The 217,960-nt window shown below is 41.8% G+C and overlaps 20 protein-coding genes and 1 long non-coding RNA gene across 29 annotated transcripts; 8 read left to right on the top strand and 13 right to left on the bottom strand.

Moving 5' to 3' along the window:
- Window positions 1–8,791: 8,791 nt before the first annotated feature.
- On the top strand, window positions 8,792–22,203 carry fscn2b (fascin actin-bundling protein 2b, retinal; the record flags this gene model as incomplete). The annotated part of the gene is made up of 6 exons (XM_083786706.1): window positions 8,792–8,884; window positions 10,054–10,780; window positions 20,371–20,527; window positions 21,185–21,306; window positions 21,521–21,688; window positions 21,998–22,203. 6 exons carry the CDS (start codon window positions 8,792–8,794, stop codon window positions 22,201–22,203), a joined length of 1,473 nt encoding a protein of 490 aa, XP_083642832.1.
- A 1,620-nt stretch (window positions 22,204–23,823) lies between these two features.
- faap100 (FA core complex associated protein 100) lies at window positions 23,824–33,017 on the bottom strand (the record flags this gene model as incomplete). Its single annotated transcript, XM_083787583.1, has 8 exons — window positions 23,824–24,213; window positions 25,870–25,953; window positions 26,699–26,830; window positions 27,032–27,956; window positions 29,747–29,906; window positions 30,428–31,389; window positions 31,546–31,664; window positions 33,009–33,017. The coding sequence occupies 8 exons, from the start codon at window positions 33,015–33,017 to the stop codon at window positions 24,082–24,084; spliced, it is 2,523 nt and encodes an 840-aa protein (XP_083643709.1). The 3' UTR covers window positions 23,824–24,081.
- Window positions 33,018–33,406: 389 nt separating this feature from the next.
- On the top strand, window positions 33,407–35,394 carry birc5a (baculoviral IAP repeat containing 5a). Its single transcript, XM_083786659.1, has 4 exons — window positions 33,407–33,596; window positions 34,128–34,237; window positions 34,695–34,812; window positions 35,272–35,394. Exons 1-4 carry the CDS (start codon window positions 33,486–33,488, stop codon window positions 35,362–35,364), a joined length of 432 nt encoding a protein of 143 aa, XP_083642785.1. The 5' UTR covers window positions 33,407–33,485; the 3' UTR covers window positions 35,365–35,394.
- Window positions 35,395–36,972: 1,578 nt separating this feature from the next.
- tmem235b (transmembrane protein 235b) lies at window positions 36,973–40,219 on the top strand (the record flags this gene model as incomplete). The annotated part of the gene is made up of 4 exons (XM_083787582.1): window positions 36,973–37,152; window positions 37,353–37,410; window positions 37,654–37,791; window positions 40,008–40,219. The coding sequence occupies 4 exons, from the start codon at window positions 36,973–36,975 to the stop codon at window positions 40,217–40,219; spliced, it is 588 nt and encodes a 195-aa protein (XP_083643708.1).
- A 1,271-nt stretch (window positions 40,220–41,490) lies between these two features.
- On the bottom strand, window positions 41,491–52,133 carry LOC310874130 (uncharacterized protein C16orf52 homolog A-like). Of its 2 annotated transcripts, none has more exons than XM_083786811.1 (3): window positions 51,283–52,133; window positions 44,476–44,688; window positions 41,491–43,604 (listed from the first exon to the last, which is right to left on the bottom strand). In XM_083786811.1, the coding sequence occupies exons 1-3, from the start codon at window positions 51,395–51,397 to the stop codon at window positions 43,420–43,422; spliced, it is 513 nt and encodes a 170-aa protein (XP_083642937.1). In that variant the 5' UTR covers window positions 51,398–52,133; the 3' UTR covers window positions 41,491–43,419. The 2 variants fall into 2 exon arrangements, with proteins under 2 accessions (XP_083642937.1, XP_083642938.1); XM_083786812.1 differs by having other exon boundaries at window positions 51,292–52,133.
- Window positions 52,134–52,604: 471 nt separating this feature from the next.
- On the bottom strand, window positions 52,605–62,419 carry uqcrc2b (ubiquinol-cytochrome c reductase core protein 2b). 2 transcript variants are annotated; one of them, XM_083787074.1, is made up of 14 exons: window positions 62,324–62,419; window positions 61,292–61,378; window positions 60,638–60,787; window positions 60,387–60,451; window positions 60,089–60,145; window positions 59,689–59,813; window positions 58,897–58,994; window positions 58,721–58,778; window positions 58,042–58,137; window positions 56,172–56,371; window positions 54,776–54,856; window positions 54,401–54,477; window positions 53,609–53,762; window positions 52,605–52,981 (listed from the first exon to the last, which is right to left on the bottom strand). In XM_083787074.1, exons 1-14 carry the CDS (start codon window positions 62,354–62,356, stop codon window positions 52,898–52,900), a joined length of 1,365 nt encoding a protein of 454 aa, XP_083643200.1. In that variant the 5' UTR covers window positions 62,357–62,419; the 3' UTR covers window positions 52,605–52,897. The 2 variants fall into 2 exon arrangements, with proteins under 2 accessions (XP_083643200.1, XP_083643199.1); XM_083787073.1 differs by lacking the exon at window positions 61,292–61,378 and adding an exon at window positions 61,155–61,256 and having other exon boundaries at window positions 62,324–62,381.
- A 1,538-nt stretch (window positions 62,420–63,957) lies between these two features.
- Window positions 63,958–65,756, top strand: snu13b (SNU13 homolog, small nuclear ribonucleoprotein b (U4/U6.U5)). Its single transcript, XM_083787752.1, has 3 exons — window positions 63,958–64,194; window positions 64,373–64,493; window positions 65,344–65,756. The coding sequence occupies exons 1-3, from the start codon at window positions 64,192–64,194 to the stop codon at window positions 65,604–65,606; spliced, it is 387 nt and encodes a 128-aa protein (XP_083643878.1). The 5' UTR covers window positions 63,958–64,191; the 3' UTR covers window positions 65,607–65,756.
- A 450-nt stretch (window positions 65,757–66,206) lies between these two features.
- On the bottom strand, window positions 66,207–71,024 carry crym (crystallin, mu). Its single transcript, XM_083786959.1, has 8 exons — window positions 70,751–71,024; window positions 70,502–70,652; window positions 69,029–69,091; window positions 68,824–68,925; window positions 68,557–68,740; window positions 68,158–68,279; window positions 67,340–67,424; window positions 66,207–66,895 (listed from the first exon to the last, which is right to left on the bottom strand). Exons 1-8 carry the CDS (start codon window positions 70,915–70,917, stop codon window positions 66,825–66,827), a joined length of 945 nt encoding a protein of 314 aa, XP_083643085.1. The 5' UTR covers window positions 70,918–71,024; the 3' UTR covers window positions 66,207–66,824.
- A 997-nt stretch (window positions 71,025–72,021) lies between these two features.
- Window positions 72,022–77,913, bottom strand: LOC310874529 (ras-related C3 botulinum toxin substrate 1). Its single transcript, XM_083787372.1, has 6 exons — window positions 77,629–77,913; window positions 76,542–76,613; window positions 76,195–76,312; window positions 75,088–75,150; window positions 74,303–74,462; window positions 72,022–74,135 (listed from the first exon to the last, which is right to left on the bottom strand). Exons 1-6 carry the CDS (start codon window positions 77,661–77,663, stop codon window positions 74,005–74,007), a joined length of 579 nt encoding a protein of 192 aa, XP_083643498.1. The 5' UTR covers window positions 77,664–77,913; the 3' UTR covers window positions 72,022–74,004.
- A 9,395-nt stretch (window positions 77,914–87,308) lies between these two features.
- Window positions 87,309–121,132, top strand: cyth3a (cytohesin 3a). The gene is made up of 13 exons (XM_083787581.1): window positions 87,309–87,641; window positions 100,842–100,924; window positions 101,929–101,993; window positions 102,300–102,366; window positions 104,481–104,599; window positions 107,325–107,405; window positions 108,079–108,191; window positions 110,478–110,626; window positions 110,786–110,798; window positions 114,223–114,299; window positions 115,874–115,945; window positions 116,266–116,420; window positions 119,170–121,132. The coding sequence occupies exons 1-13, from the start codon at window positions 87,623–87,625 to the stop codon at window positions 119,240–119,242; spliced, it is 1,086 nt and encodes a 361-aa protein (XP_083643707.1). The 5' UTR covers window positions 87,309–87,622; the 3' UTR covers window positions 119,243–121,132.
- Window positions 121,133–121,240: 108 nt separating this feature from the next.
- usp42 (ubiquitin specific peptidase 42) lies at window positions 121,241–135,550 on the bottom strand. 4 transcript variants are annotated; one of them, XM_083786935.1, is made up of 18 exons: window positions 135,487–135,550; window positions 133,367–133,634; window positions 131,624–131,830; window positions 130,959–131,069; window positions 130,503–130,602; window positions 130,260–130,327; window positions 129,867–129,937; window positions 129,591–129,673; window positions 129,221–129,332; window positions 128,943–129,083; window positions 128,545–128,645; window positions 128,065–128,221; window positions 126,627–127,415; window positions 126,414–126,496; window positions 124,961–126,091; window positions 123,781–124,058; window positions 123,342–123,449; window positions 121,241–123,193 (listed from the first exon to the last, which is right to left on the bottom strand). In XM_083786935.1, the coding sequence occupies exons 2-17, from the start codon at window positions 133,605–133,607 to the stop codon at window positions 123,373–123,375; spliced, it is 3,750 nt and encodes a 1,249-aa protein (XP_083643061.1). In that variant the 5' UTR covers window positions 133,608–133,634; window positions 135,487–135,550; the 3' UTR covers window positions 121,241–123,193; window positions 123,342–123,372. The 4 variants fall into 4 exon arrangements, 2 of the variants coding, with proteins under 2 accessions (XP_083643061.1, XP_083643060.1); XM_083786934.1 differs by having other exon boundaries at window positions 133,367–133,616; window positions 135,487–135,546; XR_014570543.1 differs by lacking the exons at window positions 121,241–123,193; window positions 123,342–123,449 and adding an exon at window positions 124,601–124,872 and having other exon boundaries at window positions 123,922–124,058; window positions 133,367–133,616; window positions 135,487–135,546.
- Window positions 135,551–136,553: 1,003 nt separating this feature from the next.
- eif2ak1 (eukaryotic translation initiation factor 2-alpha kinase 1) lies at window positions 136,554–149,986 on the bottom strand. 3 transcript variants are annotated; one of them, XM_083787871.1, is made up of 15 exons: window positions 149,582–149,986; window positions 147,528–147,701; window positions 147,196–147,332; window positions 146,122–146,165; window positions 145,894–145,993; window positions 144,978–145,058; window positions 144,786–144,879; window positions 144,631–144,679; window positions 143,985–144,366; window positions 143,156–143,264; window positions 141,868–141,974; window positions 138,267–138,381; window positions 138,001–138,080; window positions 137,625–137,858; window positions 136,554–136,876 (listed from the first exon to the last, which is right to left on the bottom strand). In XM_083787871.1, exons 1-15 carry the CDS (start codon window positions 149,748–149,750, stop codon window positions 136,751–136,753), a joined length of 2,001 nt encoding a protein of 666 aa, XP_083643997.1. In that variant the 5' UTR covers window positions 149,751–149,986; the 3' UTR covers window positions 136,554–136,750. The 3 variants fall into 3 exon arrangements, with proteins under 3 accessions (XP_083643997.1, XP_083643998.1, XP_083643999.1); XM_083787872.1 differs by lacking the exon at window positions 149,582–149,986 and adding an exon at window positions 147,926–148,083; XM_083787873.1 differs by lacking the exon at window positions 136,554–136,876 and having other exon boundaries at window positions 137,706–137,854.
- On the top strand, window positions 138,945–141,861 carry LOC310874937 (ankyrin repeat domain-containing protein 61-like). Its single transcript, XM_083787874.1, has 5 exons — window positions 138,945–139,346; window positions 139,745–139,839; window positions 139,997–140,168; window positions 140,427–140,627; window positions 141,097–141,861. Exons 1-5 carry the CDS (start codon window positions 139,152–139,154, stop codon window positions 141,748–141,750), a joined length of 1,317 nt encoding a protein of 438 aa, XP_083644000.1. The 5' UTR covers window positions 138,945–139,151; the 3' UTR covers window positions 141,751–141,861.
- Window positions 149,987–150,715: 729 nt separating the features above from the next.
- Window positions 150,716–157,162, top strand: pms2 (PMS1 homolog 2, mismatch repair system component). The gene is made up of 15 exons (XM_083788319.1): window positions 150,716–150,928; window positions 151,120–151,259; window positions 151,507–151,593; window positions 151,830–151,932; window positions 152,192–152,375; window positions 152,585–152,752; window positions 153,012–153,109; window positions 153,271–153,370; window positions 153,490–153,574; window positions 154,106–154,258; window positions 154,408–155,308; window positions 155,563–155,730; window positions 155,851–155,951; window positions 156,260–156,429; window positions 156,683–157,162. Exons 1-15 carry the CDS (start codon window positions 150,912–150,914, stop codon window positions 156,824–156,826), a joined length of 2,619 nt encoding a protein of 872 aa, XP_083644445.1. The 5' UTR covers window positions 150,716–150,911; the 3' UTR covers window positions 156,827–157,162.
- A 1,334-nt stretch (window positions 157,163–158,496) lies between these two features.
- rsph10b (radial spoke head 10 homolog B) lies at window positions 158,497–165,418 on the top strand (the record flags this gene model as incomplete). The annotated part of the gene is made up of 18 exons (XM_083787580.1): window positions 158,497–158,568; window positions 158,701–158,769; window positions 158,853–159,020; window positions 159,375–159,460; window positions 159,609–159,729; window positions 160,135–160,311; window positions 160,740–160,884; window positions 161,135–161,262; window positions 161,427–161,616; window positions 162,013–162,133; window positions 162,388–162,467; window positions 162,600–162,748; window positions 163,250–163,357; window positions 163,575–163,685; window positions 164,128–164,212; window positions 164,576–164,647; window positions 164,953–165,172; window positions 165,292–165,418. Exons 2-18 carry the CDS (start codon window positions 158,704–158,706, stop codon window positions 165,416–165,418), a joined length of 2,154 nt encoding a protein of 717 aa, XP_083643706.1. The 5' UTR covers window positions 158,497–158,568; window positions 158,701–158,703.
- Window positions 165,419–170,518: 5,100 nt separating this feature from the next.
- Window positions 170,519–171,512, bottom strand: LOC310874437. The gene is made up of 3 exons (XR_014570567.1): window positions 171,426–171,512; window positions 171,158–171,211; window positions 170,519–170,581 (listed from the first exon to the last, which is right to left on the bottom strand). It is a non-coding gene; the product is annotated as an uncharacterized lncRNA (long non-coding RNA).
- A 4,238-nt stretch (window positions 171,513–175,750) lies between these two features.
- Window positions 175,751–194,472, bottom strand: ccz1 (CCZ1 homolog, vacuolar protein trafficking and biogenesis associated). Its single transcript, XM_083786938.1, has 17 exons — window positions 194,350–194,472; window positions 191,302–191,377; window positions 191,097–191,193; window positions 190,893–190,990; window positions 190,183–190,276; window positions 190,008–190,088; window positions 189,830–189,877; window positions 189,417–189,500; window positions 188,489–188,664; window positions 187,020–187,101; window positions 185,663–185,724; window positions 183,029–183,140; window positions 182,035–182,068; window positions 181,239–181,356; window positions 177,623–177,781; window positions 176,887–177,014; window positions 175,751–176,342 (listed from the first exon to the last, which is right to left on the bottom strand). The coding sequence occupies exons 2-17, from the start codon at window positions 191,313–191,315 to the stop codon at window positions 176,287–176,289; spliced, it is 1,443 nt and encodes a 480-aa protein (XP_083643064.1). The 5' UTR covers window positions 191,316–191,377; window positions 194,350–194,472; the 3' UTR covers window positions 175,751–176,286.
- Window positions 194,473–197,274: 2,802 nt separating this feature from the next.
- On the bottom strand, window positions 197,275–199,584 carry pvalb9 (parvalbumin 9). Its single transcript, XM_083787119.1, has 4 exons — window positions 199,486–199,584; window positions 198,447–198,579; window positions 198,051–198,160; window positions 197,275–197,399 (listed from the first exon to the last, which is right to left on the bottom strand). The coding sequence occupies exons 1-4, from the start codon at window positions 199,544–199,546 to the stop codon at window positions 197,374–197,376; spliced, it is 330 nt and encodes a 109-aa protein (XP_083643245.1). The 5' UTR covers window positions 199,547–199,584; the 3' UTR covers window positions 197,275–197,373.
- A 3,031-nt stretch (window positions 199,585–202,615) lies between these two features.
- pvalb3 (parvalbumin 3) lies at window positions 202,616–205,239 on the bottom strand. The gene is made up of 5 exons (XM_083787047.1): window positions 205,146–205,239; window positions 204,572–204,638; window positions 204,058–204,190; window positions 203,369–203,478; window positions 202,616–203,024 (listed from the first exon to the last, which is right to left on the bottom strand). Exons 2-5 carry the CDS (start codon window positions 204,630–204,632, stop codon window positions 202,999–203,001), a joined length of 330 nt encoding a protein of 109 aa, XP_083643173.1. The 5' UTR covers window positions 204,633–204,638; window positions 205,146–205,239; the 3' UTR covers window positions 202,616–202,998.
- Window positions 205,240–207,406: 2,167 nt separating this feature from the next.
- LOC310874297 (parvalbumin-2-like) lies at window positions 207,407–210,550 on the bottom strand. Its single transcript, XM_083787046.1, has 5 exons — window positions 210,467–210,550; window positions 209,482–209,557; window positions 208,803–208,935; window positions 208,159–208,268; window positions 207,407–207,670 (listed from the first exon to the last, which is right to left on the bottom strand). Exons 2-5 carry the CDS (start codon window positions 209,540–209,542, stop codon window positions 207,645–207,647), a joined length of 330 nt encoding a protein of 109 aa, XP_083643172.1. The 5' UTR covers window positions 209,543–209,557; window positions 210,467–210,550; the 3' UTR covers window positions 207,407–207,644.
- Window positions 210,551–211,677: 1,127 nt separating this feature from the next.
- On the bottom strand, window positions 211,678–215,081 carry LOC310874296 (parvalbumin, thymic-like). 2 transcript variants are annotated; one of them, XM_083787045.1, is made up of 5 exons: window positions 215,058–215,081; window positions 213,739–213,847; window positions 212,907–213,039; window positions 212,175–212,284; window positions 211,678–211,798 (listed from the first exon to the last, which is right to left on the bottom strand). In XM_083787045.1, exons 2-5 carry the CDS (start codon window positions 213,797–213,799, stop codon window positions 211,770–211,772), a joined length of 333 nt encoding a protein of 110 aa, XP_083643171.1. In that variant the 5' UTR covers window positions 213,800–213,847; window positions 215,058–215,081; the 3' UTR covers window positions 211,678–211,769. The 2 variants fall into 2 exon arrangements, with proteins under 2 accessions (XP_083643171.1, XP_083643170.1); XM_083787044.1 differs by lacking the exon at window positions 215,058–215,081 and adding an exon at window positions 214,842–215,002.
- Between the last annotated feature and the right edge of the window lie 2,879 nt (window positions 215,082–217,960).

The following is a 217,960-nucleotide window of genomic DNA, read 5'->3' as shown; positions in this document are numbered from 1 at the left end:
AAAAGAAAACTTGAGTAAGACACCGTGATGTTTCATACTTGGGGATTGTGTTAAGTTGCTACCCTGCCTTGACCACATTAACCCTGGTTTGCCTATCTTGGGCATGTCATTATATGCGAAACACTTTCAAACATTTTCAAAATAGTAGATCTACAAGCTTTAAAGTTACGTGTCACAATGTATCTATTTTGGCTATTTTAGGACAGCCGAAGTATAAAACAGGGCTTTAGTGGTAAATGTAGGGGTTAGAAAAAAGTCTGTGAGGGGTTATTTAGGTGTCAGCAAGACAACGTAGCCTGCAGCGATGTGCTTGTGTTTGGGATCACAAGGTATGTGCGTGACAAAAACCTATTTATTCCCAAGGGGACATTCAGTAGAATTGAGTGTAAGCAAAATTGAGGATTTGTTTGTATATCGATCATGTTTCTCTTTCATCTCAGCCTATAGATTTCACCTATTTTCTCAGATTCTCTACTTGTTGCACAGTGAAATGTTAATTTAACGTTGGAAGTGTAATTAACACACTGGACTTACTCCAAGTTTAACGTGACGATTCCTACGTTTCAATAGACAGGACGACAGACACAACCTTGCATTGTTACATAAGTGTCCTATTCATGCAGAAGACCATTTAGTCACTATCATACAATTTAACTTTTGTTGTTGTAGTCCCGAAGGTAACAGAAAGACAGGTGTCACTACTCACTAGAGATAGTGTCGGCTGCAGGCTACGCATACGTCTTCCTTGATAGTCCAAATAATCACTGTGTGCATCCTGTTTGGGTCCTGAAAACCAGCTGACATGACAGAAGGATACACCTTTAGGGACAGAAGATGAGAGGGAGGGGGGGGGGGGGGGGGGGGGTAAAAGGAGAAATAGACAGACATACATTAAAACATACTTTCTTTTCCCTTTATTCAGTGAAGCCCATTGAGAGCAAGATCATTTTTTCAAGGACGCCCTGATCACAGCATATAAAACACACAATATAGTCCGTATTGAGGACAAAAGGGACGGCAGAAAAGTGAAGACGTCAAAAGTGAATGACATTTGTGATGATTTGATTGGCTGAGCACGGAATGTGATGTATGATGATGTGTGATGATAAGAGCGCCCCTCACTTCACACAAGTGTGATTTTTCAACTATTTTCAGCAACAGGATATATATATTCTTTTGGGTCTCGTTGGTCATTTTGAAAGTAGCCTCACGTCAAAAAAGTGTGGACACTCCTGATGTAGACAAATCGAACCAGTTTCAGAGAGTCCCAAAGTTTGTTCCATTTGTGTGGAGCATAAATGAAAGCAGTCTTTCCTTGTTGACTGTTCTCTTACGTGGACTGGTATCTGGTAATCTAAGGTGTGTTTGTGAACGTGTTGAATATCCAGTAAACTTGCGACCTGTGAGAGAGATTGCCAACCCACTTTATCATAATAAAATACAACGATGGCTGTAATAATCATCGGAAAATTATAAACCATAGAGCTCTGTGGCAGATTGCTTCAAGAGGCTACAGCGTGGTGAGCGGAGGGAGCATGCACACATTCATTCAAGCAAGAAAGAAAAGAAAGAACAGCATGAAAGAGAACTAGAGAGAAAGCAGCAGTGCAAAGGTGTGAGGAGGGAGAAGTGTGGTGGAATGATGAGGGGAGGAAGAGGAATGATGAGGGGAGGAAGAGGAGTGTGCAGGAGAGAGGAAGAGGGAGAACACGTAAATCTGAGGAGCAGAGGGGATGGGGTTAGAGGGCCAGGAGAACACTTGGGGTACAGAGGGAGGAGTGTGTGTGTGTGGGGGGGGGGGGGGGGGGGGGGGGGGGGGGGCAGTGGGCACCCTGCAGTTCCAGGTAATGGGAGAATAGGACTTAATAGGGTAGAGAAAGCTGGGGGCTGTTAACTCAGAAATGGTCATTTTAAATTCCCCCCACCCTCTCTCTTGTCCCCTTCTCTCTCTCTCTCTCATCCCTGCACCCGCATGCTCGCTATATGTATCTTTAACTCAGTTTCCTTCCCTCTGTCTATGTAATTTGCCACACCCCCCCACCCACATGCACACACACACGTCTCTCTCCACCCTTAACTATCTCCCACTGCTCACCATTCCATTCCATCCTTCCCTCCTTCTTCCTCTCATTCTTTCAATCTGTCTCCCTCTCTCCATCTCCTCTTTTTCTCTCTCAAATCTCTCTTCTCCGTGCCGCTTTCACCCCCTCTTTCTCTCTCTTCTCCTCCTCCTCCTCCTCTTTCCATTCCTCTGTCCCTCTCTTCCCTCATGCCTATCCACACCTCTCCCTCCCTCCCTCTCTCTCTGTCTCCTTGGAGGAGGTGTAATGATAGCTATTTGAGTGTCATCAGAGGAGCGCCATAATGGCTTCTAAAGCACCATTCCGCAGTTGCCACGGTGAACCTGGCACAGCCTCCCCCCCCCCCCCCACCCCCTCCGCCCCAAAAAAAGAAAAACATCTGGTTGCCTGGCCATCGGCAGGCGTCGCCGTGCCAACGGCTCCAGCAGGAAGCGTCGGTGCGTCAACAGACAATGACAACGGCCCCTGGGGGCCACAGTGAGCGAGCTAATGACGCGTGGGATAGGACGCGTGGATGGGAGGGAACATACAATAATAGTGATATTAGTGAAAGAAATGAAAATAATGGCACTGATAGCAGTAACGGCAAACTGCTATTTCTTGGGGGGGAGGGGGGGGTGAACGTGATTTCCTGTTCTTGCTTCTCCTGCTGACTTCCTTGCACACTTGCTCTGTGTTTTGCAGACCAGAGGTCGTGTGTAACCACTTCCAGCATGTCGTCCCTATTCTGGGCATGTCATAGGTGGAACGCTTTCAAGCATTTCCGCATTGTGAAGTTATAGATTGCTTATTTATTATATTATATATACACACCCTTGTACTGACAGTGGCTAGAGGGTAAATAGGGATTAAGAGAGAGGGAAAAAGAAAGCGAGGGAGAACATACTAGAGAGTAATGAGGCCCGGTGAGTGGGAGAGAGAGCAGAAAGAGAGGAAGCAGGAAGAGTGCGATGGAGATTGGAGATAGAAAGGAGAAAGGGAGAGGCGATCTTCTTGATAGTCTTGTCTTCTATAGTATGCAAATGTAGGGCTCTGATTTCCAATTCATGTCCGTTATTTCAAAGATAAGGAGTATTGAATTCACACACGCACCCGTGCACACACACACACACATGCACACGCACACGCACACGCACACGCACACGCACACGCACACACACACAAGCTCTTCTTACCAAGGGGAGATCAGTTGACTTGGCCATGTAGAAGAGCAAAGTGAATGTACTGTATATTGTATAATGAATGCACTGTGAAGTGATTTGATCTCCAAAAGTGAGTATTACTTTTCAAATCTAGACGGGTCGGATGGCTTTATGAATGAAATTTCCCAAATGTATCTGTATAGCGGTTAGATCTGAAATGGCAGATACATGCCCTAGATTAGAAAGAGCAGGTTTACATGAATGTATTGTGTAATTTAACATAGATATACATATAGAGGCATACTGTGCTGTAGAAATATATCAAACAATCAAGTATCATCCAAACTTGGGCAGAAAATGCTGAGGCTGCATGTTGGTCATTCTGTATATGGAACAGGAGCGCCCCCTGTTGGTATAAAGTACGAAACCTCCCTATGCACATGCAGTGATACTGTATGTGACTAAAACTGATATTTGTTCTAGTCAGACGTTATTTGTTCCCATTGCATTTCCTACTCTTAGGGCCCTTTCTTGCACATCGCCTTACCCCTTATCCCTAAACTTATAATAGCCACATTTTATTATTTCCAAAAATAGGATGGGCTAAAAAAAATAGTTTTTTTTAAGTAAAAAATGGCCAAGAAGTTTAGGGATAAGGGAGGCGGCGCGTAAGATTAGTCTAGTTTTAGTGTGTTCATTTCCCATGTACTGAAATTGACAGTAGCGAAGCTGAATGAAGTAGGCTATGAATTATAATAATATAATATAATAAATTGACAGTAGCGAAGCTGAATGAAGTAGGCTATGAATTATAATAATATAATAAATTGACAGTAGTGAAGCTGAATGAAGTAGGCTATGAATTATAATAATATAATAATATAATAAATTGACAGTAGCGAAGCTGAATGAAGTAGGCTATGAATTATAATAATATAATAAATTGACAGTAGCGAAGCTGAATGAAGAAGGCTATGAATTATAATAATATAATAATATAATAAATTGACAGTAGCGAAGCTGAATGAAGTAGGCTATGAATTATAATAATATAATAAATTGACAGTAGCGAAGCTGAATGAAGTAGGCTATGCGCTGCACTGGAGAAAAGGCCCTGGCACCCACTCCATCTCCTCTCCCTCTTCACTCTCACTTATGATGCTTAATTTGTAAGCTGCACGTCGGGATGATCAGCCACGACTCACTACCACAGCGGCCTTTGGCTTTAAGGTACAAACAGCATGTTCCACCTGGGGTGACATTTTATCCAACAATCGTTGGACATTGTTTAAGCGTGGGGAGGTCACTGATGACAATCAAACCCCTAATGTTTGTGACAACTCCTTGACAGTAAAATTCACATTGTTCATTACTTTTTTTTGCCTCCTTTTCATGTGCCCTTGATCATATTTTGTATCTTATTATTTTTAATCTGGTTTAATATTGTGTTATTGTTCTTTTGTTGATCTCTTTTTATGTAAAGCACTTTGGACATGATGTCATGAAAGGTGTTATACAAATACATTATTAGTATTATTACTGTGCAGGATTCAAAGGCGTCATAAGTCAGCAAGTTGACCCACATGAGACCATTTCACTCCTTTCTGTGGACTGTGAGAAGAGAGATGAAGAGAGATGAAGAGAGAGAGAGAGAGAGAGAGAGAGAGAGAGAGAGAGAGAGAGAGAGAGAGAGAGATGGGTCTGATGGATGTACAAACTGAAAGCGGCATTGGGGGAAAACCCTATAACATCATAAAATCAATGTAAACTAACAACAAATGCGCAGTTAAAATAGGAGAAAAACACACAGACCTTTTCCCCCCCAAAGCCGGGGAGTTAGACAGTCAGACAATCAAATGCTTACTTTTTGCAGATGATCTGTAACCAAGGAAGGACTAAAGAAGTAACTTGATCTCCCAGACGTAGGCCCTGACAGTGAACTTTAAAAAAAGAAGAATCCATCCGCCAAAACCAGCAATTCTTTCCAAATACAATTTACAGGCTGTAAAGGACCTAAGAGACAAGGGCCTTCTATGCCATCAAAAGAAACATAAAAAAAAGACCAATTATAACTTGACTTAAAATACTGTACTCCGTGATAGAACAAATTTCCGTCTATGGTTGTGAGATCTGGGGATAGCAATTAAATCAAGATCTTGAAAAATGGGATAAACACCAAACTGAGACCCTGCACACAGAATTCTGCAAATCCATTATTTGGATCTAACGGAAAACACCAAATAATGCATGCAGGGCAGAATTCATACCCACTCATAATCAAAATAAAGAAGAGAACACTTACATTGTACAACCACCTAAAAAGAAAGATGCACTCATAACAAGGCACTCACACACAAACTCTAGAGAGATGCCCCCTCACCCAGCTGGTCCTGGAACAATCACAGAGCCTGCACTAAATATAAAACTCACTAGACCAAATTATAAAACAGAAAAAGTAAAGCTATCTGACACATTGGAAAGAAGCAACCCAAAAGCAGAGTAAACTAGAATTCTATCTGGCCCTAACCAGAGAATACACCGTGGCAGAATACCTGAGCACTGTGACCGACCCAAAACAAAGTAAAATCTTGACTAGGTACAGACTCAGTGAGCACAGTCTTACGACCGAGAAAGGCCGTCATATTGTCATAGGCAGACCTGTCTCCCTAGAGAAGACAGACTATGCACCCACTGCACACAAAATGAAGTGGCAACTGAGATACATGTCCTAACTGTCTGTCCACTCCACTGTACCAAGACATCAGAGACACATACTTCCCACAGATTACCCAAGGAGAGTTTGAAAGAATGACTAATGACAAAAAAAACTCCCATATCTGCAGGGCAAAGTACAATGTACAAACACTGCAGCAAGATTCGCAAACTGCTGTGATAGAAGAAATATAACATTTAACAAAACCACTTTAAAGACTACTAATCATTGTGTGCATTCCAGCACTATCTGCATCGAGTGCATATTCTGTATTGCATATTCTGACTTTCAATTGTACATACATTTTGTTTTGATTGTATTGTTCCACTTTTGCTTTGGCAATATAAAAGCATGTTTTTTTTTCTCATGCCAATAAAGCCCTGTGCATTAGAGATAGAGAGAGAGAGAGAGAGAGTTGTTGATCACATTTTGGGTAAGTTCAAGTCTGGGTCACAGGAGGAGTAAATCTATGAGTGGGTGGATTCTACTATGACCCTCAGACCTTCCTCTGACCTCTGTGTGTCAATTTGAGAGAGAGAGTGTGTGTGTGTGTGTGTGTGTGTGTGTGTGTGTGTGTGTGTGTGTGTGTGTGTGTGTGTGTGTGTGTGTGTGTGTTGTACTTATGTAGGGGTGAATAGGTCTATGTGTATGTTTATGGTTTCTTGACGGGCAGATGGCCACTGTGTGTACTGTGAATGTGTGTGTGTGTGTGTGTGTGTGTGTGTGTGTGTGTGTGTGTGTGTGTGTGTGTGTAATAGGGAGAGGGGGTAGTAGATTAGCCAGGTTGGGATAAATGGCTGGAGGATTAGATGGATTCGCAATGGGCACACATGTTTACTCTGCAAACACAACTTCTATCCGGCTGATAACGCGCAGGGACACACACACACACGCATGCACGCACGCACGTCACACGCGCACACACACACAACCCTTTACCCCAATACCCATGCACTGACTACATAGTAAAATCTTCTCATGCCAATATAACTGAGAGTAAAATGGACCCAAATGGACCTGTACATTCTGACTTAAATGAACAGAGAATTTGACTATGCTCTGTCCCACATTCAGACAGGTAGACCATCTCACAAAAACCCCTCAATGTCTCCATCCTCCACAACTCACCTCCCGTCACACTCACACTTGTCCTATTAGCGCCGACCCACGCAGAGCTGGAAATCAGAGAAGGTGTGTAACCCAACCCTCAAGCCTCCGCAGGTAAGGGGAGCCGCATTCAAGCTACTGCCCCAAAGACACAGGGAACACTCTGGTTACCATGAGACACTGTGTGTGTAGGAGAGAAACACGCATGTGTGTGGGAGACTGGGTGTGTGTGTATGTGTGTGCCTGGCTTGCGAGTATTTGTGTGTGTGTACGTGCATTGTTTCCAGTTACCTGTCTTTGTGCATGCCTCATGGTGAGAGGAAGGCGAGGAGCAGAGCTTAGGATAAAGCGTAGGGCAAGAGAAAGGCAGGATTACACACATGGTAGGTTACAGAGCGAGAGGGAGAGAGAGAGTGAGAAAGAAAGAGAAGAACCGAGACAGGTAGACGGACAGACAGAGAGCAAGCAAGAGAGGATGAAAAGAATGAGTGACCAAGAGAGAGACTTAAGACTACAAGAGCGAGCGTTCTTTGTTGTTTAAGTTTAGCGGCAATGGAGGGCTTATGCTTGGGTGCAGAGTGAGGGATTCGTTTCTTCTGCTGTCTTTGACCTCGCGGGACCTGGAAGGATGTTCTACTCACGCCAGGCCTACTGATCAAACCCGCGTCCAACGCCCACGGTACCTGGACCACAAGTCAACGGAGGACTTCAAAGAAGTGCGCACGTGTATAAGAGAGACGGTCGGAAAGCTCCGTGGGATAAAAGACGGACAGATCGAGACGCAAAGCAAAAGGAGAAGGAGAGCCAAAAACAAGCTAAAAACAGGGAGTGAGGACAGAGAGACTTTGGACATATTCGGGGAGAGTAACGGGACAGGTGAGGAGAGGGAGTTGGCAAGAGAGAGAGCACTGTCAAGTAGGAGGCGGAGAAAGAGAGAGGCAGTGAGAGAGAGGTCGCAGAAGTGGGAAGAGAAGAAAAGAGAAGAAAAGGGAGAAGAGGTTGTTGAAGTGGGGATAAGGAGACTGAAAGAGACGTAGAGGGACTGACAGAGGGTTGCAAAAGTGGGGATAACAGAAACAGAGAGAGAGAGAGAGAGAGAGAGAGAGGAGAGAGAAGGGGGTGACGTCAGACTCCGGATTGAATCATCAAGTCCTTCTCTAGTTCTAATCCTGATTAGGGGACATAAACAAGGGAACCCTGAACGACAGAACGTGAGAGAAGGACCACGACCAGAGAGGAAGGAGAGTCTTTTCCCAGGGGAGAGCGAGAGAGAGAGAGAGAGAGAGAGAATAAGTGAAAAGACAGAATTACAAAGAAGAACCTTTGTAAAAGAAACCTTTTTAAATCTGGGAGCCGGGACAGAAAGCCACAGAAACTCCACAGAGGAAGCCCACAAACCACAGTAAGTAAATTAGGAGGCTGTGGGTGGAGAGATATAAAACCAGGACAAGGGCAGAGAGCGGTGGGGGGACAAGAAATTGTGGTCTCTGGACCACTTCATATACTGTACCTTAATGAATTGATTTCCTGTCTTTCGGCCATTCTCATTTCATCATTCCCAATTTCCCCATGACCTCACCGCTCAGCCAAGCCCCCCCCCCCCCCCCCCCCCCCCTCTCTCTCTCTTTCTCTACTACTGCTCCTACACTCCTTTCCTGACATCTTTCTCCACTCCAAACCACCCTCCACCCACCTTCTTGTATTCATTCTCTCTGTCTCCGTCTCTTCTGTCTCTATCTTAGGTTACGATGCCTGCCAATGGGAATCGCCCGTTGAAGCTGCAGTTTGGATTGATCAACCACGAGAGTCGCTACCTCACCGCAGAGGCCTTTGGCTTTAAGGTACACACAGACAATCTATGACACATTCCATGTGGGCTAGACCTTTCTTTCAACAACTATGTGTCGTCATATGTTAAGTGTGGGTGGTCGCCGACAACATCGAACCCAAGTGTTGTTGCCCAGCCCAACGTCTTGAGCTATACTACAAAGTACAATCACTGCTCATGTATCCATTTGTACCTCAGAGAGTGTACTATAATTGTAAACAGAGTCAAATGAACACTTTTACTGTGAGGTTAAATTATTAATAATGAACTATGAGTACCGATTCCGATACTAAATGTTTTCAAGGTACAGATGTTGCACAAAATGTGAAAATGCCCCCTGGGACTTTGATAGAGAGTTCAGCAGCACATTATGATTATCAGATTGTCACATGAATTGATTACAGCATATATAGTTTGATAAACCCGTGATTTGCACCTTTCTCCGGGGGTATGTTCTTCTTGAGAGTTTCGTGAACTTAACACAAGGCAAGCCAAGGTGTGCTGGTGAAATCCTCTACCTCTGGCGCCATATAACTGCACATTAACTATTCTGGCTTACCAGTTGTATCTATCTACACGGTACAATCCTCAGTGTTCATTTCACTCTGTGCATGTGTGAGCACTGGAATGTTAGAGTTCTCTAGAACATGCACCTGTGCACAGTATGAAGCTCAACAGCGCCACTTTCTCACCCGTTGGTACTCTAAACATACAGACAGACAGACACACTAAGCTACATGTTGGAGACGGTGTTCCCACCGCTCAAAAAGATTATGCAACAATTCATCTGCTGTACCACCAAAAACTGTGTTGGGATAGAAGCTAGCAGCCTTCCCCTGAGGATTATTCTACAGTAGAGGTGACTACAGTGTGGAAGAGGACATGTATTCTACATGTTTTTTAATGGTAACTGGAGTTACACCCAAACACACAGATTATGGCAAAGTTCTAGGCGAGATATCAAACCAAACACACAGAGGAGGATTGTTGTGTACAGAAGGAGGTAACTTTATCCATCATGTTGGAAGAATGGGAATAGCAGCACTAAACAACAGAGCATTCATAAAGGCCAAGTAACCCGGTGGCCTTCATGGACTGATTTGAGTACAATCACATTCTTCAGAATATTCTTCAACATGAGAGCTGCGTTCATAACATAAGCCATCCTCGTCTCTCTCCCAGATCAATGCGTCAGCTCCCAGCCGGAAGAAGAAGCAGATCTGGACATTGGAGCAGGACACGCAGGACTGGCAGGTGGTGTACCTACGCAGCCATCTGGGACGCTACCTGGCCTCCGACAAGGACGGGAAGGTCACCTGTGAGGCAGAGGGACGCAACTCCGACTGCCGCTTCCTCATCGTGGCGCAGTCGGACGGGCGCTGGGCGCTGCAGTCCGAGCAGCACCTGCGCTTCTTCGGCGGCACTCGTGACTACCTGTCCTGCTTCGCCCAGCTCATCGGCAGCACCGAGCTGTGGGCCATGCACCTGGCGCTCCACCCGCAGGCCAACCTGCTCTCGGTGGCGCGTCGGCGCTACGCGCACCTCTCCGTGGAGGACGGCGAGATCGCGACGGACCGGAACATTCCGTGGGGCGTGGCGGCGCTGCTCACCCTGGAGTACCTGGACGGGAGGTACTGCATCAAGACCTGCGACAGCCGCTACCTCAGCAACGACGGGAAGCTGGTGGCGCAGAGCAGCAGGGCCACGGCGTACACGCTGGAGCTGAAGAGTGGGAAGCTGGCGTTTAAAGACTGCGAGGGGAAGTACCTGTCCCCCATGGGCCCCTCGGGGACCCTGAGGTCCGGACGCTGCTCCAAGCCGGGCAAAGACGAGCTGTTTGATCTGGAGGAGAGCCACCCGCAGGTGGTGATGATGGCCGGGAACGGACGCTATGTCTCTTTAAGACAAGGTAGGATCATGGCACACACAAAACCACACACAAGACTAAGAACACACACACAAAACCACGCACAAGACTAAGAAAACACACACACACACACACACACACACACAGAGCTTCAGGAGACCTAGTTAGATTCTACATAACAAACTGTCAAGGCACACACAAGGTGATTAGAGGAGGCCGTGCACAGAATCACAGGAGCCAATTACGAGTACATGGTCAAAGGTTCCCCTTAGATGCTGGCCGACGGTAATCACAAGAGGACACAGCTGACACGGTGCACACATACATAATAAAGCACAGGGACCACTACATATACTACTATACAATTACTACTACTAGCCTATACGTATTCACCCTGTACACCGATACACCCTAAGAAAGCTGAGCTTTGGCATGCAGAGGAAGCACTTCAGCGAGTGGACACGGCGAATATGTGCGGCCTAGGGAATAGACCCCTCTCTCAAATGATTGACAGCTGATAGGGGTTGCATGGTAATTATGGGTAATGTAGTCCGTGGTGTTCATGTGCCTGTCTCCATTTATCTGTGGAAGGACATCACACTGGCTCTGGCTGGATCTTTCCAGGAAAACATGATTGATGCGGCTGATATGGGAGAACCGAGTGCGTCATCTCGTTTTGAACACGTGCCTGTTCTGTTCATCTATTCTATGTACAGTGGAGGATTAGGTCACTATAAACAAAGGACTACGTCATTTTAAAAACCCGTTTGTCCATTTCGGAGAAAATGTTGTCAAAGGATAATTAGTATTTGACAGTATCGTCATAAGTTTCAGGCTTTTTTCTGGAAACGTCCTAGATGTAATACAAAGAAATGGAGACTTTCACAAAATAAGGGAAGCAAGGTGAATTGGGCAAAAGGGAATATACCTCAGCCAAAGCAGACATTAGGCTTCTGGGCCTCAGGCAGAGCTGCTGTAATACACTGTATGCTGCTGTCTGGTGAGAGTTTATTTAAAGACCCTACAATTTGTGCTTCAGAGGACTTTTGATTGATCAAATACTTCATTAACAGTTTTGCAACAAAAAAAAACAGTTATACAATAACGCTAACAGGATAACACAAAATCGCTGCTCTATCAGTACAGCTGCCAGCCAGCCATCAGCTAAGTGCTGTTAAACCACAAACGCCCGCATAGGTGAGACTCCACTGGTAAAACAGTGAAAGTGGCTGTTGGGTTTTCCACTAGGGCCAGCTAGTGGACAAAAACATTTCCTGTGGTTGTTCATTGCACATTAATGCTTTGTTGCTGGGCCAGGCCTGTTTGAGTGGGGTATTTAATCAGCATGTGGGCACGTCAGCACAATACCATACTGATGAATTACCCCCCCCCCTCCCATGTGTGCTTCAAAGTCCTTCTAATTCGGCTCGATATGATCAAAAGCAGCACAATATGTGGTCAGTGTTTAAACAAACATAAATGTGAGTTCACATGTATTCTAAACCGTAGCTTTATTAAAGGCCCCTGTGGGCCCCAATCAGCCCTCGATTGTCTCGAAGGCCGGAGGACTTATTTGGAACTGGCATATAGGGGACGGATAAGTGCACACCAATCGTGTTTGTCACCATACTTGGCCATGACGCCCATCCTTCTTGTCTGCAGTGTAGTGTTACCTTAGCCCTGGGTGCTGTAACTGTAGAGCTGCCCCGTCCGCCCATTGTTCCTGCTTAGCCGTGGGAGCTGGAGGCAATAACCAAATGGCTGAGTCCAGGCGAACTGATTGGCCTCGGGGCTAGATGACAGAGACGACAGAATAGATAAAGCATGTGGCGTGCGCACGCACACACACACACATACTTAACCAATATGTTTGACAGACAGAAACAAGTAGAGGCAAGCATGTGCAAAGACACACAAACATGCCGCTATGTGCACATCAGTAGTGTAGTCTATTATGCTATATATGCCGTGCCGAAGTTTTACTTTAATCGTATACCGTCTGCTAATGATTTCATCCAATGACCACTCGCGAGCGTATAGCCCATTACGCACGCATGTCGCACAAGGAATAATTATGATATACCGTCTGAAAGAAACCTAGGCTACAGCACTGATGCACATGTGTCTAGGTGCACATTAATACACAAACACACACACAGAAGGCTCATATGCTCACATACAACGGAATTGCACGCACGCACGCACACGCACACACACACACACACACACACACACACACACACACACACACACTTTGTCTTGCCTTGCACAAACAAAAAAGCTTTCTCTTTCTCTGACACACTCACCCACATACAGTAGACAGTCCCGTTGCAGAGTGGTGAGGTGAGTTGAGCATGTTGAATTATTGATAAAGCCAGGCCCTTGTGCATGGAAGCTAAGGGGGTGGGGGGGGGGGTCTGCTTTCAGAAACCCAAGCTGCTTCTAACCTCAGGGCCAGAGCCTTCATGAAGCCAGGGCCCCTGATCTTTTTGGATGTGCCCAATAGCTGGATAATGAACGGATACTTCTAAAAAACAAGGAGACTGGGCAGTCCATTCCCTGCAGTATTTGTATTCAGACAGAGGGAAAGCAGAAAGGGCCCTGGTGGGATTCAATCCCAGGCCAGCACAGGTCTCAACCACTGTGACAGCTGAGCACAGTTAAACATAGATAACAATATTATACATTTTCTGTAATTTCTGTTATTTTCGCTAGATTTGACTAAATCTGGAAATACAAAAGAGTAGCCGCTCACTTGTAGCTGCCGATTCCACTTCCAGTGATTTATTTAGGACTAAAGGAAAAGGATATGTGTAGCATGCAAGTACAGTGAGTACACAGGTGACACCAATTACAGATCAGATGGGTGTGACCAATTAACAGAGTTAAGACCAGTGCTAATGGTGGATCAATTTACCAGTCTACAATGTGTATAATGGCAAACAGGTGAACAGACTCAAATTCACATCAATTCAATACAAGTCACATTGAGAGATTAAAGGCTCATACATACTCTAGTATGTTTGAGGTGATAGCTTATCACCTCACGTGGTGATAACCTATCACTTCACCCTGGAGTATAATAATGCCTGTCTATAAAATCAAATAGAACACAAATAAAATTATAGTATGAAATACAATTTAAAAATCACACCCGTGTGAAATGAGGGCCGCTAATATATTAATTAACTAACTCATGTTGATTAGGTGATGTAATGGTGATGTAAAACAAATGGTGCCACCACAAACATTAAACCCCATTAACAATAAAGAGACAATATGACGTAATGAGGTACATTATGACGTAAATTGTCCCTTCATTGTCAATGGCGTGTCCAAAACAAACATTAAACCTTACCTGTGTATGCCCTCAAAAACACAGCAGTGAAGAGGACAGTGAAAAGCCTAAGCTCATTCAAAACCAGTAAGACGCATCAGACTGCTGGGCGAGTGCTGGCGCTTTAGCATGGGGGGTCAGAACAACATATGCTATGAATTCTGTACCGGTCACATACTGTATGGAGTGTGTCTTGAGTAGGGTTTGATGAGGTCAGATCAACATAATGTCAGAACAGGTCAGCTCCATATATGGAGATCTAAGGGTGGCAGCGGGGGCAGTGTCTTGAGTGTACAGGGTTTGATGAGGGCCCAGGTAGGGCCGGGCCTTAATTTTCGGGCTTGAGAACTCTAGTTTTCGCCAGATTCCGGGCGCAAAAGGGAGACACCGAAGAGGAAGGATGGATGAAGAAGGATCAACATATTATGGAATGTCAGAACAGGTCAGCTCCATATATGGAGATCTAAGGGTTTGAGGTCAGATGTAGAGTTGCTAGCCTAAAATTTTGACATCAGGGATCTCCATATATGGGCATTCCAATATATGGGCTTAATATTGAAGACATCAGGGATCTCCATCCCGGATGTCACATGATGTCATGTGATGTCACAAGGCATGACGGACGGACGGACACGTTTTCATAGTAAATGCGACTTGCAGTCGCAATAAATACAACATGATGCTTTTAACTGCAACCCAAGTTAACACTAACCCATGTGTTAGACAGGGTTGCTGGAGACCACGCTCCTGTGTCATTTCATGCACGGTGTGGGTTTCGTTTGGAGCAACCAGTAATTTGCCTCAACATGTTTCAGTAGCATCATCTACAATATTAACGCAATATGTATGTCCAGCTTTTAGTGTGTGCACAAACTTTGCACAACACAAACATTAAAGATGAAGGTGAGGACGCAAATTCTGATTGGCCGGAATGAGATGATGTATGATGGTAAGATCGCCCCTCACTTCACACGGGGAAATCCCTCTACACAGAAATAGCCCATCTACAAGCTCACAAGCTTTTTTTGCCAAATGTTCACCTATTATGACATGCCCAGAATGGGGCCCATAGGGTTGAACTGATTAAAATATGCATTGTTGAAAAAGTAATTAATTGATTGAAATAGATTTTGTATTCAGTTTGTGGAATGGGTACAGTTCAATACAAAAACTGCTATGAGAATATAACCAGAAAAACCACTGAGACTTTTAAGGATCCTCCATTTTCAATGGTAACACGTACAGTATGAGTGTGGAAATGTCGAAAACGGCTATATCTTTTAAGATTGCACCTCCAATGTTGGCCAAATACACCACTTACACCACCACACAGCACAGTATGAATGATGGGGAAGGGAGACTGTTGTGTAAAGAATAATCGACAAGTGCAGGGTTGAAGGTCTAACCCCGAGAAAATAAGGAAAGAATGGCCATGAGACAATGGAGAAGAAGCAGGGCTGCGACAATGAGAGAGTAACCAGTGAGGAAGTGGCATAGGAGAGAGAGTATGGGAGTCGATAAGCCGTCACAGAAAAATAGTAAAAATACCCTCAATACGAAAAGTGTTCATTTAACTCTGAGTGGGTTTTTAAATTGACGCAGGTTTTGGTATGCTGGGCAAATGTGATTTTCAAAAAGTGAAAGGAGGTAAAAAGAACTAACAAAAAAAGGAATTCCGAAGAAAAAAACAGAAGCACTTTCGATTGGCGAAATACTTTGCTGTTAGCATGGAAGCTCAAATGAGATGAGGTGGAGGGGGGATGGGAGAAGGGAGGATATGTAAGTGAAGCAGGACTCTCAGAGGACTGGAGGACAATAGGAGCAGGTGGGTAGACAGGTGGGCATTCGCTATTGTCACCTGTGTGTTTGCACATAAATCCACGCCTCAGTCTGTGCTCCCATCAGCCCTGAGGTGTCAGGTCGACTATTTGAAAATTAACACTAATACAGGAAATGCCTGGATCGAAACACAGGGTTTAGTGCTAACATTCAGTCACGTGCTGTAATTAGTTGGCTTTACAATATACATATATTGGGGGGGGGGGGGGGGATCATGTGTCACAACAGAAGTAAGACACAGGAACAGGTAGTCAAGAGCAAATAAATAAAATAAAATTAAGGATTCAATGAAAAATATAGCAATATCGGGGGGCAAGCAATGAGCACAATAGCGACAGTTGGTGAGCCCGCCTGGGGAACCAGGGCCCCTAGTTTTTCCCAGGTACAATTTCAGGCCAGGTCAGCAATGTGTTGATGTGTCCCTGAGCAAGATTCTTAACCCCGAATTGCTCCCTGAGCGTCGGAATGGCTGCTCACTGGTCCTACGTCCTAGTTTAGTTGTTATAGGATGGGTAAAAAGGGAGGACAAATTTCACCTATGTGCTTTTATACTATACAAATAATGTGACAAAAACACCCCAAAGGAGTGGGGACTATTCTATTCTACTACTCATAGCATAATAGGTACATTGAGGAGGTGCAGGGGAAGGGTGGGGGTACATTCTAGGTCAGCTCTGCTACATTTGCATCCAGAAACAGTAGCCACTGCTAGTGAAAACCCTACAGCAATACCTATGTAAACAATTGTGAAAGTACATCTGTAGAGAGACAGGTTGAATCCCCTTTCATCACCTATGGCTTGTGTGTGCGCGTGCGTGCGTGCACGCGTGAGTGAGTGATTATGTCTCTCAACACCTTGCTGTGTCCTTTACTCCAGAGTGATCTGGGAAAGGAAAAAATGATATGCCAAAGACAGACACACTCGTCTCAAATTCATACAAACGTTTGTGTGTATGTCCATAGTCCAAGCAAGTAAACACTTGCATTTACACACATGCACACACACATGCACACACGCATGCACGCACGCACGTACAGACACACACCCACACCCCTCAGGCACAAACAGAGCAGAAAGACAAATGAATGGAGGGAAAGCAAAAGAGAAATAAAAATGCAATTGTGAAGGATGAAGGATTGCAAGCAGGAAGAAAACAGAGGGATAGAGGGGCCGTGGCATCACCTTACCATTAATAATGGATGTCAGAGCGGTCTGTCGCTGATGGATTAGTCAGGTCTGCTCCACTTCTTGCTTCCAGGCAGGACAACACCAGAAAGTCGAGCTGGATCTGGGGTCTGGTCCAAAACATGGCACTACTGGGGCAGTGTGTGTGTGTGTGTGTGTGTGTGTGTTGGTGTTTGAGTGGACGCTTCATGCACGGGCAAGTAAGAATTTGCATGCACGTGTGTGCTTGTATCCGTCTGTGTGTGATTGCCCAATGGTTGCCGTCAACCTAATTGATACTTCATAAGACTGTGTAGCCTAATTCAAAATTACAAACGAATAAACAAAAAACGAATTCAGCTATTTTGGGCTGGCAAAACACAACTAATTATAAATTAGCCACCAGCGAGTGTGGTTACAACATACTTGACCAGCTGAGGTGTCAGAGATAAAGCAGTCTTCAACACAGCTACTGATATCCTGCAGATTCCTGGCTCAGATTCCACCCCCATCCAATCTCTCTCTCTCTGTTGTTCTCCATTTCTTCTGCGCCGTCTTCCGTCTCTTTTCTCTGGTCTATCAGATAGTCGTTGCGAGGCCCCAGCTGAGCCCTGTCCACGGATCATATCTGGGCTGAATTAGTGTGAAATAGACACACTGGACTGGTAAACAAAGCATGACATTGAGCTGGAATGAAAGTGGATGATGGGCATCTAAAGGCTAGTGCATGGCTGCATAGTATAGGAGGGGGACTTTGAGGATTCAAATGAAATTTAAATTAATGTTAACTTAATTGGTTACACCAAGTGACTACGTTTACTTTAGATGATTGACTTAAAATAACAGTGCGGGTGGGTGTGCTGCCTCTGTGATAGGCTGTGGTATGAACGCAGAGCAGTGTTTACTGTTTACGTATTTCTTCAGCGTATTCTCCTCACAACTGAATGCTCACGTCTTAGTTGCCACAGGGGTCGAGAGGGGCAGGTAATTATCTGTACATCCTGCCAAGCGTGGACTGCAAAATCCTCTGGTATTTTCCTGATAATAATGTTGTTTTGTTCTTTTATTCTTTCATTGAGGGGATTGAAGGTTTGGGTGGGTTGGTACCCCAAAGCTGATTATGTCAGAGCCCTGCTGTGACGAGGGGGTGAGGGGGGGACAGAAATAAGGAAGAATGTAAAGGGGGATGGGGGCAGAGAGAATAAAGGGTGGTAAGGGGGAAGAGATGAAGGGGTAACGTGCATGGACCAGTGTTATTGGATTAAGAAAATTATTCAGGGATCCATCTAATGTGGGATTTAGTCTTCCTCATTCTGCACCATGGTTGAGTGACAGACAACAACCGCCGTTTATTACAGTACAAACATTTAGCATAATAGTACCATTTGGTAGGTTGAAAATGAAAAATCACACCCGTGTGAAGTGAGGGGCGCTAATATATGTAAAACAAACACGGACAAAACAAACATTACACTTTCTTTATTGTTAATGGCATTTAATGTTTGTGTTAGGGACAAGATGACGTAAATTTCCCTTCATTGTCAATGGCGTTTTTAAATGTTTGTTTAACTAAAAACAAACATTAAACCTGTATATAGGAGAGGCTAGCACCCCTCAAGAATACTGTGGCTGATGTTTTGATCACAATGATTTAGAAATCAAACTGTGTACGTACTACATGCATACATGCATGCATGTGTGTCTGTGCCATACACGTTTCATATGATTCATGATCGAGGTGGTTAATGACTACTTTGCAGTGAGTAGCCCTGGCTGGTTGTATCCATGACTTTAAAGCTTGTCATTTGAGTGACACCCTCCGGGGGTCCTGGGATGCAATACTGTAATCAGTACTGTACTCTAACGTTGTTGAAGTAAGAGTCATAAAATGTCCCTGGGACCCATCTAAAAGACCACCCCTGTGTCCCGGGACCCATTGAAAATCCATTTAAATCACTGATTTTGTGCTGTGATCTTCAATAAATGTGATATGATAAAATGGAAATTAAATGGGGGGGGGGTTCTTACATTCTCAATTTGCAAAAATCTATAAATAAACACTGACCTACAGCAATGACTGGGCTTCTGGTGGGCAGTGTTAACAAGGAGAAACAAATGACGAATATGGGGCAAATTATTATTTTTTGCTCACCTTTTTTCAGTTATAACCACTTAATGACAGCTTCAACAATGACTGGGCTTCTGTTCAGGGAGATTGTATGCATCGGCTTCCCTGATTGGCCAACCCAAACCGTCGCCTTCACAGATTGGTGGAGCACCACGTCATGTTTATGCTTCTAAGCCAGTATTAATATACCTGATTAGCTAACACATCCCGTCGCCCGTCGGCTAAATGTATTGGCCGAGCTTCACGTAACATTTGTGCCTCATAGCAGTATAAATGTAACAACTTGCATGGTTACAGACATGCATGTCCCGAAATAAGGTGTTATACAGTTATGGAATATTTCATTTCATAGTTCAGTTCTCAGCTTCACCCAGCTGATTGCTGCCCAAGTGGTCAGACTTGTATCCTGCTCAGGGACCTCCATACATTGCCAGGGCAGGGAATCGAACCTGTGACGTTCTGTTTACACCCATTCAGCTATGGCCGACCCATGAAAATGGGTGAAGTGCTCCTTTAATCTTCAATTAATCTTCACATTATCATCATATTATTATTATTGTGGTCTCCTTGAACACGCTGTCACTCATGCATGAAGGCAGCATCAAGTTCAAGTCCGTTGCCCAGGATCACATTAGTTAATTGACACAGGGGTGACAAATAGGTTACAAAATCGTAAAAGTATGCTGTAAAACAACAAGCTTGAACTGGTCCCTCACAGGATCACTCACCCAGTTCATGTTTGTAGAGCTATCAAATTGGTTGAGAGACGAGCAGTGAGATATCAGAGGGACAAATACAGAGGGCTGTATTTTCTCTCACATCATTTGAATTACTGATGGCATTTTGTTAGCCTAAGTATGTTGCCTAATGCCACTTTAAAGTCCATTGGTCATCATTTGGACATGATAATGAAGCACAATGATGCAAAATGTAGGTTTGGTTAAAACAATGTTTGGCTTTATTCAGCCAAAAATGTTTCTCAACTAAATTATTACGAGGCAATTCTTTCCTTACACCAGGTTTCCAAGTCTAAATGAGTACCTAATTGGATAGGTAGAATGGAAGTAATACTCTAGGTCCCCAGGATGGGAGAGGAGACCCCCTGGCTGAACGAGATTAGGCTAGTGACACACAACCCTCTCCAATCCATGTGCTCTTTGCAGGAGTGAGCCTCTCGGCCAATCAGGAGGACGAGACAGACATGGAGACATTCCAGATGGAAATTGACAAGGAGACGAAGATGTGTACATTCCGTACCAGCCAGGGCAGCTACTGGGACCTGGTGGGTCACGGAGGCATCCAAACAACCGCCACTGAAGTGTGAGGAGACATCATCTAACATCTACTACCTAGTACCTACCAATAATACTAATGTGATAACCATATCACGACTCTATGGATGTGCAGAATAACTGGATTACAGTACAAATGAACGGTTTTATATAATTATCCAATTTGAATCTGTAGAAGACAATATTGTGTAGCCCTGTTGCAGCACAATGGCCATGAGAGGTATTCACATAAGAATTTGGTTTCAGTTCAAGGCACAACTGGTGAAAAGTACCGCTTTACTGCAACAGAGTAGCTTATTCATGCACTAAAATGAATAATTGTACTTTTCACTTAAGTCAGATTATTCTAGGGTGAACTAGTCTACTTTTGAAAAGGCAATAACTACAGTGTAGCCTAGGGTTTTGCAGTTAACCGCACAATTACAAAAAACGAGGCACCCAATACTGATAATATGGACTCATACTATGCAGTGATAAGTACTGTATTATAAGGGAAACTTTGCTTACGTACAGAACACATTAAATGCTACACATAAACAAGAAGATATAATGGAAATGGCAATTGATAGACAGGGAGAATATCTGTTAAGCACATAGTATGTCAAGTGGAGTTAACCTTTTTTACTCAATGTGAGATTTTGTGTTCATGGCTTTGTCTTCTCCCCTGTGATGTCTGACTGTATAGATCAGCCAACAGTATGTTTGCACTGGAGTGGATAGGCCACCGGGTGGCGCTAAGAGCCAACAATGGCAAATACATCTGCATTAAGAAGAATGGCCAGCTCCTTGCTGTCAGTGACGCCATAGGTAAGAATTGAGCAGCATTGACTTTTATTCGACTCGTCATGACATTAAAACTCCATAAGACATTGTCCTTCATGTTTGCCTGCATGCTCCTATTAATCAAAACCACAGACATTACGGTTTGTCCTGCATCTGTCCCTCAACATGATTGTCCTCTTTACACCTGCACTCCCTCCCTGGCTCACTCTTTGTCCCTCTGCTGCCACCTGTTGGTCAGGCGAGGATGAACTGTTGATTCTAAAAATGATTAACCGGCCCCTGCTGATTCTGAGAGGAGACACCGGTTTCATCTGCCACCACAAGAACTCCAACACGCTCGATGCTGGTCGATCTGTCTATGACATCTTCACTTTGCAACACAGTAACGGGGCATACCACATTAGAGGTTTGTGTACACACACAGAGCTCGATAGACAATTGCACCCACATGTCACATTCTTTCCGTCAACAAAGTGATGAGTCTCGTCTCACACATGCACATAGGCATGCATATATGTGCACTCGTACACACTCGCATAAACGCACAAAAATATTCTACTTTGGAAGTCAATAAGACCCTCTACATTTCAAGACGCACACACAGGCCATATTACTGCACTCTAGTTATCAGTAGCAGTACCACCTCCCTCAATCGTTAGACATTGATCGTCAACGTCATTGATCCCTCTCCCACTCTCTCTGTCTGACCCTAAAGGCGTGAGCGGGCAATACTGGTATGTGAACAGCGCTGGGCTCGTGTGTTCAGATGGCGAGACTCCGGAGGACTTCATCTTTGAGTTCCTGGAGCGCGGACGCTTTGCCATCCGACGCAAGAATGGCAAGTACTTGCGCGGAGACCAGGGAGGCAATCTGAAGGGAGACGGCCTCAGCCCCAGCATCGGAGCCCTGTGGGAGTATTGACCCAAGACTGGACCTTCCCTCTGACCCCCATGTCAAGGTAGAGGGTGGCCGCTAATCAACGATCACCTCGGGTCAGGATCGTGGGCTTGTCTTCAGCTGCGCTTGGTTGCGTTTTGGTGTAAAGGACATTCATCATCAGTGACTAGGTGCAGTCTCTACCATGCCACAGCAGAGAGAAAACTATTTGTTACGAGGGGATGAGAGATTGTGTGTCTGTGTGTGCGCGTGTGTGTGTGTGTGTGTGAGGACAGACCTCACATATTCAGCCAAGAAGAGCCTTGATAAACTGAATCGTTACTTTTTTTTTAATCGATTTGATTTCAGAACTGCAATATCTGTGTGATCAAACCTTACACTTGCCTTCTTCACCCCCCCCCCCCCCCCCCAAGAGAATTTTATGCAACGTTTTAATTGAATCCTCTCAACAACCCCTGTCACCTACTAACGTGTGGTTGGGATTAGTCACTGATGTTGATTTCCTAAATTACACATACTACAGACTTTAGTAGTTGTTTCTTTCAACAATTCTGTTTTAAGCTAACTAGTTCTTCCCATTTTCTGCTTTTCTCATTTTGCCAATCCTGACAGGTATTACTTGAGTGACAGTGTAAATTTGGAGTCAGTCAAAGGCAGCATGTCACAACAGAAGTGTGTAATGACCTTTGGGCAAAAGCAGACCATTCACTCATCCACTTAGCGCTCTGGGGAGTCCCTATAGGAATAGGGTGCCATTTGAGACAGAGGTGGTCACCATATTGCATGAGGTCACCTTCTAGCGAGGGTCGGGTTCATTAGTATGATAGTGCTGTCAGAGGATATGCTCATTAACAGTCAGGAATGATTGGGTTTCTAAGCTTATTAGCATTCAGGAATGATTGGGTTTCTAGCACAGAACAGCGGTCTACAATCACTCATGGTAACAGTAGACACTAGACAGTAACCATAGAGACCACTGCCTGCATGGTAGTAATAGTACTAGTTAGTCACTGTGCTGATTTGCAGCCCACTAGTTGATGCTGATGAATTTTTCATTTGTTCTTATGTTATGTTTTCAGTGCAGATTTATTATTTGACTCTCTCATGAACACAGAAATAAATAAATATATAAAAGCAATAATAATAAAAAAAAAAAGAAGAAGAAGAAGAAGAAGAAGAAAAAACCCTGTATGACATTGACAAGTGATGTTTCATTTCAGTATTGCCATCTCATAGCATCTGAATACTAGGATTGTCAAGTAAGTACCATAGTAAGTAAGTATCCTCGGGAACCAACGGATCCCAAGACATGTGGCCCATAGGTCAGGAGCCCATCTCCCGTTTCTGTAGCATGAGGCTGCTTGATGTACCAGCACACCCCCTGGACATGAATTGATGCCAAGTTTGGGCAAGCATTGGGTACCATTTTTATAGTCTTTGGTATGACTGGGCCTTTGGAAGCCTGACCTCCCAGTCTTAGGGTGGACACTAACCACTCATTAACCATAGTTGAGGTTTTCAACATTTTATAAGTTACTGTTACTCAATTCAAGTTACTTCATAAGCACAATATGCTACTGTGGCCGCTGCATCGGTATGAGCAGTAATGCGCTTACTGAGGAAGACAATGAGACAATATGCACTGTATTATATATTAATAAATGAGACAAATCCTCAAATCATGCTGCAAGTTGTTGAAATATTAGTTATTTTTACAGTGTTGTATGTTTGGATGCAACCATTATAAAATCTCTCAAACTAAATACAGTTTACCATGACCATGCACCATCACGAGAGGAGGTAAACATTCACCTATTTGTCCATTAGCAGCCAAGAAGACAAGGAATGCAGCTGAAAAAGACGTCCTTAAGTTTGTGTATGTGTGATTGAGAATCATACGTATTAAATGATGAGGAGAGGATTCTCTCTTAGCTGTCGGTAGACACTGAGAAGAGACTGGGTCATCTGGCCTCCAGAAGAGACCACTCCAAAGGCTTCTGGGGTACGACACTGCTGGAGCTGCTGCAACATGGCCTGATGGGAAAATTCAGTTGTTAAAACGGGTAATACTGTAACTACTGGTTGATATGGATTTAACAGCACAATGGAGGGTATTCCTGTCACTCTTCACTGTACTATCCCATAAAGGCAGAAAAGCCCCAAAAATATATCTTTAAAAAATAAAGAAAAAAAACATGCATCTAAACAAAATCTGAAACTCTAAATATATATTTTTTTTAATGATTCAAGTGACATAACTTGGGATGAAAAAAAAGCAAGTGCCACCGCGTACTTCAACACAGTACTCAAAAGATGTTGGAATGTATAGTGTATACCTTCATGTCTGTGAAATGGAATACATTTTGAACGTCAGTGCTGCCTCTACTGAGGGAACATTTTGTTTTGACATAATGCTTGAAAGGCCATACCGGCGTCAATACATGCACTGTCCATTCTCAGCTTCGACCATACAGTATATAATATAACCCTAGTACTATGATTATATTTTTACAATTATATACGATTATATTTTTACAATTTTCATAATGTTGCTGATGTCTGAGGTGGATGGGTCTTTCAGTACCTTCATGATGCTCAGTGACATCATAAATGGAAGGTTTGTTTCCCTGCCCACATCCCTGTTTTTTTTTTCTACAGGCAGGTGAATTTCACCCGTGTTTAGTGATAGTGTGTTACACCCACATACACCCACAATGGACTTTTTTTTCTTTTTTCTTCACTGGACTATTCTCACATGTCGTAGGAAAGGGTGGACGAAAGGAGAAGTTCCCAACTTAATTTCTCTTTTTTCTTTTGAATATTTTATGCACGTTTTTCACCGATTTTGCACCCCCATGATAGGGCCCCCCCATGAAATCTATTTTTTGTTTTTTTGTGAAAAGTCATGATGAAATATTGAAGAAGAGTAGCTCAAGTTGCCACGTATTGTACTTCAATATATTTTGATGAGAAATAATTTTATGGAATATTTTACATTAAACATATAACATTTTCCCATGAATTTCTTCGTTGTTAGAGTTGCTATTTATTAACAGATTCCATGCTGTAATAGGCAGGACCGTGAGCCTAGTGGCAGTGAAATGCGTGACATAAGCAAAGAAAAAGAGCCACATCCGCCCGACCCGGAAGTGACAGCCCTCCTGGTCTAGCCTCACTCTAGGCTGTGTACCAACGTGCGGACGACTAATTTCCTTATCGCGAGCTTGGATTAATGTTTTATAAGGTCCCCAAACATGGTACTTTATTTTTCAGCAGAAAAACCACTAATAACCCTGTGCGTGTGCACTGCGGATTAATATAATGTAGGTGTAGGCTGTTTCTACAATGGGAGGCCTGTGGAGGCTAGCAACGGAAGCTAAGAGAAGCGAAAAAAGGTACCAATAATATTTTGTAATATCTTTTAATCAAATCTCGTGTTTCTCAGGGATGGCCCAGATGTGGCCCGGTAATAATAACTTGCCTCGAGATATCTCGTGGATGGCTTGGATTGGGTTAAGTCATTAACGCTTAACGATATTATGACATCAAAATCAACGCTAACTTATTCATCACTTATTTCCCCAAATGACAAAGATGTATCTTTGGTTGTATTTCAAATGATTTCCTGGACACCAGTATGTTCCTTTAAGGCCTTTACATGTATAGAGTACTGAGTACTGTATGTCTTACCTCAGCCCTGCGTAGAGCCTGCCTCAGACCCAACCTCTCTACTCCGGTGGAGACAGCCTCTTCTGGAGCTCTCTGCAGCAGTGTCTATAACAGGTACAAAAAAAAGGCAGAAGATGGAGACAAAAAAGACAAAATGATTACTGAATACTGTTATACTCTTTTTAAAATGTTTTAAATAATAATGTTTGCCTTTATTGATAGTGAAGATAGTCAGGAAAGAGGGAGAGAGAGAAGGGGAGAGACACGCAGCAAAGATCGTTATGAACGGGACTCAAACGCGCGACACGCTGTCAGGCCAGAGCCTATATGTGGCATGCGCCTGGACCACTAGGCCAGCGGGTGCCCCGGCCGATACTGTGCATTTCTGTACATGCGTTTGTATTAACTCATTAAAACCGGGAAAACCATCTGTGCTATTTTAGATTTTTAGCATTGTCTATTCAACAATAGCAGATATACAAGCTCACAGCGAGTCACTTCGTGCCACGCTGTGAGCTTATACAGCTGACATTTTTTATGGATTTAGAAGGCATTTGTAGAATCGGTTTCAGGTCTTAATGGGTTAAAGCTGTATAATTGGCTTGTTTTTGCTAGTTACTAGATAGCACAAACATTTATTATAACTATTAGTCTATTACTCACAATTCAAAGGAAATACGACACTTTGTGTCAACACCTTGACTTTTTTTTTTTAATAATCTTTTTCAAATTGAATAGGTATTTCAAAGATTGTCAAGGCAATGATATTCTAAAATTGCAGTATAGGATAACACATTTTAATTGTACAGCCTGAGAGAGTGGGTGGGTGGGTGGGTGTGAGTGTGTGTACCTGTAGACGGCGTAACACAGCATGGTGTAATCCGCACACAGCAGCCATTGAGGAGCTTTCAATCTGTACCTCCACTGCACGTAGTGGCATCTCTGCCTTCTCCACCTTCTCCATTTCTAAACCTATAGTTACCTGCAGAACAAATATGTTTAGCATTTTATTCCTTTTTTGTTATTGTATTTTCATTTTCATTTCAAGGGGTTTTGGTCTCATTTGTGTTTGTATTAGCAGTAAACCCAGTAACCCACCCAGTTTTCAGTTTTGTTACTGTGCAAATAAATGACATTTATTATAGTGCTTCCACAGACAAGATAAAATACATTGGCTACAAACCTCTTTTGCAGTCAGTTTGACCATGTACCCTCCTGGACCCCGGGCATGGACCACCGAGTTTCCCTGTCCACTCATGTCTGCACAGGACCCCATCTCACCTCTCCCAGGACTTTGAGAGAGCAGCCAGTGCAGCATAGAGACACATAGATGTGTGGGAGCCAGTGTTGGTCTTTTAGGATCCACTTCAATTGTGTCCAGCACCACTGTGGTACTCAGGAGTTCTGATGACACCCTAATGCACGCTGAATAGAGTTCTTGTACGCCCACTAGTCTGCCAGTTGCTCCACCCCTGCGAGTGCTTATAAAACCTTGGATCGTATCCATGGCGACGGTATCTGTGGAGATTATTCCCAGTTGCATAGCATCCAACCAATCCACCGTCAACGTCTCCAGGGCCAAACTGACACAGCTACTGTCCAATCTCGGACGGGGTCCAGCAACGGTGTGTCCATGGGCCAGCAGGCTCGACAGCACATCCTCACCCACAAGGCTTTTCAGCGAGAAGATAAGTGTGCAGCACACCGTCATGGGGAAAGTGACATCATCTGCAGCTGCAAGGGGAAACGACACTTCAAACTTCTCCCCCAGGTGGAGAGAACTAAAGGGGAACATAAAGGTTCTTGAGGTGTTCTTTGTGGCCACAGCGGGAGAATAGGAGAGAGGTAAAACAGTGACACAGAAGGACCAGCCGTGTTCTAAAACATAACAACTAGAATTTTCCAGAACACAAGTCATGTGTAAGGAGTCCTGCTGTAGCAACCTGTTCCACCTGGACACGGCGTGACATCTGATTGGCTTTGCCTGGACAGGATTCTGTGGTCCACTGTTGTGATCGGCTAGCATCAGGCAGCTAATGTTGAGGATCTGATTCAGTTGGCGTAGGATGTCATTTTTGTCCTGGATGGTCCTTTTCAACACTGAAGCCCTGGAGTTCACATGGACAAAATTGATATTTATTTGCTGTACTATAAATCTGTCTCATCAGAAAATGCAATGAATCAATTATAATACAATAATACAATTATAATCCCTGACACACTGCAAGAATCAGACGCACACATGAGCGTATATCTATTCTACGTCCGAGCATAGACATGGTAACGCCCCGTCTGCCTCTGATTGGCCTACCGACACTGCCCGTCTTGCCTGTCCTCCGAGATGCAAGGCTACTCCGTGGTGGGAAATAATTCAAATAGAAGAGAATGGCAACATGCGACAGTAACTTGTAACTTTCATTTTTGTAGAAGAGGCAAACTAATATATTTTGTGCTTTGATTGAATAATTGATTGAACACGTATGTAGGCCTACTATCATTTGATTTGGCTGTGTTCTGAATTAAAATGTTAGTGTTGATTATCGTGAATTAATCTAATTAATAAAAAAAGATAAAGATCAATCAAATTGTAGTAAACTAATACTATTATACTAAAAAATATCAATGGAAAAGAGAGACCTTTTTACAGAACAATAATGTTTCAAGTTTACACATGTATACAAATAATCAGAAGAGGCAAACTAATATATTTTGTGCCGTTTGCTTTGATTGAATAATTGATTGAACATGTATGTAGGCCTACTATCATTTGATTTGGCTGTGTTCTAAATTAAAATGTTAGTGTTGATTATCGTGAATTAATCTAACTAGTCCTTACCCTTACCCGTTGTGAGATATTTGCCCGTGAAGGGTACTGCGCCCGGGTGCGTTTGTAATTGACTAATAAATTAATTAATAATCATTAATGTGTCAAATCGAAAAAAGGGCTTCGTTACGCCCTCCATATGAGTTACGGCACTGTTTCTGACAGACACACACACACACACACACAAACGGACACACACGCACTCACTCAGACATTCGGTTAATTATAGTATGATTAATAAAAAAAGATAAAGATCAATCAAATTGTAGTAAACTAATTATTATATTACTATTACTATTATACTAAAAAAGATCAATGAAAAAGAGAGAGACCTTTTTACAGAACAATAATGTTTCAAGTTTACACATGTATACAAATAATCAGGCCAACGGCATAAACAATATTAGTTTGCCTCTTCTACAAAAATAAAAGTTACTGTCGCGAGTGCCAAGCTGTCATTCTCTTGTAGTATATCGTACTTGTATTATTTATTTATTTCCCACCACGGAGTAACCTTACCTCGCAGCAGACTATCCAGCATGTATCTTCCACCTCGGAGTAAGCTCTGGTAAGGCCGGCAGTGTCGGTAGGCCAATCAGAGGCAGGTGGGGTTACCATGTCTATGCTCGGACAACAGACGTAGAAAAGATATACGCGCACACACGTCATCATCAAACGTACCTATTGTTTGACACTGGAAGAGTCAAATGGAAGCGCCAACACATTTTGATGCAAAGTGATTTCTGTCAGAGCACAGCTCTATTTTGGGGCATCAAAACATTTGGTATCACCATACCGAATGTCGCCATGTGTGTGTGTGTGTGTGTGTGTGTGTGTGTGTGTGTGTGTGTGTGTGTGTGTGTGTGTGTGTGTGTGTGTGTGTGTGTGTGTGTGTGTGTGTGTGTGTGTGTGTGTGTGTGTGCGTGCATGCTGGTACATCAGTTTCATTTGGATTGTTACAATAGTTAAAATCAATTACCAATATTGTGGTGCAGCCACACAGACTATGAAAAGGTTAAACTGTGACGCTTGCATCAATGAAGCTTTCAAGGTGGCAGAGCCTTCCTTATATACCTGTCACACACATCTCCAATGGCTGCCAGCAGGTCTCTGATCCTTTGGCCAACCTGTGATGAGGGTAGGCTAGGTAAGCCACTGTCATCTCTTCTCTGTGGCAAGGTAATCCCCTGGAGCCTACCTCTGGAAGACAGCCCTACCAGCTGCACTGCACCTGCTGGTACACAACAGCAATAATAAAAGTCAGTATGAAGAAGAAGTAACATGAAGATCCTAAGAAATAAAACAAATACAGTACAAAGATAGATAACACTTGACTTTGACACACAGGTAGTACTTAATACACATTTACCAAGAAAAAACTAAGAGTAAAACAAATAAATGAACAACATCTATGCTTTAGGGCAGCAGTACCACTTGTCAACAGTAGTTGACAGAACAGTAATTTAGTAGTTGCCAACTTGCCAAGCACAAGCAGCTATTCAAATGGTCTGCTGTTGGTCAATATATCAGCTTTTGATAGTGATGACCAATCTCCTTAGCCATAAAGTTACAGTACCAAGTCTACCAACGTTTATGTAGTTACTATCACATGTATTTAACTTCAACTTTATTTGTCACATTACAATTTTACAGGTGTAAAAGTGTGGGAGAAATTATTGGTGTGTAAACTTGAACACATATTTTTGCAGTCATGTAATAAATTGAAAAATATGGTTTGAGATTTAATCTGTTTACCTGCGTTTCTTTGAGAAGGTCCAGTTAGGGTAGTAATTCCATAGACATTCAGACTGGCAGGCCTCTGGAATGCTACTGTCTTACTGGGTAGGCTTTGCCTCTCCCTGTGGCCCACTGCATTACTCCCCCCTGGGGCAGCTCTCTCTGATGCTCCCACTGGTAGGTCCAGAGTAAGGAGGTCTGAACCAGTGCTGTAATAGAGGCGGTCTTCATCGACGTAGCCACACTCAACAGGTCCCGAAACAAACCCTTCAGTGAAACCAGCAACCTTACCACCTGCTTCTGCCCCGTCCTCACAGGTGCTGACCAGCAGCACTCTCCCCTCTCCGCCCACCACCACCAAGCACTGAGGGCCTTCTGTGCCTGTTTCCATGTCAGATGGTACCATAGACGTTCCAATGAGCACCACTGGCTGCTCGAGGCTGTGTAGAATTCTGACCCGTGATCCCGGGAGTCGCAGTGGGAAGGAACACAGGCGCCCGTCAGGCAGGCCGCAGAGGATTATGGGTGATTTGGAAAGGGCCACGTCGACTCCAAACAGGAGCTTGAAAAGAATCGGCTGCAGGAGGCAATGGCCGTTGCTTGGCGGCGATGAGGGCAACGATGTGGAGGAAGATGAGTTGTCAGATTGTGGTGAGTTATCACTGGAATAGACACAAGTAAGCACTGGCCGCCTTCCATGCCAAGTCCCCTGGTTGAGCTCCATGTTATCGTGAGAACCATCTGACACCACGGAGAGGCTGAGCTCTGTGACTTTCTCATGCCCACTAGCTGCTGGTTGTATTGAGGAGGGTATTTTGTACAGAGCAAACCTCCATGCTGAGTCTCTCTTTGACAGGGTCAGCAGAATGCTACCGACGACGAGCAAGGAACAAACCGTTTTGTCTTTGACTGCCAGCCAATCAGAAGATATCTCAAACACAGCCAGGCTGGAGGGTTGGTTACCCGAGGAGCTCGGAACCCTGGCGAAGACAAGAGCAGTGTTAATAGTTAAAAAAACACTTACATTACAAATAGTGTGAGAGAAACAGATACAATCTGACAGGCTGGGACTTTTGTTTGTAGCATAATAATCATGATCTGTAGTTACTACATAGAGGTCCTTACTCCTTCCTTACCTAGACAGTATAGATGACAAGTTAACGCAGTAAACGCCACTGTCACAAACTGCATAGAGGCTGTGCTTATCCGGACACAAAATGACATCTGTCAAATGACAAGGGAACAGGAGGCTAGCCTGCAATAAAAATAAAAGCAAAATAACAGGTTAGTAGGAACAAATCTAATGTGAAATGGACCACCCGTCCACCTGTATCAGTTAAGGATATAGCCCTACAAGCAGAACCCAATGGTACTGAAGTTTCTGACATTTTTGAGACCCAGACCATGGGGTCCTATTCCACCTCCACCCTGCCACCGGGTACGCACACATAAATAAATGTAAATACCTTCGGATAAGTCCTTCTGCGCTCTTTGACGGCTTTTGTTCGTTTGAGGGCTGCTGAATTTGTGAACTATAAGTACCTATAAATACCGCTGCGAATATCTCCTGTGGCGCGGAAGCCGTTAAGTATTTTTAATCTTTGTTTGACCGTTTTGGTCGCTTTGATTCTTCTCTTCCTTCCTTGTTTATTGACACCCCATTGTACCGCCTATCTGGCTAGCTAGTGGCTATAGCTATGACAGAGCAGATCAGAGGCAGGAACGTAGCCATGCACAAGCCAACCGCACATCGGGAGGCGATACAATAAACGGTAAATAAACAAGAAGAATCAAAGCGACCAAATCGGTCAAACAAAGATAAAAATACTTAACGGCTTCCACGACACAAGATAATTCACAGCGGTATGTATAGGTACTTATAGTTCAAATTCAGAAGCCCTCAAACAAAAAGAAGCCGTCAAACGGCGCAGACACGACGTTAACGACGATATTTATGTCCGCGTTCTATCATTTCAATACGAAAATATAGATACGCACAGGGACCCTACGCAAAGTAACATCCAAATTTCAGAAAAGCTTTACAGAGGGTTCCAAGAGGGGCTATTAAGGATACAAATACAATGTCACCTATGAAGATAGCTCTGTTCCATAGCCTTCCTGCTTCGATTCTGCGAATTTCTGTACTTTTACTTACTGTACTTTTTGGCCAAAAGGGGATTTTGTTTCCACCGGGAAAAAAAACATTTTTAGTGCTTCCACTGAGGAAAGTAGGCTTTCTATTGACACAACCCGTGTTTGTATTGGTGAGTAGGTCAGACGTTCGTGAGATTTCCACTAAAGAGGAGAGGCTGGTCTGATTTCGATTTGAGATTTAAACTGGTAAGTCGCATAGCCTTACTGCAGGGCAGAAATTCGCAGAATCGAAGCAGGAAGGCTATGGAACAGAGCTACTATGAAGATTGATCATACATCCAGAGATTCCAGACAAGACTATTAGAGCAAACTGGCTAGAAAACTTGCCGTGAGTTTTTTCTCTTGCTTATTGAAGACATGAACCTCGTCGCTACAGGCACACAGCAGCACATCTGTCCCCATAGACAGAACTTTAGCCGTGCGCGTTGACGAACGACAGCCAAACTGTGCCCATGTCTCTACAACACACCTCCCTTCCATGTAGTCCTCCACGCACGCTGCACTCTAAAACATACTCTGTAAACTAGCTGGCCTGGATCTGACCTGATCAATGAAATAATTGTCCAGGGACACAAAACTGCATTCTTCATTGATTAAATTGAGACATGGGCGCTTTCCGTTCCAAATGCATGGTTTGTTTCTGTTTGTTGACAGTAGAGAGACAGGATGCAAAGTTCCGCCGTTCCGCGCGTGTCCTATCCGTCCAATAGACGTTAAGAACTACATTCCCCATGAAACAACACAAAACGAATGTGTGTCCGGGTCATAGGCAAGAGTCATAGGCATAGGTCGACCAATCAAAAGTAGAGGACTCGAATTTTCAAAAACGTTGAAAGTGAAGCACCCTTAGCAGTAGCACCCACTGTTTTGATCTGGAAGGTTTCTGTTCTGTTTTAGTTTAGTTCATTTTTATCGTTTTAACATGGATCTATCGAACGAGGACAAGGACATTGAATTATACTTCTACGAAAACAGACTAAAAACGTACGCCGGGTGGCCGTTTGATGAAGGCTGTGAGTGCACTCCAGAGAACGTGAGTTAACGTTACGTTAAATATAAACTCTGCTAATATTAGCATATGGCGACGTTACCTCGTACAAGCTAGCAAATCCTGCTGCTAACCCGAAGACCATTAGAAGCCAAAATTGGCTGTATAATGAAAATGTGCACAAATGTTAGTGTTTGCGACCTAGGCTAAACATGGCGCTCTGTGTTTACCTAAATATTTTAGTTTGGCCAGAGTCCCTATTTGTGAATCTTACTTACGTACCTTTCTTCTAGCCTCCATTGTACCAAGAAAGACTCATTGATTTCTTAATATCGATTGGTCCAATGTCCTTTGTTCATTTCAAATTGACTGCCCTAGTTTAATTTTTTTTTCTTCTGCTTTTAACTGTGTTCTTGTACTGCTTTTAATCTGTACGGCGACCTTGAGTGCCCTGAAAGGCGCCTTATAAATAAAATGTATTATTATTATTATTATTATTATTATTATTAAGTGCTTAACTCTGGAGACGTGGTGGTAGCTGTTTATTCATGCTATTATGGTTTCTTTCTCCTCCAGATGGCCCGAGCTGGCTTTATCCACACCCCGTCAGACAACAGTCCAGACACTGCAATGTGTTTCTTCTGTCTAAAAGAACTGGAGGGCTGGGAGCCAGAGGATGACCCTGTGTAAGATAATGTTATGTTGAACAGTTTCAAAACAGGCTCATCATATATTGGGTGGTTTATATATATATATATATATATATACAGTGGTGGAAAAAGTACTCACATGTTTTACTTAAGTAATTTAAGTATCAATACTGCAATGCAGAAATACTGCATTCTGTACAGTAAAAGTACAGAATGCAGTATTGTATAACAAAGTAATAATAATCTAAATCTACAAAGTACCTAGTAACTAAAGTTTTGTACAATAATAATTCCCTCCGAGATGTAGTGGAGTAAAGGTATTGAAAATGACTCCAGTAAAGTAAAAAATAAATAAAAATCCATAAATACAGTACTTGATTAAATGTATTTAGTTCCTTTATAGTACACAACTGTTTATATATGAGATCACTCAATTTGAGTTGGTCCACTCGACACCATCACCAACAGACTAACGGTCTTATTTTCTTTCCAGAAAGGAGCATAAAGATCATTCCAAAGGCTGCCACTTCATTTCCCTGAAAAAGAAAGTGGATGAACTGACGGTGGAGGAGTTCTACAAGCTAGAAAAAGAAAGAATGAACTTTATCCTGGTATGTTTGTTCCTCAAACCATGAAACACCATGAAATACATTTACAATTCTGTGTCCATATTATAATATTGCCTTTAGTTCATTTTTTGTTTTGCCTTCTAAGCCATCTGTCATTTTAGATTTGATCTAAAAGTCATTATTTTACACTTTGGATATTCAAAAATAGTGACAATTTGTGCAAATCTTTGAATATATATTATTTTAAAACAAACATTTTTAACTCCAATCTTTGCTTCTGGGGGTCAGTGGGCAAATATCATTTTGGGTGTCCTTGACATGAAAAAGTTTCAGCACCACTGATATAGTAACATGTTTTTTTGTAGAATCGTCCTCAGTTCTTAATGGGTTAAATAAAGCAATTGAATTGTTTAAACCTAGACTACAACAATAAACTTTACTTAATGTATAATTACATTACTATAGTTGAGATTGATTCCTTTTTTTGTTTTCCATTCACAGAACAAAAAAACAGACGCTGAAATAAAAACATTTGAGGAGAAATCCCAAGAGAAGAGAGCAGTTATACTCAACAAAGCCATGGATGAAGAATGACCCCAGATGTAGCCTACTCGAGTGAAATCAGAGGATTTTCTTAATTCGTTTTTATTTTATGTTTATAACTTTATATTCCCCTGGTTTGTCATTTATAATCTTTTTTCTTGTATTGTCTGTTATCCTGTTTTTTTAAATTACTGATAATGCCATTAAACAGATTTAAAAAAAAACATGTTCTTTTATTTAACCATCTTGCATTGCAGTAATTTTGATATAACCTACAGATAATGGTGCTTTTGGGTATGTAAAGCCATAAAGGTGGCTGTGGCCTTATCTACATTACAATCCTTACCATGAAACAAAGACGGCTGAGGATAGTCTCACTCTCAGCTGTTACTTTTTGTTTTTATTATCTAGTATAGTTTAGACAATTATATGATTAAAGTAAGAAACATACAAAAGAGGCACATCTACTATAGACACTCCCATGTCTCCAGAAAAAGGAAGGCAAGAAGAGTACCTTATGCTAAAGTCATGATTTAATTTGTCAGTCAACCTCAAAACCACCAGATTCCTGAAAAGTGGCTGACTTGTTCACCTCCCTCAACAGGATTCTGAACACATGATAATATTCCACCGCAAGTTCGCAACGTATTATATTTGCCTTTACCGTAGCTGCACCACAAGTGGGCAGTAGGCTATACAGTGATGTGCAGGTGTACAAAAGAGCGATCTTGACACTTGAGGTCATCCCTAATGATGTGACCCAGATATCTCACCTTGTCGGACAGATAAAAAGAGGGGAATGCTGCCTTCCATCCTTTAGTTTTCATAATCATGACCACTTTTCTTTATTATTAAACTTGATGTCAAACAATCAGAGCAACTGCTGACACATTGTCACAAGACTTTTAGAGAGTTCATCCAAATAGCACACGGGTGATAAATCCCATAGACATATATAAAGGCCTTTATTAAGTAAGAAGGAACCCCTCCCTCCCACTCTAGCCTATACTGAGAGAATCTGTGAATCTCTTTCCATCTTTACTCAAGTTCCCTCTCTGCTCTCTTAGATTTTACCATGGCTAAATGCAGTCGAAGGCTCTAGATAGATTAAGCATCCGGGAAGCACGTGAACATGGTGGAATTATTTACTGTTTACTGTAAAACAGCCTCTTTTATAGAGCATAATGGCCATAAATAAAGTTGGGACTATAAAAAGTAGATGTATAATCTATGAATTAGAACAGCCATTGTGCGGTTTGAGTGATAATGTGTTTCTTAAATGTGTCTCACTCTCAAAATAAAGTCTACCCCGTGCCCCGTGGACTTGATTACGCACGGTGTAAACTTGATTGGTGCGTAAAATTGTTTGTGCGCCAGTGCCCAAAAAACCTCGTGCTCCCTAGTCCTAGCCAGTATCGACCGGTGTGTTGTTACTCTGTTACTGTTTGAATCTCTGGACCACCTTGGACCACCACACGCATGATCGGTCATTTGGCATATTTATTCAACCTGAAATGGTTGTGCTAAGCAATCTGAGCATCTTTTTACGAAATACGAAAAGGACCGATTATAGGTGATCCTTATTGGCGTCTACAGCAGGAAATCACTGGCGGAGTGGCGGTACGTTACGCACGAGTCTGTTTAAACAAACCGTACAAAATGAGGATAACCTTTGGCACGTTGGTGATTTCTGCGGGCATCTCTGGCATATTGAGCTTTGCGTTACTGGCAGCAGCTATCGGCAGCGAGTATTGGTACATCATAGACATTAACCAAAGCGAGTTGAAGGATGACAGCTCCCTGCACTCGGGACTGTGGAAAATCGTGGAAAACGGTACGGTAAGCTTTTATGTAGTTTAATTATTATTATTATTTTAGATTTTAGATGTAGGCCTATTAATCTATCACCATCCTCACTTCATAGCTGTCGCATTTCAATGAACCCTACTCAATAACAAACGGCATACGTTTGCAAATACGTTTAAAAAAAAAAATCAAAACGTTTTTTTATTCCAATATCCAGGTGGTAATGTGTACTCCTTGTCTCCTTCACAGCGGACTCCTCCTACTACTCTGAGTCTGAGTTGCACATGCTGAGTGAGTCTCATTAGGCCTAGTCATTAGTCATTACAACCCCTGAATTGTACATACTGCTAGACATTAATGAAGTTCCTTCCATTGTCAGGGCACACTGTTACCAATTTGTTAACTGTTTGTTGTGTGTGTGTGTGTGTGTGTGTGTGTGTGTGTGTGTGTGTGTGTGTGTGTGTGTGTGTGTGTGTGTGTGTGTGTGTGTGTGTGTGCGTGCGTGCGCGAGTGTGTGCATGTGTCACCTCACAGACATGCACAGTGTCATTGTGGTGGTCCTTCCCCTCAGCCTGGTCCTGCTGGTGTTTGGTGGAATCTGCGGACTGGTCAGCTCGTTGGCACGCAGCCCCACCCTGCTTACTGGCACCACCTCATACTTCTTGGTGTGCAGTAAGTAACCTATATTTCAACAATTACACCAGTTCTGCTCCATCATGCCACCCGTCTTGCATCAGAGTCTGGGGCTGGGAGGAGGTGATATATTTCCTTGTTTGGAGAAGAGGGCCATTCCGGGATGCATTGACAACAACAAATGTAATCCAGTGCAATCCAGTTACCTTGTTTTTCCACACTAATTCTCTGTTCTGTTTACCCCTGTCTTCAGAGTAAGTATAAAGATATGGACAGGAGTAAAGGTGACAGGTATCACAGAGAAAGAGGGAGGAAAAACTGGAGAGCTGAGCAAACACTGTAACATGCCAAACAAGGTCAGATTGCTGGGATAGTTGTCTTATTGAACACAAAATGGTCTCCAGCTTTTACCCTTTCATCATCATTTTCCCTATGCCTTTCTTTGACAGGTATGGGGAAATGTGCAGCTACAGAAACGTGTGGAAGTTTGGAAAGGCATTTAATCGCCTGTTTGTTGGTTTAAAGCGTTAAATCCTGTTTGACACAATGACAAACTTGACATATGACCTTATGTGACTCTTGCATTTGAAGGGCAAGGAGGACAAAATTAAACGTGAATTTTAGCTTTGCTGGCAGCAGGGCTTCAATGATGAAAATGTCAGTCTACTTGGTCAACACATGAACCGGACTGATTTTGGTGATTTCATGGCCTTTCCTAGAGCCACCAAAATGTCCAGGTGCACACACGATATCTCAAACTCTAACAGGCCGATTTCTGAAGCACATTAGTCTTGTTAGGTTTCTTAATTCAACATTCTTATTTGCCCTGAATTCACTATAAAGTTCCCATACTTGGAATGGGAAGCGGTTTGAAGCTTTACAGGTTTATTATTTCTTTCACACTTCATGCAGAAACAATAAAACTGCCCTCTATAACCAGTTTCGGATCAAATGACCTTTTAAAAAGCCTTGCAAAGGCCTGGGCCGGCCTGGTAGTCTGGCAGCGGGTTCGGGGATCCTGACGACCTTTGCTGCGTGTCTTCCCCCCCACCTCTCCCTGTTTCTTGTCAACCTACTATATATCTATCAATAAAGGCAAAATAAATATAATATATATCTTAAAGAAAAAGCCTTGCAAAAAGCAGCTGGTCCGGGGAATAAAACCACCAAAGCTTTTGGTCCCAAACCTGTTTCTCCTACGTCTGGGCTTCCCCCACCCTACGCTATGAAGGCGAAGGTGGATGGAAGATGAATGCGTAAGGTGAATTTGTTTACCTATTAAACACTGAACTGTTATGCATCTGAGCTCATTTAAACCCGAGTGTCTGAGTACAGGCTCTATGGCTTCCTGCAAATATCCCAGTGTCGTGCTCCAATTAACACCTTATGACACATGACACTAATAACGGAGGCCCTTGTGTGAGAGAATCAACTAACTAACTCCTCTAACCCTTTAATCAGCAGCACATGGAGGTGTATGAAATGGAATCAAGGCGAGAATTAGATTAGTCCTTTCTTGTGAATTTTGCACACTATTTTACTGCATGTCCCATCTTGTCCTTGACACCCTGCCGCTAAATAAAACGTCTGGGTTTCCGAGGCTACCCTGCTGCTACCAATGCTTCGGATTGCTTTCCTTTGGATGCCTGTGTTTCCACTGCTTATCTCATTTTCTAATTGGTCTAATTGGTCAATTCACTTTAGTTGATCCGGTGAACCTTTCTAGATCTTCTAATACACATGAACAAGATCTTCAGTGTTAGGAGCCAGACAGGGATGTACAAAAAGGGAAATATCCATATATATTCATTAGCTTCATTATACACTACTATATATAACTACTTTGTACCAGGTATGCTTGATTAGACATTAAAATTGTTGTATTAATTGCTTCCATTGTTGCCACTTGCCACTAATGTAGGTTGGTTTTATTTGCTCTAACATGGCAATTAACCAATCCCTTCCAAGGCCACTAAACAGTGGGATAAGATATTGTGGTAGGGTAGGGTGTACTGTACGTACATGCTTGTGCATAATCTGCATATGCATTAATGCGTGTCTGCGTGCATTGTTAGTGCCCAGTGTTGCCCACACATCACGGCACACAGTGACGCACTACTTTATGTTTCAATATTGTCTAGGACACATCATTTTCACACTGGGGACAGCTCTTGTCATACCGTATTTGAGTATGACGAAAGTAAGAGCAAATGGTCCCTGTGTGAGTATGCTCAATGTCCTGCCTCTCTCATTAGGCCTGCTGACCCTGTGCGGTGTGAGCCTGTCCATAGTGTACTCTTACCAGGCCCTGGCTGAGACAAAGAGACGATTGGGGCCGGAGTACCTGGCTCTTATCAACACATCCTTCGGCTGGTCGCTGGCCCTGGCCTGGCTCTCCTATGTCCTGGAGGTCCTGACTGGCCTGCTGCTCCTGATGGCTGCCCATACAGCCAGGCTCCAGAAGTAGGCTATGGCCTAATGTAAGCCTAGAAATGGATGCAAGTTGTAGGACATTTCGACAGCACTGAACTAATTGTAGTTATTGTAGACAACAACCGGTACAGAAGTGAGATATACAGTGTAAAAGGATGTGGTTGAGAAAGGAGACTGCCACTTTGCAAATTAAAGGAACCTTTTCTTGTGAAAGTATTTTTTGTCCTCAGTGTCTTAAGCTGTAATGTATTTAAAAGTTATTTAAGTCACACTCACAGATGGGAGATTGTTCATTGGGGCCAAAACGACTTGGATATGAACCATATGAACCCTAGTGTCCCTATTCTGGGGGCAAACAACCAGCTAGAATCTACAAGCTCTGTGAAGATATTTAGTAGAGGGAAAACAGGAGGGCGCCTAGTATACTATAATATAGGTGACTGACTATTAAGTCGCCTCTACTGTATTGTGATTAAGACTGAACTACAGCAGCAAAACAAGTTCTCCCCCTTGTGGTGAAAACTGAAATTACATTTCATTGCACAATGGTGCTTTTGTTAATAGAGGGCAACTTTACTCTTTGCCAAACGTAATTATTATATTTATTGGTTTATAACTCATTTGTGTTTCCGTCTTTACATAGAAATATATCAGTATCAATAAATGTTTATTTCTACTGCATGTAACGAAACAGTGATGAAGTAGAATAACTAATATGAATATTAGTTGACCGGGTGCAGGAGAAATTACTTGTCAAACAAAGTAGCATTTTTCACAAACCAGTGGTTCTCAGTATGCCATGAGACACACATTGCAATATACACTAGTTGTGAATTTCCTTAATGTACTAATATCATTGATAATCAGTAGCCCACTTTTTGCACATTCCCCAATACAGACAATACATATATTTAAATATTAGTAAATAAAACAAGCAATTAGGTATTGTAACTTGATATAGAGGGCTATTTTGCACACACTATATTGAACACACTTGATTCTAATCTCACCTTGAAATTAACCCAAAAACCTAGAGTTCACATACTCTTGCCACTCACAGATATTTTTAGTTTGTTTAATTGGGTTCTCTTTATGTACATTAAGGATTTTACAAGGCTTTGGGAGCATGTAGTGTAAATCAGTGGTTTTAAAACCTTTTCAACACGTATATTTTAAATACAAAATGTATTTTACTTTCGAATTAAAATTTGAATTGACAAATTATGAAGGTGTTTCTCAGTTTTATTTACAGTGAAAGATAAATCAAATTACCCCCCCCCCCCCTTTAAAAGTTCATCATTAGGAGTACTCTGTAAGAAGATACATTTTGATCAATCTTGTCCACGTTAAGAGCTCATCAATGTAGCTACTTACCAGCATCCCCAGTAGCATTACCCCAGTAGCAGCCATTTGTTACCATGGGAACCACAAAGTCTAAAATGAAAAGCGGGACACTGCAAGTGTGAGGAGGAAAACGTATTTGAATAGCAGCACATGACGCAGAAGGGCAGAGGCAGGAAGCATTATTGAATATTAGCTTTTGACAACAATAGCAGGGAGTAGGATGTGAACCTCTGCAAACATGGGTCTTAGGTCTAACATAGGTCCTGCTGTTGCCCGTGTGCTGTCTGTACACAGATAACACACTCAACACTCTCTTTGTTTGTCACCATCAGCTCTCGCAACAATAAATACTTTTCTATCAGGTTTCCATAGCAACTTTAACATGTCCTGTACTTTAGCGCAATAAACCTCATGGATCCCTCACATGAAGGAAGTGGATGGAAACATCGAGCAGCATCTTAGCTCTGTCTCACTCTGGTGGAACAGGAAAGAACTAAAGGATTGACTGCTGCTCCAGAGCGCCCCACATGACCATAAACATCTACAAACTCAGTTGAAAAGGTCTTCAGTTCAATTGGTGGCATGGTGGTGGTACTTCAACGTAAGAGTGAGTTTTTACACCATGTTTACTCCAAGGGGACAAATCAATTAAGTTACACATATACAGGCACTAAACCCAATTGTCTCATATTTTAGGAGCGCTAGCCCCTCCCCCTCCTATGACCAGCTTTGACGGTGTGTCTTAATACAAACATTGTCCTAACACAATCATTAAATGCATTGACAATGAATGGCCATTTTTGAGTTTTTGTATAAACACAAACATTACGTAAACACAAACATTGAAGACGTAGGTGAGGACGCAAATTGTGAATGGCCGGAATGAGATGATGTATGATGATATACGATGATAAGAGCACCCCTCACTTCACAAGGGTGTGATTTCTATATATTTATATTATATAATGATGTGAATTGGTTATCCTCAAAACAGTCCACCGTCAGAACCAGATTAACTAATGAGCGATTGAGTGAGGTGGTTCTCTGAATGATCACAGTGCTTCTAAGAATAACCAAATACCTGTATAAACATGGAAAACAAAGACATTTGATAGATTTATGGACCGCAGTGCATAATTATCGTTTCAAATAATAATAATAATAAACCACAATGTGGCGAATTAACACATTTGCTACAAAAAAAGGTGATTACAACTAAAACATCAGCCCCAGAATAAGTTTTACTTGCTGTTGTTTTTACTGGCTCACAGTCAGATACCATCCTAGAGAACAGCATCATGTCCTACTGTACATGTTATCCAGAGATTAACATTATACGTATTTATTTTCTCCATTTACTGGCCTTTCTGCATGATCCTCAAATTGACATGAACAGATTCCTGAAAGCATAATCTTGTCAGACCACATGAAATCTGACAGATTAATGTCAAATTACATTCTGTGACATGTGATCTTCTCGGTCTTGCAAAGACAGAACAGTCAGGAAGCTAGTGGACAAATGCACATGACGACCTTTCACCTTCATTGAGATGCTGTAATTGTATGTTGACACTTCTATTCCTGTGACTCTTTCCCATAGCTTCCTCTCTCTTCGTCCGTCCGTTGCCCATCAATTGAATCGTTGAGGGCGGCACGGTAGCCATCTTAGCCCCTCTCCCACCTGCCCAGTCTGAGGTCAGTGCTTACAGAGTATTCAACGGATACATACTGGGGTAATCAAGCCGCATCAGTACGTTAAGACCCCACAGAAAGATCTACACAGCGGCACACCTAGGTCTACTCATCGTTTTGATGATAGGCTAGAAGTCAAATGCCTCCCGTGCGCGGCACTTTTCTGAAGAACGCAAACGGAAACGCAGGTCCAATGTATCAGCCAGGCAAGCAGACCTTGCCTGCGAACAGCAGTCCCACTATGGTGAAGAATATTGAGAGAACAAACAGCACATAGGAGGAACCCACCACCGTGTTGTTAGGGAGCTTGTACGGCTGACCTCCCACCTCGTTGATGTAGAAGCCGATCGGGAATATGAGTGCTGCCATACAGAATAGAACCACTGTGGATGAGAGAGAGGTGGGGAAAGAGAGATGTTTGTTATAACACAAAGTTGAGAACATGTGTCATTGTGCACAATGTGAAACATTCTGTTATGTACGCATATATGATCCAATGCAACCTCATCCACAATGAGTGTTATTCAATGCCCGTGTGTATGCCTGTATGTCTTTAGAGTGGTAAAACATTCAGTTGCTGCAACTCACCCCTGCTGCTAATGCAGACAGCTCATAAAAATAGAAACAGCTCCATCTAGGACAGCTTTCAAGCAGCCACTGAGATTTATTTTACGGAAATTATGAGCATGCATGCATGCTTCACCAAATGTTAACATCAAATGTAATGTCCATTACACTAGGGCTGCATAATATGGCTTATGAATAAACATATCGGTACATTGCAAACATACATATATTTCAGTTTCCACAGTTGATGAGAAGACTGGCATATCAGCAATAACTGACTTGGAATGCCCGCTATGGTTCAAAATAATAAATATAAAATGCAGAGAAAGTAATACAATTATTTTATTCCACAAATCATTAAGAATATTAATTGGGATGAATCACAACCAGGGCTAAAGTGCCAAAGATAATAATATCATAATTGTGCAGCCCAATATTGTATGGAATTCTGAGAGAGTGGTCAGCTACTAAAGTAAAGCATTACTGTAAAACCCATCATTAAACAATACAGCATGGGAATGGATTAGCTTTTTCTCAACTAAAGGACCAGTTACCAAAACCAGAAATATTCTTTATTTAATCAGCTAGGTGTCATGCTATTCAGTATGATATTCAGATTCAGATGAGGGCTGTGTAACAAATGTACACATCACCCAGGTTAGGGGAGGGAGGGGAAGGGAAACCTACTCCCAGTAAAGGCGACCCAGCGTGCGTAGCGTGTGGCCTCTCGCCGCCAGTGTGACATCACCAGCAGGCCACATGTGACAGTGAGGGAGATGATGCCCAGGATGATGAAGAAGAGGGTGGTCACCCACTCCGGGGGGAGACTAGGGGGGATGCAGATCCGCTCCCGTCCATGGATGGTCTGACACTGACGCACAAGACCCACCGTCAGAGAGCCTATAACCAGAGAGAGGGAGAGAGAGGGTGGGAGACACAGAGAGAAAGACGGATGAAGAGAGGAAAGGAGAGATTAAGAGAGGGAGGGAGTAAAGGGAGACAAGGAAGGGAGGGGACAAAGAGAAAAAGAGGAAGACAGACACTCATTTTAATTGTTCTTATTTATTTGATGATTTGATGATATTGTCACACATTACCGTTTTAAACAGCCCTGTGCAAATACAGAAACTTCTTGTGAACTCTATGTCGTTTCATAATGAGTGCAGACGATTGTTCGCCCATGACATCATTTATCAAGCATGCAGGCATGTCAGCAGGGCATGTTTCTCTGTATTCCACAGAGGGAGCAGAGACCTAATCACCTCCCAGATGACAATATGTGTGCTCTGGGGCCACGGCCTGAAACAACAACAATCCAGCAACAACCAATGGATGCATGGTTCAGGGAGCTAGAGAGACAGATGACGGACGAACGGGACAGACAGAAGATCTACCTCTCAATCGATGGAAGGCAAACAGGTACACAGAGGTAGAAATGAGGAGCAACAAAAAGAAAGGGAAGGAAAGGAGGTAGAGGAAGACATGGACACGAGAGGAAGAAACGATAGAGAAAGGCAGAGGGAGTGAGAGACACTGGGAGAGAGAGAGAGAGAGAGAGAGAGAGAGAGAGAGGGAGACCAATAATTGAAAGTCACTCTGAAAGTCAATAGCGTGCAGGAGGAGTGGAAAGGACCAATCAGTGGTCCCATGTCAGATGGTGAGTCACTGGCTGAGACAGAAACTCACATCTACTCTCAAAGGCCTGGTGGGTCCAATTAGAAAGACCTCCACACACACACACACACACACACACACGCACGGCGCACACACATCTTGCGACTGTGTGTGGTCATGGTCCATCCATTATGCATCTATCCTGTAGTAGGCTATTCATACTTCTCACAGCTGAACAACAAACAGAACTCTTGACTGGCAAACTACCAGATTATTCCTTTTCCAACAGCTGAGGACAGAGGAAATCGTCATTTGTTCATGGCAGTGGAACAAAAAAAGAACCATTTGTTTTCATCAAGCAAATATAAATGATTAATTGTACAATGGGCTGCATCTGCACACACACAGGAACCTCACTCTGTGAGACACAGTGGCCCTGGCTGCCTGACTACAAAGGACTCTTCACAACATTTTATATGATGTCATGAAAGATGATGCCCAGATTATTTTTGAGGGCAGGTTTAATGTTTGTCTTTAGTTCAATGTTTGTTTTGTAAACGCCATTGACAATGAAGGGAACTAGGGAACATTTACATCATAATGATTATGTACCTCATTACACGCACATACCCTCTTCAATTCAATATTTTATATTTTTATTTATCCTGTTACCCACACATCTTGGCTATTTTGAGACACCTGTATGTAAAATAAACAAATAAATTAAAACTCAATAAATAGAACATAAAAAAACAAAGATGATGCCCAGAATTATCTTCTGATAATTATCTACCTTCTCTGGGTCTTCAATCTTACAATTTGACCAAATAAAGTTCCTCACTACTAGTTCGTCCTGCCTTCTCTAGTGGTTGCTAATGTTGGCGAAGCTGTTGATTGGCTAATGTGGTTCCTTTTACTGTTGTACTCATTGGAAGATGCTGTGGGGAAAATCAAATGCAGGTCTGCATTCATTGCCTTTGGGTGACTCTCGTCTATAGATAGCATGGTATGAGAGAAAGGCTTATACATGAATGAACCCTTGTATTTCTGTCTTGTCATAAGGCAGTTGTTTGTTAAGCAATTTGAGGAACTTGAAATTGTGATGTTAGCGGTTTACAGTTAAATTTAAGTTCCTGAAATATTGTTAGACGCCTGAGGGCGAGAGAGGCTGCACTAATAACATTGGGACAGGTCTGTCTAGAGTTTGAATGAACAGGCATCAGTCAAAAGGTAGACATCAAAGAGGAAGGATGGATGGGGAAGGATTGTGGAAGGATCAACATATGGAATGTTCTGACATATATTCATATATGGAGATCTAAGGGTTTGAGGTCAGATGTAGAATTGCTGGCCAATATTGATGACATCAGGGATCTCCATATATGGGCTTAATTGCGACAGCAAGTCGCATTTACTATGACTGTATGACATCAGGGATCTCCATCACTGATGATGTCCTGTGATGACACGAGACCTGGGCTTATATGGGGGCATTCCCATGTATGGGGATAATGAGTGACTGGCGGGAAATAAACGATTTCATAGTAAATGAAAAAAGGCCCAATACGCTTGATAATCACTGATCAGTTAGGGCTTGAGGTGCGTTGTTCCAATCTCATTTCAGAAGTTGCATGAGTTTAGAATGAGTATTAAGCTATAAAACTGTATTTAAACTTTATTTACAAGAAACCCATAATACATAATAAAACATTTTCTCATCCCAATTCGGAAGTCTAAGTGAAACGAGTGAGTTGGTAACGGTTCCAGCAAGTTCCAGCAGGATACTTCAAAATGTCTGTTTGTGGGAACACTGTTTTTTAGTGTGTGTGTGTGTGTGTGTGTGTGTGTGTGTGTGTGTTCACATCTTTTAAAGGGCTAAAAACAGCACTTCCTGAGTCCCCTTAAGTCCCCTCCCCACAGTTTCAAACTCACAACAAAGCACCTACTTGAGTTGCAGGGTTCCTGGAAAGTGTGCGCAAGCAACGCACACACACACACACACACACACACACACACACACACACACACACACACACACACACACACACACACACACACACACACACACACACACACACACACACACACACACACACACACAGCAACTGCGAGCATAGACACGTACAAAACTCAACCTGCTGCATGACATAAAGCCTCAGGGATTATTACACAGGATAGAATGAACACAGTGGGGAAACAGCAGGTTTGCGTTAAGTGAGACAGCAATGTCACAACAGCGGCTAATGAGCTAAAGTTGTCCCCATCTGTGAGGCTGCCGTCTAGAATGATGACTACATTACAAGAGAGAATGTAGTGAGCAACAACAAGTGCAATGTGGGGAACTGTCCGGACAAGGACAAATTGCAGGTTGAAAAGGCCCTTAGCTCTCATAATGTGGAATGCCCTTAAAAGAACACCTGTCTGCAATTTGCAACTGGACCTAAAGTCTTCTAGCTTCCCAAAATAAATATTACAACCCAATGTTGTTCTGTAAATACACTTGTACTGCTCCTAGTATTGATGAATTGAATACACAGGACCACCCTAAGGGATTTTTGTGTTATCCATTAAGCATTATTGTATAACTGTAAGTCTTAACCTTTTGCAAACTGTATTCACTCAATGAATGTTAACATCATGAGAAGAACATCACAAATGTTCTCAGTCTACATGTTCTAATGTTAACAAACATTAAATTATTTTTGTCAATGGCATTTAATGTTTGTGTTAGGGACAAGAATGACGTACATTTTCCCTTCATTGTCAATGGCGTTATTAAAACAAACATTGAACTAAAAACAAACGCGCCCCTCAAAACAAATTCCACCAGGAGGGAGGAACGTGGCACGCCTTCTCTCTCAATCTCTGCTGAACAGGCTCAACCAACTTGAGCGACTCCTACTATCACTTGCCGGCTTCCCACCTCTGAACGCGGCCAATTGTGTTGAATGCCTGGCCAAGCTGGAGGTACCATGGAGGAATCAAACCCCAGTCTCCTGGATGTGGCACCAAAATTCTAAATCTTCCGTTTTGTTTTTCTAAATTCCTCACAGAAGTGGTGAGGAAGCACAACAGAACCAGTGTAGGCAAACACACAATCTGTAATGTTCTTCACTTCTAAAACAAACACCACACACACACCTGAGGCGGGGTTGGCGAAAGGGCCTTTCTGTGTGGAGTTTGCATGTTCTCCCCATGTTCCCTAGGGTAGGTAACCTCACAAAAACATGCAGTAATCCTGGTCTCTAAACTACCTCCCCCTGGCCTCATGATGGAGGGGAAAGGAACTGGTCGGAATAACGTGTACCTTCCACACGCTACATCGGTCCGGTGAAACTCTACCCTGTCAGGTGAAAAGAAGCAGCTTGGACTCCTCATGCATAGAAGGAAGCATGAGGTCAGTCCGCTGCTCCCCCAGGTTGGCAGAGGAAGTGTAGCGCCCAGGATTACATTAGACAATTGACACTGGGTGAAAAAATGGGTTGCAAAATCGTGGGATAAAAATTAAAACAAACAAACACCACACAAATGCCCCTAGCCAAGTCAATTCCCGCCATAATTAGGCTTAGAGAGCGATAGTTCTCTCAAAGGAAAGGTTTTTCCTTCCCACAAGACCCAATTAAGATTCACTGCATACATCTCCATTTACAAACAACTGGTCAGGTAATTACCATTAGGCTAATTAAACTGGAACAAGAGCCTTTTAGCTTTGCATCTGCCTGATTTTATACCATGACTTGCTGGATGGAATGGGAGGGCAGAGGCCCTCCCGATAACAAATTGTATTTAATTCAGTAATCACACACAAACTTTGGTGGATAGCTGCCTGGTTATGCAACACAAATCTGCTTATTATTTACCGATTTACCTGCATGACAATTCATGTGGTGGTTTCGAGTTATGGAATTGATTTATTGATAGATGACAATAGACGGACAGGAAATGGGGAGAGAGAGACAGAAGGGGAGTGACACGCAACAAAGGTTGTCGGGATCTGTAGTCGAACCCGCTGCATGCTGTCAGGCTGCAGTGCCCGGACCGCTACCCCAGTCATCCGGGCCAATATATGCCATCTGCTCATGCCTATAGTCAATCTGTGTGTGCTGCACTGTGATAATGATGTGGTATCTTCAGGTATCTGACAGATAGGTAGATCGTAATGGATTATATGATTTTATCCCCTTTGCGTCAAACTTTTCTCATCATTGAACAAGAAAACTAAACTACAATTCACTGTTCCACATGGCTATAGGTGTCCATTCTTTGTCTATATTATATATCACAAAACTTTTGTCATCTGTCTGTGATGCCTGGCTGTGACACCTAGAAGCAACACACAAAATGTTGAGATTTCTTTGTTTTTATGGTTTTCATTTCACACTTGCTTTGGCAATGTGAAAGGATGTTTTCTCATGCCAATAAAAAAGCTCATTTGAATTGAATTGAGTCCTTGGGTTCCCAAAAGGTCCCAAGTTAAAAAGAAGATGGTGGGAAACCATTGTATAATGCAAAAAAACTCTTAAAAACATGCAGAGACTACTTGGCAACACTTGGTTTCGAGTCACAAAAACTCTCACCCCTTGCCTGAGGAAGAGTTTTTGTGTTGCCGAGTAGTCTGCATGTTTTTAAACTTTGTTTGTGTGCCTAGAAAAAACACTGTAAACTAAGGATGCAAATTTGAAGGTGTTAAAAGATTTTAGCATTATAGTCGTCTCCAACCTCTACTGTTGTACTTTACAACCTAGAAGCACCAAGACACAGCCCAGAGGGGGTCACAGAATGTGAACATACTGCATAAAATTGTGAACTACATTTAGCTCTGTATGCAAAATCTGAAGCATACCCCGTAACATCAACACAAGGGCTGCCAACTGCCAACAAATTGAAATGCATTGGTAGTTAAACTGGAGGGGGGGGGGGGGGGGGGGAGTTGGACACTGGCAAAGCCCTCCCATCCCATCTATGATGAGCTAGCTGGACAACCACAACTAACTGAGCCCGCCACCCTGATCGGCCCCATATGAAAACTGAAGACTAACTACACTGTCTGTTCTGTTCTCTGGGATTACTGACTCCTGCTTGACTCCAGTGCACTTCACTCATAGTATATGAAGTGAAATGAGGGTGTGATACTGTGATATGCTCCACTAACTAAACACAAACCAGATATAATAATAACAGGTTGTATAACAGTTCACAGGGCAGTGGGCAGACATGCACAATGGACTACTGGGATGTACAGTATCCTACAGAACTGTAACATTTGCCCAGGACGGCAGAATTTATCACATATTTATTGAAACTTAATTCAAAAGCCTAAAGGAGAAAATAACAACTAAAAAGACCACAAAGGCTTGTTTCCGTTGTGGTCATTTTGGGGGAAGGGATATAGGGAGGGGGGGAAACAACACAAAACAATAGAAGAAATAAAAAGACAAAAAATAAATAGTTAGCCTATTTCCACAAAAACTGGAAAAACATGATTGGACAATTTATGTAATTGTAGACCTATTATGCATATTAGACAGATTGTACATGTCATGTACTTATTTATAAATATATTTATTTATATAATAATCCCTTAAATGAACAGTCAGCTCAATGCAGATGTAGGCCCTACTGTATTTCACGCTGATGCTAAGATTCCCACGGGGTCAATAACTGTTTATCTCATCATTATTCAGACTTTTTCATAGTTTATAATAACTCATACTGAAGGATGGTTGGTGAACGAGACACAGTCCAAACAGCATATAAAACATTTACATAAGGTTTGTGTTTATAATGCATTTGCCATGTGTAGGGGTAGGTAGGTGTCACCTCCTGCAATGTTATGCAATGATAGTTATAATAAATAAAGAATATAACTTGTGCCCTCACCTAACTTACCAGACGATTCCCCCGTGTTGATCCAGTCTGGATTGGCAATGCTGGCGATGGCAAACATGTCTGCAGCTAGGAAGAGACATCCTGATATAATGGTGAGTTTATCCATAGCAGTCGGGACCGACAACGGAGCGTATGGCTCCTCTGGAGGTACAAAGGAGGTCAGTTTGTTCGCCTCGATCTCACCTCTCCAGCGGGAGGAGACAGGACACTCACAGGACTCTCTCTTATGTACTCAGTTGAACGGATCCATAACGTTCCAATCCTTCCCTGCCGACGTCGTTTTCGGACAGGGAGACGAGTCTGTGTGCAACCATATTTAAAGAGACTCCAGAGCGCGGTGGACACACGCAGTGTTCGTGTGTGTGAGGGTTAGAAGTTCCCTGCTGTGATGTTCTTCAAATAGTTGACCATGATGGCCAGAGATGTGGGGAGTTTTCCAGGCAAGGTGGCGAGCTGACCATTTAACAGTGAACTGAACTCCTGCCGTTTCAGTCCCAGACGGCCACCGCATTCCGCGGGTGTTCACACAAGGAATTGGACAAACCTACCCAGTGGTTTATTCTAAACGTTGGTTTTAATTTGCCCACGATTTAAACGAATTCATGCACGCAACCTACTCGTTTCCTGAATCCGAAGCCCCCCCGCTCCTCATTTGGACGCTGAAGCCCCCCGTTCCAAGCAAACATAAAGGAAAATCACATTCCACGCTCACGCGGCAAAGCTCTTTGATGGAATATTAGATAAGGTTCCAAAAACCCACTTCCACTTGAATTCCGTTATTTATATTAGGCAATAATCCTTTGTCATGCGTTTCTTTCTTCACAACACCGTTCTCTCCCAAAAAACTGACGAACCGACGCTTCTCTGCCTTGTAGTCATAGTAAGTCAATAGCAGCTGCTCTCTCGCGAGAAACACAAACCTCGCAGTGCATGATTTATACTTCTTTGTACGACGGTGTCACGAACCGAAGGAGCCGATTTAGATCTTGCAGAATCATCCTCGGCGCGCAACACCGCTGTACGTACGACGGATCATGAATTAGGCATAAAAATGCACGAGAATTAGGTCAGGACAGGTGCACGTAATTTCAGCTGCTGAAATCATACATTTGTTTTGACTAGTAGCACTTGTAATACAGTCTACTGATGCAGAACCTACATAAAACAAATATGCACACAAACACACAGTAGGCCTAGGCTACTTAACTGATATTTGACCTATCTTGTTGTTATGCTTTCACTTGATATACCGGTACTCATTTTCTTAAAAAAAAGGCAATATTGCACAACACACACCCCAAACACCAAGCATCTAATGTATATATTTTTATTCATTAATTTACATCAACTATACAGTTCAAGTGGACAAATGAGAGGACCGTAATATTTCAACGCACCAGGGAAGGGTCCACTAAAATAGAAGTAGCCTATGAATAGAAACACCCATTGGTGTGGCGCTGGACTGGTGACATTTAACCTCTCTGACAAAAGAGCATTATGACAGATGCGTGACCATGTATCTCTTTCAATGGTTTGTTGAAATGGAGCAGAATGTCAGACTTGTGCCATTTAAAGTGAAAGGTACAGGGAGGCAGGAAGGAAAAGGTTAGATCTCGTCAACGAAGGGTGTTTTTACAAGGTTTCCACTGGACGCCATGGTTTTCTTGCCGGACACAAACGTCTTTGCAGCCTGGAAAAGAGTAGGAATTAAGATAAAGAAAATTTGTATTCTGCACACAAACACAAGAAAACTACAACATTTTAATATTTACCATGCGATTACACAGCATGAAATCATACTCACTTATGTATAACCTTTCTTGTATCATAATGATAACCACAAAGTGGGTCTGAATCACATGCCACCATGCATGTCCAGTACAAAGTCCAGGCTGCGCCTGGACTTTGAAATCTGTACCACCAATGGACCACTGAAATCTGTGGTTGGTTAGTCTAAGGATCTGCATGAGTGGTCAATTCATGTCTAACTTTTTTGTGTTTTATGTTGGGGTGGTCCTTTACCACTTCTCAATATATTGTGCACCTGATGACGGTTTGATGTCTCTCTAATCGGCTGGCTATTGAAAGACTATGAATGAAATAAGTAGTCCATCCCTAATATTTCTTGAAATATTTGATTAGTTATTGTACATGACTGCCACTTGTGTTATGACAGCCACATTGAAGGCAAGTTCTGTAACTTTATTGTATCAAATCCTTGATTGGGTTTTACTAGTTACTTAGGTAGTTAGTTACTTTTCTATTAAACTCAACTAAACTGAAGCAACCACAAGCAGCGAGAGGAGTGAAAGCTTACATTAGCAACATCAGTGAGGGAGACATTGTCGATGTTCTTAGTGACTGTGTCAGGAGTGAGGTAGACTCCTCCAGACAGGGCCTGGGAGCCCATAGCATCTATCAATCCTTCAGAGGACTCCAGAGACATCAGATAGTGGGCCTTTAACTTGTTCCTGCACCAACACACATAAAAAACAAATGCTCAGACGCCTAATAAAACTTCATTTATATAGCACCTTTCCAAAGTGCTCCATAATGGGGCACAAGAGGAAAATAGCAAACACATAACAGTAAAGATGAATCAAACAATAGTGGTGGGAGATACATGGGTTTGAATATGTTTAAAGATGATAATTGTTGCAGATAATTTCACTTCAAGGAAAAGGTTGTTCCATAGTTAAGAAGAAACAATAAAAGCAAAATTACGATTTAAATTTAGTGAAATTGCATCACCAACGAATGCAAAGAAATGGCAGAATATAAAACTAGAAAATATATTTTGGAACCAAAACATCCAACAAATGACGTATCACACAAATCAGCTAACAGCAATGTGTACTGTAAACCACACACAGTACAGCGTCCTTAGACTCACTAAATTGAGAAATGATGCAATCATGTCACCCTCCGGGGATCCTGGGATGTAATACTGTACTCAGTACTGTACTGCTAACGTTGTTGAAGTAGGACTCATAAAATGTCTCTGGGACTCATCTAAAAGACCACCCCTGGATCCCGGGACCCATTACATTGAAAACCTATTTACATCACTGCAACAGTAAATACATGTGTTTTAAGTAGAGTTTCATACTTGGCCTGGGTGAGGTCAGCAGCAGTGACCGCACCATCAGCAACAGCTTTCACCTGGGCCACAGCAGCTTTGATCACCTGGAGAAACAGGAGAGCATGGACAGGTCAGTCAGCATTTAGCAATGGTTCTGCTCACCTCCAGTCCTGTAGGTTATTATTCCAACCATCTTATTAGGGACTCATTTAGGGATCAGGATACCAGGCAGGGGTGGAGCTTGCCCTTCCAGCATATGGGTGCAAGTTAGTGAAATCATATTGCAGAAGCTACCTGCCTGTGTGGGTGAGAAGGCTATGTAGGGAACTATATTTCCGTTTGATTGTAATTAATATACACATCAATGGAGCCGGCCTAGACTTAGAATAGTGAAATACTCACATCACCGGCTGCAGCAGATTGGCAGATTGTGTAGACTCCAAACAGACCAGAGTCAGAGTAGCTTGCATTGAAAGCAGAGACCTGCACACAACAATAGAGAAGAAATGAGAAAACCATAGGGTTACCTTAAGACAGGGGTGGGCAATTACTGTCTTAGTATATGATACGGTTGATGATGATGCGTGTTTGGTCGTGTAAACTAATTTAATTTGATTTATTTTTATTTGTTTATCTCGTCTATCTATCCTTGTTTTATATTATGTTTTTTGTGCTCAATTGCTCATACATAATGTCCATGCATACGTATTCTGTTGTTGCCGTTTGTTTTTTCTGTTTGTAAAAAAAATATTACTGTCGTAGCAAAAATATCCGATCTACAAGCTCAAAACGTGCCATACTGCGACGTGTTTTGAGCTTATTTTTGATAATATTTGAAATGGAATCCTGAATTATTTTTTATTTATTTTTTTAAGATATTTTTTTGCGGCTTACGCCTTTATTGATTTTTTAAGGGATAGAAAGTAGGCTGACAGGAAACGGGAGAGAGATGGGGGGATGACATGCGGTAAAGGCCGTGTCGGGTCCGGGAGTCGAACGCGCGGCACACCGCGACTGGATCACCAGTCCGGTGCCCAGACCGTTACGCTACGGCCTGGGCCATCCTGAATTATTCTATTGCTAATTTTGAATTGGAATCCTGAAAAGTAGCCATTTTATTTAATTTCAAATGTATCTAGTTATAGTTATGTTTAACTTTATGAACTAAATACAAATTTTAATACTACTCATTAAGCTACTAATTTAGACTGTAAATTAGTAGCTAAAGCGGGTCATGTTTGCATGTTTGGAATTGTTTTAGGATTTTCTGCCTTTATTGATAGTATCAAGTGAAGAATGACAGGAAAGAGGGAGAGAGAGAAGGGGAGAGACATGCAAAGGTCGTGATGAACAGGACTCGAACACGAGACTCGCTGTCAGGCCAAGGCCTATATGTGGCATGCGCCTGAACCACTTGGCCAGCAGGTGCCCCGCTGGCCAATACATATCAGTATTCAAAGGCCACATTAAGTGAAGATGGGGGCCCAGGGCCACCAGGTGAATGCCTTAAGATAACATGTCAGAATGCTAAACTTAAATGCAACCACATAGGTATCCACTACCAAAGTTATTATAGATTCTCATCCATCTCAGCTGGGTGAAACTGAAAGCTGAATTTCCCCCTGCAGGACAAAATGTATGCCCTAGTAGTAAGTAAATAAAATAAATCAACAAGTCTTTGTGAAAATAGACTCAACTCCATTTTCCATCCAAGTCCAACCCATGGCTGTGACATTTAGTTATGTGTCAAATTCAACGGAGGGTAACGTATGAAAATCCCCAACTGCAGGCCACTCACGTCAAACGGGTCACTGGTTGCCTTGGAGACGCCCTGGGTGAGTTTGCTAGTGGTGTTGGAGCCCCTCTTGATGTGTGGGCCTGCCCCCAAGATGTGCTGCAGCACGCTGAAGGCCAGGGCCTCCGGGGACCCTATTATTGCCGACTGGCTCACCAGTGCACAGTGGACCAGGCTGTTGGAGTTCTGCTGACGCAACTCACCTACAGAGACACGAGGGAGGAAATAGTTGAGACAGAGTACCGGTAAGTAAGTAAACACACACAAGCGCCACTGACGTCATCATATAGTGCAAGAATTTATTTAGTCCATTTCCCACCATTTTCATGCAGGTTTGTATCTTGCTTTGTGTGTCTTACGTTGTTGTTGCTGGTCTGTTATGTTGCGTTTCTCGAACATAAGCAAGCAACTAGCGCCTACTGTACATTATAACGTTACCACAGCAACCAAAGCAGGTAGGCTGCGCATTTGCGCAATGTGGCTCTGAAGTCCAAACACACAGATCCTATCTGATTGTACTTCCAAATAACAGTCAAGCCTAAAGATCAGATTTGAGAAAGGAATCGAATTTGCCTCTAGTCTAAACAGGGCGACCCTAGAGAGAGACTCCATAACAACGCTGACCTACAGAGAAACTCGACAAGAGATGCCCCTAGGCCGGACAAACACAAGCAGAGTGACCAGACAGAAATCCAACTGGACTAAACCAAATTATAACAAAACAAAAAGAAAGATAACAAATTGTAGTATTAACCCAAAACCAGAGCAATCTGGAATGCTATTTGGACGTAAAAACAGTGGCTAGTACTAACTGATCCGAAACTAAGGAAAGCCTTGACCATGCCTACACTATAGACTCCGTCTGTCAAAGGCTGCAATCGGTAAACCAAAGGAAGACAGACTTTGCATCCACGGAACACAAAGCATGGTGGAAATGGTGGAAGTAAGTTGCATTATGACTGACTCTGTTTACAGTATTCCTTTATTCTTTATTAATTGTACATACATAGCTTCGATTGTCTTCTTTCACACTTGCTTTGGCGATATGATGATGCGATGCACGAGTGCAGACTAGCAAATAGCAACTCGGATAGCTGCTCTCCATCCCTCCTGTCCGTATAGCAGCAGGGTCTTTGAGCTAGCTGTCACAATGTGTCTATGTAGGTGGTGCACCTCTTTCACATCATAGCAGTGCCTTGGGTGGCCCTGTTAGTTTGCTCCCCAGCCATTCCTTTTGCCTGACAGTACCGTGCCAGCTTCATTCTTCTCTCCCTGACCCTGACCCACAGGAGGCTTCTATAGAGGTTCACGTTTCCGACGTGGTCTGCCCAATCCCATGTGATGTCAAGTGCCATTAGTAGCATTATTGGAACCTTGAATATAGTCCGACTAGCTTGTCACTATCATCTGCACTGCAGGACTCAGGACCACATAGGTGCCTTTGCTTTGGTATAATAAAGGCCCTTTTAATTGAGATTGAGTGAGAGAGATGGAGAGACAGAGGAAAATAAAGTGGTGTGCAATAATCCAGTGACACTCTAGCTAGCCAGTGTATGTATGTAATATACAAATCTGACACAATATGACACCAACATGTTTGTATGTTGGCGGTGTTAAATTCCAACCGGAATATATCTGTTTTTCCACCTCTCTGGGGACAATCACACAGAGACACGTTGCTAGAAATGCATCAACTGTGTTCCTATGGTACATGCCTAACATGTGCTCCTCCTTTGCGTCGCCTTTACCTAGAAGTTTTTAGATGTGATTAAAAGCTAACATATTCGCAACTTTTCACCACTCCTTCTGGTTTGATGCTGGTAATCTAATGTCATCTAAACATGTGGTCTGTGTGTGGCATCACTGTGCTCACCTCCACGGTACTGGGACATAGCTCCTGTGGTTCCAAGCCCACTGCGTATGTTGAGGAACTGCTCCCCCACCTGCCTCAGCACAGCATGGTCCACACCTGGATGGAAAAACAAAATATTTATAAATGTATTACCACCATTAACAGGTTCCGTCCATCCGACGTGTCCACACGTCCTACGGAATCCAACCGACGGGTTGCAATGACGTGCATACGCGTACAGGTCCTAGTGCATCTTCAATGATATCAGACGAATAATAATAATATTCAGATTTTTTTCTTTTTTTTTCTTTTTGAGTGGGACTCTAAGGCCCATACGCTTCACTCTTCATTCATGTTCAGAGTAAAACCGGCCATGTCTTCCCCGGCACCCCAGAGCTCCTATTTTGAAGGAATCCCGGGAATGATTGCGTTAACATAAGTTACTTAACTTAGTTTCAATGTATAATTAACTACATACCGATTTCATATAACAGTAACGAGCTACCTTAGTTTCATATATTTTTCTTTTCTCCACATATCTTTGTGTAACTGTCAGTGAGACAAATTCCAGCCGCGCTACTACACTTGGTAAGTAAAATGATTCTGTCATCAACCATCCACCAGAGGTTTGGCTTATTTCAGAAGTCAAGCTAAGTATTACTTCCAACAGTGTCAGATACTGGTAGTAACAACCCCTTACCAAGTCCAACGAGAGCCATTCTCGCACTTGTGAAATTGTTCTGGACATATTGGTGCATCTGGGGAAGAATGCAGACATTACAATGTAGGCATCACAATGATAGAAAAACATAATGAAGTACTATTGACAATGTAGATATTTATGCAGAGGTGAAGATCTACAGTGTGGTGTCTCACCTGCTCAGAATGGATGTTGCCGACCATGTGGTCTGGACAATACAGGGAGTTAGAGAGTGCGTTCTTGTAGGCAGCTGCATGCAGACTTTCGATCACAGCTGGAGGAGAAACATAAGAATATGAAGTAGTGTTTTGATTTTGTGTACTAAAGCTGCTATAAGCAATCATTTTAGAAACATTTTAACCCATTCTGACCGGGCACCCATTTTGGTGTCAGCATCATGTTATGCTTTAGCTATTTAAAAATAGAAGAACGACTGTGACATTTTTAGAATCTGATCTCAGGTCAGAATGGGTTCATCAGACCAGTGTGTGTCCGGCGGAAACCTCGTATGAATCTGATCTCAGGTCAGAATGGGTTAATGACCTTTTTCATTGTGGTATTCAGACAGCCAGCAATGGGTAGAACTCTTCCAAAGAAATGTAGTCTCTGTGGCACATCTAGCAGACGCAATCTGCATTCAAAGATTTGCCTTGAAGCTTTGTCATTGGTCGATTTGCCGGTCTACTTCCTGATTGGTTAGTCATTGCGACCAGGTTTTTTTCAACCAATGACAAAGCTTCTAGGAACATCAGCCCCTAGATGTGTCACAGAGACTCAGTGTTCTGCCCATTGTGTTCTGCCCATTGCTAGCTGTCTGAATAACATTTTTTGACATTTTATTGCTTATAGCAGCTTTAAAATAAAAAGTAAATCGTAAATAAACCAATAATGACTTAAGCCTTTTACAGAATTGGACTTTTAGAATAATTGTCAAGAAAATGAATGCTGGAGAATGAATTAGCACAGACCATTCTGTGGGCTCTGAGCAGCCAGGGCCTTGTCCATCTTCACCCTGGGGGTGAGATCTGACACTTCCCATGACCTGAACTCTGGTGCTGTGGTCACATTGATGAGGTACTCCATCACTGTATCACTGTAAGGAAGGAAAAGTTTACTTTGCAACATACTAACTTACAGGCAAAATAGAAATAACTAAGAAAACTAAAGATACATTAATAAATGGGAAGGTGAGCAGAGGAGAAAATGTTGTCCACTATGAGACTGGCTTGTCTCCTATGAAGCTTTTGAAAAGAGAAAATGCCTGGTTTGCACTAGGAACTGTGTACGTATTGTCTTCAAATCAAAAGTAACAAACAAGTTGTATGTGTAATACTAGTCAGAAAGAAAAGTCATTATCCCTGGACTCACATGTCATCCCTCAAACAGTCTACAGAGTAGACCATGTTCTCTCTGGTTGCTGTCACACTGCAGGGTGAAAACACATGTTAAGCTTAAGCATTATATTTGTGTTGTATACGCACACATGAACTACATGAACAGGTTTGTGCTTAAACAGACAGACAACAGTCACTATTTTATATTCTTCAGAACTAATTTACTTGCATTTATTCTACACCGTGAACCAGTGAGTTTGTTTTGTTGTACACGTATTCAAGGTGACAACTAGACTAAGACCATATAGGTTGAGCTGAATAGAAATACTAACCTCATGCTGCCTCCCACTGCCTCCACGCCACGACAGATTCTTAAGGCTGAAGCCCCTTTGGTTGTCTTTGGGGTGGGGTAAAGTGCCAACATTGGTCATTGGTCATAGGCAACTCGGATACAACTTGCATTAAACTTTCAAACAGAAAACTTTCAGTTCAGACTACGAAAAGAAAGATTGCTGAAGACCCGTTTGTTAATTAATAAGATATTTGATTTTAGAGGTGTTTATTTTATTTTATTGAATCCTACCAGGCTGGCAGCCAATCGCAGGAGGTGAGCAACGCCCACATTTTCAGGGGTCTCATATCGACAGCCGGCCCCGACAAACACCCCAATCTTGGAGGCAGGGGAATAGTTCTCCAAAGAAGCGATGACCAGCCCACTTGGCAGTTTGGTCACCTAGAGAGAAAGCATGTCAATTTAATGAACAACTTTTCCTACAACTTCTCTACTACATTGCATGATCACTGCAATGTTGTCAGTCACGGCACTTTATCTCTCAACCAGTCAATAGTAGCATCATAGGGATCAAGGAATGTAACTTCACTCTACAGATACAACCCGCTGAATGTATCTGAAAATTGTTAAATGAATGGCCAAAACATCAAGACTAAAAACATCCCAGTCCAACACACATACCGGTAGTCATGTTTTTTAATAAGGCTGCAAAAACAGCATCCTTATTCTCAGGCCAGACACAACCACACAACCAAACCCAACATCCCTTCTCCCGGCCCAGCCCTTCTCCACTATTCCCCACACATACATGGACATCCTGGCAGGAGTTGGCAGCTCCTTGGGAGAGTTTGAGGCCAGCTAGGGGCTGGACAAGGGACTGGCCTTTTCTGGTAGCCGCATAGCATCGTCTCTGTGGAGAAGAGAGAGAAGTCAACACCCACTGACCTGCGCTTCCTGCAGCTCAAACTTTACATGGTCGGCGGCCCCCGTGAACTCAACCTTACGGGCAGCTTGTGCCGCGTAAAGCCTCGTCTGAAAGAAAACATAAGAAAGATAGGCGGTGGTGCTGCACAATTCTTGCTCAAATGTGAATCTCGATTTTCCTCCACAGGAATTGAGATCACGATTCACACACGGTTCTCATATTTCATATTTCTCATAAATATCAAAATATTTATTGTCTTTAATCTGTAGTGGCTGGCTGAACATTACAACATTCAAAATGTGGCATCTGGACTCTGGAGCAAACTACTGTGGCTTTAAACAGACAAAATCAAAGTGCTTGAGTCTCTCTCTTGTAACAAAAAGATAAATGTAACTAAAATGAATACAGCCAACTAGTGCTGCACGATTGTTGCTCAAATTTTGAATGAGATCGCATAGGTCCTATGCAATAGATGCCATAGGTGTCTGAATCTAGGTCGCAATCTTTATTTTCCGATTTATCTTGCAGCACTAATAGGTGGAACATCATAGTAACTGAATTAACTGAAAAAAATAACTGAATTATTTTTTTAATCTCGAGCCAAGATGGAGGGGGGGGGTCTGATTAAACACTTAATACTTTACTTCACATTTAACCTGTAAACTTTACAATGCTGAACTTGACGCTGATGTGACGGTGTGACGATCGAGGAGCTTTGACAGTCAACAAGCCTTCTGGTAAAATATGACATCACGGAACTTGGGTTGTGTACTGTTGGGGCCGGTTTAAGAATGATCAAATCAATGTACCACCAAGCTGGAGAAATATTCCTTATTTTTCTACCTTGCGTTAAGTTAATATTAGATTTGACTGAGTGAACCCTTGAGGACAAGGTGTGTGACGTCTAGTATTGTAGGATTCGTATGACATTAGAGCATGTTGGGGAAACGTTCAAATCAACCGTTTAAAAAATGACGAAAATGGAGTTTAGAACAAGTGGCGTTGGTTAGACTGAACTGTTCCTTTGTGTTAATATAATGTTTATTCCTTACCGATAGTTGACTTATTCCCCGAATCCCCTTCATATCCCCTCTCTCCTTCAGACAGGACGATAAAACAATATGGCTGACCTGAACGTCCTACCCAGCATTCCAAGCACGTTGTGGTCTTCCTCGTTGGCTTTAGTGGCGGGTTTGACGAACGTGCGCGCCCCTTTGCGACGAGAAGAAAAATGGTCGTGGACGTGTACTGTAGTTCCAGTGGTAGTCAAACTTTTTTGGAACCACCTAAACTTTAGAACTAGGTCCTAACCTAGTCTATGGTCCTAACGCATGGTCTTCAACAGGGGGTCCGGGGTGTAGTGGGGGTGGGGGGAGCGGCATCCTCCCACTTCTAAAAGGAACACGTACACCGGGACCCATATAGGATTGGTTGATTGATTGATTGATTGATTGATTGATTGATTGATTGATTGATTGATTGATTGATTGATTGATTGAAGTATTTATTAACAGTTTGCAGAATTACAGAGTAGGCCTACATTTCAAGCACAACTCAAGGAGATGATCTGAGTGGAGCCCCCAAATATTTGTCAAAGGAGTAAGGACCCCCCTCGAAAATAATTATAAATTGTCTACTCTAAATCTCTGAAAATACACATGAACATGAATACAACATATTATTAGCAAAGATAATTAAGTTGCATGGGGGGGGGGGGGGGGAGAAAATGTATACAATGGGTTATATGTAGTGGTCCCTTCCGTCCCTATACTTGCTTGTCTTTCTCTCAGCTAAAGGGTCATATTTGTCCTATAAAACGTTGAAGAGTTGAAGACCCCTGATGGCCCCGACTTTAGTTGTATTTAATGGTCTGACTGTCTGTCAGCAGATCCAGTCATCCAGAAACATAACCCACTGACAGTATATTTCCTGACATAGGCCTAATGGTCTAATATGACAACTTACTATACGAAGTATAGAGCACCGAAGTCTGACGTCACTTTCAGTAGAGGGCGTCTGTCCCCAGGTTCATGTATTTGTTTAGTTGCATTGAAATCCCCATTGAGGGCGATTTGAGATCGCCTCATATAACAACTGTGTTTGAAAAATAAACATGTCACCCCGGCCGCTTCACTCATATGGATATGAAGAATCAACTGACTGAGAGAAAACGCTAATGTTACTGCTGCTGAATTAGTTAGATTTTCGCTAGAAGCAGACTGTATCATATATGAGTGACTGACTGTTGCAAACGATACAGAGACACCTTCCCGAAAATAACGCCGAGACAGCTTGTTTATTTTTGGACCACAACGCTTATAGTAGACGATATTAAGATCACCCCATGTTATTCTCCATAGAGAAATCACTTCCGCGAACCAGGGGAATCGTCGGGATGAGCGAGTTACGTCAGGACTTCGGTGCTCTATAGCATGACATTTTAACAACACACACACACACACACACACACACACACACACACACACACACACACACACACACACGTGTGTGTATGCAATAATAATAATAATAATAATAATAATAATAATAATAATAATAATATACACAAACACACATTCCGGTACAGCAGAGAGCGGTAGAGAGGTTCACACAGAGCCTGGGGAGACAACCGAATAAGAACTTGGAAGCCTGTGTAAGCGCAGTGAGTGCGCATGTGTTCTCAGAACGTTTCACACACGCGAGTGCGACTCCACAGTTGACTTGCATCTTACCTACGTGCTGCTCTAGTCTAGAACTCGTAAAAATATCTACAACAGTTTATTACATTCATTTGTTGGCGTTTCTCTCAACATTCCTACAATTCCAGCTTGTGGTAGTTTCTCTCTCTCCAGTGATCGCAATTAGTCCTCCGTGAAGCATTTCGCCGAGAGGACAGAACATCTTGAACACCGAGGCCACCATGGTGAGTTCACGTAGGAGCTAACAAAGCTAACCCATGGAACCGGCTAATGGTAGCAAAGCACCTAGGCATATTTAAAGTACTTTATCACTTTCAATTTGAGGGATGGGGTGTTCTAGTAGTAGACACAGCCAGATGACTCCATTTGTAAAAGTAAGTTGACTTTTGTGTAAACTTTCAGACTGACGCTGACGTGAATCCCAAGGCCTACCCGCTGGCCGACGCTACACTGTCGAAGACCATCCTGGACCTCGTGCAGCAGGCGGCCAACTATAAACAGTTGAGGAAGGGAGCCAATGAAGGTGAGCAACTTTTTAATCTCTTAAAAACGAAGTGGCAGTGCATTATTTCTATTTGCATAGCGTGGCTAGATTGAAACATTGAAACAAACTAAATGGCTGGTGTTAAAGTTGCCATGTGGTGCTAGCCTATCTGAAATAGGCCTACATTTACTTGTTGCTATTATTTCAAGCCATTTATGACATGACAGTGTTTGTAGGGGCTGGGGGCAGTAGTTTATCTGGTGTTGTGAGCTTGTACAAATATTTTCACTTGATGTGGTTGTGACAAAGTGGTTAATCAATTTGTGGATTTATATATAAAAAAAAAATCACACCCATGTGAAATGAGGGGCGCTCTTATTATACGTGCATCATCTCATGAACGATTCAATTAAATGATCCCTTCATTATCAATGGCATTTAAGGTTTTGTGTTGTCATATTTGAGGTTTTCTCCCTGGAAATAAAAACGCCTGGGTTTGCGAGGCTATATTTGAGGCACATATGACCTAATTAATCCTTTCATTGTCAATGGCAAATATGAGACGTGTGGCAACAAAAGCTGTACATGTGATTGTTTAGCCGATTTGCTCGTCTGATGACGTACATTTTCCCTTTATTGTCAATGGCATTTAATGTTTGTTGCCACAAATTTATGTCATATTTGAGGCACATGACCTAATTCTGTCCTTTTATAAATATGAGACGTGGGGACAAAAGCTGTATATAAAACACCCAACGATTAATCAAAAGTTATGGATTAATAGAATACTGGTTAAGAAAATAATGGATGGTTGCAGACCTAGTGTACAGTATTACACTTCACACGATATCCTAAGTTCCTAACCATGCTGTTGTCCTGTGTTCCACAGCCACTAAAACCCTGAACAGAGGCATCTCTGAGTTCATTGTGATGGCTGCTGATGCAGAACCCCTGGAGATCATTCTCCACTTGCCACTGCTCTGCGAGGACAAGAACGTCCCCTATGTGTTTGTCCGCTCCAAGCAAGCCCTGGGTCGTGCTTGTGGGGTGTCGCGGCCTGTGATCGCTACCTCAGTCACCATTAAGGAGGGCTCACAGCTCAAGCCTCAGATTCAGGCTGTGCAAATGTCCATTGAAAGACTGCTTGTGTAATTGCCTTACACACTGAAATTGTCTCTTTGAAAGGGACAATTAAAACGGAATATTCCTTTTGTTTTTTACTTCAAGACATAGACAGTGGTCACTTTATCTGTTTTCAAATTATGTACTGCTGTTCTGTGAATAAACATTTTGTTTTTGTTACATTTGTCTTGTCACTTAAAATGTGGCTTTTGTTTTCTTAACTCATGAATTTTAAAGTGAGAAGTAAAAACACTCAGTGATAAAAGGGTAATGGTCGTTTTATTTAACACAAATTGCAAAATCTGGTAAAACACTAGGATGTACACTGCACTGTGAGCAGCTGTGTCTCCGTGCGAGCACACATTTTCTATGTGTATAATTTTACAAATATAAGGCAGGGCTTTGGGGGGTGTGCCACACTGCCAGCTAGGTCAGGAGATAACGAGGGTTGCATGGCCAAAAAAAGTTTAGAAAAGCTGGTATAGATGGTATGCGTCATACCCAGAAGTTATGTGGGAAAGTGTGTGTCAGGGGGACTTTTCTGGTGTTGACAGCCAATACAAAGTCCTATCTGATTGCCACTCACTTTATGCATGTGCACACCTACTTGTACAATGTATGCATGGGATGTCGCAAGAGAAAAGAGAACCGCTATATTAACACTTAACCTGTTATAGATTTGTTTTTACGTCCGGACACGCTGTTAATTCAGTGTAAAATACATGGACAATGAGAATTGGCAGCTATACTGTAGAAACAATTATACAAATGGCAGACAAGAAAAATCCACATCAATGTAAATAAGATTTATAAACCAATGGGCATATTAATTTGGTGCAAATTGGTCTACACAATTTCATGAATAAGTGCAATGAAAGCCTTTCAGTTGTCACCACAAGGGGGAATACTTGTTCTACTGTAATTTTGGCCCCAATGAAGAATCTCAGCTTTGATCTAAATAACTTTAAATACATAATGAAGTACTTCTCAATCACATTCTTTACTTAGGTGTACAATAACTAAACCTGGCCAGGAGGAATGTAACCCTAGACAAGTTTATAATGAACTGCTGACAGCAGTGAAACAACACTTGGAAGGCTGGTAGCCTGGTACAAAATATGATTAAAATATTTGATGGCTAGCATCAACAGACTATATTTTTCAACATTAATGAACCCTCAAAGGCGAGAGTATTCCGTAATACAACTACCTGCAAATACCCAAAGTCACTCAATGATGATGGCTGACTCAAAGTTTGGGTTTGTTCTCCCATTGGTCCAACACCAGCTTTGCTGACACTGCATCCTCCACTGCCATCCCTTTTGTACAAGAAAATAAGAAAGAAGAGACAATCTGATTTAGACTGCATGTTCAAGCAGTAGTCAGACCGTTGTTCCCGCATGTCGGACTAATGCTCTGTCTGAATTACGTGCAGATCCCAAACCCTATACTTCCTTACCCAGGGGTCTGTACTTGGACCCCTCCTTTTTTCCCTCTACGCAAAGTCACTGCTGAAAATCGATAATACATAAACTCACAATGCGCATTGCGCGGATCTGCAATTTTCACTGAATCTTTGTCTTGGCAAAGACTTAGGACGCTAGAGTCCATATGGTTAAGCAAACAAATATAAAACCTGAGGTGTATGTTTTAAGTCTAGAATACTATGAAAGTAATTACACTTATACATGTGAATTAACTGTACATGGGAAGGTGTAATTGGAAGGACAAGCCACAGGGAGGGAGTACAATAAATGTCTCACCAAGGGATTTGAATACAGTTGTCTTCTCTCTGTGGGCAGGTCTGACTCCATTAAGAACCTCTCCAAGCTCTGCAAACACCTCAGCCTATAAAACGTGCGCGCGCACGCACACACACACACACACACACACTTTTAACAAAATATTATCTCTTAAAGGGATAGTTCAGATTTTTTTAAACTTAAACTGTATGAAATACTTGGACTAATGCTCCGTCAGAATTACATGCGGTCCCCATATTAAGTAGTTCCGGTCATTTTGTGGGGGGCACTGGGCCCTTTGGGCGTAGTGATATGGACACAAAAAAGATAGTTCTGTGTGATAGAGGGGTAATAAATGAACGAAAGTTGCACTAATATTTTAGAAATAGGTCAACAATACAAATTACGTTAGTTTTGTGGATTAATTTACTTTCAATGCATATCCCCCTGTGCCCCCCACAAAATGACCGGAACTACTTAATATTTCACCAAAACCAGAGCAGAACACCCACCACGGTACTCGGACAATCAATTAATACAGTTGCAACCACTATATTAATGGCAAGTATTTCATACAGCTTAAGTTTTAAAAATCTGAACAATCCCTTTAATGCACGTCACACTTTTAATTTAATTTTAAAAATTGTACACTTTCTTCTCTTTCATTAAAATCTTCATGCCAAAAAAACAACCACATACACACATTGTTATATTATCATTTTTAGTCTGACATAAAAAATAATATAACACTGACCGACACAGCTTTTTTAGATGGTGATTCTCTGAATTCAGTTTTCATTCATTACATTTGAATAACAAAACATAGAAACAATACTCACCCCAGATAGGATGACATCTCCAGACTCAGCTACCGCACCCTCCTTACTGTCCACGTACACCACCGATCCCCTCATCAACTCATCGTCCAGTTCCCGCCAGCCTGGACTGCAGGCTCCCACAGCTGTCCAGTCACATGGGGGGGAGGGGGGGGGGGTGAAGGGAACAGGATGATTCAGCCATGGAACCCAGCAATGGTGTGCATTCTGTGCAAGGTACTTGAAGACCGGAAGTCAAACATCTCCCTTTTCCAAGGGAGATTCCCCTTTGGATGAGCGGTAGATGTTTGATTTCCTGCACAGAAGACCCAGGCTCAAATCCAGTTGGTTACACAATCAAGCGCACATGCATGCCGTACGTGTATCTTTGTGAATGCATGACATATGCATATTGAGTCTCACCTGCCACATGGGCTCCTGGTTTGACCCACCGACCAAAAAGGACTGGGTCAGTGGCGCGGGTTACAGTTACTATGACATCTGCTCCCCCAACTGCCTCCTCCACTGTGTCACACACAGTCACAGGTCCACCGACAGATCTCGTAAACCTCTCTGCACTCTCCCTTCTTATGTTCCAGATGCGCACCTATGAAGTTGTCAAATAGTCACTGTAGTACAGTATATCCACCCCATATTTGTGCCTCAGCTGTGCTTTCTGTAACCATATACCTCTTTGAAAGTAAAGAGCTCTGTGAAGACTTTGTAGTGGCTGATGGCCTGATAGCCTGCCCCTAGGATGGTGAGCACCGAAGCTCCAGCTGGCATCAGTAACTGCAAAAAATGTGTACATTTCAAAATTTTACTCATGTGCCGTTATCATCACATATACTGGGAGGGTATGTTTAATAAACAGTAGTTTATTAGTATAGTTTACTTTGGCAGAGATGGCCGAAACTGCTGCTGTCCTCATGGCAGTGATAACTTCTCCATTGATAACCTGCAGGAGGATAGATAGATACTGTAAGATTTCATGAGTGTGCTATTTATGCGTTGGTGAGAGTTGGCGTCGAAGTGTCCTTGAGCAAGACTCTGAACCTCCGAACCTTGCTCCTGATGTGCAGGTAGGTTGGTGTCTTGCATGGTTTCCTCCGCCATCGGTGTGTGAATGGGTGAATGTAATGCACAATATATGTAAAGCGCTTAAGATAAAAGCGCTATATAAATGCACCATTTTGGGGCACGGTGGCACAGTTGATAGTGCTGTCGCCTCACAGCTAGAAGGTCCTGGGTTCGATTCCCACTCGGGACGCTGTGGGTGCTGGCGGTGTCTCTCCTCCTCCGCGTCATCAGTGCCCATACCAGAGGCGGGGTTGGCGAAAGGGCCTTTCTGTGTGGAGTTTGCATGTTCTCCCTGTGTCCCCTAGGGTAGGTACCCTCACAAAAAACATGCAGTAATCCTGGTCTCTAAACTGCATCCCCCTGGCCAGCTGGGGCGCCAGATGGAGGGGAAAGGAACTGGTTGGAATAACGTGTTCCTTCCACGCGCTACGTCCAACCAGGGAAACTCCCCCCTGTCAGGTGTAAAGGAGCAACTTGGACACTTAGGCATGAGTTCAACTCCGTTGCTCTCCCCCTGTCCCCCATATATGGGGACTAGGTTGACGGAGGGTGTGCAGAGCCCAGGGTCACATTAGATCAGTGGTTCCAAAACTGTGGTGCATGCACCCTTTGTGGTGCGCGAGCGCCTTCTAGGGGGTGCGCAACATGAAAAGTGGTGCTATGGTTTTATTTTAAATATATTAACATATTATGCCAATATATGGCAAGCAATGCAGAATATAGCCTATGCTGCATATATTATGCCATATTCATATATGTGCATATATGTGGATAAAAAGGAAATATATGTCTCTATATAGCTTGTGGGGGGGGGGTGCATCAGCTAGGTCGGGAGGTAACAGCTAGGGGTGCATGGCCAAAAAGGTTTGGGAACCGCTGCATTAGATAATTGACACAGGGGTGAAAAATGGGTTACAAAATCGTGGCATAAAAATTATACAAAAAATAAATAAATGCACCATTTTATGCAAATACCTATTAACGACCAAATAATATGCACATATAGTATCAGTATGCATTAACTAATAAACCAACAAAGTGGAAAAAGCAGCACTCCAAAATAAAATATGCAATTTCTCCTTTATTGACAATGCAGATCGACTCACGCAAAAGTGAGTGCTGATTTTTCCACTTTGTTGGTGAAACATGAATTCTGAATTACTGTAACATTGTTATAGACAGAAATATAGATAATATGCTATGCATGCATTATTTGGTGAATCAGAATCAGAATTCATGCTTGCAACATGCAAGCACCATAAAAAATTGTTTCATCCATCATACTCACAGCTTTTACATCCCCATGTTCTGCATCAAACACGAGTACAGTTGACTGTGTGGATGGCAAAGTTGACCCGACTTGCCGATTGTAAAAGCACACCATCTTTGTGCACAAGATTCCTTCCTGCTCCATGTATGCAGGCATCAGCCCCAAAAATCTGTCAATCAGTTATCGAATGCATTTAAATCAATACTCTTAACAATGTTGCGTGCGTCTGTCTCTTAAGAATTGCGAGTTTAAACTGGAATAACTTACCCATTGTATTTCTGTAAAGGAACAGTGCTGCGTACAGGCTGGATCACTAATGCACTGTCTCTTTTGGAAAATGTCCCCAAAGCTACCTCCAGACGAGGAACGAGATCTTTGTAGTGCAACAGCCTTTCAACTTCAGCTTGCCCGATAAAAACAGGGCCGTTAGCCATGGCTGGCTGCCTCGCCGCACACTGTCACAGAGTGTGGTTCTGAACAGTCACTGTGAGATTCTTTCAGAGCCGTTTACAGCGCTGCGCTAGTAAGTTGTTAGTGTGTCGACTCCAAAGGTCGGCTGATTCCTGCGAAATATTAGCCCAGCGAGTTGGAGACGCGCACGCACACACACACACACACACACACACACCTTGACATGGCAGTTTAGAGTGGCACCTTAAAGGGACACTATTTCCAGCATTGTTTTGGAGACAAGAAACACTTTCCTGGGGTTTTTATGTGGGTAATGTATTTTTAGATATTTTAGTATTTCAAGTAGGGATGCACCGATCCGGCTTTTTGGCATTCGATACCGATTTCGATACATGGGGGTCCAGTATCTGCCGATACAGAGTACCGATCCGATACCCCCCACAAAGAAACGTAATAACCTATTAAGCTGTATGCCTCACTGTGTGGAGTCTGGAATCATTATTTTGTGTAAGGCAACATCAAGGCTTGACTTAAACATTACTTTCCCAACTTTGTAAAACAAAAAGATATAAATGCACTGAATTATTTATTAAATAACTGTGCAACAATTAGACCAGGTTAATGTGTGCGCAGGCTAGCCTGGCTGCATTCCACATGTTATACTGTCAATACTACACTGCTGTGTCACATAGGAGGTATAGAGTTGTTTTCATACTGTAATTACACATAATTATCGGATCGGATCAGATAATGGATCGGCCACCGATCCGATACCCGATCTAGAATTTTAGCCTGGATCGGCGCCGATCTCCGATAAGAGTATCGGATCTGTGCATCCCTAATTTCAAGTGTCCCTGATGACATGGACACTGGGCTCACTTACTTCCTGGACGAGTACATGCTGTCTCAGTAAGACCAAGGACTATTAAATGAGGACAGGAAGCGAATACCATACGGTGGACTCCATGTTGCTCCCTGGAAGGAAACAAACATGCACAATTGAGACCAGGAAGTTGTACATGCCCAAATTTGTACAACTTCCTGGTCTCAATTACTTCAAAAGTGAATGGAATTGTGGCATCCCATTTTGGATAAATGAAAATAAAACATTACTTCCAAACAATAAGTAATTTTAAATGAATTTATTTGCTTTAAAAAAACATCAGCAGATTACTACTATATTATGTCAAAGTAAAACCACATTTAGCGAGAAGATAAATCAAGTGTGTACTTTTCATTGTGTCAAAAAACACTGCTAAAATATAGTAGTTACAATGGTTCTTCAGACCATCTATATGCACTTTGATCACTGCTCTTTTCAAAACTATTAAAAAAAAACATGGACTTGGGAATATTACTGCTTTGTTTAAAGTACAGTATGCTGGAACAGACAAAGACATTGTTGTCAGTTACAACCTCTGAATGATAATACATTTGCTCATAGATTTAGTGAAATACAGTCATATAGATGTGGTCACAAATGGCATGGTTACATTTACATACTGTCATGATCGCAATAAGAGACTTGGTATATTGGGTCAAAAAGCCTAAATGCCCAGGTAGCAAACACCAGAATTCTTCAAACTGGAGTTTTGTATGAAACTTAAAACATGGCCACAGCTACCAACCAAGCCTGCCGTGGAATGTTAGTGGTTACCAGTGGTTACAAGGGACGTGCCACCATGACTGTACTCTCTTCTGTTCCCATGACAGACGGTGACATTTCAACCTCTCCATGTGTCTTTCTCCAACATGATTGTGACTTGTTGTGAGTCCCTCATATTCACTGGTAACCGCTGTCCAAACACATGGCATGCCTGTTGATAAGATCTTTACAGGAATGGAAAATGCGGGATCAAGCAACATTTAACATTACAACATAACAATGGAGTGTAAAGATTTCTGGCTGACGATGCAGCATCCATTCATCTCTGGTAATTAAACATATGTACAGAAACAGAAACCAGGAAGTCTTTGACTTTGCTCCGAGTAGGAATTTCACAATTGGACTTCCGCGCACCTACACAACACCTGACATTCAATGTAAAATACTGTGTTTCACCTTAACATAATGAGACAGGATGGGCACAGAGATAGTCAAGTTTGTTTACAAAGCTTTTCACTGATTAACAGATAAAAATTATAGGCATTGCACATTTAATATCTAGTGTACTACTGTATAGCTATTGCTCTGACTGTACTGGATGACAAAAATGCACTTCAACAAGCATGAGTTGTGCTCTAGATTTTTTCTTCCGCTGGAATAATCATTACAGGACATAGCAGCTACTACTACAACACTTGTTTAGAGCCATATTAGAGTTTGTTAAAAAAAGTCTTCAGATTAAAACCATTCTTTCAAGATCACAAAATGATGGTCATATCTGAACAAAACAAAAAACCCTCAAAGGAACAATAACATTTATACATTTAGTGTACATAGTGACCACAAACCGAAGGCTGTTAACCGCAATTTTGGCAACGCCTCAACTCTGTTTGTAAACAAAAGCAAAATGGGCTTTCAAGAAAAATTGGGGAAAATGAATTGAAAGCAGAGTGTTTAGTTTAATCTACCCTCTCAAAAAGTATTGAAACTAAACAAAAAGTAACATTTTTACGAAGGCAGCAGGAATTTCTTAGTGTGTTGGCAAAGGTGACCTCTTTCTCTTAGAGTAGGAGAGTTAATTCTAGGGTCATTTTATGATAAAAAAATAATAAAGTAGTACTATTAAAATACCAGAGAGAAACAAAATGGCATATGGATGCATATGCTTTTGCTAAATCTTCCCTCTTTCTCTTAAGACACTAGCCCTCCCCAAGGCCCTACTTAATTCACTGTGTTGATCTGAAAGAAATTGTATAGATGTTAAGCAAAACTTTTATAATTCCACTTGAATTATCAGAAGTGGTAGATCCATTATAGTGTTGCTTAAACCTAAACAATGTTTACAAGAGCGTGACAATCAGGAGCATTTAGGGAAGTAAGGATTAGAGACTAGAGGCTTGACTAGAGACCCAAAGTAACCGCACTGTCAACCTTCCTCCTCTGAATAGATGAGCTCAGACTGAAGCCATGGACTTTCTCCTCTCCGTTAAATTTGCCTACCACTTTACAGCAGCAAGCACTTCCTCTTCTTTCTCTTTACGGGTGGCGGGCATAGGACCGCCCTGATGGCTTCATCGAAAACTGTCTTAAGGCCGCGCTGTGTCAAGGCTGAGCACTCCAGGTACTTCACTGCTCCTATTGGGTTGAACAAATGGTAATAAGTTTATCAATTTGCAATATATAGAAATAAATAAATCAAGATGACATAAATTACAAACAAATACATGACAGATTAAGAAGTAAAATATGATTTTCCAAAAAGTAAAGAATATAGAAATATTGCAGTTGGTCATAGAACGAACCGATCTCTTTGGCCATGGCCAGGCCCTGGGGGTAAGTGATAGGGGAGAGCTTCTTCTCCCTGAGCTTTTCAATTGTGTCCTTATCGTCCCTCAGGTCCAGCTTGGTGCCCACCAGGATAATGGGCGTGTTGGGGCAGTGGTGTCTCACCTCAGGATACCACTGGGGACAGACAAGAAAGAGGATAGAGTTAGGGCCGATTCATACTCCTATTTTAGCGCTGTTTCGGCGCTATAGTGCCGAAATGATTTCGGCTCGTCAGAAATTTTCAGTAGCACCGAAGAGCCGACTTTAGGACGGTACCCGCCCCCCTGAACCTCAAATGACGTCAAATTGTAGGCTCTACAGAGCCGAACCGACTTTTATTCTGCTCTAAAATAGGAGTATGAATCAGCCCTTAGAGCCTATGGATAGTATAGAGTCAGAGGCAACTACTGAATATTTTCTCTGAAATGTTATTATGGTTGTAGTTTGACTTAATGAACTAAAATGTGATCAAGTGATAAAAAAAACAGTGATTACAACAACAAAAATAAACCCATGAAAATGGTGTCATGGTACACATTAGGAAACAAAACAAATAAAATCTGCACACACACAATACAGTACTCCCATTTGCAGAATTTATTATGTAACATTTAAAGTCTCAAGGCTCTACCTCAGAACTGAAACAAAACAAAAAGACGTGGAAAGCCAAGTGAATTTGAACCCAGAACACAAGAACTAAGCATGCCTTTTCAAAATGCACAGAATATGAACATGAGATGAAAAGCAAAGCTATTCTCACCTTGGCACGGACGTTTTCAAAGGAGGCAGGACTCACTAGAGAGAAACAGATCAGGAACACATCCTGCGGGAGGCAGAACCACAAATTGGTCTCAGTTATTTTAAGGTGTAACGGCTAACAGAAGACTGTGAATCTTTGTTAAAAGACATGAGCACATCATTCAATGTTTTGGATAAACTCTAGGGGTGCAACCATTAATCAAACTAATAGATTTTATTGATACGTTTTGAGCATGTCATAGGCAAAAATTTGAAAAAATAGACAATGACAGCACACATGTCGCAATGCTTTGTGAGCTTGTAGATTCAAAATTTCAGTTATGTTATGAAATAAGTGAATAGCTAGCAAATTTGCATTGAGAGGTTAGATTATTATCAAGACCCACTATTTTTGCATGACACCGCTGTGCGACAAAGTATAAAATAACTGAATTAATTTGTTGGAAAAACAGCACAAGATTATCGATAGTTGCATCCCCCATATATACTCATGACATTTTTCAAGTCATAGCATTGAAGAAACTCATCACCAGATAGCATTTAGTCTGTTTGCACACACATGAAGTGCAAATGACAGCTAAAATCATTCCCAACAATTTGGTTGAAAACGAATCAAGCCTAGTCACTAACTGGGGACTGATTCCTTTCACTTCCCTGTATGCCACTGGCTGATGGTTAAGAGCACAGAGCTCAGTGTGTTGTGAAGACAAAGAAAGCGAACAGAGTCCCCTTTCACTTCCTCTAGACATTGTATAGGTGCCGTGGACACAAGGCTCCACTCTCCACTGAGTGCACCATAGACTCTGTCCCTTAGCCATCATATACTGTGGCTCATGAATTACTCCAGTTCAATGCAGTGTGTGAGTGCAAATCGAAAAGTGACATTCCCAAGAGGGAGTCTCAAGAAAATGGTGTTCATGCATTGTCTGGCTGGCTTGGTTCAATGTTAAAACAGTGGTCTGGTGGTAGAAGCCATTATTAAAGTGGGTGTTGTTTGTATCTATGAGAGATAATGGATGCTATAGATTCTATCTAGGCATTTGTCTGACACCATTATTTGTGTTTTGTGTATGCATGTAGATCTTTTGTTGTGTATGTGTGTTAATACCGTCTGTGGGTAAGACAGTGGTCTGAGCCTGTCATAGTCTTCCTGTCCAGCTGTATCCCATAAGCCCAGGTTCACTGGTTTTCCATCCACCATCACATTGGCAGAGTAGTTGTCGAAGCTACAGGGAAGGAAAACGGAACGTTTAAAAATCCTATCGATATCTTATTCTAGCTGATGAATAACAGAAGTTCAACACAGATGATTTGCAAACTGACAAGTAGGGCTTAGTGAGTCCAGGCCAAAAAGCTGACTAATTCCTTACATCAGTCATTCAGAGACAACTTGCGTTCAAATGCACTTGAGAAGAGGGCTCTCAGTCAGCAAGGGTCTGTGTGTGTGTTACTTACACTGTGGGGATGTACTCCCCAGGGAACGCATTGGTAGTGTAGCTGATGAGCAGGCATGTTTTACCAACAGCTCTGGGGGGAGAGAGGAAATACATGTTATTTGTAATACACAAATGATAAAGCACAGAAGCTTGCTGATAACTGTAACCTCATTATTTTCAGCATCTGGCATTTTGTTTTAAAATACTAAATTACTATAGTATCCTTTTTCATCAGGGCTGGTATGGCGGACTTTAAAGGGATTTGGCATTGAGGAGGAGTGATGGGAAGGAAGGGCCTCAACCTATGCAAAGGCTCAATTTATACTATTTAGACAGCATTTTACGTAGACATAGCACTCTATAGTGTCATTTAAACAATAGACGTAGCACTGGTATACAGTTTCATTATAGATATTCCACTGTTAGACGGATGTTAGGTTCTAAGCTTACATATGATTATTGATGACTATTTTTTATGTACTTGATGTATTACCATGTGTCGTTCTTGTTATTGTAAATCGCTCTGGATTAAGAGAGTCTGCTAAATGCCTAAATTGTAAATTACAATAGTAAGGGGAAGTCATCATGTTAGTGAAGAAGTTGCTAGGTCCAGTTTTGAGTCTCTGAACTGGAAATGAAAGTGACATTTGAGTCAGTATCGTTGGTGATATTTGTCAACTTAAAACAATTGCGACTAAAGGCATTTCGTGGTAGAATGTCTAAAAACTTAGCAGCATACTGAATTAACGAGTTACACTGATGCAAACATGTGAGATAACATCTGTCTTTAGTTAAGTATGAGAGTCTGTAAAATGCTAGTCAAATGACACTTAACAACGCAAGGAATGCGGAAAGCTAGCTTGCTAAGTATCTAGCAGTATACTGCGACCATATAACTCTACGGCTGTGACTGACCAGCTGGAGTCACAACAGTTGTCAAAGTTAACGTTAGCATGTTAACTAGCTTGCCGCAACACAACTATTGTTGTTAACTAGATTTGAGGAAAATCAATGACCCAATCGCGCGTACTCAATTTAATTTAATGTAAAATGTTCCAGTGCAGTAGTTAGCCGTACAATTTCACACACAAACAGTTACCACTTACCCGTCCCCCACCACCACACACTTGATGGCCTGCATTGGACGCCTCTCTCGCTAGCAAGCCAGCTACAACAAGCCCTTCTCGGTTAGCCTAGCTGAACTAAAACCACTATTTTATTGGCGTGAATGTAATTTTCACAAACAGGGGACAGCAAGCGTCAAGGCCTCGGATTAGGGATGAAAAAAGTGTTTAAAACGCGCTGTTGTGAAATATTCCTGTCGCCCCTCTCCGTCAGCGACACCTTGGTGGATCTGGAATTCCAAACTTGTAAAACAGGCAGCCACCACCCAAAAAAACCTCTGGAGCAGATTGAAAGAGTTACGCCCTCCTTCCCATGGCCCGAGAGGATGGTCGCGTTATGATTGGGTACTTCGTTGTCAGGCAACTGAGCAATTAAAATGACAATGTGATGATGATAATAACATAAAACACGAAGAATGTACGGGACACCAAGAGGAGGCAATATTTTCCAAGATTATAATAAAATATACTAATATATGGATTATGGATCAGCAACTTTGCACACTCTCTAGGCTTGTGTGTGTACAGTGTGTGTGTGTGTGTGTGTGTGTGTGTGTGTGTGTGTGTGTGTGTGTGTGTGTGTGTGTGTGTGTGTGTGTGTGTGTGTGTGTGTGTGTGTGTGTGTGTGTGTGCGCGCGCGCGTACGTGTGTGTGCGTGCAGCCAATCCCAGCCTACGCCCCCCCTGGCAATGGGATTTTTGATTGAAACGCCCTCGCACGACGGAAACTGCAGCTCCGAAGCGTGCAAGTCATTTCCGCCGTGGAATTTTCAGAATTGTCCAAAATCGCCACCTAGTGGACACGACAATACCGTATTCTAGATCTATGTGCAGACTTGGGATGTGCAGCACCTCCTGACCACTTTATATTTGAGCATTTCACTGACCACCAGAGAGCAGCACGCCCTTGCCATTATTACATTACCCTAACCCGACATTACCCCATTCTCATTCTCTCTCTCTCTCTCTCTCTCTCTCTCTCTCTCTCTCTCTCTCTCTCTCTCTCTCTCTCTCTCTCTCTCTCTCTCTTGCTCGCTGGCTGGCTGCACATTAAACTTGGCTCAGGATAATGTTATTCATTCTTAATTCATAATGATGTTAACTCATTCATAGGATATAACTCAAAGAAGAGATTAATTAAGAAGGAAAAGGCTGTGCCAGATTGAGTGAGGCAAGAGATGTATGGGGGACCAGACAGAGGACCATGTTATGACAAAAATAAGATTTTTCTGACCAAATCTGACCAAAGGATGCCATTAATGAGGCAGCCATTGCTGCCTGAATGGGTAGCCTCTCTACCTGAGAAATAGAAAGTCCCAGGTTCGATTCCCGGAAATAATGTGTCGAGGTTTCCCTGAGCAAGACACCCAACCCCGATGTAAACGGAAATAAAAAACCTGGGTACCGAGGCAGCAATAAGCTGGGTGAAGCTGAAAATGTCCCCTGCAGGATCAAATAGGTCTAATTATTATTATTATTATTATTAGGTTACATTTGTATAGGGCCTACATGCACACACAAATTGAATAGGTAACTCAAAAGATTATACAAATACAGCATGCATAACATTTAACACGAATTATGAAAACAAGCTACAACATCCATCTAGTTGTCTACAGATCTATAGATATGTCATTAATGTTGTTTCTTAACTCAAGTGGACATTTTACACTTACAGTCATGGGCTGGATTATTTTAACCTGCCATGACTCACTGGAGAGTATTTTTCACTTAAAACCTTTTAATACATGTTTGAATGACCATGATAAAGACTTTTAATGTTTTGTAAAACCAGCATGTCATGAAACCTTTAATGCACTTACCGCTAACCGCTTAATTAATTGTGTTCAATGAATAGATGACCATATTATGTAATATGATACAGCCCATTTCTGTGTCACACCTGCCATTAGCCATTTGGGACACTTGATGGATATAAGGCATCTCTGGGTATTGTATGGTATATTTTGACCATAAATGTGGGTTTTATAACTGTGAGTTTTGATTTCACAGCTGCACCAAATAACTAAATATTTGGCTCCACAGTGCACAAAGAGGCCTTTCCTTTCCATAAAATCCACCCACTAAGCTGGATGTTGCACATAAGCTAACACAGGTCACAAGTCACATGCACAATCATAACGTATACATACGTACGCACGCGCGCACACACACACACTCTCTGTGAGAAAGGAAGCATAAACTGCATAATACTGTAGTCTTACATTCACATATACTGCAGTCTTCCTGTCACACACACACACACACACACTGACACACACACACACACACACACACACACACACACACACACACACACACACACACACACACACACACACACACACACACACACACACACACACACACACACACACACACACACACACACACACACTTTCTATTTCAGTGGTGAAGTTCTACACAGCTGTGTCAACACAGCATTACAACGCAATAAAGAATAAACCATCCCAGGAAATGCTGTCTCAACATTAGAGATTAATTAATTGTTTTGCCTGTTCATTTTCTTCCCAAACAATGAATTGTTTCCACTCACTTTCTCAAAAACACCATATTAGTTTAATAATATGAAGGTCTTGTGCTTTGACAGTTTTTTGTTTTTATCAGGTTGCTTTGCACAACCTCTTCGTTACCTGTTAGCTGCGGACTATGCACTCAGGATGTTGTTACAGTATGATTGTGACTGGGCTACATGCAAAAATACCCTTGATGATGTTGTCACTGTTCATGTACAGTATACCCTGTACATGTCCAACAGTAATGCGCACAGTCCAGTATACAGTGCATCATGTGCATTATACAGTATGTTGGCTGTCATTACATGAAAGGGTCTTATTAGTGTGATGTGGATCAAGTGTCCAGCCACATCTATTCATAAGACATAGATATGCTCTGATGAGGGCATCAGTATAAGAATCAACAATGAGTCATGTGCAAAAAAGACAGAATAGAATCGGTAGATCCACGTTGAGTCACATCAGACTACAAAATACATGACTGATGATGAGTGAAGGATAAGTGAAGTGACCCAGGCCAGAAGAATGTGTCAACCCCCCACACCCACCCACGACTCTCTCTACTGTATGTCTCTCACAATAAAGCCTGCTTCAATCTCCAACTCTCTGTGAGAAAGTAAGCATAATACTGTAGTCTTACATTCACATATACTGTAGTCTTCCTTTCTCACACACACACACACACACGCGCGCGCGCGCGTGCGCGCGCATGTGTGCACGTGTATGCATTTGCGCGTGTATTGTATTAGCAGGAATGTGTGTAGGTCTGTTTCCTCGTGATGAAGAAGAACTTCTTAGAAACGTGGTATGTAATATCCATGTACATACTGTATAAAGAAACCGTAATTGTTATGCCATAAATTTTGGTATGAATTTACAGGCTTCCGTATGTACCAAAGATCCCCCCCCCACACACACACACACACATGGAAATATAAATTGCATAAGCTATATAGAGACATACATTTACTATTTATTTATCCACATATATTAACCTGAATATGGCAGGCATATACAGTATATGCAGCATAGGCTATATTCTGCATATACTTGCCACCTATTTATATTATGTTCATATATTTAAAATAAAACCATAGCACCACCATTAGCCTTTTCATGTCGCGCACCCCCTAGAAGGTGCTCCGCACCATAAGGGGTGCACGCACCACAGTTTGGGAACCACTGTAATTAGCTCACTCACTGCACTTCAAGCTAAATCATATTGATGGCAAGATATACTGCTGATATCACATGACTGAATAGATAGTTTCGGAAAGTCCCAGAGCATCCTTGGACTGACTGGATCAATGGACAAATCTGGAAGAAGCCTACATCGCTCTTCTCATATAGATGACTCATGCTCAGGCTCTCGTCTTAATATATAGCCCATTATAACATCATGGTCATGGGTTATTCTATCACTTGCGTATAACATGGCCTCAGTTTCCGCCAAAGATATGCCAGATAAAACGGGCCTCATTCATGATAATTTGCTGGAGGAGTATAAAGAAACGTCATTGCATTAAATATAATTGGAGAGATACAGTAGGGATATGAGGAACACAGGCATGTGTGTCACAGAGGCTGGGCTTCAGTAGAGCTTACTAGTCCAACGAGAAATCTCTTGTGGGCCTACAGCTATAGTAGGGAGGGTGGAGAAGGGTCCTATATACTTACCATGTTACTGGAATTGCCTATGGCATACTGTTGTGCTTGCATGTGTGCATATGTGTGTCTCTCTGTACATGTGTGCAGGTTTATATAAATGAGACATATATATGATGAGACACGTATACCGTATCTGTATACAGTATGTGCATTTGGCAGTACATCTGCATGGATCTATTGTACTTTATGGGCATCATGTGCACAAGAATGAATGTCCATGCTTGCATGTGTTGCTCAAGAACTATACAGAGTCACCCCAGGCTCCCATCGGGACAGAGGCAGATGAACAGGATCATCTGTGATGGCTCAAAGGGGAGGTTAACTCGGCCCACTCACCACCACCACTCCCTGGCGCCGCAGTGCGATGCCTTAATCTGGCTGACATATGCTGCACTGAGGGAAGCCGCTGTCAGTGGAGGATGGAGAAGATCCATGCAACATTTCTTCTCCTGGTCTGTAATTGTAAAAAGAAAGGAAAAGCGAGAAATATTGCTGGATGCTATTACGGTCCACTTTATTTTAGGAGCATGGGTTCAAGAGGGAAGGTGTCATAGGATGAGAGAGCGAGGCTCTGATAAGTTCACAGTAAAAGTAAGGAAAGTCAAAAGTCTGTGTTAAAAAAAAACTATTTTAGGGTAATTATCGATTTGTGTAACTTATGTACACTATGAGTAAAATGAATTATATACTGGGCATATATGTTTCTTCTGAATGCATTTATCAAAAACAAACGATGTGTCTCGCTCTCACAGCATTGTAGATTCCATACTGTATGGTAAATTTGATTACATGTAGAAATAGAAATCCAAAGTAAAGTACTGCATGGCTTCCCTTCCCACAGGATTGAGGTAGGTCTAAGATCTAAATATTCCTCATTCAAGTTTCCCCCGGAAACTATGTGAACAGCAAATGAGCCAACTCGCCATCTCTGGTGTTTCATTGATTTGAGGAAAAAAAAAGAACACATTTTGTCTGATTGTGCCAGACTTGCCTGCATGTACTCCACCCTGTTGGCTTATTTAAACTGAAACAGTGGAAATGGAGCCTCTTCCTGGACTGGGCCGGACATGCTCTCAGCACAGGAAATCATTCCCCAGACTGAAGGCCCCCACTTCCCTGACGCACAAATGCTCTCTGTTTCTGTGTGACTGAGAGAAAGTGTGTCTGAGTGTGTGTATCACTAGCTCTACATATGTGATATGTGTCTGTCCATATGTTTATGTGTTGGAATCCATATATTAATGTGGTGTGTGTGTGTGTGTGCGTGTGTGTGTGTGTGTGTGTGTGTGTGTGTGTGTGTGTGTGTGTGTGTGTGTGTGTGTGTGTGTGTGTGTGTGTGTGTGTGTGTGTGTGTTAGGTAGGCCGCTCATTATTCTGATCCCAAACCCTTACTATAACCGCAGGCGTCGTGGACTTCACGGCTGAGTCTTAACTGGCCAAGTGCTACAGTGTTACTCAACCCCGGCCCTGTTTAATGTAAGAGTATTAACCAAGTCCACGGACACAAGCTAAAAATGTCAGTATTATTTTTGAAACGTTTACAAATTTATTTTGTAACAGACACTACACGACTAGTAGTAGACTACTAAATTAAGGAAACACACAGTAAAAAGCCACATTTCCAGCATCTATAAGGCCAAACTTCAATGAACAAAAACATTGTGATTAATGAGGCTTGACATTTTAGCTTGTGTCCGTGGACTTTTGGAATTTTACCGAGTGGCCCCTGAGCCATCTGGAGTTGAGTATAGCCCTGTCTTAGTCGGACTAACGGGATGTCGGACTAATGCGCAGTCCCCAATTGCAATTGCTCCACCAATTAGTGTTGCTGGGGCCAGTCAAGAGAGAATATCTAGATGCTTAGGGCCTAAGAGCATTGTGAGAAACTATCAGTGTGTGTATTATTCTGTGCTGTGGGGAAATGGAGATGAAAACATGTGGGTAGAGGATAGAGGATAGAGACAGAGGATATGGAAGAGAGAGAGTGTGTGTGTGTGTGTGTGTGTGTGTGTGTGTGTGTGTGTGTGTGTGTGTGTGTGTGTGTGTGTGTGTGTGTGTGTGTGTGTGTGTGTGTGCACAAGTGAAGTAGATCTTTTTTAAATAGACTATGGGAGGACAATTTTCCTGGTCTTCACAAGAGAGATCAACATATTACATCTATCCAGTCACGTTTTTAGCAAAGACTTCATGTAATCCGCAAGTTAAGATCATTATCTGTTGCTCCTCATCTTCTATTGTATTGTACAAAAGCATTATTCAACCTGTACTGTTCCGCATGTTTTTACAACATACTACCCATGCCTAACAGAAACCAACTTTTCAGTATTTCCCGTATTGCTTCCAAGATTACCGGACTTCCCACACCAACACTTTCTGATATGAACAATAATGCCATCACACGGCTAGCACTCTCAATATCACGTGACACTGATCATCCCATGTATCGCTTCTTCAACCTCATGCCATCAGGACAAAGATACAGAACCTTACCCTGGAAAAAGGTTCGTTTCAGTAGGAGTTTTGTCCCCTCAGCCATCGCGGCATTAAACAAACTGCCCCGCCGATAGGATGGTTCTGTACACAGTGGGGAACTCATGTTTGTTTTTGCATTGTCTTGGTGTTATGTTTTTCTGTACTATGTGCTGTTTTTGTTGTTGGTGTTGAACAGACCTGTGAAGATGAATATCCTTCGGGACAATAAAGATTATTATTATTAATGGTTGTTCCATGGTTTTAAAAATGCAGGAAACAGAAACGCACATTGTTTGTGCTTCTAGCTATAGCTATGTAGGTCTATCAGGAAACATCAAGAAGACTTTATGAGAATGTAATAATTATCTGTGACTACCAATGTTATTTATTTGTTTACGCCTGCAGGCTGCAGCCTTCGAGGGGGGGGGGGGGGGGGGGGAATATAAGGCCATTCATTTTCTATTCTAGGACAAAGATGGTACAAGATAGCACAGTTGCAAGTATTTGATCTTTTAAAACAACAGGGGCGATCTGACTTATTTCAATACTGTAAACCTCCATCCATCTAGATGATATATTTCTCTTCACTTGTTTTAATAAAAGCAACTATGAATATCAAACTAAAAACAGATGCACACCCAGTCACAACATGTGCTGCAATCTGGGTACCCATTCGGTAAAAAATAAAGTAAAAATCACACACGTGTGAACTGAGTGGTGCAATTCCCCCCCCCCCCCCCCTCTCTCTCTCTCTCTCTCTCTCTCTCTCTCTCTCTCTCTCTCTCTCTCTCTCACTCTCTCTCATTAGAGTCACTACCCCTCTCACTGTTTCTGGCGCCCCCTACTGCTATTATTAAGTCACATACTCATGCTCACACAGACAGACACACAAACAAACAAACAGACAGACACACAAACAAACAAACAAACAAACAGGTACGAGGACATTGCAAGCTGGTTGTAGGAGTGGTTGCACCACTCAAAAAAGATTTCCCCCTAGAGCTTTGTTTTTACCTCTTGGGGCACCACCTCCTTTTTTGTGTAGAAACAGTCAACTTCTGTTTGGCCCCTCCCATTTCTTAGTTCACTTCCATCCGGGTGCTTCTGTTTATTCCTACTAACAACAACAACAACAACAACAACACCACATGTTTAGTGCATAAGTATTAAGAGATGACATGTGCTGTGACTCTGTGAGACAATATCTTCATAATCACATGGTCATCTGTAAATTTGATGACATCTTTAAATTAACTCCAATGGTCTCTAACATTGGGCACACAACGGGGTGGGCATTCCAACTGTGTATAGAACAACAGTTTACGTAGACCAACTTCCCTAATACAATTATGTCATGCTGTATTGCTGACAGTGTGGCTTCAAGAACAGCAGAACACGTCATTTAAACACTATGGTGATGCAAAGGGTGGGGCAGGGAAGTCAGTTTCCCGTTGTGGAGCAAAGGCTTTCCATGACCATAGTGAGATAGGCTATTCCGGCCCCTCATCATGAACAATTGTGTCCCTCTCCAGTGAACTTGAAACAGAATCTATACGGACCATTTCTCAGTAGGCTATGTGCTATTTGCCCACAATCATGTTCATGCACAGACATGTTCTGTCCATTACAGCAAATGCTTGGACCCTGCAGTGTACGAAGCTCACCCGAAGGAGAGTAAACAAGGAAGGGCAAGGAAAAGACTGAAATAATTTGTGCGGATGTGTTTCTACCATTCAGACTAGCTGCATCCTAACGTTTTAAACAATATTTCGACTTGAATGAAGACTGGAAGGGTAGAAAGAGGCAATGTTATCATGACATACATCATGAACTACATTTGAACCTATAGTGACATCCAGATCACTGTACCAATCTTTGCACCTCAAAGGGCTGAAATGCTGTGTTCCAAGCATTACATTTTATTGGACACTGGCATGTATATTACAGAGTGGGTGGTCTGAGGGACACTTCCTTTACTGTAACTTTCGTCTATCCTCCCCTGTAGTGCCATACAATGGCTCTCCCACAGAACTCCCATCCTGCTGTACTCCTTTCTCCTGCAGTCTCCTCCCTACAGTCGGATACCGTTGCTGGTTTGAACTGGTCCATACCTGGGAAAACCTCTGTGAGTCACTACTTAGTTGCGGGAGATGGTGAAAACTTCTGGGAACCATACTTACTTCATTGCTGTGAGATCACAGGTGTGGCTGTGCTGGAATAATCAGGAAGGAACTTCCATCTCTCTCCTCTATGCTCTCCTCTCCTGTCCATCTGACTGTACGCATTCATGTCCCATCAATGCATGTCAAGCTTCCGTGGATCATTCACGGCAGTCTGTACAGCCAGGGGGTCACTGGCCGACTGTGAAGTGAGGGTTTCCATACACTATGGCTGTGAACTGTTATTTTAGTTGCTATTCAATAGCAGCTATTGTTGTTATTATTGTTGTCGCTGTGCATCTCTGTACCCCATCCCTGTATCTCGGATGTGTCACATGATCATCATATTGATATTGAGAGGTGGAATGAAGCATACTGTATGGAAGTGATTCTAAAAGTGGGATCCACACGGACCCCCAGGGGTCCTTGAGATGGTTCCACAAACCCTATAGGCCTACCTACGAAATCGGCTCAGAACAGCATTGCATCAGGATCCATAAATCGAGTAATTTGAAAAATGTTGAAGATTTTGAGAAATTTGTAATCATTTTAAATATTTTAACAACAAAACATCTTCCTCTTATTGGGGGGTAGGAGGTCCCTCACAAAATCAAATGGGGGCCCAAACATAGGCCCTATCAATGTGGAGGTCCGGAGACCGGAGTGGACCGTGGCGATGCTTGAGAAGCACTTGCCTTCAGTGCCTTGGCTTGCAGTCACGGTGTTTGAGGAGGGGGAGTACAGGGCGGAGCGTCGTGACGTCCCTCCTCCGGTTGCAGTGTAGAATGATGTGTAAACGCTGCTGACCACTGAAGATCCGACTTGATGGGAGAGTGGTCGCTTCAATCACTGTTACTGGACAGACACTGTCACCTATGCTATCGATAGGAAATGCGTTCACATTTAGGTTTTGCAATCATTTAGGACTAGACTGCGGCTTCTGTGTTATTTTCCATTGACATCTGCTCGTTGTTCCAGTTCGACTCTGCGCAGCAACACCTATAGGCTATCCGTGCAGTGCAACCACTGACTTAGCCAGGTTGTCATTTTTATTTTTCATTTGTACGCACTTAACATACATTTTTCGTGTAGTTTCAAACGAACGTGGCATCTGTTGGACCGCATTATCGGCATTGTCAATATGGATGAAGACAATCAAGGTAAGGCATTTTCTCACCAGTCAGTCAGTCAGTCAGTCAGTCAGTCAGTGTAGGGATGGAATGCATGAACTGATGCGTCTTGAACGGCTATGTGACAAGAAGGATGTTGGCGTGATTGGTTATTTCTTATTTTAGTGTTGTTGTGTTATCATTAATGCGAAGCTACTAAAAAGTATGTTTTCCAAATCCCCATTCGGTTGCCACTATTTTGTTAATTCATTAATTAATTGAGTAATAAGACCAGTTTAATCTCGAAAAGCATTGGCTGTCCTGTCTTGCTGATCATCAATCTCACGGAGTAAAAGAAAAATCACCACATCACGAAAATCCCCTGCAACCCACTGCAGTCTGTCGTGTGAGTGCATGGCTTTCAATCTCCATCTCTTTGATGTCATGCTGGAAAGCTTTGAAGTTTGTTTGCGCTGTTCTCCTCACTATCTTGTCGTAGCTCTTTGAAGGGACGCTCGTGTCCCCAAATGGGTGAAAAGCTGATAAGATAACGTCCCAGACAGTCCCACTTTTCAATAGAAAAGCCGTTTCGGTTGAAGGATTTTCCATTGATGTAGGCTAGATGGGTGATATCTGCAACCTTTTCAGTTGTGTCCCATAAAGAAGAGCCATCTTAACCTGTTCTAGCTCATGTGGTGCCGTGGTGGTAGATTGGTCTACCAATTTTAACCTACCATTAGGGTAGGTTAAATTTGGTAGACCGCAATTTAAGCTACGCGCACACGCATGCATGCGATGCGCGCGTGCGTGTGTACTTTATTGTAGGATACTGTCTGCAAGAAACTCACGTGTACTGAATTGTGTAGTCTACTGTACTCACATCTCACATGTAGCCTATACTACTACTGACACTTATGTTACTTTATGAGGACTTTCGTCTGATTTCCATTAACTACATTAATTCTAACCCATATTACCCTAGCCGAATCATTACAACTGTGATGTCTAATCATATTCCGCACCCACAAAGGGTTGTCAACGTCCCTTGAAATACAGAATCCTGACTAAAATATGTCCTTGAACTCATTGAAGGGACACATTTTGTTCCATATTTTGGGGAATCAATCAATGACACACTTTACTGCACTTCAAACAGCATTATGCTATAATACAGGTTTTAAATACAAGGTGTTATATATATATGTTCTTTTTTACATAGAACATAATAATAAATAAGGGACACCCTGCCAGTTGTCCCTTATTTGCATTTCAGAACTTTGGCAAATTTAGCAACCTATGAAACAAAAAAGTGAGGACCAGGAGAATATATCCTCACTTTCTGTTTCTCTCCACATGAGGACAGTGGTTTTTAACTTCTTTTCACAATCTACAGTATACACACACACACACACACACACACACACACACACACACACACACACACACACACACACACACACACACACACACACACACACTGTTGCTGAAGATATGAAGATAATCCAAACTGTTTTGAGGGGTGAAGTCCGTGTCAATATCAATGTAGTGTGTAAACAAAATGTCTTAAGCTGGACCAGGATAAGACTTTGTCCGTTAAACTGTGAGGCCTGCAGATGCTGGCTGTGGGTTTAAGCTTTTGCCTACCAAATCACACATCCCCCTGGTCCTTCCTGTGGTCTGTCAAAGAGCCTTTCAACCTCCACAAATTGTGACCTCAGCTGTATTTGCTGATGAACACTGAAAACAAAGTTAAAGTAAGGAGTTTCCTATAGTATACAAATTTACAGTAGGCTATGTATTTGTCATCTTATACATTTGTTATTCATTGAAAACGTTATACAATCATACTGTATGTATTGTTCGAAAGTTAGGTTGATTTCCTTTCTCCCTTTAAAAGTTTGTCATGGTGTTTAAATACAGATCTTCATAATTATATCAATACATTGGGCCCTGTAGAGACATAAAAGCCACGTCCCAGCAAGTCATTTATCTCAGTGTTTACCACAGTTGTAGATGTCAAACTGCTCCTTCACATACAGCAACCGTTATTGATCTAGTGTATTTAAGCCACTGTGGCTTGAGGGTGAACCTACATACAGACACAACCGTCTAGCTGTGTTGTTGACTAGGTTATAATTACAAACACCTCTAAAATTATTAGACCAGAGTGTATGAGAGCACTATATTACGTGTGAATAATGAATGCAAGCACACAGGCATCTATTGCACAATTGTTCAACAAAACAACTTAGTTCATGATTTGAAAGCCCTGTTTGAAAGCCCTGTTGTTGAAGTGGACCTACACAGTATATCATTTATAAGCTATGAGATGATGAGAACATAATACTGTACAACATAACTATAAGCTATCAAATAACAAGGCAAGCGTTTTACATACAGTTTTTTCTGATTCGTTATTAAATGTGTACTCTTTCTTACGAGCACAGAGCTGAGGCCCAGATATCTAAATGGATAGACACTGGTTAGTGTGTCACATGACAGGATGCCAGGGCTCACAGATGCATGTGCTCCTGTCTGTGATCAAACCAGGAAGGGAATGTGTGATAAGAGCTGGGAAAGGATAAGGATTACGTATCCCAGTGTGTGCTATGCATTATTAAAATAACTCACTGTAAATGGTAAATGCACGTCATGAGACCTACTGTGCTCTCTACCTTTCTCACGCAAACACACACACACACACACACACACACACACACACACACACACACACACACACACACACACACACACACACACACACACACACACACACACACACACACACACACACACACACACACACACACACACACACACACACACACACATGCACACCCTATGCCTTTATATCCACACAATCATACTGACTATATGCAAAATGAGCCGCTTCTTGTGTGCTCTCACATGCAAATGTGCACTTAAATATCGTCGAGATGATACAATGTCTCCACGATATGCCTTTTCAGAGATATCTGATACAGTGAATGCACATTCTATGATTTGCAGTTCTATACCTTAATTAATATTTCTGTAGAACGACGGTGTTGTTCGCCAAACTTAATACGTATTTTGGTCTAAACTCTAAATGATCTGTTACTCCTTTTAATTTTAGTTTTTATTGCCTTGTAGGTGGTTGTACTGTTAAGTAACTTGAAAAATAAGCATGAAAAAGAATCGTGATAATATTGTGGATTGTGATACTGCTTGAAAAAGAATCATGATATTATATTTCTCATCCTCATCATGTGAGACAGTGAGACTGTGCGTGCAACTGTACAACATATGGTTGAAGTTGGGCCGTAATTTGTTTTGCATGGGTGGACCTGTGTTCACTCATTAAACGGCATTAGGGCGAAACGCCAGAACGTGGCATGATTCTCTATACAGGATTAGATGAGTGGCTATACTTTCACTAGCTGCCTCTCATGAACACAGAAAAATACAGTGTGCAATGAATAAACTACACTACTGTTTAACAAAAGCAAACAGTTGTAACTGGTCTTTAAAGGTTACAGGTCATTGTCAAGATTTCATCTTGCCTAAACATTATACCTGAATGCTATGACAATACAACAATGCTTAAAGATGTTTTTTCTCAGTTTCTTCACTTATGCATTTACTGCAGTGTAACAGTATGGGATTCATTACTGCACATTTACTGCATTCCCTAAATCAGACTTGGCGCGTCCATGCTCCGTTAATATGCCACGGAGCAGACACAGTCTCCCCTCAGAGCGGATGTAAATCATTTAAATCCTAAGTGTTGTGTTATTGCTCCTGGGTTCTATTTTTAGAATCAACGTATTGCTGGACAGAGAAGTGGAAAACAAGCAGAAATTGGCTGACAGCAGTATGTGTGACGTCAGGTTAATGCTGGATGTTTGTCTTGGGTTATTGGAAGACTCAGCATTCTAAACTTTTCATCATGAGATGATAAGATAAGATAACCATAATGTGTCTCTGCTTTCTCTGCTATACCTGTACTGCATTATGTTTGGGTAGAGGAGAAGGGACGTGCCATAAGCCGTGTGGTTGTTTTTGTGCATGCTGCAGGTCTTAACTTGACGATTGTCCTGTGTGGAAGTTGTGATGCCCTGACTGACCCTTGCTGTCATTGTCAATCAACACTCTCCGGAAACCACAAAATGGGAAAGACCTTTCCTCAAAAAATTCTATTCTGTTTAAAGTAAAAAATAAATAAAAATAAAGTACTTACTTACTGCAATTCACACTGCAATAATGTAATTGCATGCTATGTTGCTATACCTGCTGAAGACCTATATTGTGCATGTGAGAGTAAAACACTTGGACCCGGGCCTTAAGTTGTGTGTCACAGTGTGTGTGCATGCGTATGCATGTGACTGTTAATAGACATTCCTTATCACGAACATGCACCTTGCTTTTTGCAATCGTTCCTCCTCTGCAAATGAATATTCCTCCAAGAATTATCACTGCGTTCATCCTCACATTTTTCACAGTCATCCTCTCGAGTCTCAACCCTGATGAATACCTCACAGGCACACAAATTATGCCGTATCAAATTCACCCCTGTAGGCATGGAGCTGAACCCTCCATGCTTTTTCGGAGAACATGAATCAACACATTAGCGGTTGCCTTGAGTCTAATGGTTCCATGAGGGTATTGCGCAGGAGGAAGTTGGCTTGAGCTGGGCAACATCTTTGTTGTGGCTGGAGGGTGAGTGTTGTGTGGGAGGATATCACACACTTACTGGAGCCATATTGTGCTCGACAGCTGTTGGCGCCGTATCGCAGGTACAACAAACTCTACTACACTATATAGACTATGCATAACTACAGTTATGCTGTACCAACGCTGTTGGTAAGAACGAATGATCATTGAATTAATGAATTAATCCTACTATAAAATGAATACTGTGTCAGTGCATCTGTCCATGGGTTGACCAATCGATCTGAACTTGCATTGACCATTGCCATATTTAACTCTTTCTAGTGATGTTGAACCAACTGTTTTGCCTCCTTCCTCCTATTTATACTGTCTCCCACAGCTTTCTGTTATTTCAGTAAAGATACTAAGTACAGTGGACTATTCCTTCTTCTTTTTAAAAACAATAAACTACAGAAACAATAGCCTCATTTGTCTTCAGTGGTGGTCTTCCTTAGATGCTAAAACAAACCATAATCTTGTGGATGTTAGTACAGATGCTAAAAATGGTGCCCAAAATTAGATTTGTTATACAAGGATTTACATGGATAAAATACACTTGGATTTGAACTAGCAAGATTATGAGTTTTGTGGAACAACATTGGCAGATTCAAGAGACACGTTGCATCACATGCAAACAGGCAAGTGAAATACCCAGACCCACAGACGCACAAACACACACAGCCACTGTCTGGCGACAGGGTTTTGCATCACTGACAGCCTTGGCGCAGCATTGAGGGGGAACTTGTAAAACACTGCAATATATGTAGCTGTTTAGAGAGAGAGAGAGAGACAGACAGAAAGACTACATGTGGAGTTGATTAGGAGAGAGACTAGGGAGGCTTAGCGACATGTTCCCATCACCGTGGGAGTGTGTGGGTGGGTGGGTTGGGGGGGGGCTGTTTGTGTGGCTGCCTGGCAAGGGGCAGACCATCACATACACGTTGTCATTGACGGGTGGATTCTGATTGTGAAGGGTGAGACAGTGCTAAAGAAGGACAAAGAGGACAGGGACACTATACACAGTAAATAGCAGGATAGAGCGGGCAGAAAAGTGCTACACTACTTGAGTAATCTACACCCAATTTCAATGGAAAGGAAACTAAGTGTAGGCAGAGCTTGGCAAACCACACAGGCATTAAGAGGGGAATTCAGTAAAGCTGGAGGCTAAAGGACTTGTGTTTTGTGCATTTCTTGGCCTGATGTAGCTGGCGGTTAGCGCTCGCCTCTAGAGGTGAGAGGCACACTAACACTAACCTAACACCCACCTTATTCTCACCTTAATAAAAAGCCCTTGTGTTCATTTTCGCATATTTCTTCTCCCCCCACCACCACCCCCCACCAAGTTTTTTTCTTGCACATTTTCTGTTCTGGAAAGGAATATGGACTTCTAAGTTAATTTTTTGTACGGTCAAACAAGATGTGTGTTAGCCATGTGATGTGACAGGCTGGCATTTAACAGAGGTGTGCCTTCAGTTACTGTAGTTGTCATCACTACCACCACCATCATCGCATAATTACATCAAACACACATCTTTGGTGGCCTTGGATCAAATCCAACCAAAGCCTTTCTCCTGTGCTTCCCGCTCAGTTTCCCTGCCGTCGTCCTCGCTAAAGAAAAAATACAAAGGGTGAAGGAACAACGTACTCCATTTAAAAGCAAAAACAGAACTCTGGCCAGAGACATCAGTCAGTACAGCCAGGCTTGGAGAGACTCCACAGTCTGTTGTTCACTCTAGTCTCAGCTTTAAAGGAATCTGCAGCATGGTCATCCAAGGACAATGTTATTGCAACTTGCAAGGCAAATAGACAGGCCTGGACCTTCAGGCTGGAGTAGGTGTGGTGGATCTGGACTGCACCTTCCTTCTCCATCACCAGAACTACATCTGGTGAAACCTATCTGTACTCTGTGTGGTGAATCTCACATGCCCCTGATTACAACCATGGAGTTAACGTGACACTTCCTCCCATACAAAGGGAGAACAACATGTTTCGGGGCCATCTGAAACTGAAACCCAAGCTGATCATATGAGATCAGTGACCTTCAGTGGACAAGGACACAGTGAAGGGGACTGTTTGGAATGGAATCTGTTTAAAACCCTTGATCCTTGAGCCTGGCAGCCAGAAGAAACACCATTCATCCATCCACCTCCGGCCTCCCAAATCATCGGATTATAGTGTACTTTGGCTGCAGGCGTACAGATCAAATCAAATGTTGACACAGTGATGATGCTGAGCAGATGCTGAGATGATGGTCCAGACCACCACACGCATGTTCATGTGTTGTTGCCCCCACCCCGTACTGGATTGATTCTCCTTTGACATAAGAGTGTTTGGTGTTTGCCATCCCATGCAGGACTCAGGGTCAAGTCCAGCTGGCATGGGATGTCAGTGGCCTGCTTTTGATTGAGCTACACACAGGATATTGAACCCTGATCAACCCTGGCTGTGTTTGATATCTAAGGGTGGCCATAGCTGAATGGGTGGCGAGGCTGCTGGGGAAACAGGTTTGGTTCCTGGCCCCGGTCATGAGCAAGACACATTACATTACCCTAACTCAGGGGTGTCCAAACCTTTTTCAAAGGTGGTCATATTAGAAAATATTAAAACACCCAAGGGCCAACTACATAATGTACCTTCGGATTTAAGCAATTCTATGTAACTATCATCATCAATATTTAATAGCAATCGTCTTTTGTCAGGTGTGTGCTGTGAACAAAAAGTGTATCTCAGCTTTTTTCAGCATTATGTCCGAATATAACCAAGCAAGGTAAAAATAAATACAAGGAACACTGACAAATTATACTCTGGGAAATGCCCAGGTTAAAAAACTTTATTGTAAAAATGTCCCATACCGTTCATAATACGATTCAGATATGAAGCTGCGGGCCGTATAAAATTTGCCCCAGGGCCGCACTTTGGACACAGCTGTTTTTACCCCCGAGCACTCATCAGAACCATCTCAGCTAGGTGACATTAACCAGCCCCCCCCCCCCTTTTCTTCCCTGATACATCATGAGTACATTGCCCATCACCACTGCCTATGAGCACACTGTTGCATGCTGTTCAAATCATTTCTCAACGTCACTTTCATTTACACAATCCTTCACCCTCTGCCCACCACTGTTATATTAACCTCTGGCCCTTGGCTTGGCCCCATGTGCTAATTACCAGCATTCTGGCATCTTGACTCTGTGCCAAGATCTCTGTTCAGATATCCAAACAACTGCTACTACCGTTACTTTGGCCAACTATACAGCCAAATCCTGTGTGTTCAGTTTCAAATTGACAGAGTAAATTAGTTTTCAGTGTCTAAACACAATTAAACACTCAAAACAGGTAACACTTGGCCAGGGTTAGCTCAACCATCTGGGCACCTAGGCTGCTGAGCAAATCTGACGGCGTGCCACGGGTTCGACTCCCAATCTCGACAGCCTTTGCAGTGATTTGGGGACAGGGAGGAACTCCTTATCATATAAGGAGGTCCTCCCTGTCCCCAGTTAACCCCTACTATAGAGTGTGCTGAGCCTGACCATATTATGGCCAGGCTCAGCACACTCTATAGTAGGGAGGATTTTCACAACAAAACAAAAAAAGAAGTGATATTTGAATTAAGTGAAATCACTGAATATACCTTTAACTCTGAGAGTGTAAAAGGATTTGGCTGTGTAGAAACACCATCATATTGTCATTTAGCAGCCAAAGTAGGGTAAAGATGCAAAGGTTAGATGTGTGCATGTGCTCACTGTGCTGTACTGTATCACACCTCTACTCTTACAAACCTATAGTCGGTTGGCTTAAAGAGCTGTTGGAGAGGGGAAGTGCGACGGATTAAGGCCAGCTGGTCTTGCTCTGTGTGTGTGTGTGCGTGCGTGCGCAGTCTGCGTATACTTGTATGCGTGTCTATATGTTTGTCTTGTACAATAATGGAGAACATGTGTCTACTTTTAAAGGGATTTTGGGCCATACGTGGGCTGAATCCAGGGAAAGCTCTCTGCCTTCCTTCCTGCCTCACTAAATGACTGTGTATCTCACAGTAGTTACTCTGTCTTGCATGTCACTGACTGACCAATCTGAGAACCCATCGTCAAAAAATAAAGGAAAAACAGCGCCCTCTTTTCCTTTGAATTTGATGACCTACTAACAAAGATGTCTGTCTGTCTGTCTGTCTGTCTGTCTGTCTGAGTACTGTACAGTCCAAGAGGCTAAGGTTAAGGTTATCCCCTCTCATGTTTCTCAACTTTAAAAGACATTACTCGAGTGTCACTGGTATTAGGCCAAAGATCTGTCCAAATCCCTCTCTCTCATACAAATCAGTGAAAACCGGGATCACGGCCCGTGGCAAGTGAGCATAGGATTTGTTCTCACTGAGCACATCGCTACTGGTTCCACCCAGCTGGGATGAGCTGCAGTTTCTGTGTAAAAGTCACTTTTACACACAAACTTCATGGGTTATACAACTTACACGACCAGACCGACACCCTAGTCATACTGACGAGTAGTTCTGATTGGCTGCCTCGTCTCTACGCAACCAGACACTTTTAATGCCATCGTCTATACGGTCGTGCGAACCCGCCGCCATGATGCCTCAGAATTCTTTAGGGCCAGGCTAAGTAATTTCAGCATAACAGTGCAGCGCAGCTAAACAGTGTGTAGACCTGCATGAGAGCACACCCACTGATTTAATGGATAAGAGTAACACATCTGCGTCTCAATCGAGTCACTGTACCCGCGGACTCCCATGCAGACTACCGCAGGGACCTGCGGATGTTCTTTAATACCTGCCAAGCCAATGTCAACACTATACAACCGACAGCTGTGCGTGAGGTGCGATATATAATGGTTTGAGAGTACAAATACAACCAAATGGACCCATAACAGTCCATTTCTACAGTCGTTTATTGTTATAAAAGGGTCCTTTGGTTCCATTTGTAGTAGGCTAAGGCTACACTCTCACAGTTAATATTATATATAAAAACAATAATTGATAAATTATCAAATAATTACCAGTTGCTGCCTTTTATCTCCAGAATTGTGCTCTGAAATGTAAATATCTGTATTTATATGTGTGTGTATTTATATGTGTGTGTGGAAACAACAACAGGATCTTTCCAGGTGACTCTGTAACTGAGTGTAGCCTTAGGGCCGATTCATACTCCTATTTTAGAGACGAATAAAAGTCGGTTCGGCGCTGTAGAGCCTACAATGTGACGTCATTTGAGGTTCGGGGGGGGGGGTGGGGGGGGGGGGTGGGTACCGTCCAAAGTCGGCTCTTCGGTGCTACTGAAAAGTTCTGACGAGCCGAAATCATTTCTGCACTACAGCGCCGAAACAGCTGTAAAATAGGAGTATGAATCGGCCCTTAGCCTACTACAAATGGAACCAAAGGACCCTTTTAGAACAATAAACTTTGAGACTGTAGAAATGGACTGTTATGGGTCCATTTGGTTGTATTTGTACACTCTCAGAGTCACCTGGACAGATCCTGTTGTTGTTTCCACACACATAAAGATATTTACAGATATTTACATTTCATAGCACAATTCTGGAGATATAAGGCAGCAGCTGGTAATTAATTGATAATTGATCAATTCTTGTTTTTTAATTGACGTCAACAGGTGGCTGGAATGTATGGGACAAAATGGACAGTGAGAGAGAAAATGTCATGAACACCACTTTATTTTTCCATTTTGCACTTCATTTTCTCCATAGTCGTTACATTACCAAACTGAGTCTACCAAACAACAGAGTCTATATACAGTGTATGATGTGTACTGTATATACTGTATGTGTGTTTAATTGTATGTAGGGGTGCAAGAGTTGATCAAACTAATCAGTTGAATCAATTATATCAATTTATAATCAATCCTTATTTCATTATAATAAAATAATCTCTAGTTGCAGCCCTCCAGTTGTGCTTTCGTTTGAGATGTACCCATTCTGCATACTGTGAAATAAACCTTCAGGGATTTAGTCCTACATGTTGTAGATTTTGATGGATTTATAAAGGGTGGGGGGGTGTGGTTTAGGATTATTGGAGCCGCTTGTTTGGTGTTACACGTGTTGGCATTTAAACCTTCCAGCAGCACACGCTTTGCACCCTCTCAACCCAGATGACCTCATAAAACAACAGAAATACAGAGCTCTCAATCTCAGACAGTGGCACTCGATTAGGTTAGGCTCCAAATTAGATTTTGTGTATAGACACCTTACTTGTGAGGTCAGTCACCCTGAGTGTTTTATCTTTCATCTTTAGTAGCCTATTTGGAAAGATGCAGAAATCGTTAGCTCCAGTAGTAAAATGAATCTGCTTTCTGGCAGTAAATTACATACAGTATTATGAAGACTTCACATGGAGCCAGTAGTGCACAAGTTGAGGTCGGTGCCTCAAAAACCACACAACCCAGTGTTGGCAGATCTGACACCAGTAGCACTACAGCCGTCTACACCACGGCTCCTGTGTACATTGAAAAAATGAGTCAACGGCATTGATTTGAGAGATTACCGGGTGTCTTTTTTGGCTTGGTACAACATGACGGCTTTAGCTGGGTGGGTAGGTATCCCTCCATGACTCCTTGACTGAAGACACCTTACTCATTTCCTGGATGAGTCACAGAGTGGTTGGGGTGGGGGCGGGGGTGTTAACAATGTGATTTGTGGACCACCCTGGTTGAGATGCCCAGTACCATTAAACCAAATTGTCATTGGACTAAAAGCTACAATTACAAATTACGAGTTCTTTGTAGCATCACGTGACTTTTGTCCAGGCCATATATTAGATTCAGCAGTGGAGGTCTGTTCTGTGGATGATCATGTTAAGACTGCTGTTAATGGTAGTGTAGGCTTTTAAAGGGAGCATCAACCATTTCTCATTCAATTTGTTAAGAATTGGATTCTAATCGTGCACATTATTATTATACAGCCAAGGGGTTTGTTGATATGAAATTTCAGGCGCCGGGTAAAAAATGATTTACGGTATATATGACCATATGACAGACGATTAAAAAAAAAGAAACATTGTAAAAAAAAAATCTGACCCAGAGTTGACATGCTTAAGTTGTAGTCAGATATCTTAAAAACTAATTTAAGGTGATAATTGACTCCATACCTAACAGCAGTCACGGTTCTGTTGCATAAGTGCACCAAGGGTATTCCGAGGTTAAACCTTGTTAATGTCCTTATTTTTGCACTGGATTCCGATCGAGTCTCATTGTGTGTCCACATCCGCTCCCATTGTCTCTTTTGAGCCCTATTCACAAAGAGGAAATCCCTGCCGCTGTCTACCTGACCGTAGCCATGGTGCTGTTGTACAGCAGGGAATAGTCTTTGTGTCTCTTGTTAGTGTGAATACGACTAAATATCAATACTTGGGTCTCTGAACTCATCCCTCTTATAAACTGAATCACTGTTCATTTTAAAAGTGCACTCAATACACTCACTGGATCTTGGCAACCGCATTTCATTTTAATGGACACGTGCCTTTCTGCCTAGGAATAGCAAGTGCTTTTTGTTTTTGTTTATTTATTTTGTAATAATTTCCTTTGTTAACTTGGAGCTGGTATAGAGCTGCTGCGATATTAGAGACATCTGATATCTGCAATATTAGATGTGTCCTTTTTCCCGTTGAGAGATATGGAGAGCATTTCTGCCTCTTAGTTGACATAATGTAACAAGGTCATGCAGCCAGACACCGGTGGGATCAGATTCAGAGCATTGGTCAAATGAAAATGGGACAAATTTGATTAAAATACAGTAGAGACCAAAAAACACAGAAGCACTCATAGGCTAAGGTAGAGAGAGAGAAGGAGGAGGGAGGGAGAGTGGGATCTCTAACAAATGAAGCCATTGAAATATAAATTAAATTGCGCTAAACCAGATTGACAGTTAATATTTTTGTATAGTTAAAAAGGAAGCTGTTGAAAAAGAAAGGGATCATCCACTCTTGATCCTTTCACCCTGCAAAGCCAAAGACCCAGAGGGCTGAGGGTTTCAGGGTTGAAGACAGTGATCATTTGCTAAATTCACTTTTAATGAAAGGAAACTTAATCTGGATTGGTTTTATTAATAGAATATTCCCTTGAGCTGAGTGGGATGAACGAGAGAGGGGGGGGGGGGGGGGGGAGCTTGTACACTTTCAAGTAGAATAATTAAGACTCTTTCCCTTTCTATCTTTCTCTGGCTAATTAAGAGGAACATGTTGGGCCTTTGATGTCTGTTGCTCCAGTCCAACTGGGTGGAACAGACCCAGTAGTGAAACAGCCTCAGTAGCAGCAGCAATCTGTACATGAGGAGGATGAATCTTTTAGAGATGTTTCTCCCTCTCTTGTGTGGATGGTTCACGTGCGTGTAGTCACGAAGCAAGCTTCAGGCCATCTCTTCTCTTCTATTGGCCTGTTCTAGTTATTGTACTTTTGCGGCAGAAACGCTACAGCTGGAGAAATCCCTTCTTTGCCTGTGTGATCTGAACTTCTGTCATACTACGTAGTAGATGATGAGAGTGAGAGCTGCTTGCTCAAGGTAGTTGACTGTTAATGATTCAATCCATTTCTCTGTGATCTTCTCCAGTTCCTGAGGACCTGTCTCTGGAGGAGAGGGATGAGCTGTCAAACATTCGACGCAGGAAGAGAGAGCTGTTAGATGACATTGAGGTTTGTTTTTGTGTGTGTGTGTGTGTGTGTGTGTGTGTGTGTGTGTGTGTGTGTGTGTGTGTGTGTGTGTGTGTGTGTGTGTGTGTGTGTGTGTGTGTGTGTGTGTGTGTGTGTGTGTGTGTGTGTGTGTGTGTGTGTGTGTGTGTGTGTGTGTGTGTGTGTGTGTGTGTGTGTGTGTAAATTGTCAATCAAACACGGCATCAAAATAGGGTGGATTTAAGATTGAAGATTAACCAAACGATTGTTTAATCTGTGTGTATTTTATTCCCTGCAACTGTTTAATCTGTGTGTATTTTATTCCCTGCAACTGTTTAATCTGTGTGTATTAAATTCCCTGCAACTGTGTGCATGTGTGCACCCTACAACCAGCTGTGTGCATGCTTGTGTGCAGTTGTGCACTGTCCATGTATAGGAATCCCTACAATGATTATTATAGCTCTGTTGATTATTATAGGCCTTATTTTTGAGGGGCGATATCCCCTCCTATGTTCAGCTTTTAGTGAGTGTGAAAACACAAACGTGGTCCTATAACACAAACATGTAATCCCATTGACAATGAATGGACAATGTTGAGTGTTTGTGTAAACACAAACATTGTGTAACACAAACATTGAAGACGCAAATTCTGATTGGCCAGAATGAGATGATGTATGATGATGTACGGTGATAAGAGCGCCCCTCACTTCACACTGGTGTGATGTTTGTCTTTATAATCTCAATCTGTGTAATTTGTAGGACTCTTGTTTAGACCCACTCGCATGCTGCAGGTGATTCATGTTTCCCTCATCACGTTCAGCACTGCAGCTGACAACCACCTGACCCACTGTGTTACTTTCAATTTGTGTGCTCATTTAATGCATTTTCCACCACTCACTGTGCACTCTCATATTGGGCTGTGAATATCTTCCGTGCCTGATCTCAAATTCCATTTCCCTCAGTGAGAGAACACCAATATGAATATCTCTCTCTCTCTCTCTCTCTCTCTCTCTCTCTCTCTCTCTCAGCGGTTGAAGTTCGAGATAGCTGAGGTCATGACGGAGATTGAGCAGCTAACAAGTGTTGGAGAGAGGTAAAGTCAACTATACTCTAGGACAGGTTCTAGCTACTATCATGGCCAGTATCACGTCAGTATCATGGTCAGTATCATGTCAGTACCATGGTCAGTATCATGGCCAGTATCATGTCAGTATCACGATCAGTATCACGTCAGTATCATGTCAGTATCATGGCCAGTATCATGTCAGTATCATGATCAGTATCATGTCAGTATCATCAGTAACAAAGTAAGAAATAAATACTAAGACTATAATAATGTATGTATGTATGTATTGACATTTGAATAAAAACTTTTGTAATTGTATTTATGATGTTGCAGCAAAACATCACAGAGAAATAAACAGATTGCCATGGGAAGGAAGAAATTCAACATGGATCCCAAAAAGGTACTTTCTTTTTTCATAGTCTAAACTATGGTCCACTGCTGATTTTGGATACTTGAAATGTATTGTATCGTGGCTTTCTTGTTTATGTGTGAATCAAATTAATTCCCACAAATGAGCTGGTTATCAAACGAATTAATGGTGGTGGTGAAGACCCAAATGCAGGACAGCTAGGCAGAACAGTGTAAAACGCATGATTACAATCTACGTCCGTCTCTAGACATGGTATCGCCCCCCTGCCTCTGATTGGCCTACCGACACTGCCCATTTTATCAGACTTTCCTCCGAGGTGGATTGCTATGGTGGATAGTCCTACGCGAGCTTACTCCATGGTGGGAAATACCCACGTGTGTACGTCTGTAATCCACGTAACTGGAGAACCGTTCGCCCCACCGACTTCAATGAAAATGCACAATCCATTATATGCACTGAAATAGGCCTAGGTCAGTCAGGTAGAAGTCCAATATGCAAAACCAGCATAGAAAAATAAACAGTGTCTTACCTTATAGTCTCTTTCTCGCCTTCCTCCTTGCAAAGTGATCCACTACTTTTTGACGAGGTCTGATGACGAGCGAGAAGTGAAAGTGAGTTACAAAAAGTCAAATCCAGTTTTTGGGACATTCTCATCCTCGTGGTTAATCCAAGTTCGTTCTTATGTCTGCAGATTTTGGAGAATGAGCGTTTCCCCTCACAAGTTTGTAACTGGTAGTTTGAAGGAAAAGCTTTAGCACAATGTAAACATTCGGGGAGGGTAATTGTAAATCCAGTTCCACCATTCTTTGAAGTATTTTAGTTGGACAGTTTTCTTATTCTTCTAACATAAATTATCTGTTTTGAATAAGTTAAATTAAGTCAAACCCAGTGGATATACCTCTAACAGTGACTTAGCTTTTGATATAATTGTTATGTCTCACTGACAGCTGTTTGATGGTGCTGCGCTCATTGCATGTTCCTGTGTTGCCTTGTGATGATTGGGGGGATTATCTGGGATCTAGTACTTCAGTCTGATATACAAGATGAGTGTGTGATGTTGCTGCTTCTCCCGTTGTTGTTGTTATTATTACTCTGAGTTTGAAAGTAAAGAAGAGTCGTGTTAACCTGTGTCATGGTCCACTGATTCACAAAGACAATAATAATACCACTGGGTTCATGCACAGACAGAACACCAAATACGCAAATAGCTCAGTCAAATGTGTGTAAGACTCAATGGTTTGGACAGGACACTAGTCAATTATAACTTTGTTTGTATCCGAAACTCCATCAAGGCTGGTGCTGGCTGGCATGGCAAGGCCTGGCTCTGTGCTTTCGTCTGCCATAGTTTTGGGGTTCTTTGTGCACTGGAGGTCATGATTTTAGGACTGCGAGACACCAGTGACATTCAAGGCTTCCTTTTCAAATGTGTCAAATTGGTCTTGGTCTAGTCGTGCAACGACGAAAGGAGTCACGCAGCCGTTGTAAATGTCATGCCTCTGTAACTCTCCAGTATTTTATCCCCAAAATTGGCCATGAATGCCATCTCCAAAGTGTCCAGTTTGGCGTAGAGTGCAAAGGCCTCGCTTCCAGTTTTTTGTCTTTGGAGATGAGTCTTTGGCCTTTAGCCTATCTTGGTCAGGTGTGCCTGGTTAGCCTGGCACCAAACTCCACCCACCAATCAGTGAAGATAGGAGACCTAAACCATAGACATAGAAAGGTAGACGCCTCATTCACTGCTGCAATTCATTGGAGCGACAACTGAGGGCGGAAGTGCAGTGTTATATGGCGCATCCCCGTCGTCCAGTCATGTGACTCACGTCCCTTCCTTTCATTACTTTCCAATGGGCACCAAATATGCACACCCCAGAGCCCAGATGTCAATGACCTAAACTACTTGTACACTTGATTTTGCACTGCAGGGGTTCATCATAATTTCCATGTGGAGAGGTTGAGACCAGAGTACTATTAAAGATTAGTATTTACATTTTATTTAACGACATTAACCATGGCATGTCATTATAGGTAATTGATTAAATGTCTTTCATTCGTTTTTGTATTTGTATCTTTTATTTTCGGAAATAGAGAGAATAGCAGATCTATAAAGTATGTCAACTGACGTATTGTTCTTGCTCTCTGCTTTACAGGGGATTCTGTTCCTCCTGGAGAATGACCTCCTTCAGCACACCCCCGAAGATATCTCCCAGTTCCTCTACAAGGGAGAGGGCCTCAACAAGACCGCCATTGGAGACTACCTGGGGGAGCGGTAAGTCACACCGTCCTTTATCTGGCAATCTATCAGGATAGCCAAAAAAGATGTTTCCCCTTCTGTTCCCATTCACCCATGCCCTTCACGGAAGATTTACAAACTACCCCCGCCCTCGCCCCCCCCCCCCACCGCTCCCCATCTGATTAGAACGCTCCTGTCGCCAAGGGGAAATTATGGCTGGGATTTATTGATCCAAAAGGGCAGATGTGACATGTTCCCGCTCCTGCCTCCGGAATACAAATCTCCATTGGAGACGTGGGTGTCTTGTCGTAGATAGTCTGCCCGTGTGGGCAGCTGACTGGTCATAAACCAGACTAGTCCCCATGGTCTGCACACAACTCAGGCCAGAGTGTCAGAGAGCAGGAGAAGATAATTGGATGAGTTGGATAAAGTCACACACAAGGATATTTTTTCTCCAGGTGCTTGAAAAGCATCTGGACTACATGTTCACCTACCTCTACTAGCGACCATAGTAGACACTTTTTCATGATTGGCTGCCTCTAGGCTGCCTCTAAGCCAATGGGAGACTTACCCATAAAACCCATAGTCTGGATGCCGCAACATGAAGCTGTGAGCTGAGGCAAAGGCTGCGGCACACAAACTGACTATAGATGTTCATAAACGAGAGCTTGCTGCACCTGGCAACGGGTCAATTCCTACACTTTAAAGGTTAAATTCACGCTCTGGATTTTACTGTGTATACTTGCAGCATCACAGGTATGAGTCCGGCCTATGATCTCATATCATGCCCTTCTCCCTACCCTGTCTTTCCTGTCTTCTTTTTGTACTGTAGCTAACGTTACAATAAGACGCTATAATAAGAAGTCTGTATAAAAATAGTCTTAAAAATTCCTCATTGTCTTTCCTGACTCCAATCCCTTTCACCATTCAGGAAAAAACAAGAATGAATGGACTGTATTGTCTTACCTGAGGGGGGGGAAACATGTAGATTGGGCATCGGTAGAGCTATGAAACAATGAAACGGCCTCAGTATTGGGCCAGCTGGATGAGAATGAAGGTTGTTGGGGGGGGGGGGGGGCTCTGGGGGACTCCATCAATAGGGGCTCCTTTCACGCAGGCTTTACATGGCCTCATTGTGGGGGAACCATCAAAGAGCCACCATGTGCTCAGCAGGAATCACAGTAAACATACCGTAGGTGGACGGGTTACACTCGGTAATTATCGCTAATTGAGTTGATGCCGGGAGCCGGTAACTATAATTACACGCTGTGTATAATTACAGATACAGCTTTAATGTAGAGAGAGAAAGAAGTGGAGAGAGGAAGTGGAACACAGGCAGGACACATGCAATGGGAGAGGGATAGTGGCAGGGGAAAAAAAGAGGAGTATACCGGTGGTATTGAGAGAAAGGAAGTACGGGGGGGGGGGGGGGGGGGTCTACATCTACAAGCTCGTAGATCTGCTATTTTCACAAATCTATGGAACAAAGTCAAACAATTGTTTTACTACATTCCAAGTGCTTGTCAGGGTGGGGGGAGGTCCCCGGTTCAAATATGATTATTTTGGGTAGTCACGGCCTGAAAAGGTTGAGAACCACTGCTATAGAGTGGGCGATAAATGATCAGACAGAGGAGGTTGCTCCAGGCCTGTTTTCATTGTTCCTGCACTTACTGTCATAGTGTCACATACAGTGCTGCCACAGGCACCACAAGAACTCACTGAGGTGCATTTCTTTACTGTGTGTACTACTGTATACATGTTATGAGTTTCCTCTTGTGCTACATGCTGTATTAGTCTACAGCAGGCTACATCCAAGGACATCTGTAATACATTTAACTGTAGCAACCAAACCTCTCCCTCTCCTTCTATCACCCCAACCTGTACAAACACTTTAGGATTGGAGTGGTTTATATTTAATTGGAGAGGAGACTACAATACACAATGCAGTCAGTGGATCTTGCACATATAGAATAAGTAAGCAAGCAAGCCCAAAATAAATATCAAACAATGTTATTGTGATGCAAGCTGAAGCACTTTGGTGCTTTGTAAACTTCTCAGTGGCGTCTTCCCAGGCACAAACACACACAAAAACGTCTACTCGGAAAATTCTACCAATCGACCATTTCCTGGCTATACTGCAGCCATCTGAAAAGTGTCAACGATACGCAATACAAAGGGCGTTGAGGCTAGGGAACATGGATCAGGATGTAAAAACAAGCTAGATCAGAGAGGTTGCGGTGACCGCAGCCTGAGAGCTGCTGTTGACTTTTACCCTAAAAAACCCTTTGCTGGTCAAACAAATCTCTGACAAAAGACCCTGTGTGGATTTGGTCGGGCTGGTTCTCATCAGCCAGACGCCGCACACCATGACAAGGTTCGGGGGAGTCGAACAGCCCCAAGGTACACGCCGGCTAACGCTCGCTTTGGCCAGCTGTTGAAATTGCTTCCAGACTTCCTCCGTATGAGCAAGAGCAGAAATATGACAGGAATGTCAGGAAGGAGAAGAGAATGCAGGCTGAGAATTTTATTTTTGGAGAAAATATTATTTCCCCCCACGCTTCTCCTGGGCTCATGGCTATCATCTTCTCTTGGTCATTTTGATATCCCCTGAATAACATTGGCATTAATTTAAATAAATAGCATGAAATGGCATGAAATAAAAACATTGGCTTGAAGGGACGAAATAACACGATTCTCTTTTCTCTAGACTAATTTAATTACCGTTCCATAGTTTACTCTGACACTTTCTTTCTTCCCCCAGGGATGACTTCAACATTAAGGTGCTCCAAGCGTTTGTGGAGTTGCACGAGTTTGCAGACCTCAACCTTGTCCAAGCACTAAGGTCAGTGGGATAGGCAGTAGTGGTGCATTCAATTAATCAATATGGCAATATATCAATCGACAATACGGATGATATATGAATCGATCGAGAGGCTGCTGTATCGATACAGCAATAAACGGCAATAATTATCTGGGTGACGAAGTGTTGCCAGACTTACCTCTGTTTAACGTTATCAAAGCCCCTCTTGCAAGTTGCAATGCACTCCCTTCCCAGACCCCTTGTTAGGATGTTTAATTTAAAGATCTCTGTGGGCCTGAAAGTGCTTTATTGTATCTATGCAACATGGTCATTATTTTGAATAAACGTTATATCGATATACATCGTATTGTGGCCTCTGTATCGTGATACATATCTATCTAGAGATTGCAAGCAATATCCACCACTATAGTCAGGTACTCTGTAAAACAAACGTACTCTATGTATGTACTGCATACAATCACTTTGTATATTGTGCCATAATGGAAATCTCTTCTCCTCTCCTCTCCTCTCCTCTCCTCTCCTCTCCTCTCCTCTCCTCTCCTCTCCTCTCCTCTCCTCTCCTCTCCTCTCCTCTCCTCTCCTCTCCTCTCCTCTCCTCTCCTCTCCTCTCCTCTCCTCTCCTCTCCTCTCCTCTCCTCTCCTCTCCTCTCCTCTCCTCTCCTCTCCTCTTCTCTTCTCACCCTCTCTGGTGTAGACAGTTCCTGTGGAGTTTCCGTCTTCCAGGTGAGGCCCAGAAAATTGACCGTATGATGGAGGCCTTTGCTGCACGTTACTGCCAGTGTAACCCAGGAGTCTTCCAGTCAACAGGTCAGTCCCTCAGCTAAGATGGGTGAACCAATAGGATCCACTGGCTGTTTTCACCAGCACTCGCCCCTCTAGACCAGGAATCACACAGGCTGGGGCAGGCTATCATATGAGCAACCAATACTAGCTCATAGTAGTACCACATTAAACCTTAACCACCAGACAAGTCATTCAGGGGTTGTATAGTAGAGCCTTTAAAGGGTTAGTTCAGATTTTTTGATTTAAAGCTGCAGGAAATACTTTCCATCATTAGTGGTTGCAAAGGTGTTAATTGATAGCCTCTGAGAGGGGTCATAGGTCAACGATACAAATGAGGGTAATTTGTTTTTTAATGTGTGGCCCTCAGTGCCCCCCACCAAATGACCAGATTTACATAATATTCAGGCTATTCAGGCTATCAATTAATACCTTTGCATGAGTATAGAACATGTCACAGGAGCTATAAGATTCCAATAGTGGGAGATACTAAGTCTCTCTCCGATCTACAAGCTCACAATGCATTGCAGTGATATGCACCGTACGCAATTATAGTATAAATCAGGCATAAAAGGTTCATGGAGTGAAACATCAACATCAAACGTGGGTAATGTTACATTATTCAAGAAGCAGTAAATACTGTATGTCTCAGCACAGGCCTGGGGCTATACACGTTCCCACGGTAAAATAAACCCTACAACAACAATAACAAGTCAATAAATGATTAATGGCTTGTAGAGGAATCAATGACTTGCTCCTAGCAAGACATCAGGGCTGCTGTGGGCGGTCACGCATGGTTGCATGTTGTCCTTTGCAGGTCAATCGAATGGGTCGACAATGTGAGAGTATGGAGGTTGACTTGCACACAAAACGTCTATGCTGAAATAGGCTCTATGCACAGCAGCAAACCTCCATAGATGTTACCAATGATACTAATGAAGGCTCTGCTCCATTCAGGTCAGTTGTGCATGTTGGTTCACTGAGAGTGTACAACAGTTTGAGAAGCACTGTGTTACACTAAATGCCCTAGATTTTGTAGAATGAGTGTTCCCCCTCACAGTTTGTAACTGGTAGTCTCAGGAAAAGCTGGAGTGCAATGTAAACATTCGGGAAGGGTAATTGTAAAGGTTGTGCAGGTTAGTTCGGCATGTTCTCAGTTTCTGGAAGAGGTAGGAAGGTAGGATAGGCATTTATAAGCTTTTAGCTTCAGCCTATTCCTTTTGATCACCTCCAGTTCCTTTTTGTTATGTAACCGTGTGTTGACAAATAAGCTGTTTTGTAACTGTGAAGATGATCAAATAAAAAAGAAAAAAAAGAAAGGAGGGCCATCTTTCTCTAAGCCACAAAGTGCGTGTGTAAGAGCATGTGAGTGTGTCTGTGCAGGTTCTGGAAAGATGTAATTTCTTTGTTTACTTCGGCAGATTCAGAATCTCTGACCCGTCATTTGGTGTGTACGTGCACATCCTCAGAAAACCTGGCTCAAAAGATGAACATCTGTCTGTCTGTCTGTCTGTCACTGACTGTGTACGTGTGGCAGGATTCATAACATCAGTGCGTCTAAAAGACAGACAATAGGCAGAGGAGACAGGATGGACTGAAGACAATGAAGGATTTATTTAAGGCGGTCTGTTTCTCTACTTCACTCTCATCCCTGGTTGTCATTGTCAAAACAAACATTGACATTAAAATGCAGACAATGTCTGTGACACTTTCTCTCTCTACAGACCTATTGCGATTGTTTCTGCACTTACAGTACTTAGAGTGTCACATACAGTGCTGCCACAGGTTTCACAATAAATCATTGAGGCACATTACTGAGCGTGGCATGCCCAGATAGGTGAACATTTGGCGACAATAGGCAATCTTGAGCTTGCAGATTAGCTATTTTTGCTAAAGAGATTTGGTGTAGAAGGAGTGGGCCAAGTATAGACCCCCTGGGGGACTGCGGGCAATGAAGTATTGCTCCAACCCGGTTAAAGTGGTTAGTGTGGCTGTAGTTGAGGGGTTAGAGAGGCCATCTGGGAATCAGAATGTTGCTGGGTCGACCCTTGGTTCGCCCAGTCTATGTGTCGAAGTGTCCCTGAGTAAGCCACCTAAACCATGACAGCTCGATCTTGTGCACCTGAGCAGCCATCATTTGGGTGAAGCAGTAAAAGCTATTTCCCCTCCCTTACTTTTATTGCACGGTGTTAAAAATGTATACCGTATATGCTCTTGGTAACCGTGAGGCACTCGGCATTAAGGCAGCTGCCCAGTGTCCATCCTTAATGTTCAAATCCACCAACCCGTTTGGTGAATGCTGTCGCCCTATAGATACGTGTTATGTGCTGTCGTTTGCCATCATCATGCTGAACACCAGCCTGCACAACCCCAACGTCAGGGACAAACCCCCTGTGGAACGCTTCATCTCCATGAACAGAGGCATCAACGAGGGAGGGGACTTGCCCGAGGATCTGCTCAGAGTGAGTCCCTAATGTGTTTGTTTGTGATATGCACTGAACTGTGTGTGTGCGTGCGTGCGTGCGTGCGTGAATCCGCCATGCCTCCTACTGTGTGAAATTTAGCCTATTTAGCCTCATCCCTCTGTTCTCCTGTTGTCACAGTGATCTGTGTGTTCGCAGTTGTCTTTCAGAAGTTCTGCTGCCCTCTGTTTCTCCCTTCATGCACTCACTCTGACCTCTCACCCTTTCACCTCTCTGCTCTGTTCTGTGACTGGCTCTTCCTACTTATCTCTCTGCATTAGGAGGTAGGTACCCCTCCACCCTCAGCCCACCCCTCCTCTTCTCCCCTTCTCCTCGTTCGTCATGGAGCGCCACCATGCTGGCATTTGGCTGCTGTTTTCTCCTCAGTAAACCAGAGCTCCTGAACATTGCCACTCCATCTAATTGCCTGGTTTGCTGTGGAGCTTGTTAGCACGCGAGTGGGGTGGGGGGCAGACAGTGAGTTATGGCAGTCCCAGAAGGGATGGGCTATCATTTGGGGAGGCTAAGAGGATGGTCTCTGACTGAGCTTTCTTTATGCTCGGCGGGTATTGGCTGACTTCCTCCACTGGGCTGAGGGCTGGTCTCAACTGGCGCCCTGTAGTGAACATTACTACCACTCTTGATCACTAGAGGATCAGCTGAAACCTAGCATAAGGCTTTCTTTGCAGGCTTTCTTTTGTCACATAACAGTGTTTTATGCTCCTGATCTTTATGTCTAAGCTTCCTCAGTAGCTGACACAGCTGTGTAGCAGGATCACACAGGTCAGTGTAGTTATATAGGTTTCCACTACATTTTCCACTGGTAATCATTTCACTGATGAACTATAAAGGGGGAAAACAGATTCATCTCATGCATAAGCTACGTGCCATTTGAGACTTGCCCTCAACTCAAGCTTTTGAAACAGTGAGAGAGCTCAGCGTGAGAGCATCTATAGTGCCTGAGGTGGAGCAGTGAGAATGCTTGCTGCTGTTTGGATATAGCAGATGCAGTACATTCGTTTCTAACAGACTAACAGAGCCCCCCTGAGGGACCCCTCTACTTATCTCCTTTCTCTCTTACACTTTATGTCTTTGCCTCTCTGTCTCTTTCTCTCTCTCCTACTCTCTATATTCGTCTCTCGTACTGTCTCCATTCCCCCGTACGCTGTGCTTGCCAGATCGTTTTAGTTCCAGCTTTTCCTACCGGTGAATTCCATTTAGCCCCACCCTCGTAAAGCCCCCGCTCAACTGAGGGAAGAATGTGCTTCTTTCCTTTATTTCTTTTAACGGCATAGTTAAATGAGGTACTCTGCTGGCCTGTCAGGCAGTTGGATGTGAATGACTGCTGCGCTTCTCTGAAGCTGCGTGGCGCTCCATAAGCTGTAATTAACACCAAGGTGCCTGCTTATTTCCCCCCAGCCCGAGCCTGTGCTATGCCTGAATCCATCACCATCCTCCGTATACACAGCATGTCACAGTATTTAAACATCATTTGAACATTGTTAGGAGTGTGTGTCCTTGCCTCCAAAAGTTATTGTTCAGGTTTTGAGCTTCTTTAATTGTCACACGGTTGACACGTGTTTACTCTCTCAGTATCCTAATACACGCATGGAACAAAAATGACTGGCTGCATTTGAGTTTTTACAAATTTGTACGGCTGTGGTGCAGCAAGCATACACAGATACAGTTTTGGAGATGAAGTTAAACACCCTCTAGACTTTCACTCTCACTTTAGTTGGCTCATTGACACTCGTGAAATTGTATTCTGTCATATATATCCATCCTCATTTTCAGTTTGAGCGGTGGATAAAAATAGATGAGATATGCTGTAGACCTCCTGGGCATTGGACTATTCATATGAATGTAAAAATTCCATGGAAGTAATGAAGTGTGTAGATGGAATTGTGGCTGGTATGACAGAGTGACATCTGCGTGCGTGGGGAGTATTGCATATTGATTACATCAGTAACCGTAGACGCCTCAGAGACGGGCGCATTCTGGAAAGTCAGCAAGCTTGTTATTATGCTGTGTCCGTGTTGCAGCAGCAGGATGGACAGGCCGGCGGCCGCACATGATTTATAGTGTCTCCAAAACAACATGTTTCTTTATAGTATCTACTATCTACGTACTGTAGGTTTTCACTTCAGTGTTCATTTAACTCAGGGAGTGTACAAAGGTCCATTTGGTTATATTTGTGCACTCTCTGAGTTAACAAATGAATACATGAACACTGCCAATTTGACTGTGTACGTTAATAAATGACATCATCCGGGGTCTAATTAACCAGAAAATCCAGTAAGCTGATAATGATAATCCGGCGTGACATCTCACAATCTCCATATGACTGCTGACAGTGTTTCTTTAAAATGTTCTAACTCCCACATACGGGGCGTTTAGAATGAAAGCCATCAGATGTCTCTTGGCTCTGTCGTTTGTTTTCTGTGGTCAGAAATGTGTATTATTGAGCGTGAGTCAGGGGCTGAAAATAGATTTTCCTTCTTGTAAACGAAGAAATATAAAAAGGGCTTGACTCACATGTTTGTGAATGGTTCCAGGAATACCCCCGTTTAAGATCCACCATTATTACTCGTCTTTAACCATTTAAAATTTAAATGCTCTCCCTTTCGAGAATATGAATTAACCACGTAAACCCCGGATGGTTAGCGGAGTGCCTCAGGGCTCTGTACTAGTGTATTTTCAGAATGCTTTCGCTGTTGGTCAAGCTCACCGTTGTGAGCTTGTCCATCTGCTATTTGCAGCAAAAGCTTTCTCCATAATACAGATGCTGGAGTTAACGTTGTTAAAGCGTTTTGGGGTTTTAGATATCGTCAAGGACATTTCTCCTTTTTTTCTGTTCTTGTTTTGAGGTGAGATGTTTAATGTTTTTTTATTAAAAAAATTATCTCATCTCCAGTTCAGTGATTTTGCTATTCTTTTGTGTTTGTTTTTCTAATTATAAAAATATATAATATATATAGTAAAATATATTTTCCTAAATTATTTTTCACCACTGTCAAAAACGTATTTTACTGACAACATTGTTAACATGCCTGACATTTCTCTCTAAACTGAACGCAACATTCCTGTTTATTAACCCACCCCTCTCCCCCTCCTCACCTTCCTCCCGTCCTGTCTTCGGGGGGGGGGGGGGGGGGTGATAGAATCAGTCTACCAGTCAGCAGGAGTTCTCAAATATACGTTTTTGTGACCTATTTTCAGTCATGGAGCTGTTTTTATGTTTTTTTTTTCCGACTGACTAGAGATCTCAACTGGTTGACCCGATACTCCAGAACTAACACTGTCATCTTCATCACCCAGTGGATGAACATTGGCATGGCTTGGCTATCTGGTGTCCCTCTTCCTTTTTCTGTTTCATAGTCTCTCTCTCCCCCCTATCTCTCTCTCTCTCTATCTGATCTCTCACACACACACACACACACACACACACACACACACACACACACACACACACACACACACACACACACACACACACACACACACACACACACACACACACACACACTCTCTCTCTCTCTCTCTCTCTCTCTCTCTGTTTTCCGTTAACTCTAAACCCTGTGTTTCTCTGTGTGTAGGTGGGAGGGTGAAGACATGGAAGAGGAGGTGGTTCATTCTAACAGACAACTGCCTCTACTACTTCGAATACACAACAGTAAGCGGACAGAGGGGTGTGTTTGTGTGCGTGCGTGCGTGCACGTGTGCATACTCTATGAAATTAGATTAAATAAGATCACCTAAAGGCCAGGGAGGCCAGGAGGACTGGTAGTCAAACCGAGTGACACAGGGATTAAGTGACACACACACACACACACACACACACACACACACACACACACACACACACACACATCCCCTCTCTTTAGCAGTGTCTGACCTCCATCCAGCAATTAACATGATGCATCATGGGAAACATCTGGGGAGGTTGCGGCAGCACATCTGTCCTGGTTAAGCCAAGTGCTTCACTCAGCCCCCTCCCCCATTTACCCAACACACACACACACACACACACACATGCAAATAATATACAAATAAAAACGTCTTCATCACTCCTTCCTCACAACCAGCTGTGAGACCACCCCCCACCCCCCACTCGCCACAAGTCCCAACACGTGCCGTCCGCTGCCACAGCCCCTCATTAGTATACTATACAGACATGATGGCGGCTGACAGGGGTTTGCTCAGCCCCCTGATGGGAGGTACGTCCCCCGTCAGAGAGAGACATTAGTAGCTCGCTGGAGGAAGTTTATATACTTCAGTGACTCCATCCACTACCACAGTAGTTCTAAAACGTTCAACTTTCAAGTTCAAAGACCCCCTAGTTTATGCATTGGGTCACAGTATCAAGGTGAGTGAGGAGTATAGGACCCAAATGCAACATGACCGAACAGATCAACTCAAGAGTTTTAAATAATAACCAGGTTCACCAAAACATGACACATAAACTAAGGTTCTCCAGAAACAAGGTGGGTCGAACAATGTCAAAGGAACGTTCCAAGAAATATGGGACTACTTTTATTTGTATATTAAAGGATGGTTGCATTAAAAAAAATTAAGTGTAATACATTACAGATAATCGCTATTCTCAACAACAGAATGTGGAGGAGTGTTGGGGTAGTTTTTGACTGCTAGTTGTGTTTTATTTTTTGTTTATTTTTTGTTTTGTGTAATTCATGTGTATTTTGTATGCTTTTGTAAAAAAAAAGAAACAAGGTGGGTCAAACATAGCCAGGTACAGCACTAGATTAAAAAGTATAAACACGCCAAACACATACATGAACTCACAATGAACAGAACACACAGGGGAGTTTAGACACAGGGACTAACAGACCACTCAACTGACAATCAACACAAGGATAACCAGGCTAACACACTATCCTTGTGCCTACCCACAAGCCACAACAGTGTGCCATGGTTTCCCAATGCACAATGCACAGGCTGACTACATTACTTTTTCTTGACGATGAGCGTAAAAGGGTAAAAATCACACATAAGCGGGCACCTATGGGCTATAGTTCCAAACATTGCTCCTATGGCTGGAGATAGAATGAGCACTTTCGCATTCCATTGTTACAATGGGAGTCAACGCTAGTGTCGCCACTCTCTTACTATATTACTCTGGCCACGACATACTCAGCCGATTTGCTCAGACACATATGACGTACATTCTCCATTCATTGTCAATGGCATTTAATGTTTGTGTTCATCTCTCTTTCTCTGTGTTTTCAGGATAAAGAGCCTCGTGGAATTATTCCCCTGGAGAACCTCAGTATCAGAGAGGTCGCTGAGCCCAAGAAACCTGTAAGAAATGTAGCCCTTCTGTTCCTGTCTCTGAACTTTACATTGTCCTTAACAATAGCAAAAATTGTATAATGTGTTTATGTGAAGTAACTTACATGTTTTACATGTGTTTTGTATTCCTATATGTCTCGCCACAACCACACTTCAAAAGTAGCCTTGAACCCCATATAGTGTTGCAACAGGGCATCACATTTCAAAATGTCTTTATAAAATGTAAAACACACTATGGCACCAACTTATTAACAGTTAACACATTTTGGACACGGTGCCCAGGTGGACAGAATCCTGACATTTAAAACTGTGTCCCGCTCTCCTCGCAGAACTGCTTTGAGCTCTACAATCCCAACCACAAAGGCCAGGTGATCAAGGCCTGCAAGACGGAGGCAGATGGACGTGTTGTGGAGGGCAACCACGTGGTGTACAGAATATCAGCACCCACGCCAGAAGAGAAGGAAGAGTGGATCAAATCCATCAAGTAAGATTCCCCTAGAACCTCTCCGTTAGCACGGATCCTTTTACACTGGAAGGGCACTTACAGCTGACGTCGAGCCTATTTCCCATGTGTGCCTTTCACATGTCTGACCTTGGCTGTGAGGAACACACACACACACACACACACCCAAATGCGTGCTAGCACACATGCACATATGGGATGCACGAGCGCAAACACTCACATGTGACTGTGTGACTCAGTTTCTCACACTGTGAGACAGATAAGACTGTGGACTCAGAGGTGATTTCTGCTCTCTGGAGGTTAACCAGGCTTCCGTTCGATAAGGCCTGGAGTGTCAAGTATGAAACAAAAAACATGCGCTCTGTCTCTCTCACGCACGCAGGCACGCACACACACAATTTCAATTCAATTACACACACAAATGGAAGCACTCAAATGCATTTTGACAGCGTCTGCACTCTATTGGTCACATCCAAATGCTGTCTTGTTAAGGCAGGAAAAGAGACTCGATTACTGCAGCAAATTGGACCCAGTGGGTAATCGATCGACTTGTTGGAATCACTAAGTCCAGCATTACTGGACAATTCATTGATCAATACCAGAGCTGAAAATATCGTAATAAAAGATCCCTCCATGCTCTCACTATACAGAAATCACATTACCATTGACACGTGTTTCCATTAAATCTCACTGATGGATTTCTGGCTAATGCTCGGACTATAAGTTTCACTTATTTTAACTTCCAAGTTAAAATGACGTTTGAACAAGGCTGCTTCGTGGGCAGTTAAGTGGATTTCAAAGTGGGAAGAGGTTATCATTTGTCAGGGTTTGTGTGATTAGAGTTAACTGACATTGAGATGACATCGTAGGGGCAGAACCTGAAGATTTACAAATAAGAAAACACAAGACCGATACCAGACTGTGTTAAGACCAGCTCTATGTATCTAGTATCTAGTATAGTTCTACTGTTAGACTGATGATAGTAGCTTACTTATGATCCTAGATGACTATTTCTATGCATTTGATGTAGTACCTTGTGTTGTTGCTTACTGTACTGATTAAGAGCGTCTGCTAAATGCCTAAATTGTAAATTGATTCATAGCATAGCAAAGCAGAGTAGAGTTTTCATCAACGTATGGCATATTTTCTTAGTTTTCAGAAAGTAACAATTTGTAATGGGGCGGCACTTCATGCCGGTCAATGGCGTTGGCAGTGTGCTTTGCACTTTACACTGATGCCCAACTGGGAATTGAACTTGGGATGGGGATGATTATTTGGCTACCACTGCAGTCACTCCTCAAAATAAATTTGAATGGTTAGTGCAGCAACCATATGGTTACAATGTCTCCAGTTTGAGTATAATATCTAAATAAAATAAAGCAAAAATTAAAAGAAGGGGGGAAAAATCACACCCATGTGAAGTGAGTGGTCCCCGGGGGCACCCTGGAAGTTCCAGACCCACAGGATCTGGACTGGGCCAGGGTGCTGGCCCGGTTCCGGCGAGCCGCCCGCGTCCGAAACGGTCGAGAAATGACAGTTACCGTGTAGAGGTCCCCAGGGGGTCCCTCTACTGTACTGTAACACCTCAAATCATCATATATACCTGTCCAGTTAATATATGTGTGTGTGTGTGTGTGATAGGCTGCGCAACAGTGACACTTGGTTGTGAAAACCAACCAAACGCTATTTTCAGCCAGCCAGGGACCCATGCAGGGACACAGCCAGCCAGCCAGGGACACACATAGCTGTCAGTTTCTATAGGAGTGGTTGCACCACTCAAAAATACATTATAATATTCTATACTAAAATCAAATACTATTCTATATGCCATACCATAACCACAATATTTCACAAATACATCTGCCATACATGTAGCTGAATACTGTACTACTATATGACAAAGCATATACGTGTACAGTATGCCCCTGGACTGGGCAGGTTAAATACTGTACTACTATATGACAAAGCATATAGGTGTACAGTATGCCCCTGGACTGGGCAGGTTGGGGGAGTGAATACTGTACTACTATATGACAAAGCATATACGTGTACAGTATGCCCCTGGACTGGGCAGGTTGGGGGAGTGCTACTCAATGAGACTTGTGTCTCTTGACTCACATGGCTGGGGTGGCAGACTAGCCTGTGGTCTGGTCAGCACATTCTCTCTCTCCTGCACACACACACACACACACTGCAGCCTTGCTGTGTCCCTGACTCATCTGCATGGTTGGCAACTTCTCCTGTGGCTAGGAGCGAGTGCGCGTGCAAACACACACACACACACACACACACACACACACACACACACACACACACACACACACACACACACACACACACACACACACACACAGCATGCCCTGCAGTCTTGCCGTTTGGTAAACCATGGCTTATTCAGCCTTATTACATGCCAGTGTGTGATCTCTCCCCTCCCAGGGAATAAAGCTTTGTCACAACTATAATATGTCTACAGGGAGGAATATTTGGAGTCATAGAGCTCCATTATGCAAGATATGTTCACAACTTCACAATTGTGAAACATACTTTCTACTAGTTTCTAGTCTTGAACCCGACTGTTCATTGAATATTATGCATCTTGTCTCAGCATAGACTATTCAACTATTACTAGTGTAAGGCAATAGAAAAATATACAAAATGTTGAATCAGTGGGAGCTGAAAAACAATATTAATAAATTGGTGTTATATTGAGACTTGGCCAATGGCTTAACAAAACCTTCTCTCTACCCCCTGCTCCCCCACTCCGTTTCAGAGCAAGTATCAGCAGGGACCCGTTCTATGACATGCTGGCCACCAGGAAGCGGAGGATAGCCAATAAAAAATGATGACCGCCCGCCTATATAAACCAATAAGCATTCTGCATCGCAGCAGAGCCCTCCCAGGTGCCACAGATAGATCATGAGTCTCTTACACATTCATCCAGGGGGGCTGAAGTCACAGTGATGGATTGGCACAGGACGGCGCAGCAGTGAAGCTGTTTGTCACAAACCTACCTACCCTACCAGAGATTTGGACTGTATGCACCTCTGCCAATATCAAGCTTCTCTGTTAGGGCCAGAGAGAACAGTTTGCAACATCTTGGACTAAACTGGATTTATAACACAAACTACAGTAAGATGACAGGATTTCGCCAGTTATGCAGCTATAGTATCTCTCTGCATCATTAGCTAATGGTGTTGTTCTGCCCTCTAGTGAGTGGAAAAGGAATTGCATTGACCATGCAAACAGGTGGGCAATCAGACATCCTCAATCTGATCTATGAATCCCTCTTCTGCGTTTGATACCCCTTTGTTCTTCAAATGAGTGTCCTTATACACACTCCCTAAAATCCAATTAATACCCTGTTCAACTGTCAACAGCTGTTGAAAACTGTGTGTAGCCGTGTTGGTGGTTAATTATTGTAAAAAGAATCAGCTGGTCTGATTAACACCAGAATGACTGTTTCACAAAGCAACTGCAAGCATATTCTTTAAAGACTGATGAAAATTATTGACAGCCAAGAAAAGCTGGTTCATTTGCGGTAGTTCACATATAACAAATCATGTAATTTCATTAATTTAGCATTTTCGTGTGAACTATCACTTTTTACTATGGAAGACCATTTCTGCCAATGTGACATAGTATTGCGAAATGAGACATTATATAATATTATTTTTGAAATTTCTCATTTGGATTTAGAGAAAGCTTCAGATTATTTTGATACCAAATCTTTTTTTTTAAGATATTGTAATTTGGAGATACTCACTTTCAGAAAACTTTATTTTTTTGATTGTATTTTGAGGTTTCAAATTTTGAAAATAGGCCAGATTAAAAATAAAAAAAAGCAGGTTGCGTTTTTCATTCTATTTGAAAGTTTTTCATTATTTTGAGAAACAAAGTATTTATTTTGAGACACCAAGTCATTTCAAATTTCTCATGACTTTCCCATCATATTGGTGGAAATGGGCTCCAAACTATAAAACACAACAACCGATGTTGCTTCTAAGTTGTTTTGAAGACACCTCTATAACCAAAATATCTTTTTCATATTTATTGTCTGATTTTCTCTTAACAAAACAAATCGTCCCCTTTACATTATTCATGTATATAATGTACATATATTTTTTGTCTTTGTGTTCTTATGTAGCACGTAAAGCATTATGGCTGTAGCCTACAGTATACCCGTTCATTTTTAGTTTTTCGTATTGTTTTGACAACAAATGTTTACAATAGTGTCAAGAGAAACCTCTCTTAGCTCCTCGCTGAGCAGTGAAGATACACTGATGGGATATTCTTATTGTGTTGCAATTGCAAAAGCTCACTGCACTGAGTTTGACATGTAGGGGTATAGGACAAAAGGGGACTGACAAAGGATCTTAAAAGTCCTCAATAGGTGAAGCTGAAAAGAAGATACTGGCATTTTTCTATTGAAGCCCAAATAAGTGTGAAGGATTACTGGAACCCAAGGGCTGGTTTCCCAGACTGAGATCAAGCGAAAAAACTTGTTTGAATGAAATTGTAGGCAACTAGGCATGATATTGGACTGGTAGCAAACTGGTCCTAGCTATTTTGATGAATTCTTTGAATAAAAGAAAATATGAAAGAATCGTGTAACCTAGGCTGTGTGTGAATTGATTGAAATACAATTAGCCTAACACCCAGCTAAACATAGTCTTTGGTTAATTGCAGTGCTATTAATAGGGTGTTGATAGTATCACAAATACAAAATGGGGTGGTTGTCCTTTCAACAAACAGCTAGAAAACCTGACCTGTGGGGGAATAAGCGTGTCTAGTGAGTGAAGCACAAAGCCTGAATACGAATACGTCTTTGGCCTTGTGGAAATTTCACTCCATGAACCCTAGTGGGCTTTCCCTTAACCTGGTACCAACCCAAAAAAACTGATGTACTCAAATTAATATCTGCTGTACAAATGTCAGACAGAAGAAGCATCTTAAATCCGTGGCATCACATCTTCCACCATTAAGGTACTTTCAGACGGGCATTGATTAACGCAGGCGTTGTCGCCTGCATCAACGACAGGTCAGAGAGAGAGGCACGTCAACACAAGTGTAAAAGAAAAGCTCAACAGAATCCAGATCTAGTCGCTCACGGGCACGCACAGGACAACTTCACGGGGCCGCGTCCACGTAAATAGATATGCTTGCGTTGTCGCCCCTCGACTTCTCCGCACGTACAGAAAAAATAAACGCAGGTCTCATTGAAAATTAATTACTAGGCGAGTTAATCGCTGCTCATCTGAAAGGACCTTTAGTGTACATGTACACTTCACACTACAAACTTGTGAAAACAGTAAGAGAAGGGGCGACTTACAATTTCTGACATTAACAAATGTATTTTAAGGCTTTCTTTTCATATATACCTTGTACAATGTATAAATTCTGACATGCTATTTTGTTAAACCAAAGGGATAACATCTGCTCTTTCCAACATTTTTTTTCGTCTTTCAGAGATTGTAAAAAAAAAAAGAAAAAAAGACAAAGCAGAAAGCAAAACCCATACCCATTACTGACTTATATCCATAAAATATGGTTCTAAGTTGTGGTGAGGGGGTATTAATTTCTAAAAACAAACCAAGATGACAACAAATAGAAAAACAACTCTTGATAATCCTGATACAGGACTGTTTTACATGTATAAAAAAATAACTGATAGTACAGTTCAAAATCAAATTCACAGTATTCTTTCTGATGGACGCTAAAAGAAACAAACTGCATTTTCTTTTCTTTTAAAAAGCAAACACAAAAAAGATCCGCAGCGATCGATTTCTTTTTCTGAACTTTTTTTGAATGCTTGAATAAGTCTAAAAATAAAGACAAAGAAACGTGAGAAAAAAGATGAGAGAAATAAAGGATGACATAGAGACAATCTCCACATCTGTGAAAAGGTGGGAGAGGCTGAACTTTAGGCTCCACTACAGAAATGGAAACATAAAAAGAGCTGGGAGGGTGGGAGAAAAAATGTCCTCAAATCTGTCCAGGGTTAAACCTAATTTATATATTGCCACACTAACAACCAGATAACAACTAAACAATTATGTTCAGTAGGCGGAACTGTTGTGTGACAAAGTATAAATCAAGTTTAACATGTCGTAGAGGTAATTCCAAACACAGAAGCCAGCTCCCATTGTCACGCACCTCCCGTCTCATCCCCCCAAAAAACATCTCCCTTGTATTATTGTCCTATTGTCCTTCTTTAGAGGGAATAATTTAAAAAAAAAAGCCCCAAAAAACCCCACAATTTCACCATTTTGTTTAGGGCTTCCATTACAGATATGTAGATACATTGACATCTTCAAACCGTGACCTCCAACTTTTTGATGAGTCACATGGTCCGTCTTGCGGGTAGCAAATCCTCCCATTTCTTTCATCCATATTCCTTGTCTGCTTGAAGCGGGTGGAGATAGTGTGTGATGATAAAAGTCCTGAGTCTTCGGCTGAGCAGCAGTGGAGATATTGTGAGCAGCAGTGGAGATATTGTGAGCTCCAAGCTTTGTTTTCCATTCCTATTTTTGGATTTGTGTCTATAGAAGCACAGTATATATTAATCTTTGTTTTTGTTTTCATCATAAATGTTCGAGTATGTTCACTATAAGTGAGAGGATAAGAACGTCTTTAAAAAATAAACGAAAGAAAGAATCTTAACGCGTAATAAAAAATACAGTATATCCCCAGTGATTAAGCACCGCATCCGAAAGGTTCATGATTCATTCCTTTGCTGATGAAAATGTTTTATCTTGTTTCTAAGACGCTGAGCCATACATAATTAGTTTCCAAGTCTGGAAGGAGAGAAAAGAGAGTTATACATTTTTTATATGTTAATACAATACAGCTATTAATGTTCATAATAACTGCCCTCTGTAAAGATGGCATTGCAGCCAGCAGAGGATATTAGCCATTAAATATTGAAAAAGAACACCAGCTCACTTTGTTCTTTGCCTGGCTGAGGAGGATATGGTCAGTTTTTCATGGTGGTGCACGGGCCATTTGAGGAGGTGGAGGCTCTCTCGGAATATGTTCGGCTGGAGCCATTGCCTAAAAAAATAAGACAATACCCTCTGTTGTCAGTTTGTTGTCCAGATAAAGACCAATGATGTACTTAAAAGTACATGTACTTTTTTCAGTTTAGTCTGAAAGAATAAACAAAGAAACGAACTATTATAAATTATAATTTAAGACGTGGCACCCATCTGTATATAATCTTACAACACTGTTGAACTCTGGTAGAACCATATCTACGCAGCGGAGGGCTGCATGGAAAATTGGCGCTTTACTGGCACATTTCACAGTTTTAGCGCTCCTTCAAGCAGCCTTTCCTTCTAAATTTCTGATTCACTTGCGGCAGTAGTTAAATCTGTTGTAATACCTGTGTATTCATTTAGATGGTAGTGACCGGCGGTGTTTTCAGTTGCCGTGGGTGTTGGTGATGTGAGGGGAGAAGCAAGATGGCAGTCATCTCTGCCTCCAGTGCGCCTGCACTTCTCAGGAGAGCCGCTGCTGTTGTGTTTGGCTCCATCGTCATCAGATCGCCGGCGTTTGCGGCTTTCCCTACTCTCACTGTCACTGTCGCGCTTCCGCTTTTTCTTCTTGTGTTTTGAAGATTTGCCTTCGGCAGTTCTGTCTGAGGAATCCACATCTGAACTCCTGGAGGAAAAGTAAAATAAAAGATCTGAATAAACAAAATGTAAACTTGGCAACCTGCTTGTGGACAATGAGCTTTCTGCCAGGGTAGAGCAGCTCGCCTGTCTAAGTTGGTTTCCTCAACTTTGACGCTATGCTTTTTTGCTGTCAAGGCCTTTTTGTTGTTTTTTGCGATGATGTGGAAAAGTGTCGAGCCGCTCATTACCACAAACCTTGCATTAAAACTATGTTGACGGTCTAAATTGTCTGTTAAAAGAGTTCACTATATATGAACCATTTATAAATGTAATCAATGAAAGATTTACGAGTGATTAGTTATTAATTATTGTTAGTGTTGAAAGGTCTAGCTCCCTGATGGACTCGAGCCATTGAATGAAGGCCTGGGAGTGTCTTCTGTAAAGAAATAGGAGTCGTTAAGTCAGTTCAGCTCTTTCCCCAGGACCAGTGGTACAGACTTCAGTCAAAACCATTTCACCCTTCTGGGAATTTTTATATTTTAAACTTTGCTCTGCTTAATCACTACAGAATAAGGAATTTTACTATACCTAGTACCTCGCCCTGTTGTCTCTTATTCTTTATGTCCAATTTTCTAACTGTCTGACTGGTCCTCCCACAAGAAGCCACAGTCAGTCCCTGGGCGAGCAGTTTAAAGTCCTGAGAGTTGCTGGCCTTGGCTTGCAGCAGGATGCTGTGAAGAGATGGCCTGCCAACAGCTCGCCTGGGTTGTTGCCGAGCTATACTCTTTCCTGAACCCTAGCAACTCTTTGTTGAACCCTAGTCCGGATGCTGTGGTTCTATGGGACCTGTAGTCGCATTCCTATAGCCCGGACGGTGGGTGGAAATTAGGTTATATTAGTTTTGTTATGAAAACTGCTAATAAAATAGTTAAAGGTAAAAATACTCACTCGCTGTCACGGTGTCTGTCCTTGTCCTTAGATTTTTTCTTTTTCTTGCTCTTTTTGTGTTTTTTAAAACGAAGCCGCTCTGAGCTGTCATCTCTGTCTTTGATTAGGAAAACACTAGCAGATGTTTTCTTGTCCTTATCCTCCCTACTAGGAGGGAAAGTGGGTCCCAGGGGAGGGGAGAGTGGGGACCGAAGAGGAGACCCCCTAGTCTTGTTATTACAAGTCTGTGACGCCGGGGCAGACAAGGAAGTCTCTTCTTTCAGGGGGTCCCTTTCCCTGCCCTTGGCCTCCCGTGACTCTCTGCCGTCCTCCTTCCAGCGGGTGCTGTGAGAGTCGTCATGGCGAGAGCGGCTATGGCGTTCGCGCTCATCTCGGGAGTGGTGGCGATGGTAGTGGTGGTAGCAGCGGTCGCGATCACGCTCTCTCGGGTGGTGGACAGTGGTGCGCTCCCAGCGGCGCTCACCCTCCCAGTCGCGGTGGTGGCGGTCCCGGTCCCGGACGGGCGAGCGGTCTCGGTGGGAGGAGTCACGGCGATGGTGGTGGTAGGTATGATGATGACGATGGCGATAGTCCTGTTTGTAGCGGTAACGGTCTGCATCCGAGTCTCGCTCTCGGCTCCTGTCGCGGTAGTGTCTCTCCCTGTCCCGCTCTTGGCTCCTGTCAGAGGAAGGGTATGGTCTCTCTTTATCCCCGTCCTGTGAAGATCGCCTCTCCTTCACGCTGCCTCTGGAGCTGAGCTTGTTCATGTGGGACTCCTTGGCCTCCGGTTGTCCTTTGACCCCCACTGCCGTTAAGCCATTAGTCTGTGCTGAAGCATCATGCGAGGCTGCCGAGACATCCTCGCTACAGACGAGAGTGCGATCTGCCTGGAGGGACGAGGCTGATGGGTTGCTTTGATGTGAAGATGAGGATGTCGATTCTCTGGAGGATGAAGAGTTGCTCTTGGAGGCAGTGGCTGGGGAGGGTGAGCTGGCAGCAGAGGAGGCCGTGGGCTGAGGCTGAGGGTTGGTCAGACTTTTAGCTGTTATGTCATCAGTGGAGAGATGCTGGCCTTGGCTTGCAGCAGGATGCTGAGATGAGATGGCCTGCGAACAGCTGGCCTGGTTTGTAGCAGAGCTATACAATTCTTTGCTGCAGAAGAAAATACACATGCAAGCATTCAACTTTAGTTGTTTTCTGAGGCTTTCATGCAGAGTGGCATAGGTTTTCTAATTCTGTGGATATTCTGCCTAATCTTCATCATCTTCCACTCTCATTTGAATTCCACACCGTTAGAAATTAAATAACCCATTTTCTTTCTGTACAGCAAGATACTACAAACAACATTGCTCATTTGTTATCTTTGTAGTATATCCTCATAGTCTTAGGACTCTTAATTCCTTGACTACTTTTATCATGTATTCCTTCAATCAGTGATATAATGCACAGTATATTATCAGAACGGTAATCTCACCTGGGCTGACAGCGGTCTAAGTCCAAGCCATTAGTAGCACTGCCATTCACAGCCGACATACTGCATTGTTTGCTGCCAGAGACCTAAACAGCACAGAATGGAAACATACATTCATGTATTGATTGCATGGAAATAAATGTTGGTATGAATTGATTGCATGGAAATAAATGTTGGTGTGAACTATCGAGACGTAATACACCAGGGTGAGCGAACCTTCTCAGTGGTCATGTGTCCGTTCACTTTGTGGTGGCCGTTCTGATGTCCGTTTTCACTGGGCCTGGAAATACCGTTGGGTGAGCCATTCAGTCCATTAGCGTTATGGTGTGCTCCAGTCTCACCGTTGGTGGGTGGCGGTGCCGGGCCATAGACGGCTGCTTCCCCATTAGCGTTGTGGTGTGCTCCAGTCTCTCCGTTGGTGGGTGGTGGTGCCTGGCCATAGACGGCTGCTTCCCCATTAGTGTTATGGTGTGATCCAGTCTCTCCATTGGTGGGTGGCGGTGCCGGGCCATAGACGGCTGCTTCCCCTCCTCCATTCCTCCCATTGAAGTGTGACTTGACCTGGCTGCCATTCTCCATTATGGAAGTCTCCTGGTCTGACTCGTCAGATGACTCATGGCCATACGGCACCAAGAATGATGCTCCGTTCCCTCCACGGTGGTGGTCCCCCTTACCGTAAGAGTTGCCATTGACGTGATGAAGCTGACGTGGGACAAAGTGGAGGTCTGAGCGGACGTCTGAGGTAGACTGAGAGGAAGAGGGAGGCGGACCATAAGAGGATGACAACTCTGTCGCCAACGAGGACGGGCGGCTCTGTTTAACCTGGCCAATGAAGAAGGAGAGCTTCCGCCGCATGTCAGCGTGTGGGAGTGCGGTGGGACGGTGGGAGATGGTGGAAGAGGCAAGTCCATGGCTGGGTTTACCCAGACCACTGCTGCTGGTGCTAGGTTTAGAGCTGGAGGGATAGTCTCTTAAAGAGCCATTCCCATTGATATGGAGGGTATTCTGCAACACAAACACAAGAACAATATTATTTTCATGTCTTAGGGCCGATTCATACTCCTATTTTACCGCTATTTCGGCGCTGTAGTGCCGAAATGATTTCGGCTCGTCAGAAATTTTCAGTAGCACCGAAGAGCCGACTTTAGGACGGTACCCGCCCCCCCCCCGAACCTCAAATGACGTCAAATTGTAGGCTCTACAGAGCCGAACCGACTTTTATTCGGCTCTAAAATAGGAGTATGAATCGGCCCTTAGCCAGCTACAGTCACTTGCCAAGAGGATTTGATTTTAGACTACCGTTTAATCCACAGTATGTCAAAAAAAAGATTTTTTTAAGCATTCTTACTATCTAGTGGTCTAGGAAATGCTATTTTCTTTAATTACGTTTCCGGGTTGACTAAAGGTTTATGATGTCTAAAATAGTTACAGTGCCCCTTTCAAGACAGCCCCTTTGCATTGCAAATAATAATAAGTCATATAGCATAATAACCTACTGTATATTTATGTTTCCTACTGTTAAGTAAACAGCATTGGATATTCTGATGTTTTATAGCATTTATAGACCCAACACGTTTTATGGAAAATATGACCTTTGACAAACACTTGAAAACAATATAGGTCCGTAGAATGTCAGCAGTGCGTGCAACAGTACCTTGGTCATTTGTGGGGGCAGCTGGGGGCCTATGAAGCCGGTGTTGGTGTGTCGGGGGGTGGTGTTGATGCGAGGCGCTATGACTGGCCGCGGGGACGACTGGCCGGGGTTGCGGCTCATGAGGTTGTAGTCCCCTCCATTCTTAACATCAGTAGATCTGGATGATAAAAGATAAGAATTAAGCATACATTTTAATGTTATAGTCTATTTCTGGTGTACCAATGATGGCCATCTCCAAATGTAGGCACAAATTTGACATCACTTATACAATGTAAGTATATATATTTTTAAGTGTTAGTTCTATATTGCCATAGTAATCAATGAAATGGAGTTTTTATCTGTTAAATAATGTCACCCCATCTCTACAGCCTTTTGTGAGTAGAAAATAAATGTTCATACCAATACCAATTTTCATCCAGATACCAATTTTCAAACAGTTATTAAGAAATAAAGCAGTTGAATCCACTTTTTTATACTCACTTGATGTAGAAGAGGACATAGGCCTGCTGGTTGAGCACAGTCCTGATGTCACTGATGGACACAGAGGAGTCATTCATTTGGTACCACTGACCGTTACTGGCCTAAGGAGGAACGAAGAAGACGATCGATAAGACTATACAAATTCACCACACACACGCTTTTTCAGAAAACAGTGATTCTCATCCTGAAAACTCTTGAAAGTGTAATGATCTTTAAATAGTTTAGATTTTTTTTTAACACAAATCTTCTGGGCGTTCCTGGCATAAAACATTTTCAGATGGGGGTCCGCAGCCAGATACATATCATTTTGGGGGTCATTAGCATAGAATCTGCCTCAGTTCTTAATTGGTTAAGTCACTATATATGTTTAGAATAGCTAGAGGGAGTTTCTATAATACCTTGATGTAGCAGAAGTAGTGTCCAGCATGACAGCTGTATCCAGAGTGGACCAGGACGGCATAGAGCCCGTACAACAGTGACTCCCCCTGGGACTGGGACAGGAAGGGACGCATGTCCAGCGACTCCGGGTACCTGACATCCTGATAACGATAGAACAACAGCTGGCTGTGTTATTAACCACATTCAACCTGGCATCCCCGTTTTGGGCATAATATTAACGATAAACAACGTTTAAAATGTTTCATAAATAATTTCCAAGTGTGTTTATTGTACTTGCCTTGGTGAGTTTGCCTCCGGTGAAATTGGCAAAGCGTTTCAGTGAGATGGTGAGGACATTGGAGCAGCGGTGGATGGTGAATCTCTTTGTGGCCGACACTAGTTTCTTGCACCTACAGGGGAAACACATTAGTAGACAAATTGCCAAATCAATAACACAGGCTTGTAGAATAGAAGTGGAACACAGGATGACTTATCTTTAGCTATCATGGATAGACCTGCATCGCACTAGTACTTTGTTATGACCACAGGGTTAGGGTTAGGGTTAGGCTACAGGGTCCCCGTTATATATTTATTTATATAAGTGACATTCAAAAACGTGAAATATGGGTGGGTATACAATAAAGTACAGACTTCATACAGCCACTTACTTGGTGCATCTGTAGGAATTTTCTCCTTCCAGTTGTTCTGGCTTGACAAACTGCTCAAGAGCCTTGCTAACATTGGGGGCTGTCTGCATAGAGACAAAAACAAATTGTGTTTATTGTTCTGTTGAAGGCTTAAAAAATACAAAGAAATGCTGAGAGTCTAGCAGTGTGTAGAATGTGAATAGCACTAAGGAATTTTGTGCTCAGATTCTAGTACATGTATTGCACTTGGTGAATACAGTGAAAATAAATATATCTAAGACGGAATACTTTTCTTACCTTAATTTCCAATGCAATGTCCAAGAAAGGATCAAATGTATCAGAGACTGCTTTGCAGTTTAAACATTTGACTGTAGTGGGGAAAAGACACCAGAATTATTTATCAAAAATCACTGAACCAACCAAACACATGCACACACAGTACAACCCATTCTGGGCGGGAACCCCTTTTGGTGTCTTACCCCCTCAGGCCGGGCACCCATATTTGAGTTCTGTACAGTATGTACAGTATTCAAATTACAAAAAATGTATGCTGCTATATACATATTTGAAGTTTTTAGAAAACTTAGGTCAGGCTTTAGAAGGCGTTTTTAGAATCGGCCGTAGGCCTAAATGGGTTAACTGTTTATACAACATGCAACAACAGAATGTTGATAAAGAATATTAACTTGCCTCTGGACCTTAAGTACCCCCCAAAGACTTGATGGATGAAACTGGTTGCCTGCGTTTGCCTGTCCAATCTGTAAGAAGGAAAAATGAACAGCAAACAGCATCAGGTCTGGGATCAACAAAAACAGCTACACACTTCCTGTTGATTGTGTTGTTTTTATTAGGACCCGGACCAGAGTGGATCTTCAAAATCCTCAAATACTAAAATAGTAAAAACTACAGCACAGCATGGCAGTTCATACTCACTTGGCTCCAGGCAGGCAGGACTTTTGCATAGCATCCAGTGTGTAACGCAGAAATTCATGGGCGTCCTCCTGGCTTCCAAAGCGGAAATGCTTTGCAATCCCTGCGTAAGAAGCAAACAATTAAACATTAGAAGCTGCATGGACAGACCAACTGGATATTTAGAACAAAATAAATGTATATATTTATATACAATAACAATATCATACGTGTTCTGTTCTTCCATAATTAAGTTTAATAAATAACACAGCTCCAATGCGATGCTGCTCGTGTTATCTAACCAGTAATACATATTTAGTTGTGGTGATGTCAAGATGATTTGGACTTTGAAGGTTTTAGTCCTGCAAAGTTTTCCCTCCAAAATAAGCTAAACAGCAAGATAGTGCCTCCTACTGTGTGTTTGAAGGATAGCCTATTTTATGCAACATTTACTATAGTGATTTTGAGAGAACCACTCACTTTTGAGGTCATTGTGGACACCAATGGGCTTGATGACATTCCCAGAATTGGCAAAAACCTGAATGATGTGGTTTTGCATGGTGCACATCATACAGAAGCCTGGCTCATGACCTAGCACAGGAGAAACACATGTACACAATTCAAGGTTAATGCGATAGAAAATGGAATTCCTATTTTGGGCATAGAGCAAAGAATAAAACAATACATGTTTAAGAAATTCAAAACATTTAAAGAAATGAATTAAAATAATTAAATAATAGCATATCTACAAGCTCACAACATGTCATAATGCAACGTGTTGTGAGCTTGTGGATAGAATGCTTGTGCATCCAGTGCAACATGTCGCCTCGGAAAACAACGGGAAGTGTCAATAAAATAGAATCAATATTCAGTTACTGCATTGTCTTCTTGCTTCAAATGTTTTCAAAAACATTCTTCTTGGTCTTTGATTAGAAAGCGGTCTGTTATTGAGCTCAGCAGTCATTATTAAAAAATAACACACCACTGAATTCAGTGATTGCCAATCAGAATCAAGAATTCAACCAAGAAGCTGTGTAATAATGACTGTTAATGTATTGAATATTTGTAATTAGGTAGGCCATGGAACAAAGTATCACCGTGAAAAATAAGATAATCCACCAAAGGGAGTAAAGAAAACAACATACATGTTTTAGAATGCTCCCGTGTCAACATGTAGTTGGTGAATGGAGGGGTGTAGGTGATGCACTGCAGGGCAGAGTTGAGGAAGCAGGTGTTGCCCATGTTTTGAAGTCCCGCCCCGATGCGGTGGACCTGGTTCCACTTCAGGATAAGCCGCTCCATGGGGAACAGAACTTTTTGGGGAAGAGCAATGCCATCCCCGCTGGTCATCACTGGTTAAAAATAGACAAGACACAAGTGGACATTGTTAAGCACAATTAGGGCCCAAATGGTTATTTAGCTAGCTAGATATTAAATGTATTCCATCGTGCCATTAAATGCTCCATAAGCCATTTCAAGAATAGTTTCACTGGGATTTAAACATAGGCCTGGCTGGCCTACCCTAGGGTAGGTACCCTCACAAAAACATGCAGTAATCCTGGTCTCTAAACTGCCTCCCCCTGACCAGCCGGGGCGCCTGATGGAGGGGAAAGGAACTGGTTGGAATAATGTGTTCCTTCCACGCACTACGTCCAACCAGGGAAACTCCCCCCTGTCAGGTGTAAATGAGCAACTTGGACACTCAGGCATGAAGGAAGCATGAGTTCAAGTCCGTTGCTCTCCCCAGGTTGGCGGAGGGTGTGTAGAGCCCAGGATCAGACGATTGACACAGGGGTGAAAAATGGGTTACAAAATCGTGGGATAAAAAATATATTAGAAAAAAAAAAACATAGGCCTGGCTATTAAGTCCAGGGTGGGATAGAAGTCTGTATTTCTGCATGCCCATGTCTTTATCGGTAGGAGTAATGTTCAATATGTAAGGGATAATGAAATACTGTACATATCGACAGGGTGATGCAGGACACAAAGTGGAGGGTCTTGAATCACCCTAAAGGGGTTTCTTTCTCAATGATGACATGACCACTTCACTATTATCCCGCTAATTACATCAATAATTGTATTGATTTTAAAAGGATTTCTCTGCTCCACAAAAGAAAATACTTAATTCAATTCTACAGTTAAGACAGCCAAGCATTCAAAAAAGCTGTGGGCGGCCATAGCTGAAGGGGTAGAAACTGAAGGTTCCTGGCTGTGTGACACTTAACCCCTAATTGCTCAATGCCATACCACTATAATCAGTTGTTAACAGGTAAAAATAAAGGAAATGTCATTCATGTGTTAACAGAAAGTGTAACCTATACAGGAAGTAAATACTGCATCAAGTTTACCGCGGGTTTCATGTGTTAAAAGCATGTTCTGAAATCAATCAATATCTGACAGCAGTTTAATGAAAAAGGCTTGCAGATATTGTCAGCTCCAGGCGTAGGTTTCATCTCACAACCGAGCATGACAAGGCGGATAAACAGATACACGTTTTTCCAATCTCGCCGGTGTTACATGCAATGAATTTATGAGATGGCCTAAATCGTAACACATTTTTCCAATCTCAGTGTTATATGCAATGAATTCATGAGATGGCCTAAATCGTGCAGTGTGCAGGCACCTTTAGATTAGCCTCGCCTAGCGATATTAATTTCACTGCGTGGATATTAGTCTCGTCCCTCTCACTCTCTCGCCATCACCATTTCGGCCTTGAAGTCCTCCCACAAATGAGAGGGGCCAGACTTAATCTGCCTGGGGCAATATGCATTGCAAAAGGCAGATGAAGGCTCGCTACGCAAGGCTACCTTTAGATAGCTTCCCACTAGGTTTCAAGTCAAATGGCAAAATGGTACAGTTGACGATAAACCACCAGAGCTCTCAGTTACCCTGTTCCTTGGACCGGTCCACTGAATGGGGTGTGTTGTTGTAGATGGTGGCTCCAGGCGTGGGGCCCATGCAGCCCCCCGGGGACTTCAACCTAGGAGAGTCACTAGGCATGGTGGGACCCACTCCCCAGCTACTGGAGCAGCTGCTGTCCATCACGGCGTCTCCGCTGGAGAAGGAGGAGCGCTTGCAGCCGACCGTCTCGTGGTCAGACTTCTCAGAAGATCTGTCAACTATGGTCATTTTTCATTGCTGTGGGGAGATACACGGCTTATAAACCTTACCAACACTGCCGCTATCATGTAACACTTATCAAGTTGGTATCAATTCAGTATTTTTGGTTGCTTCTTTTTCGACAAAGAGCAAGCTGTGAGAGAAACTCCTCTGTCATAGGAGCACAGGTAGGCAACTAGGCGTACGTTATAAATAAGTTTTAGTCTGCTTAAGGAGGATTCAGTCTGCTGTTATGCACTGCCTCTAAACATATCACTATTATAAACTAGAGATCACTCAGTCATTTGTGCCTTGGACCCATGGCCATGATAGCACCACTGCAGGTTATTGTTTTAGTACATTAAACTGTTTCAAAAAGATTTTTAGAGATAGATTTATTTTGTGATCAAGTGTAATCCTTTTTTGTATAACCATGTCCTCTGCATGTTGTACTTTACTGAAGTCTGCAGTTTCCTACATTTCTCAGAAAGGTGTTCAGCGTCCATTTACTAAATGTTTATTATTGCTGCAATGCTTTCAAGACATGCATCTGGTGCTGGGGGCATAGTTTAATATCTTCATTGAGACATATATTGTTTCCACAGCAAGTCACCGATAAAGACCCACCCACTAAAAGTGTGTATATATGAAACGGTGTACTTGTGTTTTTGTTTTCGAGAGACTGGAATATTTTTAAGGACACAATCAAGCTACAGCTGTTTATTACTACTATAAAATTCCACTGTAGCTGCGCTGGCATGGCGTTACATAGTCTACGTTTGAAAATAATTATGTGTAAACATCATAAAACGACATCAGAAACGCAAGGCATATTGAAATGACTCGCATTTAATCCTACATGGTGGCCAAACTCAAAGTCTTTACAATGATCATGTAACACAATGCACAACTAACCGTAGTTTGGTCCCTGAGTGACCCTGAATGGACTGGAGCACATTTACGACAACTGTTCCCTCCCACCTGCTCCCGGCAGACTGGTTCACACTGACTGGGCTTACATGCTAGCAAAATGACGACTAGGCCTCTGACACGCAGCGCAGCAAACCGGTTATGTAAAACAACATTTCAACCGTCGGTGTCAAGTCATGAACACAGAGGGACAAATAACATTACATTTAAAGTCCATGTCAATGATAGAGTGACTGAGGTGCACTACGCGCGCACAAAACCTCATTGAAAACGCCATGGTAACGGTGGTGAACGTTAACAATGCTACTGAAACATGCATAGGGTACATTTTGGTCTTTCACAAACGAATGGGGCATCTCATCCTCTCATAAAAGAAACGTACATTTTTATTTGATCACACATTTTTATTTGTAATGGACGTCTGATAAACAACGACAATAACATGCGATGTGATGTCATGATCCTGTACGCGTAAAACGTGACTGTAATAAACATTTCAGGCACGGGGGGTGAAATGCCTTGTTGAGATTTAAACGGTCAAACAATTACCCTACGTAAACACGGGACATCTAACAGCACCGCTGTAAGGAGAGCGCTGAGTGTCGGTCTGTGCTAGCACCAGGACGTGCTACTGTGCTAGCATAGCGTGCGTTGCCGCTTGTAAAAACAATGCGTGGCATGTTACTATCCCGTTTCTAGTCCCCGTTGAATAAAAAAACGCGACTTGTGATATTGTAATGGCCCTATCGAACGGAACAAGCAGCTATGGCTGAAAGGAGGGGCTCGACAACACCGAACCGGTGGCTCTGTGCGCTCAATGCAATGCTCATTGCGCTGTTGGTCCATCCGACATGACACTCACTCTGACTGCTAACCGGTGTAAGGCGACTACAACACATCTCCAACGGCTAAACCCAGCAAAACATGACCGCTGCGCAGTTAAAGGTCCCCGTATTGAATGAAACGTCAGTTCGCTTACCTGTAATGCATTATAAACGTATTATTATCCATTCTAACTCCATTCCTTGATTCCAGCGGGTGTCCGGCGGTGAACAATGACGTAGCTAATTGCCCCACGGGTACATCCGGGTATCTAGTTTGAAAGATGCTTTCCCATTGGCTCGTTAGGCTGTCGATCAGTTCGGGAGGGGCGTGTTCAGAAAGAGATGTCGCCTCTGTCGCACGTCCACAGCCCTGACCTTTGTGTACATGGCGTTCTTTATACACAAACATGAATAACAGTCGATCCATACTGGAAAGGAATGCACGTATGACCTTACCGACCGATGGTACAGCAAATGAGTGTTCAGATTTATCCAGCTGTCATTAACATGAGCAACATACGACCACCTCCTGTCTGCTACCATCAATCACCACCTCTTCCATGTTTATGTCGACCCTACCGCACCCACTCCTCCCAACCCTCACTCATCAGAGAACCTAGCTCTGGTCCAAAGCCCTAATGCCGTTGCTCGAGGCTATGAAGTTTGAACCAGAGCTACAGAGAACCATAACCATCCTAGCTAGCCCCCTTCCACAGCTAGTCCATCACTACTGACAGGAGAGAGCTGAGAAGATTCCAAAATCATATACTGCAGGCCCTATTTGACACCAGACCTAGGGTGCACAGAGTGCATAATTTAACCAACATCTTCCTGAATCCTAGACCTGAAACCTTCCTCATCCTTTGTACTGCTCAATACTGTTGTATGGACTGTAACGACACATTGTACTTTATTTTAGCATGATGCATGCACATTGCAGGTCTATGTGGCAAATATTTGTATAATTTGTCTAAATTGCAGAATTTCCCCCTGCGTGGTCAATAAAGTGTAATCTTATAATCAATATAATAATCAATTCATCCATAAAGTCACTGCTGAAAACATACTTTTATATCAACAATTTTGCCTGTTTGTAATTGTTTTCATCTCTGGTATTTGCTTGAATTAATGTTATCTGTAAAAATTGGAACCTATTCAATTCACACTTTACAAATGGCATATGACAAGCTTTATAAATTCCACAAGTGGATGTTTGGTCAAATAACCAGATAAATATGTTTTATTGTAGTTATTAAAGTTAGAAATCTGTACAGCCACATTCCTTCCAGGTATAGAGAACACACACATATACACTCAGACACACATTCAACAACTTGCACCAAGTCATACGATTCTGACAAGGTACAGAGTTTAAATAATGCAGGGTTTTGATAGTCTCTCAAGTGGTTGACATTATGGTCAGGTGCTATCCGAGCTTTCAACGTTATTTTGTGAACTCTGAGTCTGAAGCTCACTGATCTGTCTCCGGAGTTGAATGAGCTCATCCTGCTGTTCCTCCACCCTCCTCTGCAAGCCATGGATAACCTGTAGGAGAAGACATTTTTTACGGCATGGCTCTGCAGGAGTCTAGCCATAGAAGAGGGTCTGTGTGTGTCAGGAGTAAATATGGAAAGCTGCTGGACCGCGATCAGCACCAAGCCACAGAAGTACCTCTACATATTTTGTTTTCAAATAGGATTTATACTTAATAAATAAATTATTTAACTTTTATTCTACAAAGGGGCTCTGACAGTACGTCATAGATCATAAGTCCGAGATCCACATAGGAGCCATGCTGTTGATTCCATTTTTACATTGTGATAGATCCGTGTTGCCAAGATACTCGCTGAATGCATGCATGCTCACTGAAGGGCGGCCCAACCGATTTTTGTGAACCAATGGCCTTTTCTCTATTGCCACCCTCAGATACCTCCTATTCTAATGGACAAGCAGATTGCCATGAAACTTGATGCACTAAACTAGGATGAACACTACTCATTTTGGTGACCCCATGGCTTTTCCTCTAGCAGTCGTTCGACCAATTTACAGTTCCGCTAGAAGGGAATTTAGACTAAGAAGGCCCTATGCATTATTATTGTTTTGTGTTTACACAAAATCACTACAATGTTATTTTTCTTTTTTTACTTGTGCATAGCTTTGGGAGAGTATGTTACATATTAATTCAGAAGGGCATTTATTGAAAAGTCATCATAAATAAGTTTACGCAATCACATTGACTGAAAGATACTCTAACTAAACCATATTATAGAAAGGGTATCCAATCGATCCATACCATGTCTTTACTGCTGAAGAGTTCACTGCATAGGAGTTGGGTGGCATCGGGGCGGACACGGGGGTCTTTGCTCGTGAGCTTTGTGACGTGCTTGGCCAGGACTGGCCATCGCTGACAGAAGGCATCTGGGATCTTCCCTTCTCTGAGATTCTCGAGGGTCCGTACTCGTTCCATCTCTGTGCCAAAGGGCTGGAAAAGCTCAAGGGCTACCACTCCTATGCTGTACATATCTGACTGGAAGAACAACATGAACCACTGTAAAGCAAAGACTCAATACAGTTTCATATAATTAACTGTTAGGAAGACGGTACAGATGAGATTACAGTTCTGTCAATTATGGTGGTATTTAAAAATAAATGGTGTCTCGTATATTTACTTTGGAATCATAATGGGTGCCCTGTAGTTGTTCAGGAGCAGCATACACAAATGTTCCAACACCTGTAGTGTGTGAAGAACCTGGAAAATGATAAATATCAAGAACAGTGAACACTGAACAGAAAGAACAGTGAAACAAATGCGGGTGGCACCATCTAGTGGTGATTTCAGGAGATACATTTGGGTACAACTGTCACAAGTCACAGTAGCATTTACGGAGGCAATTTACAAGTAGAGTAAAGATAGGATATAACTACTTTTTCATACCAGTGTTATGCAGGGAAGAAGGCAACGATTCATCTACTATTATATCCCTGCAGGCCAGGCCAAAGTCTCCTATCCTAACATGGAAGTCATGTCCATGAAGGAAAATGTTCCTAGGCTGTGAAAATGACAAAAACAAAATACAGTATATACATGATACATGATGAAGTATAAACATGAAATACATTTATTCACGACATTCATGACATGGAGCACCTTATTTGCATTTGCTGTGTAGGTACATAACATGGAGCACCTTATTTGCATTTGCTGTGTAGGTGATGCACGTGAGCTCACAATATTCCATACTCCTTCCATTCCATACTTATTTACACAAAAACAACAATTCTAAGATTTTAAACCATCTCAGATTACTTTTACTTCTGAGAAATGGAGAATGGTAAAAAAAGTTTCCATAATGTACAACTTGTTGGGAAATTGGGAAATGTTTAAGGCATTGTCCAGCACTCCAGAAACAGGTTAGTAAACATCTACTACCGGTAATTACATATTTTCTCAAAAGCAGTTACTACTGTCTAAATTCAGCTTCCTCAAGCAGCCCCTCAAAACCACTAGTTCATCTTATCAGTTCCCATAATTCGCCCCCAACGCAGTGAGGAAATGTATCAGCTGTAACAGAAAGAGTGTTGTGTCACATGTCACAGTGTCACAATGTCACAGTTGAGCATTACATTGACAAAGTGACCCCAATGATAAAGTTGTAAAGTTCCGCAAACCACCAAATACCCAAAACAGGTTGAGCTGTGGCGTATATTTCTTCATTTCCTCTTGCATGCAACTGCCACTCATGTCAGTAAATTATGTTCTAAACCAGTAGGACCAGCTTTTGACACCACAGTTAACGTCTGCATAGCATGCAGAGGATACATGGGAGGATCTGCAATGAGTATCATGTTGGACGACAGTGAGGACCAAGAATCTCATATTCAATGTTATGACAATGATTTCTACGTAGCAATTATGGAAGAAGATCTTGGACGCATTGACAGCATATCAAAAAAGCATGGGAGTAATTCTATCGTAAAAACAAGATGCAGGGGAGCCGTTCAAGTAATCCATAAGGTAAGGGAAATGTGTTCTGGTTCTTGTAAATAGTGTTATTGAAAAGAGTATTTCACATCTGAAATATCCTGTTCACATCCTGTTTCACACTTTAATCTTGTTGACACTAGTGTCAACAGGATTAAAGTACCTATATCGCCTATATCGGTTGCAAGATATCAAACTATAGAATAGATATACTGTACATGAAAGCTGACTGTTCATATTTCATCAAATGTTTCTTATAAGGTGAGGAAGTGGGGTCTAAGAAAACTATTTTACATTTGAAATAATATACAATATAATAAGAATTTTCATCATGAGCCAAACAAACAGTTTTTCTATTCCTGTTAAACACATATTCTGAATATTTGACTACCTTCCTCCAACCTGTCTTGTCTTGCCTTGCATTGCCTCAGGGGCCATCTATCCTTCCCCTTCATTTGGCTGCATGTTACAGAAGAGTAAAGAGCATTAAGTCCCTCCTGTCAGCTGGGGCGGATCCCGAATTGAGGTGGCTATAGCACACACATGGATTCACACAAAGTATTTAAAGTAGCCAACACACATTTCACTGGCTTTATTCCAGCTAAATGATTGAGTATATATTTTTTCACTGATACTTCTACATAGGTTTCAACCATCTTACTGTATCTCTCTACCATTCACAGGGACAATTACGGACGTAATGCCCTGCACCTGGCGATTATCAGTTGGCCGTGTATCCAAAACGCCTGTCCCAAGTCATCCTCCAGGTTCCAGGCTGCTGTGAACAGCATTGAGCTGCGGTCTGAGGCCTGCCTCCGCATCCTCTGTGACCATGGGGTCGACGTTAATGCGGAGGTAAGTTTCATAAAGTCTTCTACTGGATGAAGGGAGCGAAGACCAGCCCCTCCTCTTATTATGAGACAGAGGCTCTGACCACCAGACACAGCCTTAAAATGTAGCTTTTTAAGAATTTAATAGCACTATTCCAAAGCTGGCATCCAAGAGATTAAATAAGGCAATATAGGCAAACACTGTCAAAATCTATGCAAGTTTCATCATCAACCTCCGTCAGTACTTTGTCTAATCTTCCTGTCGGATGTGATCTTATTTTAGGTGAAGAGCCAGCGCCACGAGACAGCTCTCCACCTGGCTGTGAAATATGCAGCTCTGCCTGCCATCCACATCCTGGCCAGCTACGGTGTTGAGATCAACGCAGTGGACAGCGCTGGGATGACGGCCCTGCACATGGCCTCTGGGACCCTCTGCAGAGACATTATAACCAGCCTGATCAGGCTCCAAGCAGACGTTCACGCGGTTAGTGTCACATCCTTCAACCTTTGTTTGTATTTATTACAGTGTGTTTGGATATCGAGTTCTGTGAAAATTAAGTGCTTCAGAATTGTAACTTTGCAGGGTGTACGCAATAGTGTGTGCGCAATAAACATACAGTAATGCATAGTAGTTACATTTCAGCTTTATCTTTCTCATCTGGATTAAACTGTGACTTGAGCATCTTTGATTAGCTTCCTCATTTGCCCCCTAGGGGTCCATACTAGGCGCCCAGCTTTTACCCTCTATGCCCAAATAGCCCATCTACAAACCCACAATGCAAGACAATGCTTTGTGAGCTTATAGATTTGGCTATTTTCGCTGAATGATCACATTTGATCACATGCCCAGAATAGGGACGTAAGGGTTCATGTGGTTAACAATTTTTTGGAAATTCTGTTTCATATCTTATTACATTCTTTGTATTACATTAACACCATGATTTTTTTTAAAGGTTGTGACATCGTCGGGCAACACCCCGCTACACTTAGCTGTCATGGCGGCGACCACACGGAGCACCAGGACGCTGGATGACGACACGAGCTGCATCTCTGAGCTCGTGAAGCAGGGCGGTGTGGTTGACGCGGTGAACAAGGCTGGCAGGACAGCGTTGCAGGAGGCCTGCGGCTGGGCCAATGAGGAGATGGTGGACCTACTGCTGAGGCACGGCGCTGATGTCAACAGACTGACCGCAGCGGGGGAGAGCTGCCTGTATCTGTTCCTGGACCACACCCCAAACGTGAGGAACGGCTCTCTGCTGGCAAAGCTCCTGGGCCTGACGGCCCCGCTCACTTTCTACAACCGAGACCGGCGGCTGCCATATGCCCTGAGACAGCCGCAGTTCTCAAAGCAAAGAGACCAGCTGCTAAGCATGACTCGGCAGCCCAGGACCCTCCAAGACACATGCAGGAATCACATCTATCTAATGGACAGCGGGGGCAAGAGTGAGGAGCTGAGAAGAATCCTGCCCAAGAGAGTCTATGACTTTGTCTTCAGCTGCTGGGAAACTAAGCACATCACTTTTATGACAGAGGGTGCCAATACTTTCAATACCGGTAACTTCTTTGGCAGTCCTCTGCCTAGACCTCAATACGTTGCGTCAACCTGAAGTTGACTGTCCACAGACGATGACATCAATATGTATGTATTGTAATTTGTAAATATAATGTGTGATGCTTCACAGCCAGGTCACATTAAATTCACCCGACATGCGGAAGCACGTTACCTTCAAGTCTCTATGCATGATCCCCCTGGAGTGAATGTATTCAACCCCTTCCAGGATTTTCCTCAGAAGGCCGAGAGTGTGCTCTGGGTCCACACCTCCATAGGGACCTGAAAATAAACACAACAGGTTAATCCCACAATTAAACACTCCAGGGATGTTCTTAATACTGTTGTTATTGCCATGGCAGTGATGCAGATAGGAATGTGTTCCATTAAACATCACAGCATCACGATTATACAATATGGTTACCAACAAAAAAAGCTGTGCAGTGTTTTTTGAACAATACACTCAATCTGAAGCTATACATTTCATGACAAAAACTAGCACTTTTGTTTAAATGTTTTTTGTGGCTTTTGCCTATATTTTATATTTTTTATAGAGGGATAATAGACAGTAGGCTGACAGGAAATGGGGAGAGAGATGGGGGGGGGGGGTGACATGCAGCAAAGGCACACTGCCAGGTTTTAGTGTTGTGATATGTTGCACGTTGACCCTAGTGATTCAACGCATGGAATTCAATGGCCCAAACCACACCAAAGGGTCAAGACGGTTTTAGCGTTAACTCCTTGCAACCGTTTGGACCGAAGGAGTTGCATGGTGACTCTTCGGTGTGGTTAAGGTTTAAGGTTTTTGATATTTAGTCGACTAAGACTAGACTACGACAATTTCTGAAGACAAAATAGGACTAAGACTAATTGGTGTGTTATTCAAAAGACTAGGACTAAATCAAAATCTGCTGAAAATGTTTATACTGATTCAATGACATAATCACTGTAAAAGAAAGAAAGATACTGCATTCTTTGCAGATATCTAGTACCTGTAGGAAAAAGCTTTCGCACACCTAGAAATCAGGCGTATGCACAGGTGCGTAGGCCAGTGGACATCAATGAAAGGAATGAAAATACACCCGCACACTGTATCTGCTCGGTATATCTAGAACCAGAATCTAAACTCATTATTATCTGATGATCTTTATATTTATTTTCTTATCTTGGTTTAGAGCTTGAACCTTATCTTCCCTTTCCCTCTCATGCGTTTCACTTGACCAATCTATTATCTTATCTGAAGTGTGTGTTGATATTTCTATTTGGCAGGGTGATATTCTTTAAGTGATGATTCAGCATGGCTTAGGCGTGCTTTGTAATTTGAGTACAGCTAGAGATTAAGACAGCACTTCTGTTACACAAATGTGTATTATCCAATTCTATTCTTTTTTAAGTAAAGAAAATATTTAGTTTAACCCTGCTCTGTGACTGCATGCGTTACTGAGTTGCATCAGAATAATTACATCTAGAGGCGAGCTCGTCTGTGCACTTGGCGTTCCTCTGTGAGATCCAGTCTTTCAGTGAGTGCTCACACAGCTGCATCTGGATGTAGAGCATCAGATGGAACTGGACCTGAACACATGACACAACGAATAACATGGGTGGAATTTAAAATACCTACACACATAACACAATATTAACCAATATAGATTTAGTACCTGCACACATGAAAACAACAACAACAACCAATAATATGCATGGCAATTTAAATCTGTACTCTCCTTTATGTCCTATCCGAGATTCAAACCCGGGTCTACCTATCCCTGGTCCAGTGCTTACTCTGTCACTGACGCCCTGCCGGACTCCCATCCACTGCTCACTAGCAGCTTTTCCTACTGCGTGCGAGGGTTTACATTTCCCCGAAAATAAACAAAACGACGTAACTACTCACCGACACAAAGCCTGCTAGACCTTGGTAAAAGTCTATTCTCGAAGATGGGAAGCATCTCAGGTCCCCAGCTTCTCTAAAATGTACTATTTTAGTCATTAAATAAAATTAATCCAACCAGATCGGCGCAGGCAAAACCCGGAAATGCCGTAGTAGAAGAAATGACTCTGTCCGGTACATTGCTGTATTAAAATGGCACAAAGGAAAGCAACCTATGTTACTGTACTTTTGTAGCTGTTTTGGTCAATTTGGGGAGCATTATACAATATAGTACAATATATTTCATATTTATTTATTTTAGTATTCTGTTGTACTTCAGTGATAAACCACCATGCATATGGACAATAGCATATGTTATGTGTTAAATTACCACCAAGTATTTTACTGTGTAGTGGATTGCATACCTCACTGAAAGACCTTCTAGCTGCATGTTTATCCAGCCATTGCTGACCCTCCATGCCAATGAGGGAGTTGTTGTTCAGCTCCGCTCTCTTCTTGCTGGAGTCCTCCTCCGACGGGTCTGAGTCATCCCAGACCACTGCGGGACAGGCAGAGGGAGTCACTGGTCTATGCTGCCGCTCACCCAGGAACACACAGGGGACGAAGTGCTCTGGGATGCATCGCATCGTTTGGGGATACAGCACCTTCCCCTGATCCGGGTTTGAAACTATTTCTGTTTCTGTTGCTGTTCCATTGCCGGCTATAGCTGAGTCCGGCTCACAGTGACTGGAGTTTTGGAAGACTATCGAGGAACCAGAGCCACTGCTGTCATGGCTTTCATCAGTTCTATGAAGATAAGATGAACATCAAGTCACACGTTAGTCAAACGTTATTTAAACTTAAACTTACTGTAGGTACAGGCCGGCCGTAGCTGAGTGGTGAGAAGGGCTCTAGGAATCAGAAGGTCCCCAGTTCATGTCCTGGCCCAGACCTACATGTCAAAGTGTCCCTGAGCAAGACACTTAACTCCTAGCTGCTGCCCTTGAATTATTATTACAATATTAATAATAAGAATTGTTGTTGTCATTATTATTATTTTTGTCATCTTACCCTGCTTGCGTTGCAGGTGATTTCAGTGATGGCAGGACAGGCTGAGAGGCTGAAACAGAAACAGTTCACAAATTAAAACTTATTTTTAATTTAGTGCACCATATAATCACACATTTCTACAAGAAATGTATAAACGGAAGCAGGATGCAACTCACATAATGCCGGCTGAACATGCTCCATCCAGGCTGTGTGATAGCCTACCACATTCACATGCTGTAAACTGGACAATACCTTAACCTCCCTGAGGACCTGCAGTCAAGATAGAGACATGTATAATTCACTGTAGACGTTTGCATTTTAAGTATTACCTGACACTCACATCCACGTTAATTTAGCAAGTATCCCACCTTCATGCAGTCCTGCCTGGACACACTCTTAATGAGAATTTTCTTCACAGCATAATTCTGGCCATCCAGCTTATTTGCAACCTAGAAAAATAAACAGACAGTACTAAAATGTAAAAAATGTAATTCATTTTAGTGTTGGATACAAAATGAAGGAGTTGGCGCGCACAACTCTTGCCAGAGTTAGCTGCAATCCATACCTTTTGTTTGGGTCAATAAAATATTATGTAGTATAACATGTTAATACAATAACTAGCACAACTACAGTGCATGGAATAAAGCAAAATATAATCTCAAAATGAAAATGTAATTAAGTTTTAGGCCGACCAGCTGACATTTCTGAGACAATTCATGTTTCTTGATGATGCTTCTAAACTTGTATTTGTATTCTATTGCTAATTTGATCACTTCAATCATTCTTTCATCTTAAAATAACTAATGACCGAAAATAGCCAATTTAAGCTCACAACACGTCGCGCACTCGTGCTGCAATTTGTTGTGAGCTTGTAGATCTGCTATTTCAGGTGCGCAGCATGCTTTCACAGAAGACACACTCTGGCTTCTATGGAATCCAAATGATTTAAATCAGTCGTGGCGACTGAGAACTTTAATCCATGTGCACTGCAGTGGTTGAATTTGGTCTGCCTGCTCTGATATTGATATCCTCCTGTGATCAGGTAGGACCACTGTTGGTCCCATCTACAATACTTATCTTACCATAGGCCGTAACTGTATCTTAACTGCTGTGCACCGCTGCCTTTTGCAACTGAATTTCCCCTGTGGGATCAATAAAGGTCTTATTCTTGGTTGACAAGTGGTATTGCCTGAATATCCATAGCAGGTGTGATCTAATTAGCCCAGTGGCAGAATCTTCAGCACTTGCACAGGTGGACATAATTAAGTGGAGTGGATGAACTACCTTAAAAACCTTGCCATAGGATCCTTTCCCAAGTCTACATATCTCTTCAAACTCATTGAGATATCGCGATGTCTGTGCTTCGAATAGTCCCTCCTTGGGTCTGTGGGAAATAGAAAAGAATATCTCATAGACCTGGTATCTCATATACGTTAGTGGTATCTTCCTTACCACTACAGCTAGATCAATCAGTAAAAAAGAAAATAAACAACAAATAATGCTAGTACTTACCGTACAGTAAGCTCCTGAGTATCTGTGCCAAGAAGCTGTGGATCCTAAGAGACATGAGAGTAAGATGAGCATTGCATCTATACTACAGAAGTAAGTTCTGAGAACTTCTGTTCTGACAGCATACGACCGGGAAAGCTAAATAAATTGGAATAACAATAGGCAAACCATTGATTGAATTGGAATAAAAATAGCGACACCATTGTTTATTGATTGAATACTTTTATCACCTCATTTGGGATTGGGATACAGTTACAAAACCTAATGCAATGCTAAAAGGATAACAACCCTAAAATCATTTCTAGCTTATGTTTACAGAAGATTTTACCATCATGCAATAAAGTATAAATTAGTGCAGGTGCAGGTGAGCACTGAGAACACAGTGTGTGGGGATGAACATTAGTGATTTGACGACAAACTTTTTACTGTTGTCAGTGTTGACTATTCTAGACGCAATGGCATCAATGAAACATCTGTGATGATGGGAGGCGGTCACTTGATATTTGATAACTCACTCTATCTCACCCAAACGCCCTCTTTCCGCTATCACCCATGCCAGATTTCTACATACAGTAAGCACTCACCCAAAATTAGCCAAATACAGTAAGGAGAAAACTTGAATGATAAGTTGATACTGCCTGCAGCCATCATACTACTACTACTCCAGGAGACTTTTTTGTGCAAAACCGTGCAAACTATATTACTAGAAAATGGCAATATAACTTCCTGAATAAAATAATTGCTTTGTTTTGTTGATGAGGACATTTGGTAATACATAATAGCAGTATATTCTCCCAGTATATTCTCCCCCCACCTCTGTTTTCTTTTTTTTTCTTTGATTTCAAGAAAGATGTATTTGGCACTGCACGGCGGCGATATGGACATAAGGGCTACGCTTGCATGCAGGCCCTTTGTCTAAGACAAATTTCTTCCTCGAGAGACATATAATAAATAACCTTGAACCTTGATGCAATTCAGTCCAACTGATAAGGTTATGTTATTTGAAAGGTTAGCCTAAAACTGTTATGATGGTAGGATATCTTTGTCAATGTCTTCCTAAGTTATGGCTCCAGTTACCTGTGTCAATAGTGAGGAGCTGGCTGCATGCAGCAGCTCAGTGAAGGCCCTGTTGTGTTGAAGTCTGATGGTGCTGAACTCATCGCTGATGGCCAGAGGGGAGATGAGGTTCATGGCAGCTAAACGTTGACCAATGGCTGTTCAATAGAGAGGAGAGGGGTGAGGGCACAAAAATAACATAAATGCTCATTAAATAAATAAGAAAACAACAGGATGGAACTGCTACTAGAAAATAAGAGACTGCTCTTTGTATGTACTGTGACAACCAACCAACCAACACAACAACATATAAGAATAAGGATAATTTCTGTCCATCGGGGGAGGGGGGTTACCTTTGAACAGCATGTGTGAGCGCGCTGGGTCTCTCTCATAGACAACACACAGGTGCTCTAGCAGAGAACCCAGGAGAAGCTGGTTGGGAATCGCCGAAGCAAATTCTTGAATGGTAGGGTATTGCTTCCCACTTCCAGTCATCAGAACCTCACAGTTGTCATCAGTGTCAGTAGCTGAAAGCACAAATAGGAGAATATCAGGACAAGGCAAGGCAAACATGTTGGTGAAGTCAAAGATAATTATGTATTGTGCCGTTTCATTTTTGTTTCCTACTTTTTAAAATACAATTCTGATCATGACATTTTAATTTACAGCACCCAACCCTTTAGCAAAACAATCAACAAAGTGTTAATGTTATGATTATGAAAATGATATAATCTAGGAAAAGCTAACTTACCTTTAACAATAGCTCTTACTATCATTTCAACAATGTGTTTTTCACACAGGTCCATTTGTTTGTTTTTGCAATAGAATAGAACCCAGAGCAATATCGAATACAATCCTCCAATTCACATCTACAGCAGTGAATGTTAGCATCTTGTTTATGCATATAGGGGAGTGCTCAGTGGTAATGCTTATCTGCCTAGGCCAGTGCACACACAGGCGCTCTCCACCTACCCTTCTCTGAAATCAGACGGGGCAGTGGGCCAGAAATGGGGAAAGGGGGCTGTTCTACTTCTACTTTAGCCCCTCAAGCCTCTAATATTGGTGCTCTCTCTCTCATATTTCATCATTATTGCCAATGTGGCACACAAGGAAAGGACTTATTGTGTACAGAGCACACATTCCCTTTTTCTTCAGTTGATGTTTTTTGGGTCCAGCACCTTGTTTAAAGAACTGTGGGGATGTGCATGTTCTACATTGTTTACACAAGGATTTATTCATCCATTGACAGTAGAAGAAATTACGTAAAGACCTTTCTGATCAGTGACACTGTGACTAAGGTTAACCAGGATGTGGATATTTTAGCTAGGACAGAATACAGGGCTTTGTGTTACTTTAAATTATTGCCAGTGACAGAGCATGTCGCACACACCAAGACTTCAGTTCAAAACATTTATCTTTGAAACGTTTCGGCTATCCAGCCTTCATCAGTGTGGATAAATGTTTTGAACTGAAGTCTTGGTGTGTGCAACTCACTACCGTTATTTATTTGATATGTTTTGAACGGTAACGCACCTAAAGTCAGAGCGCGGTGGTCACATGAAGAATAATTCAGTGACAGAGCATACAATAGATAGACAATAGTGCAGTACTGTAGTTATTAATTCTTTAGACTGACCATTAGTGTAACTACAGTGCTATTGCTTTTTTCAGGCTTTGAGAGACAGTAGTGTTCTATTCTCCTTTGAGAATCTCCTCTAAATCTTGATAGGCCTCGTCTACTATTAATAGACATAGTCAGTAGATTTGTGTTGCTACTTGCTATCGGAACAGCTTGTGTAGCTGACAGGAAGTGTATTTCCTGCAGCTAGTAGTACTGATATTTACGAAGACTGCAACAGTAATAAAGGGCATAGTATTTAGTACAGAAACACCTTGCCCTCTACTGTTTTCACTGTTGGTAGACAGGAAGGTTTGGGCAAACAATTAAACAAACAAGTGTTTCTGCAGGTAAACACCACCACCACACTACTCCAGGCTGATGACTCTTGGTAATTTAAGTCAATGCAACAGACATGGGCAAAGTTACATACTATGCTTTTCAACTTCGACCTCATGCATGTTTGTGTTGTCATGTCTAAGTGTTAAAGGGTCTATTTCTTGAAAACAATTAAATCTGGGTTTGCTAATTGCATGCAAATTCTTGTATGCACGACCAGTGTCCCAAATCGACATGCTCACTCACATGGCCTTGGCAGCATGTGGCTTTGTGAGCTTGTTGATCTGCTATTTTCGGAATGTATTTACTATTTACTGTCAAGGTGATATATTGTGAATGACTCCACCCACCAGTGTTGACGTGAATTGAAGTCTAGGGGTCAATCACCAAACAGCAACAAGCTATACTGTACACTACTTTTATACACGTGACATACTGTACTGTACTTACTGTCAAACTGGACTTCCTCCTCCAGTTCCTCTTCGCTTGTCAAACTGAACACACTGGCCTCGTGTCTTGTTTTAAAGTTGCGGTGAATAAAGAGGTTGTTACTACTACCACTACTAGAACATTCCTCTGACCTGAACGCTGCAGCTGTTGTGGTGGTGGAGCGGTACATTACTGTACGTTGTGTGGTTACGCCGGTTGAGCGAGTTATTTAAAAAAATTATTAACAACGCCAAGAGATACATACGTACATATCTAGCCTCCAGACCCGACAATTTATCCAGGATTGGTCATGCCTCACCCGTTTCTATAATTCGATATTCTGTGATATAAATAACGGTAAAAGTACAGCTTACAGTTTGGCCAATGCCCAGATAAGTACAGCGGATCAAGTGTCGGCCGCCATGATTCAACACACACACACACACACACACACACACACACACACACACACACACACACACACACACACACACACACACGTAGAGGCACCGTCTGACAATATGAACATGTACATGAAAGGATATCGAACGAATATATAGTATATACTATATATTAACTTGTAATAAAATAAATAATTCGCACCGTGTGGTACAGTGTCCATTATATATATCATTTACATTTTACCTATAATAGGAAAAGGAATATATCAACATGTGATTTCTCAGTGTAGTTGATTATTGATAATCCCTAACGCTCTACTCCGCATTGGCCAGCGTAGGTCAGGGGGACAGATGATGAAATCACTGCAATGTCTATTATTTTGAGCATTCAACAAAAACAGCTAGTAAAGTTTCTTTCAAGAAACAGTATTTTCTTATTCATAGTTTCTGAGGTTAGGGCGATTTAATATTCTTTAAACAAAGTTGAACGATAGATACATTAATTTACATTTTCTATAAATGTTTTTTTTTTTTCAATGTATAAATATTATATTACGCCGGGGATTTTTATTTGTTTAAATGTTGAATTTGTTTAGTATATTCCTTATACACTTTATATATTATTATACCTTGCAAATTGTATTGTGTACAAAAAAGCGACTGCGCATATTCCGTGCAAAATGGATCCTCCTGGTGTTCCTGTTAGCGCGCGTTGAACCGCTCAAGTAAACACAAGCACGAGCGCAGCACCAATGCCACAACATGAGATATATAAAGATTAAATATACAATTATTTTAAATGCTGAGCGACGTGGTGAATAAATGACAGCAAGTTAACGTTCATTCTTTCCTATTGCCCTTTTCCCACACCTTAGACTAGAGGGGAATATGCAATAAGGTATTGCTACTACAAAGTTAGCAGTCTGAAGCATTGTCACTCTGCATTAAACATGACTGATGCTGCTTGGTAAGTTGCCTAAACTAAGTAACTATATATATATTATCTATATTTCGGTATACAATTACTATTTTAATTACACCATGGTCTCAGATAGCCGCAAATTTCTTATTATTACAAGACGTGCAAGCAGCTCCTGTCTGAGTGAGACCTAGCCGCAACTCTATTATAATGTTGCACATTATGCTTGCTTTCTACAGTTCAGAGCCAGCTGGAGCCATCAAGGCAATTGACAGACAGTCAGTCCATCAAATCTGTTCTGGACAAGTTGTGCTGACCCTGTCCACTGCTGTCAAAGAGCTGGTAGAGAACAGCATTGATGCAGGGGCCACCAATGTTGGTATGTATGCATACACTTCAATTTCTGTCTATCGGCTTCCATAATAAGACTTTATTAGACAGAAATAATATAAATTATATTTGCTATACTGAGGCAGATTAGGAGTTCAGTCATTCCTTCCTGTCTTTCATTTGATGTCTTTGTGTACGGAGTATAATCTTCTGTGTATTAAAAAAATATGATGAGTTCTAATTCTAATACATACACGTCGTATACCTGTCCAATAAGTCTTATTCTGATGTTCCAGATGTCCGCTTGAAGGACTGTGGAGCGGAGCTTGTGGAAGTGTCTGACAATGGCAGGGGAGTAGAGGAGGCCAACTTTGAAGGATTGAGTAAGTGTCATTTTGTACTTAAAGACCATACCGGCAGTCTGGTATCAAGAAGAAAAAATTAAAGTAATTAACAAATGGTCTTTGTTTATATGCGATATATGGCAGAAGCTGTAAATGTACAATGGCATGCCATGTATTGACACCGCTATGGTCCTTTTAAGTCTGTGTTTGTGTCATTCCATAACCATTAATTATTCTTATTGTTCCGGCTGTGCTCTCTTCCCTCTTTCTCTCAGCATTGAAGCATCACACATCAAAGATCAGGGATTTCTCTGACCTCATCCACGTGGAAACGTTTGGCTTCAGAGGTGAAGCTTTGAGCTCTTTATGTGCTCTGAGGTAAACAAACAAAATTAAAGACCAACATTATAATCGGAAAATCATATGTGTTGATGAAGGAGTGAAAACATTTTTTTTTTTCACAATTTTATGATTAGCCTGGCCTCATGTACAATTACTGTCACTACATACTAGTAACAGTATGTAGTGAATTCATATAAGTTTAAACTGTATAGCGGCAGAAAGTCTGTAAGCATTCCGCATACAGACTTTTAATTTCATCATGTTAATCACCCCAAAACGACCCCCTCTTTGCCAGTGATCTGAGTGTGGTGACATGCCATGAGTCAGCTCAGGTGGGGACCAAGCTGGTGTTTGACCATAATGGTGCCTTAGTACAGAGGTGTCCCCACCCTCGACAGCAGGGCTCCACCGTCACCCTACAACAGCTCTTCTACACTCTGCCTGTGCGACACAAAGAGTTCCAACGCAACATAAAGAAGGTTAGTTTGATTTGTCCAGTTTAGGGACATCTAGAATGGAATCCCTACATTGGGATTTGAAAGTATGATCATTTGATTATGAATATATGATTTTCAATGCAATGCAATGGTTTTTGTTATAAGAGTTAATTGTGTAAATCCTATGTGTATAGTAGAGCTAGTATGTCACAAACTTGTAGTGTGTACTGATAACGTTTTTGTGTTTTCAGGAGTACACTAAAATGATCCACATACTGCAGGCATACTGTATTATTTCCACTGGAGTGCGTATTACCTGTTCCAACCAGACTGGGCAAGGAAAACGCAGCCCAGTACTCAGCACTAGTGGCAGCCAGAACATGAGGGACAACATAGGTGCCATATTTGGACCAAAGCAGGTTGGAGGATAACATAGCCTGTAACATGCAGCATTTTGTGAACGTATGGCTTAAAATACCTTACAGCAACATGAGTTCAATGTAAGCTTTAAAGAATGGCTCCAGGTCAAATCGAATACCCCAAAATGTCAGTTTTAGTACCATTTTTCTCAATACAAGCATGAGCAAAAGTGCTCATCACTACAGTATGTCAGCTATAGGATCGCATCTTTTTTCCTTTGCTGAGGACTTACCTTACCTAAAAACTTTATTTCTACAGCTACAGAGTCTGCTGCCTTTTCAGCAACTGCCTCCAGCAGAAAATATTAAGGTAGACTATGGACTCGATGGTACAGAATTGCCCCAAAATCTCTTTATGTAAGTGAAGAAGATTACTTTATTGTCAGTCTATGCAGCAAAATTAAAAGTATTGTTTTATTCTTCTATACTTATTATTCACTTCGACATGCACCACTTGTATTCCTTAATCTACGATCAAGAGACAGAGTATTTACACATATAAATGACTTGTGTTGCAGCATCACTGGCTTTGTGTCACAAGGAGACCATGGTGTCGGGAGAAGTGCCACAGACAGACAATTCTTTTTCATCAACAACCGGCCATGTGATCCCTCTAAGGTAATAATTATAATGTGTTCGAATTGTAAGCGATTGGAGGCTGTATGTTGGGCCCAACTTATGATTTTATTTTTCTCTCTCTCTCTCTCTCTCTCTCTCTCTCTCTCTCTCTCTCATAGGTGATCAAAATTGTAAATGAAGTATATCACATGTATAACAGACATCAGTATCCGTTTGTTGCCTTGAACATAGCAGTTGCCTCAGGTAAGACCATAGCAAAAAAGAGGTTCATGGCCTGGGCCGGCCGAGTGGTCCAGGAAACTAGGCCTGACAGCGTGTTGCGGGTTCGAGTCCCGATCCCGACGACCTTTGCTGTGTGTCTTCCCCCCATCTCTCTCCCCCTTTCCTGTCAAACTACTGTTAATCTATCAATAAAGGCAAAAATACATTAATTATCATAAAAAAACATTAAAGTAGTTTTGGAGCAACTTTTTCATAAATACGCCTATACGGTAATTGTATTCATTCACCTTGGTTGTTTGATATAATCTCCTCTCATTTTGAATGGTGAAATTGGCAACTTTATAAATATGTAAATGACAATGTGTACCGGTAGTTTTGTTAGACCAGTTTACAGTAGGGCTGGTCGGTATGTAGAAAATCATGATATTGTGGGGTTTAACTATTGGTGCTTTCACAAAATATTTACACAATGATAATAAACCAGATACTATATCCTCAGAAAACATCATTCTAAGCTTCTTGTATTTTATTTCTATTGTGGTGCTTCTCCAGATTGTGTCGATGTGAACGTCACTCCAGACAAGCGTCAGATCTTTCTCCAGGAGGAGAAACTCCTGCTGGCCACTCTGAAGACCTCTCTCATCGCCATGTATGAGAATGGAGTCAATAAGATCAACCTCAATCATATACCCATCCTCAAAACCAGTAAGAACAAATGTTAAAGCTTATTATTAATTAATGGATATGAATAGTAATATTATTATTTTCATTTCCGTTATGATTAGTGTTGGGGACTGGTGAATGCACTAATACAAATGCACTCTAGAGATATCACTTTTTGTTTCTTTCTCTAGATTCCCACAAACCTGTGGAAACGAGGTCTGAATCTGAACAATGTCAGGTGGTCCCATCTGACGAGAACATTTCAGAACCTGGAGAGGATTCTGAATTGGTGTTCCAAAGACCCAAGTCATCTCTTAACCTGGCTGGGCTGAAAGCTGCTTTCTCAATGCATCATGGTCCCAGCAATGGAACCAAGCCAAGTGCTTCCAAAGCTACAAACAGTGGACCAATGCAGAAGACGCTGCAGTCATTCTTTAAGGGTTCAGAAAAGACTTCCGCCCACAGTTCAACGTTAAAATCCCCTGTTAAATCCACCAGAGATGTAACAAAATCTTCCCTAGTGGGGAGGTCAGTCCTAGATGGGTTCAGGTATGGAAGGACCCCACACAGTGACGTAGACAATGAAAGAGATGACACCTTGCCTGAATGTTCCTCCATGATAGCATCACCAACTAGCCCCTGTTCGGGTTCAGAGCTCAACTCTCCAGACCTGACAACTGACACACCTAGCGACAAATGTGAGACATTTGAGGAATCCCTGGACATGCCTCAGAATGTCCCGGAACAGCCAGACACAGAGACTGAACAGTGTTCTTCCAGTGAAGACTCCAGCCAGACTCCAAGGGCCAAAAGACCCAGAAAGGAGGATCTGCCTGTAGAGGAGAGATCCACCACTCACCCACACTCTTCTGAGGATTCTTCCGTCTCCTGTGTGGAATCTGTGGATGCTCCCATGCATTTAAAGAAGAGGACACTGCCACTCCATTTCTCTTTCCACGAGTTGACGGGGAGGTTGAAGAAGCTGCAGCAGACGGCAAAAGCCGACAAAGGTCTGAAGTACAGACGCTTCAGGGCCAAGATTAGTCCTGGAGAGAACCAGAGTGCAGAGGATGAGCTCAAGAAGGAGATTGGGTGGGATATTGATGTGTTGACCATAAGTTCCCTTGTGTCTTCTGCAATATTGTTCTGTGGTACTTTAGTTGGACTAGACTAGTATTATAGTATACCATTTGATTATGAATTACAAACACTAAATTCATGCTACTACTTCTTTTAAGACATTACCTTATGCAGAACAGGTTAGAAGAACATCTGGAGAAGCAAGCAAGTAACATTTATCATAAGGAACTACAAATCACTGAAATAGATTTCTCTCATTTCTACAGTAAGGACATGTTCAAAGACATGGACATCATTGGTCAGTTTAACCTGGGCTTCATCATCACAAAGTTGAACTCTGACCTCTTCATGATCGACCAACATGCGACAGATGAGAAATACAACTTTGAGATGCTCCAGCAGCACAATGCCCTCCAAGGACAGAAACTTATAGCGTAAGGGCATGCTTATAGAGTGACGTTCCACATCTTTGCACTTCAGTAATTGGGTTGTTTGAAATTCCATTTCCTTTACTAAACCATGTTATTACCACTTTGAATCCTGGTCCATTTCAGGCCTCAGAATCTTCACCTTACTGCAGTCAGTGAGAATGTACTGATGGAGAACATTGAGATCTTCAGAAAGAATGGCTTTGAGTTCATCATTGATGAGGACGGTATGCATAATTTAGCTAGGGTGAAAGTAGTACAAAGTACTTTGTTATATGACACTGGTTACTGGTTATTGTTTTCCTTGTGACAGCATATCGCTGACAGACAGAAACATTGTATCTCTTATCTTTTTATGTTAATGTTTTAAATATAAATTAATGCCCAAAATGTATATTGTCATTTGCACAATGTTGTGCAAAGGCACCAAAAAATTTAAAAGGTTTCCACCACAAAGCATCAGGTTAGAAATGACATGTTTCTCATAAGATATGATTCCAATGGACAGTTGAAACATTACTGATTGTGTTTTCAGCCCAGGTGATGGAGAGAGTAAAGCTGGTGTCTTTACCAACCAGTAAGAACTGGACGTTTGGCCCAGCGGACATCGAGGAGCTGATCTTCATGTTGAGTGACAGCCCAGGGGTCATGTGTCGCCCTTCTCGCGTCAGACAGATGTTTGCCTCCAGGTCCTGTAGGAAATCGGTGAGTTCATGTTGATCATAGAATTTATCTAAATGAAAGAAAATAGGTATTTTTGTTTTAAGAGAGGCATGTGTAGAGGAAATAGTTTCTTATTAAGACAATATTCAAAACCACACTGTATATATTTTGTTTGACTTATTTTTCCCCAGCACTCTCTCTTCAATAGCTGATCTACTAGCTAACAATGAAACCTCCCTTTACCAGTTTACCTCTTAATGTCCTGTCTGATATTTGTGCTTGGCTGCATCCTCAGGTGATGATTGGTACTGCTTTGAATGTCAGCGAGATGAAGAAGCTGGTAGTTCACATGGGAGAGATTGAACAGCCGTGGAACTGTCCGCATGGAAGACCCACCATGAGACACCTGGCTAATTTAGACATGATTTCACAGGACTGATGATACTGATTGTCTTGACACAAGTTACATATTGGATTGACTGATACTACTGTATAGAACAAAGCGGAGATCCGGGCACACTTAATGTTAAAAAGGAGGAAAACTTTATTCAACCAAAAAAAAGGTTTTCCTCCTTTTTAACATTAAGTGTTGCCCGGATCTCCACTTTGTTATGTGTTATCCTGATTGACTATTATTTTTATACCTGCACACCTCCTGAGCACCTGGTTGCTTCCTTGCCTCTGCCTTGATACTATATTGAGCTCATATCTACATTTTGTACCATAGGTTAATCGTGGCTATTAAAGGAGACTTTATTTTTCCTCCACAATTGTTTCCCCTTCAAATTTGTAATACTTTTGTTTCTTTAAGATAGATCATTTTGTACATTTTTTTTTTTTTTTTAAGATATTTTTTTGCGGCTTACGCCTTTTATTGATTTTTGAAGGGACAGACAGTAGGCTGACAGGAAACGGGAGAGAGATGGGGGGATGACATGCAGTAAAGGCCGTGTCGGGTCCGGGAGTCGAACCCGCGGCACACTGCGACTGGATTACCAGTCCGGTGCCCAGACCGTTACGCTACGGCCTGGGCCATTTAGTACATTCTTGATAAAGAATTAAAGATCGGCCTAACAATCGGAAGGCCAGGTGTGTGTGTGTGTGTGTGTGTGTTACTATAATTTTCTGCTGTGATTTACTGTAATAATTTCTGCTGTGTTTGTGGTAACAAGGGTCGCTCCATCTCAACCCATTTTCAGGTCATTCATCAATTTCATCCAACCAGGAGAGCAAACCCATTTATAATCTTGTAGGCTATTATTCCAATTCCAACTGTCAGCTCATTTGTAAAATAATAATTATAAAAAAATGTGTTTTTGGATATGGAGAGCTGGCGAGACAAAGACCCCAATAGCCTATATAACAATTAATATAAAGCTATTTAACAATTATGTTAACCAAAAATTGCAGGGCATTGCCATTCTGTTATGTTTGTCTCCTGACCTGAACATCGTGTATTAAAGTTTTCTTTATCATGTAGTGTATGCGTTATATAAAATTAGAAATTACGTATTCCTTTGTTACTATTTGGTAGGCCTACTTGGTAGTGGCTTGTTGTAATTTTGACATGTTCAGACCAGAGTACGCGAGAGCACACTTGTTGTACTCTGACAGATCCCGGACCCGTAGCGTTGCTAAGGAGACGGTTGTTTGGAAATTGGTGGAGTCTGAGAAGCAGCTTATTCAATGGCAAAGGGCGATAAAAAGAAGAAAACAAAGGGTGTTGATAAAGCTGCTACACCCGAGTTAACGGAGAGTAAAATCTTGTCGGATGGCTCCGTCAGTTTCGTCTTGGAATCAGGTGTCGAACACGAACAGGAGTCGGAAAAACTGTCAGATTTGACAACCTCGTTCACTTCGCAAGTCGGCCCGATAGTAACTAATAATGACCTGCCGGACCAAGACATATATGTACTTCCTGACCTTTCTGATATTATTGTCAAGAGGTGAATCAGTATTAATTTAATATCATTCAAAGATGAAGAAGCCTATGTTTGTTTAGCCTAACAGTTTAGTCTCAGGGATAGGTCACTGCCACATGTGAATCAATCATGACTTGCATACAGGAAATGAGGAAATATTAACTTTAAATATTGCACTGACAGGTATGAAGGAGAAAAGTGTAAAGACCGCTTTCATGGAGAAGGTGTTGCATATTTTCAAGGAGGCCATGTGTACAAGGTAGGCTAAATTAAAATAGCGCGCACCTTAATGAGACCTGGACACCTGGCGAATAAGCTAGTCAGGTGATTAACTTAACATCACATGCCTTACTCAAAATGTAACTGATTTAATATTTATGTTTCTCTGAAGGGTATGTTTTCAGAAGGACTCATGCATGGGCGTGGTGTCTACACGTGGGCAAATGGAGTGAAATATGAGGTAGGCTATATTAAGTGATGGCCATTAATTCACACACTTTGGTTAGATAAAAAACAAGTGAACTGATCTTTCTAATGTGACAGGGGGAGTTTGTGTCTAATGTGCCCATGGGCCATGGAAAATACACCTGGTTAGATGGAAGCACCTATGAGGGACAGGTGTTCAATGCCATACGGCATGGGGTTGGAACCCACAAGTGTGCCTCTGTGATATTCAGAGGGGCATGGCATCGTGGCAAAAGACATGGCAAGGTATGAGGCCTCTAACCCTTTATTAAACAAAATAATAAATGTTTTCTGAACGGTTGTATTATATGAAACTACTGGTATTTGCCCAACAATGCTGCAACAGCATTGTTGTTGAAAATCATGTTTATGAAATAAAATGACATGCCCAAAATAGGGATGCCAGGTTGAAAGTAGGCCTAGTCTCTCAAGACTAGCCTCGGTACCAGGCTTTCATTTTTGTTGGTGCAAAAATGTACTCAAATTTCGAGGAACAACAGGGGAGGCGCTGTTTTCCGAATATTTGACGATGGGATTCTCAGATTGGGTTGAAAGTGATTCATGCAAACGCTAATGTGTTTAACTGTTGCTTATTATTAGGGTACAATCCATTACAACCGGGATGCAACATCCTGGTTTGACGGAGACTGGGTGCATAACAACATAGAGGGATGGGGAGTGAGATGGTATGCTATGCATTGTAAAACAAAGACAAAGCACTAATAGTTAGTTTGCCTTTGTTTGAACACTGTCCTTGATGAGGCTGCATATGCAGTATTTGCATCCATTTAAAATGATCATGAACATGATAATGACTTCTCTTTCCTATAACAGCTACCCATCAGGTAACTTTTATGAGGGTCAGTGGAAGAAGAACCAAAGACACGGTGAGGGAACTATGAAGTGGCTAGATGTGAAGCAGGAATACAGTGGGACATGGCAAAATGGTGTTCAGGTATGGAAAAAATTGTCATAATTTAACTCAGACAGTGTAAGTGAATCCAATTGTGGTCCAATTAGTTGAATGTGTACACTGTTACACATAATACAATTATTTTGTAATGTTCTCATTTTCCACTTTACTTTTATGTCAGATGATGGATAGACCTTTATTTATTGTTTCCTAAATTATATATTTGTTTCACTTGCATCTTTAAGTTGGACACTGATGTATAGCAATTTTTTAAATTGGAACTGTGTCCTCCTACTAGCCTATTGCTTCGGCAGAGTGCAGACCCACCATATCCTTTTAGGATATCCTATTTGAGGGGTTCCCGGTTATTCTGTATGTAAGTCCACAAATTCAGTCTCTTCCCTGCATTTGGTTAATTAATGTATGTTCTATCGTCTTTCTTGTCAGCATGGGAAAGGCACACATACCTGGTTCCTGAAGCGAAAGACTGGCTCCCAGTACCCCCAGAGAAATGAGTACAAGGGAGATTTTGTTGAAGGTCAGAGGCATGGATGTGGCACCTTCTACTATGCTGGTGGGGCCCTCTACCAAGGAGGATGGAAGCACAATAAAAAACACGGGCAGGTAAAATTGGTCAGTGGAAAACTGACCTGCTGCTGTCTTAATTTCCCTAAATATCATTATTATGTACATTTATATTGATTCCAGTATTCAAAGTTGAAATATATTCAAGTGATGAGTTTGTATCGTATGATGGTATTGCGCAGCAAAACGTGCAAGCTCACATGTTTTGAGTTTATAGCCAACTTATGATGGACTTGTTTTAGCTTGTACAGTATGTTGCTTCTGTGATATAATGCACTGATTGGTTGGCACTTTTAATTCCGTTGTACACGTTGCAATGACAAATAAAGATCTATCTAAAGAAGCATAATTGGCATAGGCTTTTTAAGAATCTTCACCTATAATGACATACTCAGAATGGGATGGGATGCTAAAGTTCATATGGTTAATTGGAGATTCTATAAGTGACTCAAATGTTTGTGTCACAGGGAAAGTTTATATTCAAGAACGGACGTGTTTTTGAAGGGGAATTTGTGGATGATCACATGGCAGAGTTCCCTTCCTTCTGTTTGGATGGTTCAAAAACACCCAACCTGAGCGGGATCAGAACTCATACTCCCCTCCCAGAAGACTGTAAACCGATTTCCATTGTTCATTGAATGTGTCTTATATGTCCTACTGTATATGTTTTATTATGAGTAGGTAGTATGCTTGATGCTAATCAAATGTATCATCTGTATTCTGTGACAATAAAATATTGAAAATGACGTTCAGTCTCTAGTGAATAGAAGTTGAGGTATTAGTTGAGGTAAAGTGAAGATGAGGTATTCTATTGACTGAGTATACTGAGTCTCATTAATGAGTGTGGTGTATGTTGTTGTAGCCATATGTGCCAGGAGGCTCTGGGGCTCAGATAGTCACTCTGTGGTACTCGGTCCGGACGTGGCTCTGGATATTGGATCTCTGCTGGAGAAAATCCCCAGCAGCCAAAGGGATGTGGAGCGCAAACAGGTCTGGTCACATTTTGCAGATAATTGTATTGTAATGAAAGAAATGTATTCTGTCAAGATTAGAAAAATAACATTTATTTTCATTTAGAATTCCTGCTGTGACTGTAGTCAACACTTTGTTTGTTGGAACGTGTGTGTGTCTGTCTGTGTGTTCACGTGAAACAGGTGGAGTTTGTGGTCCTTCGACACATCTCTGAGCTGAGGTCTATCTACAGTTTCTACAGCAGCCTTGGACATCCTCAGTCGCCAGACAACACCTTCCTGCTGTCTCGCCTGCAGTTCTGGCGTCTGCTGAAAGACTGCTACATCCACCATCATGACATCACTCTGGCACAAGTAGACCGCCTCATCAGAGGTGAGGGGACCCTCGCTGTTTCAGTCATATATAGTACTATATCTGCTCAATACATTGTGTGCGATTGCATATCGCAATTCGCTACAGTTGAGAACAGTGAATACAGTGCTATATAATAAAAATCACACCTGTGTCCCGTGTCCGAAACGGTCGAGAAATGTCAGCGTTACTGTGTTGCATCTTTCCGTGCTCGTACATACAGACCTGGGGACAGACACGGGGACATACATACACACATTGCTACTTAATGGAGCGGTTAGGCACCGCTCAAAAATTGTGTAATGGGCACAAAAGGAGAAAGAGAGATAGTAGAGATACCATGTCTTGTAAGCAAGTGTAACATTCCTCTGACATTAACTCTAATGATCATGTGTGTGGATGTTTGCATGTTCTCAGAGGAAGTCCCTCCAGAAGAAGAGGTCCACTCTCCCTTCACCGCAATGCTTCTACACACATTCATCAGCTGTGTGGTAGTTCTGGCCTACCACATGTACCATGAGGAGTTTGAGGACATAGAGTGAGTACTGAAACCTTTCTCTGACATGGGAGTAATACAGCGTCCACATTGTTCATTTAACTCCAAATGTAACCAAATGGAAATGGGATCAGAACTCACCTTAACCCAAACATTGTAAACCAATTTAATTTCCATTGAACCCATAAGGGTACATTTGGTTACATTTATACAATCTCAGTTACAAATGGATAAATGAACACTGAATTTTCTGTGCAATAAAGAACACATAAGACATGTGTCTTTCATTGTCCTAGGTCATCAGACAGTGTTTTGGTGGCATGCTTTTCCAAGCTGATGAATGACAACATCCTTCCAAATGCAAAGAATGTAAAAGGTGCATACAGCATTCACATTCCACGAAATAGGCTTCTATACACGCAGATGACTGTACTGTATTCTACACATACAAAGACCTTCCAGTGACTGCAGTCTCACCCTAAAATTCTACACCTTTATTTTGATTCAGGGTTTCTGTTCGGTAACCCAGTTCATGCGGTGGTTACTGTGAACTACACAGAGAGGTGCTGGGAGATCTATCAGGCCTTTAGTGTAGTCAAGCCAGCATCCTCAGCTGACCACACCATGACCTGCAGGCACCTTGTGTGGATGTTTAAGGTAACATTTTTACTTCTCTGTGATTGTGAAAACTTCACTGGTGAGCACAGATTACTTTCTGACTGGGCTGTACAGTATGGGCAAATACAGTCCAGTACTCTCTTTAGATACCTCAATTAAAGTATATTGTGTGCAGTGCACATCGTAAACAATATGAGAGATCAGAAAACAATGCGATATATGTCTTATTTTATTTTTCCTGAACCCCGAGTCTGGTGAAGGTAAGGTTCTAGGCAGGGTGTTCCATGCATAGGTTCCATCATGTCTACACATCCTAGAGAAATCCAACAGAGAAATAGGGCTGGCACAGTCTGGTAGTATATATGGCATGTGTTAACTGCAGAAGGGTGCCACCCTGTGGCTCTCTCTCTGCGTGCAGTCGCCATGAAACCACATCCCACTACCACACATTTCTATTGTTTTTTAAGTCATTTATTAATTGATTCATAAACCAGAATGTTTAAGTCAGTTTTTATAGTCAATGTTTCTCACCGAAACCAGGATCTTGGTCTGTTTGATGCCACGCTGACCACAGGAAGATTATTGAAGATCATGAGTGCTGAGAACATTGACACCGGAGAGTGGTCTTATTACAACCTGGATCTAGAGGTGAGCTCTTGTGCTCTAATATCTATTTGTTCCTAATGAGAAAACATACATTTAAAGTTTCATGTTTTGACAACAAATACAAAATAAATCAAAGTAATATTTTTCAGAATAGATTATTGATGTGCTTACATATACAGTAGTAGTGCATAGTAGGCCTACACATCTATCCAGCCAATCTCTCTCTCCTGCTCATTAATATTTTACCTATTCCTTGTAGATTACGTTCCTGGAGTTCTTAGAAGCTCTTCTAGCCTGTGCTGAAGTGAAGAGCCAGCTGATTGGTCAAGATAGACAGCAACATCCCTGTTCAGAGATAGAAGCCAAACAGGTGAGGTCACAATGAAGGAAGAGGCATTAGGGCACATACCCCTTTCAGACTAAAAGACATCCATCACATTTTGTTAGGACCTTTCAAATTCCCTAGTCTTCTTTCCCTGTGTATACTAACTATAACATCAAACCCTTTCACCCTCTGGTTTGATCACTGATTCAATTATAGAACTTTATGAACCGGTGTGTGTGTGTGTACTGTCATTTCTGCAAAAGGTGGGAAATATTCCTGGTTGGAAACAAGATGAGTTAAAGTAGGTCTCATGGAAGATGTTTGTTTATGCAGCCTGGTTCATAAAGTTCTATAATTGAATCAGTGATCAAACCAGAAGGTGAAAGGGCCAGTTCAAAATCAGTGGTTTGTCCCAGTGGCGTTTCCAGGAATTGCATTTTGCAAGATGACGTTTTGGCATAATTTCCTACTGTACTTCTCTACACAGACAACCAGGTCCAGAGACATTCTGCAGTTGTCCTCTTCTGAGTCCCAGCAGAATCTCAGTCCCGTAGCCACCTCTCAGACAGCAGGTTGTTTTATTTGTTTTTCCAATATATACACCGATACCACTTATACACATTGTAATATGCATATTGTGCAGCACCTTTTGAGTAAAATGTACAAATGCAATTATAACACTGTATTTTCACCCTGTAGTTATCTAAGTCTGCTTGTGCTGTGTACAGTAATGTGTTGCAAATACAATTTACATTATGTCTTGTCTTTGATTAAACTGAACCACAGGCAACATTTGAATATCAGCAGTTGATCGAAATTTGATTCCAATCATCTACTTTTCTTCCATTAAAAAAAAAGAACCACCAACACTGTTTAAAATGCAAATCCTTGCAGTGAACCATGTCATACTGTTTGTGTGCATTTCTCAACGATAGCCAGTGATTCTGCCACACAGTTATCAGAGGTCCATAAAAAGGAGGAATCGTTGCTGACTCTACACAGCACAGGTACACTGAATAAGGCTTTCATCAAACATCTATTCTGTCCTTCACTCGTGTGAAGTGAGGGGCGCTTTTATCATACATCACATTCGTGCTTAGCCAATCAAACATCACTATGGGGTACACATATTGCTCAGCCAATCAAATCACTATGGGGTACACACAGACACAAAGCTGGACATAGGGAGGCTAGCGGCCCTCAAAAATAACTTAAATAAGTGACATGGTTGCGTTAACAAAGTATGAGCTAGGCTTTTAAACATTCCCTGCAAGTCATGCCAATGTAAAAGGTTGTCTATAATTATATCCAGAACCTACAGAAAGGGCTGCGGAGGAAGTAAGAGTTGGAGGTCCACTGACTCATGGTGATGAAATGGATCAATGGATCCAGAGGACACACCAGTTCTTCAGCCAGATCTTATTCCCTGCATACGACTACAGCAGACTGCTGAGCAGGGAGGTGGAGGAAGGGAGGTTACGCCAGGAGGCCCAGAAACGCATCAGCCTGGCCAAGGTCTTAGAACAGACCAGGTAGTCTGGTTCAAACTAGATGTGTAGAATGCCTGACCTTGATTAGTGCTAGTTTGACCACTTCAGCAAATCTAAGGGGAAGAATTGCCTTATCATTTCAAGTGATCTCTCCATTCCAGGCTGAAAGAGTGGGAGGAAGAGGAGAGGCGGCGGGGGAAAGAGTTAGAGGAGACAGCAGCAGAGAAAGCTGATGGACAAGAGTTTGAAGTCAATGTATCCTCAGTGCTGGCACCGGACCCAAAATGAAATAGTCTTTGAACACTTCATCCAGAAAGGTTGAGAACCACTGTTCCAACACCACCTAGCATTGATAGCTGATGTACTAAGTTACTCTATCCAGCCATGCCAACAAAAGATTTACCAATATACCCTGATACAGATATGCAACAATTATTGGAAGCAATATGTATGCCCAGCAGCATTTGATGTCAACATTTCCCATACTGTTGCTTAGCTTTTGTCTAAGAATATTACTTTCTGTACCCTTATCACATGCAATAAAGCAACAAAAAAAAAACTCAACTGAAGAGTTGTGTTTATACGAGAGATTTATTTTGAACTTGATCAAATAAAAAATAGATTTTGAATATGAAGATAAAACATTGAGCGCTAAAAAAACTAAAAGCTGCAGATAAGAAAAACAGATCATGCAACATATACACATAAGCTCAGGTTTAAAAAGAAAAAAAAAGAATTTCCATTAGTTAGGCGGTGTAAAGGCCATCAGGTCACTTGGGCAGACACTTTGCCTGATCCGGTCCTTCAGGTTGGGGGTGAACAGGAGGAGGTCTGATTCAGCATTTTGGGCCTGAGAAACAAAGCAGAAAGACTGTCAAAATGGTCTCCACTGAATAGGCCTGAAGCCAACCTAGAATATGAAATAAGAGGCATGACAATATAGTTTAAAGTATAGATGTTGTACACCAAAGTAGTGCTTAAGTGGCTACTAGTTTTTGCAACAAAGAAAAGCGTTTACCTCAAAGGCAGCCTGTGGTGGCAATAGCTGGTCCAAATCTAAGTGAGAAACAGTGACAACAGTGATTGACAGCCACAGTCAGTGAATATGCAATTACATGTGCTTGATTAAGATTTCACACCATCACTTTAACCCATTTAGGACTGAAAGCCTGACCAAATTTTTTGGAGAAACTTACAAAAACAAAAACGAGTGAATTAAATTCTGCCTTAGCATCCGTCCCAATGCGTTAATGGTGTAAAAACCTTACCTGTGGGAGGCATAGTGGCATCCTCCTGCGTTTGCTCATCCCCACGCAGAGCGATAGGACTCTCCATTTCTACATCCACAGGTAGCGACGCATCAAAGTTCCTCGCAGACAGGCTGCATCTATCTGATGGCTGCAAGTATCTCGCCATATCCAAGCCAGGACCATCCTTTAATCACAAGAGATTTGGTTACTGAATGACAACAAGCATGTGCTTCAGAGTAATGATGAATAATTTAATTGCATTTAGAGTAACTAAGATTAGGGTTAACAAGTGAAGACACAAATCTAAAGCACAACTGAGAACTGGCTGGTCCATCTTAGCTGCTGTCATGGAGTAGTTCATTTTGTAGACAATGTAGCGCTAGCATTTAGAAATGGACACATAAGATGTTCACCTCAACAACTGAGCTGTCTGGAGTGTAATTCTCATGGGCCGGGACCACTGTGGGTGTAGATGGCACAACGGGGCAGGGAGACACAGTGAAGCTCAGGTCTGGTTCAGGAGACTGGCTGGAGGGAGAAGTGGGTATGCATTCCAGACTGCTGGCAGCTTCAGTAACTGGAGATTGTTCAGACTGAGTGCAGGGGGTATGAGGCAGGGTGAGAGCGTGGCGGGCAGGAGTGCGCCTACGGTGATCAGGGGAGGAGTGGTTGAGAGGGGAGAGGTTGGACATGGCAATGGATTGGCGGGTCACTCTACCACAGGGAGAAGAAGCCTGAGGCAGCTTGGCAGTACTCAGCGATCCTGCAGACACAACCAGCAGCTTGTTCAGGCAGTTGTAATTTACTGGTTTTAAAACATTACTGGTAGTAAATACAAATTGCAGTCTCTTACTTACAAACATGCATCATGTTTAGGCACAAAGGTTTAATCAGGTAGCATAAAAGCGCTTAGACTCCAAACTTTAGAGCATGACTTATGTTGTAACCTTTTGTACCTAGCAACTTTGAGTACCTAGAAAAAGCGCTATATAAAATCGTATGAATCATTACATGAATCCAAAGTTTACCAGTGGATCCAGCACGTATCCAGCAGTATTAAGTCACGTTGCACAGTAATGTCTGCCAACGTTAATACAATTACAGCTTTCAGTCTTGCGTTTGACTCAGTGGTCTCTTCCATAATATACAAGAGCACAAATAGGTCATTTGTCCTACTCTGCCAAGTGAAGCACTCCCTCACCCGTCTTGGCTGGGCTTTCCACCTTAAAGAACCCACCATTAAAGATTGCTGTGTCTGTGGCCTGGGTAGCTGTTGGGGCTTCAGACACCTCGATGCTGGCGTTGTCTTCTGTGCCAGCAGCCTCGGCAGCCTTCTCCACCTCTGCAGCCTGCTGCTTGGCCTTCATTGCTGCCTTAACAGCAGCCAGGCGTGACTTGGCCTCTGCATTCGTGCCTACGCCCTTCGGAGCAGCAGCGGGAGGTGGTTTCTGAGGAAAGCACAAATTGGCTCAGAGGATTAACAAGCAGCTGAAGACAATTATGTAACAGATACCCTCACAGGCTTTAAATATCTCACTTCATGCCAAGCAAAAGGGACACAAAAGCAAATGTTGGCTAGTTCGATATTTACCTTGACAATCTTCCTCCGACGCGGTGCAGGTTTATTTTCCTCCACCCAGCATCTTGCTTCAGCCTCCTTGAGTGCATCAAACTTCCGAACTACATCTTCAACCTGAAAAAAGGAAATAAGTATTAAAATGCTTAATGTGTTGCAGTACATAGTAGCATTTTACTATGCCCAGAGATTCATGTTAGGTTAGAGCAGCGTTAACTTTCGAAACATCTGCATCACAGCAAGGACAAATGCTTCAATATTTACACCCACAATTTCTGCATAAGTGTTGTGAACTCGTGTTGCGTTTATAGCTATATAGTATATACACACATATCTCGTGTTGTTTATAGTAGACTCCTCACTCAAATGTTTACTTTTTGATATGGTTATAATATATTTGTCTGTGTCAATTTACAGGGCTCAGCCAAGCCCACATGATGGGAATTGCTGCATTAGAGCATCAAGACATTAAATGTTCCCAGGCAAGGAAGCAACCAGGTGCTCAGGTGTGCCGGTATACAAAATGTAAAAATAAAATAGTGCTCCTGAGATCAATCGGGATAACACATAGAACAAAGCGGAGATCGGGGCACAAACACTTCAGCACTTCCTGATGAAGACCGTATAGGTCGAAACATGTCGGTTGAATAAAGTTTTTCTTTAAGTGTGCCCAGATCTCCGCTTTGTTCATTAAATGTTGCCAGTTCAGTTTGTTATCAATCCATCATAAACTAAACAAAGCGAGTAAAAAAAAACTGGGATGAATCATGAACATGAGCCCCTACCTGGGGATACACCATATCCCAGAAACCCTCCAGGTCATTGCAGATGGTGGGCTTTTCCCCTCGTCCAAGCTCACAGTCATCAATAAGCCCCAGAAACTGGCCAAAACGCTCCTTCATGAGCAACCTGGCCTGGCCCACTGCTGTGCGCATACGATCCCTCACTAAACACAAACATGTACAAGAGGGAAGAGTTACAACTCAGAATAATCTTAAGTCTGGAAGAAACCCTGCATCTCCACATTTACATTTGAGGCGAGATAGTCCCTCCTATATACAGGTTTGTTTGTTTTTAGTTCAATGTTGACAATGGAGAAATGAATGGGGTTTTTTGTCCAACACAAACATTAAATCCCATTAACAATAAAGAGAATTTTATGTTTTGACAATTTGTTTTACATCATATCACCTAATCATAGCATGATGATAAGAGCACCCCTCACTTCACATGGGTGTGATTTTTATAAATCAATGCCCTAATTCCTACTACAGCGTCGCAAAAACGTGTGAGCTTGTAGCTCTACTAGTTGTGGAAAAGTCTACATGAATAGGTTTGAAATATATTAAACCAATGAAGTATTAAGCCCTTGTGCCACTGATCTATGAAACACAGGTCCTTTATACCCCAATTTTAATTGAAGTATCGTTTGGACATTCAAGGTTTCCTTCTGACAGCAACGACAGGCTTGATTAATATTGACAGTCACAATGTGTCCCTCTGGTTCCTGTTGAGCAGGTAGACTCACTCTCTTCAGGGATGGAGTCATCGTCCACTTTCACCTCCCAGAGCTGACTGAGGCTGGTCAGCCTGGCCGTCTCAGTGATGACCTGTGACCTGATACAGAGACCAGAAAACGATTAAACTGTGAACACAATACTAAGTCAGACTTGTGATTCCATGTATAATAGTACATAACTTCATGTCAAGTTTGACGATCGTTCTGCATAATTTTCTTACTTGAAGTATGGCACGTCATGTTGGGGCTCCTGGGGGCTGGTCGGAGCCTGAGGTGATCGGAGTGGGGATTTAGGAGGAGACGGTCCACTCGTCTCAGGCTCCAATGGGGGAACAGGTGGGAAGTTCAAAATTGAGCTGGCAGGGGGAAAGCAGAGTTAAAAGTAGAATTCCAATCCATGGTTTGGGAACTGACTTTTCCCGCATAGCAAGGTCCACGAACCAGTCATGTGACAAGATAAGTCAAGATTCTTGAGTTACGAAGGCACAAACCTGGGTCTGAGGAAGGTGTCCACAGAGCGTGGAGTAAGTGGCTCAAATTTGAATGTGGAGAGGCCAGCGGGGGTCTCAAACACAAACCCTTTAGGGGCGAAGGAGGAGGTACCCTCAGTGGCAGGCCTGGGAGCAAGGGTATCAGATTCCGCCACCAACTCCACTTCCTCCTCACGGAGAGTTGATTCTGCACCCTGCTTCAGAGGTAATGAAACAGAACCACTTTACTCCCCACATTCAATATTTAGTTCAGACCCAAAGAGATCCAGAGCACAATTAGTCACCGTTAACATACAGCATGAATCCAAAAGAACACAATAGACAAATATTTACATATGTATTCAGCTCAGTGTGAAGCATGGAGACATAGGACCATTACACTCAGTCTATAATTAAAATCTCACCACAGCTGCAGTCTCGTCAACCACCGCTGCCACAGTCTTGACATCCACAGCTGAATTAGAACACAGAAATCAGGTATCAAGTACAGCAGGCAAATAAACAAAGTAAACAAGCAAAAGACTAAAGTCATAGTTAGGATATTGTGCATACCTTTGTTCTTGCCTCTGCCAGTAGAGGTTGCTACAGGCTTAGCATTGCCCCTTGTTGTCCTACCTAAAAAACACATTTTAAAAATGCATTAATTGACAAATACCCACATGTTCTATGCTATTATTGAGAAGGGTTAAAGTGCAAATAACACATTTTAAAACAGTTTAGTATCATATTGTCTATGTCCCTCAAAGTTATTACTAATGGTTTGAGCTTCAATCACCACTCTGATATAACCAGTACCACAATGTCCTGAGGTGGTGGGAGTGCTGATATGCAGATTTAATATTTGAGTCATTATAATACTGATGCTAGATAAAACCAGGCTTGTTGCCATTCCAGCTTGGAAAATCAACAATGGTGGACATTGTAAACAAAGTGGAGATGCGAATTTGGGACTGAATAGGAATTATACAAAGTAGGGCGACATTGATTACATCACGACAAAATCAGCTGTTCCTGAGAGCAATTTCCATTAAAGCACCAATATGATATGTGATATGGTTATTTGTGGGGATAGAAACACATATGGGAGACCCAAAAACACAAAATAAATTGGAAAAGTTGAATTTTATGTTATAGGTCTTTTAAGGCAAAAGGTTTAACTGAAACACCAGAGGAGAATAGCAGAAAATGTACCTCCAGCAGGCCTGTCCACGTTTGAGATAGTTGCTGCACAAGCCACTGGCCCTGCTAAAAATAAAAACACCACAAGATTTGGATGATATCGTAGCGTAGAATCTCATTGCTGAATACATTGAATTATTCAATAACCCAATAATGATGAATTACAGTAAGAACTTTGTACAGCAATTTGTTATAGCACAGGCCCATTTGTTTGAATCATTATAAAGCCATATAATTTCAGTCCCAAACATGGTTTCTGTCTCAGACTGCAATTAGTTACCTCTAGGGACAGCATTGCCCCTGGTAGCAGCTGGTTGGACTTTGGCTCTGGCAGATTGTACAGCTGGTTGGACAACTTTGGCTCTGGCAGATTGTACAGCTGGTTGGACAACTTTGGCACTGGTTGTAGCTTGGGCTCGCTGTGGCTGGACAAGAGCTGTGCGGCTCCTGGTCATTCTTCCTACTACAGGCTTGTTTGGCTATGGGACAATATGGAGACAAGCATAAGTAGAAGTCATTCAATGCTCATGCAAATTGACGTGACAGCTGGGTGGGGTTATGGAGTTACAAGTCACCTGCTGGTCCAGCTTTGTTAAACGTGTGCTGCGGGTCTGTGGCACTTTCACTGCCGCCTGGTAGGAAGGAGGGACAATAACTAATTACCATAACAGTGCAACTTCTGTTAGCATTTTCAGCATAAAACAAATAAAATTGTGGTGCATGCATTGAAAACAAGTATAGCTTTATATACATGATCATAGTGTGACAAAATCAGTAGTGCCACTTTATCTGGCTTTGAATGCCCCCTCACCTCACAGGGTTTGGCAACCGGAAGCTGTAGGGAGAATGAGTCTGTGGGGCGATATAAGCCCACCTTAAAGACCCCCTTACGTTCCTTCTCCCTCTTCTCCTTCTCCTTTATTAAGCTCTTAGTCTCCTTCCATCTTTTAAGCATCTCCAGTCGTTGTGTGCCAGCCGAGTCTGTGCAGAAAATAAATTGTTACAACCAAATTTCCTGTTTTGACGGCAATATAATCTTGAATGTGAACAAAATGGGTAGGGTTTTAAGTTGCATGCATTTATAGTACAATCAAGCCTTACCTTTATCAGACTGTCCAACCGGTGGCACCGTCTCCTTAACATTGGAGATGTTGACTGCCATGATGGAGGCTTCCAGTGTCGAGTCCAGCTCAGGGACCTGGTCAAGCTGCCTGCGGCTGTTGACGGCACGCTCCCGGTTCTCCTTTTGAGATTGTGATCTCCTCCGGGACATCTTCACCCTGAGCATAGGGACACTGACATCTCGCTCCCGCAGGTGAGAAAATTTACCAGGTGCCTCCATATTGTCTGGATTCCTGGTACAGTCAGGTTAACGGGTGAGAACTTAAGTTAGGTAAAGATACAAATTTATATTTTAAAAACATTGTGCAAATATGCATTTCAGATTTAAGTTGTGCTTGTTACAGTTCAAATGTTAATCTGGTGAGACCTCATGGTTTGTTTCGTTTATGGCCTACAGGCCTAGTGAATAGTCGTGACAAAACGTCAACAACGGTGGATGGCGCCATCACCAAATTCTTAAGAATCTCAGCAGTTCTCCAGATAATTAACAAAATTCACGTTGCCATGTTGATAATGTACAGTATAATGTTGGCGTAATTTTACGCACCATTTCGTCCGATGTTTCCGGTCACAACCCAAGAACTACTAAGACGTTCAAGTTTAGTTAACGACTAATTTAGGACAGTATGGTATAGTTTCTTAAAATACTATATTTGCCTGACGACCTGTCCTAGATTCTAGGTCAGGCAAATAGAGGTTATGCGTGTGACATCAAACCAGGAAGTTATGCAGGAATGCCTACTGACTGGCAAAAAACTACTTTCTGGCCTTGACAAGCCATGCATCCAAACAGAAAAGTCCCATCTCATCGTCATTAAACAACGTTAAACTCACTTTTTGCATGTTGCTTTGACACTCGATGTGCCATTCACTTTAAGCATGCGCATACCCTCTATAGTCTATATGGTCCTATAAGGTCGAAACATTGCATTTTGTAGCCTCTAAATAAAGTAAGTCTCGGAGCTCGTGAAACTACCAGTGTGCGGATGTTCTCTTCTCTCTATTCCTTCTTAAAATACTAACCTTGGACCAAGACTGTCAAAAAGATATTCTTGGTACGAGTCGGGGTTAGTAAAATAAGTTCACTCGACACATTTGTGTTGAATGTGTCTTTCCGTGCTAACGGCTAGCAAGCGAGCAACTTATTTTTAACAAACTTGGTGACATTACGAAAACTAGTGGTAGTTTGTTTCAGATTGTTGGAACGGGTTTCAGTTCTTGGTTCAGTTGGTTGCATAACTTACCTTTAATGAGTGGAAATTAATCTTCTTTAATGTTGATTGTTGCTGCTATTGCTTCTCTCGTTGCTCGTTTCTTCCACGCAGCCGTTTTCAAACAACAATCAACAAAGATGGCGGGTTATGTTTGAAGCAGTCTACAGAGGCTTTTATTGGCTGCACATGCTGTGTGCTGATAGGCTGCAGCTGGGTGCCTATTCTGGCCACGCGAGACTAGCTAAACCTAATCGCGCGATAAAAGGAGTATTGACAAGATAGTTCCAGTTATTTTATATTATTAGTTTTATTTTATATATTAAAAAAAATAGTTCCAGTTATACATTATACTATATTGTTTCATAATGTTAGCTTCATCAGTATCAGATAAATGTACCCTTCAACTTCTTGTTTATCCCCAAAATGACCATGGATATAAAAGGTGTGTAATTTGTTGCATCTGAAGAAATATTGTGCCTTAAATGTATGTTAGTAAAACATTTGGCTCCTCATTTGTAAACAAAATGTAAAATTAAATGGGCATGAAAATGGTGCCGTGTTCTCAGGGCCCTGTTCCGGAAGACCTCAAATGGGATGATTATATTTTTTGGTAATCTGATTCATAAACATATTGTAAAAGTGCATCATATATTAGCTGATAAAGGTTCAAGGGTTGTGTTACCCTGGAGCCTGGACTAAACCATTTCAATCCTACGTTCCTATCTGTTGATGCTCTTTGCTCTCCAAATGACCATCTTTTCATGTGATTGATTTCATGTGAAGATGTGATTCACCATGTTAATGATTTTTTTCAGACCTGCAGTAGTGCAGTTCTAGTAAAGACAGAATCGGGGGACTTTATTATTTCCACACAACAGCTCTAAGGTATATTAATGACATAATAAAATGTTGAAAATGAGTGGAATTTGACCTTTAAGAAAAGGTGATAAATCTGCCAAATACTCATGTGAAAAGTAAGCTGCGTACTGCCTAGCCTACTATGCATTTCTAGGTTATATTATGCAAATCTTGCTTTGTACATACTTTCAGATTCCAAGAAACAAACAGCAGAGGGTGCTGTTGTTTCCTCTTTTTTGCCGATGGATTCCCAGATCGAGTTATGGGTGGCCAGTGGCCACTAATAGTCTGGGCTGGGGACCCATGATAAGGTCCCTGCCTGGTTCCCCTCCACCCTGCCCCATGTTCTTGATCCTCACTGATCAGGTGCGGTAGCCAATTATATTTTAGGTGCAGTAAAGTGATTTTCCTTTTTTAATATAAAATGTTAAATAGCTCTATATTCTGATAGAAGCCACAGTGCATTATACATGTGATAATGCATTATAGACCCAACCTTTAAGTAAAGTGTTACCAAACTGGAACACAAGCCGATGTGTTTTTGTGGGGTTCTCCAATCTCCATTCTGGGCTGGGGACCCAGCCCAGATCTTCTGCAAAATCAGTGATATTCCACTACTTTGCATCTTCAATATACAATCAGAAGTTGAATTCAAGGGTGTTTCTATATCCAGATAAAGTGAACTGTGCAGTGTGGCTGCTGCAGGTGTGGCCAGTTCCCATTGACTGAGATTTATAAACCAGAAAGCTTTTTGATGACTGCAGAGTTTATGTCTTCTGGACCGGTAAGTCCCTGTGTGACTGATTCCTAAAAGTAATGATTGATTGGGAAATGGGAATCTGCAAAAGAAAAATAATTTGTAAGGTGGAATATTTTGTAGTTATAGCAGAGGGACACACGAGAGAAGATTGAAAAACAAAAACACTGTGGGAGAAAATGTGTGCACAGCTGGTCCTACCCACATGTCATGAAGTCAATGAGTTTGACACCGCTGACCTAGAGAGAACACGATCTGCCATTTTCTCAGCTGTAATGGACTGAGTGGGGCCCCAATCAACAGTTACGCACACACACACACACGGCTTATGACGCAGTTGTTTGGTCAGTTTGTGAATAAGATGGACTGGTTTACCTACTCTGCAAAGGTGACCACTGACATCAACTAGATCCGTCGTAGATGAGATTTCCGCAATGCAAAATTGTTAGTGACAAAAGACTTCAGTGTCCCCTCCCTGGCCTGAGCTCCTCCCAGGTTGAGCACCTCCCTCAGTAATATACCCATTAACCATACTTCCCTCTGTGGCATAGTTGCCAGCTAGTGGTTGCACAATGCACACACCACACAGTATCACACACTGTGGCTTTAATGATTTAGAACAGCCATAAAAATACATTTTCTTTATAATCAGAGTAAAATTAGAATTTCTTAATTTATTGAAAGTTTGGGCAGCTGTTTACAAACCACAATACTTTTGTGACGTGATGGTATCTTATTTCAAAACTATACAAGCGCATTAATCAAACATTAAGAAAAGATTTGTGTGTAGGTTTTGGAATCCATTTTGACTGACCATGACCGAGGGTCTCCATTAAAAAAAGAAAAAAAAGAAAGTGATGGACAAGTGATGTCAATTGACACCATCATTAACAGTTAACCAACGAATACCAAGCAATGTATGTACAAGGCAACAAATCAAATTAAGTACATGTACAGTGGAATTCTAAAGAAATTTCAATTTAATTACAATTTGTATAGGTTAAATAAAAATCTAAGAAAATGAGAAAAGCTTCAATTGCAATTATTGCATTACACTGATGCTGTCATAATACCCTTTGATGATGACAGTTTTTAGTGTGGTTAAAACAGTCCATGTGTCTCTTCCCTCCTCTGCTCTTCCCGTTATCTTTCTGAGTCTCTGTCATCCTGAGAGATCTCTGGAATCGCTGTCAGTCCAAGAAGAATATATTGTTGAACTGTGTTGCACAAAGCCTCTTAACTTCCTCTGTATGGGGGGGGGGGGAACAGAAGGGCAGCGATTGTTAGATGGGAGATTAAGTATTGGGACAGATTTATTGTGGTGGCAGGGCACGCAAGTCCACATTGCTAGATGGATGTCACCTGGGGTTCATTTCCATTTGTGTCAGTATGTTCCACAGTGTCAGTATGTTGTAATGTACCGTAATTTCCGGACTATAAGCCGCGGCTTTTTACCCATGATTTGAACCCTGCGGCTTATACAACGGTGCGGCTAATCTATGGATTTTTACAGCTAACGCAGAGCCATCTCAGGCTCTGAGCTAACGTAGCTGCGGCTTATAGTCCGGTGCGTCTTATAGTCTGGTGCGGCTTGTATATGGGATTTTCCCTAAATTTGGCTGGTGCGGCTTATATTCAGGTGCGGCTTATAGTCCGGAAATTACGGTAATTCATTATTTGCCACCATATCCCACCATACTGTACAGTCTACTGTAGTCTATCAGTGGTCTCTGCCACTGAAAACCACTGGACAAAGCTAAAGCAAGGCGAGTCGTTCACATCAATCGTACCGTTTACTTCAATCAGATTGGCATTCTTCTGGTTCAGGATGACGTACAATTCTCTCTGGTCTGACTTCTTGCCAACTACCCAGTAGTCCGTCATAGCTTTTACAATAATTTCTTCATCTTCATCAACTCTGGGGGTTGGGGATAAAAATATGTTAGGTGGACAGTCTAAATGAAATGTTCACAAACCATGGCAGTATACAGTACAAAACTGAGCACCGTTAGGAAGACTAACTAGCAACTGATTACTTTTCATAAATGGGCAATTTATTACACAACCTCATTACATTGTGGCATTAATCTTCCTGAGACAGCTCTTACATATAAATAATGCTGCACCATGGGAATGCCATTGCTCACGCTAGAAAGAGACAAAGTGTGATTTTCACATGACTGTCTCATGATTGCCTAAAAGGCGATTCGTAGTAATAAAGCTATGTGTACTATACCATTATGTATGAAAACATAAAAATAACATTACGTAGGAAAATGTATGTGTCAATCTGAGACCCACTAAATACTACTTTATGAAGGGGAAGCATTAATAAAACACAAAATGCAGTTGTATTGTAAGTACTGTCTTGTGAAACAGAATATATAATCATACTATGCCATTGTAAACTAGTAAGATTTACATGAAAAGTGAATACATTATGCACTCTTGGCACCTTTGTCTTTTATACAAAAAGGTACTTGTAATTGCTTTATTTGAATCCAACAGGTAAATTAAACAAATCACCTGGCAAAGTCACAATTAATGTCTCCCAAGATCTTCATAAGGTCAGGATGAACAGAAGTGAGCGACACACTGGCTGTTTTCCTCATGTGAATGGTGCTCTTCTCTGCCAAGTTCATGTGGTTGAAGTAGATGAACTTGAATTGGGGCTCTTTGTCTGGCCTAGATGGACACAGTAATGAAAAAATACATAAACCAGAAAGACCAGGTATACAGTAGGAAGGAAGATTAAATATCAACAGCATATATTTTGTACATATATACGTGTTAAAGTAAAAGAAATCTTGACATTTGAAGCATACATGCAGCCCTCACCTTCACTTAATGCAGCCCATAGGTTAATATCGGAATACTGATATTATTGATTCCAGCCGTTCCAATTCCAAACATGATCTGCTTTAATTACTTCAGGCTATATTAGTAGCTTAATGACTAGTATTAAAATGTGTTATGTGCAATGTATTTATATTTAAGTTCATAAAGTTAAAGTTACCAAGTTACTTTTCAGGATTCCAATGAAAAAAATAGCAAAAATACTGTCTACAAGCATTTTGAGCTTGTAGATCGGCCATTTTTGCTACTTTTGTGTGACATAGAATGACAAAGTAGGGCATTATTTAGGAAAAGACATTATACAATGTATACAATCTGGAGCGAGCGTGGAAATATTGTGGCCGTCTCAATCATCAAAGTTGCCCATCCCTGATCTGAAGGCAGAAGAAACATTATGATTTAACTAGAACTGCACTCTGTGTAAGAGCCTACTTGTGCGTTGCACACAAGTAGGCCATAAATGGCCTACTTCATGCAGCCACGGCATACGCGTCGGAGCACCAGACAAACAACTTTACTTCCGTGCTCTGCTTTCGCAAGTAAATATTATATTTATTATAGGTTTATTTAATATACTAGATAGTAGATGGGCATCTGCCTTTGATTTATTTATGACTCAAGGTTTATTCAATATTTTTTTAACATTTTGCCAAACCTGCCAAACCTTTTGGCGAGGTAAAGTGTGTTGTGTACTGCATGTGGATTGAGACCAATCTCTCTCGGTCTCTCCGCCTCATGATTATATTGTCACACGCACACCCATCTGTCTTTCCTGAGGCTACTTTTGTCATTCCAAACACCCAGGTATTTAAAAAAAAACTTAAACAAAAGTATAGTGGGTGATGTTTCATGTTAAAAGATGCTCCAGTCCAAACACATTACACAGTTGACACTACAGTACATTAGCTGACCGATTAGCTGATGGCACGGTTCTGCACCAAATTCTGAAACAAAATCTACACCTGCATGAGAAGTGACAAAATCTACAATAATACACGAATTAATTAATAACCTACACCTACACAGTGTCTGTCATCTTTCAAATTTGTTCCACAAAATACAATTCTCTTCCTCTCTCGGTGCATGCTGTCCAAATTATTTGTCCAGTTCACACTGGGCAAATACAAGTAAAATATTCTGCCTTCCCAATGTGTCCCGCTGCAGATTCAACATAGTTAATCTGATGGTGGACATTATGAACATTATGTTCGGGCACAGATTAGATTAGTAACTAATCGATGGCCTGAGAAAGAGAACGTGTTTAAGAGTATGACTGTGTAGTGTGTATTCATGCATCAGAGAAACCGAGTACACATGTATGAATGTGTTAATCAGTAAACTGTGTGTTGTAAGTGTATGCAGTAGCACAGTGCCTGTGTGTGTGTGTGTGTGTGTGTGTGTGTGTGTGTGTGTGTGTGTGTGTGTGTATCACCCTATCTGAGTCTACTCGACAGTTCCGGCAGTCTTGATTGATCAGAAGAGATGGGCTGGGTTCCAGCAGTGGACCTTTTGGGCCAGCATTACTTATTCACTCTATTCTTCACTCGGATGACTAAGAAGAAGCTTGTCAAACTGTCCAAGCCACAGAGTCCAGAGTCTTAGGTTACTGGTCAGCGCTTATCTCCAGTTATCTGTAGGGGTAGCGGAGTTGGAGTACCATGCAGCGTGCCAGGCTCCCAAGTAACACTGGCTGGCCACAACGCTTGTGTTACCCCACAAGTAGTGAGCCTGTGACAATATCCGATGGAGTAACAAGAGTCTCGTCTGACGCCGTCGGCCCTATGTGGGTCAATTCAAAAAGGGATTGAATGCATGGCGCTGTCAAGTGACACTGTCTGTTGGGTATAATCACTGTCGAGAGAAGTGCTTTGTCAAAAAACAAAAAACAAAATAACAAGATAGTGATTCAGGCATTAAGTATTGGGGAATATGAATGGACACTGTCCAGAAAAAAGAAAGAAATATTTAGATTAACTTAAAGACTACATTACCATATATTAGGCTACTTAAGTCAAATTTGGGGTTAGTGCTGAAGTCCAATGTGGGCTTTGCAAAGGTGATATATTTTTTGATGTATTAGCATTTATTACGCATCACTGTCTTGCCACCATCTCTCCCTACCACTAGTCTGTAGCCTTTTGCTCCAGCAGTTTGTTGTCTGTACTTAAGAAATCAATAGAGGGCAATTAACCACACACAGTGCGCAACTTGTCAACCCTCAATGGCCAGGGCCTCAACGAGGTACTTAATGTTAACATGCAAGGCTTGTGTTAACTAACGTGTCACAGAATATAACATGCAAGGCTTGTGTTAACTAACGTGTCACAGAATACTACAACATTATTCGTGTCATTGCCTTTCAAATGAAATGGGTCAGTGGGAGATGCAACTGGAGCAATCAAACTAATTTCCCCTCTGCGCTATGTGGATATTAGGTGTTAAGGTGTAACAGTACAGTATGTTCAGTTGTTGTCGATTGCCACTTTGGATTATTTTTAAACACTACGACAAGCGATTACACCATTTGAAAGCAGATTTTCGTGAAAAGGAAGACAGCACGCTACAGCCCTAAATCCTGTCATGTTGCCAACCGAGAAGGAGGAGCTTGGTTAGTCCTGTTATAATTAAGGTCTTCCGTTTGGGAACACTTGTGAGTAATTGACGGTTGGATGCTCCATCTTCAAATACTTGTACTACTTGTGCCAGTGTACAGTAAGATAATAATCACTCCTATAGTTTTTGTTATTCAGACCCTGTCTCTCCAGCTCTTTAGTACACAGAAAATACATGCCTAAATACGGGTTCGTCCTACCGACTTCTGACATCATTCTGACATCTGCATAGACTCCATATTTGGGCATGCCTGACAAAGAACTCCATATATGGGCATAAAAGGGGATACCGCTGACAACACTTCTGACATCACGATATAAGTGCAGTGTCCGGTGTCGAGTCGTTCACAACCACGGTTGTCCAGAACCACCACAAAAGTCCTCAGCTCCCATGGGCACTGGCACCCCGGGCACCGTTCTAGTTAATACAATAACAAATATTTAATACAATCAGAACTCCCAACTATCCTATCCTCTGGCTCTTCTGCCTTAATCTCATGAGACATTGTTTGGTCACATCATCCTACACACATAAACCACAACATATCACACTGACATGTTACATAGCGACGTGTTTTCAGTGCTATAAAACCAGAGACGTGAGCATTTTGATGTCTCTGAACTTGTGATGAAACTTTTAAGTGGGATTACATTTCAGATTGTGGTCCATTTACCCCGATATCCTGCGATTGATGTTGAACTGCTCGCAGATGTCAGATGCCAGCAAGGTGAGCTGGGGCCCCACAAGTCCATCTAGCTGCTCACAGAACTCCCTCGTCAGCTCCACCGAGGCTAGGGGGGGGGCATATAGAGGCAAGGGAGAGTAACAAGTGGGGCAAGAAGGAAAGAATTAGGTGGGAGGGCTTTCGATGGTATGTCGATCAGCGTCGGGTGGATTAAAGGAAATGTCTCTATGTATATGTAATTTGTAAATTGATTAGCGGTATACTGTGGTTACGTTTGATGCGTATGTATCGTAGCAGCATATGACGTAAGGGTATAACTGGTACAACTAGCTCTCAATGATGACGTAATAAAGATGTGGATTAAAGGACCCAATGCCAGGGTGTAATTGGTTTTCGATGGTGACGATATGTTTTAGTGTCGGGAGGATTAAAGGTAATGACCCTATGTATACAGTACATGTATGTAATCTGACACCACTGCCATATCAAGCACAAGTAGTAGTTACGTCATACGCTAGCACAGCGCATTCACATCAAACGGCGACATACGAAAGCGAAAACTATTACTTGCGCGCTCTGCTTGCGTAAGTAATAACTGTGAACCAGGGGGATAGCGCACTACAGCGGCACTGATGTCAGACTTCTGTGCTCTATTCTGAACAAGGCTGAGTAAAACAGCAATGGCCTAAATCTATAATAATTTGACTGGTTACGGGGCATTCATTTCCACTCAAATGGTAGCTCAATGAAAATGTGACATATGACAAATAGTGTGATTACTTACCGCTGATCATAAAACAAACTGCTGCACTCATTGCCTGGAAAAGAGCAGATTGAACACAGTTTTGAGTACAGAACGGGGAAATATATACAGGCTACACAGATCCGAATACTTCTTATAACTGTCATGGGTGCCCAAAAGACGGAACATTAATCATTCCATAACCGAATGCACGATATACAGGCTGGGAGCGTCTATTGGGCAACATTCTATGTAATTTCCGGTTGGGACGTCATCCAAAGTGGTCCCCCTCCATTTTAATGGATGGGATCGAAAATCTTAAAACGTGAATAACCCTTGACCTAAATCAATGCTTCCAATTCCACAGCTCATCACGGTCCCGTCGCTAGTCGCATTAGAAGTAATCATACCTATGTTGGTTGCTGGTCCTCCAAAGGGTCTTTTGGTTACATGCTATTATATCTAGCGCTGTGCAACCTTGAAATGGGATCTGAAGCTGCAAAGAATTCCATGCTAGAAGACCAAAGAGGTCCAGGTGTTATTTTGTGCAAAAGTGCATTATTGGCTATTTCCGCTAATAAAAAACCTCAATAGGGGTTGGGTTTTTGTGCCACTTGGGATACTAGTGTGCCACTTGGGATACTATTTACATTATGAAGAGAGGATATATACAAAAAATATATTTTTTTGAGCGATGGAAATAAGCAAATTAGCACAACACCCCAATGCCTCATTCAATTAAATTCAATTAATTGAGGACTTATATTAGGGGAAATAGCCATAATAATAAAATAACAACTGGACCTCTTTGGTGGGGACGTAACAACTACAAATAAGGTAAGAAAGCCTTCTAGCATGGAATTCTCCTTTAACATTTCCATTTAAGTTACATTTAATTTCAAATTAACATTTGCCTTCAGCCTAATTCTATTCTTCATGAACATGTTTTAAAGCATTAAAAATAAAGCCTTTTTATGCATCAAGAGATTAAACCAACTGGGGATTTAGCCCGTCATTAGTCAGGCAAACGTGTCACCTTATAAACAATCAGATGCAGTTCCTCATAGTTGTCCTCTGTGTTGACAAATATTCTGGGAAATCTGAATTTGGCCTCGGGATCTTTGAGGTTGGACGGTCCTGTGAGAAACCTGGAAAGAAAGAAAGAAAGAAGGGGGGGGTAAAAACATGAGGCAAATGATTGGCAGAGATGAGATTGTCTGCAGCATGCCATATACCTAACCTACCTATGGTAAAATAAATAAGTGCCTTAAAAGCTATTGCCGTGAGTGCTGGTTTTCTTCTCCGTTTAAAATGTCGTGTCTGACCGTGCACCCGGTAAAATGATTAAAGTGAGTGAGACGAGATGGAGTCGTGCATGCTGCATTCTATTAGAGATGAGATTAAACATTTAAAACATTGACTGAAAGGTAGTCACGCACACATTCCACAACCTGTTCTTGAATATGTCATCCAACTCAATTGAACTGAAATGGAAATAGATGAAAGATTACATCTCTCCTCATCCCAGCCCAGCCCAGCCCAGACAACACGGCTCTGTCTGAGCCTCGAACTTAGTTACAGTACAACTGCTTGTAATGTGACCTAGCACTTGGACGTGAACCTTATTTCATGGATGCATTTTATAAGTCATCTTAATGACTGAAACGTACAGTAAATGGAATTGGAAATCAACGAGTTGCAGTTAACCATAGTATCCTTGGGTTTGAGTCCCACCAGGATCCAAATTTTACATCAATCCATCCTTGCTGCATTCACTTCCCAATAATTTGCTGCATCACACAGCAATTTAACTCTGAGTAAATGGATAAATCAACACTGCCGATTTTACAGTGTATCGCAATTGCCGTCTTATGTTATCTTGTTACAGCTGTGCAGGCAGGATCCCTGCACAGGATCTAGGTCAGCAGAAGTCAACTTGTGTCCTCTGACCACCATATGAGCTCCAATTTCCCTTTAGTCATGGGTCACCTCGGATAACACATGGGTACAAATGTGATGGGATAGCATGAACTTGGACATAGGGATGTCACAATCAGGACATTTTATGTCCAATAATTGTGATTAACGATTGAATAGTGTTTTGCAGCATTGGAGTATAAAAATGACATTTCTGTTTGAGCTTATACACTGTAGGCTTCAAAATCTCAATATAATTGAATTGGCTTGCACTTGCAGGCTGCATATAGATTAAATGCACAATTTAGGCATTTAGCAGACTTAATCCAGAGCGACAACATTGATAACACCTGTACTACATGTTCTTGCCCATTAGGAAACAATGGGTAAAGTGTTTAAAAGTGCAAATTAATTTTCCAAAACATATATGCAAAACATAATGAATTACATTTAAATTCAAAGCAATTTATTGTTTTACTGGAGGTTAGTAGGCTCTGCATCTCTAACAACCCAGCTCATAGAATTCTGGTTATTGTAGAATTCTGGTCGGCTGGTTATTGTAGAATTGTTTAATTACTATTCATATATTATTGCGACAGTAGAACGCATTTACTATGAAAACCTGCATTTCCCGTCTGTCCGTCCGTTTGTCAGTCACACACACCTCCATATATAGTCACGCCTCGTGACCTCACCTCTCCATATATGGTCATGGCCTCATGACATCTTGTGACATCATGACCCTTAAATCTCCATGACATCAAGCCTCGTGACACGTCACGCCACCATATATGGCCATCTCCATATATGAAGATCACGACACTGACCTCAGCTAACCCTGGCTAACCATACATGGAGAAGACCGGATCATCACCTAGATCTGCATAAATGGAGCCGGCCAGCAATCTACATCCGACCTCAAAACCATAGATCTCCAAATATGGAGCTGACCTGTTGCTGACATGTCAGAACAGGTCCTTCCCCACCCGTCCTTCCTGTTCTGACATTCCAAATGTCATCAAACCAAATTCATTCCATATGTTGATCTGACCCCCCATGCCAAAGCGCCAGCGCTCGCCCAGCAGTATTGCCGTCACCCAGGCGGATGAGTGCACGTGACAAGGTCGCTTCTCACCCTTAGGGCGTCTTACTGGTTATATTATATGAATAAAGGATTACACAATTTTACAGGCCCGTTTTAAAACCATGGTGCAGGCAGCAGCGTAGTATAAATTAGGCTCTAGCCCCCTCTCCCAGAGAGAGAGAATAGCAGCAGAGAAACCCTCTCCCAGAGAGAGAGAATAGCAGCAGAGAAAGCTGCATCAACAGTGAAAAGTTGTAAATAATGAAAAAGACTAAACACAAGCAGTACAACCCAGCAACGTATTATTGTTGATCATGTGCGTTTGTGAAGTTAAGCTTTCTTTATAATGCAGAAGCTTTCTTTATAATGACAAAATGATCTCAATAAATTGTTTTGGAAACTCAGCAAGAACAACAAACAATGACACAACAACTGATGTGATTTACATCACATAGGACACTTTGTCCCACAATATGACTGCGTTAACCCATTTTGGGCGGGAACCCATTTTGGTGTTAGCATTATGTCATGCTTTAGCTATTGAAAAATAGCAGATCTACAAGCTCATAGCACGCCACCGAGCTTGTAGGTCTGCTATTTTTTTAAACTGTCAGGATTTAAGACATTTTTAGAATCTGATCTCAGGTCAGAATGGGTTGAAAGGCTCACCTTCCATAGTGCAACAGATTCCCTGCCACTTCAGGCCTGAGTGGAGAGTCCCTGCCAGCCAACTGGGACGGGGAGAGAGTGGAGGGGAGGGGGGGGGGGGGGGAGAGAAGGAGAGACAGACAGACAGAGTCCTCATTACATTGAACGTGAGAAGTACTCATTCAACATTAGTGTGGTTGCAACCAGACTCTAGTAACTGTAACACTTTATTTCACTGGAGTAGTCTTTTGTTTGTCGCATTATACCTCCCACACTTTTGACTGTACGCACTTGAGCCATATGTCGGGGAATCGTGTGCTTGTATTTTGTTAAGAGAAATGTTGTATAGTTTAATCGATATGAATTTATTAGTGAATTAAAATTTCCCATTGACATGAATGGGTATTTTTTCCTCGGAGACTGTAATCACTATAATTACAAAACTTGGAGGATAAATTCATAGTTATCACTAAAATTATTTAACCTATAATTTTATCGGTCGGCCTCATGGTGGCGCTATAACTTTACGTTTTGGCTTATAACAGAATTTTGATATTGCGTATCGTTCGGCCGTAATCGTAGTTAGTAGGAGGGGCCTATATCACAAAAAATGCCATAAATCACAAAGGGAATGTCCAATCCATCCCAAATTTGAATCACATGTCCGGGGTGGCAATTCCATTTTCATCCATAGTGGGCGCCGCAAATGCGAGAAATGTAACCGTTTGTCGCACATGATCTAAGGTGTGACTTGAAATTGTAATTGGCTGGCAATATTAGTGGGAGGGGCATATATATGTAAGCCACTGTGGCAACCAGACTCTGCAATTTTTTTTTATTGCGAATTTTCTAGTTTTATCATACACTCCAAAAACATATCATACACTCACTATTGCTACCATATTATATCTTGAGTTTATTGAAATCATTGCAGGCCCTTAAATCTGGTCTAGTGCAGTTCGGTATGTACAGAATCACATTAGTGACATCACACAGTAGAGGAAACACCTGCAGAGGAGTGGATTTCTAGAGGTCAGAAGAGAGCAGTGGATCTCATGTTCAAAACATTCTATCTCCCCTCCAATCCATCACCTTCCCTTCTCTCGCCTCAATCCAAACAGCTCGTCTTTCACTCAAAATCAACCTTGCCTTCCTAAGTTTATTCCTCCCTCCACCGCTTTAGACGAAACCGGAGGGGTGCCCTGTAGGCGATCAATGCTGCGGTGTCAAGCTGCACGCAATGCGACACCGCAGCTACGATTGCACCCAGGGCAGCCCTCCGCGGATTTGCCTGTAGTCTATACGCGCATGTATCGTATCCCATCTCTTTTTAAACAATTTGACATGTTTTTCTACGACGGCCCTCAATTCTACTCACCTCTGGTTCAGAGTGCCTGGGAAACAATGAGGTGGTCAGATACTTGTACAGGATCCTCATATCATCCTGTTCTAGTCCGCTCCTGCAGTCACAACGACAGACACTAATTAAGCCCTATATCATTTGTTGTACGATACGGTGAACATTCACCCAGGACATGCCCAAATGAGAGTTAACACGTCGAAAGTGGTTAACCACTACTTTAAATGCCTCGACACATTCACATCAATGAATACAAGACAAAGGGTTTATTGTTAATAATATGAAACAAGATACATGCACATATATCTGAGGGTGATAGAAAGCTAGATAGGAAGATTGACAAGTGAGAACCAGATGTGTGGTAGATTTGATAATTTGATTAATAAAGGTGGGTATTGATTGATTGATGATTTGTTGAACCTTTTGGTGACTGGCATGTTATATAAAGTGTGCTGCTAAGAATGACCACTGTAGCTGGTGAGAATGAGGCATAGCAATGTGAGTAAATAGCAGTTAAAATCAAGAAATCAAACAAATGTATGCATCCCTCAAAGGCTTTCATATACAGTATAATGAAGGGTCACGCTAAGGCAGTGAAAGCTGCTCTCTGGTCAATACATTAGCGATCACATAATCCCTCCATTCAAGCTGGTCGGCTGACAGTGCAATTAAAACGGCAAGAGATATCAGAATACATATAATGGGGGCACGGTGGCGCAGTCAGACTCGGTAGGCCTTGGGTTCGATTCTTGTTGGGGACGCTGTGGGCAAGTTCTCTCCTCCGCGTCATCAGTGCCCATACCCTAAGTGGGGTTGGCAAAAGGGCCTTTCTGTGTGGAGTTTGCATGTTCTCCTAGTGTACCCTAGGGTAGGTAGTACCCGCCAAAAATATGCAGTAATCCTGGTCTCTAAAACTGCTTCCCTTCGGGGCACCTGATGGAAAGAAAAGAAGCGGCTTGGACTCCTCATGTATTGAAGGAAACATGAGATCAGTCCGTTGCTCACCCCAGGTTGGCAGAGGGAGTGTAGCACCAATTGACACTGGGTGAAAAAAATGGGTTACAAAAATCGTGGGATAAAAATAAAATAATAATAATAATAAATGCATATATAATATCCCACAAAGAGGATTACTGGTTATTTGGGCCCGCCTGTTCCACCCAGCATGTGGTAATGGGATTGGAAATGACAACAATGCCAGCCGCACACTAACGAGAGTGGGGGAGGTGATCTAAAAATGACACACTCGTTCGTACAACGTCTCTGTCGGGTGGAAACCTCATGTCCAAAACTGTTACTTTTCAGGATTCAAATTCAAAAGTATCAGATCCACGAGCTCAAAACGCACCGGCTACACTTTTATGTGATCAAGTAGGGCGTTAATTTACCAAAAAACACAAAGCGTTACAGAAGGTTTCAGCCCGACAGCAACAATAAACTGTCTGATTGGGCAGTTGGGGGGGGGGGTGCACATAAATAGCATGTACCAGATGAGTTGGTCGTTGTAGAGGAAGGCTGTGTATTTGACCAGGCTGAGGCTCTCCTCCACTCTGTTCACAAAGGACTGGATCTTCAGGTATGTCATCTTGTCCAGTGGGAAAAAGCTGATTCCACCAAACACGTCCAGCAGGTCACATGACTGTAGGTGCAGCGTCTGAAGATACTGGTCACAGACACATGCATACAAATTACAAGCACATGCATGAAATAACAGGAGATTGGCCGCACCACAAAAACACATGCATGAGCCAGCGCACACATGAAGACTCAGAAACAGGAGATGGAAAAGAGAGAGGGGTCCATGCTCTCTACAAATGCCCGAGTCACCCAAGGACACGAGGGGAGGTTCTGACATTCGACCTCTGACATGTACACCACCAGCTCTCACTTTTTTTTTTCAGTCTTCTGCATCTTTGAGTTACATTCTGGAAGAGGGAAGCCCAAGAAAGCTTAAGAGGCAACAGAGGGTGTCCTCTTCATTACACATGAATTATTCACGCTCTTTAATAATCTCAACGGGTGAGCCTAAAGCTGTGTCCTTACATCAAGGCGTGTGGCTAGCTCCACACCAATAGGACTAATGAATGTCTGCGTTTATCAAGAATCATTAGGCTATGGCGGCCGGCAGTCTGGCGTGTCTGCCAACACAGGATGATGTGAGTACTTTCCCGCAAAAGTGTCCTGTGTCAACGCCTGTTTACACTGAATTAAAAAAGAGGAGCTAATGTGTATCTGCCAATCAAATGAAAGTGCTACAGTACATCATGAAGTAGACATTTAGTATCAGGCAGTAACAGGTATAATTGACTTTCATACCAACATAAAGTAGTTATATGACATATGAGTCATATGCTAATATTTATGATGCTAATATTTATGAGTCAGTGTAGGGATAGATGTGTTTCATCTTCTTACCCTGTAGAAGAACTTCTCGAGCTTCTGGATGAGAAGCTCCACTCCGCCTGCCTCCATCGCTCTGCTGAATGTGCCATTGAAGAGCTACAGCATTTAAAATAACAACGTTAATGTCTTACATATAAAGTGCAAAGCCCTTGTGCCACTAAGGGTCAGTGCCAATCAGAAAATGAGGCTTGGAGGTAAGCGCAAGCGATTGGATTTCTGAGTACACTACACGCAGTAGTTCATTGGTGTTTGTTCACTGGATAAGCCCTAGAATACCTCCAGAGCATTTATAACAAATTAACAATACAATGGTTGCATGAGGTATAGAATTCTGGTAAATGTCTGCATTTCTGAAGAGCATCTCTGTTAGCCAGGCAAAACTGGCTTGCTGTGAAAGTATTAAAAAGCAATCTGGTGCTGCTTACCTTGTACATACTGTAGCATTGCCTTAAGACTGCACCATAAACTGTGTCCTGTGGATGGAACTTACAGTAAGGCTATGTATGGACAGCATTTTCCAAATAAAACATACACACAAAGCCTGAGTTGGAGCAGTTAGCACAGCTCAAGAAATAAGCAAACAAAAGTTACTTGAAGACCTACAAGAATCTCTTCTTCTTGATATTCTACTGTAGGTGGTTTCCCATCTTTGTTTGGTTTCTCTACCATTGGGTTTCGCACAACCTGCAAATGCAAGTAAAAACAGAACCATTATTATGTCTAGAATACAAACACCTTATGCATTACAAGTAAAGACAGTGAGAGTTTTTTTTTGTACCATGACTACCCAGAAACTGTCCTCTGGCTCGAAGAAGAATTGCCGGTTCTTCTGTGTATGTAGAGACTTCGCTGGTTTTGTCGGACAAAATGTCCTGAAACACACAAAAAATAGAAAACTGTTTTATTAGTACTAGAGGTTCAGGCCACTATGCAGCCCTCACATCTAGAGTTCAGGACGCGACACGGCCCTTACACCTACCGATCCGACCGATATGCCATTGCCATGGTGATATCTGTATCCGTCAGTCCTTGTCCCTTTTAATATAGAATTGCAGAAAAACGCTTTCCAAATAAACCATGTCTCTAATATACATGAACTTCTTATGTGTAGCATATCTCACAAAATACATGGAACATCAATGAAAAATGGTTATTGGAATGAAGTATTAGTTCTTGATATGCGTGTGTGTGTGTGTGTGTGTGTGTGTGTGTGTGTGTGTGTGTGTGTGTGTGTAGGGGGGGGGGTGACTTCTGTGGGCAGTGGCATTATGTTGGCGAAATTGTGTTAAATTTTTAATTGGACGAACTTAAGTCTTTATCCAAGATACAGTAATTGTTTTTAGTATGAAGAAAAAAGAAACGATCCGGGCACTCAAGGCTAAAATGAGGATAGCCTTTTTTATGCCAAAACATTGTTTGTAGTAAGTCAGTCACTGAGAGAAGTACAGCAGTGATTTTACACTCTTCAGATTCAAGAGCTATCTCTACCTGGTAAACTGTACAATGGCTTCACAGAGACCCACATTCCGGATCTTCTCATTTTTCTCCACCTCACTGGGGTAGTAGAACAGGATTTTCTTCTCCTCCTAAAAAATAAAAAATAAAAAATAACCTTTTAGCAAACGGATCAAGCATACAGTGGTGACATGACGTGTTACAACAAACAAGACACTGTCTGGAAGCAGGACTCACCTCTCCTTCCCGTGGCCCGAATGAAGGGTTATAAACAAAGAAATTAAGCAGAGATGGAGTGTACTGTTTCTCTTGCATTCCTGAGGCCATTCTCGGACTGCAACAGACAGACAGAGGGGAGAAGACAACTTAATGAACAAACTGTTCATACAGTACTTATAGTAATCTTAAAGTCCTCATGCTTTCATTTGACTTGATCTGATACCTGATCATCAGCATTAGTGTGACTTATGTCTGGACTTCCTCTGTTCCAAGGAGAGCGTGGTTAGCATGCCGTGTACCTGCAGAAAAAGATAAATAGATCTCATACTGTGGCAAATCTAAAAGGTGATAATGACCAACTTCTTGTTCACATCTAAATTCTATAGATACAAGTCAAGAGAATAAAGTTGGGAATTTCAACCAATATTGGGTGCCAAATGACGATTAGACAGGTATCAAGTAGGGAATCTGTTGTTCTGCCTCCCATAATCCCAGTAGTGAACAAATTTAAATATCTTGGCATAGATGTGTTCCCGTCTCTTCAAGCTACTGTTAAAAACAATTATAGTGACACTTTGAACAAAATTTGTCTTGATTTAGACAGATGGTCGTCATTGCCCAACTCTCTTCGAGCTTGAGTATCAATCATAAAGATGAATGTCCTCCCTAGGGTTAATTTTGTGAGTTCTATGCTCCCACTGCCACCGCCAGCACAGTATTGGACTAAGATTCATTCTGCTATATCTAAATTTGTGTGGAATAGGAAACGCCCACGTCTCAAACTTTCCTTGTTACAGCGGGCCAGAGCTGATGGCGGTCTCTCGTTGCCTAACTTCAAATTATATTATTGGGCTTTCACTCTTCGCCCCCTTTTAAGATATTTCGACTCAACTATAAAGGTTTGTTGGCGAGAGCTTGAGGAGAGTTTGGTTCATCCTGTTGAATTGAGAGATCTGATCTATTCAAACATAACGAATAATCAATGCAAAGTTCGCTTTGGGCCAATCATTTCTCAGTTAGTAACAGTGTGGAGAGCGGCTGAAAAATTGCGCAAGATTGATTTGAAATGGAATTCGTTTTCCCCAGTGTTCAACAATGATGGTTTGCTTTTGGACAATCGTCCTATTCGTTTTCCCAGATGGAGTTCCAAGGGGATTCATACTTTGGGTGATTTATTTGATGTTAATGGTTTACGTTCTTTCCAGAATTTATGTGATATTTTTAACGCAAAGAAGATGGTTTCTTCGCACTGGAAACCGCCTCATACATTGTCATTTCGCCAATGGGCTTTGACCTTTCTAGACATCATTTTTCTAGAAATGTCTACAGCAAGATTGCATGGTGCAAAAGAGGAAAACATTGAGATTTGGTCTGGTATTGCAGATTTGGTTAAGGGCATGGTTTAATCATTATTAAGTAATGAGTAATGACATTTTGTGGCTTCTTTGGTCTCGGGGGGGGAGGGGTGGGTGGGATTGTTTGTTTTTGTGTTCCTTGCTTTTGCTGTTATGTGTTGTTTTATATGTGTTTTGTTTTCTTTAAGTCATTCATGTTGTTAACGTGTATTATTGTGATTTGTCTTAAAATAAAAAACATTTGATAACAAAAAAAAAAGATATCAAGTAGGGGTGCAACATTTACTTAATTTAGTCAATTATAAAATCTATAATTAATAATTTAATAAAATAACCAATTAATAATCGATCAACTATGAAACATTGCGTTTTTGACACCTAACTCACAATTCCCGTCACTCTGTCATGACACTCACAATTCCGGTCACTCACCCCAGGCAAGCTCCCAGCTCATTGTGACATCAGTCCCCTGGTCGTCAACCCAGGCAAGCCCCCAGGTGACCAGGTCATCATGACATCACGTGACATCAGCCCCCTGGTCAACCCAGGCAAGCCCCCAGGTGACCAGGACATCATGACATCACGTGACATCAGCCCCCTGGTCAACCCAGGCAAGCCCCCAGGTGACCAGGACATCATGACATCACGTGACATCAGCCCCCATATAAGGTGTCCAGGTCATTGTGATTTATTGATCAAAGTTCATCCCATGCCAAAGCGACCGCACTCGCCCAGCAGTCTGACTCACCAGACGTGCACCCCGATCTGCCCCGGCAGTACGACCTCCACACTCTCATAGAGGAGACTGCCGACGAGCGGAACTGAATTTTATATTATTTTTTAATGTGTTTTGGGGGAGACTAGACATACTGGTAAGTGCAGTACGGTAGTCCGGCCTTACAGTACATGTGATAAAAGCGTGCATTGTCATTCGCTCAGGCTTGAGAGAAACAGTCTATGCCAGGGGTGCCAAAAAGGTAGATCGTGATCTACCAGTAGATCACAGGCTGTGTGATCTGAGTGTCTGAGTGTTTTGCACCATGATCAGTATTTCAAATGTATGTACAAAAAAACCCTACCAATTCCATTTCCCCCTCTATTTCCCATTACTAGTGCATTTGTCTTGTACTACCCACTATTTTCTGCAATGGGATAATTCTTTTTTTGGTGGGTAGATCTGGTTGAGCCAGTCATTTTTAAACTGAATGTAGCTCTCAGGTCTAAAAAGTGTGGGCACCCCTGGTCTATGCAGCTTTGGTGACGTTCCTGATGTGAGTGAGACTCAAAGTTCAAATCATAATAGAGTATAACGCATAGGCTACGTTTTTTGCTTGGTGACTTGGTGTAAATTTAATGCCAAAGATTGTAGACAGATTCTCTCTGGGACTTAGCACCAATAATAACCAGTACTTGGATTTTGTCCGGGGTCAGCTGAGCCATTCATGTGCCTTTAACATAAAATACAGTTAAACGGCTTTGTGTCATCAGAAGACACAGTAACATAACGTTGTGTATCATCACAGCTAGCATAGCTGTGTAAATTGATGTCGTGCCTCCTGGTGATTCCCAAGGGGCAGCAGATCACTACAACGATTGTGTTACTTACAAGCGAAACCCCAAGCCTGCCTACAGCAACGCCAGGCCTAGATTAGAACGGGGTCGCAAACTTGGCATAGTTCATCTTTTGTTTTTCCATACTTGACTCTTGCAATTATGACGACAAAGACATCTATTGTGGTCGGTTAGCAAAGCAGTGAGTGAGTACAACAACATGTAGCAATTAGCCAACGTTAGGTGCTCAATTTGTGTGTAGCTATTCAAGTTAGCTATGACACCAGCAGCAGCAGCTATGTTTCCATTGAGTACAGCTCGCTGAAACACACTTTTTCAAATGACAACAAAACTGTAATACTCACTTTACGGTGCATACATTTGGAAACATTCAGAATGTTCGGGGTCGTAGTTTCTGCGAAGATAACTGTGAAAGTTGAGTAAATTAGATTTAGAAAGAGAAGCCGCTTACTTCCTGGTACAGCTTCTGACAGCTATGAGCGTCACACGCACAACTGCCCGGGTGGGTTTAATTTCATCCAACATAAGGTTCCACTATAAAATCGTCCCCCTAGGGCCTAGGCTCACTCAGAGTCAGAAGCCTATACAACCAGTGGTGGAAAGTACATTTACGTATAAGTACTGTACTATAGTTATTTTGTTCTACTTTTACAGAGAGTATTTCTATATTACACTATTGATACTTTTACTCAAGCACAAAATGTGAGTACTTTTTCCACCACTGCCTACAACATTAGTGAATAGTCAGTGTGTGTGACAACATTAGTGAATAGTCAGTGTGTGTGAGACAGACATTTGGTTATATTGATAAAGAGTCTGGATAAGTATGATTTGGGGCTAAAGTAGTAATTCAACTTTGCATGGTAAGGCCTAGGAAGGCAGAGACTGATTGCTAGTGGTTGTCTGTTGTCTCAAATGATAGATGATAATCAAAATCAATTTCTCAATGTTCTATTTAACACTTAAGTCTTTACTCTTTATTATATTAAACATAAATGTAGGTTCTTGGTTTTATTTGGAAAAAGTATATAGTATTGTCATAGTGTTAGTACAATAGAGTAAAGTAGATAGTAGAGCATTGAGTTTCCAATTATGTAATTATACATGTATTTGAATGTTTTTTTTTTAATCAACAATATTTGATTGATGCATATTAAACTAATTTAATTCCCACAAAGATTGATTGATTGATTGATTGATTGATTGATTGATTGATTGAATATGTATCAGAGGAGATGGCAGCATAGGCTATAGTGATACGCAGCTATGGGATACCCTTGTTGGTCCAACTTATACACATACCTGTATGCTTAACCCATATACTGTTCTCAAGCACTTGAGGGGCCACCCTGAGCATAGGCTCCGCCACAGGAGACCACGTAACCAACAGAGGCCGCCATATTTTCAGGAAGATGCAATCTTTTTTGTTGTTTGCACACCTAATTCTCTCCATCCATGTGTAGCACATTGCCCAAAGCCACTGCTGAAACAGAGGGCTAGATTCTGATTCCCATTGTTGCAAAATCAAACGTTTGGCCAGCAGTGTGCACAAGGAGATGTCTTTCTTGACCCTCAAATTAGTTCACAGAGGGATTAAATGCCACTGATCCAAAATAGCCAGTAGTGGATCTGGCTCAATATTTCTATTCAAGTCCTTTGATATGTAATGTAAACGTTTAGTTTTAAGCAGAACCAGAATTGTGTGCCAGTTTCCTGGATACAGATCTTAATTTTCAAAATGTCATAACTAATATTAGGAGGTAGGCCTATAGTATTTTGTTATTTAAAAGACATCTCCGAAGTTAGAAGCTTACTCTGAAAAATGGGTCTTTCATCTTCAGTAGGTTGCGTTGTTCATTTCATTACATTTTCATTTCAGTAGGTTGCGTTGTTCATTTCATTACATTTTCATTTCAGTGAAGTACAAGTACAACTAGCCTGGTTTTGTATTAGAATTGTCTGAGGGCCTTGATTACAGCAGCAGGTATAGCTTCACATTTTACACTTGGGATAATGATGGCATGTTGGTGTGGTCAGTGTATACACCCCTTTGGGAAGCCTTGTGAACCATATCACAGAGAGCGGTACCCTTTTCATAGTGTAATGGTAACACAGATACTTGGGATACTTAAGGTAATGGAATCAATCCCAGCCAATGAATACATTATTTACCTATTCGGTCTTCTAACTACAAACAAGAAATAAAACAGGTAAATCTCATTCAAATTGGAAGTCTGATCATACAGTATTTTGAATTGGCTGAACTGTCTCACAGAGATGAATGATCAGGAATAATGTTGGGACTGGTTCTGGTCTTGTCTAGTTATTTACTAGCCCAATTCACTCAGCAGAAACCCTAGAGGGGACAGTCCTGCCATTGAGACATTGAGAGGCCCCAGTCCTTTGTAACTTTAATCTGCACTCTCTTTCCCCTATCATTTCACTGCAAAGTTAATTTGAACTACATACCATTTGATATAGTTTGCCTCAACATCCTCACAAGGTCACTATCAATACATTACAGAAATGTCCCTAATAGTTGCATCTTGTACATTTTCCATTTCTTCTTATAGTTGACTTTTTTGACAGCTACTGTATGTCTGGTAAACCGTAAACGACTTTTATCAATGATCCGTAAGTAAGACCTAGTTGAGTTTGACCCAAAGGAGAGTTTTATTGTTTTAGAATTGACCACCTAGAATTTACAACAACCTTTCGGTCTGTGGTCTAATTAATTAGGTCTAAATAAAACCCTACTCTCATTTACAATGGAGGCATTCAGTAGTGTGCAGTTGTGAAAACCTTTAGAATGTATATTGAGAGTGTATAAATATCTGAATAATAATAATAATAAATTTGATTTATAAGGCGCCTTTCATGCACTCAAGGTCGCCGTACAACAAGTTAAAAACAGTTGACACAAAACACAGTTAAAAGCAAAAGCAGACAATAATGTACAGCTTGCAGCAGAAAACACAGATAACTGTGTTTACTGTGTTAACTGTGTTTCAACCATGTAGTACGTATAAGAAATAAATAAAAAACAGAACAGAAAGCAACCGAGTAAGTTCATTTCGTTTATTTAGTCATCTCATTCATCATCAGTTGCATGTGCAGTGGTGTGTGCATAGAAAGAGAAGAAGGAACAAAGTGATACAGTACACTCACAAACAAAAGGAAAAAATACATAAAAAGTGTTTGTTTTTAATCAGGAAAAGGACAATTAGAAACAATTCAAGTAAATAAAATACAATCCTGGGAATGTATGCCGGGGACCTGAGGACTCCTGAACAAGAGATGAAGGGAGGAGAGGATAGAAGACGTGAACACTCGTGCTCTCTTCCCAACGCTCTTCATCTGCAGACATCTCAGGACAGGACCAACGTCTTGAATTCTAGAGTGAGAAACATTTTTTGTTTTAGTTTAGTTGAGAGATCATTTATCGCACAAAATAAAATATTTTACATACTCTGTTAAAACCTTTATCATTTCACAGTTTGCAAAACTAATTATGAGATTAAACAGATGATGTCATTGAATGTATTTCAAATATGATTGACATTCGGTTAAAAAAAATCCAAGATTAACCAGCCAAGAGATGCTGACATGATGTGGATTTTCAATCTAAGGATTGTCCTGATTACATTGTGGTGTCCGTTGCTAAAGCTCAAATACAACACTACCAGCCCATGGTATTATACATGTATTCACAGTAACACGCCAGATTATTATTTTTAGAATGCCTGAGCCAACATGCAACAAGGTCACAATGCTGGTGAGAGGATTATTATAAAGAGACAGAAGTGTTTGTCCCATTACCAACAGTATTTTTCAGAATATCAGATATTTTTTAAACAAAAGTCCTAATATGATTGAAAAATATCAATAGTATCTCTTAATGTTCTTTACATAACATGACAACAGATTTTCAAAGAGCAGGTGTTATTACATTCAGCTATTGGATGACAACAAGGTCTGATCAATTACTGTAGTAAGCGCATCAAAGCAAGCATATATGTGACAGGGATTAATATTCAGAACTGACCCTCTGCTCCGATTTCGCCATCACCATCATCATCGGCCGCTGATATGAAGGCCTTAGCCTCTGCATCAGTCAGCAACCGAGCCCCAGGGACGAACCGCTGCAGGAAGAATCTGGATGGAAGCAGGTGTGTCAAATTAATATGAATAGAAGTGGACAGAGAGATAAGCCTACAGCTAGATCCTGTAAAATCCTGTAAAAAAGGGGGTTATGGGTTACGTTACAGGACAAGAATCAATTCAGTTCTCTTGGCTTATTTTGTCTCAGTGAGTGCAAGCCAGGAATTTATTTTATATTGCCTGCACATATTGTTTTTCTCAATTCATTGTCACAGCTGTCACTTTGTGACAAAGAAATATAAATAAATATAGTATCTATATAGTATAGAACTATACGTACTTAATCTCCTCCACCTCTAAAGACCCACTGTCATCATCATCAAGCAGACGGAAGACATCTTTAACCTCCTGGGGTGTCTTTGAGGCCAAGCCAGACAGCTCGAAAAACTTCTTGTGGCTGAACGTGTCTGGAGCTGGAAACGCACGCACGCACACACACACACACACACACACACACACACACACACACACACACGGCACAATATCGGCACATCATGCGATGCATTGTGAGCTTGTAGATCAGCTATTGGCTACAAGGCTGATGTCCGGCAGGAGGGTGATTTATTCCCCCTCTTCCTGGTTCTGTCTGTTACACACTGGCAGACACGGAAAACATTTTTCAAATCACGGCTGAGTTAGCACGACACTGCACATTATTTAAAATCACACACAAGAATGACAGATCCTACACTCTGCAACCACCACATCCTTCTGCAGCTTTATCACGTATTCTAATACATCACTAAAAGATTGTTTTACCTTGATGAGAATTAGGATAAGTAAAGATTGGCTTTAGTCTTTTACATTATTGAAATAATAATAATAATAATAATATATACCGGCAATATTAAACAATTTGTGTGTTTGTGTGTGTCTGTGTGTCTGTGTGTGTGTGTGTGTGTGTGTGTGTGTGTGTGTGTGTGTGTGTGTGTGTGTGTGTGTGTGTGTGTGTGTGCGTGCGTGCGACTGTGTGTGTGTGTGTGTGTGTGTGTGTGTGTGTGTGTGTGTGTGTGTGCGCTAAGGTAAGGCAAAATTCTGTTCAGTGTCTGCAATAATTGGCAGTCGCCATATATGGAGAAGGCGATGCTTTCTGTACCCGTGATCTGTATCTGAAGCACTTGTTGTAGAGTTTTCTCAAGTTTGCGCATCCACTGTTTGTGTTCAAGAAATTTCTTGTAAAATGTGAATACAAATAAAGATGTTAAATGTGTTCATATGTCCCAATGTTCAAACTAATGTTATCTTTCTGTCTTTCATTCATTCGTTCTCTTACACATTACAGAGGTATAGCACATATTATGTTGTTTAACCTAACCTACCTGTGCAGTCCTTGACGGCTTTGTCAATGGCATCAGCCGAGAGGATAGAAGTGAGTGACATATTAATCCTGTATAGGGTAAAAAGAAGAGCATTGTAAATTATTCACTCTCTCCTCTCCCTCTCAATTCTTCTCTGTCTCTTTCAAAACGTGTCTGGCCATGCGGTCACTAGGTTCATCATCATCATCATCATCATCATCATCACCTCTATCAGTTTCTATAGCCAAATATGTGCTAAACAGTACAGTAATCTTACATTGGATTTAGGTGTTTGGTCCATCCTGATCTGACCCATAACTCGATGATGCTCTATATAAAAACTGTCAAATTAGAAATGTAATGACAATAAAAGATTTATTATAAAAGTTTATAAAGTTTATAAAAGTTTATCCTTCATTTGGAACATTTTTTATTTATTTATTTATCCTAATTCCTATCTGGCTGCTCCTTACATCTCCTCCTTAACTTACATCTTAGGTCCCACGTTAAGAAACATTTTGTAGGCTATAGGATACATTTCTAGAATTTATCTGATGAATAGCGATGCAGTTATTTGCATATTTAGCCTATACTCAAAGCAGCCAATACTTTTAGCCTAATAAGAAGTTTGAGTTTCATTCCTCTATCGCACCAAGACCAAGAAGGTACCATGTCATCCTTCCCTATATATGCTTACTTACTTATACCGTGCGCGCACGGTAAGTAAGTATATGCCCTTGTTTTTCACATAAAACAAGGGCAAGAAAAAAGAAAAAAAGAAAAAAAGAAAAGAAAAAAACAATAGAGAGCACCTGCAAAAGTTTGTCACTCACCGCTGCCAAGTTCTGTCCTCTGTACAGGTCCAGTGTATATAAGGCTTTATGGTGACCGTTGACGGTCGGCAAGGACTTATATATACGCAACAGTCTCGCGCACAAAGAACGATGCTTAGGTTACTTGTCCGCGTATCAAATTCTGAGGTCCCTCTCGAATTCCTTATACCTGCCCAATTAACCTTTACTATTTATACGCGTACCTCCGCCTGCGTTTATGGTCCGCCCCTGTGACTCCAGTCGATAGGCTGCTGAATGGTATAGGCTACTCATGGTTTATGTCTGCCTCCTCCCTCACCTCTCATAAAAAACTGCTTTTTATTCAATCAATTACTAAGAATTAATCTATTTATGTATTATTTGCTCATTCTTGTCTGTATAATTTGCTGGCCAAATTCAATTCATATCCATGCAGGTGATATGATATATACAGTTGCTAATAATTTAATTTAGAATCAGAACCAGATTTGTTTTTGTAAATGTGCATGATGTAACCCGGCTTTTGACTTTGTGTATAGCCTAGGCTACTGACAGCTTTTCACATTAAGTCAAGCAGATCAACAATGAACCCAATGAATAATCTTCTCAATTCAAATGACCCCTATCACATTGGCCAGGCCCAGCTGGCAGATGATATCCTCTTTTTAAACAAATCAAAAGTAAAGCTGCGCAGTTGCTGAGTCTATAGACAATTAAAGATTAAAGACAATTAAAGATTAATTGACTCCTAGTCAATTTCACTGCCTCAAATGCACAGTAGAGCCTATAGGCCTTTCTTTCTCTTGCAGGCCAACCTTTGTCCATAATCTATATGTTATTGTAAGAAATATGTTACATTTTAAGAATGTTCTGACTAAATTAAAGATAACTTCCCAAGATAATAATTGACTGTGTTTCTTTGCAAAGAAAACATCACAACTATAGCGCACGCACGCACGCACGCACGCACGCACGCACGCACACACACACACACACACACACACACACACACACACACACACGCACACACACACACACACACACACACACACACACACACACACACACACACACACACACACACACACACACACACACACACACACACACACACACAAACACACACACTTTTTCCACTGTTAAAATCCCATTCTGTTATGAAAGAGGGCAAGACCACCTGTTGTGGCTGTGAGCAAGAACACTGGTCAGTGGTCAGTTACCATAAAAACCAGGTGTCACAAAATCAGCCAAGTTGATAGGTTTGTTGTCTGGAAGAGTCAGCAACATTTTACTGGTGGTGGGAGAAGTACTCCTTTTAATAAAGTAAAAGTATCAATACCTCAATGTAAAAACTTGTCTGTAGTTTAAGAAGTAAAATTCAGTAAAGGTATACCAAAGGTAGAATGCATGCTGTGAGTCATTGTGCATGCAGAATGTCCCATCCCACAAGTTTTCAAAATGCATACAAATCTTTTGAAAATAGCGGTTAATATCTGTTTTGTAATAATAATAAAAATCTACAAAGTAACTAATTCAAGTTTTCAAATAATTGTAGCGGAATAAAAGTACATTATTTGTCTCTAAGATTTAGTGGAGCAGAAGGCAAAAAGTAGGAAAATTAATACCAGTAAAGTAAAAGTACCTAAAAATGGTACAAAAGTGAGTACATGTACATACTTTCCAGCACTGATGATGACATGTCAGTTTCCATTTCCAGAACCAGAACTAACAATATATTTCTTAGGAGGGAATTATAAACCTGCCACACGAGGTGATATGCTGAGAAGATACAAACAGACACTAGCTGCTGCTAAGACTATAGACTGAGGGATTGGCAATATAATGGTTTCCAACTCTGCTTAGTCTATATCACTGTTCTAGTTATTAGGTTAGGGACACCACCTTGTGGTTCCTTTGTGCCAATGCAGGGGCAACATTACTCATGTGACAAATATGTATTATTTTTATTTCACTAGAAAACTAGATGATTATTACCCATGGTAATTAAAGGAAAATAACATACAGTAATGAACCTTTACATTACTTTTTTCTATGAACACTGGAGATTAAAGACAATGTAGAGGAGCAAAGATGGAGAGAAATGGGTGATTACTGTACTGTATTCCCATTTGTATCCCCATCATGAGAATACAAAGTCTGATAAAAACATGTTTTATCCATAATTGCTATATGGACCACTGGGTACGTGGATATGTGATTAATAACCATGATCTGAGTGGTGCATTGCAGGGCAAGGCAGTGCATCGTCATCTCCTTATCATCGTTGCCTGAAACCTTATGAAAGACTTCATGTCTCACCAGGACAAAGATCACATGTGTCTTATTGAAAAATAATCTTTATTCCTCTCTCATCATCTGTCTGTTTTCCATTACAGTGCATCATCATAATCATCATCATCATGACCACTGATCAAACTGAACAAAACTAACACAATAGAACTAAGACAGAAGAGAAGGAAAAGTCAGCCACACATTTCAGTCAGGTACATTCATCATGGAGAGAGACATGATCAGACAGAGAGAGTGACAGTGAGGACAGACGGAGAGATGTTTGTCCGTTTGCTGGCAGTCAAGGTTTAAAGATCATCTATTTGTGTATAAAAGTATGGAGTGAGGAGTCAAAGAGAGAGAAGAAGGGGATTTGAAGTCTTGTTCTTTCGAAGTACTGTAGGTAGGTGAGGTCTTGGTCACTGTATGTCATTTATCCCTTGATCATTGCAGCAAACTCTGTAAGAAGAAAGCGAGATAAAATATTATTTCAAGCTTTATTTCTAAACTGCTCAAGTTAGTAAATGTTTAAGTGGTGCAGTGTAAATACAATAATGGTTATTGCATTGGTTTGGTATATGAAGTTTAGTATTATCGATCTCCTGCCTTGTCAGATCTTTCAGTGTTGTATTGTATTGTATTGTATTGTATTGTATTGTATTGTATTGTATTGTATTGTATTGTATTAAAAAGAAAGGATTCGAATCATTCTTAATGTTCGCCATATAAATCTATATTTCCAGCCACAGTTTACCATCAAGTCTGGTATAGCCAGGCTATTCTTAATTAAATTAAAAACTCACCATCTTCTCCGATCATGCCATCACCATCGGCATCTCCGGCCGCCAAGAATGTCTTGGTCTCAGCTTCAGTCAGAGCCCTGGCACCTGCAGAGAAGTTCTGCAGGAAGAATCTAGAGAGAATGACCAAAAATAAATATTAGGAAACGTCACGTGATAGAGTGTTTATTGTTTTCCCTTAGTTTATTGGAGAGACTAGGTTACATTTTGTCGTGTAACATTCTTTTATCTGTCCCTTTTCGGCATGTCAATGTTTTTGTTTTTGCTTTATTTTTCGTAGTCATTGCTCCTTTGTGCCTGTTTTAACGTGATTGTTTTACATTGTTGGTCACTGTACAGCACTTTGTAACAATGTTTTGAAAGGTGCTTTATAAATAAAATTGACTTACTTAATACTTACTAGACTGCTGACTGCTCTGGCAGGTCATGACGTTTCATGACATGAAAGATAATATTCTATTCTATTCTATTCAGCCTTTAACATGAGACTCAAGGAAAATGTTGGCATGCCATAGAGTTACTCCTTTGGAGAACCGCAAGGGCTGAGTTTTTCAGATTCCTCCAGGCATGGACACACTGGATTAACTGTGGCCCAAACACAGAAATATGATCTGGGTGCCATTGAAGCCCTTGGTGAACTGTTTCCCTGTACTGTATGTGAATCTGAGGCAGTCTAAGAGAGTTTTGCCTACTTCAGCTCCTCCTCCTCAATGAAGCCGCTTTTGTCCTGGTCAATGATGATAAAGGCCTTCTTAATATCATCGTTGGACTTGGCTGCCATGCCAACCTTGGCAAAGAACTCCTTGTGCTTGAAGGATTCGGGAGCTGAGGCAAGAGAGAGAGAGAGAGAGATAGCGAGAGAGAGAGAGAGAGAGAGAGAGAGAGAGAGAGAGAGAGAGAGAGAGAGACGACAAAGTGTAAATCGTGAGTTTCTCTTTTATATGCAAGCTGCCCTTCCCCTTCCCAAAGTAATTATTAATATTGGGATAGTATAAAACCTGGCATTTGGAGTGCCACAATGGCTGGCACTTTAGTCTCCTAACAATATGTGATCCTAAAAATGCAATTGATCTGACTAGCCTATAGCATGACTGCAGTCATGCACATGCATATTTCTGAGCTCCATCTCCATCTGTATGCATGTGAGTGGTCTGGTCTCTCAGTCTTGATAAGTCCTATGCACACCTGGCGTTTTAAAATGTTTACCTTGGCAGGCTGCAAGGGCTGCAGTGATGTCAGCTTCTGCGAGAACGGTGGCGAGAGCCATTTTTATCTGGGGGTAGGAAAGAAGTAAATAAAATCATCATTTAAGCTCAAACAAGTGAGGAAGCATCATATAAATATATGAGTGTATTGCGCTGTTGAAGCATTATACAACTAAGCACTATATCAGACATCTTAAATCTATTACAGTACAGCTAGAAATTGACAGGGTCTGAATCTCTTGATAAAGCCATGTAATGATGCAGCCCCTATGCCAATATTCTTTTGAGTTTACAAAGTGAAGTGAAGTTTGATTCAAAGGAACAGAAAAGGTAGTCCACTTTTCCCAAATCAGGACCTCCAAGCCAAAAGATTAAAGATCCTTTGCAGTTCTGTTTAGGGTTTGGTAGGAATATTCATCCATTTAATTCCTTGTTTAGTCCAAAGATAAACTTGTTTTCTGTTGTTTAGGATTATCCCCTGTAGTCCTTTTCTTGTTCCAGTGCAAAGTGCAGGAAGCTCATTGAGTTCAATTGCAGACTTGCTGAAAGATTTGCTTCTTTTCTGTGGAACTCACCTCAAGCACTAAGATTAATGTTGAATCGCTCAGATGAAGCTGGCAACTGCAGTAAAGTCCCCTGGATATCCTCACAAGCTTATATACCTTCTCTCACCCGAAATATGAGGCATATGAAATAGACACGCATTGGAGTGGGTGAAAATGTGGCCAGTGGTCAGAGCTGTTCTATTTATATGTACATAAATGAAGACGCTTAAATGGTACGCATGGGCCTATGCAAAAGAAGTTGATATTGCATCTGTCTAATAATATACGCTGCCGATTTGAGTGATATATATGCTATGCTCTGATCATGGATATCTGGACCATATTAAATAGCACACAGCATCATGGATGGAAAAGAGAGGTACTGAACTGTATTTCCTGAATTCAACCACATTTAGTTATTTTGGCTAATTAGTAGCGTATAATATTATTATCAGTCAAGGATAAGCATTTCATTTAGACCTATTGAGCGTTTAATAATCTGAATTGTAATTGTATAGCTAGCTTATACAGCAAAATATACAACTAATGAATTTCTCCAATAATGATGCATGCTCTCTCTGAACAGAATATTTTGGTGAGAATTAACTTTCATATTGGCATGTATGCACATTGGCATGTGTATGTCTGCAATGTTACTGGCATTACCAGTTGATTTGCCACTGGGATTGGAAAAGGATAACTCAAGTCACAGTGACTAGACGGTCTAATATATTATTGTAGGAATATATACTGTACTATATATATAGCCTATTGTTTTATATTTAAAAATAAGAAAGGTATTAGGGTTAGGTATTAGGGACACTGCAGTGAAAAAGTCAAATGTGCTTGCGGTGTAAATGTTCAGGAATCCTTTTTTTTAATTATAGAATTTGGCAGGTTCAAAAAGGATAACTCAGTCACAGTATTATTGTAAGCAATATTGTTGCCTACAATATTGTAGGCCTATTGTTTCATACAGACAACGATATAATAATGTTCTAATGTGGAATAAAGAACCACAGAATTTCACAAAAGGAGGCTGTGTGAACCTAAAAACTATAGGCTTATAATTGCTGTAGCACAGTATAACACTGTAAATGGTTAGGGAATCTAAGATTGAGAGAAAACATTGGAACTGTTCAAATTATGATCTGATATGAATTGAACACACTATGGCACTTTTTAAAAACGTGTTTAGGCCTACAGTGCAAAATGAAATTATTTAATTTGATTTAAATCTGCACTTTCATTGAGTTGAAGACTTCCATCTAGGCTATATTCTTCCTCTCTTACACGTGTACTGTAGGCTATTTCTTGTTACGGCTTTGGAAGTATTCATGATGCTATTTTAGGAAAGTTTATATTTACATAGGCTGTTGTCACTCAAGATCTTGTGTAGGCCTAATGAAAGAGAAGTGTCTAGGCTATAACCCACAAACGTTTGTACTGACTGTCTATATCTACATTTACAAAGACGTAGGCTTATAGCCTATAGATAATAAGCTATAACCTATACCTACTGTACAGTATCTGGCCTTGACCTGACATGTCACATGTCATGACATGTCATGTTTATGAATTGAATGTTCGTGTATAGGCCTAACTCCCCCGAGTTGTGCATAAGTAGGCTTATGCTTGTTTTTTTGTCGTTTTTTCAAAGCCATACAAAACTAGAACATCAGCCTATGGCGTTCTGGGTGGTCAAAAAAGGTCCCTCACCCTGAACGACTGGGTTATGGATACAGTCACTATTCCTGCCCTTATTAAATATCAGGGTTATATTACAAATGTACTGTCTCAGACTTGGGTTGACAAATATAAAGTAAAGCGGTATGTGCCTAAATTCTTCCCCATTTTCTTAAACACCTTGCAATGACCCTTTTTATTATGATTAAAATGTTTTCACTAAACACATACTGTGGGGTGAGATCTTTTAGGATGAACACTTTTCTGAATAAAACTTCAAATGCGCCATCTGTTAGTGTTGTTTTGTTTTTGTTTTTTTCAGTTTTCACTGAACAAAGTTGCAAGTTGTGCTCAAATCACAGCTTTTGAAGCACATCCAGAAAGCAAGTAGCCCCTAATGCTATTCTCACTGAACCACCTGTCTCTGCCAATGCTGACGATTTATGTAGCGGCCTGTACCACCGGGCTATGCCAAAGCATATCCCCTATGCATAGCTATGGCTATGGAGGCTGCCATGTTTGGATCCAAATAATCCTGCTCCAGACCAATATGTATGCACATGCAGACATGAAACCCCCCCAATATTGAACACAAGACATTGCAGTTTTTTTTAACCCAAAATGTGAGTTTATTCCACTTTCAGATAAGTGCAAAATGGTGTTACTAGTATCTCTGAATGATATAACAAAACATTGTTAAAAAAAACATGGAGTGTAAACAGACACGGTTTTGGGTCATAGGGGAGTTACAGAACAGGGCTGTGACATTCATAAATAAAATGAATATAAAAAAAGATATGGGCATAGTAATGGCATCCTCAGTGCTGGTTCCATAGAATGCATTTATGCCTTGACAAGCAGCTTGAACTCTGTGGAGATAAATAAGACATGATAGTTAAGTTAAGGTTAGGCAATATTCTGAGAGTATGACTTTAAGAGTAAGGCCATGTAATATTAAATGTAATGTAATATTAAAATAATTTAGTTTTTCTAAATTCTAATCTTTCTAAGTCTCTGTCTAAGGAGTTCTCCTTTCTTTTCGCAGTGAGCAAGTCTTTTTCAGTCAGCTCATCCATTAAAAATAATGCGTTTTATCACCAGTAGGGACCGCAATTGTTGTGGTCAGGCATGCTAAATAAATTGTGATTATGTAATACTAATATATACTTCCAGTTTGTTTTGATTGTTTACTGGATAACTGAGCGTGATGTCTAAAAATAGCACTTGAAAATACAACTTATCTGCAAAGCTCTGGTTACAGGTCACTGGAGATAGACTTATACTATGTGTTCTAGCCAAATCACTGTACTATCAAGAAAATAAAATGATAAATCAAAGACTTGTTAAGAGTGGTTACCATCAACTCCGATCATGCCATCACCATCGGCATCTCCGGCTGCCAAGAACTTCTTGGTCTCAGCGTCTGTGAGGGCCCTGGCACCAGGAACGAAGCTCTGCAGGAACAGCCTATGGAAGAACAAGCCACATAGGTTAACAGGGAGCAAGTGCAGATATTTTATAAATACTTGAAAAAGCTACTCAGTTACAGTAATGAGAGTAATTGCAATTAGTTTGCAGTGCTTTCCACCCCTGGTTAATGGTTATATATAAAACCTTGACTGGGGGTTTAACTGTTTTGAAGACTTCAAAATTAATTAGACTGCAAACAAATGGTGGCAACAAACTATATCATGTAGCCATTAACATAAATTGAGCCTTTCTAGTATGTTGTAGTGTTTTTTAGTGAGAATAAATCAGAGAATCAGGGCGCTGCAGCGCTGAAGGTAATGAACTACTGCAGTGAATAGCATGTGCTACATTGATATTAGAAACTCCAAGCATTTTTAAATAAAGAATGTAATGGAGTAAAAAGTATATTTCCAAGAGATAGAAATCATGAAGTTTAAAATTAACAATGTAATAATTTTTTAATAAGTAATAAGTTATAATAAGTAATAAGTAATAATAAGTTATAATAAGTAATAAGTTTGTGATGCTTACTTGAGCTCCTCCTCCTCAATGAAGCCACTCTTGTCCTGGTCAACAACATAGAAGGCCTTTGTGATCAAGTCATCAGACTTTGTGTGCAGACCAGTCTTGGCGAAGAATGACTTGTAGTCAAAGCTTTCGGCAGCTGTTAGAGAAAGAGAGAACAACATTCTCAAAATTCACTCAGTGAATTTGTACTGCTAACTTTAAATTCAAAGCATTGCCATATGCTGCATTCATTTTAGCTAGAATTATGGACGAACATAAACGCCATGAAACTGCTTATTTATCAGAATTATTGGCCTAATATTTTTTCCAAACGAGTCAGTGAATGGATAATGATATAATATATAATATAATAATAATAATAATATTGGTGAGATAGATTAGGGCTAGTGGTGGAAGAAGTAGGCTACTCAGATCTTTTAGACTATACTTTCCTAGAAGTAGGCCACAGACCACAGTATAAAACTAGCCTAAACGTACTGTATTAAAAATATATACTAGGTAGGCGTACAAAGTAGCATCAAAATATATATTTAAGTAGGCTACCAAAAGTAGGCCTAAAGTAGCCTAGAAATACTTAAATTTGTATCTAGACAGGACTACATATAGCTTCCTTGAGTAAATGCACTTGCCTACATTCTATTCCACCACTGATTGGCTGATTGTTTGGCTTTTATAGACTTACCTGCGCAAGCAGCGACTGCTGCAGCAACATCGGCTGCTTCCAGGATACCAGCGAATGCCATTTTTGATGATCTTTTCTATTGAAGAAAAAGAAAAAGAGCATAGCTTAAAAATAAGTGATTATGGGTTACATGCGAAAGAAGAACAAGATTAGGCTATGTAGCCTAGCTACAAACCTATAGGCTACTATGAAGAATAAAGGGAAAGGATAGGCCTACTAGCATAAGCATTCCGGCTAATGTTGCATTCAATCAATCACATATTTTGCATGAACTGCCAAATGTTTCTGGTTCGTATTTACCACAGTCTATCATGGGAGACAAATTATTATTATTATTATTATTATTGCCCCACCCAAGGTTTGACACCAAGATAACTCCCTCCATAATAGTCCTCCCAATTAATATGGTAACAGGTCAAGTGGGCACCTTCATTTACAATTGACTATTTTGTCCAAAATGTTAAAAAATAAAATATTTTAAAAGTAATTTTACATCGAGGTTCCCAGATGCCCAATGTGCTCACTTGACCTATATATCCATTAATGTCTTCTTTAACATAATTGCTCTGCAGGAGGCATATCTTATCTGGCGCCACAGGCTCTCGGCCTTTTAATCACAATAAACATGCAGTATAAGCAGTAAGTAGGCCTACACACATTATTAGTAATGTGTGTAGGCCTAATTTATTACTGGCCTCGAACTTCAGCAAAAGTAATTTAAATAAACAATAAAAAAAATAAGTAGGCATTCTAATCCATTGGGAATTTTCTCCGGTTTTAGGCCCGCGTGTGACCAGCCTACAGGTGTTTCAGCAATAGCAGAAAAAAAGAAAAAAGAAAAAGAAAAAAACACAAGTTGTAGTTCCAATGCAAGTTCTTCTATTAGCGTAATCCTTTGAAGTATAGAGAAAAGTCCTTGCAATGTCGAGATGAATCAGAATCACTGTATAAAGTGAGCGATTTACTTCCATCCAGCTGAACTCACCTTGCTGTCGACCGGAGCAGAGAAACTTCAATTTGAGAGCAGGATGAGCTTAGTGGGCCTTCACCTCCGGCATTTATAGTCCAGGGTGGTGGCCCCTTGACGTGTCATCTATACCATATAGGGTTGGTTTAGGACAAAAATGTGTCTAGTTGTCGAATTGTGCTATTTTTACCTCTCCCACCGAGGGACACACTCCATATGTGAAGACTAGCAAGACCGGCATATTTTATGCAAACTAAATATGATGCTGCTGCCCATTGGCTGCACGTGAACTGTAAGTTGTTTGCAATGCGTTTCCTGTGTAATACAAATCCGGCTAATTGCGGTATGTGACACCTAGGGGGCATACTGTACGTACGTTGATAGAGAGAAGTCAACCCAATTCGAGTCAGTTAATGGTCAATGTAGGCCTCCTCTTGGTCAGTGGAAGTCTTTGCGTACAATATTAATAATAATATAATAGACCTAATAATAATAATTTATTATTATTTATTATGATTTTTTTAATAGTTTTATAGTTCAAGTATTTTTTATAGTTCAATTGATGAATTGAACAAGGTGGACCCTCCTGTAAACAAGTGTAATGCTTAACTGGGTCGTCCACTCACAGTTAACAGTACAGTACAGTACTTTGTATTGAGTTTGTGCTTGAAATGTACTGTAATTCTGCAAACTGTTAATAAATATTTCAATCAATCAATCAATCAATCAAAAACCACAAATATTCATTCAAGACTGGATGGATGCAATTCAAAATAGATGGATGGGTTGAACATTATGCAATGCTTATATATGGCCCAATTCAGTGTCAGTGTTAATGTTTTATATGAAACTGGCACTGCACATGATTAAAGTGTCAAACACTTTGTTTCAACATTTGCAAGCTGCCCATGCAGTTAAATGAAGAAACCCAAGCTCAAAAGCTCCTCACCCGATGCTGAATATAATATTTCTAGAAGTTGAGTGATGGGTTGCATGAGCTACATTTACGTTAGACAGTGAAGATATATCGTCTGTTGACTGGGCATCATGCTCATGTTCACCTTACCAGGAACACATTCACTATCAGTTCACATGCACTCTCTCTAACAGATAGTTAAATATTTTATGGATTTTAAAATAATAGTATTATTTACAAATCTGAAGCAAAGGTTAAACCATGAACTGTTTATTTGAAAGTAAGTTTACGTCACACATTTTCTATCGTAACTACAGCATATGAGTCCATGTTATATTTCCACAATATTATAAAAGTCGTGTCCATCTTGCCACCATCACCACAGGTCAGGGATTATGCAAGGCCTTATGAAGACTTGACCATTGCAGAGAACTCTGAAAGAAGGAAAGAAAGAAAAAAGAAAGGAAAGGAAAGAAAAAAGGAAAGAAAGATAAGCACTTGTATACATTTTTGCAGTCAATGTGTTGGCCAAATCAATAGATCGTGGCAAAGTGGATCTACTCCAGTAAAATCATTATTGTAACCTCATCCAAGTGGCACTTAAAATACTGAAGTGTAAATCTCTGGTAGACAGTTTATGCTAATTCTGTACTACTACTACAGTTGCTCAGCAACCATCCTCCCAAGCATTGAGCTGGGACTCAGGAGTAGGCTAGTTTAAAGTTAACAATTACCATGTGTGTAATTGTTAATGGACATATTCCAAAATAATGCAATAAAATTGAGCATATATTTGACACTTGACCATACCTTCCCAGCCAATCTTTCCATCGGCATCCGAGTCTCCGGCCATCAGGAATGCCCTGGTTTCTGCAGCAGTCAGGGGCCTTGCCCCCTTTGAAAAGTTCTGCAGAAATAGTCTGCATGAGGAGAAGTACCAGTTCAGTTGGAGAACAAAATTTAATTTGACAGTATCGGTTGATTAATGGTATAAATGTGTTAACATCCTAGTCTGTTATAGGGGAATGAAGACCTAGGCCTGTAAAGCAGATTGATTAAATACATGTTAGGCTGACCATATTCCACTGTGATGGAAGCAACACAGTTTATAAAAAATAGTAACATCTACTGTGTTATAATAGATTTAGGTGTGGTACTGTGGCGCTTACTAACAATGGTGTTCATTAATGTTATATTTTGTTAAACCTTACCTGCCTAGAGATAAGTACATTGGTTTTCACATTGGAGGAATTACCATTTCAATATCCAATGAGAGAACAAACTTACCTTCAAACCGGGCGTCCTTATTTTGGGTATGTAATTTATGTCATCATAGGAAAAGATTTCACATTGTTTGTTTGATTATTTGTTTATTTATCTTATTTATTGAAATTAGTGTACAGGTACAAGCTCTACAAGATCTACCAGCTTATAAATAGACTTTTATTATTATTCACACACAGTACGAATGCATTGGTTGAGAAAGGAAAGGTATCTAGAAGACAGTTTTTAGCTGTCTTAGTTTCATAGGTGAGACTCAACCTTAGTTCATCTTGTTCTATGAAGCCACTCTTGTCCTGGTCCAGGATCTTAAACACCCTCTCGATCTCTGTCGGAGTCTTCTTGGACAGTCCCACCATTTTAAAAAACATCTTTGGGCTAAAGGAGTCTTTTGCTGGAAGTCAAATAATAAAATAATGGAAACTGATAACTGATCATGAAATAGGGGTCAGACCAGGTCATCCTTTGAAATCTACCATAGGAGAACATTTACACAAACTGGCCTCAGGTCATATAGGACAAAACAAATTTGAACAGAGTGGTTCTCAACCTGTGGTCCAGGGCGTACTGGTGGGCCGTGAGGATATTGCTAATGGGCCTCCAAATAATTGGCAAACAGTAATGGTAATACAACATGCATATGATTTAAAATGTCACAGCATTCTTTCTTAAAAAAACGAGAGTTTTCGTTGTGATACTGCTAAATAGGAACTTTATTTATTTATTTTGAAGACCCACAGTTTAGTTATTTGTATTATTCTTTATATCAATCAATCAATCAATCAATCAATCAATCAATCAAACAAACAATCAATCAATCGATGATTTAGCTGGGGACTCCCTGGACCCTCCTCAAGGACCCCTGGGGGTTCCCAGCCAGTGATCTAGAGCACTGTTTGGTGCGAAGCAAGGCACTGTGTGCTTATAGATCTGGTCTCGGGCAAATGTCTAATGTCTCTTTTGGGCCTCAAGCAAAAAAAAAATGGTACTGGTCTAGAGCTGGTCAGTTTGCCCAGCCTCATCATAAACCATTAAAAAACGTAATTAGCTGAGACCCACAACTGCATAACATAACCTGAAAACCAACTTTTACCTTTACATGCGTTAATAGCCGTGGCGATATCTGTGGCGGCCAGGAAGTCAGTGATAGCCATGATGAAAGAGGCTGGTCTGCTCCTTGTTGCAGCAGGCTGGTTTGCAGGCTGGTTTGTGTGATTGACGAGCAAAAGAAGAGAGATATGTTACTTGTGATGCTAAATAGACCTCTACCTGCTGTTGTCAGAAATCACCAGTGTCCTTCTGTGTAACCTGTCAGCTACAGCTGACCACACAAAACCACTTCTTGTGTGTGTGTGTGTGTTTGTGTGTGTGTGTGTGTGTGTGTGTGTGTGTGTGCGTGCGGCCGTGCATGCATGCGTGCGTGCGTGTGTGTGCCTACGCTACTCCTTGTGAACCGCATGAAATGGTCTTGTTGCCATCATGAGACATCCCATTTGCATGGTCATAATTCTGCACATGGATGAACTAACACATGTTATATTTAGGTTGACCAGAAGGATCCCGACTGACCCACACACTCTGCCAGCCACATGTTGACTGCTTGCCTGTGATTGTATGGCGCTTCTGTGACCCTGGCAGCGTCACTGCAGGCCGTAAACATCCTGTTATTCCTGTGTCCGTTTTAGGCCAACTTCCACAGCTCTGTCTATCTCCACTATGAAGGTGTCACTCCATTCTCACAAGCTGCATTGAAGCATTCATGAAGAGCTCCATGTCAACATGTCAGCCATTTGACAAATGTGTAAACGTGCCACCCTGCTACCACAAAGCGATTAACAGCATGAAGGTAACTGTATTCATGCCTCGTTTCATAATCCTTGTGATAATGCATTCTTATGATGCTTTAAAAAGCCCTTTGGTCTGTCCAGCCAGCCACCTGCTCTGTATTGATGATGGCTACTTGGCAAAGTTGCGGGCCTCCTGATGATCTTATCTTTAAACAGTTCTTGGAACTTGTTGTTCCACAAGTTTCACTGGCTAAAATGTGTGTGATTTAGAGGCGCCCGCTGGCCCAGGTGCATGCCACTATAGGCTCTGGCCTGACAGCACGTCGCGTGTTTGAGTCCCGTTCATGACGACCTCTCCCCTCTTTCCTGTCTATCTTCACTTGTAACTATCAATAAAGTAGATTCTTACTTTCTGTCCCTCTCTTCCTTTCTTTTTGTCTCTATCTCTCTGGAGTGCTGTTGTCTGCATCACACAGGGCCTGCCAGGTAGCACGTGCGGGCCCAAGGCCCAGCCAGAGTGACGTTCCATTTCCTCAGGATGGACTACAACAGGCCCCACAGCAGCCACGGGGGCCAGAAAAATGACAAAAACATCCTCTACTTCCCCCTCAACCCCACTACCCACCTCGTACCTGCCCCCCACCCTCCGTCCTTGTCCCTTTCCACGGTCCGGTACTTGTTTGCAGGAAGGCCAGACTTCCTCTGCGACAGAGGAGGAGAAGCAGGGGGTAAAGAGGTGAACGAGAGGAAGAAGAGGGGGATGGAGTAGAGTAAAATATGTGTGTGTGTGTGTGTGTGTGTGTGTGAGAGAGAGAGAGAGAGAGAGAGAGAGATAGAAGTGGATAAGGAGTATTGGGTGATGGATCTTGTGCACGTAAATGGTTAAGGAACTCACATTTTCCGTTCAGAAAGAAGATGCAGTGTTGTATTGTGGGCAGGTGTGGACAGCTGTAAGGGTGAGTGACCCATAATTGCTGATTGCAGGGACGTGATTTGATTTTAAAAGACTGATTTTGTTTGTCTGTAGCACTAGATAACAATCTATTGATCAAGAGTAGCCTCTACGCCACAGAACTCATTCTGAGAAAGCCGTTGGACTAGCAGCACAGCAATTTTCAACAATTATAAGGTAGGTATTTTGTGATTGTTTTGTTTTTTGTAATAAATAAATACGTATGAATTAATCTGAGGGCAGTTTTATTGTTTTAGGACTGATGGTAATCAGTATGGTAATCAGTCTTAGACTAGGCATCTCCATATCATACGACTATGTCGTATGATATGGAAATGATAGCTGGTGTGAATTCTAGATCAGAATTGGGAGCTAGGGTAGGGTTCATGTGGTTAATCAGAAATCTACTATTAATAAGAGTTTGTGCTCTTGCTCCAAGGTGCACAGGACACAGACTAGCTGTTATAGAGATTGAACCTGTGATCATTTGGCCACTGCCCAGTTGCCCCTTTCTAACCAAGCCATGTGTTGCCTGACAGCCATTTGTTTCTGTAACATAAGAAACATTATGTTATTTAGACAAATTTGATGTCTACTTTACCTGCTGTCCCAGTTACGTTGTAGCACTTGGTTGACAAGGTTTCATGCTAATTACTAAAATCTTGCACTTTGTAAATCTCTCTGGAAAGAGCATCTGCTAAATGCCTGAATAGCCTTCTTAGGTTCTATCATTTAGCCATTTTAAGTCTACAATAGCTTCTCATTCAAATTGCAGCATAATAACTTTCTTTACCATTTAAACACCAATACTAAATGATGGCACCTTCAGTGGAAGATGGCCAGTTAAGCCTCTGATGATAAGCAGTGCATAGTTCTTCAATCAGCACATGCCTTGGATGGATTGTTGCTGTTACTCTCAAAGTACTTTATTGTCTCCACCAGGCCGAAGGCATGTGGGGAGAGTATGTTTTGCACTCCGTCCGTCCGCGTGTCCGTCCGTCCGTCCGTCCGTGTGTCCGTGTGTCCGTGTGTCCGTGAACAGCTAATCTCGGCCACCGTTAACCCGGTCGATGCCATATTTTGCACACACACTCCCTGGATGCCAACGATGAACCTCTGCCCCAAACTTTCCAGAACGGCCTGTTATAGCGCCACCAGGAGGCCGCTTTGTGCAAAACAAGTTTTTGCACAGTACACCTACAGATTTTGTCCAAACATCACGCAAATTGGTACACAGTCTCTCTAGAGCCATTCAACGAAACGGGTCTTTCAGATTTCTCAGACTCCATCCTGATTGGTCAAGATTGGCTTCCAAAGTTCACAGGAGTGCTCAGTTTCAAACAAAATGCTGTAAATCATGAACACATCGCGTGATTTCCGTGAAATTGTGCACCCACATTCCCACTAGGCCGAGGACGAAATGCCACATGAACAATTTCAACTCAGCCTCAAGGTGGCGCTATAACTGGCCGAAAAGTGTTTTTACCTCTAACTGCACGGATCTGTGGATAACCTGGTGGAGACCTGTGCCCAGAAGGGCACTTTTTCTAGTTAGTCTGTCTGTCTGTCTGTCTGTCTGTCTGTCTGGATTTTAAGGTGACAGACAAGGTTTACTTGTTATGGCTCACATTCATCAAGCAAGCAACAATCATTTTCATTCGTTTTTTGAATTATCATTGCTTTAACTAAGCAAACTGGACAAAAGGCTTAGGCAGCATTTATCCCGATAGCTAATTCATATAAAATAAATCAACTAGGTGAGCTGAGTATAAATCAGGCTTAAAGACCAGACCACACCCTGTTTTTGGCCTCTCGGACTCAGTCACTCAGGAGAATAGAAACGGTAGCTAGCTACTCCTGGTTTACACATCAGATACAGACAGACTGACTTCTGCAGGATAAACACAAATATTGGATAACAGGGATATACAATAAAATCTCATTATCTTAGCCAAATGTCTTTTCTCAGGCTGGACTAAAGGACCGTTCACACAGAGGACAATAACTATAGTATATCATTCACTATTCAATGTTATAGTTGTGGTGTGTTAAAGATATAATTTTAAAAGTCAAGTGGGTGGCAGACAGTGGATCAACTTGATTTTTAAAAGTATATTTTTATAGTTATAGCTATAGTGCTCGAACAGCCATTAAGACATCATGTATTTTTTTCTCTCTCAAGTTAGTTTATTATTCACTGTCATTGCATTTGTACAAATTGGGGCGTCAGTCAATCAACATTCATTTTAACTTTATTTTGCCTGCTCTCTGACATTAATGGTGAGAGCTAATCTTTGGAGGCTTATTTAACAGCCAGTAGCTGTAATCCCTGATTTAATAACAATTTGTTGTTTGTGAAAACCGTTTGATCAGCAGGTTATTAGACGTACTGTAATGTGGCCTAGCTACACAACATACTCTGTGATACAGTATCTCTGACCACTAAAGAAATGTCTCAAACATTTGGCAAGAGAGAGAGAGAGCGAGAGCGAGAGAACCATTCATCCACGTCTTCAGCCACAAGGACAGTGATTGCAACTCTTTCCTCCGCGGGCTCGATTACAGTCTTGTCTATT

This window comes from Protomyctophum parallelum (assembly GCF_964188405.1).
Source record: "Protomyctophum parallelum genome assembly, chromosome: 17".
NCBI classification, from domain to species: Eukaryota; Metazoa; Chordata; class Actinopteri; order Myctophiformes; family Myctophidae; genus Protomyctophum; species Protomyctophum parallelum.
The sequence above is the reverse complement of the archived record's forward strand: the minus strand, read 5'-3'. Positions and strand labels throughout refer to the sequence as shown.

Excerpts from the sequence above, each read along its gene's own strand:
- birc5a (XM_083786659.1), top strand. The coding sequence starts at position 33,486 with ATGGATCTATCGAACGAGGACAAGGACATTGAATTATACTTCTACGAA. Across the intron at positions 34,238-34,694 it reads GAGCCAGAGGATGACCCTGT|AAAGGAGCATAAAGATCATT; the intron begins GTAAGATAATGT and ends TTTTCTTTCCAG. Across the intron at positions 34,813-35,271 it reads AAAGAATGAACTTTATCCTG|AACAAAAAAACAGACGCTGA; the intron begins GTATGTTTGTTC and ends TTCCATTCACAG.
- LOC310874130 (XM_083786811.1), bottom strand. The coding sequence starts at position 51,397 with ATGGATAAACTCACCATTATATCAGGATGTCTCTTCCTAGCTGCAGAC. Across the intron at positions 44,689-51,282 it reads GGAATCGTCTGGTAAGTTAG|GCTCTCTGACGGTGGGTCTT; the intron begins GTGAGGGCACAA and ends CTCTGGTTATAG. Across the intron at positions 43,605-44,475 it reads CTGGGTCGCCTTTACTGGGA|TGGTTCTATTCTGTATGGCA; the intron begins GTAGGTTTCCCT and ends TCTCATCCACAG.
- uqcrc2b (XM_083787073.1), bottom strand. The coding sequence starts at position 62,356 with ATGAAGGGGATTCGGGGAATAAGTCAACTATCG. Across the intron at positions 58,995-59,688 it reads TGCTCAGAGCCCACAGAATG|CTGTGATCGAAAGTCTGCAT; the intron begins GTCTGTGCTAAT and ends TTTCTCCTCCAG. Across the intron at positions 53,763-54,400 it reads GCTGACCTCACCCAGGCCAA|GAACAAGTTAAAGGCCCACT; the intron begins GTATGAAACTCT and ends GTGTTGGTGCAG.
- snu13b (XM_083787752.1), top strand. Across the intron at positions 64,494-65,343 it reads GAGGAAGGGAGCCAATGAAG|CCACTAAAACCCTGAACAGA; the intron begins GTGAGCAACTTT and ends TGTGTTCCACAG.
- crym (XM_083786959.1), bottom strand. The coding sequence starts at position 70,917 with ATGGCTAACGGCCCTGTTTTTATCGGGCAAGCTGAAGTTGAAAGGCTG. Across the intron at positions 69,092-70,501 it reads AACATGGGGATGTAAAAGCT|GTTATCAATGGAGAAGTTAT; the intron begins GTGAGTATGATG and ends ATCCTCCTGCAG. Across the intron at positions 66,896-67,339 it reads AACTGTATTCAAATCCCTTG|GGATGGCAGTGGAGGATGCA; the intron begins GTGAGACATTTA and ends CTTGTACAAAAG.
- LOC310874529 (XM_083787372.1), bottom strand. The coding sequence starts at position 77,663 with ATGCAGGCCATCAAGTGTGTGGTGGTGGGGGACGG. Across the intron at positions 74,463-75,087 it reads TTGAAAACGTCCGTGCCAAG|TGGTATCCTGAGGTGAGACA; the intron begins GTGAGAATAGCT and ends GTCTGTCCCCAG. Across the intron at positions 74,136-74,302 it reads GGCCATGGCCAAAGAGATCG|GAGCAGTGAAGTACCTGGAG; the intron begins GTTCGTTCTATG and ends TCAACCCAATAG.
- cyth3a (XM_083787581.1), top strand. Across the intron at positions 107,406-108,078 it reads AACCTTGTCCAAGCACTAAG|ACAGTTCCTGTGGAGTTTCC; the intron begins GTCAGTGGGATA and ends TCTCTGGTGTAG. Across the intron at positions 114,300-115,873 it reads ACTACTTCGAATACACAACA|GATAAAGAGCCTCGTGGAAT; the intron begins GTAAGCGGACAG and ends CTGTGTTTTCAG.
- usp42 (XM_083786935.1), bottom strand. The coding sequence starts at position 133,607 with ATGACCATAGTTGACAGATCTTCTGAGAAGTCTGACCACGAGACGGTC. Across the intron at positions 129,938-130,259 it reads GGGGTACTTAAGGTCCAGAG|TCAAATGTTTAAACTGCAAA; the intron begins GCAAGTTAATAT and ends TCCCCACTACAG. Across the intron at positions 124,059-124,960 it reads GACAGACACCGTGACAGCGA|GAGTTCAGATGTGGATTCCT; the intron begins GTGAGTATTTTT and ends CTTTTCCTCCAG.
- LOC310874937 (XM_083787874.1), top strand. The coding sequence starts at position 139,152 with ATGGGAGGATCTGCAATGAGTATCATGTTGGACGACAGTGAGGACCAA. Across the intron at positions 139,347-139,744 it reads CCGTTCAAGTAATCCATAAG|GGGCCATCTATCCTTCCCCT; the intron begins GTAAGGGAAATG and ends GCATTGCCTCAG. Across the intron at positions 139,840-139,996 it reads GGGGCGGATCCCGAATTGAG|GGACAATTACGGACGTAATG; the intron begins GTGGCTATAGCA and ends TACCATTCACAG.
- eif2ak1 (XM_083787871.1), bottom strand. The coding sequence starts at position 149,750 with ATGTACCGCTCCACCACCACAACAGCTGCAGCGTTCAGGTCAGAGGAA. Across the intron at positions 147,333-147,527 it reads CTCACACATGCTGTTCAAAG|CCATTGGTCAACGTTTAGCT; the intron begins GTAACCCCCCTC and ends TCTATTGAACAG. Across the intron at positions 136,877-137,624 it reads TCTTCAGCAGTAAAGACATG|GTTATCCATGGCTTGCAGAG; the intron begins GTATGGATCGAT and ends CTTCTCCTACAG.
- pms2 (XM_083788319.1), top strand. Across the intron at positions 154,259-154,407 it reads TATACCCATCCTCAAAACCA|ATTCCCACAAACCTGTGGAA; the intron begins GTAAGAACAAAT and ends TTCTTTCTCTAG. Across the intron at positions 155,309-155,562 it reads GAGCTCAAGAAGGAGATTGG|TAAGGACATGTTCAAAGACA; the intron begins GTGGGATATTGA and ends TCATTTCTACAG.
- ccz1 (XM_083786938.1), bottom strand. Across the intron at positions 189,878-190,007 it reads ATCAAGAAGAAGAGATTCTT|GACACAGTTTATGGTGCAGT; the intron begins GTAGGTCTTCAA and ends TTCCATCCACAG. Across the intron at positions 181,357-182,034 it reads AGTTTGTTTTATGATCAGCG|CCTCGGTGGAGCTGACGAGG; the intron begins GTAAGTAATCAC and ends CCCCCCCCCTAG.
- pvalb9 (XM_083787119.1), bottom strand. The coding sequence starts at position 199,546 with ATGTCACTCACTTCTATCCTCTCGGCTGATGCCATTGACAAAGCCGTC. Across the intron at positions 198,161-198,446 it reads TTAGAGGTGGAGGAGATTAA|ATTCTTCCTGCAGCGGTTCG; the intron begins GTACGTATAGTT and ends GCTTCCATCCAG. Across the intron at positions 197,400-198,050 it reads TGGCGAAATCGGAGCAGAGG|AATTCAAGACGTTGGTCCTG; the intron begins GTCAGTTCTGAA and ends TTCTCACTCTAG.
- pvalb3 (XM_083787047.1), bottom strand. The coding sequence starts at position 204,632 with ATGGCTCTCGCCACCGTTCTCGCAGAAGCTGACATCACTGCAGCCCTT. Across the intron at positions 204,191-204,571 it reads AGCCCTTGCAGCCTGCCAAG|CTCCCGAATCCTTCAAGCAC; the intron begins GTAAACATTTTA and ends CTCTTGCCTCAG. Across the intron at positions 203,479-204,057 it reads ATTGAGGAGGAGGAGCTGAA|ATTCTTCCTGCAGAACTTCT; the intron begins GTAGGCAAAACT and ends CATTCTCTCTAG.
- LOC310874297 (XM_083787046.1), bottom strand. The coding sequence starts at position 209,542 with ATGGCATTCGCTGGTATCCTGGAAGCAGCCGATGTTGCTGCAGCAGTC. Across the intron at positions 208,936-209,481 it reads AGCAGTCGCTGCTTGCGCAG|CTGCCGAAAGCTTTGACTAC; the intron begins GTAAGTCTATAA and ends TTTCTCTAACAG. Across the intron at positions 208,269-208,802 it reads ATTGAGGAGGAGGAGCTCAA|GCTGTTCCTGCAGAGCTTCG; the intron begins GTAAGCATCACA and ends GTTCTTCCATAG.
- LOC310874296 (XM_083787044.1), bottom strand. The coding sequence starts at position 214,961 with ATGGAACGTCACTCTGGCTGGGCCTTGGGCCCGCACGTGCTACCTGGC. Across the intron at positions 213,848-214,841 it reads AAGGAAGAGAGGGACAGAAA|CCTGCAAACCAGCCTGCTGC; the intron begins GTAAGAATCTAC and ends CACACAAACCAG. Across the intron at positions 212,285-212,906 it reads ATAGAACAAGATGAACTAAG|ACTATTTCTGCAGAACTTTT; the intron begins GTTGAGTCTCAC and ends CTCCTCATGCAG.